The sequence below is a fragment of the Melanerpes formicivorus genome, unplaced genomic scaffold (genome assembly GCF_026170545.1).
Source record: "Melanerpes formicivorus ecotype bairdi unplaced genomic scaffold, bMelFor1.0.p_v2 SCAF_2, whole genome shotgun sequence".
Taxonomy (NCBI): domain Eukaryota; kingdom Metazoa; phylum Chordata; class Aves; order Piciformes; family Picidae; genus Melanerpes; species Melanerpes formicivorus.
Window position 1 is genome coordinate 34,442,174 of NW_027142354.1, and position 286,804 is coordinate 34,728,977.

A 286,804-nucleotide genomic window follows, 5' to 3' on the forward strand; every position below is an offset into this window, starting at 1 on the left:
TTCTGTGGACAGACCCCCAAAGTACCACACCATTTATGTTCATTGTTGCAAACAAACATGATTATTTATCACATTCAACCACTGAACAGGTCTTCCCCTGAACAGTTCTTCTTGGCTACATACGACATCAGGGGTTGTAATGAGAAAGGTGAAAGCAGTGCTGCAGAAGGCTTTGTCATATACATCAACAGGTTTTGAGAAGGTGGCAAAGTGCAGTGCACAAGGAGTGTGTTTTGTATAGGCTCACCAAAACTTTATTTTAAACCAAACTTTATTTTTCCCATGGGAACATACGGGGATGTTTGTTTCACCAGACCAAAGGAGCAACAGGCAGTAATGAATCTTGCCCTGACATTTTCTCAAGCCAGCATGATCAAGCTTTTTTATGTCTTGGGGGGAAAAAAAAACCCAAACAACAAACCGAAAATACTTCATCAGTGAAGTGTTTTCAGGCATGCTGAATTTGAAGGGGGGGAATGTACAGTCTAAGTGTGTGCATATCTGATGAAACTTCAGAGCTCTTGGTTCTATTTTATCTTTGAAGACAAAAATGCAACTCTTCTGAAGAATTGTGCAAAATGTACAGGAGATACAAAATTAGGTATGTCAGGAATCATCCCTAGAAAAAGTGTGTGTCATTTATAAATCTAGAGGTCAGTGGATTTAAGAGGCTTTTCAGGAGGAAATTATAAATGGAAAGCAAGGTAGTTTTGTAGTACTGCAAATAGTACAAATACGGTGCAAATAGAAGATTTCACCTGAACGTGAGGAGAAGCTTCTTTACACTGAGAGTGATGGTTCACTGGAACAGGCTGCCCAGAGAGGTTGTGGAGTCTCCTCACATTCAAAAATCTTGTCTGGATGCATTCCTGTGCAGACTACCCTAGGTGATTCTGCTTTGGCAGGGGAGTTGGACACGATCTCTGGAGGTCCCTTCCAACCTCTAATGTTTTGGGATTCTGTCTCTTCCCTGGATTCAGGAGGTAGCTGAGAATTGGTGTGGTCTGCTGTAGAATCCCAGAGTGGCTGGAGTGTTGCATTCCCTGCCTTCTTCTGACACTGCCTCCTCTGATCCTTGCTATCCTGCTTTGGTGGCTAAAGGTGGCTACTTGCTTCCCTTCAATTGTCTTTTTTTGTGGTCCAGAGAAACCTTGTCTGAGAGAGATCTGTAAGCCAGAATCATAGCACAGTATAAGTCAGAAGTGGTCTGTCACTTTTAACCAAAGGACCTGGAGCTTGGGTCTAGAGAATGCCATTAGGCATACAGTCCTTGCAGTTGCACATATGTTATCTTTAGGAAGGGCTGCAGGATTAATGAGAGTACTCAGTAAGAAGAACAGTTGCATAAAGTAGTTCCTTAGATCTCCTGAAAATTATACATGCACTGATGCAATTTTGGACAAATGTCTTTCCAGTGCTGATGCGAATGTAGCTAGACTGAAGTTAAACACTGGGGAGCCACCAGCTGTTGTTGCCCCTTTTTATTTAACATCATATGTATCTTGTGCTGAATAAGAAAGACATTTCAAAGACATTTTGCTCTCAGTCATGAGTAGTCTTTTATTACCTACAAGAAATTGTCATCTGACATGAGAAGCTGTGTGGTTGTCACAAGTTTGATCCAGCAGGTGAAATTAATTTTCCTTCAGTCAAAGATTGTTCATGAGAAAGAGCTGGAACCAAACAGCATGTGATCAGTAAAATGACATTTTTAAAGGTCTGTTCCATGACATGTGCAAATGACTGTAGAAAAGCAATTAGAACTGCATAAGTGTGTATTAATTTGGCTTGTGAAATTTAATAAATAGGCTGCTGCTGTTGTTTGTAATCTTAACACCGACAGAAGTGAGAGAGAGTAGGTTTTGATGAAGACTTGGCAGATTGCTCCAGCATGTGTGAAGAAGGAGTAAATCTCTTGCAGGATGAACTTTAATCTAGCGTGCACACAGTTTTGCAGCATTTTAGTGTGTTTGCATCATTAGTAGGATGAATATGAAACCTGACCATCAAAAGCCCCCAAACAATAGGGAGAGACTTAATATTTTACGACTGGCTTTTCTTCAGCTTTTCTTGAACAGCATCTAAATGAGACATCTGTGAGATCAGAATCTGACCCCAAGTTCTCTCCTTTGATTAATCTTATTTTATCTAGTGACGGTCTCACTTTGTTTCCTGGTTTTCATACTCAGATCCCTGAGAACAGTTCTTTCAGCAAAGAAGAAAGATGCCTTTACACCCACACTGCACCCACCTATTCCAGTTAGCACTAAAACATCTCACCCACTGAATGTTACAAGAAGATGAGGAAATACACCCAAGTTAACTGTCTGTCTTATTGAAGCTGAGCCAGAGAATTGCAGAGTGAAAAGCAGGGGGAGCTTGAGGAGCACCAGAAAATCCTCCTCATCTCATGCTGTAGAGCACTGAGTCCATACAGCACAGAACTGCAGTTTCTGTGCTCACCAGAAACTGAGACACTGCCGTTGTAGACAGTTTCTCCTGGGAAGTGAGCTCTAAACTCTTAACAAGTCTTTTCCAGATCGTTGTAAACCACATCTTTTTAAAGACTTCGTGCTTGGCATGTCCCAGACAGGAAGGCGACCTCTTCATACATTTCATGTGAATGGTCCAAAGCTTGGGGGTGCTAGAGCAGCTCAAAGAAAATGCTACTATTTTTCTAATATGGTTAGATACTTTATTTTCAAAAGTAATTGAATTGTTGGCTGAACTTTGAGCAGGCACCAAACTGGGAAAATTGCAGACTTTATGGCTAGAGCTGGCAAAGTTATAAACAATGTCAGATGTGGCAATGGGTAGTGCCAGGCCTTGTTAATGATTTTTCACTTTTTCTCCCCTACCTGTGGTGTATAGAAGTAACAAATGAGAGCTGTTTCAATGTTGCTGTGTTTCCCTGCCTAAATCCCAGCAGCAGGGGTTGCCAGTGTACCACTGTTGCCTGCCCAGCCAGTCATAGGCTAAGTGGCCTGGGTGATCTGAGCCAGCAGTGCATGTACCATGTGGAAACCTGCTCTGCTCAGTTGCTGGCTAGATGCCTTCCTTGGAGGTCCTAGGCCCTTTCTTGTGAAAATCGGGGACCTGCCTGGAGTGTGCCACATCTTCCAGCTGGTGCAGCTGGGCTTCTTCTCCACTGAACTGGATAGTCCAGAAAGGGACAGGACTTGGACAGAGTAGGGCTGGTGTCCTTTTGTAGAGTTGGCTAGGTAGCAAACTCTTAGAACCCAGGTCCTGCAAATATACATCTGTACCTCAGTTGTCTGTTTACATAGGATTTGCTTCCAGCCATGTAAATTAGAGAAGTTCTGGGTTCTGAGCTCTTGCAGTGGTTAGGAGTCCAAACCAGGAAATTTTATTGATATTTTAGGTCTGTGGCTTGCTAAATATCTAGCAGTTGTTTTACATAACTCCTTTCCACACCAGCAACCACCACCTTCCTAGTGGTGGGTGCTGTTTCATTCTGCCTGTTGTTCTGCACTGAGGCAGCAGTCACACTTTGGCTGCTATAAGCCACTCCTGGATCCAGAGTACCTCCTGAAGGCTCTTAGAGACTTCTTAAGTGGAGTGTGAGCTTCAGCAGTCCTCAGATGCTAGAAAAGGCATCATTTTGTTAGCCTGCTATAATCCAGTATAACCCAAGTCCTTAAGGACAGAAAGACAGAATGGGCTGCTTGGGGTAATTCGGTGCAATGCACGGGACCATTGTCGTGAATATCTCCACATGATCATCCTTTTATATTAAATAATACTGTGGGCTTTCAGAACCGTGATAACACAGCAGTATTAGCGTTCTGTGTGTCAGTACTTTGTGGCAAGTCAGCTCTAAGTTGGGCCCTTGCAGCGAAGAAGGCTGACAGTATGCATCCTGGGCTGTATTAGGAGGGGTATTGCTACCAGGTGGAGGGAAATAGTACTTCCTCTCTGCTCTACGCTGGTGAGGCCACATCTGGAGTGCTGTGTTCACATCTGGGTGTTCCAAAAAGATGGAGTTACTGGACAGTCCAGCAAAGGGCCACTAAGATAATTGATTAAGGGACTGCAGCAGCTCTGCTTTTAGGACAGGCTAAGGTAGCTGGGACCATTCAGCCTAGAGAAGAGAAGGCTCAGGTGAAATCTCATCAATGCATATAAATATATGAAGTGAGGGTGTAAAGAAGGCAGAGCCAGGTAATTTTCAGTGGTGCCCACTGGCAGGACCAAAGACAATGGTCACAAACTGAAACATGGTAGGTGCACAGGTTTCCCAGAAAGGTTGTGGAGATGCCTGTTGTTAGAGATAGATACTCCAAAGCTCTCTGGATGTGGTCCTGGGCAGCCTGCTTCAGTTGACTCTGCCTGAGCAAGGGGTTTGATCCAAGTGACCTCCAGAGGTCTCTTTCAGTCTCAACTATTCAGTGATTCTGTTAAATTCTGTAGCAATTTGTTTTAAACTGAGGTAGGAAAGTTACCAGGTGATCTGTTTACTGTTTGAATGTTGCTAACACAGCTGTTTCAGTAACTGGATGTATTTGTTTGTGCTTTCAGTGCATTTTCTTTTTAGCACAGATTTTGTGATTATAATCACAATATATATGTATATAATCACATGTATACATAAAGATTGCTAGTGTTTTGTTTTCCATTTCCAGTTATTAACTTGAATAAGTTCACATAAAGTCTTGATCTTAATATTTAGGGCATTTTGACAAACTCCAGTTAAAGTTTCAATAAAATTAAGGTGATAATGATGTATCAGTGATAGAAGTTGTTGCATGAGCCTCATCTATACCAGGATTGAAGTAACCACTAGTGAAGCAGCCAAGAATATTGGCATGCAATCTGCAATCTCAAAGTATATCTTGGAGTATGACCTGTCCCACTGAGAGGAATGGAGCAGGTCCTATCTTTCAGTGATGATACTCAAGGCAGACTGCAGACCCACGGACCTAATTTGCATGCAAGCTGTCTGTAAGGAATAGATCCTTGCCAACACTAACCGCCAAAGCATGCATTATAATCCTAACTTGTAGACGACGGAGATTGGGAATCAATATGGCTGACCAATGTGATCGAGTATTGTTCCTTTATTGTTCCAGTGTTGCAGGCCGATGGTGCAGGCCTGAGGTGCAGGCCTATGGAGCAGGCCTGTAGTGCAAGTATAGCACACTAAAGTGTAGAAGAAACAGGAGACAGGAAAGGCAGAAGTGCGTAGCAAGGCAACTGCTACAACTTATATAAACTCGGAGAGCCTCGTTGGCATAGCTCCATTGGTTCCCTCTGAGTGACCACACATTGCACTATTACAGATTATTGGTCCAACTACTAATGACACAACGAGGTTGTTGATGCAGGTGCATGTCCTGTTGTCCCAAGATAACTGTCCATGTTTATAGCTACCAGTGTCTTGTTTTAGTTACATGCTGCAGGCACAGCACTGTTTTGCTCCACTGCTAGCTGACTCTGCATTTATGCTGAGCATGGCCTACCATCATGTGAGGCTCTAGGCCTGCACTGCCAGATTGCTCACACTGCTCGTCGCTGGCATTGCCACACTAACTGAGAGTTACTTGGGTTAAGACAAAACTGTGCCAAGGATCATTCTAGAAATTCAGCAGTTGCTCTCTGGCGCCACTTACGGCATTGTCCAATTCAGCAGAGTAGATGCAGTCAAAAGTTGCCAGAGTGTACTTATTTTTGATCAAAGATTAGATTCCTGTACATCAGCCTGAGGCCATTAACAATTTCTAAACCAAATCTGACATTCACAAAATCAACATGTTATTGTTCATTTTGTTTCTTAAAGAGGTGGGACAATTGAAAATCTAGTAAGTCAAATCAGAGTGCAAATAGGGAAGAAAAATTTCTTCTTTAAGCATAAATTGGAGCAATAAGGATAATTACGAGTGACTGTCATTCAAGCCTTAACTTCTGCAGAGCCAATGAGCTCCCATCTCCTGGAAGCTGGCTATGTTCCCACCTACTTGGAAGGATAGCTCCTTGCTGATTTTTGGCTTCTTAACTTTTGCAGGTTTGGTCTTCACAAACTGTGTAAGATCAGCACCTCACTGGTTTCTCTAAAGCAAATATAAACAGCTGTTTCAAATAAACTTGCTTTCTCTTGGTGAGACCAGTGGGATGCCTTGTAATACAAGGAACTTTGTTTCCTGAGCTTGTATGAAACAGAGCAGAGTTCTGGTTTTCCCATCTCAACTCTTTCCACTGCCCTTGGAGATACCGTGGGTTCTTTTGAATCCATATGGTATTTTCAAGTGCTGGTGCTACTTGATAATGCCAAGTTACAAGGTGAATTATGTTTCCAAATTGCCATTACTATTATTAAAAATAGTACTTCCAAAAGTGCTGAAATGAGATTTAAATGTAGTCTAGGACTGAAAAAAATACAACAATATTTTAATATTCCTTGGTTTTTAAGATTGGCAGCACTTTCATGGAGGCAAAATACTTGCTGCTAAATGATTTTTTTTTCAGTTTACCAGAAAAAGATGTCACAAACCCCAGTATTGGAGTTAAAACCAGCCAACTTCAATAAAAACTCAGATATTTTTAAGCTAGATATAATTACCATAGAATAAGCTTTCAAAGAGAAGCATTTGATTCTTTATTGCTGTAGTGGTTTGAGCCTTAGCTGAGAGTTAAAAGCTCAAATGGGAAAAGGCTGAGAATCTCTTCCCCACTCCCCCCCACCTCCTCCCTCCAAACAGGGAGAGGAGGAAATAAAAAAAGGGGTAAGGAGCAAATCCACTAAGCAACAATCTGGAGTCAGCTTGGAAGTAGAGAGGCAAATAATTTTTTTTTTCTTCAAATCATATATATATATAACAATAACAGGGAAAAACAAGGTTCACAAGGGCAAGGAACAAGAATGGATGGGAGTGGGATAGAAAAAAAAATAATACAAAACCAGTCTTTCTCTGAGGAGGTGCAGAGGCAGCAGGGAAAAGGATCAGGTCCGGCCACGTGGCTGAGGAGCAGGAGGGCAGCTGCAGTACCTCTCATCCAGCAGAGGCAGGAGCCAAAAAGGAGATCCAACTGCTATGATGTCCTGCTTTTTATACCCTAGCTGGCAGGGAGGGGGAAGTGGAACAGACTCAGCTTTCCCAGGGGGGAAACGCCCTTCAGGGAGTGTAAAGTACCCGCAAGCCCTCCACCCTGCTTTCTTCTTTTGTTTTCAGAAAGAGGTGTTAACCCACCACAGTTGCTTATGCTTTCCTCATAAGACAGGTTGCATTTCCAGCAGGTGTGCTTCAGGTTAATATAATTACTGAGTTCAATACATGAATAGTTGGATAAAATAAAGTGGCCTCTGCTAGTTACTCTAGATGAGGTGAATAGGTTGTTTCTGGCCTTGAAATGAGTGAGTCTACGAGAGGTACGAAGAAGCTATTGCTGGATGTGTTAGATCCACTTCTGTTCTGGTTATAAGCATGATCTATCTGTACTGCTCATACCAGAAGCATTGTTCACTTCTTTGGCCATTCAAGAAGTCAGGATACAGCCTAGAAATAATTGCTCTCCAGAACAGTGTGATGTGCTGCCAATACACAGTCACGTCTGCCTGTCATGTAGCGGGGATGAGTTTTTCTCCAGCAGAAGCCAGAGAAAGTAAATAGAGGCACAAAGCCACCAATTCAACTACCAATACACAGACTTACCAGTCCAGCCTCAGGAGTTCAGCTTGTCACGTGCTGCATTGAATGGTTGAATTAGATTTGCAGCAAAGATTAAATTAGATTAGAATAGATTATTTAAGAAAGTTTACCTGATCAAGTAATCAGGTAGATTGTTGCATGCTCCTCCGTGATGTAGGAGCTAAAAAAAGTCTTGATCTGCTAGAGGCTGGTATGCTTCAATATGCATCTAATTGTTTCTTGGTGTATTTTGCTATCCTCTTTTTTTAACTTTTTTTTCTAAACTATTTGTCACTGATCTAGTATCAGGACACCACATGCTGTTTTGTTGTGACTTTTAAAAGCCTGGCTGGAGAGTCACTATTTGCCAGTGTCGAGGGTTGGAAGGGTAAGGCCAAGAAACCTCTTCCCTCCCCCCTGTAAAGTAAAGGGAAAGAAAAAAATTGAAGGGAAAGGGGAAAAAACACCCTCACAGCTGAATTAGCAAAGCAGTGGAGCTGTGTATTTACAAAGCAATGTAGGATATGCAGGGGAATATATACAGATTTACAATATTTACAATATATACAAAGATATACAATAAAGTAACACAGAAATGAGAGTTCCCCCCTCTGCAGAGGGGGTTCCCCACCTCCGCTCTCCCCTCTCTCCCCCCTTTCCCCAGAGTAGGTTAGAAGAGAGAGAGAAAGAGAAAGAAAGAAGTTAAAAGCAGTTTCGTGTTAATTGGAAAGCAGTTAATACAGGCCTATTATCTTATCGGTTTCAAGGCCGAAGCCTTGGCAGAAAGCCCAGCACAGAGAGAGCTGCTGCACTGTGGAGGAGCGGAAGCAAGACTGATAGAAAAGTGCTGGAATGCCCAGTTCACTCCCAGTTCAGAAGGTGCTTCCTCCCACTTCACCAATGAAACTAGTTTAGATAATTCTTTTCATTTACCAACTTCCGTCCACCATATTCCCTTTCTTAAGGGGACAGCCACAACCGGTGACAGTCCACCCCTTCTAAACAATTTCATTGGCTGTTCATACTGTCCATCCAATTCAAAATGATATTTACAGTTTGTGAGTAAAGTTCATAGTCCGTTCCGGCTATGCTCAGATGTAGATGTTTCAAAAGTCCAAAAAAAAAACCAGAAAATGAGAAAAAATGGAAAACAGTTCATTTCTTTGCCAGCGAAGCAAAGAAAAAGGAAACAGGGAATCTCAGGGTCTCTTAGTTGACTCAGGGATCTCAGCGTTCGTGCACCATAGATTCCTCATTGATCTTCCTTTGGACGCGATGCAGCTATACAACAGTTTGAAATTAACCTCTTTCAGCTAAAGTTAAATTGCTTTGTGGAATACACTGAATTTCACCATTCTCTTGCATTACCCAATAAGTGCGACCCGGACCTTCAGCTGAAACCACCCCTCGGACAGGTTTAGCCTCTCCTGAGGGTGAAAATACCCAAGCAGTTTTACCTAACAGATTCTTTTCTCTAACAACAGGAACTCTATCACCTTCTACTTTCCGTAGCAAATCTGAATGTGCAGGTCCAGCTCGGTTCACTGAACCTCTACTATTTACCAGCCAGGTTGCTTGTGCTAAATGTTTTTCCCAGTTTTTCAAAGATCCACCCCCCATGGCTTTAAGAGTGGTCTTCAACAAACTGTTGTAGCGTTTAATCTTCCCTGAAGCTGGTGCATAGTAGGGAATATGGAATATCCACTCAATACTGTGCTCTTTTGCCCAGTTCTTTACAAGGTTGTTCTTGAAATGAGTTCCGTTGTCTGACTCAATCCTCTCTGGAGTTCCGTGTCTCCACAGGACTTGTCTCTCCAGACTGAGAATGGTGTTGCGTGCAGTTGCATGTGGAACTGGGTAAGTTTCCAACCATCCAGTGTCTGCCTCTATCATAGCAAGCACGTATTGCTTACCAGAACGAGAACGTGGTAGGGTGATGTAGTCAATCTGCCAGGCTTCACCATATTTGTACTTGAACCATCTGTCACCATACCACAAGGGCTTAAGTCGTTTTGCCTGCTTAATAGCAGCACAAATGTCACAGTCATGGATGACTTGTGTGATAGCATCCATGGAAATGTCTATGGATCTGTCACGAGCCCATTGGTATGTTGCATCTCTGCCTTGATGTCCTGACGAATCGTGAGCCCACCGAGCTAAGAATATTTCACCCCGGTGTTTTCAGTCGAGATCAAGATTAGAGTCCTTGTCTACTTGAGAAACTCTTGCAGCTAGATCTGCCTGATGGTTGTGTTGCTGTTCCTCAGTAGCTTTGCTCTTAGGAATGTGAGCATTGATGTGTCTCACTTTCACTGGAATTCTCTCGTTTCGATCAGCAATGTCCCGCCACAGGTTGGCTGCCCAAATGGGTTTTCCTTTTCTCTGCCAACCACTCTTTTTCCAGTTCTTTAGCCAACCCCATAGAGCATTGGCTACCATCCATGAGTCGGTGTAGAGATAAAGCTTTGCCCATCTCTCACGTTCAGCTACGTCGAGAGCTAGCTGGACAGCTTTTACCTCTGCAAACTGACTGGATTCTCCTTCTCCATCCTTCGCCTCTGCAACTCGGCGTGTTGGACTCCACACTGCAGACTTCCACCTTCGCTTGTTTCCAACAAGACGACAGGAACTGTCTGTGAACAAAGCATATTTCTTTTCATCATCAGAAAGGTCATTGTAAGGAGGAGCTTCCTCAGCACGAGTTACTTTCTCCTCTGGAGGTTTAGCACAGTTGATGCCTTCAGGCCAACTTGAGATCACCTCCACTAGACCAGGTCTTTCAAGATTTCCCATTCGAGCTCTCTGTGTTATCAGAGCCATCCACTTAGACCATGTTGAGTCTGTGGCATGATGTGGTGTGGAGCCTTTGCCTTTGAACATCCAATTCAAAACTGGTAATCTGGGAGCTAAGAGAAGTTGTGATTCAGTTCCAATCACTTCAGAAGATGCTTTTACTCCTTCATAGGCAGCTAAAATTTCTTTCTCTGTTGGAGTACAATTAGCCTCTGAACCTCTGTAACCTCGACTCCAGAAACCAAGAGGTCGTCCACGTGTCTCACCTGGAGCTTTTTGCCACAAGCACCAGGTTGGACCATTGTCACTTGCAGCCGTGTACAAAATGTTCTTAATGTCTGGACCATCTCAGACAGGTCCCAGACCCATTGCTTGAATTACCTCTTGCTTTATCTGGTCAAAGGCTGCTTGTTGTTCAGGTCCCCAGTGGAAATTGTTTCTCTTTCGAGTCACATCGTACAGAGGTTTCACAATCTGACTGTATCCAGGAATGTGCAGTCTCCAAAATCCCACTATCCCCAAGAAACGTAGGGTCTCTTGCTTGTTTGTGGGACTTGCCATGGTAGAGACTCTATTTACCACATCCACTGGAATGTGTCGGCGTCCATCCTGCCACCACACTCCTAGAAACTGAATCTCTGTGGTAGGTCCTTTCACCTTGTCTCACTTGATGGCAAAACCTGCATTCAGAAGAATGTCAATGATTTTGTTACCTTTCTCGAAGACTTCCTCAGCAGTTTTCCCCCAGACGATGATATCGTCGATGAACTGGATGTGTTCTGGAGCACCGCCTTTCTCCAGAGCATCGTGGATCACTGCATGACAGATGCTTGAGCTGTGGATCCAGCCCATTGGCAATCTGTTGAAAGTGTACTGGATTCCTCTCCAGGTGAAAGCAAACTGAGGCCTGCATTCCTCTGCTATGGGAATAGAGAAAAATGCATTAGCAATGTCTATAGTAGCATACCATTTGGCCTCTTTGGATTCCAGCTCATACTGTAGCTCCATCATGTCTGGCACTGCTGCACTCATAGGTGGCGTTACTTCATTCAGGGCTTGGTAGTCTACTGTCAGACACCAGTCTCCATTCTGCTTTCGCACAGGCCACACTGGACTGTTGAAAGGTGAATGAGTTTTGCTGATGAGTTTCTGACTCTCCAACTGACGAATCAGTTTCTGAATGGGCAACAAAGAGTCACGGTTGGTTCTGTATTGTCTGTGATGCACAGTCTTAGAAGCAACCGGCAATTTAATGTCCTGTATCTTGTGTTGTCCCACAACTGCAGATTCATCAGAAAGCTCAGGTCTGGCAGATAGCTTCAATTTTTGTCCATCAATTTCTATAGAAGCTACTCCAAAAGCCCATTTGTAACCTCTAGGGTCTTTGAAACGCCCTTCTCTCAGAAAATCAATTCCCAAAATACAAGGTGCATCAGGTCCGGTCACAACTGTATGCTTCCTCCATTGTTTACCAGTTAAACTTATATTAACCTCTACCTTATTCAACTCTTGAGATCCACCAGTGACTCCCAGAATAGTTATAGACTCTGATCCCTGATAATTTGATGGCATTATGGTGCACTGAGCTCCTGTGTCAACCAAGGCCCTGTACTTCCGAAATTGTGAAGTGCCAGGCCACTGGATGTACACATCCCAATAGATTCTATTATCTCTGTTATCCCTCTCCTCCCCCTGGCGGGAGGCAGGGCACCCCTAGTTATGGGGAACATGCGCACATGTGCATTGCACATAGTTTGCAGGGTTATAACTTTGCATGTTACAACTGGAGCCACTGTTGGAGCTACTAGGGTTGTTCTGGGGAACTGTGGAAGTAACAGCTACCCTTCTGGTATTGCTACCTTGGGTTCTGCCACTTTGCAATTCCCTCAGTCTCCTGAAAAGATTAGAAGTTGGTTGGCCATCCCAGCGGTTCATGTTCTCACCAAACTGATCACGCAGAGTTATCCAAGTAGTTCTACGTGATTGCCTTGGTGGTCTGTTTTGGAATGACCTGTTTTGGAATGACCTTCTTGGAGGACGTATATTCCTCACAGATGAAACTTGTATCCACCTGGAGGGAGAATTGAAATGATCCCTTTGTGCCAATTGGGATATGGAATTTCTAAATTCATCCTTTAACTCTCTCATGCAATTCTCAATTTTTCCAGGCAGAGTTTCAATGGCTGAAACCAAAGAACCACGTGTCATGCTATCCTCCAGTTGTCTCATTTGATCACTGAATTGGCCAACCGTAGGAGAAGCTCCACCATAACTTCTTGACACAATTCTGCTTGCCAGAATGTTTGCATAATTGGAAGGAGCAAATTTGATGATCTTTTTAGCAAGACCAATACCCACAGGAATGTCATCAGGATTCAGAGTTTCATGTTCACCATAGAGTAGCTCTCTAACAGCAAATTCTCTCAAGCGCTTAATTCCCTCATCTATGGTAGTCCAGGGTTTAGGATTCCATGGAAGATCATCTCAGGGAGGGTATCTCAGGGCAACCGCCATTAAAAGGCGTATCCACAGATTAACCTTACCGAGAGCCCTTGCTAGATGTCTATCTATTCCATTATCCCTTGAGAGAGTTCCTAACTGAGCTGCTGACTTGTCTCCAACTGTTAGAGCTGGAGCACCTGTATCATAACATCTACTAAGCCAAGCTAGAACTGGCTCCTTATCTGCCCTGGTGAAATCTTTACGGACATTTCGCAATTCCTCACGGGGTGACGAACACTCTGAAATACATCTTGCTCTTCGTCTCCCTGAATTTTTTGTCCATATACTCCCGCTGTCATTCTCCTAAGGATTTCTTTAAGCTGAGAACCACCTTTGCCAGCTGCTTTCCTAACTTCATCTCCATCCTGCTTTGATCTCACTAGGTTAGCTAGATCTTTTAAACAAACCTTCTCTTCCTCCTGAGCAGGATCTTTTAGAGTAGAGGGCCCCTCACCAGGATCAGTCTCCAGCTCTTCTTCTCCATCTTTGCCCTTTCCACCTCTAGTCTTTAAAACAGCCACCTTAACTGGAGCTGTGTTTGAATTTACAGCCACCTTAATAGAAGCTGACAGGTCCTGAGATAAATCAGCTGCTGGGGCAGTGACTTCCGGTCCCACCGAGGGAGTGGGCGGAAGTGACGTTGCTCCGTTAATGGCCGACAGAGAAGAAGAAGGAGGAGAAGGAGTAGGCGCCATGTTGATACCAGCCGCTGCCCTTGGCAGCTTGCTAGAATCAGCAGAAAAGTCATTTAGAGCTGCTTTACCAATTAACTTTTTAGCCCTCTTTTTAACTGACAGAGATTCTGCACACTCTTCGTCACTAGATGACTCTGGGACTGATCCAGAGCCACGGCGTTTTCTTTTTGATCTAGTTTTAATAACAAAACAAGCTCTGGACACCTTTCTCTCTCGCCGCAAAGAAATCAGGAGATACACGTTAATTATCACTGAGAGCAGGATTATACACACCAAATAAATCACCTTTGGATCCCAGGCATCACCTAAAGTTACTCTCTCCTCAGGCGGAATCTTAAAACCCTTTATCTCAATTGGGAGAGTAGTGGAGGTAACATTCCTGTATCTCACTGGCCATAATAAATTAATACATCTTCCATACCATAGTCTAACTCTATACATAACCCACATATAAATTGTCCGCACCAAATATTTACCCAGGTAATCCAAAATCAAACCCAAACAATATCTGTAAACCAGAGCCCCAAAAATTGAAAAGAATAATCGCTCCACAAACCACAACACCTTCATGTTTGCTAATTCAGCTAGAAAACACTAAATCAATCAAGTAATAAATTAAACTAATTATCTGCCACACGTTGGGCACGCCAAGAAAAAAAAGTGTCGAGGGTTGGAAGGGTAAGGCCCAAAAGCCTCCTCTCTCCCTCCTGTAAATTAAAGGGAAAGAAAATTGAAGGGGAAAAAAAACCTCACAGCTGAATTAGCAAAGCAGTGGATCTGTATATTTACAAAGCAATGTAGGATATGCAGGGGAAGATATACAAATTTACAATATTTACAATATATACAAAGATATACAATAAAGTAACACAGAAATGAGAGTTCCCCCCTCTGCAGAGGGGGTTCCCCACCTCCGCTCTCCCCTCTCTCCCCCCTTTCCGCAGAGTAGGTTAGAAGAGAGAGAGAAAGCGAAAGAAAGAAGTTAAAAGCAGTTTTGTGTTAATTGGAAAGCAGTTAATATAGGCCTTATATCTTATCGGTTTCAAGGCCGAAGCCTTGGCAGAAAGCCCAGCACAGAGAGAGCTGCTGCACTGTGGAGGAGCGGAAGCACGACTGATAGAGAAGTGCTGGAATGCCCAGTTCACTCCCAGTTCAGAAGGTGCTTCCTCCCACTTCACCAATGAAACTAGTTTAGATAATTCTTTTCATTTACCAACTTCCGTCCACCATATTCCCTTTCTTAAGGGGACAGCTCCAACCGGTGACAGCCAGTTTCCTCTAACTTTAATTTCTGTCAATAGAATAAGCAGTGGTTAGAACTTTATGAAGTATTATGCAGAATGATAATCAGTTGTGTCTGGCAGTTGCAGTAAGAATCTGCGTAACATGCCACCTGGATAATAAAAGGCACCTACACCCTTGTGTTACCTTTATTCAAAAATATGAAAACAGCAATTAAGATTTCTGTCATTGTAACTAAGGATCTGCAGTCGAGCATCTGAAGTGCCAGGAGGAACTCGAGGGGAGACAGAGAAGAATTGTTCGTGGATTGAGCAGACAGCAGTAGCTGCTAGATCTGCAAGGGGTAAATGTTAGGAAGGAAATGTGTGTGGCATGGAGATAGAGCATCTGTGTGATGAACATATGATTAAGTGTGTTTACAGATTCATGTAGAACGTTTGAAGTACCTGGTATGGACTGCTCATTACGGGGTTAGCAGGTGACACGATGTAGCCAAAAGGACAGGTTTCTGGACTGTAGGCTAACACTAAATGCTATAGCTTGTTTTTTCCTATGCACATCTGTGGTTTTCATATTTTAATCAGCATAATATGTTTGACATGTGCTTGATCTCTGCTACACACCTCCTCCCTGCCTCCCTAAATTAATTTTAAATTCACTGAGATTGCTTTGAAAGATTTCTTTTGACTTCACAAAGGTTTGATATGGCTTTTTCTTAGCGTTCAAAAGAATATTATACTAGTCATTGGCTACCATTTTGTCTTTTAATCAGTACCATTTGAGAAGAGAGCCTGGGGACATGGATTTTTGCATATTACTTCTTCAAAGTTTGTTGTCATCCTAAATACATGCTTGTGTGTACAGTAGACATTCAGCAACAGAAAGAATGCTTCAGTATTTTAACTGGCACTTTAGAGACCTGTGTTGAGGTCTGCCAGAAACTCCCCAGGTAGTTTTGAGCAAGTTATCCCATCATTTTTTTCACCCTCAGTCCCTCGTTTATGAAATGGCAATTATAGTATCACCCTATTCACATCTCCCTGGTTTGTAAGAAGGCTAGTGTGTTCAGGACTATGACATTCTTGAACACTACAGTACTATGAGCTGCTTGCTTAAAACAGACCACAAGGAAATAAAACAAAGGAAGTGTGCATCGCCAGCCCTGCAGGGCCTTGTCATTAGCAGCAGTGCTTCATGGAACAGGTCGTACATGTGTTTTGGTGCATAAGGCAAGCTATGCTAGAAGAATTTCTGGCTGACATATTCTTAGCACAACCTTAAACAGCATGATTTTATAACTCTGCTATTGAAATGTAATGGTTTTATTTCACCTCTGGCAGTCATTTTTTAGGAATAGTTTGTAATTTCCTTACTTAGGTTATTAGCAATTTTGGTTGTTCTAATTCAGCATTTGCCTTCTGTGCTTGCAAATCTGCTATACAAGTAGTGGTAATGGAGAGACCATAACATTGTTTACCTCTGTTTTGCCAGGTTGCTCTGGCAGGTAGCAGGAAGTTGAAATGTATGTGTTGGTTGCTTCCAAGTGTTTTGATTCCTTTCTGCTTGCTTCCTTTCTGGAGCTGCTGAGTATACCCACCCGAAGGGATGTGTCAGGCTTACACTGACTGTTCAGATTGCCGTTTTGTTTAACGTGCTCCTGAGGTGCCTCACAAGGGTGTTGAGTGACACCATCCATCCTGCTGTCCACTTGGGAACCACAAACTGCCCCAGCTTTGCAGAGGCTCTTCTGTGTGACACTGATGCCCTATACTCTCTGCAGCCAAGCTGCAAAGCCATAGATAAGGTTCATTGTCTGATTCGTTTTTGCTAACTGCCAATTCTTGTAGCAAACATGGGGTGAATGGAAAGGATCAGGAAGGAGGAAGTGTGCAAACCAAAAATTTCACCTCTGTAGTAGTAGCTTTAGAGTCACATTTTCCCCTGTAAGCAGATTTCCTCCCATGTAAAAAGAGGTTGCCAAGTGCTGTCCCCAGAGGTCTGGCTTAGCTTTGAAAGGCTGAGCAGAACAGGGAGACCCTTCCTGCCAGGGTCTCCCCTCAGGTCACAGTGGTGGGATTGTGGCTCTCCTCCATCCTCTCCTTATCAGCTGCACTCTCCCTCACAGTGGATTTACAAGCCCAATCCAAAACCAGCCCAGCTCAGCAGCACACTGAGACTTGGCATGGACTGGAGGAAGAGAAGAGACATTGCCTCATTTGGTGGTATTCTGGCAACATTTTCTTGCACGTTGTATCTCTTCCGAGGTTGGAGATAGGAACTTACTGTTTGGGAATACTTGAATCTAGGCTCTGTTTCAGAAACGTGGCATTTGCCATTCTCTTGAGTTCCACATTTGTTCAAGTTAGAAGTGCTGTTGTCATTTACCAGAGCTAAAATAGAGATTTATGTCTTTTATTAAGAGAATTAGAGTAAAATCAATATGATTCTGGCAGAATTAGAGGACGACTGTAGCTGAAGTGCTGACCTACATAAAGAACAAACAGAATGTTTTCACTTGCTACCAGTGACATGAGAAGCAACCTTGCCTGCATTAAAGTAAATGCCAAGTCCTGTAACTTCGAAGTTTTACCTGTTGGCAAGCATACAGAACTCATACACTTTTAAAACTTAGCAAATGTCTACTTACAGCTTTATACAAAATCAAAAAGGGTCTTGTTGCAATAACAAGTGGGATATGAATTTAAATGGACTAAAATAAAATTTCTAAAACTGGTGCATGCCCAGGAACACTTCAGGACAAATTTTATTTTCTCTTAAGAAGGCATTCTGAATTTCTGTATTATCTATCAAAGCAGCATATACATTTCAACATACATGAAATTGTACATACGTGTTTCTACCTGATACTTTTCATATAAATCCCATCAGTCCTATGGAGTTTATCTAATTTTGGGGGGAAAAAAGTCTGATTTGAACATTTGCGTCAGGATAAATCATTGCCAGGTGAAAACTGCCAGCTCTAAAACATGGAGGACTTTAATAAACTAGTTTAAAGAATTTTCTATGATGGAAAAGACATTAGTTTTCCCTTCACCTCATCCTCTGAAAGGCTGGTGTCTTTCTCAGAATGAACTTTTTAATTATTTTGTCTTAAATTACCATATTTCAATGAAAATATTTTGGTTTTTCTACAACTGGAGAGAAATACATTGTGTTTCCTGTATGAGTGGTGTCTCCAATAGCACTTAATGTTTCACCTGTTCTTTAATCAGTCATGTAGAAACTGAGCAAGGAAAAATATAGAAGGGAAGAAAATGGGAATGTGTCAGCAACATCAAGCAGAGGCATTGTTATTGGCACCTCTTGTAATGGCTTCTGGAGTCATGGAAGCAAGCTGGGTCAATTTATTCCCTTTTCCACTATGCTTATTTCATTTCACTTAGGCAAGTTAATTTTCTTCATCTATGGCCTTTCAGTACCTGAAGGAGGCCTACGGCAATGCGGGAAAGGGACTCTTTATGAAGGCTTGTAGTAATAGGCCAAGGGACAATGGTTTTAAATTAGAGAAGAGTAGATTTAGATTGGATGTTAGGAGTAAGGTGTTTACCATGAGGGTTGTGGAACACTCAAACAGGTTGCCCAGGGAGGTAGTTGAGGCCCTGTCCCTGGAGATAATCAAGGTGAGGCTCAACAAGGCTCTGAGCAACCTGACTTAGTTGAGGATGCCCCTGTTTGCTGCAGGGGGTTGGACTAGATGACCTGTGGAGGTCCCTTCCAACCCAAACCATTCTATGATTCTATGTGAACATTCATTTTCTTAATCTATATGAACATTTGAATGGAGAAGAGAAGTTGCTGAAATGTAAAGACAATTTAAAAGGAACACAGGAGTAACTGTTGATTGTTTTTTTTTCTTGTAAGAGAAAAAAAACTATCCTTTTTTTTTTTCTGATTTAACTTTTTTTTCTTTTTAATAATTGGAAGGCAGTTTGCCATTTTGCTAGGAGTTGAAAGCAAAATATGTGGAAATGTCATGCTGATACATGCCCAAGTTTGAGCAACTGCTCCTGCAATTATTCCTGCCTCTGCCATTCCACAAGGCTTTAGCTTGTACTATGCTTGGCCTGACAAATCACATTTTGGCACAGCCTGGGCTGAATGTTTTGGTTTCTCTGAACATTATTGGCATATGCAAAGAGCTGACAGAGTAACATACAGAGGATCAGACTCAAAACAACTAATGGAGGGGATGTGCTTTCCACGGGGATGTGCCTCCCCATTGGCTTCTTCCCAATCAACAGAATGCTAAAATATATTAAGACCAGTAAGTACATGAGCCAGCAGTGTGCCCAGGCAGCCAAGAAGGCCAATGGCATCCTGGCCTGCATCAAGAACAGTGTGGCCAGCAGGAGCAGGGAGGTCACTCTCCCCCTGTACACTGCACTAGTTAGGCCACACCTCGAGTCCTGTGTCAGTTCTGGGCCCCTCAGTTTAGGAAAGATGTTGACTTGCTGGAGTGTGTCCAGAGGAGGGCAACAAAGCTGATGAGGGGTTTGGAGCACAAGCCCTATGAGGAGAGACTGAGGGAGCTGGGGGTTGCTTAGCCTGGAAAAGAGGAGGCTCACAGGAGACCTTATTGCTCTCTACAACTCCCTGAAGGGAGGTTGTAGACAGGCAGGGGCTGGTCTCTTCTTCCAGGCAACCAGCACCAGAACAAGAGGGCACAGTCTCAAGCTGCACCATGGGAGGTTTAGGCTAGGTGTTAGGAAGAAATTCTTCATAGAGAGAGTGATTGCCCATTGGAATGGGCTGCTCGGGGAGGTGGTAGAGTTGCCATCACTGGAGGTGTTCAGGAGGAAACTTGATGGGGTGCTATTCTATTCTATTCTATTCTATTCTATTCTATTCTATTCTATTCTATTCTATTCTATTCTATTCTATTCTATTCTATTCTATTCTATTCTATTCTATTCTATTCTATTCTCTCCTGAAATGGGCCAGGTGTTTTGACAAAACCAGTGAACTGCATTGTCTCTACAACAAATTAAAGATAATGTCATCTAATCATCATCATAACATCTCCAGTAGAACTCCTCTTACAGAGGGTGTGTTAAATTAGGGCACATAACAATGGTACAAGAGGTTTGCCAGGAGAGTTAACTGGAAAGATTCCTTTCCATTTTCAGACACGCCCCGCAATGGCAAAAGCAAAAGAAATTAAATTCTGTCTATGGGGGCAGTTGGCTAACATTGTTATGCCATGTCACTGTGTGGTTTCTCTGTTCTGGTAACCCCTGCCTGAGCATGGCCTATATAGAAATGCTTGTTGATCTCATGAGACATTCCCAGGAGATGGCGAGCATGACTAAAAGGCTGGAAGACAAGACATATGATACAGGGTGAAAACCAAAAGAACTGGAGAATCACTGAAAAGCTGTTGAGAATATTTATGCAGTAATTATGCAAGGAAAAGGACATGAAGGAAAAAGGCAGAACATGAGCACAGAACCTTTTTGCTCTGGTTCCTCCAGAACTGCTGTTCCTGTGCAGGGAGTCCTTTGAAATCTCACCCAGAGCTGAGAGGAGAGACAGTTGTCTCACGGGTCCCAGCCTCAAGACAAGGAGACCAGTAACGGCCACCCTGGCGTATAACTGTCATTCTTCATTACACACGTACCAAAGCAACAGTACCAGTGCAATAGTTTGCTTGGCTCAGAGTTGACATTGTCTTGCTATTTCTGAAATGAATAAAAGCTTTTTGTTTCATGAGCATATGTTCTTGGTTAAAAGGTTTCCTGAAGCAAACTTGTCCTTCATAAAACATGTGGATGTCTTTTGAGACAGACAGTCACATTTTTAATATCACAAGAGGTCATGTTCAATTACAAATACCTCAGGATCTTAACAACGTACGCACAGCAGCTTCAGAATCGATAATGTGCCATACCAATGAAGGTCATTAAAAGTGTTGGAGGCTTTTTGTGCATTGATGGCTGAAGAAGTACATTTAATGCCCCGTTCCTTGATTTTGACTATAAAACTATCTCCCCACACTTGTGCAATTGACAGAGGCACTGAGCAGTCACCTCTCCTCCTGTACTCTGCAAGGAAGAAGTGTTTTGCTATTCTGCTCCCCACTGAGTAGGCACTTGCCTTTAGAAACTTCTAAAATGTAACATGTATTGGTAACACAAGGCAGAAATTTCTCAAATGCTTCAGATCATGCCCTGACGTGTTTCCATTTTCTTCTTCCAGAATGTATGGTCTTTCTTCAACAATTGGTATTGTAGCTCAGAAGATTATTTGTTTCAGATCTCCACTTAAGGAGCCTTAAGTCTCCCACCCTAGGAGCAGATAAAACCAGAGTTCTCAAAATAATAGTACTGTTAACATACCATTTAATGTCTACAATATGCAGCTGTGGAAAGTGAGGGGCTGCAATGTTTATGCAACCAAACAAGTTTTGAAATGTCTTGGTATCAGAGACTGTTCCAGTACTCTGTAGACCATGTAGCTTAAGCATTTCAGGGAGAGAAATAAGGAGACCTGTTTGCAGGTTCAGGTCACTATTTCAACACATGAGAAGTAAATAAAGCTTAAAAGGTAGTCAATTATGCATTTTAAAAGAACATTTTCACATAAAATCGGGGTGGGGGAAATAGTATTACTGCTAAAGTTCCTTAAATCTACAAAGCATAAGCTAATATATCATTCCTTTTTTTTTTTAACTAAACCCAAACTTTTGCTAATTTTTTGTTTTGTTGAAAAAAAACCACTAATCATTTATTTGTATATTTCCTCCTGAGGTGGGCCGGTGTACAAAATGTTCTGTTCTCTTTGTTTCATTTGAATACCTTTTTTGTACTTTTATATACTCCATCTTACTATCTCCATCTCATTCTTCCCCTTTCCTTGAATTTCTTACTTTGAATCTAGCAGTGAAAGGTGATAGATATTTTATATAGATGTGTTTGTTTGCTCAGGCAACAGAGATAACATTCTCAGTTATGTTCATTAACATTTCCTGAGCCAGAATTTTGTATAAAAAAGCAACAGGGAAGTTAATTCTACATTACTAAAAATGTTTTAAAATCACAGCAGCCTATTCTATGGAGTGGTTTTGTATTGAATAACTGTGGGTTGTTGATTTTATATTACAAGCTTTGAGAGGCAACAAAGAAGTACATTAAGGTATTAGAGAGATGCATATTACCATTGATTTAGTAATTTTAAAATGTAGATCAGTTGACAAATGATCATTTTCTCTTTCTTGGTGCAAAACGTAGAACAAATTGTAGTAGATCTAAGCACTGGCAGTGTTAGCACAAAGTACATTCAAACTTTGTCTTCATTTCCTAAAGGCCAAGTTACACATACATCTAGCTATGCTGTCATTGAATTTCCTTTTCTCTCAGTATTACAATCAATTGAAACATCACCACATTCTTGCACTTCTCTTTGTGGAATAAAGAAAAGCAGGTTTGGCAGCAAAGAAATGTTGAAGCAGAAAGGTTCACAAGATACTAATGAAAATGGGTATGAGTATGAGTAAAGAATGAAAACCAGGACTGCTGTGCCAAGTAAAGAGATTAATCTAAATTGTTTTTATCTCAAATTTCAAATGTGTTTTAAATTTGTGGTTTCAGGGCAGAATTTCTTTGCTTTATAGTATCATAGTATCAGTCAGGGTTGGAAGGGCCACAAGGATCATCTAGTTCCAACCCCCCTGCCATGGGCAGGGACACCCCACACTAGATCAGGCTGGCCAGAGCCTCATCCAGCCTGGTCTTAAACACCTCCAGGGACAGGGCCTCAACCACCTCCCTGGACAACCCATTCCAGGGCTTCACTGCTCTCATGGTGAAGAACCTCCTCCTCACATCCAGCCTGAATCTCCCCACCTCCAGCTTCATTATGTAACACTGGCTAGTAGTAGGGAGTTTTACTTTGGATTTGTGAAGACTTTTTTTCCTTACCATAGTTCTGTCAGCATGAGCTGAATAGGGTTTCCTTTTGTATTTTTCCTGTGCTCTTTTTTTCATTTGAAAAGCATCAAACAAATTGTCATTTCTTAAGAAACTGGTATTTGATGGCCACTGTTACAAGCCAAATGTTAAACAATCTCTTCACACAGAAATTCAGTTTTTCTAATTGCAGTAATTTCTGTGATGTATATGGTAGGATCATAGAATGATCCAGGCCAGAAGGGACCTCCAAAGATCCAAAGGTTAATGTACTTTTTTGTTGCCTTTCAAAGCTTACAACATCTAGTCCGACCTCCCTGCAGTCAGCAGGGACATCCCCAACTAGACCAGGCTGCCCAGGGCCTCATCCAGTCTTGCCTTGAATATCTCCAGGGTAGGGGCTTCAAGTACCTCCCTGGGCACCCTGTTCCAGTGTTCCACCACCCTCATAGTGAAGAACTTCTTCCTGATAGCCAGTCTAAAGCTGCCCTTCTCCAGTTTGAAGCCATTGCTCCTTGTCCTGTCACTGCAGGCCCTTATAAAGAGTCTCTCTGCATTCTACCTATAGGCCCCCCTCGGGTACTGGAAGGCTTCTCTTTTCCTGGCTAAACAACCCCAGCTCCCTCAGGCTGTCCTCGTAGCAGAGGTGCCTCCAATCCCCTGATCATTCTCATGGCCCTCCTCTGGATCCTCTCCATCAGGTCCATGTTCTTCCCATACTGTGGGTTCCAGACCAGTACACAGTACTCCAGGTGAGGTCTGACCAGAGCAGAGCAAAGTGGCAGAATCACCTCTCTGGATCTGCTGGCAACACATCTTTTGATGCAGCCCCGGATGTGATTTGCCTTCTGGGCTGCAAGTGCACACTGTCTGAAGTAAGGTTTGAGAAGACTTTCTATTCCTAGCTCTGGCAGATGTTAAATGTGGGATGACTTTGCATCTTTTGTTTGCTTCTGAAATCACAGAATGCTTTTAAAAGCATTTTCTTTTGGATTCTTAGAATACTTTGAGAAAGCCTAAACTGAGTCCAGCAGGGATACCTGTGTGGAGGAGGCGTTGGTTTACTTCAGCTTTGTTGTCCTGTTGCCTGGATAAGTGTCTCACAAAATACATATCCCTGCAATGTGCTCGCTTCTGTGGAAACCCTGCAGACTCCAAAGGCTGCCCAGGCCTGGGGTGTAGGGACAGACATGATACAATGCAGTGACCATAGATCTCCTTGTTGACCAATGGACATCTAACCACTCAAGGTGCCTTGGAAAATCCCAGACAGTTAGGAAATCCAGCAACACTCAGCTGTCATCACACATTCCAGCAAAGGCTATATGTCTCATTTGTAGGCTCCAGACTGTCACCAGCAACTTCTCTCTCTCTTTATAGCACCAGAACAGTACTGCTGCAAGGAATAACATATTTCTGGTGCATTACAAAGTAAAACCCTTGCTTCCCTGAAAGCGTCCATGGCATTGCCATATGGATGCAAGAGATGCCACTGAAGATAGGTTCAAATTATGAGTGTCAAACTGTTTCTCCAGGACTGAGCTTCCTGTTCAAGTTTTTGCTATATTCCCTGGTTTGTTTTTTGCCACTCATTTTTTCCATTCTTCTGCTACTAGCTATTTTTCATTAATATCTAGTCAGCAGGAACCCAGCCTGCTTCAACTTCACAAGAATTCTGACAATTGAAATTCACCCCATCATGTTTCAAAGCAAATCTCAACAATTCTTCATCTATTTCTAGCTGTGAATTGCTCAGACAGCTGACCCAAAATATGGCTTGAGCTGGCAAGAACAAAAATTTGCTCAGTGCAGATCAATTGCTTCCAAATAGTTTGTTTCTTCCATGCAATGTTTATTAACACAAGTTTGAAGTCCAAATTAGTAAGAACTCTTTGTTATCACTTACTACCAACTAAAGACTGTGATTTTCTCTACTATTTTCAAAACAGATGGAAAATTATTTCCTTGAAATTTCATTTTTTAATGGAAATGTATCAATTCTGATGCAAAATTTCAAAATTACAATATTGGAATAACTTGAAAATGGGAGATAGGAGCCCAACTCTCGCAGTTTATTTTCAGCCTTTTCATTTCCCTTTTATTGTTTCATTGCATTATGTTTTATATCAGAAATAACATTCTAAAGCTTCTCTGTCTTCAGATACATTCTTCTCTTTCTCTCCTGTTTTATTCTAAATGTTGTTTAGTCATTTCAATTTTGAACTTTTGTTTTAAATTAGAATTAAATCAAGATTCGAAATGCAAGAATTTGTGTTGGGATTGAATTCCTTTCTTGCACCATCTCAGAATTTGATCACAGCTGATGGATTGCCAGCTACAGCTCATGACCAATTTCAGTTCTAGGGTGTCTTCTACCAGCCTTTCCTTAGCATGTGAAGCTCTATATTCAAGCTCTCCCAGGTACTGAAACTAGCAGCACAGGTCACTCAGTATCTTTCTTGACTAATCTCATTTCTTGGAGATCCAGCATGGGAACTCAGACCTTATTTCCTCTAGGATAAGAGTGAAAAAAGGATGCCTTAGCCACTTTAATATCCAAGGAAACTGTCCACAAAAGTATTCTGAGCTGTGGTGCCCTCACCGCAGGCTTCATCCCTATCTTTAAGTTCAAGACAGCAGATGCAGCAAGAGCTGTGATGGAGACTTCACTGTACTGTAAAGCCTCACTTACATGCCATATGGGTGCATCCAGCCTCACTGAAAAGTATGCACAGTTCTGCAATGGCTGTATAGACCCCCAGGGTTTGACTGTTTCCTACATATCTTGTTTTTTTTGTTAGCCTCTCAAGTGTTTTTTGATAGTTTGTCCTGGCTTTGCACAGAAGAGTTGTGCTGGGTTAGCGCCTTTTTCTGAAAACAAAAAAAACAAAGCAGGGTGGAGGGCTTTGGGTACTTTACCCTCCCTGCAGGGCATTTTCCCTGGGAAAGCTGAGTCTGTTCCACTCCCCCCCCCTGCCCAGCTAGGGTATAAAAAGCAGGACATCATAGCTGTTGGATCTCCTTTTGGCTCCTGCCTCTGCTGGATGAGAGCTACTGCAGCTGCCCTCCTGCTCCTCAGCCACGTGGCCGGACCTGATCCTTTTCCCTGCTGCCTCCGCGCCTCCTCAGAGAAAGACTGGTTTTGTATTATTCTTTTCTGTCCCCCTCCCATCCATTCTTGTTCCTTGCCCTTGTGAACTCTTTTTTTTCTGTTATTGTCATATATATAATTTAAAGAAAAATTATTTGCCTCTCTACTTCCAAGCTGACTCCAGATCGTTGTTTAGTGTATTTGCTCCTTGTGAGAGACTAATAAGTTTGTCTCTCTTGATGTGAGTCAACAAAGATAAACTGATAGCAGAGCCACTGGAAAGAAGGTGGAAAGAATCCTGTCTACCAATCCTGGATGCAAATCAGCTTGTGATTGCATCGTGATAACACTGGACTACAACAATGGACCCAAGGACCCAGCCATCACGCTTTTAGGGCAAGATAATCTCCACCCATCAAGTACCCTGGGCAGGGTGACACAATGGGTTTTACCACCTGTTTCCTCATGTGTAAGGAATGTGGGGGGCCTTGTCTGGATGGAGATGGGGGAGACGGAGATTCACCCCCCTCCATCCAAAATCTTGCCCAAAAACACAGCAATACACAGAACCTAAGGATTATTTCCTGCCCCTGGAATTCCTGAGGGACAATATTTCACAGTATCACAGTATCACTTAGGTTGGAAAGGACCTCGAGGATCATCGAGTCCAACCTGACACCACAGACCCCATGACTAGACCATGGCACCAAGTGCCACGTCCAATCTCCCCTTGAACGCCTCCAGGGTTGATGACTCAACCACCTCCCTGGGCAACCCGTTCCAATGCCGAATGACTCGCTCGGTGAAGAACTTCCTCCTCACCTCGAGTCTGAACCTCCCCTGGTGCAGCTTGAGACTGTGTCCCCTTGTTCTGGTGCTGGTTGCCTGGGAGAAGAGGCCAACTCCCTCCTGGCTACAACCACCCTTCAGGTAGTTGTAGAGGGCAATAAGGTCACCCCTGAGCCTCCTCTTCTCCAGGCTAAACAATCCCAGCTCCCTCAGCCTCTCCTCATAGGGCTTGTGTTCAAGGCCTCTCACCAGCCTTGTTGCCCTTCTCTGGACACGCTCAAGTGTTTCAATGTCCTTCTTAAACTGAGGAGCCCAGAACTGGACACGGTACTCAAGGTGCGGCCTAACCAAAGCAGAGTACAGGGGCACTATGACCTCCCTGCTCCTGCTGGCCACACTATTCCTAATGCAGGCCAGAATGCTATTGGCCCTCCTGGCCACCTGAGCACACTGCTGGCTCATATTCAGGTGGCTGTCGATCAGCACACCCAGGTCCCTCTCTGTCTGGGAGCTCTCCAGCCACTCCGACCCCAGCCTATAGCTCTGCATGGGATTGCCGTAGCCAAAGTGCAGCACTCGGCAGTTGGACTTGTTGAAAGCCATCCCATTGGACTCTGCCCATCTGTCCAGTCGGTCGAGGTCCCTCTGCAGAGCCTTTCTACCCTCTAACTGACTAACATCTGCCCCTAACTTTGTGTCATCTGCAAACTTGCTGATGACTGACTCTACCCCTTCATCCAGATCATCAACGAATATGTTGAAGAGGACAGGGCCCAGCACTGATCCCTGGGGGACACCACTGGTGACTGGCCTCCAGCTGGATGCGGCACCGTTCACGACCACTCTCTGGGCCCGGCCCTCCAGCCAGTTCCTAACCCAGCACAGAGTGTAGTGGTCCAAGCCACGGGCTGACAGCTTAGTCAGCAGTTTGCTGTGGGGGACGGTGTCAAAGGCCTTGCTGAAGTCTAGGTAGACCACATCCACAGGCCTCCCCACATCCACCAGGCGGGTCACCTGATCATAGAAAGAGATCAGGTTGGAGAGGCAGGATCTGCCCTTCCTGAATCCATGTTGGCTGGACCTGAGCCCTTGGCCATCCTTCAGGTGCGCAGTTATTGCTGCCAGGATAATCTGCTCCATCACTTTCCCTGGCACTGAGGTCAGGCTGACCGGCCTGTAGTTTCCAGGTTCCTCCATCCGACCCTTCTTGTGGATGGGGACCACGTTGGCCAGTTTCCAGTCATCTGGGACCTCACCAGTGAGTATGTATTTGAATACATACCTATGGACTAAAAACTGTATAAAAGACTGGAGCAACTACTGGTTTGTAGAGAGAGAAACAGGAGAGAGAAACAGAGGAGAAAAACGGGGAGAAAAATGGAGATGAAGGAAAACACAGGAGACGTACCATGCCGCTGAGAAGGAAAGCCGGGACAATGCTGCTCTGGAGAAAAGAAGCTGCCCAGACCACAGCTCTTCTCCAGCCAAAGCCTCAGCACCCTTTCTCTACAGACCCAGGCTGCCCAGAGGAGCCTCAGCACCGTTCCTGTATCAACCCAACATCTCCCCAGAGGACCACAGCTGTTCTCCAGCAAAAGCCTCAGCACCGTTTCCCTACAAACCCAACATCTCCTGCAGCACCTTTCCTCCACAGACTTTAACTGTCTTGGGGGGGATGAGGGGTGTGGTAATATGAATCCTCTTTCCTCTCTCTCTCTCTCTTTTCTCCCTCTCCCCTTCTTATGTCCACTTTATTTGTAATATAATTCCTTTCCTCTTCTCTCTCTCCCTCTCTATTTTCTCCCTCTCCCCTTCTTATGTCCACTTTATTTATGTAATAAATAGTCTAGCTGTTGATATTTTGGCCTCGTTTGTGCCTCTAATTTCACAACACAGGAATATTTAAAAGAACTGTGTCTCTGGACCGAGACATTTAATGTCTCCGGACCTTGACACTCCTTACCCTTTTTTTTTTTTCCCTCTCTCTGTTTGGAGGGAGGAGGGGGGAGTGGGGAAGAGATTCTCGGCCTTTTCCCCATTTGAGCTTTTAACTCCCAGTTAAGGCTCAAACCACTACAATTTTTGGCACCTTCAACGTGGGGCTTGGAAATTAATCTTGTATCGGGAAAGTAATACTTTTTCTGAAAAAGGAACTGGAAGTAGAAATGGCAATTTTAAAGAACCTGATGGTCCAAGCCTTTGCATGGGTGTTTGGCTGGATCTTTTGGACCCGCATCTACAAATTAATAGCTTACCATGTGGTGTGGTTAATGACAGAGATGCTGATCAACTGGATAAAAACTTTACCAATGAAGTTAGGCATGTATCTCTTGAATTCATTGAAGTTAGGTGGACAACTATGGAATAGGGCATTCGGTATCTGAGGGAGATGGCCGTGATGGAAATAATTTATGGGGATGGCCAGCTCCCTTCGGACCCAGATGAGGTGCCTATGAGACAGCCCTTCGTAAAGAAACTCACCCAGGGTGCTCCTCAGAAATATGCTCACACATTAGGAGGGATACCCTTGACTGGACAGGATGGAAGTCCTAAAACTGTCTGTGAGTTTGCCAGTGATTTAAGGGAATATGAGGCAGCATAAATCAGAAACCCCTGATCTCAGCCATAGAAACTATGGCTAAAGACATTGTCAAAGAGATCAAGACCTCCATGTCTGAACTGAAAAAGGGGAGCGATACCTCCTTTTCCCCTTCTCCTTCAGAATGGGTCCAGGTTTCAGCAATCAGGAACAGGCGACCTTCCCCTAGGAGATCACCCCAAGCCAATCGGGGAATGTCAAGGGGGTCTCTGTGGAGGTTCCTCTGTGACCATGGAGAGGACATGGACACCTGGCATGGCCAACCCACCTCTGCCCTCTGGAACAGGGTGCGGGAACTGCAAGGTGGGCACCACGGGGATAACTCATCCAGGAGAAGGGCTACCCCAGTTTCCTGGAGTGGTCCCTCTCGTTCAAGATACCCTTCCCCTAGTAACATAGGACCGTGTGACAAGTGTGGACATTGCCGCCAGCATTAGAGGTGCCCTACCTCCAGCTAGGTGGAGGCCAGGGACAACAGAGTATACTGGGATGTGTATGTGAAATGGCCTGGCACTTCAGAAGCCCTGAAGTACCGAGCTCTGGTGGACACAGGGGCCCAATGCACCCTGATGCCATCGAGGTACAAAGGGGCTGAGCCCATAAGCATTCAGGGAGTCACAGGAGGCTCACAAGACTTGACTGTACTGCAAGCTGAGATAAACCTGACCGGGAATGAATGGGGAAAGCACGACATAGTGACTGGTCCAGATGCACCTTGCATTCTTGGCATTGACTTTCTGCGGGAGTGTAATGGGTTGGGGCAGACCCCCTCCCCACCACGCGCAGGAATAACGACTCAGACAAACAGATTGCAAAAGTGATGGAAAGTTTAAATAGAACAGTGGGTGCGTGCAGAGAGCTAGAAACACAGTGACAAGAAGAACCCCAAAACAGACCCAGAGAGATCCCATCCCCACCTGAGGGTGCACCCAAACCCCCAGGGCTCCTCCTTCCCCCCCCCACTGCTAGGCTAGTCTCAGCTGGCCAGATCTGAGACTGCCCATCCCCCTGTGGCCTTGGGCCTAACCAGGCCCATGGCCAGGAGATCTCTCCCCCAGTTACCGGGTGGCGAGGAGGAAGGAAAGAGGAAGTGCCAGACCCCGCCATAAAACTTATAGTGGTGCAAGGGATCATGGTAGGAAATAACCTAATTTCCTGTGTCCACCCACTGGGCTGGACTTCTGGACACAGGAAACACCCCTGTAGCAGAGGACACCCAGCCCAAACTACGACAGGGAGGGATGCTTCAAGGACCCTAGGGGGCACAAGTGGGCGTTTGGGGTGGTAGCTGTGGAGACTGCAGGCAAAGAACAGCTGTCCACCATGCCCGAGCTGTCGGATGACCCTTCCGTAGTGGGCAGCCATAAGGTGCAGGATTTGAAGTTACCTATTGCCTCTCGCATAGTACATCGCAGGCAATACAGGACCAACAGAGACTCTCTGCACCCCATACACCAACTGATTCGATGACTGGAGAGCCAGAAGGTGATCAGCAAGGCTCACTCTCCCTTCAACAGCCCTATGTGGCCAGTGCCAAAGGCAAATGGGGAATGGAGACTGACCGTGGACTACCGTGGCCTGAATGAAGTGACTCCTCTGATCAGCGCTGCCGTGCCGGACATGCTGGAGCTCCAGTACGAGCTGGAATCGAAGGCGGCCAAGTGGTATGCCACAACTGACATTGCTAATGCCTTTTTCTCCATTCCCATTGTAGAAGAATGCAGGCCACAGTTTGCTTTCACCTGGAGGGGAGTACAGTATCAATGGAATCGGTTGCCTCAGGGCTGGGTCCATAGCTCAACCATCTGCCATGAGGTGATCCAGACTGCTTTAGAGACAGGTGGAGTCCCTGAGCATCTGCAGTTCATCGATGACATCATTGTATGGGGTGAGACAGCAGAGGAAGTTTACCAGAAGGGTAAGAGGATAATCGACATCCTACTGGAGGCTGTCTTTGCCATCAAGAGAAGCAAGGTGAAAGGGCCTGCCAGGGAGATCCAGTTCCTGGGTGTTCAATGGCAGGATGGCCGTCGCCACATCCCTCAGGAGGTGGTGAACAGAGTAGCCACTATGGTGCAGCCCATGAACAAGAAAGAGACACAGTCCTTTTTGGGGCTTGTGGGCTTCTGGAAAATGCACATTCCCGGGTACAGTCAAATTGTGAAGCCTCTCTTCCATGTAACAAGGAAGAAAAATGATTTTGTGTGGGGACCTGAGCAGCAGGCAGCGTTTGACCAGATCAAACGAGAGGTGGTACATGCTATGGCTCTGGGACCTGTTCAAACTGGGCCAGAAATCAAGAATGTGCTGTACACTGCGGCCAGTGAGAATGGTCCTACATGGAGCTTGTGGCAGAAGGCTCCTGGTGAAACCAGGGGCAGGCCCCTAGGTTTCTGGAGTAAGGGGTACAAAGGCTCCGAGGCCAACTACACTGTGACAGAGAAGGAAATCCTAGCTGCCTATGAGGGTGTGCAGGCTGCCTCTGAGGTAATTGGGACTGAGTCACCTCTATTTCTAGCTCCGAGGCTTCCAGTCCTGACCTGGATGTTCAAACGGAGAGGCTCAACCCCACATCATGCCACAGATGCTACCTGGAGTAAGTGGATGGCCCTGATAACTCAGCGAGCTCGGATGGGGAACTTCGAATGCCCTGGCATAGTGGAAGTGATCACCAACTGGCCAGAGGGTGCTGATTTTGGAATGCCACCAGAGCAGACAGTGACCCGTGCTGAGGAGGTTCCCCCATATAATGATCTCCCTGACAACGAGAAGGGCTATGCTCTATTTACAGATGGGTCCTGCCGGCTTGTAGGAAGCAAGCGGAGATGGAAGGCAGCTGTCTGGAGCTCAACAAGGCAAGTGGCAGAAGCAAGGGATGGAGAAGGTGAATCCAGTCAGTACACAGAGGTAAAAGCTGTCCAGCTGGCCCTGGATATAGCAGAACGAGAGAACTGGCCAGTGCTGTACCTCTACACTGACTCCTGGATGGTAGCCAACGCCTTGTGGGGGTGGCTGAAGGAATGGAGGAGGAACAGGTGGCAGAGAAAAGGGAAGCCTGTTTGGGCTGCTGACCTGTGGCAAGACATCGCTGCCCGCCTGGACAGGCTGCCAACCAAGGTACGGCACATCGATGCACACATCCCCAAGAGCAGAGCCACAGAGGAGCACAAGCACAACAACCAAGCAGACCTGGCTGCTAAGATCTTCAAAATAGACTTGGACTGGGAACACAAGGGCGAGCTGTTCTTAGCTCGCTGGGCCCATGACACTTCTGGCCACCAAGGGAGAGATGCCACGTACCAGTGGGCTCGGGACAGATCCATGGACATCTCTATGGAGGCCATCTCACAGGTCATCCATGAGTGTGACATCTGTGCTGCCATCAAGCAGGCCAAGCGCATGAAGCCTCTGTGGTATGGGGGGAGATGGTCGAAATATAAATATGGAGAGGCCTGGCAGATCAACTACATCACCCTTCCTGGGTCTCACAGTGGCAAGTAGTACGTACTGACCATGGTGGAGGCAAGTACAGGGTGGCTGGAAACCTACCCAGTACCTCACGCCACTGCTCGCAACACCATCCTGGGCCTAGAGAGACATATCCTGTGGAGACACAGCACCCCCGGGAGGATTGAATCAGACAATGGAACCCACTTCAGGAACCATCTCATAAGGGACTGGGCAAAGGAACATGGGATTGAGTGGATTTACCACATCCCATACCATGCACCAGCTGCAGGGAAGGTCAGGCACTACAATGGCTTGCTAAAGACCACCCTAAAAGCCATGGGGGGTGGAACCTTCAGGAACTGGGAAAAGCACCTAGCTCAAGCCACTTGGTTAGTGAACAGCAGAGGATCTGTGAACCAAGCTGGTCCTGCCCAGTCCCACCTGCTGCAAACAGTGGATGGAGATGGAGTTCCTGTGATTGCTGAGAAGAACCTGCTGGGGAAGTCAGTGTGGGTTTTCCCTGCTGCTGGTGGGGGCAAACCAACCCAAGGGGTGGTCTCGGCTGAGGGTCCTGGTCACACGTACTGGGTCATGTTAGAAACTGGGGACATTCAGTGTATCCCACAGCAGAACGTGACTCTGGCTGAGAGAGGATGAACTCAGAGGAGGCCACACTCGTCAATGTAATTGTGTGAATAGTTATAAGTTGTTCTAAGTTTCCCCATCCTAGCTTAATACCAGCCTAGCATCCAGGACTCAACGTACCCACTGCACACCAACCCAGAGAGCTCCTGCATCATCTCACCTGCACCTTTTCCTGATGTCCCTACAGCAACGGACTGTTCCTGATTTTTTTTCTTTCCCTTTTCAAAGACAGACGGATTCCTGATTCTTCTCCACATGCCTGCCCAGTTCAAGCACCACCTACATTGACCATCACCAGAGAGAGACTGCCCTGGGAGAGAGAGAGACGGGATAACAAGGGACTTGCACCAAGGATTCAAATACCACATGTCAAAATTGCATGAAGGGGCTGTGGCAGGAGGGAGGAACTGGAACAGAGGGGTGGATTGTGGTGGGTTAACACCTTTTTCTGAAAACAAAAAAACCAAAGCAGGGTGGAGGGCTTGCGGGTACTTTACCCTTCCTGCAGGGCATTTCCCCTGGGAAAGCTGAGTCTGTTCCACTCCCCCCTCCCTGCCCAGCTAGGGTATAAAAAGCAGGACATCATAGCTGTTGGATCTCCTTTTGGCTCCTGCCTCTGCTGGATGAGAGCTACTGCAGCTGCCCTCCTGCTCCTCAGCCACGTGGCCGGACCTGATCCTTTTCCCTGCTGCCTCTGCACCTCCTCAGAGAAAGACTGGTTTTGTATTATTCTTTTTTGTCCCCCTCCCATTCATTCTTGTTCCTTGCCCTTATGAACTCTTTTTTTTCTGTTATTGTCATATATATAATTTAAAGAAAAATTCTTTGCCTCTCTACTTCCAAGCTGACTCCAGATAGTTGTTTAGTGGATTTGCTCCTTACCCTTTCTTTTTCCCCCTCTCTCTGTTTGGAGGGAGGAGGGGGGAGGGGGGAAGAGATTCTCGGCCTTTTCCCCATTTGAGCTTTTAACTCCCAGTTAAGGCTCAAACCACTACAAGAGTTCACTTAAACATTGTGCTTTGTGACAGCAAAGGACTCTTAACAACACCTTGTAAAGCCCTGTGAAAGCAATGCTGTCAGATGTACCTCATTAGCTGTTGTAGCGGTGGTAGCCTTAGGAAAGATTTGATCCAACTTCCAAAAATTAAGAGATCAGTGGTTGCCATAGTCTGCAGACAGGAGTGGGTTAATATGCACTTTGGCATTGCTTAGCTCTTTGCTTTTTTCAAGCATTTGAAGTTAGAGGAAAGCAGGAAGTCCATGAAAGATTGGGATGCAGGCTTCTAAACATAGCTGCCTATTGGTATTTTACACATAGGAGCCTCATGGGCTTGTGCACAGCAAATAGATGTAGGGGGTTATATGCCTCTCTTCCTCTCTAGCATGCCTGTTGGTCCCATTGGGGTTTGCTTCATCTGTAGCAAATTTTAGCCACATGTTGTCCCTCATGCTTTCACAGCATGAGTCCTCCACCAGTGATAATGGCATCCTAGTGCCAGATCCGGTGTGCACAAATACTCACTCTGACTGTAGGAGATCAAACCTTGCTATGTTATGGCTTATCCGCTGAGGATCATCATCCAAACAACAAACAGGGGTCATGGCTGGCACAAGGAATTTGATGGCAATACTTATTTGTCTTTCCAGCCTACCTCAGTGTTTCTGGGTGCCTACCACTACTGCTTGTGGTTATTTCAGAAAAACAGTTTCACTAAGCATGGATTTAAGAGCTTTTAATTTACATGTTGCTGCAATGGTAGGATTTAAAATTAATTTGCACAAGCAAATCCTTGTACATGTCAGCATCATGTTTTAGCCAACAACTGGTGCAATGTCTTACCTGGATCTCAAGGCAAATTCCCAGCATGTTACTTAGATAAGTGGAGGAATTGGAAGTCCAGAGTCCACTGGGCTCCAATAGCAGCTGGTGCTGGTGTATCAGGGAAACCCTGCAATTGGTCCTCCTCACACCCACAGCTTCTTTTGACACATGAGATGGGAGAGGTCTGATTTTACTGGCCTGGCCAAAAGATACTGGTTTAAAAATTTCTCTTGTGATTAATGTTAATGAGTGTATTCTCCACATGTGTCCACTTGGTGTCTAATTTGCAGAAACTGAGTTGAGTTGTTGGTCTGAGTGACAACTGTCTTGGGAGAGGGTTACAGCTCTGAGCTTGGGAGCAGGGAATCCAACCCAATGCATTCTATGATTCTCTATCTCTTTACTGGCAACTGGAAATTATACAGGCTAACAAAGGCTACAAAGACGATTAGGGAACTGGAGCATCTTATGCTGAGAGACCTGGGACTCTTTAGCCTGGAGAAGAGAACACAGAGAGGCAATGTCAAGAGGAATGGGGCCAGACTTCAGTGGAGCACAACAACAGGACAAGGGGTAAAGGTCAGAAACTGGAAAACAAGAAGTCCCATCTGAACATAAGGAAAAGCTTCTTTACTATGAAGGTGACAAAGCAGTGTAACGGACTTCCCAGAGATGTTGTGGAGTCTCTTTCTCGGGAGTGATTCCAAACCCTCCTGCACACAATCCTGTGCAACCTGATCTAGGTGAACTGGCTTTAAGTAGGGGTGGTGGACTAGATGATCTCCAGATGTCCCTTCCAACCTCTACCATCTTATTGCTCTGTAAAGAGTGTGTGCTTATGGGACAGTGAGGATACTGGGGATTAATGACTATCAACTGTTTCAGTTTCAGTAGTTTGGGCAGTCTTGTGAACAGTTCAAAGTGTGGGTCTCTGCAGATGTGTCTTTTCAGAGAGATTCTTCATTTCTCAGTGTGTGTTCCACGAGACAATGGATTTATGGTTTATGCCAGAGGTGCACTTGAGTAAAGACAATTCCGCTGACCAGTTTACTGAGTAGGGAAGGGAAGTTTTTCTTAGTTGTGGTGTAGAGATTGCAGCTCTGGCTTGATTTGTTTTCTGTTCAGGAAATTATTCCAGGTTGTTTATCGCTGATTTGAGTTCCTCTTTTGATCAACATAATCTTGCCTTTAATTCATGTTTGTGTTTCTTCCATAGGGATAATTTGTTCTTTTGGCAAATAGTTTAATGACTGACCTTCTGAGGGACTAATTTGAAAAACTCTTCACTAGATGTTACACTGGAAACATTTGGAACTGCATCCTCTCTGCTCCGTAATTTAGGGTTGGCTGATGTTGGCTGACAATTTCACCCTGAGGAAAGAGTTTTAGTGCTAATCTGTTTGTGGCCCATTGGACAGATTTTAATGCAATGGCATATAATTTCTTTTCTATCTTTATTGTCTCTAACAGAACTGGAGATATGAGTTTAAACTTTATGGCTTATGTTTTCCTTCCAACCTTTTCCTCCCATGACAGAATGCCTAAGATTCACCATATATCAAGAATGTAATTATGGTGCTGTTGAGATTTCTCCTAAAGAGATAGATTTGCTTTGAGAGATGCCTTTTCTTCCATTTAAGCACTATTGGGAAATAGTAAAGTGAATATTATATTTTTGCAAGCAGCACATAGGCTAGACAGCTCTAGGTCTTTGCCGTCATGTGGAGAAAATCTGGGCTCCACAGAGCTAATGAAAGCCCCTTTTCATGTAACCTTAGGCACTACCAAGAGTATAAAATGTAAGTGTACTTGTGACTCAGAAGATCTCATCAAGATCTCACAGTATCTCAGCTTTGGGTCTGTAAGTATTGCACAAGAGTTGATTCACTCCACGGTAACCTTGACTCAACTGTGTTCCCAGAATGGCACCCAGCACCTAGTAGTTTGCCGCTTGAGTTTCAGAAGAGCGTAGAATCATAGTATAGTTTGGGTTGGAAGGAACCCTAAAGATCATCTAGTTCCAAACCCCCTGCCATGGACAGGGACCCCTCTTACTAGACCAGGTTGCTAAAGGCCCCATCCAACCTGGCTTTGAACGCTTCCAGGATTGGAGCCACCACAACTTCTCTAGACAACCTGTTCCAGAGCCTCACCACCCTTGTGGGAAAGAATTTCTTCCTAATGCATAATCTAAGTCTAGCTTCTTCCAGTTTGAAGTCATTACCCATCATCCTGTTAATAAATGCCTTTGTAAAACGTCCAGCTGTCCTGTAGGCCACCTTCAAATACTGGAAGGCTGCTATAAGGTCTCCCTATAGTCTTCTCTTTTCCAGTCTGAACAATCCCAAATCGATAAGTGTATTTTCATAGGGAAGGAGCTCCAGCCCTCTGATCATCTTTGTGGCCCTCCTCTGGACCCACTCTAAGAGTTCCACATCCTTGTTGTGTTGGAGACTCGCAAGCTGGACACAATATTATAGGCGGGGTCTCAGGAAAGTGGAGTAGAGTGGTAAAAGTGCTTCCTGCTGGCCACACTTCTTTTGATGCAGCCCAGGATTTGGTTGGCTTACTGAAATCAAGACAGACCACATCCACCACTCTACCATCATCTACCCACCTGGTTATGTCCTCATAAAAGGCTATCAAGTTGGTCAAACGTGACTTCCCTTTGGTAAACTTACCAAAGGGCATTAATTCTCTTGGGACAGTATTTAAACCAGCCAAGAAGTCAGGCAGATTGCCTTGTCCTCACCCAGACTGCAACAAGAGCCAAATGCTGCCCAAGTAGCAGCTGAAGAACCTGCTCTAGCAGACCAATAACTTCACCCGCGCCTTGCACCTGGACCAAGGCAGAAAGGGGAAAAGCTCCAAGGGAATTGAATCCCAGAAGAGGCTACAGCCCAGTGACTGGACACGATGAGAGGCCCCCTAGCCCTCTCCAAGCCAAGGGCTTCTGGAATTATAGCCACAGCATCTGGCAAGATACCAGACAGAGGAGCAAATTGTGAGTACCCAGCCAATCTGCCACAGAATCCCATTTGTGGGAAACCCACAGATCACAGCACCTGTATTTGCATTGCTGTATTGGAAAGGCTAGATCTGTGCTTAAATCTTTTAACTGTCTTTGTATGTGCGGTGTAAAACCCACAACCGAATAACTGAACTTGTGAACACGTTCTGTGAATAAGTTATGGTGGTGTTTGAAGATACCACCACCAGGAAATGTTAATTATAAAATATATCAATTAAACATTATTATTACAGTCTTGAACTTTTTATTGCTTTGTGCATTTTCACTGCTGGTTAGGATCTGCTTGTAAGTCATTATGTACCTTGAAAACCTCGACTAAACTCAGATGGGCATAGCCTAGCCAAATAGCTTTTATAATCAACAAACTTTGTTGCTTCACTGATCCATATGCTGAAGATCACAAGCCCAGCTGATGATTACTGAGGGCTTCCACTGACGTCCTTTCTCCACTGATAAAACTTTGTTTTCAGTTATTCCATCAGTTATTAATACATAAATTATCTTCCTTCTAACCCTTTGGTAATTTAATTATTTTTTAAAAGCTTCAAAGGATTCTAACACATTATGACTTTTCTCTAAACAACACAGTATTGGACCTTTCTCAACATACCACTTTTATCTGTGTGACTGCTTCTAGTTGTATTCTCTGCCACGTCCCTCAGTGGAAGTCAGGATTGCTGGACTGTTTCCTGGATTAAAAGTTACGCTCACATCTGTCAGCTTCCATTCCTGTGGCACCACAGCTCTGATATGTCTGGATGGATTATATATTCAAGCAGTAGTTTCATGACTTTTTTTCGTATCAAACAACATCTTCATTTTCTCATGAATAACATTTCCAAAAAAGGTTTAAGGCATTAGTATGGAGCTCATGTGTCTTTCTTTTTCCTTCCTGCTAGAAGGCTGAATTTAATACATTATGATCACTTGTATGGAGTAGTACCTACTACTTCAGTTACCTACTGAACCACATACACTGCTCAAGAGCTATGTCTTTACTGCTGGTCCTCTGTGATCACAGGTAGAACGTGACTTTAATCACTTAAATTAGTTTGTGCTGCCACTGAAGAGGATGGTCTTGCCTTTTCTCTCTGCTGCTGCTCCTTTCCTCTGGATCAGGAAACAAACTCAGTAAGGCTACATGACACTTAACAGTACCATTTGAAGTGCTATCTTTTGCTTTGGGAGCAGCATTTTGAGAAGGGAGTTGAGCTGTCGAAAGTTCCAGCTCAGCTTCCTTTCAGGTTTGGATGGGGCTGCTGCAACAGGAAAACTTTTAAAACACATGGTTTAGGCTCAGCTCTGCCCCAGGTTCCTTGTCCGACCTCAGCGTAAACATGTTCTTAGATGTGTCACTTGTTGAGCTTGAGCAAGAAGGTCTATAACAGGCTTCTAAAGTAGCTGGTATAAAAGTAGAGAAGATTTAACAGGAAGTTCACACCCGGTGGAAGAGCAGCCCCTTGCAGTCTTCTGCAGTTCTCAGAGAAAGGCTTTGGCCTCTGCAGCTGGTAGATTTATTGCAAAGGGAGATAGAAAACATCACATTTCTTACCAGCTTTGCCAAAAGCACTTGAAAACAACTTCAAAGAAGGACGCACCCCCTCCTTGCTCAGAGTGCAAAACATCCCTTTGTAGAGAGTTAAACCAGACCAACGAAATGGGGGAGAGACATCTTCTTTGATCATTTGTAGCTCAAACTCCTCACTAAGAGTTTCCAGGTTAATTAAATGTTACTTGTGCTGACAACAGCTGAGCTTGTTTTTAAGCCTCAGAATTTGTTTCTGTGCTTTAAAGTTTGTGCTCCCTCAAGTCACAGCATAAGACACAAGCCTTACAGCTAAGTAACATAGGAGTTTCCCATGTCACAGAATTTGGTTTCCTTGTTTTAAGAGAAAGAATCATGCATTCAGCTCTTACCAGCTTCCCTCCTTTTTTTCCAACTGCTTCACGGTTAGGCTGGCTTGATCAGTTTACTTTCAGAGGAAGAAATGAGGAGAGAAAAGAAAACAAGTCTTGCCTACTCATTTTACAGTTAGGACTAGGAGGAATGAGTGGATGATGTATGGAAGGCTCTGTTTGGTCTGTTACTTTCCCATGTCTATATGTCGAGTCTTGTAGAGCTTACAAAAATCCTGCTGTCATGGGAAAACCAGTATTTCTAGGAAGTGCTACTTCTAGTCTATCTAAAATAGTTACTGCACTAGAGGAACACTTGAGACAGAAGTGCAGCTCTTACTTTGGCAGCCGCCTCTTTACCTGTGCTTTATTCTGGGCAGTGGTTCCAAAGATTTCAAAAGGCTTCAACTACAGAAGTGAACTGAGCTTAAACACACTCTGTGGTGCTACGAGTGTCAAGCCCCTATACTGACAAGCCTGGCTGTGAATGCTACCCCTGGGAAAGTGTTTCCTTCTATAGCTAGGGACACTGCAGGTAATATCAGATGCTGCAATGTAAATACTAACCGGTGCCCAGCAGCATCTCCAGAACAGATCACATGCAGCCAGATTTGGGGCAGATTTGGATCAGAAAATCCATCAAAACATGAGGTGATACATTTTAATAGTTTGCTGTCGCATAGCAAGAACCTGATTAGTTTCCTTTCTAATAAATGATCTAAGATTTTTTCATACTGTCTTTAGAGGCTAGCTTGACTTGAAAGTCTCAAAAACAAAGCACTTTTTTAATGCAAAGCAGTCTTGTCTAAGGATTTAATTTTAGGGCATTGTTCTTCGTAGACAAAAATATTACCATTGCTAAGAAGCCTTGTGTATTGTCACTGTAAATAATGGATCTGGTTGCTGGAGAAATACTAAATACTCTGTTCTGATCTTCAGGACAGCAGAATTTTTTTTTACTTCAGCGTGAAACAATACTCAAACTTCAAGCCCTTCATGATTCAAGGTAAGACAATCATCTTTCCTGTAGCAGACAGAAAGAACTTTTTTCTGAACTGACATAGAATGTTTTCTTATTCCAGGATAAACATAAACATGGTATTCCTTCTCAGGTTGAGTACTTGATGATACTAAAAGAACAAAAAGTGACTGATAAATGTTTACTTTGTCACAGAAAAAGTGTTGCTTTATTCTCTGAACACAGCATCACATTCAGGGAACATTTCAGATTCCCAGAACAACCCAGCAAAGTTCCCAAATATCCAAAAGGATTCACCCCACAGGTCACCATGGGACTGGGATCATACTCTGAAAGATGGCAGATTCTGGTGTTTATTAGAAACTCCTGTGCAACTGTTTGTTGCAGGACCCTTCTTGTCTAACTTTTCTGAAGCTGATGCCTGCACGAGTAACACTGCTCCATGTGCAACAGGACTAAAAAGCCTGGTTTCATGTGGATTCACCTCCCTCCCTGAGCCATTCTGCAAACTTTCTAGACGCTTCCCATCTCCTCTTCCCTTTTCTCCTGTAGTGCAGGCACACAGCCCTGCTTTTTCTTACTGGGGCTGTGCTCAGCTTCTCTCTGCTGCCTTCTCCAGTTGAGCCCTCAGCACCCTAAGTTGCTGGTGCAGCTGGCAAGAGCTTCAGCCCTTTGCAGCAGGCTGTATGAGCATGAAGTTTTTAGTCAGGTAGGAGAAGCATCAATAGTGGTCCTTCATCTATCTCTTCAGGTGGCATGCTGAGCCAGGTATACATAGAGCCAGGATCTCCAGCTCTGCCTTTTCAACCAGAGATGCCTTCCCTTGTACCAGAGACTCAGAGCAGATGCTGCCACGGTACTTCCCTTCAGCATAAGCCAGAGCCTGTGTGAATCTGTCTGTGAGGGATATTGCACTTTGTACACAGGATTTTTTTCCTTAGAAATATTTCACAACTATGAAGAGAGAAAAACTGCTCATGCCATCAGTTCTGTCTGAAAACTCTCTCCCACTTCTTGGCAGTTGAATTTATAGTGATGCTTTGGCACCATCATGCATTCCCAGGATGAAAAGATCAGTTGTTTTAAATTAATATAATTTAAAATAAGTTAATTTTAAATAAGTTTTCCACATAAATTAAACTTTTACACTCTTTGGTAGTGCCAGATGGACAAAGCCATCTGTCAGAGCTTAGCTCTGATTAAAGGACCACTTAGTATTTTTTAAAAAAAAATAAAAACCAACAAAAAACCTAACACAACAAACAATAATGTAACATTCCAAGAAACTTTTTTTGCTTTGAACACTGGCTGCACTAAACAATTGCATGTGAAGCTGCTCTTGTTCTCAAAGATTCAGCATTTATGACTGCTTGTGTAATACTTGCTGAATTGGAAATTAGATGGTTGGATGATTAACCATTTTTACAGCTTGGGGATATTTCTCAGGGTCTCTGATCTGTGATGATGCTGCAAATGCTGCAGAAAAAAAATAATTGAAGAGCAAGAGACAGCATGGGCACCATACAGCCATGGGCAAGTCACAAGCAAGTCAAGAATTATTGCAGGAAAGGGTGAAGCCCTGAATAAGTGTCTTTCCCTTCAAGCTGAGAAGAAGATCCTGTATAAAAGTTAGCAATAACATTATTTGGCTGGTGAGCATTGCCCTTAACCGCCAGGCTCCCTCCTGGAGATCTCATTTGTATTTTCCCTCCTCACTGCCCCACCATCACCTGGAAGCCTTGTGCCAAGGGAGCCCAAGCCCAAGCCTTGCACCTCTCTTTCTTTGCACTAAGGGCTGAGGGAGAGACCCTTTGGCCATGACAGCCCACACTGCAGCCACCTCCTGCCTTAGGAACTCTTACCCCCAGCCTCCCTTTCCACACTATTTTGCCATCCCAACAGTGGTGCCTGGAAGCTTGCAGAGGCTGTCCACCCATCAGGGCAACAGCTGAGATGGTGCTAGTGCTGCAGTGATGAGGACTCCAAAAGCTCACCCTGCTTTTTCAGTGTTACCAATGCAAGGCAATAGTTTCCTGGCAGGAACTTATTAAAGAGGGACAAGCTTGCTAGATGCCAAGATTTGCCTAATCTCTGCATCTCCCCCACTGGAGGTGGGACTTACAGAAGCAGCTAGTCCTTTCCCTTCCTACATTTCTATTACTTAAATATATCAATGACAGTGCTTAACACTTTTTTCCCTGTTTCCACTAAAAGGATGAAACATGGCCAGACAGCTGACAAAACTGCCACCAAAAGACTGAGATTCCAGGATACTAAAAAAAAAAAAAAAAAGAGAGAAAGCAATCTAAATTTACCTGAAAAGAGCATTTAGATAAATTAAAATGTTATCAACTGATTGTACCTAATTAAATTTCCCATGCATATTTCCACCACTGGCAGAAGCTATCTCAGAGCTGGCTGAGGTTACCTGAGAATTTGGAGAAAGTGATGGAGATCACATAAAACTGACCAAGGGCAAATGCAGTGCCTAGGTTTATAAAGAGGGAACAGATGAGCAAGATAACTGGAGCCCAGCTGGCTTAAGTCCAGTGCCCATAAAAATACTGTAAGAACAAATCAGGCTAGTTGCAAATACATGAAAGATGCCAAGCCAGATGAGTGATGGTAAAATGCAGATTAATGAGGAAATAATGTGGAACCCACTTCAGGCTTCTGTGAGAGGATAAAAATGGAAATCATCATGCCAGGTAAGCAACAGATGTGCTTTGACTAAGTAAAGCTTGGCATTTTCTCACACATGGTACTACACTGTATCTTTACTAGTGCTTTGGATACTGAGAGCCTGGTCTACAATTACTGCATTTGCAAACAATCACTAGGGCGGAAGGACTTCCAATACACAGGAGACAGCCTAAGAATTCAAAATTAATCTATCCCAAGTGGAGAAACTACCTAAAAACCAGAAAGCAGTTTGATAAAGGCAAGAGAACATGCAAACTTGATATGGCTTTCTAGAGGAACAGACATTGACAAGGCAACACCTGGCTACACAGCTGTCCTGCCAAGATTAGGTGTTAGCAGTGTCACAGCACCTTGCTGCTGTGGGGAATGGTGAGCATCATACTGGGTCACACCATGCAGCGGTGAGATGTGTGAAAACATGAATTGATACTCCCTCTATTTAGCACCAATTTGGGCTCAGCAGAAATTAGCCATTTGGGATGCTACAGTTTGAGGAAATATTGACCAGCAGCCTGAAGGAAAACAGCAATAGCAACCAGTCATGGTGTAGGAAAGGATGGAGAGAATTTGGATTGTTCCTGTGAGGGAAAAGAAGGCTGAGAAGAGATGCAGTAAGTTTTTCACAATCAAAACCAGGAGCTGCAAAGGACATGGGAGACGTCAACAAGACTGCTGGGATAGGAAGACCAATGGGATTAAATTGCAGAGAAGAGATCCCAACTCAAATGCCTCCCCAAAAGGGCAACAGAGCCCTGCCAGGACCATGCTGGGGAACTGTGGATTACCATACCACAAGCTTTTCATGGACACATTGGAGAAATGTCTGCCAAGGGCAATTTAAGTGTGTGCATTCTGAATGAGAAGTGCCATGTCAGACCTCCTAAGTGTCACAAGATACAACAGTGTTACCTCTCCAAATATCTGCAAGCAAGAAGACGACCCTGGTAGCTGTGGTGGAGGTCACTAACATTTCTCTTTAACTGCTACCAAAAAGAAGTAGTATGATTTCTGTTTTAAAGATGATGAAACTGGGGCACATATCCCTGCTTGCATAAAAGTTTGGCATTTGATTGAGCAAAGTTGGGCAAGAAGGTCGGAGCACTCCTATCCAGAATGTGTAATCTTGTCACCAGAGATCTGGTGGGACAGTTACCCAGTTGGAATATGCTTGTTGATAAAATTATCAGGGTTAGAAGCAGGGCTCATTTTTGCATCTATGTTATGTTGCTCAGGGAAATTGGTAAAAAGAAACTGTTGCATTTAATTTATAGAACAGTTCATAACAAGTTTTATTTCTTTCAGGAGGTGTTTGCATAAGAGAAACCTGAAGATTTCATGGCACTTCATCTATCTGTGAAATTGATGCATTCCTCTTACTCTCCAAAGAAGGTCTTTCCTCCCCTATAAATGTCTTTCTAGGGTTACACACTGCAGAAAGTAACGTATTTGTCTGTTGTACGCAAAGGAAGAGGACAGTTACAATAACAGAAATAACAGACTTATTCTTCTGATCTGTAGATGGGAGGGGTGAAGAAGCTTTGACTTCCTTTGAAAAATCTCAGGGGTGCAGAAACCGAGAGATATTTCTGAAACATCCTTACAAAGCATTTTTAAATCCCTTGATGAGAAATACCCATGGTAGTGACTATATCAGTAACTAACTGTGCTGTATCAGCAAGACTGCAGCCAGCAAATCAAGGGATGCAACTATCCCACGTCACACCTGGGCACTGTATCCAGTTTTGGTACCCCAAGGTCAAGAGGGACATTGGAATACTGGTGGGGTAAGCACACCAAGATGGTTATGGAGTTGGAGACATTGGCACATGAAGTCTGAAGGGTTTGGGTCATTCAACCTAGGGATGCGAGGGCTGGGGTGATTTCATCTCGCTCTCAGTGCTGGAAATGGGGTTCGTGAGGATGGAGTGACAAACAATCAAGACATTACAGGACAGATTTTTTCTCCAGCCACAAGAAAAAAAGTCTCCATTGTGAGACTAGCTAATGGCTGGAATAGGTTGCCCAGTGGAGTGGTGCAATTTCCCTAAATGGAAAAAAGCAGGACTTGGCAGTGGTCTGTGTCATCTCACCTAAAACCCTGCTTCCAGCACATATTGGCCCAGCTGCTTTGGCTATAGCCAAGATGGGCTTTCCCTGAGGTGTTTTTTTTCTGTCAATACAGAGAGTTGCTGGAGACTTAAGGAGACAGCATCTCTGCAAGAGTCTTACTTCTGCTTCATCTTCTTTTCTTCCAAGATAGAGCACTCAGTAGCAACAGCTGGCAGCAAAAGGGTATCTTTAGCATCCTGTCATCTATGTTCATGCGAAGCATCTATGTGTGTCACAGACACCACAGCTACACCACCCATTTTATCACACACCTCCTTACTAAGAGAAGCACAGCTACACCAGTGCTAGGTCTGCAGTGTTATGTTCCTGGAAAGGACTAGTGATGGCATGATCCATTTCATACAAGGTGCCAGGACCTGGATGGTGGATGCTTGCCAGTGGAAAAGCAACTCAGCAATGGAAAGTGAAGAATATAAATTTCAAAATGTCTCCACTGGCCCAACTCCGCTCCAGCTGGGATCAGTAGGAAAAAAATACTAGTTGTGGGTTTTGTTTGGTTTGGGTTTGGTTTTTTTTTTTGGGGGGGTGGGGAGTGTTGATTTTGGTTGTTGTTGGTGGTTGGTTGTTGTTTTGTTTGTATTGGTTGGTATCCACCCCTTCCCTTCTCCACATAGACCTTTTAGTCCCTCACCTTCTGACTTTGTTTTAGAATGCTGTTTAGTTATAAAATAAGCTGGATCCAGCCTGAGATTTCTCTGTCAGATAAGACGAGTTCAGATAAAAGCAGCTCTAGTCATGGAAAAGCTCCTATGTCAAGAAAATGGAACATAACAGTATTTTTTTTTCCCCAAAGGAATAAAAAAACAAGCAGCAATTTGGCTCCTATTCCTTTTTTAGTGAACAAAATAATCTTGTAAAATCAACTGGCAGATCAGATAAACGAAACTTCTGCTCGGGGTTAGAAAGCAAGGACATTTGTCTCCAGATACAATTTGAGTGCATCTTCTTTTCTGGTTTTGTTCCACTGTACAAGCTGTGAGCATTGTCCTTCCACAGCCTCTCCTCAGGCTAAGATCTGGCTCCCTCACCACCTTCTTAAGCTGCTCCCTATCTTCTTAAGAATATGAGTTCGTTCCATGACCTATTGACTTCAGCAAGAGGAAGTTTTTCAAGCTTAGTGAGAAGTATCTGTGCAGAGGTGGGATGCTACACATGTGGTGCCCTAGGTGGCCACCTCTCTATGTGCCAAACCAAAGCACATGGACCAAAGTCTGGGGCCTGCCCTGCCCTTAAGTGTGAGAGTGGGAGATGCCACAGAGGATGTTCACATCTGTCCTGTCACCCCCAGCTCAGGTAGGGTGGCAGTTCCAGCTGCTGTTTCAAGCCTACCCTGCTGCTTACTGCCCATTGTAAGTGCAGATCAGGTTCGTGATCATCTGAAGAACCTGAAAGTGTTCAAGTCCATGGGACCTGATGGGATACACCCACGGGTACTGAGAGAACTGGCAGATGAGGTTGCTAAACCCCTCTCTATTATATTTCAAAAGTCATGGCAATCTGGTGAAGTCCCCACAGACTGGAAAAGGGGAAACATTGCCCCCATCTTCAAAAAGGGTAAGAAGGAGGAACCAGGGAACTACAGGCCAGTCACTCTCACCTCTGTGCCTGGAAAGATCATGGAGCAGATCCTCCTGGAGTCACTACTCGCTCAAAAGAATAGTGAAGAAGTGATTGGGAACAGTCGGCATGGCTTTGCCAAGGGCAAATCCTGCCTGACCAACCTGGTGGCCTTCTATGAGCAGGTGACAAAATTAATAGATGAGGGGCGAGCAACTGATGTCATTTACCTGGACCCGAGCAAAGCCTTCAACACTGTCCCACACCACATCCTGGTCTCCAAACTGGTGACACATGGGTTTGATGGGTGGACCACTAGATGGATAAGGAACTGGCTTGATGGCCGCACCCAAAGAGTGGCTGTCAATGGCTCCATGTCCCAGTGGAGGCCAGTGACAAGCGGAGTCCCTCAGGGACCAGTCCTGGAACCTGTCTTGTTCGACATCTTTGTCAGTGACATGGACAGTGGCATTGAGTGCACCCTCAGCAAGTTTGCTGATGACACCAAGCTGTGTGGTGCAGCAGACACGTTGGAGGGAAGGGAGGCCATCCAGAGGGACCTTGACAGGCTGGAGAGGTGGGCACAAGCCAACCTCATGAAGTTCAATAAGAGCAAGTGCAGGGTCCTGCATCTGGGTCAAGGCAATCCCAGGCACAAATACAGGCTGGGCAGTGACTGGCTGGAGAGTAGCCCTGAGGAAAGAGACTTGGGGGTGCTGGTGGACAAAAAGCTCAACATGAGCTCTCAATGTGCACTTGCAGCCCGCAAAGCCAATCAGATCCTGGGCTGCATCAGGAGAAGTGTGGCTAGCAGGTCGAGGGAGGTGATCTTCCCCCTCTACTCAGCCCTGGTGAGACCCCACCTGGAGTACTGTGTCCAGTTCTGGAGTCCCTATTACAAGAGGGATGTGGAGGTGCTGGAACATGTCCAGAGAAGGGCCACAAGGATGATCAGAGGGCTGGAGCACCTCTCCTATGAGGGCAGACTGAAGGAGTTGGGGCTGTTCAGTCTGGAGAAGAGAAGGCTCCGAGGTGACCTAATTGTGGCCTTCCAGTATCTGAAGGGGGCCTACAGGAAGGCTGGGGAAGGACTTCTCAGGATCTCAGGTAGTGACAGGACTAGGGGGAATGGAATGAAGCTGGAGGTGGGGAGATTCAGGCTAGATGTGAGGAGGAGGTTCTTCACCACGAGAGTGGTGAAACCCTGGAATGTATTGTCCAGGGAGGTGGTCGAGGCCCCGTCCCTGGGGGTGTTTAAGAGCAGGCTGGATGAGGCTCTGTCCAGCCTGATCTAGTGTGGAGTGTCCCTGCCCATGGCAGGGGGGTTGGAACTAGATGATCCTTGTGGTCCCTTCCAACCCTGAATGAAACTATGAAACTATGAAATCCCTTAGACCTCTGCCTAGGCCTTTACACAAATAGGAGAACATCCTTAACAATTAACTTGCAATACCAGTTGCACTAGAGTTTGTGAGAAACCTTTCCCTTTCCTCACATAACTCATGTTCCCACCTCACCCCTAACTGAAGAAGCCTTCTTGAAATACCAAACAAACAAGTGATTTCTCCATGACTTGCATAACACTGAGAGACTGCAAGAGAAGAGAATCATAGAATGTTTGGGGTTGAAAGGGACATTTAAACATCATCTGCTTAAGTCCCCTGCAGAGAGAAAAAAATCTTTAACTAGATCAGGTTGCTCAGAGCTCTCTCCAACTTGACTTTGACTTTTGATCTTCTCTTACAGGGGGAGGAACTCTGAGTCCCTGAGTCCCCCTCATGTCCATCCACTTGGGAGATATGAAAAGAGAGGCTCCCAGAGAAGACTGAGGCAAAGTAATTGTTAAGTAACTCAGCCTTCTCCTTGACAGTTGTGCTCACCAAGGTTGGGTATGCTTTCTTTGACCTTCCTTTTCTGGCTGACATACCTGTAGAAGCCCTTCTTATTACTCCTTGCATCCCTTGGCAAGTTCAGCTCCAGCCATGCCTTGGCCTTTCCACCCCCATCCCTACAGAACTAGACAGTATTCCTATGCTATTCCCTGAATACCTGTCCCTGCTTCCACTGCCTCTGCATTTCCTTCTTGCCCCTTACTTTGACCAGCAGGTCTTGAGTCAGCCATGGTGGTCTCTTTAATTTCCTGTCTGACTTCTTACACTTGGGGATTTTGAGCTCTCGCACTCTATGAAAAGCATCCTTAAATAGCTGCCAGCTCTGTTGCACTCTCTCATCTCTGAGGGCTGTTTACCAGTGAGTCCAACTGACTAACTCCTTGAAAAGCTGGAAGTTTGCTTTCCCAAAATTCAGGGTCCTGACTTTACTCTTTGTCTGACCCACATCTCGCAGGGCTGTGAGCTCCACCAGTGTGTGATCACTGCAGCATAGGCTGCCTCCATTCCTGGGATCACAAATAAGCCCACTTGCATTGGTGACCACTGGGTCCAGCATTGTGTTCCCTCTGGTGGGGCCAGATATTACCTCACTTAAGAAGTTATCTTCCATGCATTCCAGGAGTCTCCTGGATTGCCTACAGCTTGCCATGCTATTTTTCCAGCAGATGTTGGGCTGGTTGAAGCCTGGCAGCAGAAGGACAACATATAAACACAAAGCCTCCTGTAAGCTGAAGAAGGCACTGTCAATAGCCTCCTCTTGATCAGGTATTCTGTAGTAGACACCAACCAGGAGGTTCCAAGAGGGTCCATGTCCAGAGACATCTGGAGGTACACCACTGCTTTAGCTTGTTTGCTTGTTAGCTTTGTCAAGTAAAATATTTGTTTAGAAAAACTATTATGTTGCCATTTTTAAATGCAGTTTGTGACAGGGGTCGTTCAGGAGGTGATGATCTCCCAACCCTTTACTTTGTAAGGATTTTTTAATTATTATTTATTTAAACAAATTAATATAAAGGCACTGTTGGGAAAGGGGCCGTATCAAAATACGGCCACAATGTTCAGGACAACCCGGAAAACGAAATCTTGACTGGTATTTTGGCCGCATCAGCAAGCAGTGCGGTCCCCGGGGCTGGCCGCGCTCCTCCTCCCGGCGGGCACACCGGTGCCTCTGGCAGGCGGCTGCGCTCGGCGGGCCAGGCAGGAACAGAGGGAAGCCCGACACTGACCCCTAGTGTCGGCCGGCCCTCCCCCTCCCCAAAATAACTCCCGTGTCGGACACGGGCAACCGCTGCTGAGCAAAACGCGGCTCATCGGAGCACCTGGCAGAGAGCGTTGAGGACTGTGGGCCGCTAAAGCCAGCAGGGCAGGGCGGCCCGGCGCCCCCTGACACACGGCGGATGGCTGCAGGCCGGGGCTGTAGGCGCTCCTGGCAGCCATGGCAGAGGTACCTGACCTACGTTTAGCACGCAGCGAGGAGAGCGAAAAGAGGTTACCGCAACGGGAAGCGCCCGGTTTTCAGCGAACTACTGTGCAACGATGGAAAACATGTCCCTGCTTGTCAGCACTTTGCTTGCAGAGAAGGCCAATTCCTCAAGTTCATCCGCGAGTAGGAGCAAGGGCAGTTTTTCAAAAGACTTGCTGATCAGAAGAGAGTTCACCTGCATTTAGCAGACTTCACCTCTGAACCGAGACTCATGACCCCATCCTATGGAGTGCCAGCTCCAGCAAGCCCACTGAGGCCACCCTCTTCTCCAAAGGTTTCTGCTGCAGAGCTGGAATAGGAAGCCTCTCAACCCACTTTTCTCCCAACCTTCATGAACAGGTTAACCTTCTGGTTAAAGTTTTCCTTACTCTTGACAGAAATCTTATGCATTGAGTTTCAGGGGGTTGTTTGGCTTCTTAAGGTTCGGGGGGGTTAAAGTGAACACTTGACACCTGCCACAATGCATCTGTTACCCACTTTTCTGCAACTATTTTCCCCACACAACCTCAGTGCTTTGGAGTTGTCTTGCAAGTACGTGAGGCACACATCAGTAACACATCCCATTGCCCTGCCACCAAAGTAATTTCTCTGATAGTTAAACACTGACCATATACCCCCAGAGCTAAGTGCTTATATACAACGACCAAGTCAGTTTATTTCAGGACAGGTTCAAAGCACTATTTGGTTACATCTCAGTCTTGCAAACAAAAAACAATTTCCTACAGAAAGTGCAATTTCTTCCTGAAAGCAGTTGTGATACCAACCAAGTCAGCATTCCCATCAGACCAGCCCTCTGTAGCAGACATCTTACTGATGTCACTGTTTGTAACAGTGGCCCTTTGGACTGTAGGCATAAAGGAAAGCATTATTTTTATAATTAAAAAAATATGCCTGAATTCAACACTTATTCATCACATCTGAGCTTCAAGGCTCACTCTTCAAGTCTTTAACAATCTCCGGGGACAAACAAGTCATTGAGGTATTCAAGTATGAGCCAACACAACTCAGGGGGTGCCTTTCCCTACCTGCTCAACAGCCCAGCAGCTCAGTCAAGCCACTGCGGCCCAGGCACTCAGATAAATAACACTCCATGCTGCAAGAGTTCAGAAGAAAAATTATATAATAAACACCCTTTATTAAAAAAGGGACTTCACCTAAAAGCACTGCTCTTGTCAGTCTTGTGAAGCTGCAGTCACAGGCTCAGGTAAGTCATTTCTCACCATTCACTAGGGGGAAAAAAAAAAAAAATCTTGAGTAGTTTAGGTTTGGAGAATTACTATTTTAATGCTTAACAGTGTTTTATTCCTTTTATCATTTAGGTCTTTGTCATACCCAGAGGAGATACAGTGCCACTAAAGTCTACGTTTTCATTACTGACTTCACTCACAGCAGATTTGAAGCCCTAGGTAATTCTTTAATGGTATGTAAATTCAACTACTAGCATTAGGATATATTTTTGTTTGAAAACAGTAGTAACTGTGGTTTCTCAAGCTCGGAAAGAAGTATGAAGAACCGCTCCTAGGGAACACATATTTACATTAAAGTCAAGGGAGATCATAGGGCTGAGCTAATTATTTACTTGTCTTAAATCTACTGAGAGCCAAACACATTGCCTTAGCAACATAGGGGGTATGGGAGTCCATCTGTAACCTCTTCTGCATAAAGCCAAGACACTTTTTACCTGTAAGTTAAAGATAACATCATAGGATTCTCACCCTTCATCTTCAATAAACTGAACTACACTTGACAAAAATACTTCCAACATTTCTTGTCTTTGAAGTAGCATTAGCAGGCTGCCCACCACTGCACTCAGCCTAAAGCTCCACTGGGTAGTGTTTTGCAGTATGTCAACTCCCAGACAGGACAGCAGAACAGATGCTGACATGATACTGGAAAACCATTTTCTTTCCCATCTATGCTATGCTAATTTCTTAGCCCTTTCCAAAAAGGTCCAAGCCTCTGCCACAGCCCTCCCCTCTGCCTCCAAAACCAGAAAGCATAAGCAAACTTCACATAATCACTTTCTTAATTTAGACCAATCACTACCATGGCATTTTCATTTCTGGAGTATAAGCAATGCAAGAGATAGCTAAGGCCCTGGTATTAGGGAATGCAAATTCTCAAGAGGTACCAGATAAGACAGGACGAAGCCAATGCTGAGTTTTCAGCTAGTGTTGGGATAACCTCCAGATGACAGCAGGCATCTGGAACTTGTCTGCAGTAAGCATGGACAAATTGTTTTCAAAATTCAACAAAATTAAGTAAGAAAAAAAAAAAAAAGCCCTAGAAACAATTAGAATAGAGACAATAGATTTTTGCATTACTGAAAGAATAGTCAGTTGGTCCCTACAGACCAATTCCAAATCATGTTTTGCAACCATCTATTGAAAGGGCCATCTGGCTGCACTGTGGACCCCGAAACAACACATCTTACATCTCTGGAGTGAACTGAACTGAATCCTGAAATTCAGTTTTTCTTCACACTAAAGATGTTCTAATAAGCTAGCTTCAAAGTTTCTCACAGGAGTAGGAAGGTGAAGGGTCACTTCTACAAGGGCCTTTAATCATTCCTCCATGAATGTTAATAGTTTGGGCAATTTTTGAGAGTAATCAGATGCTGTTTAGCACACTGAACTCAGCCTGAGAAAATAACAACTGCAAATTATGATAACTGGTAACTGATGTAATTTGAAAGCAAAGCTTCCTTTCATGCAGAGAGCATTTTTTTTTTCTGAGTGAGTAAAGGGAAAAGGACAACCATGAAATAGACCTACACAAACCACCAAACCAACATCCTGCAGCACAGGGAGACTCTGTGCAGGAATCAGAATGCACACATTTCAGTGCTTGAAATGTCAATTCAAAATTCCTCTGTAGAGCCCTACAACAAAATCCAGAACCTCCGAGACACAGCAATGAGTCTGACTGGGAAACAGCAACAGCAAGAGCTAGACCTGAAAATGCCTGTGTGAACCCTGCACTTCTAAAAGCTTCAAGAGGAGACTGCACTGGAGTAAGTTCAGTTCAATGCCACTCAAGTCATGATTTAAAAAATAAAATAAATAAAGCCATGTAGTTGTTGTGAACTGAGGCAGGCTGAGAGTTGAAGCAGCTACTTGGAAGTGCTGCTTCACCATGCAGAGAGCTGTAAGGTGCACATGCTCCTGGACTCAGTCAAAAGCAAGCAGCAGTCCCCAGTGCCCACAGAGCTATTCACCACCCTGCAGCGGGATGCTGCTGATGCCTGCATTTCCTCCTGCTTCTGCCGATCAAAACCTGAAGACCTACTGCTCCATTTCAGCATCAAACACATAAAGCTTTAGTACTCAGAATTCAGTAGACAGTGCTTTAAAAGCACTTTTTAAAGACAGTATTTTAAACAAATTCATAAAAACTCTTGTGAATGAGAACAGAAAAAAAAGAAAGTGTTTTAATCAACAGTTTTACACATTGAACACTTCTCTACAGGACCAAAATTTAAAAACAAGAATCATGTCCCTGGCTGGACCTATTGCACCAGATGAATGGTCAGAGCTGTCATCCTATGCACAGGAGTAACCTCCACAAAAGTTAACATCATTGAATATTCAATATTGTCCAAACCACGTACTCTTTCTCCCATAATGCTATATTCAACTGTATATTTAAGTGAGAATAATATGTGTAGTAAAGCTAAAATAACAAAGCTAGTCTTGATGTAAGATCTTCTCAGGAGATTATTTGCCTTTCCTTCTGACATGTTTTAAACTGATACACCAGCAAACTGAAAGTCAAGTCTCTTCAACCCCACCAGAAGAGCAAAGCAAACTGACTTCTTCCAAGTCAAATATTTTCTGCTGACAAACAGGGTTTTTACAACAAATCCTTCCAGGCTAGAGCAGATTTCACAATGCTTTACATTTCTCTCTGAAAGGGCTTCTGAACTGTCAGTACTGGTTATTATTACTAGGCACAGAAATTCCCATTTTAATTAAAAACTTTATTTTCAAATACATTACAAAGTTTACAAGTGCAATGCTTTCACTGTAAGGGATTTTGCAACACTGTGCTGAACAAAATGGCTTCAAGCAAAACTTGAAGCTCTTCCAGTTATGTTTTGTTTTTATTAAAACTATCTTACAGAAGATGCAACTCAGGCATTTGTATTCAGAAGCCAATTACTATGTTTACCTTAGGGAGAAAATATGTAGTTAATTGTTCTAGTTAAGTGTGTGTTTCAATAATGACATTAAACATCTGGGGTAAGACTGAAAGAAACGTGACTCCTAATTATACTTGTATTCACCAAAGATGTATTATAATTTAAGTTAATCTTTATGATCAAACTGCTTTTAAAATATGGCACAGTCAGAAAAGTATTTATAAGGATTGGCTACCAATCCAGTTGTGCCTACACAGCCTTCTTGCTGGTCTGTCAAAAGTAATCTGAAAACTGTTTTCCCTGTCTGCTGCTGAGACTTTAAGAATAAGGCAGAATAATAAGGCAACTAAAAGAATGGACATGCAAAGGAGCTTGGCAACTGAAATGAATTCTGAACATCTGCAAAGTAGTTCATTTTGTAAATGCAGCATTCACCTGTTTATTTAAATGGTGGCCAACTGTGTGATAACGAAAATAGAAATGGTGTGAGCAGTGCATGTTTGCAAAAGGGTATTATAATAGGAATAAAGATGATGTCTGGTATGCTTTCAGGTGAAGACTTTGAAAGTTGTGGAAGTCATTGCACACAAAGATAATCTAAATTGAATTCTGAAATTCCCCTCTACTACTCAGAAAAGCTGAATGCACCAGGACCTTGCCTGATAGCAGGTGAAGCAACAGGGAATGAAATCTCCATTTAGATAATAGGACAGTACTGCCATCCTACTTTGCATTTCTTACTAGAACAAAAGAAGGACTTCAGGAATGATAACTCAAATATACTACACCATTATTTTGGCTGGAAAATAGTTTGGGACCTCTTAAGATGATAATGTTTACAGACTATGAAACAATTCTACACAAAGAATGGAAAGAAATTAAAACAAACCAAAACCAAACAAAAAAACAACACAGAGAAGCAGCTTTACCTTTCCCTCCCAGTTAAATCTGTGAGGAATAATTGCTGGAGCTTAGCACTGTATGGCTTCTGTGCCCTATGAATGCCTGACAGATAATTTTAAACAATTAATTTTTCAAGCTACTGACTGTCTTTAAGTAATTCCAAATAAAAATACTGCATCTATTTCACTTCAACAAACAAACTGAGCATAAAAATCATTAAAAGTGTATTTCTGATATCGATTTGTATCACCTGCTAAAAGATATTACTTTACAGAGAATTGTATAACAAAAAGAATATGAGTATACAAAAGCTTTTTAAATTCTTGTGCACAGCTGAGCTCATAGTGCAGGTTTAAGATTATTTTAAAATATCTGTAAATGACATAGTCAAAAATTACTGAATATAAAATGCATTCTTGAGTATTTCACAGAAGTGCTGGATTATCTAGCGTAAGAACTGAGGATACAGGATGTTAATGACAAGTAGCCACAAAGAACACAAAGCAATAAATTTAAATCAGACTATTTTCGGTTTGTGTAGCCCTTTATTAGCAACTAAAATAGAAGATACCTGTTGTACATCATGGGTAGTAACTGACTATACTGAGTTTTATTATATTCTAATACAGGTTCGTTTATAAATGCGCTGTTCTCCTTTTTTATTAAAAAGCCTCCACCCCTTTTCTTCAGTTTACAACTTGCGAAACTATTCTGAAAGCTGCATACATGTGCACAGGTCTGCAAAGAGTGCAAATTTAGGATATGGTAAATGCTTTACATCTTGTATCTGTAAGGACTGTTTGCCACCATGCCTCCATAGCCATTATCTTCCCCCCGCCCCCCCCCCCCCCCCAAAAAAAAAAAAAGGAGAAAAAAAAAAAGGAGGAAAAAAAAAGAAAAAAGAAAAAAAAGATCACAAAAGTTCTTGATACCAGCCTTCCTTCTGTTGTCCTAGACAAGAAAGCATTTTTAAATGAGTCAAAACTAAGGAAGGACTACACCTACTAAAAAAGAAGAGAGTTCTATTAGTTTGAGGTTTCAGTATACCCAAAGACCAAGGACTGTATCTTTGTAAGGGCTAGGCTGGGACCCCGTATACAGAGTGTGTGCAGGTGCCATCCCTGAGCATTCAGCAGTTCAGTGGACCATAAGTGCTCCAGCTGCGTAACTCACTGAGCTGTCTTGCCAGTTTCGACACTGGCTTGACTGAGCATAATTCAAAAATGAAAAGCTCATATTCATTCCATTCTTCTGGAGCTCACTGATAGCCTGAAGAGAGGAAAAAAAAAAAAGGAAAAGAGAAAAATAACTGGTTTTAAAAATTATCAGTGAAATTATGACATTTTCTACATCTCAATCTTCTCCCCTCTCCCCAGGGGTCCTTGACCATCTCCCATAATACAGTAATATTATATGCATCTCCAAGTAACTTGTGCACCTAATCCATTTCTGTAGTGTTTCATTCACTGACACTCCCCCCACTGCACTACGTACATCCATACAGTTTTATAGAGCAATGTTAAACAACCTTTCAAAATAGATCCTTTGGGAACAACACTTTCAGTTCCATAGGGAATGTACACAGAAACACAGATGTAGTGAATAAAAAGCAGAGAACAAGACACCCACACTATGGACACTTTTTAGATAATATTTCTTCCACTACGGAAAAAAATGTACCAAGACAATTTATTAAGGTGTGATTATTAGCAAAAGTGAATGAACAACATTTTGCTCAGATTCACTGCAAAACAAATCACCACCTGAAGCTGAGTCGGATATTTTTGCAGAGTTGTCAGAGTACTGAGTTTTGCTACATACATCCCCCGTATTGGTAGTGATCATACAAACCTTTATAGACTCTAAAGTTCCTTTAAATGTTCTTCATATAGACTACATTTCCAGTGAATTAAGTTTTCCCATTTTTAAAAGATGAATGTGCTTCCTCTTTCAGATTTGAATTACAGCAGCTGTGACCCAATTTAGACAACTAAGTGAAGCCAGGTTTATGTCTCCACTGCATCACCAAAGCAGAATAGGGTAACTAGTAAGTACCAGTTAATCTGAATTCTAATTGCCCTCAATTTACAAGTTCACACTGCACTAATACAGAAACAATCTTTCGTCATATCTGCAGAACCCAAAAATGCTGCCATCACAAGGCACTCAACAGCCAGCTAATAGCAATACAGGAAAAAAGGTATACATTTTTGCAAGTACTGATTCAAAAGAGTAAGCATGTACTTCTTCAGGGAGATGAATTTCTTTATTTAGGGGCAAGAGAAAATGAATGAAATTCAAAAGGAACATGACACCTCATTTCCTTTAGGAGAAGAAAGAGCTGAAAACTCTCAGCCTTTGTAAAAGCTTACATTTGTCTATATGCAACACATGGAAATTGAGAACACTTGGAAAAATAATTAATTCAAGACTGCATTTTAGATCTAAGGAATACTCCAGGAATGTTGTGTTCAAAACAATGTAAGCATTTTGCTAGAGGTTTCATTTTTCAACAAATCAAGAGTTACTTACATTTAATAATACACCAATAGGATGTCTTCCACATATTGTATTATGGTATTTCTTCAAGTAGTTGCTAAAAGATACAGGATCTAGCTGCTCTATAATGCTCATACCCTGAAAAAGAATCAATAGGAATAGTTACTTCGCATATTCACAAGTTGGTGTTCATACATCAGCTATTTATGACAGCAGGGAATACTTCAGGAAGAAAAAAATCTCTACTTTATACCAAGGGAAGCTCAGGATGTGACCTCTAGCTTGTAGTCCTCTTGTCATCCCTTGCCAAACCAGAAGTGCAGAAGCTCTTTCAGAGCTGTCAATGATCCACAGATCCATGAAGCTACATTTGCAAGTAACAGTGACACGTTAAAAATCTCTTCCTGCAGACTAGCTGATCCCCACATCCAAGGGTGCCTTGCATCTATAGTATTTTGTATAGCTATAACCAGAAAAACTTACTTAGTGTGCAAAAGAGCAAGAAATTTTGCCACTATCTCCTCCCTGATAACTGAACTCAGGGCTGAACACTTGCCTGGGACTTCCAGATATCAAAAACCCTAAGCAAATCATCAATACACACACATGCAATTCAAGCACATAGCCATTGCAGTGTATCCTAGACACATCACACATGGAAGGCAGTTGACCTGCACAAAGACTGGCCATCTGCACAGAGCACAGAAAGCAGATCCAGAACATTTCCAAAGCTCTAGAAAGCTGGAGCATGACAGAAACTTCAAGAGCCAGGAAATGGTACTTCCTCTTTGCATGAGGCAAATACGTATGTACGTCATCTCCATCCACAATGAGATCCATGATCCGGTGGAATCACACTATGAAAACCACCACATGTATGGAAAACAAAACCTTCACACTTGCATTCTTAAAAGCAAAAAGGATCCTACAACTCCAGATACAGCCTATTCTTACTCCATCCACAGAGCAGATCAATACCAGGAAAGCAATTTAAACCAAGTCTAATTGAACTATTGTCTGGGCTTCATCATGGCTTTGCCATTTTGCCTGTATTTGTCTCCATTCCCTTGCATTTTTCCTTTGTCTCAAAATTAATCCTTTTCACCAGGTGAAAGAGCTCCAGACTCTCACTAATTCATTAAGACATTTAGCTGTGATCCTTAAATGTAGCTGATGGAAAAGGAAGGTTTTCCTTAGAGACTGGAAAACAACATACTTTGCATGAGGACAATGGGAGATTGGTATCAGAAAGGGAGAGAATTTCTCCTGAGGTTTCTGCAAATGTTCCAGCCCTTTCACCTGCTCTTGGGAAAGCATAGATGATAAAAGGAGAAATCCCAGTACAGGAAGCAGTCAGTCTGTCTGAAGTCTCCACCTCAAAAGTGAAACTTCTTGAATACTCTGCAAGGGCGTTGGCTGATCTGGCAAATGTGCTAGTTATTCAGACTGGATCACAGCTCACAATTGAGGTGGTGGAGATTCCCAGGAGAGCTTGGGAGGATTAGAAAACAGCAACCACAACCACTACCTTTGTGTACATTTAATTAAAACCAGATGTAAGGTGAATGCATAAAGAGATCAATTTTATGGAAAAATAAAACCAAACTATGCTGACTGAATTGCTGGCAAGAGCTCAGTTCTCCCTGGGTCATGGAGAGCATGTTTGGACCCCCGGCCAGCTGTTAACTCACTCCAGATCTATGGAACCTAAATAAGTGCCAAAAAAATAAAGGTAGCTATTCTCTAACTAACATGATTACATAGATATAATTGAATTTGTAAAGCTTAAGCAGCATGTCTTTGACCATCCATTTACTTGTCAATACACAGCTAAGGAAAGCAGACTCAAACTTATCTATATACTCAAGTGAAACTAAACAAGCATAAGGCATTTATTCAGATACTGAACAGCTCATGAGAATATTTTATGCATTTGTAAACCCTTTCATTACTTTTTAGAAGTGAAAATGGACTCATTTTATAGTTGTAAGTCACTGGAACATACTGGGCAGAGGCATTTAAGTGTTTGTCTCAAATGAATGGACATGGATTTAACAGAATGCCTAGTAAGCTCATTTCAAGGCACAGTTCAGCACTGAAACATTCAGAGCTATGCAGTTCATCCCAGCAACTGCTAACAGAGCTCCATACATCACAGACTGGAGACAATCCAAAGAAAATGGATATTAACACATACCCTACAAGTATTCAGCTGTAGTGAACTTTTCAACCATTTGGATTTACAAAAAAAACCCCCAGACCTGTGGCAGAGGAGCGAAGACTAACCAGGCTCATTCCTCACTCTAGAATGTTGTTACAGACAAAGGAAACATTTTTGTCAGGTTGTGTTTTATTTTCCCAAAAAGAGAAGGTGTGAAGCTTATAACTGTCGGTATTCAAGACTCAGCTAGGCATGAGTTAGAACAGAGTTAAATATGTGACAAAATGCAAATGATTGATAAAAATGCAAACAATCAGACAGTTCTCCAGTTTATCACATGGTTATTATTGCACCACATAGAAATTGTGTGTCTCAGTTACTGTAAATGGCATCTACAATACCTTAACACAGCGCAGTTAACATGACTAGAAGCATTTACATTCTTAAATATCATCCCCTATAGGATCAAGTATCTACAAGCTTACATAAAAAAGCCCAAGCAAAACAAAACAAAGTAAGTTCTGGAGAAGAGGAGGCTGAGGGGAGACCTCATTGCTTTCTACAACTTCTGGAAAGGCCATTGGAGTGAGGTGAGGGGGTGGTCCTTCTCTCTAGTAACAAATGATAGGATAAAAGGAAATGGCCTCAAGTTGCACCAGGAGAGGTTTAGGTTGGGTATCAGAAGCAGCTTTCTCACTGAAAGGGTTCTCAGACTGGAACAGGCTCCCCAGGAAGGTGTTTGATTCCTCATCTCTGGAAGTGTTTTACAGCCACAGAGATGTGATGCTTAGTGATATGGTTTAGCACCGGCTTTGGTAGAGTCAAGAAAACAGTTGGACTCGATGATCTTAAAGGTCTTTTCCAACCCAAACAATTCTGTAACTCCATAAAACAAAACAAACACACACACCCCAAGCAACCAAACAAAACCCCCCAACCAAACAAAAAACAAAAAAAACCCACACATACACAAAACCCAACCAACCAAAACACCACTCCAACCCACAAAACAGAATAAAGCCCATGGGCTTATTTTGTACTATGCTCCAATATTTCTTGGCTGCTCAAGTTTGCCATCAATTACTTCAGCCACTTATTCATACCTAAAAAAATATAAACTTGTAGCACACTTATGGAAGTAGAAACAAACCTGGTCTTAGCACTAACCAGTCCAACTATCTTTGCATGTGTGAGTCACTCAAGACTAGAAGGTAAACAACCAACAGGAAAATTATTGGATAGGCACAGCTTGGAGCTGGGCGCCCAGGCATAGAGCAGTGGTCTTGCATTATGCCCAAGCTAAGAAGCTTTTCCAGGCTGAAACACTGTAGAAGGTGGTGGCACACCTTAGCAGCATGGTGGAAGCTATCAGAATTTAGCAGTCCATCAGAACCACTTGAGAGCCACCCAGGTTGTGCACTGCTCCTGTGTAGCTCTCTTCAGTGCCTGTGTAATCCTCCCCACTCAGCCTTCAGGGTAACAGAATCCTTCTGTTGGCTCGAATGAGGCATAAGGTTTCACAAACAGATATAAAATGACCAATCTGGCAGTGAAAACAAGCAAGCAGCCTGCATCTTCCTGTTACCATAAGCAAAGAATAATTACTCTTTGATGATGCCTTACAGAATATTCCCCCACTTTTATTTAAGAAGGTGGTAGGTATCAGGTTATGATATACAAACAGATCACTGCAAATCAGCTGCTCCATTATAACTCTTCATTCACAGATTCTTCCTTAAGTCACCCCTGTTAACCATGGAGCTGTTTACTCCTTTCACTGTCACTGCGGTACCCTAGGGGTAACAGCAGTCACATGAAGAGTTACCCCAGAGAAACCTATGTCTGCCCAACAATATTTACTACTCTGTATTTTTCTATGATGGAGTCTAAATGCTCTAACTTAAAATCACAGCAAATAAAATCTCTCACAGCAGTTACAAGGTTTGTAAATATTCAATGCCTGACCTTGTTCATGAGCTAGCAAAAAAATTATCATGCATCTGTATTTAAGGTCCAATCTAAATACAGAAGAGATGGTTGTCCTCCGGCAAGAGCGTTTCTAACAAAAAGTAATTTCATCTTAACCAGAATATCTCCCTGCTTACAAAGTGCTCAGCCAGCTGCTTTCCTTGTACTGGACTGGTAACAGCAGAGGTTAAAACCTCTGAGAAGAGACAAAACTGTAGTAAGACTAACTTAATGATATTTTCCTCTGTGGAGAGGCCTAGTGGTTACAACAATCCAAGTTTCTTTAGCATGCCAAAGGACAAAAAATTTCAATATTTATCTAAGGAAACAAGAATTAGCTGAGTGGGACATAGAGATAGGAATAAACCTCTTCCAAAAGCTGAAGAAATGTGACAGGAAGATATTTGTAGCATTGTGGATAGTGTCTCAAGTGTACCCACAATACTGCTAAGAAGACATTTCTCAAGTTTACTGAAAGCAAAACCTACTCTTTACAAAGTTTGACTATAGAGTCATGTGTTCACATATGGCATGATATAAACAGGCATGCAGCACATTTAGTTTTCCAGTTAAAAAGATTGAAAATTATATGCCTACTGTTTAATAACTATGAAAACACTTTTTCAATGTGACAAAACCCATAATGTCCTTTTGGCTAAATAGCTACTAAAGGAAAGAGTTGGTGCAGCAATGTATTCACTAAAACTAATTAAATGCCAAACTCCAGTCTTTCACCATAGAAACCAACAAGGGGAAACTAATGTTTGCTAATGCACCTTAATCTGCAAAAACACTCAAGCTCCAATTCTGAGACTCTGTAGAAAAACACTTGTCTTTCATAGAGAAACCTTTCAGCTGTCAATAGGAATTATTAAATGTGGGATAAATAGAATGAAGGTTAAAACAAAGGGGTTAATACGGATAGGCAAAGCAAAAAACTCCAGAGAGGTCTTCAGCAGATAGAGGATTTATTCCTTCAAGGCGATTAAGAAAAAAATAAAATGAACGTGCCCTGAGTAACAGTTCTCTCTTCTAAAACATTCTACAGAAGTTACATAAATGATCCAAACAGTTGTAAGCAGATTTTAAGGTTACATATTTTCAGAAGAACTACTTCAATTCTGTGCCTTGAATACAGTCTTGCACTTTTTAATTTAAAAAGAAATCCTCGGCTCCTGTGACTGCAAAGCAAATGCACCATCACTGGCATCATCTTTATGTATTTAATGCCACTTTCAGACATTTGCCAAAGCCAGAATGCAGTAGGGTCTACTGCTTTTCCTCAACACCTACTACAGTGTGAGGGACAGAGGAAAGACTACTCCAAAGAAAAAGGTAACTTTGTTTTTCTGACCAGCACAATACCCTACAGCCCCTCCTCCTCAAAATGGATGTTGCTAAAACCATTAGCATAATCCCAACACTTTTTCAATATGCAGGTATCACAGCTGTCAAGCCTGAATTATTACAACACTCAATTCATAATTCTTAATGCTTCTCAGAAACATACGAGGGTATGTGGACAGGAATTACATTACACTAGGGCACTTTAGGTAGGCAAACATGCATTTATTCTCCTAAACTATGCTTACTGGATTATACCTGTAGTATGTTGTGCAGTCAAAATGAAGGATACTGGCTAAAACCACATGATGAGTTCTTATTGTGGCAAACAAAAGAAAAGTATACATTCAATAAAATAGCTAATCTCTAATATTTTGCTACAGAAATTTCTAAAGTGTTCAAAGAAATGTAATAAACAGGAGAAATCTGTTAGTTAGTTCCACCAAATCTGAAAACTTACCATTTTATCTAGGTGCTCAATGGATCTATAAATTTCTCCTTGGGATTCATCATAGTAACTGTAACGGAACCTCTGACCTTGAAACAAAAATCATGTATAAAATAAAAAAGGGAAGAATCGTAGCTAAAACACTCCCTAGTGCTTACTAAATAATTGAAATAATAATATTTTCAAAGTAGTAATCTTTATTTACTTTATATTTTTTAGCTCCACTGAAGAAATTCTAGGGCAATCATAGCAGCAGCCCAGAAGTGAAGAAATACAAGGCAGGCAGCTATATTCCTGAAGGAAAACCTATGTACAAATGACACTGCAGTATCACAAACTAATTGTTTGTTATTGCCTTAGAATCCAATTCCATAAATTAAAATGTAAAGCAACGTTTCATTTTGATATTCCACTTGACAAAGTCAGCCCTGGAGTAAGGCTACTTCTGCTTGCACAATAACCATTAAGGAAGGTTCAAAGGCAAAGTTCATGATAAATGAACAGTTCCAGATGGTTCATTAGGCACAACAGAACCCAGATCATTCTTATATACCTCCACATATTCCTCAGTTCAAACATGAGTAAAATATTACATAAAATTACGTAAGTTGACCAAAGATGACAATGAAAAAAGAGAAGCAGGTCTGTTGTGTAACGTAAAAACATCTTTCTGGAGCAGTCCCTATTCCGGCTATTTTCACACTTAGAAGAAAAGTAAAGTGTTAAAGTAGGACAGAAGTCAAGGCTTCTGGAGTCTTTATAGCTCTGCCACCAAGATGAACTGGGATAGCTCTGACAAACTGGCATAGATACTCCACCTGCTATCTTACCCAGAAGTAAAACGTATAAAACTTATTTCCCTCAGAGGGATGGTGTAAGTCCAGTGAGTTTTTAGGTAATTAGTTCTGCAAGTTCCTTTGAAGTGCTTAAAAGAAGAGCAAGAAACTCAGACACTAATTTCATTGCAACAGTAAAGAGATGTATATAAACCCATACATCTTCACCATGTATTACCTGTACTACACTGAAAACATTACATTAATATTTTTCATCTATTATTCCAGATTAATAAGATTATTTTTTTCTTTAACCTTATAAAGGCATTTAAGTTTCAAAGATGCATTTACCAGAAGTTAGAATGTTCAGTGTTTAACAAAATACATTGTTTGAAAATTACTACAAATGACTCATCATACTGTTATAACGAAGAGATGGGAGACTTACCCCAATGGCAAAAGTCAGAAGAAACCACAAAGAGGTTACTAGGGTCAGCTAGGTATTTGCTGAAGAGTTTTCCAAATTCCTGCTCTTTTGACTCACTCAGTGCTCCGACCAACACAGGAATAATAGTAAACTCATCCTTATGGCTTATAAGCAAAAGAAAAGAGGTTGTAATTCAAGTAACATCTGAAGATTTTTTTTCAGGGCTTGTTAACTGAAATTGCAGAATTGTTTAAAAGAACATTCTTGAACCGAAGATACAGTTAATTTGGTATGATCATACTAGGAAGTTGTTTTAGAACCTGAAATTATTTCAATTTCACAAAACACAACCTCTCCCAAAATAGAATTTATCTTTGCTGCAAAGTGAAAGTGCTAAACAAAAGAGACAATTAAACCACCAAAAAAGTAAGACTCTTCAAAATCTCCCTGTATAGATGCTGCATATATGTTGGGTAATTTTGCAACGTACATGAAAATGCTGAAGATAACACCCAGATGTATACTGATACTCCAGAGAAAATGACAGACACTATGGAAAAAAAAGTTAGAATAAACTGAAAACAAAACAGAACCAGAGATGCCTTGCAAAAATGAAAAAAAAAAACCTATGTAATCATATCTAACATTAACTCTATTAAGTCACTATAAACATGTAAACTTGTTTATAAGAGTGTCTTCCAATTTCATCATTGAGGTGTTTGCTCCACTCTGTTTCTGTTACAGTAACTAATACACTCTGATGCTATCTTCCCCAAAATTTTTATTGGGGGGTGGGAGAAAGCATTATACACCATATAGGATACTATATACCATAAGGGGTATTATTATTTCCTACAGCACTTCAAATGTAGTTCAAACATTTAATGCACATAACGTTCATTCTGGTAGAAGTAGGAATTAACCCTAGTACCTTTCCATGGCTTTAGCAGTATAAGGCAAATGCATTTCAATACTGTGTTCATCTTCATCTGTCTGTAGTGACATACGCTCAAACATTCCAGTCTTCCACAATTCTCCATAAACTGTAATGAATTAAAGATTGATTTTAACTATCTTTGGTTTAGTACTGTAAAGCAAGCGCCAGTGCATGTTTATCAGAACATGCCCACTACATCAAATTACTTGCCTTCAAGAACTGTCATCATAAACTACTTGCTTTAAAATCATTTGAGGATTAAAATTATGTTCAGGTTAAGATATAAACATTTACTTTACAATGTCAGAGTCTTAAATTAGTGACTTTGATAGTATATTGGGAAAAAAAAAAAAAAAAAGAATCACAACTGAAGATCTAAGTAACACAAATAAAACACGTGAAAAATACGCACGCATTTGCACAGTCACTGAATTCCTATTTTCACAAACTACCCTATCATGTAATTAGTAAAAAATACTAATTGCTGATCAGCTGAGCCATTGTTGAATGTGCTGCTATTTACTACAATTTATTGTTAAATGAAGCATGAAATCTAAAGACTATGAAAACTAAAACTAATTAAATAATTCACACTTAAAAGTTATCTTTTCTGCTCTCAAGTGCACTTGGTGATCTGCAGAGTCATATCTACAGTTTGAAATCTCTCCAGTGGATAAAGGATTTCATGTTGGACTGTTCCTCTGCTTCATAAAAGAGTTCTACAACCCCCGAATAATTTATTACCTATGGAAATTTCTGCAGGCACTATGTAGAAAGTCCTGCCAGATTAACCACAGTTGTGATGAAATAGCAACTAGCCCTTGTGAAAAAATTAACTGTACACCTGAAAAAACAACAGGTACACCTGAAAAAACATGAAAGTCCAAATCTCTAATTTATCTTGATTACACCTTTAAGCTTATTCTAAAAGACTGGTATTTCATGGACTAACAGTTTTTAAGTTCTGCCAGTTAAAGAAGTAGTCACGTGCAATAATGGATCCAAATAAAAGCAGCTTTTTGTTCCTCTATTATTACTCTATCAGAAATAACCTCAAATTATTTGAAGAACTGTCTTATTTTGCAGACAGAATACTTCACAGACTAGTGGAGTAGGTGTGTAGTGAGCTAGAATGCAAATGCAATTTTTATTTTGAAAACCCTTTTAAAATTGACTTGTCAAGAAGCACACATTCTTTAGAGGAAAGATAAGCAAAGTCTGAGAACTCCTCAATTGCAAGAACAAGAGACACATTAAGATTATAAAATATAGCAATGCCTGCAACCACCAGGATCTATCAGAAGTTAGCTTTCATTGCAGTAATAAGGGATTTATACTTGTATGCCACTTAAAAGCAATGAAGAGACCAGTAAGAATCCTCAGCACTGCAGTACCACAGTTAATAGTCAAGCCTCAACAATCTTCAAGATGTAAGCTTTATCACGCACTTACTCTTTTGGTCAATTCGAAGATCATACAGAGGTGTTCTGTAAATGTCCACACTGGAAAGTGCACATCGGGAAAGGGGCACGTGATGGGAAGGCCCAAGAATGAAAATTTTTCGGCTACAATTAACACAAAAGCCCACAATTTAGACAACTGCAGTTGTACAGAGACTTGGTTTAGAGTCATGAGTTTATAACAATGTACAAAGGAATACTGTGTGATGGTTACCAACAGAGTTTTTCTCTGCTGTGTTAAGGCCACAGATCAATCCATGACCTAGCCTTGCTTGCTATCTCAGAACTGATCCTGAGATCCGTTCAACAATGCTTCCCACAGCCTTAAACAACTTAAGCAGGCTACATATAGTCGAGGGCACTCACTTGCTAGAAATCTGTCTGACTGGATTTGTTTGGATGTTGAATGCTATCTTATAGCCCCTTAGAACAGACTTTAGGATTCTCTCCTTTGATCAACACAATCTTCAGCTACACACCACCTTCAACAACTGCAGGTATGTGCCCTCAAATGAGGATTATAGATTTATCACCTACTCATTTTTTCACTTATTTACTTGATCAGCCTTACTTCAGATTTCATCAAATTCAAATTTAAGTCACTCTCAAATGCTGTTTTTATTCAGCTGTTGCATGAACAACAGGGACTTGGACCTTCACATTCATAGCTTTAGCTGCAAGCTTTCACACGTCATCATGATGTTATTTCATCAAGTCCTCAGTTCCTGGCTCTTGATTAGATGTTAAGGGTCTCCTGTCATGGGACTTAAACAAAACAAAACAAAACAAACTATAGGAAATTCAGCTTTTCAGATTCAGGATCATACAATCTTGTTTCTGGCACTGAACTAAAGGGTGGGAGACAAGATTTTTGGTTTTTTCCTTACATACAGAGTGTTATTCTAAAATACTAAAACTTTTTACAGAGCCCATAAACCCAAAATATCTGAATGTGCAATACAGATTCTAAATATCCCATGCAGCAAAACAGCAACTGATCTAGAAAGTTCAATCAGCTCCACGTCATTGAATATGGGGAATACAACTTGTTTGAGAAATTTTAGAGAATGTAGTTGTCTGTCAAACTAAGTTATTTTCACTTTGTTTACAATAGTTTAGAAACAATTAAAACCACTGTCTTTGAAGAGCATTAAAAAATGTTATTGCATAACTATGCAACTGACAGACATTGCCAGTTATCACATAAACATTGTAAATTACATACTTTTAGTAAATACTGGAAAGGCTTTAATTTTTTTTCATGAAAAAACCCAAACATCTCAGTGAATAGAACGTAAGAATTGTATTCCTTTAACCTAGAATAACTGCATTCATATTTTCAGAGACAGGTGCAGACTACAGCAGTGTGTTGGGTTTGTTTTCTTTAAAAAGCCAAACACTTTTGTGCTGTTAGAAACAAGTCTGTTTAAAATTATTACAACAAGTAACATTCATTGACTTCAAATATTATATACACACACTGGTCACTTTCTCCATAGCAGAGAGAATCCTGGTAGCATTCAGCCCATAATCCTGCACTGAAAAACCAATGCAGAATCATGATCAAATATTTTAATACACTTTAAACCCAAATGAAACCTCCCAACAAAAAAGGAAAGGTGCACTGAGACCAGTAAAAAACAATCAGCTTCGGCTTTTATAAAAGCAGTGGAATGTCAAGGAATGAACCAAATTAAATGTTACTACCTACAAAAAGGAACACCTTTAATCCCTCCCTTCTAAAAAGTTAGTCACCAGTAAGTCTTAATAATTTTTGACACTATTGCTTTACATTTTCAACAATACATTGTTTTTTTCTTTTGTAATACAAAAAAATTGAATGTTTATGATGTTAAAACAGAAGGGATACATAAAAGCCTAAACAGAGTACAAAATTATGAGTACTCTGAGGTGCAGGAAGATAAAAAGAACATTAAGTGTCTCAGAGAATTGCAGTGGCATTGTCTTACACCTTGTAACCAAAAGACTTCAATACTTACGTAATATTAGGATCCACTTGTTTATAAGCATGGGCTGCACAAGATCCACAATAGGTATATCCTGCATGGCTGCAAAATGCAGGTGTACAAAATATTAACTTGTTTAATATTATTGAACAGCTTAAATATGTAGATATTGCTAGTAGAAGTTAATGCATTAAATATTATTTGTCCCCAATGCTCTAGAAATAGAAAGAGCTGGAGAGCACTGCTGCAGTACTGAATGTACAAGAGTCTTGTTAAAAAACTATCACTGATGGTTTACTTGAACATTAATAAGTAAGCCTTCAGATCAAAGCACCTTTTGTTACTTTTAAGATACTAGTAAGCAGGTTACACAATTGTGTATTATCAGAAGCTCATGATGATGCTAGGAGTGCAGCCAGGGGACAAGAGAATAGCAAGCTGCTGAAAACTCTTCTAACCACACTTCCGTTACTGAATACCATGACCATAGAGGGCTCTAGCAAAGAGACTACAGCTTACAGCAGATAAACAGAAGTGTTCTGCATTGAAGAACAGTACCTCTGCCACAGAATGAATGAGCACAAGGAAAGGACTGGAATGCAGCATAGTAGCTTTTACTGCAGGGGATGCAATACATGCTTTACCATTTCCTATCACTCTGGCCTGGAGCCTTTCATGACTTGTGCACACGCCAAAAAACATTCATAATTGTTCTAACTACTTGTCTCAAATATCACATCCAAATCATAAGACCCCTTCCCATCAAGACTGTTAAAAACAGAAGAATCCATTTACATTGCTAAAAGTAGTAATTTCACCTAACATTCATTCCCCAAGATCCAAGGCAGAGTGGTGAAGAAGAGCTCACAATCACTCAGCTGCAAGTCCACAGCAGAAGACTGCCTCTGCTACAGAGAGCTTGAGTCACATCATCTCTGGAGCAACTGCGACCTTAGGTAAACGGGTCTCATTTATTTTAAGTCAAGTATGTGCAACACCACCACAGCTTTCCAGATAGTCTCTTTATACAATGCTACTGAGAATGGTATGTGCTGCAAGTCCTGGGACATATATCACACTTGAAGATACAAGTTGCCCATTTACAGCACTGGAGAATTTTATGTTTATGTCTGTGTGCTCACATGCATATATACTCATCCACAGAGGGATACCTGAAGCAAGTTATCTTCAAAACTACCCTGGGGTTTTACTTCAGTGTCACCTCACTCATTCGAAAGAGCTTAGAAAGATACTAACATACGTACTAAAGAGAGACATAGGAGACTGAGACCTAGTGAACTAGCAAAGTATGTTATTTGACAAAAGAACCTTCTGAAAGCTTCTCTTGGCTATGGTCTTTTTCCTCAGTCGTTCGCAAAAATACGAGCTACATCTCATTTACAGGTGGGAAAACAAAGGCATGGTTCACGAAACAATTTGGTGAGGCCATGGGAAGACCCCCAGCGCTTCTGGAAAAAAGAAGCCAGGTTACCTATAATGCTCAGATGAAAGGCCTCTTTCCTGATATTCCTGTGAGAATGACTTAAGGCAGATATGGGACAATTTCTTCCAACAGTAAATCAAGGTTACATTAACACAGGAAAACCATAATATTTAAGTTGCTTTTTCTAGCGATTCCTTCCAACTCATAGTAAATAGGAATGACCAACATTTTTTATTATAGCTCTCAACTACCTTCAAGAAATTGAACTCCACCTAAACAGTATAAATGATCCCCATTTATGCTTTGCATAGCTGAACAGTATTTCATTACTTCATTTTTTAACCTGTCTTACTGGATCACGAGTGAATGTTGTGTTTGCAGTCCATCACCAAGAGGAAACTAATATACCAAAACATGCGCAGATTTCTTCCATTCCATGCCATATCCAAAATATGGATTAAAAAAATAAAAACCAGGATATTCCTTTATCCAAAATACTAGCTTTCAGCACTTTTCAATATCACTCAAAATACAGAAGCATTTAACTGATCAAGTATTATATATACTAAAAACAATCTCCAAACTTACGGTGCAATAATGGCTCTAGCAGGTCTTTTTGTGGACTGTACTTGAGAAAGCCAGCCTTCTAGTTGTGCATTCAGCTGGGGTCCTATGAAAAGAAGGAAATACTGAAGCCATGAAAGAATACAAAATACTTCAAGAATTAAGAAATGGAGTCCAGAAATTTTAAAATAATCTTAAACATCAAAGCAAACCCATCAGGCCTGTCATGCTGGAGGCTACAGTAGTCAAGTCTCAAACTCCTAGTTCAGGAAGTCAATTTATTGCATATCCACACACACACTTCTCAGATTCTTGCTCTGTAGATTAACGCACATACCATTTGGTCATTAGAAAGGATGGCTGCTGATCTCAAAAGAGAGGCTGACAAATGGTAGATTTCCCACATTTGCAGAATCCAGAAGTAAAAAAGTTAGGACAATCTACACCAAGGGACTTTGATATGGAAGAACAGTATAAATAAAAAGACCTTGCATACTGACATGACACCAAATGGTTATGGTATTTAGTCCTTTATTGTTACCAAACATGCATAAGAGCAGAACACAAAGCAGACTGTAACCTGGAAGAATTGTAAATACAAAGGAAAAAACTAAAAATCAGAAGACACCATGCTTACACTAACATTGTAACAAGATGAGTTACAAATACATACACATCATAGCAATGTTAACTTTGATAATTGGTCAACTTAACTGTGGTGCTTTTTTTTTTTTCCTTTCAAACTGAATTCTGTAACTCGGCAAGTAAAAAAATTCTCTATTCCATTAGCTTACAGGTGATAAAAAAGCCTTCTAAAAATACAACATTAAAAAACCCCAACAAAAAACCCAAACGCAACGCCCATATTTTGGGGTTTTTTTCCCATTACAAAGAAGCACTTCTGATGTAAAGCTATTCCTGAAGAAGCAAGTCTGGCAAATACAGTGCAACATTTATTATATGGAAAGTTTTTGTGTCCTTTAAGTAAAATTCATTCAGTTGCTATTGTTACAAGTAATGTGTCATTAACAAAAATAGAGGCAATAGTCTCAGCTGATACTATGCTTTTGACAGAACTGTATGTCAGCAGAGTTTATCTGTGAAGTATGGTGCAGTAAGCTGCTTGTCTTCTACCATGCACGTTGTAGATTTTTGTATCTTCCCCATGCAGGTGTACGAACCACCAACTGCCAGGAAAAGTCAAACCCAAATTAAGTACCTAAAACTATTTCACAGCTATGTTCCAAACAGCCCAGATCTCAAGCTGATGGCTTTCAAAAAAACTGAAAAGATCAAAGCAAAGATGTCAGCTTTCACAGAATCTAGTCAGTCACTCACCAGTGATAGCTGAAAAGCTTTCTCTAGAAAACCTGAAAGGTCGGGGGGAGGTGTGTGTTGGGAGTGTTAAAGCAACCATTTCTTATATAAAACTTTTTTTTTTCAATTATTTTTTAATAGAAAAGGGGATGACTTCTATGGTTGTAAACGAATGCCACCTTCTCACATGAAGAAGGTGAACTAGTAAACACCATTTCCCTAAGCCTAGGATCACCTTGAATGCCTCAGTTGCCGTCTACAAATAAGAAGGCAAAAATGACACTGATTAGCCACTGTCACTTTTGTCATGCAGTGACTTTATCAAATGATGACATTTTCAAAGAAACAAGACAACCCATGCCAATTTTTTTCTGCTGCTTCTGTTGCTTGTGTAAATTAGAAGCAGTAGATACATGCAACAGAGATAAGGATAATGACATCTTAGAAAATGGAAGCTGCTGAGGGGAAGCTAGAGTAAAAATAAGTAGATCTCTATTTGCATCCTTTTTCTGAGCTAGTATCACAGTATCGCTAAGGTTGGAAGAGACCTAGTAGACAGCTATTAAAACAGTACTCTATTACAGTCTTACCACTTTTATTTTTATGAGTGAAGACACAAATAACTTAAAAGAAGTTTGCTTCCTCATTCTCCCCAAGTATTTTCCGAATGAGGTTAAGAGATGTAAACAAAACATGACTGAAATAAACAGAATAAACCAAACCATGTTGGAAGAGACCTTCAAGATCATCGCGTCCAACCCATATGACTGCCCATCCTGACCCATTCTCCTCAAACATGAGGACCCAGAGTCAGCACAATAGCAGAAAGGCCAGAACCTCTCAAGCAAAGTGACAGACACCCTAGGCATTCTTTTCTCCAGCAAAGCACAGTGCTTGGCCTTCCTCCATCCCTTCTTTAGCAAGGATTTTTGCTCAAGAAAGTGGTTAAGGCGATTTGTCTCTGGTTAAGACCAATGGGGTAACTCACCAAACAGTTTAAAGACAAAGTTCAGATTGTGGGTAATTTTCTAAAGTTCAGTATGATTGTTCAAAACTAGACAAAATGTCTGATATTACAATGTACTACTAAGATGCCCAGGTTTGCTTAGTCTGCTACTGTAGACACTCACTTTGACAAAACAACAAACATTTTTTTCCTAGAGGCAGTAAAATAACAGATCTGCACAGATGAGGTTTTCAGCAACCTGGTCTAGTGGATGGTGTCCCTGTCCATGGCACGGTGGTTGGAACTAGATGATCTTTAAGGTCCCTTCCAACTCAAGCCATTCTACGATTTTATGACCCAAGGGATGAAACTTCTGTCACTGAATACTTACAGACCCAGTAACACATCTGCTTTCAGATTTTCTCTTTACTCCAACTACAATGTGCCTTTTAAAATGATTAGTTACAACCTAATAAAAGTTTGCATTTCAACTGATGCTTATTTGTACTTTTTTATTAAAGCATGTAATCAAATCTCTCTCTCCAAAGGACTAATAACATATTCACCTGACCTTGTAGCTAAAGGAAAAGAAATGAACAAAAAAAAAAAAAATTAAACAATCAAACGCCACCCACGTGAGCTGGCAGGAGTGTAAGTTTACCTGCAGCTCCCCAGGCTTACAAATACTTTAAGGTGGATATTCTAAAACTGTAATTTTCTTGTTACCAAATTAGCATCGAGTTTTTACTGGAACATTCAGATAGGTTTTTCTTCAAACTTCACAAACCTGACAATGCTTTAGGCTAAAGTAAAAATATTTGGATATACAAAATATAAACAAACCCACGTTATTGCAGCAGAAATGCTCTACCATAAGGAATTTTGTTATAAGAGATGAGTAGCTTCTTCAGGAAGAGCTCTGTAATTTGGTTTGGTTCATAGGTAAATTAAGTTAAATTGGCAGGGGGGGAAGTATTTGCAAATAGTCATGGAGGTAACTGCAGTAAATATCCATCTCCTAAACTGGCAAGAATGGGTGAGGAATAGCACTGCCATCTATGTATCCTGCTGCAGTGGCAGGAGCTGCAGGTAGAAAGCCCAGCTTGAGAAAGCTTGCAGGATGAGCACAATAGAGTTTTTAAGGCTAACCAAGACAGGAGGATAAAAAGGCTTATGGATATAACAATCAATCCACTTTAATACTGTAAGATCATACTTTTTATTGATTAAAGGACGATTAGATGACAAAATATAAGCTTCACTGAAGTACATAACATTAAGATCTACCTTTCAATCCTATGAAATAAGGCATAAATACAGGTATGCAACTAAAGGATGCTGACATTATCTGTGGATATTTCACATCCTGTTTTGTTTTGGAAGTGGGCAGCAGTTATGCCAAATTTAAAGTAACTGAGTTAAGTCTCCACTAGTCAAATTTATGGACACAGCAACAGGAAACATTTATTCAAATATCTTGCCTAAAATGATAAATCATTTTTTACAATCCACATTATTCTTGCAAAGCACTATAGTAACTTAGAAGGAATTCTTCCACATTAAATCATGCCAGTGTTACCCAATGAATCAGACATCTGGTAGTCACACACTTAAGTTCATCACTTCATTTTCCAGCTGCTGTGGTTCAGGGTTTATGGACTAAGTAGGACCAGCACACCCTTTCAACAGCCAGGCTCACCTCCTTGCATGAGGCTGAAGTGCTTACACACCAGTTGTCAACACAACATAATGAAAACTTGCTTCTCTCCTGGCAGCCATTACTAGTGCAAAATCTACCTTTTCAGATTGGTAAGGAACATGCAGCGCTTGTTCTGAATATTCAGTCTCAATGGCTTGCCTTTTTTTAACTGGCTAAGCATAAGCCTCAACCAAAATTCATAGCATCATCAGGGAATACTGTTCTTATCTCCTCTGGTTGCACATGTACAGCACTTGCAGCAATGCAAATAATGCTGGAGCACAAAGACAGTAATGGTGCAGTCCCCAGCTCTCACATTTTTTCCCTGACTGCTTTTGCTTGTCTAAGCATGTCTCCTATCCTATATGAGCCAATATTTTTTTGGTGAGCCTTACTCCTTTTAAGTACCTTTACCACTGATGAAAAAGGCTACACCTCAAAAATACTTCTGAAAAATATTACAGCATATGTACTAAGAACTAAACAAGTCTTTATTCTCGTAGGGTGTTACAAAAATCAAGGTAACAGCAAAACCCTAGGGGATAGCACAGAGTTTAATAACTGGAACTAAGGGAACTCTCCTCTCCACAACTTCGAAGGCGAATCCAAAGCATTTAATACAGTTATCAGGCAAACACCAATTGCAACATAACAAAGGACTAACTAGTTTCTCTTCTTAGTTAAAACTGCAGAAAACAGAAGGATTGATTAAAAAACAAACAAACAAACAAACACCACCACAACCAGATCCCACTTGAAAACAAACACACATACACACACCCCAAACTGTTTCTGCAACAAATTCCAAATCCTTGAATAAAGAACAGATTTTATCTATGCAAAGACTAAGGTTTGTCAGGAATAGACAGTGATTTCCAATAACTCATGTTGGTGGGCACATTTTCTACTGCTAGCATATGCTCTCTTCCAATACTGAATATTGATGAAATGGTGAAATTAGCAAAAATTTACTTATGCAAACTACAGGACTGGGTAAAAAAGATATAAGTAAAGACTACACCAATGCTACATAAACTCCTACTATACAAATTGTATAATGAACATAAAACATCAGGTAACACTCGAATGGGGGAAATAAGCCACAACCGAAATGTTGGAATCTGCTTTGGTGGCAGCTCTCACTTGAATGTCCCAGTTTTCCAGTATTCTGCTAGGTTTTGGCTTTTTCCTTTACTGAAAATTATTAAGAAATAGATTTTCAAACTATAATGTCACTTTGTAAGAATATGCACCTATACGCTTTATAAAATACTTTAGCTGTTGAGTTATTCAGAGATCCAGACAAATGAACTTTTGTTTCATAGCTCCGAGAAAGTAATTTTGGCTCTAAGACATGCAAAATGTAACCTGCATTTGTAGAATTATCCACTAAATGATACTTGCTGGCCTATTTTAACAATACCAGGACTGCACCAATTATAAAGCTCTTTTTCAGTTGCAATTGTACAATGAAAATTGAATCTACATTCTTTACTTGTAGTATCTTGGCTTACTGTGTCTAAGTGATTCAGATAGAATTAGAAATTGTATTTTAAATTACTCCAGTATACAATATTAAATGATATTAACACTGTGTTCCATGATTAATGCAAACATGTTAAAATAGTGGCCAACTTGAAGACAAATGATCATTTCTAAACAGATCATTCATGACACATCTACCTTTTCATTTATTTTCTCATCTGTGTAAGTTCTTCAACGTATTAACCTTTCCAGCTGACCTAGACACCATCATACAGTCCCTCAACCCAAAGGGAGAGTCGAGTCTTGGGAGACAGACCATTTATTTGGCTCATGATGAAAAACAGCTTTGAAGACAATAAATGCAATGGCCTTTCAAGCCAACACAGCAATTACTCTGCCAACTCACATTTGTGTCAATAAGCCTAGGGAGATTAAAGCCCTCCTCGTTCAAAGGACTTGGCATATGCTACTAGAAAGAACACCTCTGACCACTATGACTTGGTCAAGGAAAACAGAAATAAGCTATACCAAAATACAGGGATAAACTCATCTTTCAGGCTAAGTTTCAGAACACATACTATTGCTATTCACACTCCCCCTCAATTAAATTTTACTCCTGTGATGTGGAATAGCTTACTAAAAACCTCTCTGTTTTGACTCTATCAGCATTCCATTGACTAGGGAGAAGTTGAGACAAGCCATATCAAACACTTTATTAAAGAATAGTACAGCATTCAATTAGCACTTCCAGGAGCCAGACAAGGCAGGACAGCTGCCAGTGAATAAGCCATGTTAAACACCCTAATGTGTGACATCTCACTTGTAATGGCTTGCTGTACATGAAAAAAAAATGCCCATAGCCTAATGTGTCATTTCATTTCAGCAACACATGGATTGATTCCTCAGAGAAGTGAACCATCACTTACAGAATCTGCTCACATGGAGGAGTAAATCAGGAGAGAACATCCATACACTGTCCCACAAATAGTTCATGCTCAGTATAGCATGGCATTTCCCTTATATTTCAGATGCTTCTTTTGTATCTAAGAATGTATCTGTCCTGCATTCAGTCATGGAAAACGATACCATTTTTGTTTCAAGTTGTCTTTAATCTTCCTCTTCTCCACTGATGGTCAAAATTAATTTGTCAAGAGATCTGAATACTCCCTGCAGGAGCAGGACTTTTCCCCCCAAATAAATCAGAATGCAGTACTTTTCACTACACAATGATGCTTTATTAAAAAAGAAATTTTTTTAAAATCCCAAAATACACCCCCCCACACACACACAAAAAACAATCTATGCAACAGCAGTGCAACAGGGTGATACTTGTATATACATGGCATGTTTTTATCTAATTTTTGCAGATACAATTTTTCTTAAGTACAGCAGTTGCCGCTCTCTTTGCGGTCAATAACCCCAACCACTGCTTCCAGGATGGTATGCATCTTCCTGGATGTTTGGTTGGTGTTTTACCCTCAAGTACCTTGGAATAAACTGCCACTTAAAAACCTCATCCCTCACACAGACTCTTCAAAATACTTTCATACATAGCAATGTTGAACATATCCTCCAAAAAAATCACATTTCTCATTACTCTTTCAGACATCAGTACCTTAACTGTGGAGCAGGATGACCATTTTCAGGACATCTGCTTGCCCTATGTAATCTAATTTAGCTCTGCAAAAAGAGAACAGTTTTCAGGAAAGGAAAAGCTTAAGTGTTATCCAGTTTATGTATATAACCCAGTAAGTCACCATCACCCAAGATGGTAAGCACGAAGAAAGTAGCTATGAGAATTTGACCACACAATCCCCTGAGAATCACAGGGACACAGTAAGTAACAATCAGTTCACACACTAATCCCTGCCTTGGCTCCATCTTTGAAGCTATGCAGGTTGAAACCATGTGGTATATTTTATTTTCTTCAAGTAATACAACTGAGGAAATGAGACAATGTTAGAAGTTTGAAATAGCAGCTGACATTCAAGTTTGGCTTAAAACACAACAAGATTTTGAGTCTGTAGTGAACAAATGCCATCTTGGTCACCATTTATCTCCTTTTGAGTTCTGATGGACCGTCCTATATGGCACACAAAAATTAACACCCAAGCAACGAATAATGGGTAGTCTCTGTCTTGCTGAACAGCAAGAATCCCTGCTCTCACATTCCCTATGTAAACAGGACAAGACAGCTCCATAAACAGAGACATAAATAACAATCCTTTCTTGTTTAAGAAAAATCCTACACAGGAAAGCGAAATGCAATTCCTAAACCTCCAGCCTATGCAACATTAACCACTTACCTCCACCACACACTGTAGCAGTTAACAACTGTCAGAAGTACAGTCATCATAGTTATTACATGATTCAAGCTGGGTTTTTTTCATGCAGTGTAAGCATCTGGGCAACCAGCCCCATGTCCTCAATAAGCAATACCCAGAGGGCTGCCCAAAAGCAATGGGAGCAATGTGGTTTTGGATGTCCTATTACAGATGAGTAGTACTGGACAAACTAGTCACACAGACTCACCACGGTGGAGTCTAATAAACCTATGCACTGAACTATTACAGGAAAAAAACAAAACTGTCAACCACAGCATTTATGACTCTTTAGTTATGATTAAAAGATAAAAGTTCATATTTGCAAGCATCCAGCAGTAAATTGGTATGAAGTGCAAAATTTGTGTGTCAGGTCAACTAGCCATTCCATGTTGCAAATCCATTTTCTGATGTATTCATGAATAAATAAAAATAAATAAATAAATTAAAACAGCACAAGTGAATTGGGAAGTGTGACCACAAAGCTCCAACATTTTGACGTCTGAACATTTAAATCTATACCTTTGACGTAACTTAGGTTATACTAGATACATAGAAAGCACACAACATTTCTAGACCACTGGAAAAAAACTGTAATTACAAGCTATTGACACTGGATGAAGATTTGAGACTGCTTTGTAATAGCTGTAACAATTGTTTGGAATATTAAACTCAGAAAGAAAACAATCATCCTTTACTGTTGTATCGAAATTGCTAACCCACCGTTTGAAGCCCAGCTACTTACCTCACAAACTAGCTCTTCCTATATTACATTTCTTTCCTTCCAATTTTTGCCTCATACTCTGTTCACTAATTTGTGGAGGACTGAAGAACCTGCACCTATTACAGCCAAAAGAAGTGTATGACTTCTCACATCTAGTCCTTAAATGTCAGGATATTGAATGTACCTCTTCATATTTTAAAAATATGTATCCCCCCTCCATCTCAACTATTCTTTAGAAGAACCTTTTGTTCATCTAAGCTTGTTCACCTTCAGTTTCATAATAATCCATACTCCTGAGAACAGCTTAAAGACCATCCCTTACAAATCTTGTTATTAACAGCTCCACAAATACATCCTATCCACAACAGCAGAGTTCTGTCCCAAAATCAAACAATACTTTTTTTCCCAAACATATGTCCTATCAAAGCATTATTACGAGCTTCGGTCCTTTTTTTTCAGTTTTTGGGAGGTGGGGGGCGAGGAGAAAGGAGTGGTACCCTCCCTTCAATGCACAATGTCTTTATTTCTGCAAATACTACATTCTAACCAGACGGAACCCATTTGTAACTTGACATTGCTACTAGAAAAAGCGCTCTAGGAGGAAAGACAGAAGCTCATCTGGAACTACAAGAAGTGAAATAACTTCCTTATTTCCACACACACCCCCCCCCCCCCCCCCCCCCCATTATATCGCCTGCCTTTTAATCCTGCAAAACACCCATTTCCGCTATATTCTTTCTGGAGGAAAAAAAAAAAAAAAACCAAAACAAAACCCAAAACCAACCAAAACCCAAAGAAAACCACACAACACAATAATTAACCCAAAACCAACAAGACCACTCAAAAATATCGAAATCTGTTCGCGTGCTCGCACATTGACTAAGTGCAATAGTCGTTATGAAGCACAATACACAGGCCGGCTCTACCACCACCATCGTGAGGCACTTAGTTACAGTAATGCGCGTCCCTAAAGCAGGGGTAGGTACACAAGGAGCGCCTAAGAGGCTTGTTCCAGCCATGGCCACGCTTAAACACCGGTTTTCCGGCGAAAGGCACCGCTTTACTGGCTCAGGCTCCCGAGCCGGGCAGGACCGGAGCGGCCAGCGGCGGCCGGCAGGTGTGCACATGCGATGGCCTCCGGATGCACAGCGGAACACCCTCTCCGGCTCTGGCCACCCAACTGACCTCCTAGGCCGCTCTCCACCTCCACCAGGGCCCAACAATCCCTCGGACCCTCACCCCCTCAACTGGGCCCAGGAGGGCCACAGTCCCTACCCCTTCTACTCGCCCGCATGTGCCGGCCGTGCCTGCGGGGGCGGGGCTGACAGCCCCTCCCCGCACCCGGTACCGGCCCCGACAGCGGAAAGTGCTGATTCAGCCCCCCATCCCCCGCGTTGCTGCGGGCCGCGGCGCCAATACCTGAGGCTGTGTACCAGCTGCCGGCGTGGCTAGCCTCCCGGCAAAGCACCCGGTTGGACATCTTCGTGCCGGAGCTGCCTATGGTGTTCGGGGGAGGCGGTAGGGGACGGGCCCGGCCGCGGCGGCGGCGCTGCTCCCCCTCCTCCCCCGGCACGGCCCGGGCCCCGCGGGCGGAGGCGGCGTTGCCGGCGGCGCCTCCGGGCGAGCGGGCGGGCGGCGAGCGGGCGGGCGGCGAGCGGGAGGGGGGCGCGCGGAGGCGGCGGGCGGGGCGGCGCGGGCCGTGGCCGCGGCGCCGACCTCTGCCGCAGGCGGTCGCCCGGCGTGAAGGGGAGGAACGGAAGGGGGGAGAGGGGACAAAGCCCGAGGCAGCCGCTGCCGCCAACTCTGCGCTGGCAGGTGTCGGGGGTGGACGCGAAGAGAAGGAGGCCGCGGCAGCAACTGGGTTTGGCCCAGCTCGGCTCCCGTGGACTAGAGGCCACACAGGCGCCGCTCCTCTATTGGGCACGAAAGCAAAAGCCTCCTCCCCATTGGCTCCTCTAGTCCACCGTTCCCGCCCACCACTTTGACAAGCGCGGAATGGAGCGGCACCGCCTCGTGGGGGCAGGGGAGAAAAGGCAGGGCTGGAAAGGAGGAGTCCTTCTCGGATTGGCCGCCTGTGTTGCCGTGGCGATCGCTTATGGCCCTGCTGATTGGCGGGGCTGTGTCTCCGTGGTGGAAGGGAAGATTACTAGCGCAGGTCAGATGAGGGGAGGCCGGTGCTGGGTAGGGGAGCGAGCGGGGGCCGAGTGGGAACTCCGCTCCACAACACCGCCCCGCCCTGGTCCCTCCCGCCGCCGTCACCACTTGCCGCCCCGCCTGCCGCGGGTGAGGGGAGGCGGTGGGTGTTACGAGCATATGAGAGCTGCCGCTGACGGGCGTTGTGTGCGAGGTGTCCCTTCCCTTTCGGCGAACTAGGGGCGCGTAAGCGCGGTTGGTCTCTGACTCCCAGGCTGGAAGTAGGAGATGAGGGGTGGGCTGTGTTTTCGGGAGTGAAGCGGCGGTTTCTGGTGTCTGGGGTTGCCCCCTTGTTAGAACACGTTTCAGCCTCCCGTACCGCCTTTTCCTGCCGCCATTGCGGGATGTGGGAGCCGTTCGAATTGGGAGGACTCGAGGGGCAGAACGTTGTTTGACAAGCACAGCGGTTTCGGGTTGAGAGAAGAGGGAGGTTGCTGGGCTGAAGTGCCTTCTTTCTGATCTAGCGCAGTTTCTTTCCTGCGCCTCTCTGACCGTACTGTTACGTCTTCGGTGCCGTGGAGCACATTGTAGTAGTACCCAGTTCTCCGTTTAATTCCCTAGTCCTTTACCCACCCACCCCCACGCCTCCTATTTTTTTCTTTTTTTATGAATGGACAGCTGCTACGGAGACTTAGAACATAGCTCAAAATAGTTAATAAGGCAGAACTGGAGAGTATGGCCAGTACAGTATGCAGGAAAGCTAAAAGGCAATTTTATCTACTGATGTATGAGATACAACGAGGAGAGAGGGAAGCCACAACAGCTGGAAGGCCCTCCCTTACAAATGTTGTTATTAACAGTTCTGAAAATACAAATGTGTATCGTATTCTATTCTATTAAGGCCTGCAGCCATTAAAGTATTAAGGCAAGCTGATGCTATCTGAGACGGTAAATGTGTGTGACAAGTCGGGGAACACATCCTCCTTCTCCCCCTTACACAATTTTATTCCTTGAAAAGTCCCCCAGACAGTTACAAATGCATGCGAAATAAAGAGGTTTAGTTTTGTTGTTTGGTTTTTTTTTTAAATTCGTTTTGGGGGGTTTTTTGGTGGTTAGTTTTTATTGTATATTTTTTTTTGTTAAGAGTAAACCAAGGGAAACAAGGGGACTAAGGCATCGTTTGCAGTATGTCTTGAAGATCAAAAAGGCTAATGTTGCAGAGACAGGTCTGGTGTAGTTTTTATAAGTGATGATCCTCCTTTACACCCATGGTACTAGCCTCCCAATGCAGTTGAGAGGCAACAAAGACTGCAGTCTTCAATTAATTATTCTTTTAATAGTGATGCAAGAGAACTATGAGTTAAAGAAGGATTGATTGATTAAGGGGCAGCTGAGTGGACAAGATATCCTTGACATTTATTGCTTGCGAAAAACAGGATGAAAGGATGTAAGATTACAGTCTCAAGCTGCACTGGGGGAGGTTTAGGCTGGATGTTAGGAAGAAATTCTTAGAAAGAATGATTGGCTATTGCAATGGGCTGCCCAGGGAGGTGGTGGAGTCACCATCACTGGAGGTGTTTAGCAAGAGACTGAGACTAGATGGGGTGCTTGGTGCCATGGTTTAGTTGATTAGATAGTGTTGGATGATAAGTTGGACTCGATCTCAAAGGTCTTTTCCAACCTGGTTAATTCAATTTTATCTCATTAGAATCATAGAATCAATAAGGTTGGAAAAGACCTCAAAGATCATGAAGTCCAACCTGTCACCCAAGACCTCATGACTACTGGACCATGGCACCAAGTGCCACGTCCAATCCCCTCTTGAACACCTCCACAGATGGTGACTCCACTACCTCCCTGGGCAGCCCATTTCAATGCCTAACAACTCTCTCTGAAGAACTTCCTCCTCACCTCGAGTCTAAACTTCCCTTGGCACAGCTTCAGACTGTGTCCTCTTGTTCTGGTGCTGGTTGCTACAACCTCCCTTCAGGTAGTTGTAGACAGCAATGAGGTACCCCCTGAGCCTTCTCTTCTCCAGGCTAAACAATCCCAGCTCTCTCAGCCTCTCCTCATAGGGCTTGTGCTCAAGGCCTATCACCAGCCTTGTTGCCCTTCTCTGGACATGTTCAGGAGTCTCAATGTCCTTCTTAAATTTCTTAACTACTTGCGAAAACACTTAGAAGATACAAGGCTATGGTTATAAAGAAGGCTGCTGGGATAAGGGAGGAACTTCTTGCAGAACCAGCACGTGTGGAAGGAAGGGTGAAAAGTTCATCACTGAGGAAGATTTGCCCCCTCAAAAAAAAGAGGAGGGTAATTGTTATTGGTGATACCCTCCTGAGCGGAACAGAGGGCCCCATATGTTGGCCAAACCCTTCTCACAGGGACGTTTGTTGCCTCCCAGGAGTTCAAGTTAGAGATGTTACCAGAAGGCTGCCTAGCCTCGTGCAGCCCTCTGACTACTATCCCTTACTAGTTATACAATTAGGGAATGGTGATGTTGCAACCAGAACTCCCAGGGCTATCAAAAATGACTTCAGGGCCCTGGGAGACCTGGTTGAGGAGTCAGGTGCACAAATAATTTTTTCATCGATACCCTTAGATGCAGGAGGGAGTACCAGAAGGAACAGATTGGCAGCTATAGTCAACAAGTGGCTTAGAGGCTGGTGTAGTCAAAAGAATTTCAGGGTTAATAGCAAGAGGAGGGGCAAGGGCAACCTCCACTCCTTGGTGGACACAGAGGGGAATGTTGTAACAAAAGATGAGGAAAAGGCAGAGATACTTAACACCTTCTTTGCCTCAATTTTTACTAGCAGGACAGAATGTCTTCCAGACAGCTGGCCTGTAGAGCTGGCAGATGGAGCCAGGGAGCAGCATAGTATGCCTGTTTTCCAGGAGGAGGTAGTTAGAGATCTCCTCAGCCACTTGGATCCCCACAAGTCCATGGGACCAAATGGGATCGATTTTACGGTGCTGAGAGAGCTGGCAGATGAGCTGGGCAAGCCACTGTCCATCATTTTTCAGCAGTCCTGGCTCACTGGAGACATCCCAGTAGACTGGAAGCTGGCCAACGCTGTGCCCATCCACAAGAAGGGCCAGTTGGATGAGCCAGGGAATTATAGGCCTGTCAGCCTGACCTCAGTGCCAGGCAAGATCATGGAACAGGTCATCCTGAGTGAAATCACACAGCACTTAGAGGATGGCCAAGGGATCAGGCCCAGCCAGCATGGATTTAGGAAGGGCAGGTCCTGCCTGACCAACCTGATCCCCTTGTATGATCAGGTGACCTGCCTGGTGGATGTGGGGAGGCCTGTGGGTGTAGTCTACCTGGACCTCAGCAAGGCCTTTGACACCGTCCCCCATAGCAAACTCCTGGCCAAGCTGTCAGCCCATGGCTTGGACAGGAGCACACTGTGCTGGGTTAGGAACTGGCTGGATGGCTGAGCCCAGAGCGTGGTGATGAATGGTGCCACATCTAGCTGGTGGCCAGTCACTAGTGGTGTGCCCCAAGGATCAGTGCTGGGCCCCATGCTCTTTAACATCTTTATTGATGATCTGGATGAGGGCATTGAGTCCATCATCAGTAAATTTGCTGATGAGACCAAGCTGGGGGCAGGAGTTGATCTGCTGGAGGGTAGAGAGGCTTTGCAGAGGGACCTCGACAGGCTGGACAGATGGGCAGAGTCCAACGGCATGAGATTTAACACATCCAAGTGCTGGGTTCTGCACATTGGCCAAAACAACCCCATGCAGAGCTACAGGCTGGGGTCAGAGTGGCTGGAGAGCGGCCAGGCAGAGAGGGACCTAGGGGTACTGGTTGATGGTAGGCTGAACATGAGCCTGCAGTGTGCCCAGGCAGCCAAGAGGGCTAATGGCATCCTGGCCTGCATCAAGAACAGTGTGGCCAGCAGGAGCAGGGAGGTCATTCTGCCCCTGTACACTGCACTGGTTAGGCCACACCTCGAGTACTGTGTCCAGTTCTGGGCCCCTCAGTTTAGGAAGGATGTTGACTTGCTGGAACGAGTCCAGAGAAGGGGAACTAAGTTGGTGAGGGGTTTGGAGCACAAGCCCTATGAGGAGAGGCTGAGGGAGCTGGGGTTGCTCAGCCTGGAGAGGAGGAGACTCAGGGGTGACCTTATTGCTCTCTATAACTACCTTAAGGGAGGTTGTAGACAGGCAGATGTTGGTCTCTTCTCCCAGGCAGCCAGCACCAGAACAAGAGGACACAGTCTCAAGCTGCGCCAGGGGAGGTTTAGGCTGGAGGTTAGGAAGAAGTTCTACACAGAGAGAGTGATTGCCCATTGGAATGGGCTGCCTGGGGAGGTGGTGGAGTCACCATCACTGGAGGTGTTCAGGAGGAGACTTGATAGGGTGCTTGGCTGCATGGATTAGTTGATTAGGTGGGTTGGATTAGTTGATAGGTTGGATGCCATGGTCTTGAAGGTCTCTTCCAACCTGGTTTATTCTATTCTGTTCTATCCTGTAGACCACTAAAAAGACCACCAGAGAACACTGTGCAAGTGCAAAAGGACTTCAAGCTCATTATAATAGGAAGCAAAACTAGGCGAGGCCAGGAAATGAATATGTAGAGGTAGACTGTGAAACTCAATGCATATGTAACATTGCAGGGAATCAATAGGGTAATTGGTGTTACTGAAGGCACACATGCTTTGAAGGAATGATCCCCACCATCTCAGTGATGAATAAAATCCATACCTACTTTACAACTTTTGAGTTGTGAAGTTTTTCCGCATATCAATAGTTTGTCATGAGGAAAGGGGGCCTGACTATCTCAGCAAATCCCTTAACATTTTATGTAGCCTTCACTGCTTTATGTATCCTCGTAGTATTCTGTTACTTTACAAATGGTGTGTTGAAAAAGGCTAATGTGAATTATAACTCCTGCCTCGAAGTGATGAAGTATCCTGTCTGATTGCTTTGACACAAAACTGCATTGGCAGTTGTGGTACCCATTTACAACTCTTAAATCTTTTACGTAATTTATGTCAACTTCAGTTCTGGGAAGAGTTCATAAACTGACTAGTCATCTCTCAATGAAGTTAAATAATTCTCTACTGGATTTAGTTTTGCTCCATGGGGAAAAAGAAATGTTGTAATTATGTATTTACAAAAAAGGTCGTGCCAGCATGTACTTCAAGTTTTTGATGTACTATTGTCCTACAATGGACAATGAACAGTTAGAGGAAGCTGCTAGGAGAAACATCTTATTAGAGCTGGAGGCTAGAATATTCCTAAATTATTCGGTGCTCTTTCCTACCATTTAGGAGAAGGGCATTTACCTCCTTTAAGCACTTCCATTCCAATGAACAACAACAAAAAAAAACCTAACTTCCAAGTGGTAGTCTAGATCGCTTAATGAGTAAAACCGGGTTTTAAAGTATTTTATTCTGTGTTGACTGCATGGTTTTATGTAGTGCTTTTTCCTTCGCAACTTGCCTTCTAAAATTTCTTATTTTTTTTGTTTGGGTTTTGGTTGTGTGTTTTTGTTTTTTTGGTTGGGTGTTTTTTGTGTAGCTAAGTACCTCTTGGGCTGGATTCCTTTACTCCTTGTTCTTCCTTTTTAAGTTTCCTTTTCCCTTGCTTGCCTCATTAACCTTTCTTTCCTTGTGCGTACTTTTTCTCATTTAGACTAGGTGTAGATTAGAAAAAAAGGTTTTGCTATGTTACCTGAACATATTATCTGTATAGGTAACTACAGCTCAATGTTAGCAGGTCATAAAAAGCACAGGCTTTTTTTGCTGTTCCTTAGATTGTGGGACCTGCCACAAACACTGTGGCAGCCTGGTTTTGGGTCATTCTTTGTCCTTTGTTATCAACTAGCACTCTCAGTCCAGAGCCCAGTGAAGCTGTAGGATATCCTTCTCAGTTTCTGCCTCTTCCTGCAAAAGTTTGTCATCCGTAGTACTACGTGAGGAATTTTTGCTATTTCCATTGGCACGGGCAACTGTAGGATTTTTAATTTGTGCCCTGTTGCAGGTGGGCATAACACCACTGAGCAGCATTTAGTGATTTGTGGGTTCCATGTTTTAAACTTCTATTACCTACTGATCATGGACAGTTTCTTTGTTTAAGGGCTGGTGATGTGCTCCCTCAGTACCACATAACATAAATGAAAAAGGCAGAAAAGCAGTCATCTCTTCAGTTAAACAGAAGGTGGTGGTGCTGGGCTTCCTGGTACTCAGGACATGGTTCTAGCCACGGGGAGACAAACTGGGCATAGTTTTCAGTTGAATGCTGTGAAGCATGGTTTAGGTTGGGAAATCCGTCTGATTTGCCTGTTGACTCTTCTGAGCACTGTTTGTACTGGGAGAAGTAAGAGGAGCACTTACTTATTCAGAGCTATTATTTGAGTAGTTTTCCTTTTGATGGGCAGGGAAGAGTTGACACGATCCATGGGCAGTTCCCCAAGTCAGCATACCTTTGAAGCACAGACCACTGCTACATGTATGTGTCTGTTGGCAGTCTGTTCCTTACCTGGAAGAAAAGCATGAAGGCAGATTGTGGCAAGAGTGACTTGTCCTTAAGGGTGCCATTAGCAGGCCAGGTTTTCCTTGAATAACATCACATGCCCAGCTTGGGTGGTATGTATTCATCCGGCCCAGCTTTCAGAGGCTGTGGCGTTCTTGGGTTTTGCTCTTGTCCTCTTGCATGGTTTTTGTCTTTTTTCCTGTCAATAATTTTTATCTTGTCCACTTCCATCTCAGGAAGCTGTTCACTGTTTCTATTTTTTTCTTTACAAACTGTCATCCTGCATCTGAGGAACCTGCTGTTCTAGCAGTCTTCCTTCTGCTGTTAAAAGCAACCCTGCTACCCAAACTTCAGAGTCCTTATAGGGGAAGTACCTTCACTTCCTGTACAGTGTAATAGCATCTAAGATACGATCAGTGGGTAATTCTCAATCGTGTAAGTACCACATAAATACCCATCTTGTAAATACACTGGAGAAAAAAAGAAGGCTGAATTCTCTGTAGGAGATACTTTCTCAGCCATCCAGAAGTTTTTTATCAGTTCAGGCTCCTCTCATAAAAATGGTTTGTTATGCACAATTGCAAAGCCAACTGAGGAGAAAAGCACATTGGGAAGAGGAATATGACATTTTCATACTCAGTGTTGCACTAGCACTGCTGTAAACTACCCCATAATTACTCATGAAGCATTTACATCTTAAGTCTTCACTTAAAGATAAATTTCAGTAGGGGACGTGAGAAGTGGTACTGATACTTTTTCATCAATGGTAAAATGCTGTTTTCTGTAACAACTGGTATTCTGTACTTCTGTGATCCAGGCTATGTAGTCAGTTTTAAAATGAATTGACTAGGAAATAGAACAGGGAACACAAGCCAGGGCTTGGCTAAGAATAATTTGTGACATAATTAGTATGATGATAAGAATAAATCAAACCCAGTACTTTATTAAGCATGGTAGGCATAGGGATTCTTCTTGTGTTCCCAACCTACTGGTTTCATCTGTTTGTGTGTTTTCACAATTTTTCTTTTTTTTTTTCATTTATAGCAGCTGTTTTAGTTCCAGAATATCTGATGGGGAATATGAAGTTCTTTAGATCAGACTGCATGTACAATAGTGACAGTGCTTCAGAAAATAAAGTGAATCGCTCAAAGCCCTGTACTGAATTTGAAATCCCTGATAAATTTGGCTATTTAAAAAAAAAAAAAAAGGAGGGGGGAAAGGATTTGGCAAATCAAACTATTTTTGTAGATGCTAACAGGCTTCACAATATGAAGATGTAGAACCTTTGATCAGAATTGTTTTTAGTGGGAAATTCTTTCTTCTACAATTGTCCCGTTCAAGGTAAAAGAAATTGTCTCAGCTGTAGCATTTAAAAAGGCAGACTTCAAAATACCACATATGAGTTATATATAATTCTTTCAGTTACTGAATAGTAGCCTCTGGATATTGGATCTGAGATAGTCATCTTGGAAGAGGTGTCATGGTGTTAACCAGGTATTTATTTTTCTGCTTATTTTTACTGCTCTTTGGAGCATATACTGATTTGTTTATCTAAGGGAGAAAACTTTCAGCTACTTTGGGTGACCTGTCATGCATCTAAAGTTGCTGTTTCCTTTTCGAGCTTCTGTTCTACCTCTGTTAATAACTTGTAGCCCCTTACATCTCAAAGTGGTTCCAAATAATGTTTATCAATATGTTAATAGATGCTTTATATATCAAGTTGCTTATTTTTATAAATGTAAAATAACTTGTTTCTTAATTTGTGCTTCAAGATGAAATACATTTTATCATGAAGTCCTCAGAAGTGGTGTTTTGGGGGGGGAAACTGTGCTTCTTTCAGGGTTAAATCAGGATAGCAAGGATCTGTCAAGTATTACAGCATTTCCATTGTTTAGTAGCGGAAAGAGTTTAAAAGAAATGAATGAACTGAAAATTTGGACCATACCCTTATTTTTCTAACTTTGACAACTGGATGATTCAGGTATGAGCTAATTATTGAGATAGTAACTTGCTATCTTCTTCCCATTACAGAGTATTTACTATGCCACAGATACCAAATGGTGAAAACAATGTAACAAGTAAAGGAATATGGCTGCACATTTCTCCTCAACTTTTTCTGTCTTTGCAAGAATTGTTAAAATTTATTTCTTGGAGCCAGTGAGTTCATTGCTGCTAGTAATATTTCAACTTACTATCTTGGAGGAAACTGCCCAGAAAAGCCACCGTAATATATCTTCAAACATAACCTTGTGAACATGGCTTTTCATTCTTTTGAATTAGTCTAGATGGGAAAACAATGACAGGTGACACCATGTAGCAAACTGCAGCAACAACAGCTGAATAGGTGGCATGCTGCTGGCAGAAACAGCTCACCCTGAGACTGGTAACAATACCTTTCAGATTCTAGGCTGATCCAAGAGCTGTGCAGAAAGCCAGAGTGTTTAAAAGTTTTATGCAGCTGCTTGATGAGTGTTAATATGAGAAATCTGTGTTCTGCATTCAAGCACAGATGTAAAACAGTTGCTCTGTCTAGGGAAGATTAATAATTTAACTGTATTGTCTTTCACAAATTTGCAACATTGAAAGGGGGAGAGCAGCACAGATTTCCCCCTCCCCCAAGAGTTCTTAAAATATTGCAATGTCACCTATGGATGAAACCTTGGTGAAGGGTTAAATCTTGGAGAGCCGAGCTCCAAGTACTGCTGGACTGATAAGAAGGAGACAGTGTCGGCCTTGATGGCTTGTGAACTATGGGAGCTCAGTGCAGCAGTGCTATTGGAGGAGGGCAGATATTTGATTGTGAGTGGTTGTTATGACCTGAGAGTGTAACTTCAGGCATATAGAAGATTGATGTAACAGAGTCCCTGGGTCCTGTCTAAACTGCTTTTGTGTTGTATTAGTTTTACAAAGAAGAATTTTGCATAACAAAGTGGACACCTGGCCTGCATCAGGCTACGTCCCGTCTCTTAATCGCAGCACCTTGGAATGCCACTTTAGCAATAACAATTCCAAGTCTTTATGGTGACTCCTTGTATCACAGTATCAAGGTTGGAAGAGACCTCAGAGATCATCAAGTCCAACCTGTCACCCAAGACCTCGTGACTAGACCATGGCACCAAGTGCCACAGCCAGTCCCCTCTTGAACACCTCCAGGGGTGGTGACTCCACCACCTCCCTGGGCAGCCCATTTCAATGCCTAACAACTCTCCCGGTGAATAACGTTCTCCTCAACTTGAGCCTAAACTTCCCCTGGTGCAGCTGGAGACTGTGTCCTCTCGTTCTGGTGCTGGTTGCCTGAGAGAAGAGACCAACTCCCTCCTGGCCACAATCCCCCTTCAGGCAGTTGTTGACAGCAATGAGGTCCCCTACTGAGCCTCCTCTTCTCCAGGCTAAACAATCCCAGCTCTCTCAGCCTCTCCTCATAGGGCTTGTGCTCAAGGCCTCTCCCCCCCCTCGTTGCCCTTCTCTGGACATGTTCATGAGTCTCAATGTCCCTATTAAATTGAGGGGCCCAGAACAGGACATAGTACTCAAAGTGTGGCCTAACCAGTGCTGAGTACAGGGGCACAATGACTTCTCTGCTCCTGCTGACCACACTATTCTTGATACATGCCAGGATGCCATTGGCCTTCTTGGCCACCTGGGCACACTGCTGGCTCGTGTTTAGGCAGATGGTAGGCTGAACATGAGCCTGCAGTGTGCCCAGGCAGCCAGGAGGGCCAATGGCATCCTGGCCTGCATCAGGAACAGTATAGCCAGCAGGAGCAGGGAGGTCATTCTGCCCCTGTATGCTGCACTGGTTAGGCCACACCTCGAGTACTGTGTCCAGTTCTGGGCACCTCAGTTTAGGAAGGATGTTGACTTGCTGGAACGAGTCCAGAGAAGGGCAAAAAAGTTGGTGAGGGGTTTGGAGCACAAGCCCTATGAGGAGAGGCTGAGGGAGCTAGGATTGCTTAGCCTGGAGGAGACTCAGGGAAGACCTTATTGCTCTCTACAACTACCTGAAGGGGGGTTGTAGACAGGCAGAGGTTGGTCTCTTCTCCCAGGCAAACCAGTACCAGAACAAGAGGACACAGTCTCAGGCTGTGCCAGGGGAGGTTTAGGCTGGAGGTTAGGAGGAAGTTTTACACAGAGAGAGTGATTGCCCACTGGAATGAGCTGCCGGAGGAGGTGGTGGAGTCACCATCACTGGAGGTGTTCAGGAGGAGACTTGATAGGGTGCTTGGTTGCATGGTTTAGTTGATTAGATGTTGTTGGATGATGGGTTGGACATGATGATCTTGAAGGTCTCCCCCAACCTGGTCTCGTCTAGTCTAGTCTAGTCTTTCTGTTTGGCAGCTCTCCAGCCACTCTGACCCCAGCCTGTAGCTCTGCATGGGGTTGCTGGGGCCACAGTGCAGCACCCAGCACTTGGACTTGTTGAATGCCACTCTCTTGGACACTGTCCATCTGTCCAGTTGGTTGAGGTCCCTCTGCAGAGCCCTCCTGCCCTCTAACTGATCAACATCTGCTCCCAACTTGGTGTCATCTGCAAATTTGCGGATGACTGACTCAATCCCCTCATCCAGATCATCAGTGAAGATATTAAAGAGGATGGGGCCCAGCACTGATCCCTGGGGGACACCACTAGTGACTGGCTGCCAGCTGGATGTGGCACCACTCACCACCACTCTCTGGGCTCAGCCCTCCAGCCAGTTCCTAACCCAGCACAGAGTGCTGCTGTCCAAGCCATAGGCCGACAGCTTAGCCAGCAGTTTGCTGTGGGGGACGGTGTCAAAGGCCTTGCTGAAGTCCAGGTAGACCACATCCATGGCCCTCCCCACATCCACCAGGCAGGTCACCTGATCATAGAAGGAGATCAGGTTGGAGAGGCAGGACCTGCCCTTCCTAAATCCATGTTGGCTGGACCCGAGCCCTTGGCCATCCTTCAGGTGCACAGTTATTGCTGCCAGGATAATCTGGTCCATCACTTTCCCTGGCACTGAGGTCAGGCTGACTGGCCTGGAGTTTCCAGGTTCCTCCATCTGACCCTTCTTGTGGATGGGCATCACATTGGCTAGCTTCCAGTCATCTGGGGCCCTCTCTCATGAGCCAGGACTGGTGGAAAACGTGGGGTAGCTTGGCCAGCTCATCTGCCAGCTTTCTCAGCATCCCAAGATGGATCCCATCTGGTCCCATGGACTTGTGGGGATCCAAGTGGCTCAGCAGGTCCCGAACTAATTCCTCATTGATTTCTGGGGCAATACACTGCTCCCTGACCTTAACACCCAGCTCAGGAGGCCACTTGTCCTGAACTCCTCCTGCCTTGCTGTTAAAGGTTGAGGCAAAGAAGGTAGTCAGGACCTCAGCCTTTTACTCATTTACTGATTACTCATTCTAAAAAGTTAAAACCCACTTGAAATCCTTTCAGTGTCTTTTTAAAAAGTGTTTGATGGCAACTGTGTTCATCACAGTGCAATAGAATTAGAAATCTCCACAGTTTCTGTACCATTTAAAAAGTAGCTTTTCAGGCTTGGGTTTAAGTTTGCAGATATCTTTTGTGGTTGTTGGGGTATTTTGAGTCTTTTTGTTTCCCAGTATTACTGCTCTTGGGCTGCACTAACTTGATGTTTTTCCTTTAGCATATTAAGAAATATATAAAATATTGAGAGCCTTCCTACAAGGAGTAAGAACCACATTGTCATCCTAGGCCCTGCAAGTTAGCAGACAATTGAAAAGACTTCTCCCTAAAGGATTTATCTTCTTGCCACTGCTGCATCTACATACATAAGCTATTAAAGAAGAAAAGCAATGTTAAAGTGAGTCAAAACCAAAAAAAATCAGATTTTTTTCAAAGAAATAAAATCAGAATGCTTGGTATTTTACCAGGTAGATTAGGATTATCTTGGGCATCAGGAAATGGCTCTTCACTGAACCATCTCAGGAGGCTTCCCAGGGAAGTGGTCATAGCACAAAGTCCATCAGAATTCAAGGAGTATCTGGATGATGCTTATTCACATAGTTTCCTTTTAGATAGTCCTGCAAGGAGCAGAAAGTTCTAGCCCACTTCCACCCTGAGATATTCTGTCTTTGTCAGAGAAATACCACTTTGAGTAGGAGCAGCAGTATAGACAACTGAATTTTATAACCTTTGTGAATGCCTTCAACTTTTATGTTGTTTCAGTTAAATGCATCAACACTTGCGAGACCAATGCAGCCCACCTCACTGATGCACACAGGTGAAGCACTGGACCCTCTTAACTAAACCCATTTCCTGGTGATTTTAAGGAAGTTCTGTTCTTTATGTAGTCAATACTTGCTCAAAATAAATTCTGCTTGTTGCTTTCTGTTTAGGCATGTTTTGCACATGGAGGGCACTATATGAAAATCAAATTTATACACATTCATCACCCCTGTGATTCCTGTAATAAATTCTTCCTCTTTCGTTTCATGCATTTGGGTTATGTAGCCCCACGGAATTATGCAGACTTTGATCCAGCAGTGTAGTTCCAGTCTTTTATTTTGAATGACTCTTAACTAGTTTAAAACAAGTGAACAACTTAAATGTAAAATGTTCTTTATTAAATAACTCAAAAAGGTAAAGCAAATTACGCCATTAAGAAAGACATCATGGATCCGAAGGGTTTTTACAGCAGAAAACAAGTTGCGGCAAATGAGCATTTCAGTCTAGCAGCCAAATTGTCCTCATTTTTATGGCGCTAATTTCGGTCCTCAAATTGTGACTTGTTTTTTAAAAGATATGCTGCTAGAAATTCAATGGGATTTGGAGGTCTGTAAAGAAGAAAGTAAACCAAAAGCAATTATTTTTTGTTACATGAAATTAGGTAGCTGAAGAACTAATCACCTTCCCTTAAACACAAAATAAATCCTCCCAAACATCTGTAAGCATTGACTTAGGAATGATCAACCACCTGAAGTTACTGCCTAATGAGAGCTTTTAGTAAGGAGTCTTACTCACCCTTGGTTCAGTGTTAATAAATTGCTGGAATAGTTACGTACCCAGAACTAGAGTATAGTCTGCAAGTGTAAATTCCGTACGTACAGCACTGGAAGTTACATGCCTTTGCCCATTTTGTTAATTTCTGATATATATAGCATAAGTTAATCTGTCACTGCTTTCTCCATTTTCTTCTCACAGTTCTTGTGCACTTCTGTGCATTAGGGCTGTTTTCACTGTTTCTGGCAACTGACAAGAGCACAGCAAAATGTCAACAAAAACTTCAAATTTGGGAAGTGCTGTAGCTTGCAAGTAGTGAATAATAGTAAGTTTTGATCACCGGCCTTAGCTTGTGGTGGGTTTTCTTATTGTTTGGGGTGGGGGGTTTTGTTGTTGTTGTGTAAGTGCTCTTTCAGGTACAGTACCATGAATCCTGCTCATCTGACCAGTAAATTACAAACTTAGAATAATAGAGAACTGTTTCAGGTGGAGGAGACCTTTAAGATCCTTGAGTCCAACCTTCAACATAAGACAACTCTGGCCATTAAACTATGTCCCAAAGTACTCTGTTCATATGTTTCTTGAACACCCCCAGGGACAATGACGACTCCACCTTCCCAGGCAACCTGTTCCAATCCCTGACCACTATTTCAGTACAGAATTGCTTCCTAATATCCATTCTAAAACTCCTCTGTGGCAATTCTAGGCTATTTCCTCTCATTCTATTGCTTGATACTAGGGAGAAGAAATTGATTCCCACCTCAATCCAACCTCCTTTCATGTAGTTGGAGGTTTCCCCTAAGCCTCCTCCAGACCAAACAATCCCAGTTCCCTCAGCCACTCCTAAGACATTCTCTAGACCCTTCACCAGCTTGGTTGCCCTTCTCAGGACATGCTACCTCATGGTCTTTCCTGGGGTGAGGCCCGAAACTCACACAGTGCTTGAAGTGTGGCCTCACCAGTGACAAGTACAGGGGCACAATCACTTCCCTACTTCCACTGCCCACACTTCCTGATACAGGCTGGGATGCTGTTAGTCTTCTGGCCATCTGAGCACACTGTTGGCTCATGTCCAACCAGATGTCAACCAGCACTCCCAGGTCTTTTTCTGCCAGGCAACCTTCCAGCCACTCTCCCCTAGGCCTGTAGCATTGCAGGGGGGTGTGCAGCATCTGGAACCTAGCCTTGTTAAACCTCATACAACTGACCTCAGCCCATCAATCCAGCCTGTCCAGATCTCTGCAGAACCTTCCTACTCTCAAGCACATCAACACACCCATCCAATTTATTGTCATCCAGAGGCTATTAACAAAGGTCTGGCAGTGAGCAAGTATGTATATAAAGAGTGGAGAAAAAAAAAAAAAAAAAAAACCCACAAAAGGACACCAAAAAAAACCCCATTAAAAAACCCAAACACAAACCACACAGGTGACTTCTCTAGACCATCCTTTTAGCTTCCAAGATAGCACCTTTAATGATCTTAATAATCCTGGATGGATTCCTCTATAACTTCAAACAGTTGCCCCTTAAGCCCAAATAAAATGTTAATGTTCTCAGCCTCAGACAAAAAAAAGATATATATCGCTTAATTAAATGACCTGCAAAAGATCACCTTTCGTTCATTACGAATATGCTACTAGCTTTGACGCATTTGATTACTGTATCAAATTAAGGTAATTAAGACTAACACATAGTCCATCTCAATTAATCTTTTTTATGCTATTTGTGATTTAACAGATTCCTAATACACATCCTCTCTCAGAAGTCTCTTCTCTATTCAATAACTCACTACACAGATAGCACCTGAATACCCTGTCAATCCTCTTTTTCACATTCTAACAGGTGACAGGGAATTACAATTACTCACAATGCTAAAAGAACATTATAAATTTAAGGAGTGACATTATGCTTGGGTTTACCTGTTTAAGTCCTGCCACTCAATTTATTTTTGATTAATCAAAGCAATGAAACATACATTTAACAGTTTAAAGAATAAAGTGTAATCTTCAACTCAAAATCTCTCATTTTGTCACTAGCATTAGGGTATTTATCACCATCCTAGGAGCATCATTTTCTATTTACTTGTATTTAATCTTTCATTTTTTGTCAGTTTTAATTTTTCATAGCAGTCCTCCATAGTTTCACATCAAGTTTATGAAGCTCCTGTGCAAAGATGTACGATTAACGTAAAATAGAATCCAAACAAATAGAAAACAACACACAAAGCCTTCCAACCTATTCTGCAAAACTGAGTATCATCAATAATTTTTTTCAGCCACTTCTTCAATTTACTATAAATGACCCTTTTCAGGATCTACTACTGAGCTCATTTCAATGTAGAAGTTCACCTTTCACTTCTGCTCTGTCTTAAGCCTTCCAATCAGTTCGGCATCTATATACAGGCATTTCCTTTAATCCCACAGGAACTGAATCTCTTTAAAATCTTTTAGTGACTGTGCCAGAAACTTCCAGAAATTTAAACCAACTGCATCATCTGGATTCCTTTTACATGTGCTTGCTGACTCTTTTAGTGAGCTTCAAAAGACCTACAAGACCTAACCCAAGTTGTGCTGACTCCTCATAAACAACACTACTGTCATTTATCCGTACATTCTCTATAGAATTCATAGTCATCAGATGATTGAGCAACATACTAGGTTGTTCCCTGAAAATATCTTAACATTCCTTAGAAAGAGATTGATTCTGAAGAGTCCCCACAAAGAACAGCTCCTTCCGTAGTCTCATTTTTCAAAAAAAGCACAACACAAAAATACTAAGTGTGGGGTATCCACCTCAGGATGTGTTTTACATTCAGTCTACAGCAGAAGTCACACTTGTCAACAGATGATCTGCACACTGTTCAGGTGAACACACAGGGTGTACCTTCCAAGGTGCTCTTCTGCCTTATTTGTTGCCTGTACAATGCAGTTAACCACAAAAGGAATTGTGAATTTGAAGACACTGTTGATGGTTGTTCTGGCTGTAGGTATTGTGAGGTAACTATGGTCATCCATACCAGTTTTTGATACGTCGGTAAAATTGAGAAATGCTTCCATGCATTTTGGGTAAGATGAGCAACTCCTTGCTATTATTTAAGAATATGCTTCTGCATTGACTGGTAAGAGACAAGCGATTGTGCTTGACAGCATAATCTTAAAGCATAAACTATCAGTTTGCTTCTTACTGTGTTGACAGTGCAAGGTCAGCCTCATCCTCAATGTTTAGTCTCACAAAGATGCCCAGTTTATCTGTCTTTTAAATGGCAAGCAGAACTCTTTATAATTCTACACTAATAAAACCTTGTTCAAAAAACAAACAACTTCTTGCCTTGCTTCTGTAAGATGAATTATGTGGTAACATTAATTAAAAAAGCACCTTTGCAGTAGTATGCCTTATCGGGAGATCACAAATTCAATAAATAACTCTGCGTGGTCAATCACAGTAATTTGTAACTTCATAAACCTATGGTGATGACTTCCTTACAATAAGCAAAATCTGAAGAGTTGATGTAATGCCTACGTTTGAGACCTACTTTTTTTCCCCTAAGAACAGAAGGATCATTGAAGCATCTTACCTCTCTTTTGCAAGAACAGCAAGTCCCTGTAGCAAGATAGGTACCACTGTTTGATCCAAGTAGGCACGTGTGGGTAATGACTGAAGATCCACCTTCTGCTTTGATGTTTTCTCTGCATTTATTTTCTCATTTTCTACTATCCTCTGAAGCAGAAAAAAAAGAAGAAAAAGTCAACAGTGGTAATAGCCCAAACTACTCTGACACGTGTGCAAAGTACACCTCTCTCCAGAATTCGCTGGCAATAACTTTACATTTTCAAGAAAATTTAAGTGTGTATTTTTCCTTGCACAAAAAACCTAATCCAGAGAGGCCTTTTGTTAAAGTCATGTTTCAGGGAAACACTATTAGGAAGTCATAAGTTTTCTAAAATAAAAGACATCCAGTCTCTTATAATTTTTGCTTTTGCATTCAGGTTTAAATTCTACACCACTGAGATAGAACTTACTACCAACAAATGTGGCCTTTATTTAATGGTTCCGATGCACGGGACTTCTAACACTAAAAGCACAAGCAATTCAGGTGAAGTCCATTAAAGTCCCTTTTGTCCAAGTCAAGCACTTTGAGATAGCGCTCTATTAAAGTACAGGTGGACAACTGAAAAACAAAAACAACTACAAAGTGTTTCCAGGTGCCTTTTGGTCAAAAAATGCTGAATCATTTTACACCATTAACTGCAGTTAAAAAAATTATACTCTACCACTGCTGGTTAACCAAATGTATTTAATGCAACATACAAAACTCTACTGAAGTGGGACCAACGTATCCAATTTGTTATGGTTCTTTAGTGGAAGTTGAGGTATAAAAACAAGCATGTATGAGGGAGATGAGTCACAAAGAACATTTAAGAGAAGTTTCTGCAAAAGCTTAGCATAGAGTAGGACTTTACAATGGAGTAAGAATGTAGACATTTATTTCATAAGGAACAGTAAATTAATACCTTAAAGTTATTATTTTAACCCACATTGTTACCAACAGCAGAATGAATGGATTATGTTGATGCTTTCTTAGTGCAATTAATGACAGCCTGCATTATTCTGATCTAGCGTGTCTGCTGACAACAATATGAAAAGAATGCCTCCCTTTGATGCCATCAACTCCTCCTATTTCCCTCCCTGAAATAAAAGTCTGGCTGGCTTTTCATACCATAATAGATTATACATGTATAAAATGCATAGAAACTGAATAGATGGCGATCATAGAATACTTCCAAACCACCCCAACTCTTTAAAAAGTTTATTTACTTCAGTATCATTTACTATAATGGCTGTAACACAACAGAAAATACATTAACAACCAATTATGCAACAGGCTAGTAGTATCTTTTGGTTCCATTTCCATCTAACTTTCCTGGGAACATTACATTTGGTGAAGTTAGGCTAAAGGTTTAACATTTTTTCCCCCTCAATTAGGAATGCAACTTCCTGTGTATCTCACAGCAACAAGTCTTTGTTACCTCTACATTTTCTGTGAGGCCATATTCAGAATGTGGATTTTCCGGAACCTATAAAATAAAACACGACAAGCAAAGTGAAAACGCTGCTTTCATGCACATAGCATTAAACACATACAATGCTACTTGCAATACCTGTGGCTGCCCCTCCATAACTTGTTCCGCCTCCATGATTTGAGAAGGGGAATCTGCTGGATGTACAGTAACCTTGGAAAGCAATGGCTCAGCAAGCTGAAAGGAAGAGCAGTGTTAGTTAATTGCCAATGCATCACTTAGTTACTAAGGTACAGTTCTTAGAGAGCCAACGGAATCGCTCTATGCTCCCCCCGACAAACTTAAACACGTTTATTCTGCACATAGAACTATCTCAAGGTTCGTGTTACGTCGAAAAAAAACCCACAAACCACAACAAAACCGCTGCTGGGATTCGAAAATACGCAGCATTCATCGTTTAAAAACCAGAGTTACCCGCGAGGGCCGGGTCCCCTGCCCCTCCAGTGGCGCCCGCGGGAAGGCGGAGACACCCCTTTCTTCCTTCCCTCTTTCACTGCCTCGCACGCCCACCTGCCCACTGTACCACGCCACGCTACAGCGACGGTACCCCAAGATGCCCTGCCGACAGGGCCGAACTCGGACCTCGCCACACGGCAGGCCATGCCCCTCCATCCCCATGAGGAAGAGGCGACACAGCCTCTGTCCCCCGTCCTGATTTCACCCACCAGTAGGCCCGGGGCTCAGCAAGGTGTGAGATAGGCGCTGTAGCGAACACCGAAAGCCACTCTACACGAACCAAAGCCGCTAGTAACGTCGTAAATTGTTTTGACGTAAGTGAAACGGTCGCGCTGCCGCGAAATACGCCTGCGCAGGGTGCGGCCGAGATGGAACCCCGCCCATGACCGGCGGGGCGGGGAGAACAGGTGGGAAGTGGGCGCGGACTGTGCGTGACGTAACTTAGGGCGGGGCCTTCTCTAGGCTTAGCCCTTTCCCCATTGGTGAGTGGGCACGTTGAGGTGGCGCCTGGGCGGTGCGGTTCTGAGGCGGTGGCTCACAGCGGAAGAGCCACTGAGGGGCGGGGCTGGGGGCGGTACCTGCCTCCGGGGGCTTGGGCGGTCGGTGAGGCGCCCAGTTTTACTCCGGGCAGCTCTGACTGAGGCTTTTTAAAGGTAGTTTTTGCCACCGAGGCAGAGACTCGCTTTTGACCTCTGTTAACCATTTTGTAGTCTAGACCTTGGTTATAGGCTAGTTGTAGGTAACGGGCAGTTGAATCCATTTGCAGTTGCCATGTCAGGGCTAAAGCTAGCGGAATGTCAGTTTCCAAACAAGCCTTGAAACACACTGGCGTTTGAAAGTTTTGTGGTAGAGAAATCTGACGGTATGCAGTTTGATGTTTGAGGAGCTCACTGTGATGCTTGAACAAAATAACTTCGCTGAAGCAAATTTTGAACTGAAAAGAGGGGTTTGATAGTGAAGTAACATTTTGGAGTTGTATAGAGTACAGTTTGCAAAACAGTAACAAGTTGGCTATTAGTTTTACCCAGCCCCTTTTGTTAAGAAAAATGCATCTGCTCAGCTTTCTCTAGGTATTAGCTTTAATCATTCTGTCTTTACTTGAAGCTATCAGGAAATGGAAAATCTGCTGCTCCTCTAGTTGTACTGTTACGGATTGCACTGCTGTTTGAACTTCTGTCCCTGATTTATTTTTCATTAATATTTAAATTCTGTGTCACGTAGCATGGTTTATGATAGTATATTTTTAAGACCTTCAATACCTTTTTAATTTTGACTTGAGAGTGTAGTTACATTCTTGTTGTCTACATTGAGAGTGCAGCTACATTCCTGTTGTCTACATTTTTTTCCTGAGAAAATAAACTATTATTCATTTACAACAGTAAGTCTGTTCCTTTTTTCTTTTTTGCCACGGTGAGAACAGCAGGTAGGAATGACTCTACCTGGCACTCTTAAAACATCTGTGATATAGAGAAATAACAGAAAATGTCCTGTTCACATGAGATTATGCTCTGGTATAATAATCTAGTAACAATGAAGTGTGTTTACATCAGTTAATTTGAAATCATCATTTTCACATTATCCTTTTTACAAAATGTAGGAGGAAACTACTTGTATGTTGATGGGTTGGATTGGTTTGGTTTTGGCACTGATAAGTTTATTGTCTCGGTCCAATAATTATTCTGGGTCATGAATAATTTATAAATTGATGTCATTTTATATGTTAATAAAAGTCTGTTATGCAATAAGAAATCCTGTACTCAGTTCTGTCACTAAAAGAAAAATACTCTCCTTAGTCAAGAAAAACATTGCACATTACCAGCGTAAATTTCTGCACCAGAACTGTATGTGGCATGCATAAGCAAAGAAGGAAACATAAAAACCAAAACCAAAACCCAACCACAGTAGTTTTATAGTATTTTAGGGAAAGACAAAAAAGCATTGGGGATAGTAGTGATTTCAGTTTAGCATATCTTTTTAAGTGGTACACCCCACCACTCCTGATTTCTTGTTAAAAACTGGGGAAGCTAGCTGGTGCACTGAATTAATAGACGGGATCTTTCTATACTTTTGAGACAGTCCAGGATACTGTTTGCAGTTCTGGGGTCTAGGAGAAAAATGCTCTAACACCAGTGTCAGTATTTCATTGGCAGAACAGTGAGCGTGTGACAAAACAAATAGAAGCCAAACAAAACAAAGCCAAAACAAACACACACATGAAAAAACACAACCAGAAATCAAAAGGGAAGAAGTGAAGCACAGTTTGCTATAGCATTGAATACAGCAATAGCAAAACCAGGAACATGGGAATGCTAATATGCAGGTGCCTCCTCTCATTTCCCAGACCAAATGTACTACAGTATTTTAAGATTTCAAATAACCAAAGGAGTAAGGAGCTGGAAGAACTGTCTCATCAGTAAAGACTCCAATAGATATTATAGATGGGCAAATACTTGGTAACAGTGGCCGAGACAACTGAGTACTTGTATTTGTAATGGGGGTGAAAAGAGAGTTGGTTTTGTTCCCCCACCCCCCCACCCCCCAATGATCTATCTATAATGTATACTCAATTACATCAGTTTCCTCCATATGAGGAGACAGTCTGTCATTTCAATTACAGATTGTGGGGCAGACAAAGCACTGAAGGATATTCTCTCGGGGGCAACTACCGCGGCGGGATAGACACAATGAGTCTGTTACGCATTTCGCAGTGATAGAGGCCTGTGACTCTGGAACCCTTACCTGCCTCTAGAAATGACCGTACACTGGGAGCGACACTAGGTACCCACACTTCATGCTGCAGGGTTCACAGCTCCAGTCAGAATAATTAATTTTATTAAATTATTCATCGTCTTTCCACTCGGTATGTTTCAGTGCGCTGAAGTCTGACAGTCTGGGTCAGGGCTGGAGCAGATGCTTCACAGGCACAGCGCTGTTCATCTCTTTCCATACTCCCTCTGATCAGGGTTCCCGCCGGCGAGCGAGCCAGGCAGCAGTGCTCCAGCGCACCGTCCGCTTCTTCGGTCCCAGGAACGCGTGTCCCAGCGTGCGCCCGAAGCGGTGTCACCGCAGAGCACGCTGGGAGCTGTAGGCACCCTGCGGCATTATCCCCGCCTCCTATTGTCGTTGTCGCTGCGGCGCGCCGACTGTAGCGGTGCTGGGGGCGGTGGCGCAGCCTCGCATTCGGCGAGGACCGCTGAACACTCCTCCCCCCGGGGACGAACGAAAGGGGCGTCGCCGCCGCCATGGCCGGTCGTTGTCAGTCCTTGGCAGCGGGTTATGGCGACGGCAGTGAATGAATTCTCCGGGTGGCAGAGGGAAGAAGAAGGGCTCAGCCGGCTCCAGCTCTGCGCCCCCGGCCGCCGGGGCCTCACCCTCTTTGCCGCCCGGGCCGGGCCCCCCCGTGCCGCCGGCGGGGGCGGCGGCAGCAGCAGCGGCGTCCCCCCACAAGAGGAACCTGTACTACTTCTCGTACCCGCTTTTTGCCGCCTTCGCCCTGCTCCGCTTCGTTGCCTTCCAGCTGGGCCTGCTCTTCGCCTGGCTCTGCGAGCGCCTCTCCCGTGGCGCCCTTATGGCCGCCAAGGGCAGCAGGGCCGGGGCCGGCGACGCTCCTGAACCCGGTGGGGCGCCCGAGACGGTGCGGGCCTGTCACAAACGGGCCTTCGAGTGCATCTCCATGGCGCTGCGCATCGACGAGGACGAGAGAGGTAGGGGAGCGCCAGCGGCTGCCGCGGGCTGCGAGGGAAGGCAGGCCGGGCCTGTGGGTCGTGCACCGAGGCACCGGGGCTGCCGCCTTGAATTAAACCCAACCAAAACCCGCTGATGGAGAAATGACGGGTTGCGAAGGGTCTGTGGAGGAGGGTGACCTGTCTGCGCTTCCTCCCTCCGCTGTCTCTCGCTGGGTTCATACCTCTGTGGCTATAGCCGCGGGGCGCAGGCTGGATCAAAAAGCTGCAGCCCAGACTAATTTTGTAGGCAAAGCAAGTCTTCAATATAAAACGCAGCAAAACTTAAAGTTTTGATGCGTCTGGGTGAGGCGATGAAAGACGGGGGTGTGTGACTCTTGCTAGCTGTCGGCTTAACCAGACCAGCCGGACAACAAAAGCACCAGGGACAATAACAAGGGTGCATCCTTTAATGTACTGTTAGACAAACGATGGAGGCGTTGAAGTGAATCTTAAGGAAGTCTGGCCCACAAACAGCCCATTTCGAATCGTCAGACTTTTTAGGAAAAGTATGTATGCGTGTTTTGATAGGTTTTAAAAAATATTTTTCTTCAACTCTTGCTTGCTTATAATAAATACTATCACTATGTATCACTATAAGAACTTAAGAAGGACATTTAAGGTTCTGTTAAGTAAAATACAGTAATCTTTGGTGTTTTTTTTCCTTATTGGCCTAGAGGATAAACAAACAAACAAAAGGCAGTTGCTAGTGTATTTGATTTAACTATTTGTTCCAAATGCAGCAGCAATACTCTGTCACCATGCAAAAGGTAGTCCTTAGGAGCATGCTGTGCTGGGTTTTTAAATCCTCTGGAAACAACCAGAATTCCTTATTATACCCTTTCAGTTGAACTTTAGTGAAACTGATATCCTAGAGGAGGAGGTCGTAAAAAATACCGAATAGGCCTTTAATAGAAGTTACACGGTGAGAGCACCGTAAAAGAGAGTGATGTGTCTTGCTTTGCATTGACAGTTCGGGAGGGGCAGTGGTAAGCTCTGGGAGACAAAAACCCACCATGTGCAGCAAGGTTGTTTCAGAACTGTTCTAGGGTGTCCGAGCATCAAGGATCGTAGGAGCAAAGCATGAAAGACTGTGAGGTAGCTTAATATTTCAATGTTGTTGATGATTGCTCTGTGAAGAGTAGCTAAGTCTTCAATTACCAGGAGCCTGTTCCACTGTTGTGGTTTATAACTGTTGATGGTTTGAAGGATAAAACCTCAAATATTTATTTTAATTACAGACTTGCTTTGTAGATGCTTCTGGAGTTGTCATATATGAGTTTAGCTGCACAGCTCAGTAAGAAAAAAGTTTTTGCAGCTAACACAAGCAGTTGAAAATACAGTATTTATTTCTCTGAGATAGAACTGACTTCAATACATTTGGGTTTTTTTTTTTTTATCTGTTTTTGCTGGAATGTATGCATACCTTCAAATGTATTTGATATGTAAACACTTTTTATAACTTTAAAAAACCCCAATTTATTAGGCATAATGTGTAAAATGGTTAGAATTTTTGCATTGTTTAATACCCTGTTTTAATTATGTGGCACTTTAGCTGTTCTGGAAGCTATGCACACTTCAGTAATTATGATGGTGCTTCTGGTAATTTTTGTGTCTCTGAATTACTGGAGATACTAATATTCTTGTTTGATATTTCCAAAATCAAGCTTAACATCTTTTCCAGGGACTGAAAATGTGCATGTGGCGGATTGACTAGCTAGCAGCTAAGCACCCACAGAGCTGCGTGTTTACTGTGCTCAGTGAGACAGGGGAGCAAATAGGACAAGCAAAAGTGAGAAAACTTGTGCTTTACGAGGTAATTGAAGGAAAGAGGTGGCGGGAAGGCAAGTGATGTGATGCAAAGGCAACTGCTTGCCAATGTTCAGCGAGTTTCTGAGCTGCCTTGGAAGACAGCCCCCACCCTGTTCTTCCTCTATGCAGATTGTTGCTGAGCATTGTATTACATGGTACAGAACATCAAGTTGGCTAGTTTGGCTCAGTCATCATGCCAGTTTTTCTTCCCAACTCCTTGTGCATCACCAGCCTACTTGCTGGGGATTCAGAGTTGGGGAGAAAGAAAATCTTGAGGCTGAGTAAACTGTTCATCAATAGCCAAAACATTGCTGTGTCATCAAAATTGGTTCAGTCACAAATGCAAAACACAGCACCATATAGGCTCCTATGAAGAAAATTGCCTCTGTCCCAGTCAGACCCAGTACAGCAAATCATTGACTTCTAAGGGATATGACTATTTATTATACTTATTAGTGTCTTAACCATAGAGAACTAATAAATTGTTCTGTGCCGATTCAGAGCACTACCCTTGCAAGCAGCTTGGTTTGATATATTGCTTTTAAACTTCCCCAGTTAAAAGATGGGAGTGAGATTTTAATGATGACCTTGGCATGTTCATAACTGCTCTTCAGAGTAGCAAAGCAATTCAGACAATAGTAGAGGTGGCTTGAATCATCTCAAATTTGATTTTTTTAACAGCCACAATCAGCATTAGATTTACACTGCAGTCAGAACTTCCTGTACGTGATGGGGAGAAGCTTAAAATAGAAAAGGCCACAGAGAAGCTCAAAGTTGTTCAATGATTTCATGTATCTAGCTTTGTATAGTCAGGATATGTGAGACTGGCAGAGAGAGTGCAACAATCAAATGATTCCCAAGGTATGTGATGTACAGAGCTGTAGTAAGTTACTGTTCCCGTGGTTTATGTTGATAAGAAGAGCAAAGTGTGGAATTACCTGGTAGCGTTATTAAAAGATTACTAAAGAGTATTGAAAGATTTTGTATTTGGAGAAAAGCAAGGGAAAACCCTTAAGAGGATTCTAAAAATGAAACAAAATCTTTTTGCAGGCCCTAAAATTGGCTAGGAAATTGGCACTGAAGTTATCAAAAGATTTGAGTGCAAAAGCAACATAATCACTGGTAACTGGTACTTAGAGATAGTTTTGTCAAACATTATCTCTTCTGAATTTGTTTTGTTCTAGGATTTTTGTTTCTTTTTTTTCTACCGCTAGCACCTTGGTAATGCTAATCAGGTGTAAGTTATGCTACCTACTGCACTGTATTCCTGTGGAGAAAGGCATGCTTAGTGTGACATACATTGCAAAAGTGTGCTTCCATATACAGGCAAATATCTTTTTAGTGAAGAGTATTTATAGAAGGGGAAAAGTATGGCATCCATAAGAATATCTCTTCAATGGGTTATTTGCTGTCGTGGCATGAGATAGTAGAGGTTAGGTGTGGGCATGTTCATGGTTGTATTTGCTGTGAAATCCATTTAGGATGTCATTGATAGAGAGGAGTACTCTTAATTCTACATGTATTGTAACTTCATAAGAAAGCTCACATTACATCTGCCATAGGATGAACAAAGAAATAACCTCATGACAGTTCGGCTGCTCTGTACAAAAGTTAACCAGAGGAAAATTGTCTGTTTTCTTACTTACATAGTACCCTAGACTTGTTGCCATCTTCTTCTTGAGTTTCTGTGCTTCTAGTGTTACTTTTGGTATTGGATGTCACTGGAAGGTTGAGGCATATCTCAGTTTGATGTTCAGAAAGAAAAGCCATCAATTTTACCACTTCTATTGTAAATGAATATGTGTAGATTAGCTTTTTTTTGTGTGTGTGGGTTGGTTTGAGGTTTCCTAGGGGACTGATCTCTTTAAGACAAATGGAGAGGTGCTCATAGAAAAAAGTGATTTGAGGCTGGTGTAGTACATGTTTTTAATAGAAAAACTTGTTTGAAACTAAGTAGATATTAAGTTGACAGTGTCCCTTTAAGTGTTTCTTTAAATCACAGGGTTTGTTCAAATATCCCTTCCTTTTACTTTTGTGAAACATAATATGGAACCATTCCTAAGCGTTTAATGAAGAACAAAGAATAATGGGTTCACTTCCTTTTTAAGCAGGACAAAAGGAACAAGCTGTTGAATGGTATAAGAAAGGAATTGAAGAACTGGAAAAAGGAATAGCTGTCTTAGTAATTGGTCAAGGTAAGCCAGTTTTGTGAAAAAGATTTTGGGTTTTGTCCTCTTCAAAGTGACAAATCAGTATTGCTAAATACGATGTATGCTAGAAATCATATGCTGTATGAATTAATTTGTAAGAGCGTTTCTTATTCTTCTTTTAGCTATAGGTGAACATTGGTTCATTTCTGTGTTCTACTTCAATTTTCTGCTCTATAACACATGCAAATCTTGCTCCAAATATTTCCAGACTATCCAAAATCCAAAGCAGTTAAAGAAAATTGTAAAGTAAAACACTGTATTTCTCATGTAACAAGAATGCCAAAATAATTACTTCTGATTTGATTTGCCAAAGTTGACAGTTTGTTTTCTCACTGAAGAGAATATGAAATTCTGCACAACTGAAAAATTTGGACCAATTTGGAATGGTCTAGCATGTTCTTCCAGAGTAGCATATGCTAAAACAGCTGAACATTTTCAGCACAGAAAGTATATGGAAACATTTTAAGCTGTAGTGTAGGCATGTACCACACAGAAATAAATAGTTATAATGAAGTACTTGTTCAGAATCTTTGTCTTCAGAATAATGTAACAATACTATTTCACCCCTCCAAGCCCCAGACTTGTATCTGCTTTAGCAAACTGCTGTTTTGTTCCTCGGTTATGTTTAGAAATGTCTGTGAACAGCATGTGGTGACATATTACTGAGGCAGTAGTATCAGTGGCCTTTGATAAAACCTCAACTATACAGTTCTAAAGAGAAAAAAAAAACAAAACCCAACCCCCAAAAAAACCAACTTGACTCAGACAGGCATTGTATTTTTAGCAAATGATGTTAATATCTCCGATTGTGTGTTTTGAAATGTAAAGGCACTGCTGAAGTGAATGATTTCAAAGTGTACTTGCCTCTTGGTCACTTTTCAAGCTTTTTGAAAATATTTGTTTGATTTGTGCTTAGAAAAATGCAGTGACAACATACATTAGGTCTGCATGAGATAGAATAGAATAAACTAGGTTGGAAGAGACCTTTGAGATCATTGTGTCCAACCCATTATCCAACACCATTTAATCAACTAAACCATGGCACCAAGCACCCCATCAAGTCTCCTCCTAAATACCCCTAGTGATGGTGACTCCACCATCTCCCCAGGCAGCCCATTCCAACGGGCAATCATTCCGTGAAGAATTTCTTCCTAACATTCAGCCTAAACTTCCCCTGGCACAGCTTGAGATGTTAGAGAATATGCAAAGCAATGCTCGGATTCTTGCCACTCTACAAGCAGTATTGTAAAACCAGTAGTGTCAACTAGCTTCAAGTTATTGATCAAATAGAAAGCTTTAGGACTTTTTAATTATCTTTGCAACAGTGCTCCTTATTGGAGCGGCAGATAAAGGGTGGGAGGAAGAGTTGGGGAGGCTGGGTGTCAGTATTTTAGCACTTCAAAAAGTTAATTTGACGAATTGTGTTTTAACGTTGGTTTTTCTTTGTAAGGTGATCAGTGTGAACGGGCTCGACGTCTGCAGTCTAAAATGATGACAAATTTGGCAATGGCCAAGGATCGCTTGCAGCTTTTAGGTACCAGTTACAATTCATGACTGACTTTGTCATTGTTATGGAAGTTTGTCATGTACAACTTCATGTAACATGTTCTTCTCAAATACCGCTTCAGTTTTTTTGAAGTGAAAGGGTCACTATCTGGGTAGGGTGCCTCATAAGTTTGATTTTAAGATGAGAGTAAGTAATAGTTTTTCAGTGCTGTTGATGGATTTTATAGTTGGAATCTCATGTACTGCTTCCCTATGCCTTAAGAAACAGGTGTAAAAGTAAATGAGAGCTCTTACACCATTGCATGCTTGAATAAAGCTGAGGAAGTCTTAACTAGGTCATGCTGGAGTTTATTTAGCTCTTCTGTGTTATAACTGTAGTAAAACATGATATATTGCTAATCATGAATACCAAATGTGCCTTCTATAGCTAGTTCATATTCTGTTAATTCTGTTCTTGCTTACATAATGATTTTCCAGATTATTGGAATGTACTAATTCTGTAGCATCATGTGGGCTGCAAAATCCGAATTCTCGCAATTTTTATCTATTAGTGTTCTATTTTAAGGCTAATGAGCAAGGTAACCTATTTTCAGAACCACAGTGTTGTATAGTTTTTAGCCTTATCAAAATTAAGTGTTGAATATAAGTACTTAATGGACAGAGGCAGGACTGGAAGTGGCATCTTACGTTGCATGATAATAAACAGACAAAGATGTCCCCTCTCCATCACGCAGCACGCCCACAGCTTTGTGCAGTGACATATTTGAAACTGCTTTCAGTTCAAGCAGTAAAATGGAAATAACTTTTTTAAAAAATATTTTTAATTGCTCTTTAAGGGTTTTTAATTGCTCTTCAAGGGAGAGCTAACAAATATATTAACCTTGCATGTCTGCAGCTTTAATCTTGTACTGTTTTGAGTTCTCCTAACTCCCTCTCCTAGGAGCATATAGAGAATACAGGAAAACTCAGGTCCTCTTCTCTTTCACTTTGTGATTCTGTGTTCCTGACTGATGATTGGCGGGGAAGTTGTGACAACCACATGGAAGCAAATATCTTGTTTCCCTTTAGTTCCTGGTGTCTTAATTCTTTTGAAAAAAGGTGTAGAGAGCATGAGGTGAAACAGGCTGCTGGCTTCTATACCTCACCGTGGGTGTTTGTTGGTAGAATCTTAGTCTATGCAGAGAAAATATTTTCTACTCATTAGGGTTAAAGGCTGACTTCTAGAGGTAGTATAAACTAGGGAACAAAAGAGTGAAAGCGATTATGTGCTAACAGTTTTTGATAAGGTATGGCTTGTTGCTGACATCCTAATTGCAAGTGATTGCAAGCTGTTATTTGAACCTTGAGGTGGTAATGCCTGTATTTTGTGGGTAGCACTTCTGTTACTGTAGTAGCACTTGGTGAGTTGTTTACTAGTTGTACTCTGATTAAAAAGATAGAAAGTGCAAAAAGCCTAAAGCTGAAGTCAAGGTGCTACATTCTTCTTTTCTACCAGAATGTATGGTCACATGCTATTTTGTGTTCTTCCAGGAGAGTGCAGATTGAAAGGTGAAAAGGTATAGAATAGTGTTCATTGTATAAGTTGATGCAAATACTTAGTTTTACTTTGAAATTACCAAAGTTCAGTACTTTGTTCTACTCTAAGTTCTTGTTAGTTTGCACTAAAGATCTGCCTCTAAATGTACTTGATAGCAAAATTTGTGTAGGAAAGAACAAATGAAATCATTTGCCCTTTAGGAAGGAAAAATACATTGTTTGGAGAGGATGGCTTGAAATCCCTACAAGCTTGATAATTATGAATCTATTTTAATACTGTGTATTACACTAACCAACTTTCAAGTATGGACAGCATCTGTTTTTATTTTATTGCATGTGCAATTCTAAATATAGTTCTCAGCATGTTACTTTGCAGTTAACAGATATTTAGAAGTTTTTAGGTGGTGTAGAGATGCTTTTGCAGTTGAACTAAACCTGGAGCTCTTGAAGCTCTTAAGGTTCGATAGAGTAATTTTTCTTATGACTCTAATGTTAAGATCAAACAGTAAGTGTTTGCCTCTACCTTGTGGAATTTCTCCACAATGGTCAGTGCTTTGATTTCTTTGGAAAAGTGTTGGATCATAAATGTACATTTAAATTGCATGACACCACAGATGGAGGTGTTGACACCACTGATTGGTGCATGATGTCTGATCGCACCCGTGTGTGCGATCACTAATGCACACACTACTAATGCTTCAACCAGAAGGATGTAGTGACTTACTTTGGATGTTAGCTTTACTATTTTGAGCACTGTTTTAATCTTGAGTCTAAATTACTGTATCATATTCTGTTTAAAGCTATACTATGACACACCCTGAAAGCTGAAGGTACTCCAGGTATGTTTCAAGGCACTTCAAGGTGACTTGATGGCTTTGCAGTCCAGTGACAATAGTGAATTGTGCTAGCTATCGGGGGTCTTAGGATTTCTACCATTTGAATTGGTGATGACTACTGGTTTTGGTATGGTTTAGACTGTGTTAGCTGTGCAGTTAGTTAGATGAGTGGATAAATCTTGCTCTGATGGTCTTCACAGTCCTGATCTGTCCTGGATGACTGATCAAGCATGTTAGAATCATTACGCTAATACATAAAATTCAGCAGTTTGCTGTTCCTGAATGCGGATAACCGCAGTGTCCAGTGCAACACAATTCTGATGCTGTACACGTGTTAGACCAATCTATGTTCTCCTATTTCATAGATTTTCTATAGGTGGACAGATTTCTGTCATCACTACTGCCTTTCTATGTACTACATGTAACTTCAGTATTTTGTTTGAAGGATGCACATGGCACAATTAAAATAACTTACCTCAGTATCCCCTCTGGTAATGATAATAATTCTGCCCATGCATGGGTTTCAATAGATGCTTCTCAGGAATATGCTTTCTTGGAGGTTATGGTGGGTTTGCTTCAGGCTTTTGTTATAGGGCAATGTCTTTTTTTGTTGTTTGTTTGTTTTGTTCCTTAGAAATCAGTTAACTTGAACTCAAGATCTAGTGTTGACAAAATAAGGGACAGCTGCAGTGGTGTTTAGTAGGTTTATATCAGCACTGTATCATTAAGGGGAAATAATGAGATTCTTTAGACATCGTTAGGAGTTTTCACTCTGTCTGGAGGCATAGGGAGAAAATATTTAACTGGAAGGGCATCCTGTGTAATTTTTTAAAATAATATATAATAAGCCAATGGTTCATTGTCATACTGTCAGGAAAAGTCACATATCTGTTCTATGTAATTTTATGTGCGATATTAAAATTTCATGGTAACAGATAATGAGGATAATGTGAATTTGAAACTGGACAACAGTTGGATTACATTTTTGTTGCATTTTTATACTTAATATGTGGAATTTGCTAAGCCATGGATAATTGTGCTAAAACCCCAGCCCCAAACTGTAGTGTTGAAGCAAGCGGCGTTTCCTGAACTGCTGCCCAAGCCAATTTTATGGTCACTCTCTAGAAAGTTGTGGAGGTTTGGTGTTGCTGGTTTTGTTACTTTCTTTGTTTGTTGTTGTTTTTTAAGTTTAGAAATACTCTCTTAACTGATTATCTGTTACCAAGTCTATTAGTACTAATTTTGTTTCCTAAGCTTCTCCCATGTACTTTCCATTCAAATTGCATGCACTGAGCAGGGAGTAGACTATTCTGCTGTCTCTTTTCAGTAGTGCTGCATGCACTAGAATAGTTCACTGTGGTCAGTCATACTAAAAGGACTTTTCATAGGCTTCTTTAGAGGGAAATTTCTTAGGGTAACTTCTTGCAATTTACAAAGCTTGTGGTTATTTGTAGGCTGTTCTTGTGTGACTAACATTTTTTTGTTTTCCTGTACTGGACTATTCAGTGCTTTCAGTTCAAAGCAAAGTAAACCCTGTGGGTGCACACTGAATCTTGAACTATAGTTTTTCATGTCTTCCTGTGGCCATAAAGTTTTCACTCTAAACCATATCTGTTCAGTCTGGATATTATTAAACAATCACTTAAACTATTTGGTCTAAAGATGATTTTGAGAGAAGCTAAGCGCTGAGTGATCAGACCAGGCACAGGAAGAAAGGAATTAACCAGTAAGACTGGAAAAGTATCTGTAGTAGACAAAGAAGTGGAAGTAAGCATTTGTGATTGTTGGTTATATGATATGCAAGCTCTGAATGGCAATTCTTCCTCCAGTCAGGGCTTTTATGATCTTGTGTGTGCATGTTTTCAATATCTTTTGCATTACGTGCTTTCATGTTGCCAGAAGACATTGCTCCTCCACTTGTCCATTTCTTCTTCTGCAGCTTCTCAATATTGTTTTCGCCTGCAGGAGAGGAGGAAAAATAAAACAAAGCAAGAGGCAGAGGGGAGAGTGTGAAAATATGTATACCTTCCATGCTTACAAACTGTGTTTTGTTTGTACAAAAAGGTGTGTGTATGTCTGTGTGAAATAAACGTGAGAGACGCTTTAAGTCCCCAAAAGTATGACCTAGAGGTTTCTTATTGCAGTGGGAAAAGTAGGAGTGGTGGGTGAGCTGCAGAGAACAAATAGTCTTCAGACTTAATTCTTGTTTTGTGGTGTTTGCAGCCTTACACCTCTTTGAATTACACTTTGGTTAGTTTGTCATGACTTCTTAATTTCCTTCTCTTTAATCTTTAACCTTATGAACCTTTCTGAAGCTAATCATCTTGAAGAACACAGCTTGCATGACAATTTTATTGAATTAATGTCAAGGCAATTATACTTCTAAATAGAGACATCATTGTATGTGGGGTGTTTTGCTTGAATGGTTGAGATTTCTATGAAATGTTGACTGGCTGTTACATTTAATACGCAGGAAAGTGATGACTTCTTGTAGTTGGTCAAAATAAAACCTTGGGGAGGACTTTCAGAAATGGGTAATTAACTCAGCTGTAAGTAGCCAGTATGAAAAAACTGTTTTCAGTCATGCTGACAGAATTCTTTTACAAATTTTCTAAACGTATAGAATAGGTAGAAATACTCCTTTTATCTTTAACCCTGTATTGAGTATAACAAAGCCAAACTTGACATTTGTTTGTTCAACATACATAAATTTTCTTGGTTCATTTTTATTTTTTGTTTATTTTGTCCTTTTTCCTCCCTCCCCCTCTGTTTACTATGTAGAGAAGCTGCAGGCAGTTTTGCAAATTTCCAAGCCGCAAACGGAGGTCTATAATGACAGTACTAACCTGGCATGCCGCAATGGACATCTGCAGTCAGGTGGGTTTGGTTTTACCAGCGCCGATTGAGGGGATGTCTCTCAGTTTCTGGTGTGTTACAGAAAAAAAATAATGCAATACTATGTTCTGCCTCCACCAACTTAAAAAGAAGTTTTCATATTTCTGTTTCTAAAGGCTTGATAGTAAATACATTCTTTCCTTTCTGTGACTTTGGCAGTGCTCCTCTCTTACAATGATGATCCTAGAATTAAAAAATATTTACTAAGAACATTTTAGAAAATGTTTGCATGGTTATGTTCTTAAAGAAATTAAATTAAACCTGTTTTAGAAAGTGTCAAAGTCATTGTAGGATATGTAGGTTATATAGTGTGCCTGCATAAGTAGAACTTCTTTTTTGATGCCAGGAGAGTGAATATGCATTTGCATTGAACTGCTTGAAATTTCAGGGGCTTTTACTCTGAGAAAGTGATACCTAATTTAAACAAGAGGGGAATAAAAGCCCAGCTCTTGCCTTTTTTCAAGGGAAGTTGTTTTTGTCTTTTCCCAGAAGACTGCACCAGGTATAATAAAATACCAGAAGTAAACTTGTTTATCCACACAAGGAGTAAAGCTGCTGTGGTGTTTATGAATTGTCTTTAGGGGATGGTTTAAGTCAGCAGTAAGCAATTGTCACAACTGTGATCTCAAATGATAATTCATAAGCTAGACTGTAATATTATTAGAGAAAATGGAGATCTAACAAGCAATGGAATTCATAACACTTGTCTGAATCAGGAGCAGTATTCAGGCTTTAAAAAGTGTAAACCACGTGCTTTGGGTTTTCACCTCCTTTTTTACTTCTGAAATCATCTCCAAAACTCCAAGCGTTTTGTTGGCTCAAATAGCGCCACTGAGGGGCGGGGGCGCACACAGTCTGGGGATGGTGCCCTTGGCCCAAGGTCTGCCGCTTGGGGAGTGAGGGGAAAAGGTGAGAACGTCGGGGAGGGAGCAGGGGGCTGGAGGAAGCTGCTTGGCTCTGCTTCCCCTTCCCCACCCCGCCCCGACGCTGCTCCGCACTGCCTACTCGGCACAGCCCCGCGGCTCCCTGTTCTCGCCCATGCCTGCATGCCCAGCGGGCTCTGCGTCAGGCGGAGTCGTGGCACGGCCCCACTTCCCTGCTATTCCGCTCGGCCCCACACCTCGGGAATCAACGGCGACAAGCGGGAAGAGGCATATGGCAGCAACGAGGTGCCACGGCCCTACGTCCACGCCACTCCACTTGGCCCTGCACCCTTCAGTTTCCCCCCCTCACTGCCTGGCTCCCAGAGACAAGCCACTTGGCACGGCCTTTCTTCGCACTGCCTGTGGCCTGGAGAAGACCACATGGCATGGCCCTGCTCTCCCAGCACCGGGAAACTTATAACTGCTCCTGTGGCAATACCACCATTCTCAAGCCAGGGAAATAGTGATATCCCTTCTCTTTCATACATGTCCCCTCCTATTTTCCCTCTGCTGTGATTCAATCTAATAAACCCAGTTCATTAGCTGTTTGGCATTGTTTTACCTTCATTTACCCCAAGGGAATTTGAACCTTAGCATGGCTATCCCCCACCCCCTGCTGAGCAGGATTGGTAAGGGGTATACTGAGTCGTAACATCATCTTACTGATTGGTATTAGTATTTCTGATACATGAGAAGTTAAAACAGTGGAAATACGTCGTCTTAGACACTTTTAGATTACTGTGGCTGTGGTATTTTTGTTTACTGCATTTGTCAGAAAGATAGTTAAAATGGGCTCTTAAGTATAAATTCCTATGCAGACTGAGCTTAAGAACTCTTTGCCATGAATGATACAGTACAACTCTTGTCTTTTTACCTGGTTGACTAGAATAAACAAATGCATATATAGACACAGACATTTCTGACATCTGATTTGATGTGAACAGCTTTTTTCTTTAACCTCTTTCCTTTACATGTTTTTTTGTATGATTTTCTTAATGTATCTCAGAATTGGATACTGGGGGAAAAGAATAACCTGAACTTTCAAAACTTAACTTAGTTACTTCAGTCTGTTAGTAACAAAGCATAAAATTGTCCACTGGTATCTACTGCAAAAGAAGAAACATTTTGACAGTTCTGTGGCAGGTGTTTTTATTTACTGAAATCCCCATAGCAAAAGGTCATCACTGTTGGTAAACGTGTGGAAACTGTTGTGGTGGTAAGGCCAAATGGGCCCCACACAAACCCAGACAGGTTCTGGTATGTCTAGATATGGTCCCACTCTCCCTCCTCCCTCCTGCAGGAGTCCAGGGAAACACCATGAAAAAAGACAAAAGAACAGGCACCAAAAATTCTGGTAAACAAAGTCTTCCGTTAAGGTAAGAGCATATGCACTGGCCATGCTTCTCCCTAGACTAGGCCTATGTCTGTGCCTTTTACGGCCATGGCCTTGCAGAATCCCATTTCATAGGCTGTTTGCTGGCTTCAGTTGCCCTATTGGCCCAAATTGAACCTCAGGCAAGTGATAAATATAGGCCAGATTGTATTTGAGTCTCCTTGCCTTGAGTTACCTTTCCTTGTCCAAGATCTGTGAGAGAAGCCAGGAGGTCAACTTACTGCAAACCCAAGAAGCCAAGCCTCGCTTGCCTCACAACTGGAATCCGTGCTGTGCCTCAGTTTACCCAGAAAGATGCAAGCGCCCTTTGCAATACGTGTCATAAATCTTCAACAGCTGCCTGCTGTCCTGCTGAAGCCAGACCAGCCATCCAGACAGCACCTGTCTCTAGTGTAGTGCCTCAAAGCCTTACTGGCTAGCATACAGCAGCAGCATTACCTCCCTGCCCCGGCTCCTCCTTGGATGGAACTCAGTAGTTTATGGCCTCCTTAGTTTAACAGTTCTTGTGGAGTCTCCCCTAGTGCTCAAGCGCCATACTGCACCGGGGATTCTCTTTCCCAATTATTTTTCCAGTTTGCTTAACATTGTTTAGTGTTGCCTAAATACTGTACATTCCCACTGTAAACATATATTTCAGCTGTACCCAGAACCTAATTAAGTTTTTGGCACTTTTTCATATTCATATGAATGAATATATTAATGTTTTTATTTAAAAAGCTGAAATACATTAATATAGTATTTATAATATATTAATGTTTTAATATAATATTTGGAGTCCTATTCCTGGTGACTTACATAAGATAGAGGACTGAATTGCTCTGTAAAACTGTCAGAAAGAATCAAAACTTCATATAGCTGTGGTCTTCTAGGGATTCTTTATTCTGAGAAAATATCTTCCAGCCTTCTAAAAACAATCTCAGGTGAACAAACTTCTGTTTAGTAGACTCTGTGAGATCTGAGAAGAGGAAGAAAGACTAAAGAGTGGGTCATAAAAAAAGGGGTAGATATCAGTGTCTACTGATCCCTTTGAACAAGACTTCAAAAGGCCTGTTCCATTTGCATTGCCCAAAGTACACTTGAGATTCAGAAATTGTGGACATTAGAGGTTAACCTAAAGTACTGAACTTTTCCTGCAGATGTGGGGGTCACTCTTACACTCTGCCTGTTTTTTGGGTGTGTGTATGTGGAGTCTTGTTTTTAAGATGTTGGTGCTGCACTTCCTTTGTTTAAAAGTGCTTTCTTTATACATACTGTAGTACAAACACAAGGACAGCTTTGATAATTTAAAAACACAAAGCATATTAGAGAGTCTTAAAAAATTGTACAAAGTCAGCTTGCAGTCTGCTTGAGAGGAGAGAACTACTGTTGCTGAGAAATAGAGGTGCTGCAAAGATACTGAGCCACAGGGCTCTGGCATAAGCTTTATTTTTCTATCTACATAAAGTATTACCAGCACTGATGTAGAGAAGCACGAGAAACTGGGTGAATTTCACGTATTATGCTTTTATTACAGTGCTGGACACAGAGGGATCTTTCCCAAAGGCCTGTGTACCAACAGAGGTTTCAGTATGTGTTTATAAGAGAAAAGTTAGCTATCTAAAATGACAGTGGTATGTTGACATTTCACAGAAAGTCCTGGTGCTTCCTATCTATACATAGGTTATCTATCTAAGAATGACAGAATTATTTCACAGAAGATCCCAGTTCCTGTTTGATCTTCTTTTCTTCAAGGTCCATCTGCCTCTTCCTGCATAATAGAGATTTCTTCATCAGTGTTGCCATTTAATTAAATTGGGTATTTCTTTATCAACTCTGTTGTCTTGTTAAACTTGGTAATTATTTTTAAAGGATTTTCCACTCAGCAGCTCCAAGGATTTTATACTTATCAGCACCATTGCTGACTCAAACTGGGCTTTTAGAAAATCTAGGATTTTATGAAATGTGAAATATGGTTATACATAGTTTTAACATCAAGAAGATGCCTTTTTGCCTGTTCTTTGATCCACAAGTCCTTTTATTTACCTTTAAAGGGCAAATGCTTTAAAGATATCTTTGTTTTTTAATTCTCTGTGATATCACAGGATGTTAGGCGTTAGAAGGGACCTCTGGAGGTCTTTGAGTTCATCACCCCTGCCAGAGCAGGACCATAGAATCTAGCTGAGGTCACACACAAATGCATCCAGACAGGTCTTGAATGCCTCCAGGGAAGGAGACTCCACAACCTCTCTGAGGAGCCTGTTCCAGTGCTCTGTGACCCTTACAGTAAAGAAGTTCTTCCTCATGTTGGGGTGGAATTTCCTGTGCTGTAGTTCACATCCATTGCTCCTTGTCCTACCACAGGGTGCAAGTGAGAAGAGGCTGTCTCTTCCTTCCTGACACACAGCCCTCGTATATTTATATGCATTTATTAGATCCCTTAGTCATCTCTCCAAACTAAAAAGCCCCAGGTCTCTCAGTCTTTCCTCAAGCACATGCTCCAGTGCCTTAATCATCCTTGTAGCCCTCTGTTGGACTCTCTCAAGTAGATCAGTGTCCCTCTTGAACTGGTGAGCCCAGAACTGGATACAATATTCCAGGTGGGGCCTCACTGGGGCAGAGTAGAGGGGTAGGAGAACCTCCCTCGATCTGCTGGGCGCACTCTTCTTAGTGCACCCCAGGAATACCGTTCGCCTGTGTGGCCACAAGGGCACACTGCTGTCTCCTGGACAACTTCTTGTCCACCAGGGCTCCTAGGTCTTCCTCCACAGGGCTGCTCTCCAGCAGATACTGTACTCCCATAGCTGTACTTAATATTTCTTATATTTCTGGAACGTTAGTGATTGAAGATTCTTCCTTCTGAAACACTGTGACAGCCTTTCAAACTAATTTTCTCGACTGTAGCACAAATGACTACTTAGTGCTATGATCTTCATTCATGGTGTCCTAACTAACCTTAACACCTAGAGATTTTTCTTGAAAATTTATCTGATAGATTTATAATGAAGTTTGTGTGGTGGGTTGAGAGAGAAGGCCTAGCTTTCTCTCCCCCACACAGGGAAAAAAACAAAACAACACAGCTAACTCAGCTGGAGAAGCGGAAGGAATGCTGTATTTTACAAGCAATGTGGAAAATGCACGATATGTACACAATAGATACAGTATTTACAATATATATACAGAAATATACAGCAAAGTGAAAAAACCAAGAATACAGGAACGGAATTCCCTCCTCCAGACAGAGGAGGGTTCCCCCCCTGTACCCCCTTCTCTCCCCCTACCTCCCTTTTTTCCCAAAGAGGGTTAGAAAGAGAGAAAAAGGCAGTTATTAAGAAAGCAGAATTCTAGTAGGCCCTATTAGTAGGATTAGTTGCTTATCTGTTATCCAAGGTCACTCTGGCTAGGAGCCCCGAAGCAGCCAAGCTGGAAGGGAGAGGGAAAGGAACGAACTGAGAAAAAATTCCAGCTGCTCTAAAACTTAAAACTGCATTCTACCAATCTACCAATGAAATTAATTTAGAATATCGATGTTTTCATTGTCTTCACCAAAACATTCAGCCAGAGTGTCCTAGCACTGTCCCTTTCTTAAAGGCACAGCCTCAGATGGTCACATTTTGTAAGACCTCATTACAGCAGTATCACCTGCCCTTTAATTGCAAAAGGCCACACAGTAACAGACTCCGGTCTTTATTTTGAAATATATGTGAAATGATTCAGCTGGGTCTGTTTTGGTTTTGTCTTTTTTTCCCTCAGACACAACATTTTCTTTTTCATAATGGATTGTTATTTTTTTGTTTGTTTTAAAACTAGCTTGAGAAGCAGATAATGCCAGTTTTGTTAAAGGCAGCAGTTACGAGTTTTGGATTATTTTGTGGACATTCAATACTGGTAGTATCATAGTAATTTCCAGTGTCCTGTTTCACATGTAACATGTCAATCTCAGCATGATATACATCTGAGAAATCATTACATTTCACTTTCTTAGCGTAATGTTAGCACTGTGCAAGTAGCCAGTATTTTGTATCATTTTTCACTTGGCTTTTACTGGCATGTTTTTAATAGTGGGCATATATGGGTGATGTATTTCAATTTGCAAGAATGCTGCTTTTAATACTGAAGTTTAAGGACTTTCCCAAGTAGATTAACAACTAGCAGTAAGATAATTTGGCAACAGAGGTCTTTGACAGGCTCTATCAGTTCAGAGGGAAATCAACAGTGTCCTTCGTCTGTGTAGCTGCGGTACCATTCAAAACATGGAGCAGGTAATTGTTACTTAAGTTTTCGTTAGGTAATTTTTGTTACTTGAATAGACTTTTTTTGTTTTTACAAGAACTGCATACATAAAGTTATATAAAAATTCCATCTTGGGGTCCACAAACCACATAGGATAACTTCTCTTTAGTTGTTTTATGTCACTTACCTATTGGCATATGGAAGGAATATTCCCACATGTTTCACAACTACAGATTAGAAACTGTTCTGCAATATTGGAGCTGCTGCCACCAGTTATAATTTAACCTGGTTTTTAGATGCTTAATAAGTTCTAAAACAGCATAAATTTAAAAACAGCAATAAGTTTTAAAACAGCAAGTTTTAAAACCTGTTTGAAATGTGACTTAATCTGTTTTAGATTCAAAATGGAAAATAAAATTGGTTTGTTTTTCGAAATATAAAGCACACTATTACACCAAATAAATAAACTAGAGATGTATGTTCTTAAAGTTGTTCAAACATATACTTACTTCACTTTACCTTTAAAAACAATTGAATATAATAAAGGTATTTTAATATTTTTTTCTGTAATGTAGTCTGAAAATGGACACCTGTATCTATGACTGCCTATCACAGTTCAACCAGTAGAATACCTCAGACAAAATTTTGTGCCTTGCTACTTTGTAATTTGCTTGCTGTATACTTTTTGGGATGACAGATGACAATTGCAGGGATGTTTTCAGTACCAAATAGTTACTAATTCTGTATGATTTATCTTGGAGCTTTGAAGTAAATTATTCTGTTAAATATTATGGAGTAAAATAAAAATTGCCAAGCCTCTCTTACTATCTATAAGTATATAGGATATAGGTAGAGAGTTGAATTGTTTAGTGTTTCAAATATACTTGAACAAAATACCATGGTTTGTCTTTGTGATTGGAACATATTTGAGGCTTATTGTTTTATATGGAGTGGTGAAATGTTTAGCAAAAGGCTGCTGGAGATACTGCTAATGTTTTAAGGCCACTTGCAGCATGTTTCCCATCTTTCAAGCAGGTGACAAATACAAATGGATAAGAAATGTTTGGGAGTTTTGCATTTGTTATAGGAAAATGTTTTACATAATGAAACAATAGGGACTATCAGTCTGACAGTATATACATGTACATGGGCTCTCAACCTTTAGAAACAGGTAAGCTTTGGATAAAATGTAATTCGGAAAACTTCGACATTTTCCTTTGCTTCTTCAATAAGACTTTGTATGTAAAATTATATTTCCCTCTGGAGTTGACACTGAACAAATGTGTTCTTTCCTTGCTATGCTTCAGGACTGACCACAGAACTCAGTGGTCTTGATTCCTGGAAGTGTACAGCTAGAGTAAATCATAGTTTGTGTTTAAACTTTCTTTCCACCACCTTCCACCTGCATTTCCAGCTTCCTGAAATACTCCTTACTTGTGCAATGTGTGTGTATACTCAAAATTGCAATGTGTGTGTGTGTATTGTTCCTAATAGATGGGCGTAGTTCTGGGAAAGTGTGATAATTGAGCAATTTGTTAAGGTGGAGGAGGTGGAATAAAACTAGTTTAGCTTTTTGAAGCCTTCACATACTGACTTTAAGCCAGCTGTGATAACAAGGTGGAAAGAAAAGAAAGAACCACAAACCCAACCGGAGTCCACCTTTTGATGAAATTGGACCAGTCAGTGTTGAGTAGCTAGGCTTTCTAATAGCATCATCTACTGCTTTTTTGAACTTGAAAATTGCTAAGTATGCTTAATTTTGGAGCATCTTCTACTTCAAAAATCCTGTGTAGGAATGACTAAGTAAATGTAACCAACTGGATCTGTGTGTGATTTAGTTACTAGCCAGTTTTGATTTGATTTGTTTATTTTTTACAAGAAACATCTTTCAGGCAAATGTAGTTAATCATATTCTTCCAGATTCCTTATTTTTGCATATTGGTATGTCTGCACTGTTAGTGATGACCTTTCCAGAGTTTCTGTAACTCTTAGAGTACAGTAGATTTGTGACTGAGGGAAGGCTTCTGAGGCTTGTTAGCCCAGTAGTTCAACACATACATACCTGCAGGTTGTGTAAAGATTATTTGCTCCTGGTAGTAAGCAAGGCTTCTAAGTTTAAAGAAGGTGAGAACATGGTAGTAATTAATTGATTCTTACTTGATTTTTTTTTAACACAACATTCAGTATTATGAAGCTTTGAATTAAAGTGTTTTTCACTGAACTGTAATATTAATAACTAAAAATTAATTAACTTCCTTAAAAAAGCAGAGTTCCTTGGCCTGTTGCTTAAGGCTAACAAATCAAACTGAGTTGCAGATTTCTAAAATCTTAGTGAAGAAACTTATAGCTGAAATGATCTTGAGCTTCCTTACATCTGACTCCATATTTCTGTAGCTAATCAAAAAGCACCTTAATCCTTTTAAAATAGTATAAGACAGTGTTTACAATTTCCATCACAGACATAAGTATTACACTAGGCAGCTTCCTGCCATCAAAAATCCCTTATCTGATGCTGTGCTCTAATCATTAACCAGCCTGACCAAACCACATGCTCACTGTAGTGTGCTCTTGCTTGTAGTCTCTGTTGTGATGTTTTATATTTGCTATTTCTGTGACAAAGAACCTTATTTTGTTGTGTATCCCATACAGAGAATGTAAACATCCAGTGCTGTTTCACTTACTCTGGACCAAAATGGCCTTTTGTAGTTTAATCACCAATATATTAACTTTTATCTGTCACCGAATTTGAGACCTTCCTGCTTCCTGTAAGTGGGAACAGAATGTGTGGTGGTGTTTGAATTCAGTGGTATAATATAATAAAGTTTTAAGATTTAAACATAGGAGGGTAAGCTGCTTCAGAGCTTCTATTCAGAGTTTACTACACCTTGAGGTACCTGAAGTGAAGCAAAGTTGTAAGAAAAATCTGGTAGTTGCTGGCAGCTGTAGCTATTCTAATTATCTTAGTGAAGCTTCTCTGTGGAAGGTGCTAGACAGTGTTAGCTGTTATCCAAAGTACCTAGCCTTCTAGTATCACTTAAGGAATGAATGCTCTGAATCTGAGGACTTGACATTTGTGGATTATTGTAATTACTAGTTTTTGGAGTTCTTGGGAAGGAAAATCTTCTGGCTGGTATTCCGTTGTCAGCTGTTTTAATGAATAGATGATGTTCTTCCCTTGTTACAGAACTTAGCATTCTCCATTTTTTTCAAGATGACTAACTAGTATTGCTTGTGAGAGCTCCCAAAACTTTGAAACTTTAACTGTAGGAGAAAGTTGCAGTCAGTATCCCCTAAAACACACTAAACCTTTTTAAAAACTTCTGTTATTCTGTTATAGTACTATATGGTGTGTCAACAATATTTTCAAGTTGAAACTGATGGTAAAAGTATGACTGTTGAAAATGTTCTCCTTACATTGGTTTTCTTTCTAGAAAGTGGAGCTGTTCCAAAAAAGAAGGATCCTTTAACACACACTAGTAATTCTCTTCCTCGTTCCAAAACTGTTGCAAAAACTGGATCCATAGGCCTTTCTGGTCACCATAGAACACCTAGCTGCAGTGGGATATCAACTTCAGTGTCAAGACCACAAACACCTAATCCTACAGCTTCAACTCATAAGGTATGGTAAGGATAAATATACCAGTATACTTGGAAAATCCTTGTAAATTCCAGAACAGACTTTGGATTTACTGCTGGTAATTGCAGTATTGTAGAAACAGCAGGTGTTTGGGAAAAAGCCTGAAGTCCCTGAATTTTTGGTTAAGCCTCTTGACCTAGGCTGCAGAGTGGATTTTTGAAAGTTGGTTGGCTTCATGGACGAATAGACTTCAATTACAGTAATAAATGAGAATACTTGTTTTGAAAATTGCATGGGAAACTGAGATTGCACAGGTTGTATTGCAGCCACATTGAAAAGCAAATTGTGGTTAGATTGTGACTGAAATAACAAAGTCCTATTCTAATATAAGACAAAAATGCTACATTTCTCTTGATTCAGATCTTTTTCCCTTCCATCCTTATCTCCCCCCTTGCTACTCCCCCAGTAAAGAATAAAGAACAGAATGGTGAGAACATAAAAGCAGCTCAGCATTATTGCTGCTATATGTTAAGCAGTCTGCTAGCAAAGTATGACAGCACTAAAAATTTTTGTTTATAGGCATTGAGAATCTGAAATGATTGTTCTGTTTCAGTGATGTCTAGGGTATGCTGGGTGAAAATACTTAAATAGAATGAATTATCTTTAAAAAAATAATAAATAAAGAACCCCCAAACTAAATCAAACAAACAAAAAAAATTCCTCTCCACTCGAGCCTGAGATGTTCCACCTGTGGCTGAATATGGTGGTATGATTTGTAGCAGAATACAGCGTCAGTATATCCGGTATGTGTCAGCATACTAAATTTTACTGGAGTACATAAAATGTAGAAGTAATTTTGTTAACAATGAGCATGAAGTTGGCTTTTCATTTGGTCTTTGTTTTGTTTTGTTTGCTTCTTTTTCCTTCCTCCCTCCCTCTCCAGGCTGCTCCTAAAAATAACAGAACAAACAAGCCTTCTACCCCTACCACTGCTCCTCGAAAAAAGAAAGAAGTGAAGAGATTTAGAAATGTAGACAGCAATCTTGCTAATCTTATCCTGAATGAAATTGTTGATAGGTAAGTCTGAAGAGAAGTAAGCTTTTCCATGTGGAAAAAAAACAAACCAACAATTTTTTTGTTCAGTTTAGTCTTGGTCCACTTGGAATGAAAATAATTACTTTTTGTTTGTTGTGGGCTTTTGGGGCCTTGTTTTGGGGTTGTTGTTTTTACTTTGTCAGAAGGATGAGAGTTCAAATCAGAAATTCTTATTTTTTTTAAATGCTTTGCAGTATAAATTGTGGATTTCCTCAATAGGGTTCTGTATAAATAGTCAAATACATTAAATTAGTCAGCTGCAGCTGAAAAAGAGTGTCTCATTGTTAGCCTAATTAGTATTCCATTTCTTTGCTAGTGGGCCAGCTGTCAAATTTGATGATATCGCAGGGCAGGAGCTTGCTAAACAAGCTTTGCAAGAAATTGTTATCCTTCCTTCTCTTAGACCTGAGGTAAGCAACTGGCTTTTGTTATCATTCTGTCACACACACACACAAAAAGTATTGCACTTCACACATGAGGTGATGATTCTTGAATCCTGCTGTTATGAATTGAATCCTGGTTATGATTGCTATCTATGGTTCTGTGGTGATAGCAATATTGGAAAAGGAGAATGGAGGAGTTGTGTTACTGCCATGAAATTCCTTGTCTTGTTAGTCAGTGTTGTAGAAAGTAACTGAGGTAGTAGCTTAAAAAATCCAATCAAAGAAACCCCAAACCCCTAAAAAGTCAAACCAAAGAATGAACAAACAAACACATCCTGAAAATCTGTGAGGCTCACTGTACTGGATAACTGTAGCTGTGTGTCCAACCCTATATGCACATATAAAGGACAAAGCCGGAAGAGTGAAACAGATGAGATTTGCATAGGGAAATAAAGTCATGGCACTGTCTGATTTGAAAAATATTAAGCTGGTATTGTGGTGGTGTTCTCTGTATGGATGTTGGTCAGGCACTCTGAGTAGTCTCTTCATAGCATGAGAGATTGCAAAGTGTAGTAGTGAAGATGCAAGTACATGGAGGTGTATAATGTTTGAAAGCTGATTTCCCCTTTACTTTCATGAGTGAAAATTGGTCATTCAGGCTTACATTTATCATAGGTAGCATCTCAACTACTGTTGACTGCTTAGATTCAGGTCTGGTCTATATGCTGACAGGAATTTTCTGAGTCACTTTAAAAAAAATCATCAGCCTGGCTGATGTAGTTGCTGAGCCACTCTCCATGCTATTTAAGAAGTTCTGGCAGTCAGGTCAGTCCCTGGTGTCTGGAAGAAAGGAGACATTACACCCATTTTTAGAAATGGTAGGAAGGAGGTCTGGAAACTACCAACCTTTCGGCCTTACTCTGTGCCTGGGAAAATCATGGAGCAGATCTCCCTAGAAGCTCTGATAAGGCACATGGAGGACAGGGGGTGATTGAAGACAGCCATCATGGCTTTACTAGGGGCAAGTCCTCCCTGACCAAACTAGTAGCATTCTACAATGGAGTGACCTTATCAGTGGACAAGGCATGGGTAATGGATGTCCTGTCTGGACTTCTGCAATCCCTTTGACATGGTCCCCCACAACATCCTTCTCTGTGAGTTGGAGAGGTATGAATTTGATGGGTGGATAAGGAATTGGCTGGATGGTTGCATCCATAGGGTGGTGCTCAATGTCCAGATGGAGATGGGTGACAAGAGGTGTCCCTCAGGGGTCTGTACTGGGACCATTGCTATTTATTTAATATCTTCATCAGTGACACAGGCAGTGGGATTGAGTCCATCCTCAGCAAGTTTGTATATGACACCAAGCTGAAGTTGTGTGCTCAGTATGTCAGAGGGATGGAATGTTATCCAGAGGGGACCTGGACAAACTGGAAGGGTGGACCCAGTTGAATCTCATGAAATCCAACAAGGCCAGGACAATCATCATCGGGGATGATGTGACAGGGAGCAGCCCTGCGGAAAAGGACTTGGGGGTACTGGTGGCCTAAATCTGGACATGAGCCAGCAGTGCATACTTCTAGCCCAGAAGCTCAATTGCATGGAAAGAAGTGTGGCCAGCAGATCAAGAGAGATGATTCTGCCACTCTGCTCTGGTGTCCAGCTCTGGGACCCTCAACACAGGAAGAGCATGGACTTGATGGAGAGGGCCTAGAAGAAGGCCATGAAAAAGATCAGAGGGCTGGAGCATCTCTCCTGTGAAGACAAGTTGAAAGAGTTGGAGTTGCTCAGCCTAGAGAAGGGAAGGCTCTGGGGAGACCATATAGTGGCTTTCAAGTACCTGAAAGGGACCTATAAGAAAGCTGGGAAGTCACTGTTTACAAGGGCATGTAACATTAGGACAAGGGACAGTGTTTTTAAACTAGAGAAGATTGAACATTAGGAAGAAGCTCTTTACTGTGAGGGTGGTTGGACACTGGAATTGGTTGCCTAGGGAGGTGGTAGAGGCCCCATCTCTAGAGACAGTCATGGTCAGGCTTGATGGTGCTCTGAGCAACCTGATCTAGTTGGGGATGTCTCTGCTTACAGCAGTGGGGGTTTGGATTAGATGACCTTTAAACATCCCTTCCAACCTAATGCATCCTATGACTCTAAATTGGTCTTTTCCTAAAGCTGATTTGCTCAAAGCTACCGGCCTCTCACAGAAATTCCATGCAATAACTTACTGCAGTGCTGATTATTCAAGCAAAATCACTGTTTGCTTGTGGATCTCTTGTCATGTGGACAGATAACTACAATTGCTTGATGGTCTTCATCTTTCCTTTAATACAGTATCTGGTTTTGAGATGTTGTGGGGAAGAAACCTAAACCTGGCATAGTATCCTAGGAATAGTCAGCCTGAGGAGAACAAAGCTTTGGAATCAAATCAAATACGTTCCTGTATTCTTATACGGAAGGAAAAAGTCATTGTACTGTCTTAGCTATTACAGTGCTTTAGTATGTCAAGTCTGTTGTTCAGTAATACTAGCACAGTGAGCTGAGTGGGAAGGACTTTGAGATGTGAGACTTGGGATAATTATGACTATTTTTTGAAAACTGTATTTTCAATGAAGTCTTCTTTGTATTACTGTAGCTAGCAAGTGATGTGACCTTGGTGTAGATTGAGATGTAGCGAGGACAGAGAATCCTGTGGATTTTTACATGTTTCTTGGAAGAAAAGAGATTTTTGTGTTGTTACTTGTAAATGATCATGACAGATGTAACAACTATAGGGGAGTGCTTAGTCAATTAAATACTACTTTGGCTTTAGCCTTAATGAAATGTTGTAATCAAAATAATATTTAAACAAGCCAACTAGTAGTATTTTTATAGGAGAATGTAACAGGTTGAAGTGAACCTGAACAGGTTCACCTGTTTCCCCCAACACAGAAGTGAGGGAAAAGCAGCACACAACAACCACCTCTGTGTTGAGACAAAGAGAGTGGGAAAAGAGTTTAATATAATGAGACAACATAAGTGCACAATTACCTTAGCCTTTTTGCAGAAAAAGCACAGCAGCAAACAGAAGCAAGCAAGCTAAATGCCCAAGCCAAGGAGCTACCTCCCTATCTCTCCCTGTCCCACTGCCATGTCAGCAGAAAAGAGCCAACATCCAAAACCCTGGAACCAAAAAGCAGCACCCTGTTACTATCTGAACTTCAAGCCCCATAATACTTTACTCCAGCCATCACTTTCATTTTGAGGCTGGCGTGAGGCAGATGGTTTGGAAGAACAGCAGCAAATACTCAACAATATAGTTGCCCAGGTTAAAATGTTTCAGTACATGTGTAACACAGGTAGTATGTATTAGTGAATAGGATCACACTCAATAACTAGTTTTAGTGGTCAAGCACAAGCAGAATGTTGTGAATGGTGAAATAAGAGAGAAAATGCATATTTTGTGGTCATCGTTGAAACTGCGCTGAAAATAGGGGCGTTTGTTACTATGGATATTGGGGAACGGATTGCTTGCCCCAAATGGTGTGTCTATGTAAGAGACTCCCTACTGTTCCTTTTGGCTGGTTGGTGGGATTATCTGAAACTGAAATGAAGGAGTATGGCTACAAAATTAACTCCAAAATTCTTGATAAAAGTGGTAAAGGAAAAGCACTGAAGAAAAAAGGCTACTTGAGGAGCCAGGGTATGTTTAGGCTGGATGTTAGGAAGAAGTTCTTCCCAGAAAGAGTGATTGGCCATTGGAATGGGCTGCCCAGGGAGGTTGTGGAGTCACCATCACTGGAGGTGTTTAGGAAGTGGCTGGATGGGGTGCTTGGTGCCATGGTTTAGTTGATTAGATAGTATTGGATGACAGGTTGGACTCAATGATCTCAAAAGCTCTTTCCCAACCTTGTTTGTTCTGTTCTGTTCTATTTAAGGGCAACAAGGCTGGTGAGAGGCCTTGAGCACAAGCCCTATGAGGAGAGGCTGAGGGAGCTGGGATTGTTTAGCCTGGAGAAGAGGAGGCTCAGGGGTGACCTCATTGCCCTCTACAACTACCTGAAGGGTGGTTGTAGCCAGGAAGGAGTTGGTCTCTTCTCCCAGGCAACCAGCACCAGAACAAGGGGACACAGTCTCAAGCTGCGCCAGGGGAAGTTTAGGCTCGAGGTGAGGAGAAAGTTCTTCACCGAGAGAGTCATTTGTCATTGGAATGGGCTGCCCAGGGAGGTGGTGGAGTCACCATCCCTGGAGGTGTTCAAGAGGAGCTTGGACGTGGCACTTGGTGCCATGGTCTAGTCACAGTATCACAGTATAACTTAGGTTGGAAAGGACCTTGAGGATCATCGAGTCCAACCTATCAACACAGACCCCATGACTAGACCCTCTACAACTACCTGAGAGGTGGTTGTGGCCGAGAAGGAGTTGGTCTCTTCTCCCAGGCAACCAGCACCAGAACAAGGGGACACAGTCTCAAGTCATGAGGTCTGTGGTGACAGGTTGGACTCGATGATCCTTGAGGTCTCTTCCAAACTTGGCTATACTGTGATACTGTGATATTCTTTGTAGATGTGCTTGCTGTGATGCTACATGTGGTGGCTGCAATTTTATAGTATAGGAAAGATGAATCCAATGCAAAGTGAGAGGGAGACGATTATCGGTAGCGTGAAGATAAAGTAGGTGAATCTTAAGTAATATTTTAAGCAGTTTCACTTAAAGCTTGTCTTCTCAAGGTTTATTTAGTAAAAGAAAGATGGTGTTCTTCCTTACGGAGTTAGTAAGAATATTGCTTTAATTCTTTTACTACCTGAATTCCCCTCTTTTTAAATGCAGTTGGTGCTTTAAATATGTTAGGATGGTCTGTCTTGTGGAATGTGTCACTGCCTTTTGTGATCCTTTCATAGTGCCTCTGTGCACAGAATGATCATGAGGTAATTTAACCGTTGTGTGGGAAACAACAGGGGCAGTGCATATGGTCAATTTAGTAATAGAATGTAGTTCTACACAAATCTGTAGGCTTGTAGCACTGCTGCTGTTGGCTACCCCTGCTAGTCCCTGAACCATTCCTGAATCTTAAACTGTTTTCTTACAAAGGTAAATCAGTGTTTTCTTGAAATGTTTGAAGGTAACTTACAATGACGTGCTTTTCAGTTATTCACAGGACTTAGAACTCCTGCACGTGGTTTATTGCTGTTTGGCCCACCAGGAAATGGGAAGACAATGTTGGTGAGAAAATTAGTTCATGCATGAGTTAGTGAATCTAAACTCTAACCGTGAGGGGTCATTTTCCATTTGGGTGTTGTAGTAATAACTCTTCCTGAATACATGTTAAGGTGTTAATTTATTACAAAACTGCAAAAGTGTTCTTAACCATGTATTTTACAGGGGAGGGTATTGCTAAAGTGTTCTCTGCTTCATTATTTTCAGTATCACAAATAATATTTTAAAACTTAACCCAGCATGTGCAAATTTCATTTTCAGAGAGAGTGAAAGTAACAAGGTTAATTGTGCACAGCAGTGATTAATCACAAATGGTCTGCTCTCTATTAAAACACAATAGAGGTGCATTTTGGAAATGGGGAAGGAGCAGAGTAGCAAGAAAGGGGGTTGTCTCACTTCCATGCTGCTGTGCAAAGAGCATAAGTGCTGTGAAACAGTCTGGCTTCTGCTTCTTTTCTTCAACCCCATGTTCTGGGTTTGGGGAACTGGCTGCGTGAAATGGCTGTGTATCAGCCATGGAGCCTCGTGTGTACTGATACAGCTGAGCCAGGCACATGGTCTTGGATCACATGGAGTGAATGCAGCTGCACATTCCCTTTGCTGAGTGCAGGAGTGTGAATGCTGAGCTGCTCATTTGGCCTCATCTGTTATGTTTTACATACTGGAACATAATTGATAATCACTAAGATTAAACTCTGTAACCAGGGAATCATAACTTCTTAAATATGGTGATGAGGGTTCTCTGCATGAGGGTTCTGGCTGAACTAATTCATATTCCTAATTTTTCTTCCAAAACAGATTATTTATTTATTTTCTTAATAGATAGGGTACAAAGGAAAGAAAATAAAGGAAAAGGAAAGAAAACCCACTAAATGTTAAGTGTGTGTTGATCCAAATGCCACCCTAAATTACCACCCTAAATTAGTTAAAGCGGGTTTTCAAATGTCTACATGGGACATTTTGAAAGGAACTGGGGACCTGTATTAAGTAAGCAAGTTTTAGTTGGCTATGGATATGATGTGATTAGAGAAGTCTAAAGTCTGGAAATTTCTCTTATGGTTCAATGACTTACCTGTTTGCATTTGTAAGAGCCTGTAATGAAGTTTTTTGTAGCATCTAAAAGATGTTCCCTCTGAAGAAGCAGGGATTTTCAGAATTGCCTATCAAGATATGAATACTGGCTACAATAACACGGAAGTGTTTTCAGTGTGGTGTTTTTAAAGTACTTTTTTTTCCTTTCTTTTTTTTGCTCCCTCTATTAGGCCAAGGCAGTTGCTGCAGAATCAAATGCTACTTTCTTTAATATAAGCGCAGCAAGCCTGACTTCAAAATATGTAAGTAATAACTGTAAATGACATTGATCTGAAAACACACATGCTGTAATTGGGTCTTAGTAAGTTTGAAAACTGTTGATGAGTCTTTGGTGACTTAGCCTATGCTGGACAGAAAGCTTTTTAAGAAGTGACTTGTGAAGACAAAAATTTGGTTTTGTACTTGAGATAACTCAACGCCAAAGGCTTTTGCAGTTCAGGATGAGCCTGTCTGTCATATAGGTTGTAAGCATCATCTTCTGTAAAAAATAAATTTAGTGAGTCACATCTCCTTTTCGCTGTGGTAATTTAGGTACCAAAACCTCTGGACAACTCAATTGTGATCATAAATTAAGCTGTAATGTTTTCTTTAAGACGTGAGCAATACCGTCCTGTGTAATATTTAACTATTGATTATCTGAGTGTGTTTGAATGGACTGAGTGTGGCTGCTTATCAGAGAGATTTTCTGTAGGTCATTGTTAGCTGTATTGTAATAAATGCTTTCTAAACCTCTTCCAAATAAAAGTTCTATTATTGTTTTAGGTGGGTGAAGGGGAGAAACTCGTTCGTGCTCTGTTTGCAGTAGCCAGAGAACTTCAGCCTTCTATAATTTTTATTGGTAAGGCCTTAAATATGATTGATTTTCTGTGTGTTTTCTTAAATATTTTGTCTTAGTAAATTTTAATCATCAGGTAAATTTCAGATAACTCTGTAGTGCAGAGCAGGTGTCTCAGATACAACCTGCTGGCTAATGAGTAGTTCTGTATGTTTTTTAATCAGTAGTTCCATATGTTTTTAATTCGTGTTAGTAGTGGGAAGAAATGCCCTCAAAACCACAAATGCTGTGCCTTTACAGAATAAGTCCATTTATGCATTAAACTTGAAACATGACAATGGGTTTCACTTGTCCTAAGTTGCCCTTCATAATGAGGTGGTAGAGTCACCATCCCTGGAGGTGTTCAAGAGGGTATTGGATGTGGCACTTGGTGCCATGGTCTAGTCATGAAATCTGTGGTGACAGGTTGGACTTGATGATCGTTGAGGTCTCTTCCAACCTTGGTGATACTGTGATAATTATCAGGATAGTTTTTTCTCTTATCTGTGGTTAGTGTTACATATTCAAAGGACAACAAGTTACACAGACTTCTAAACTTAAGTGAGATTTCTTGGATTCCTAAGGAATAAACTTCATATCTCTAGCTGGAGTGCTGTATTAGGAAAGTAACTTAGGCAAATATGAAGACTTCAGTCTTGTATGCTTAATGAAGATGTATTTCCTTGTTTTTTAGATGAAGTTGATAGCCTTCTGTGTGAAAGACGAGAAGGTGAACATGATGCTAGTAGGCGTCTGAAAACAGAATTTTTAATAGAATTTGATGGTGTAAGTATTTAGTCTTGGTTATTGTTTGGTTGAGCTGAATTGGGCAATGTAGTGGGTACTAGTGCAAGCTACAGATGAACAAAGAATTTGGCTACTGGGGCTTAACTCTGTGTCTGTGTGCCCCCCTCTAATAATAAACTAGCTTTCTAATTTTTTTTTCACCTGTATTTTTCCTGTCTCTCACCACCGGTTTTTGTATTGAACAATCATAGTTTATATACCACTAGCATGGAGGACTGAGGTACAGAAGAAAAAAAGAAGTATATAGAAAGACAACAATATCAGGACAAAATTTTTCCAAAATGGGATGAATCAGGACAAATAATGTGTACACACACAGAGTTTTCCCTTAAAATGAAAGGGAACAATTAAGCATAATTAGCAAGTTAGCCAATTTTTGGCTCAAGGTGTAACTGTGTCATGCAGTATTCATCTCTGATACCCAAACGTTTTCTCTGAAATCTGGAAGCAAATAGACTCCATATTCTTGGATATAAAATTAAGTCTTGCTGTGGGGTGACTTGGGGGTGAGACTGTTGTATCTGTGTCCCCTCAAATGGCTTCTCATATTTCACTTACTGGCTTCATTCTCATCTAATTTAGTGGTTCAGACAGTGCCTTAGTCTAAAGTTTTGATTCTGTCTTTCTGTGTAGGTTTCAAAATAATGTTTGGAGTTAAAACTCACAATTGCAGGAAGTCTCTAACTTTTTAAACATAATTGTCTCAGGATGACTGAGATTGTGAGTGCTATTTTTTACTCTCAGTTTTCTCCATCATGTTGATGTGCAATTCCACAACAACATATGTGCTCTTGCAAGACTCTTTTCAAGTAACATAACTTGGGCATAGGGTGCTGTGTTTACATTCTTTTTTTTCCTTTTTTCTAGTGTCTTTACATTTATCTAAAGAATGTTTTGAAGCAAACTGAATGGGGAAAAAAAGTATATGCAGTAAGATCCCATCAGTGTGGGACGTAGCAAGACTGTGATTTTGTGTATTACTACTTAATATAATCTGAAAGCAGTCTTGCTTTCCTTTGGTTTCTAGGTGCAGTCTTCTGGAGAGGACAGGATACTTGTGATGGGAGCAACAAACAGACCACAGGAGCTTGATGATGCTGTTCTCAGGTATCAAAACGTCTCTTTCTTTCTTTCTTTGAATACAGTAATATAATGTTTGTTATGAAAAGCTGGTTATGTTACTTAGTGCCTTGGCTGTTTTAAGTTTTGGAATAAGTAACAAAAGCTGTTTGACAAGGTTACAATATTTAATGTCTCAGAGGTGCGTGTCTCTCCTCTTTTGAGATGCATTTGCAGAAGCAGTATGACCTTGGAGTTGTCTAAAACAGCAGTATCTGTTGAGACTGACATTTTATAATCTTGCATCTTATGCATCTTACTCATAAGATAAAGAAAGAAGTTAGACTGGTATTTCTTCTATATGAGCATTGTACTTCTGATATCCCAGGCAATTACAGATATGGCTGTAGACTTGCCTTTAGGACTCTTTCTCTTCAAGGTCTCATACTTAATTCTCTTCCACTTCTTCACTGTGGAAAAATAGGCATGTCAGCACTGCCTGGACAAATCAAAACACATTTTTAATGACTCCAAAGACTTTTTAAATTAAAAGAGACACTTGGTGCCATGGTTTAGTGGAATAGATGTTGTTGGGTGATGGGTTGGACTTGATGATCTTGAGGGTCTTTTCCAGCCTGGGCTGGGCTGGGCGGGTTCTGTTCTGTTCTGTTCTATTCTATTTTATTCTGTTCTGTTCTGTTCTATTCTATTTTATTCTGTTCTGTTCTATTCTATTTTATTCTATTCTGTTCTGTTCTATTCTATTTTATTCTATTCTGTTCTGTTCTATTCTATTTTATTCTATTCTGTTCTGTTCTATTCTATTTTGTTCTGTTCTATTTTGTTCTGTTCTGTTCTATTCTATCCATGGCTTTTTTACCTTTGGAGCTTCCTCTTCCAGTGGTGTCACACATTGTTTGTTTAGTTGTTGGATTTTGTTGTTCTATTCTGTTGTTTTTTTTTTTTAAATCAGTAGTTCTACTTCCTGTAAGTGAAATTTTGGCCTTTACTAAACCAAATGTTACATGTGTCTGTTAGAAAGTTCTAAAAGTGTGTGTGTGTATATTTATGCTTTTATTTCCTAGACGATTCACCAAACGGGTATATGTGTCTTTACCAAATGAAGAAGTAAGTAAATTTCCTTCATTCTAAGATTAATTTTATCTAAAAAGCGTATAAAATAGCACAGGATATTCTTAACTTGGGGTGGATGACTATAATTCTATGAACTAGCTTCTGGCCCATCTTGGCCATACATGCTGTGCTTTAATTCTGGTGACTATCTTAATTTTTTTTTTCCTTTTTTTTAACATGTACTAATAGCAAATCTGGAGGTAGCTACTCAGTATTTCTTGACAAGTGAGGTGTTACATGCTGGCAGGCACAGGCAAGTCTGAAGTAGGGCTTGCAGAACAGGAGTCTGTTTGGCTGGAGAAGAGTATTTATTGCAAAAGATGAAAGTACTTTCTTAGAGTGATGTTTTTCAGCTCAACAGCAGATTATGGCTGTTGATAAGGATTCTAATGTATTATTCTTGAAGCAATATGGCCTTTGATGTTATAGCCCTATACTAGCTACTATGAAGAAAATGAACTCTGTTACTGCCAAGTCCAGCACATTAGTGAATCCCTGTCTCTTTCCTTTGAGGAGTCCGTAGTGTACAGTCTAATCACTACAGGCGAGTTTAAACTAGTAAAGCACAAAAGCTAACCTGAGAAACATGTTTTGCCACAACAGAATTTTAAGTGTACTGTGAAGATTAGTCCTACATTTGATCAGTGTACCTTCTTTTCAGACAAGACTGGTTTTGCTAAAAACTCTTCTAAGCAAGCAAGGAAGTCCATTGACACAAAAAGAGTTGGCACAACTAGCTAGGTAAGTGTTTTGTAGCAACACTAAAGAAATACACCCATCTACTGCATTCATTGAGATTATGTTCATTCCAAATGTAACTAATGTAAATCATTACATAGTGACAGCACTAGCTGAGAATTAATTGCCTGTATGTTAGGAAGCTGGTTTATGTTGTTGGAATTGACACAGTGCTGCTGTTTGTCACTCTCAGAAATCAAATGTAATGAGTGTGAAGGAAGTTAGGTTGAAAGGTAAAGCATCTATCACAGGAAGGAGTGAAAACAGAGTGTGAGATATCAAAAATGTTCAAGTGGATGTACTTTAGTCTCTCTGGTAGTACACAGAAGGTGAGTACAGTCTTTGCTGTAGCACTTTTCAGACTCTTAGTGTTGCTAACATCACGGAAACTTGATGTGTACTCTTAACTAAATTTTCTCTGTACTTTAAGGATGCTAACTCAGGACATGTTTAGGCTGCAGTATTAGCTAACCAGAGGAAGAAGACAGTGTTTTCAGTTCTAATGGCAAATTTATGAACCAAATTACAAATGCAACTTTAATACATGGGTGGGTTGGTTGGTTGGGTTTTTTAAGACGGTTTAGGCATTCTTCTGCCTGATTCTCTTTTTGTTTTTAAAAAGATAAGTATTTAACTTCCTTCATGGCTTTGTTTGGCTTTTGCTTCTCCTTTTTCTATAAACTGTAACAGAAATAATTCTCTCCAGAAGACTGACATATGAAACTTCTGTTACAGACAGTCACTGCTCCTGATTTTGGGGAGACAAAAAAAGTGTGTGTTCCAGCCAGGTGCAACACTGGAACAGGTTGCCCAAAATGGTGGTTGGGGCCCTATCTGTGAAGCTATTCAAAGTGAGGCTCAAGAGGCCCTGAGCAGCCTCATTTAGTTGATGATGCCCCTGCTTGACCTTTGGAGGTCCCTTCTGACCCAGACCATTCTATGATTCTATTACTTCTTTTCACATATGTTGGCATTATGTATTGCTGGTTTCCTGGTTCAGTGAAAGCCTTCAAAGTGTTTCATTGCTGAACCTGGAAATTAAATCTAATTCCAGAATAGCTCCCATAGAGATTGGGTCTGTGGTGTAGCTTTTTTTTTTTTTTTTAATTGTTTAATTTGTTCCCCTCCTCCCTCTGTGATTCTGAGGATGTGGATGACGGATGACAACAATAGTTGGTAGGGTGTTTGTTTAAGAGAAATAGTAAATGTGCTTGCGATTAGGTTTCATCTACAAGTGCTCGTTGGTTGCTGTCTTTTTGCTTTCCCTAGCATATTATTTGGGACTTGAATATCTGTACATAAATTTAGTCTGGGAAAGTCTTAAATATAGATGACTTACGTTGAGTGTGCTTATGACTTAACGAACTTGCAAAACAACATCAAAATTGCACATCTGATTAAGTAACATTTTAATAATGTTATTAATCAGATAAAGAAGGATTTTGGGTTTATTTTTTATTTCCTTCTTTTCCCCCACATTTTCTGTTGTCAAAGAATGACAGATGGATATTCTGGAAGCGATTTAACTGCGTTAGCCAAGGATGCAGCTTTGGGCCCTATTCGAGGTAAGCTGCATAGCTTTTTATGTAAGTTTTGGAAAAAATCAGATGTTATTTTTCCTATATCTTTTGTAATGCTAAGCATTTGTAATTAAGCTTTTTAGATTGGATTTTGGTCTGTTGCTCATAATTGCATCTTCATAAGGTTTACTTTATGTAAAACCTTTCAGTAGCTCACCATGTGAAATAGAGAATTTTTATGTCTTAAGAGGAAGCCAGTGTAAAGTCTTGTTTCACTTGTGGGATTTTCAGCTAGCACATCTTTCCTGGGCTGGCATTAGTTCTGCTGTATCTCAATTACTACTTCAGTTGCCTTCTCTGACTGCATCACACGTCTCATAATAGGGGTAGATCATTTAGAAGTCTAAAGGAAGGAAATAGTGAAACAGAAGCAATTTTCTGGGTTTTGGTTTGTTGTTTTTTTTTTTTAGATAGAGTTTGTGTGTCATGGCTCTTTTTATTTTATTTTTTTTGTCCTTCATGTTCATTTGTGACTCAAGCAGAGCTTTACCTATGTTTGTTCTACCTCTGACATTTCTAACTTTGAAAAAATACGATTTTAATGCAAAACCTCAGCCCTGACAATACTCCACTTTGTTCTCGTTTACTAGCCAATTGCTGTGTTCCCAGTAGCCACAGCTGAAGGGGACAGTTTTGTTCAGTGGAGATCACTAGTGGCATTTTGCAAATAAAAGATTTGTGAAAATTTTATGCTGGTTTTATGTTTGCTGATGTATTGCCCTATCTGACAGAAACATACCAAAGGCAGCCAGAGCAGAAGTGTTCTGTAGTAATCAGCCTGTTATGTGTAACTAAAAGTTGTTGCAACTCTTCTGGGATGATTTGTGGGGAGGAGAGGTCTGTGCATGTTTTGTAGGTGTGTTTGGTTTTGCTTGTGTGTGGTTTTTTTCTTTTGTTGTTGGGTGTGGTTGGTGGTGTTTTTTTGAGGGTGGGTTTGGGGTTTTTTTTTTGAGAAAAAAGTCCTACAGCATGTGGTTTTACCAGTGCAGCATCGTTTTGGAAGGAGCTGCTGGAGAGTAATGGTTTTTTACCCACTTACTTCCAGCTGCTGAGATTTAGGTTACATATTCCAAAACCCTGCATAATAACTGGGAAAAAGAATTGCATTAAATAGCTCTCACAAGAGACATCGTGTCTCCTAAGACTTTGAATATATTTATTTAGAGTGGTTGAATTAATAATGTATGCCGTCCTTACTTTGCTGACATGGCACTTCATATACAAGAGGATTCAAGGAGAGAAGACAATGAAATGTTGTGCAGCCTGTTTCTTCCATTTGCACCTGGTTTCCATTTAATTTATTTTCAAAACTTTTTTTTAATGTCAGCCTTGCCAGTCCTGCCTACATTCTTTCTCTTGCTCCTTCAGAGCAAAACGTTTATGTGTTGATACTGCAACAGTATTGCATTTGGTATTCACAGGAGTGATTAGATCCCATCAGTACTTGTACACCAGGCAAGAAGGACTCCTATGTGCCTAGCCTGGTTTTATTTCTGTATTCCTGGCTGATGGTCCCTTTCTGTTTTCTGAAAATGGTGCATGTTTGAGGGGGAGGGGAGTTGTAGGTACCAGGAACGATATGGGGGAAGGCAGCTCTGTTGCGCTTGTGTGCCTATCCCCATACTTTAGGAAGAAGAAAGTAGTTCTTCTACTACTTTGTACTGTATCTGCAGTGATTGAGTGTGGGAACAGCCTAGCTGAGGAGCTGCTACATGAGGAAGGAGGCAAAACCACCATCTACCTTTATGTAGGAAGATTTTGTTGATACAGAGAGGTCTAATTTTTAGTTGTGGAGTTATTTTTCATAATGTAAGTGCTTTTAACATGCTTTAGTTGTCAGAAGTGATGAAAGTTTTCTTAAACTCACTGATGTTCCTTTATTTTTACAGAATTAAAACCAGAACAGGTGAAGAACATGTCTGCCAGTGAGGTATGCTGTTCTAGCCATTGTATTTTTCCTTTTGAATGGAATGCATGCTCACCAGAAACTTAGAAGGTCCCTTTATTTACACATAGCATCATAAAAACTACCTAGCATAATTCAGAGGGGTATTACCTCTTTTGATTAGCTACTTAACTGAAGAAGTGTCTCTGCTGGTCATTGTTCTGGCTGACTGTCCTATCTTTTCCTTTGCACTGCTTGAACAGTTACCGATGAGACGATGTCAGAGTCCTGGCTTTTATTTTGTCACAGTGTTACTCCTCCTGGACATGGCCATAAAAATGTCAAGTGATGAGTTGTATTCCCTCTTCCCCTGCCCCAGTTCATATCTTTACATAAACCAAGTTGTTTTACAGAGAACCTCTGAGGGATTTGAAAACAGGTTTGTGTATATGCATGATGCTTAGAATAATTCATGTGAACCATCATAAAGCAGTAAATAAATTCCTCACCACAAATTGCATCTGTAAATGTCAAAAGATAAGGTTGTTCCTGCATATAAAAGTTCCTGTTCAAATGTGTGTGTGCATGTCACAATTACATAGGGTAAAATGAAACAAAACTTAATTCCCCTGTTGCTTTCTGTGTTTAGGCTTAGAACATAGCTATGGCTAGGGTAAGCTGAAAGGATTTGTTGCAGGAAGAGGAGAACATCTGTGATAATTTGTTGTGAATCCAAGTTTATCTCCAATATCCTACAAAAAACTAGTCCCAAAGAAACATGGGAAGTCTTCTCCAGTTGTAATGTTAATACTCCTTTAATAAGAAGAATGTTTGGCCTCACTGTGGTTGTCTCTCATCATGCCTGGGCATTTCTGTATAAGGGAAATGTCTGTTTATAGTCCTGCAAAGAAGTGAAAAGCATGTGTTGAAACAGAGAGGTTATGTAATCAGTATTACTGAAGTAAGGGTGGGTACTTTCAGTGCCGCGCTCTCCTGGTACACAGAGGTATGCCATAAAGGTGTTAAGAACTCCCACCTCTTACTCCTTATACTGGGTTTTGCACCCTCATGTGCACCAGCTTGCACCACCTAGTGAAACAGGAAGCAATAACACAGTCTCATGGGCTATTAAATCACACGGCAGACTTTATCATTACCAAATACCAGTTTATTAAAAATGGTAAATACTGGTAGTCTTAAATGCCAAGACTTCTGCATCAGGTCATAGAGTCACAGAACAGCCCAGGTTAGAAGGAGTCTTCAGAGATGATCTGGTGTAGGCTTCCACAGGAAAGGGAGCCTTGATGAGATAATCTAGCACCACCCTCCCCATCTTGAAACCTTCACTGATGGGGACTCTGTCCTTGGGAAGGGTGTTCCAGTGAAGGATTCTTCTCTGTGTAAGAAAATGAGAACATCTACATCAAGGTGAAGCATTTCTAGAATATGCTTTGTTAATAACAAAGTGAATACTGAAGTACTTCTTGAATAAACTGAAGTATATAAACCACTTGTGATCCTGATGTCTTCCCATTTTTGTTTAGATGAGAAATATCAAACTATCAGATTTCACCGAGTCTCTGAAGAAGATAAAGCGCAGTTTGAGCCCTCAGACCTTGGAAGCATACATTCGCTGGAACAAGGACTTTGGAGACACCACAGTGTGAAACACTACCTGAAGTCAAACAAAGTGCTGCTGAAGGAGCAATTGCTACAGACTACTGGAAAGCAGCCAGAGTTTACAGGACTTTACAGATCTTTAAGTATCTGCATTGAAACTTGATGAAAAAATTATACAATGTGAAATGTGTTCATCAAAGCCTCCTTGCCATTTAGTGAGGATTTATATGCTGTAAGTAAGAGCACAGTAGAACTTAAGATTGCTAGTAATCTGATTGTGGTTTGAACAACACTATATGTATTTGGTTGCAGCTAGAAGGCTCTGATGATACTGGTCACTGGAAAACCTTTTCCTTACGTTGGTGTGTGTGGTTTCCTGGTTTTAATTTTGCTATGACATTGGTGTCTGGCTTTCTTCTTTATAACTACTAACTTACAATTGGAGCTTTGTAAACTTTGGTTCAGTTTTTGACTTTTTTTTTTATCCTTAATGTGCCAAATAAAAGAATTTCCCTATGCAGAAAGAAAGAACAACATTGGGGAATTATGATACATATTAAAATGTAAAAAGCAGCTGGTCTGTTATTATTTGTCTTTTCGTTTAGTTGTAACATGACTTTATCGCTCACAGAACAGTTTTAAAGAAGACCTTTGATAGCAGAACAGCAAAAAACCCCAGCCCTAGAGAAAAAACAATTCCAAATGTCTTTTTAAAAAAGTAAATTACTGAATAAAAAACTAGAGGACGACATTCATTTACTGGCAGTATTTTCTCTTTCACGCATTTTGTAACGCTTCCGTTGGTAGAATGTTAGCTTATGCTTATGGTGTACAACTTGAAGCCCAGCTGATGTTTGAGAGAGTAAGTGATGGTGATACCAACTGTCAAGTTTCAGAAATGATGTGTTTCTACTTTGTATTTTGGTCTGTTTATGATAATTGAAAGCAAAATTTCCATTGTGAGAATTTTTTAAATCTACACATGTAAGCATTAAAATAAGAGGCCTCATGTTTAATACATGGCACACATTAATGTTTTTATAGCTTTCATATGTTTTGGTTTATATATTAAAGTGTGAAACACTCAACTGATCTGCTTTTTTAAAAAGAAACTGCATCTTTGTACAAAGACCTGTTTTTATTCTGTAGATGACAAGGTATTTAAAAAGCCACTGAAGTGATAGCCTTTAAATGCTATAATAAAGGACAACATCTTTGCCTTTATTTCTAAAGGCCTGTCATCTTGTTTACAAGTTCTACATGGATTAAACACAGACGTTTGCAACGCAGAGCACTAGTTCCTTGTTTGAGCAGGTTTGTGGGGCTTTTGGGGGTTTGTTGTTTTGTGTTTTGGTTTGTTTTAAAGGCAACTCTCCCAACTTAGTGATATTACAAAAAATTGTCTTGTTTACAGTTACTTAAACTTAATTATGAGTTTTGTTTTCATTTGGTCTTAACATTTTGTTCTTAATTTTTCATGTAATTTATTGGTCAGGAGTAAAATATTTCTGTGACTACTCACTCAAATGTTGACTATAAATAATATATTTTAATTATATATATATGTATATATGGAAAAAAACAAACAACCCTAGCTGATAGGTGCTGCGTAGGTATAATAATATCCAGAGAGGACTCTGCTCACTGTGTAGTATTGAGTACTGAATAACGGAAACTGTGTAAAACTTTTGAGACACACAGATGCAATATGCTTGAGATTCTGACTGTTGGATTTTTTTGGTGTGTTTTGGTTGTTTGTGGGTTTTTTTAAACCCACAGAGGCTTTTAATTGATCTAGGATTAAAAGCAATTAAATAAGGGAAGATTGTGTTACACTAGTATGCCTTTTGAAGTAGTCTAACCAAGCCACTTGTAGCCTTCTAAAGATAGGACTGTCTCTAATGTCTGATATAAATGAAATGTGATTTCTGTTCCCTTTGTTCACTTTCCTTAAAAAGTGAAAAATGGTAAAAGATTTGAGTTTTTTAAATCATGTAGTGCTTGCTTTGCCTTAGTTTTGCCTTCAGTAGACCACTTCCATTGCTGGAGATTCCTGGCTGACTTGACTGGTATTTGTCATAGACTTCATAATGCTGAGCATGAATATTGATACTTCACTAGCATTTTACAAACACTTCTGATTTTGAGTGTTCCTAAATATTTGGTATCAAGCTCCACTTAATTTTGAGGAATATACTGGTGTTTATTTCAAATACGTATCTATTGGCATGTGATGGCACCTGAAATGTAGAGGTGGAAGTTCCCATCTGCTAAAATACCACCAGTGCGCAGCACAAAGGGTCAGAAGTCTGAGCTGCTACTTTGGTGGGGGGCAAAAAGGGACTTGTTTGTACAACCAGTTCAGGTCAAGAAGAGTCTGTGTGGCTAGTACCATTGCTCTTCGGTTATCTATTCTGCTCTCATTGTTTTCTGCATTATGGATGAACTACTGCTCTATAAATGCTGGAACACAAGGAAGAACTCACTTTTTGTTTTGAAACATCAGTTTTCCTGATAGCTGCTGAATTTTTATACCATGACCCAAGTGCCAAATGGTTCAAAAATCACCTTTAAGTATGTTTACTATGCTGTTTTCTAAATAGTATATTTTAAGAATAATTCTGTTCTCATTATGGCATTATCTCTCATCTTCTGGTTTCTTGTTTTACATACACTGAGTCCAGTCTTAGTGATTCTCATCTATTTGTTGGATTAACTGTGTATAAATGCAGATCTGCACACTCTCCCTGCTTCCCAGAAAGACCAACCACCCCCCTCACACATCCCCTCCCCAAAAAAACCCAAACCAGAAAACCTGTAGTTCCCAAATACATGGTGTTTTATATAGAAATTAGGAACTCTATTAACCATAAAGTCAGATTATGTTCTAATACCATAACTTGAGTTAGGGTAGAATAAGCACCGCAGCAGCTTGGATGCTTCTAACTTTTGCAAATATTGGCATTACATTACCTCTCTAAATATCATTTTTCTTTTACTTACTTCCTCCCCCTTTCCCCTAAATCTGCCCACTGCTAATGAATGAGAGCCTTGATGGACTTTTGTTAAGACAATTAGGAAGCAGCCTGTCTACCCTCTGCAAGTGTGTTTTACTGACTCAAAAGAGTGTAGCAGTTACTGGAGGGAGATGGAAGAACAAAACCTGCCCTCTTTTTAAGAACCTTCTTCATATATCTGTGCCTCATGTTTTTATTAAGGAGGAAGCACACCTCTTTCTATGTGTTGGAAGAACAATGTCTTCCCAAGCAGGAGGTTGCTGCTTTTCGTGGCATTACAAGATGGAAAAATTCAAGCACTGATGTTCTTTCTCCTTGAAATGAGCATTTTTTCATGTGATGTTCCTTATCACAGAATGTTAGGGGTTGGAAGGGATCATCTAGTCCAACCCCACTGCCAGAACAGGGTCACCTAAAGTATCCTTTTACTAATGTTGACTTTTCTGTAAAATACACTAAACCTGTAGAGGTTCTGATTTTGCAGCTAAGAAAAAAACCTGATTATTAAAGGTAAGCCTTAAACTAGGGTATTCATTTATGCATAAGCCTCTCTGACCTATTAGTTTCTTCAAATTCAGTGCATTAGAAATAGGCTTTCTGCCCTGAGATGTCTTACTGACTACTTCAGAAATTCAGTTTCTGATAAGGTTTTGTTGAGTATGGCCCTGCAACTTACTCTGTGTAGATAATAAATGTGATAAATGAAGAAGAGTGGGATCTCTGAACTGAAAAGGAGTTTGCTGGCACTGCACTAATGTAGAGGCCATTGCTGATTTCACTGTTAAGATACTCTCAGATGTTTTTTAAATGACAGGTTTTATACTCCAACAATTAACCATACCTTCTGGGGTAGAATAAATAGGGTTGTTTTTTTTTGCCTGTTTTAAAGGAGAGGGGTTTAGCACTCATTGGCACTGCTGACAAGTCCATGTTCTGAAGTACTTTTTACTGGGAATACTGAGGCCAGCTGCGCTGGCAAATTTAACTGAGATGTCTGTTCTACAACCTGTATGGAAAGCAGTGTTCTACTTTGGGCTTCCTTAGCCACCTAAGGTGAAACTTGATGCTCCAGTTTCCTGCAGTGCTTTGCTACCCAAGACATGGATAATGCATAGTTGTGCCTAAAACGTGTTTATCTAGCTGCTTTAGTGATTCTTCTGCACGTGGCAGCTTTGGGAGGTGGCAAGTGCTATTTTAGGTTACAGATCTTCATTCACTGTCTGTGGCAGTCTTGATATTTCTACTGCTGAGGATTTCTACCAGGTATCAAAAATGGGAGTGAAAAGTAGCAGGTAGGTAGTGAATGCAGCTAGTTATTTCAGTCATTGTGCTAACTTGAGGCAGTTGCTGATTTCATTGTTGAGCTGCTGTTTAATGTTGAAGGATGTTGTTTACTCACTTACATGCTTAGGATGATCTGATGGTTACCATAAGGGATAACCAATGGATCACAGAAAACTTCTGGTTGGCAGAGACTTGAAAGATAGTCCAACCTTTGACCCAGTTTGGGGTGAATCCCAAACCATGTCCTGATCAGTTACTTGTAGAGTGTTTTATTTAAATATTCTTTTAAGTATTGCAACTAACACAGACGAGGAAGTTAAACTGTTGCTTCCTGCAAATGCAAAATCCTCATCTGAAGGATAGAGAAATGTGTTTTTCCTACTTCTCATGTAAATCATTAACTCTCTTAAGAGTGGAAACTGTTTACTTTGTCAATACCTACCTCCTGAGTTTGGCAATAACTGGCAAGGTACACACTCCTCCAGTGGATTAAATATATTGGCTAAACACTGGGGGTTCTTCAGAGTTAAATAATTTGATTTGCAAATTTCTGACGTGATGTCTGAAAACTGGTGATCAACCTTGTGTTGCTCTAAGATGTTCCTTGCTTCTTAAAATCCTGTTTCCAAAGCTACAGAGGAGTAGATTTGAGGGAAAAGGTCAATGCTCTTTGCTCTTGGTTAATACAGGTGTATTCTTCTAAGATGCTAGGGGTGTAGCCTGTCAATTCTGCAGGCTTGTTTTTGCCACTGGAAGTGGAGAAGTACTTTATCTAATACTCTCACATCTGTCAGAGGGACTGGAAATACAGAAACTCGTTTTGCCACAGGATTCAAATTTTTATTCATGTGAAGGGCTAGTCAGTGTTTTTCAGAAATCTGGATTATAGTGATAAAAACCAAAGGTGGAGGCAAAACACTCTACCCCACCCCCCCTTAAATATATTGGACAACTCCTGTCTGGGATGGGGACAATTTTTGTATTTTGTTGTTTTGAAGCACTTTTGTTTGTTTGTGCTCTTATGAATGTTTTCTGAAATGTCAAACACCATTTTATTAATAACCAATGTAAAAAAGCATGAACAGTTACGTAGCTTTAGCTCCACAATAAAATGTTGCATTTGTTGTGTTCTTACTGTTTTCTTGTCTGATTGTCAGATAAAACGTCCAAAACGAAGAGCCTTTTCACTAAACCTGAAGGTTTCATTGCTGCTGTTCCAAAAAATATTACAAACTGTATAGTGAGAGATGGAGCAATGAATATCTATGTACCTCAGTTTCTAAAGGACATAACTCAAGTTCTCAAAACTTAGTAAGGAGAAGTGCTACTTTCTAAATAAATGTGACGAAACTTAAAGTGTGTGCCTATCCTTCTGTCATAGTCTTGCTAAATCACAGTGCAAAGCAGGAGATTTCACATGCCTAATTCTGCTAGTCATCATCAAGTTCTGAAAATAGCTACTTGGAGCCCAAGTGGCAACTTTTCTTTTGCTTGAGGGAGAGTACTGCTACTATTTTTGAGATAACAATCTAAATTTTTCATTTATTCCCATCTTACTGTTTGTAATTCTTAGCCAGTGTCTGGAGGCTGCATCTACTAATAACTAACTGAGGCTTTCTGTTCTTACAGTTACAAACTGATTATAAGATTAAAAAAAAAATGTAATTTTAATATTCTATACCTGACAGGGGATCTCTCATAAAGCAGCCCTGACCACTGTACCTGATTTGTTATTTCATCTGTCATGTTAAAGCAAGCAAACCAAATAAAAATCAATAGAACAGTTGGGGAAAAAAATGAAATGCTGCTATTTGGAGGTAGATTCTGAACCACTGGAATTACTCCAATGAACAATTTTGTGTATGTATTACAGATACTCAAATAGACTTCTTTCTGTACAAGAGATGGTCAAACAAAGCTAGTGAAGCAGCAGCCTAAAAACTATCCCACCGCTTGTTAAGTTGGAATCCACAGAGTTTATGGACTTGGCAGCTGTGACCACTTGAGTCTGTGCCTTTAAGAAAGGGACACTGGGGCTGAATGTTTTATAAACAAAGGACAGGTCTAAACTAAATTCATTGGTGGATTGGTAGAGTGCAGCCTTAAGTTTTGAGTCCAGCTGAGACTTTTCTCAGTGTGCACTTTTCCCTCCTCCCTTTTTGCAGCTTGTGGTGTCTAGGCTCTCTGCCAGACTGACCTTGGACTGATAAGCGTGAGGCCTGCAAACCTACTAACATTTTGCTCTAATTTATAACTGCTTTTAATTAACAACTGCTCCTTTCCTCTCTTTCTAACCCTCTCTGGGGAGAAAGGGGATAGAAGGGGGCACAGGGCAGGGAACCCTCCTCCAGCAGGGGGAGGGGAATTTCATTCCTGTGTTACTTTGCTGTATATTTCTGTGTATATATTGTAAATACTGTAAATTGTGTATATATACCCTGCAGCCCCTAAAACTGCTTGTAAATACAGTGTTCCTTTGCTCATCCAGCTGTGGTTAGCTGTGATAATTTTTTTTTCCTTCACTTTGCAGGGGGGAGGAGGCTGGGCCTTTATCCCAAACCCATGACAGCAGCATACCTTGGTCTGAAGTACGTTAAACTAAGCATTTTTTTCCATTACAGCCAAGATGGTGTGAGACAAGTTGCTGTGCCTAGTGTCAGAAGCAGGCATGTTTCAAGGGAAATCTGGTTTATTTCTGTATTTTATTTTCTTCCATTTGCCTGAAAGCTAAGAAAAATGAGCTTAAAGTTTTGTAGTTTTGTTGCCTTTTCACTCAATCCATCTTTTCCCCATTTCCAAAGACTTCAAATGTGTGAAATCTAGCCTGTTTCCTACAAGAGTGCATAGGGCTCTGGAATGGACACTCTTCTCCACTGTTTGTTTGGTTTTGGGTTTTTTTTTGTAAGTAAACTGGCTCCAAGTAGCTATTTTCAGGACTTCACAATGACCAGAGTTAGTTAGATGAAACCTCCTGTCATGCAACCTTCTGGTATCTTTGGTTTTTAATTCTGTGCGTAAAGAACATACAGAAAGTATGTAGTGGTGAAGGCAGAAAGATTTCTTTCCATCCCTCAACACGTACAAGTGATTTATCAGTGCTGTGGTGTAGTTAAAAAAAAAAAAAACAACAAAGGAATTTCAGAAGCATACAAACAACCTAATGAGCAAAGTATGTTGTTTTTACCAAATGCTTTTGAAGTTTTCACCTCTTTAATAGTCTAAGTTCTATTATTTTCAGAGCTCACTTTAAAAGGCCTCAAACTTGCCTCATCTTTAAGCCATCCCTTAAGACTTAGTTTTGTCAGTTGCAGAAGGCTACTATCAGCTATGCAATTAGTTGTATTTCTCTTCTGTGAATAGTAGAAGTGCAGTTTGTTATAACTATTGTCCCCTTCTGGGAAGAAATATGCTAAGACATGAAATAATTATAAGGCCTGATCATGTGTCAAGAGCAAAGTAACTAAACAACTTTTTATTGCTGGAGCATAGGCTGCAGATAAAACGTTACCCCTCTGGTTCACCTGCCTTCCGATTCCCTGGTTAAATTTAAATGGAGACAGCAGCTGCAGCCTGTAGAGAGCTTACATAACCCAGCATTGCAGATGGAATTCACTCACCTGTCATGCAAATGTTACACACCACACACGGTTATTTTCTTTACATCAAGCCCAAACCTACTTCTGTACACTGGAAAACATTTCTTTGTTATGGCCAAGAGCTTAAAAATTAGAAAATCATTTGAGTCATTTAATGAGACATTAAATGTGTCTTTTAGAATACAATTAGCTGTTTAGTCACTCCCAGTCAGTCAGTTAAACCTTTTGAGGTGTTTCACTGAACAGATTAGATGCAAATAACATTTTTAACCACTTTAAGTATGGGCACTTGGCTCCTGAGATGACCAGTGAACTACTAAACACAAGAGCATTAGAAGAGGTTGTTTCAAGTATGTTCCTAGGCCAAATAACCTGTCCTAATAAAACCAAACCTTTTAACTTCTATTCCTGCCTGCTGTCTTTTGACTAAGTCATTTTTGTACGTTTAATAGTGTGCAGGTTTTTCACAACACAATTTTCCTTAACAGGTCTTAACTTGCAAGAAAACATAATTTCTGTGGATTTGTTCTGACAGAAATTACTGGGCAGAGTTTAACAACTAGTCTGCTTGTCAGGGCACACGTTGTTGTCGCGGACCTAGTGTTCCTGGGCCGGTGATAGTGGCAGGATGAAGTTAGACTGACTGTGCATCTCTTTACAGGATTACAATGCTTCCAATGTTTTAACGCATTCAGAGGGACGGGCGCAGCCCTCAGAACCTCCAGCACACAAAGTAGTGACTACGTTTGCAACAAGAGCTCCGTACCGTCTGTCAAGTTTTGCATATGGCTGGAAAACATCCTCACCGAAATACGCGTCCTCGCTGCCGTCCCAGCCGAAGACTGCAGCACAGGCGACTGGCTGTAGTGAAGTTGCCATCATTTTAGGTGTATTTGTGTATGGAAGAAGTGGTGCGACAAAATCGTCCTTGCGTGGAGTTATCACGACCACCGTAAGGCGAGTCCTTTCTTTAAATTCCCACAGATAACGGACAAATTACAGCCAGGGTGTCACACAACATCGAACGCCACAGGGCAAGCCTGTCAGGCAGCGGTAGCTGGAGCAGGCAGGGCGCCTACCGCCACCTCTCGTCTGTGGGTTTCGGTGCTCTGTCTCCATAGATGGAAGAACGAATCTCTTCACTGCCTGAGGACTGCCCTACCCTGGCAGCCCAGGGCAAGCACTGTTTCCGTTAAACGTCACATCCGCTGCCGCGCGGTGGCCCTCCGGTGCCGTTCGTTGCCGTAGCGACGGAAGCCTCCTCCGCCTCTTCCGGCTTCTCATGGCGCCGTCTCTTCCGGTGCGGGGAGTAATATGGTGAGTGGCCCCCGCTGGGGGGAGGGGGCGGGAAGGAAGTCGTGCGTGGGAGCGGAGAGAGGAGGCTGCTGGGGCCGTGGCTCCTGGATGGGTAGCAGCAGCGGCACCGTAGCCGAGATGAGTAGATCGGAGCGAAAGCGCCCCGTGTCCGGTACTGGCTCGGCCTGGAGCGTGCCACCGGCCCAGCTCTGCTCTGCTCCGCTCCTGGCGCCAGCCCTGCCGGGCTGGTGGTGACGTGGCTGTGCGCCGGAGTCCGTCTACCACGTTCAGTTGTAGCTAGTGCAAACCATTACCGTTATCCAAGCGCCGCCGTTAGTCCCCCGTTGGCGGGGCGGGGAGCTGGCGGGAGTGCCCCTTCCCCAAGGCGGTGGCGCACTAGGGGCACCTGCTGCGGGGCGGCCGTGACTGGGGCGGCTGTTAACGGTTCCGGGGCCTGGGAGAAACGCGTGCTGTGGTATCCAGTGTAGTAATACCTCTTTAAGACCCCAGTGTTATTCTTTCGTACGCGGTTTCCCCGGTCACCAGTGGCTCTCCAGGGCCGCGGTGGTAGCGTAGGCCCCGGCCGCTGGGCAGCTAGTACGGTGGGCAGGCACCGAGCTGGCAAACGCGGGATGGGTGCTGGGAGTCGCACAAGGCTTCCCTGCTGGAGGTGCGTCTGCAGGGAGTGAGGAGTGCTCAGGCGTGTGTCTGGGATGTGGTTTGAGCCACAGCCTCCAAGTTTTCATTCACCCTTAAATCGGTCAGGGATCTGAAATCCTCATCAGGACAAACCGGCTATATCGCCCCTGCCCCCGTGTGTCGGTGAAAGCAGTTACTCCTGTTAGGTATGGCTTGCTTCCTAAAGAAGAGAAGTCATTCTTGTGGTAACTACCACTGTGTATGCATGTTCAGCAAGGTGTCTAATCGTTTGCTTCTTAGGCTGAGCGCAGATGGATTGACAGTGGTGACAGGTACTGTTACCTGTTGATGTTGTTGTGAGTAGACACTTGGCACTTCCTGTAGAAATACTTCTTGTGCAGTTATTCTAGCACTGCATGAGGACTTTCGATGTCTGAGGGATGGGGCATCTGCCCTTCTGCTCAGCACGGAAGTGGCTCTTGCCGTTGTGTTGGTGAGAAGTTTATGAGTTAGGGAAGCTTTAGTGCCAAAGTATAGTATGTGCTAAATTAGAGCTTGCTTCTGGGGGTGAGCTGTGGCTAGCTTGGATCTGCATGAGGGCCTCTGTGTCTCAGAATACACAGCTTTAATGTATGGCACATAATAAGCAGGGAGGTGTGGCACAGTGCAGTTTAGCAGTGGACATACTGTTAACAGCATGGGAAGGCAATGGGTTCAACAGTGATGGAGCAGCCTTCATTAACAGGCTGTTAGAGGAGCTTCCCAAAGCGTTCTGTCATCTTGTATGTCTCTACTGGGGAAAAAAAAAAAAAGTAAAATTATCATGTAATGATTTGCTGGTAAAAAAAAAATAGTAAGTGACAACTTTTTGTCCCAGATGAGCTAAACTTGAGATCTTAGTACTGGTTTTTTTTTTTTTAACTTATGGTACCAAGGCATATGTGTATTTGTGCAGATAATATGAAACATAGCTGTGTTGACAAATGAGTCTGTAAATTAATTGAGTCTGTTTTGGTGACTAGTTCATTAATATGTTAGTATGTTTTTTTATCTTCTGCTGGCAGTTATGGATGTGATAGCTTACAAGCAAAACTTGTTTCATCCAGCTCAAAATTAATATATGTGAGAGACCATTTGTTACAGGCTCACAAATTTCTATTGCAGATCAGAAGGACTTTTCAAGGGGAAGGGTTTGTGGAGAAGTAAAGGGAGGACAACTAGCTAGAAGCCTGTGCCATCTGAGGAGGAGGAGCAGGTGGAATGGGTGATGAATAATAGAATAGAGTTAACCAGGTTGGAAAAGACCTTTGAGATCATCGAGTGCAACCTATCATTTAACACTACCTAATCAACTAAAGCATGGCACCAAGCACCCCATCCAGTCTCTTCTTAAACACCTCCAGTGATGGTGACTCCACCACCTCCCTGGGCAGCCCATTCCAATGGCAAATCACTCTTTCTATGAAGAACTTCTTCCTAAGATCCAGCCTAAACCTTCCCTGGTGCACCTTGAAACTGTGTCGTCTTGTTCTGGTGCTGGTTGCCTGGGAGAAGAGACCAACCCCCACCTGGCTACAACCACCCACCAAGTAGTTGTAGGCAGCAATAAGGTCTCACTTGAGCCTTCTCTTCTCCAGGCTAAGCAATCCCAGCTCCCTCAGCCTCTCCTCACAGGGCTTGTGCTCCAAACCCCTCACCTCATAGTCTCTTCCCTGTCATGAATTTAGAAAAGCCATGTAGCACACCCTCACTTCTTATCTCTGCTGTGCTCTCCTCTCCACCCTAGGAAAGAACTTACCTGCATGCCAATGGAAGTTAGGAGAGGGAACACCTGCAGTGCCTTCATCTACTGTGTGCATTTAGGTTAAGACATAACTGCAATTGTTTGTTTCATCATGTTGTTTGCCTTGTGTCTGTACCAACGTTGATTTTATTTCTCTGAGGGACTTGCATATATATATATATATATATATATATATAAACAATATTTTCCTGTTTAATAAACCATTTGGCTTTGGGTGGGAAGTCTATTTTGATACTGAAAAATGTTTGTGTTTTGAGAACATCTGTAGTTTTGTTTAAATGTAACTAAGGAAACATTTTTAAAATGGTATTTAGGTATGCTTTCCAGGAAACCTACATTCTGGATTATCTCTAAATGAAGGTTGATTCTAAATCATTACTCATTTTCTAATAGAATAACCATGATGAGTGGTTACCAAAAACATTGTATTTATGGGCTATCTCTAGTTAAAAATTTTGTTCTGAGTCTTTGATAGAGTTGTGAAAATAGTTCTTAAATTAAGCTTTCCTTTTTGCTTATTTAAACTATGTTTAAGGGAAAATCTGAATTAAACTATCATTTGTGTTTTTTTTTAAGGGGACAATACACCTGTTCCGCAAATCACAGAGATCATTGATTGGAAAATTAACACATGAGTTTAGGCTAGTTGCGGCAGATAGGAGGGTAAGTATTTCTTTTAAAAAATTAATAACAATTCTAAAAGACATTAGTTATAGTAAGTTAATAAAATATTTTAACTTGAGTGTGTCTGGAGAATTTTTCTTTGAATTCTTCTAGCTCTGCTTAAAAGAAAAATCCAGCTGCGAGGCTGGATTCCTTCCTGTGCACTGTCCCTAGGAATTTGTGTTTTTCAGAGCTGTACTTACACTTAATGAGTTCAGTAGAACTTCAAACTGAATATGCATAGATGTTTATGGGACCTAAGTTCCAGAACAAAGTAAAGAAACTACTAATACAAAGTTGTGTAAGTTTACCTCCAAAAGTCAGATGGTGTGTGCTGTAATGAAATGCAAATGTTATTCAGGGGTGACTTTTAGACCAAAAAGGTATTTTAAGTGTGGTGTGTAAGCACTGTTCATAAATTGGCTTTGACAAAATCTGTGAAGTTAAAAATAGAGTATGGACTTTTTGTTCTGAAATGAGTTGTAAGCTTCTGGGAGGGAGGAGAAGCCATTTCTGCTTGCATGATGGAATACTGTAATACTGTTTGTTAAAACCAGAAGTACAGTTTTGTCTTGCTAAATTTGGAAGGTGTAAAACATCTGTTCTCATCAACAGTCCTGGAAGATCTTGCTGTTTGGTGCTATAAATCTAATATGTATTGGCTTCCTGCTAATGTGGTGCAGCTCAACAAACAGCATAGGTAGGTGGCTCTCTCGTACTGAAACTACAACCATCCATATGTTTCTTAGCTTGTGAAGTTTCAATTACTCAACATGCAAAGTTCAGCACATAGTGGATGGAGTTAAGTAGCTGTGTAGCCAGGTTTGGAAAGTGCTTCGTTTTGGCTTGCTACAGGCAGTTTAGAGACATTTCTCACAGGCAAGTGTGGATGAGTAAAAGTGCTTCACAATTTGTAAGTTTTTCCAGTCCTGTTGCAGTACCTTCTTTAAGATTGAACAAAAGCAGACTTCTAAGCTAGTTGTCAAACCTATTCCTTATATAAATAGTACCAGTGACACGTAGAGAACCCTACCTGCAGTTGAATGAAAATGTCTGTAGTGTGGCAATAGGCTTCTCCAATTCCAGGAATGCCCCTTTTCAATATTTTTTATACCTTATACTTTCCTATAGGGGCTCCCAAGATATTTCCCATCATCTGTACTTACAGTGGGATGCCTTACATTTGTGATGGGACACAGGTTTTCTTGCAGCTTTAAGATGGATTGGAGAAGCAGGGCAAGTAGCAAATTCTGTTGAACCTACTTGTCAGTGCAATAATGGATCTACTTTGGCAGATGATGTGTTAATGGAAGATTTCTTGCCATTTTTTGTATTTAAATTCTTAGTCACAGGCTTAATACCTTTTCTATCTGGGCATTACTACATGCTTTTTTAGAAGTAGGATTGCTGTAATCCACCTGCTTATTCTTAGAATCTTAGAATTAACCAGGTTGGAAGAGACCTTTGAGATCATTGAGTCAAACCTATCATCCAACACTATCTAATCAACTAAGCACCCCATCCAGTCTCTTCCTAAACACCCCCGTGATGGTGACTCTACCACCTCCCTGGGCAGCCTGTTCCAATGGCCAATCACTCTTTCTATGAAGAACTTCTTCCTAACATCCAGCCTAAACATCCCCTGGTCCAGCTTGAGACTATGCCCTCTTGTTCTGGTGCTGGTTGCCTGGGAGAAGTGACCACCCCCACTTGGCTACAACCTCCCTTCAGGTAGTTGTAGACAGTAATAAAGTCTGCCCTGAGCCTCCTCTTATCCATGCTGAGCAACCCCAGTTCCCTCAGCATCTCCTCATAGGGCTTATGACATTAAACACATTGGTGTGTTTGGGACATTCGTATTATATACACATGCAATAGGCAGCCTTGCTCTATCAGCAGAGGTAGTGCATCTAGATAGGCGATGGTAAAGAGCTGCACAAGAGGGATTTTGACAAGTACAAGTGATTTCTACATTGAAAATTTACACTAATCTTTAAAATTTTCTTGGTTTTGCACAGCTTTAACTGCTTACACGTATTTGACAATCTTTGACCTTTTCAGGTGAGTTTTTTCCCATTTAATCTTGCTGTTCTTTTTTTGCCTGGTTTTGTGTATTTCTGTACATGTAAAACTTATTTACAAAACCTTTGGAGTTGTCAGTATAGAAACACTAACTGAATTAAAAGCTTAAGTTAGTATGAAATTGTGTATCACGCTAAATAGATGATGGGAAACACCATGGCTGTATTGAGAATGACTAGTAATGAAATGGTTTGGTCATGGATTTCTCTGTGCAGATTGTAACAGCATAAAGCAGAATCCAGCACTATACACTCTATATTTGTGTGATGCTACATTCATTGGTTCCGAAGTATCTCTCAGTTTTAGCCTCAGGAAATAAGGAGAGTGTAATCCTGTTTCTAATTAAAAATATTTCAAGAGCTTGATTCTATTCAGTCTTCCAGTAAGGCCATCAGATATTTTTAGTGTTTGTCCTATTCCTTAAACAAAATTGTTTTGATTGCATCTCATGTCTGTGCTATCAGACTGATGGCAGTGTTTGAGAAAATGCACATGTATTAAAATTAACCTACATTATCTTCCTTACTATCTCACTGGCTTATAAAAAATATGAATCAGCTCTCTGCAGTCTGTTTTGCCAGCTATATGTTATAGTTCATCTGACTGATGGCAAAACATACATGACAGCAGCAAGCATGCAGAAAGGAAAAGAAATGGTAGATATGCACACAAACGTACTTGGATCTGTGGCTGCATTAGAATTGTAATATAACTTTAATGAATCTCATACTTCTCTTAGAATTTTGTATCTACTGACTTTTGTCATCTTGACTCACAACACTTTTTTCACCTTGAGGGAAGTTTTGATGTTATATTTTGTGTTTGTATAGAATTGATTTTGGTAGTTTTAGGAGCAGATGGTTTGATATTCTCATAGGCTTTTGCTTTGTACTTCTCATTCCTTTGTGTGATGTTAATATGTGTGATACCAAACAGTATTAAGAGGGTTTTCTCAAACCACTTTTTCCTGTTAGTCAGATTATGTAATACCTGGTCTCTGAAAGGTCCCTTTCAGAAAAATCAGTGAACTGTGCGCAGGTTAAACACTAGTTGAGCTGTTTTGTGTCAAGGCCCCAGTGGAAAAACACATTGCATTTCAAGTTCATGGTAAACCTGATCCAGGCTGAGTGAGGTTCTATATAGAAGAAGGTTGGTGGTAGCCTTTACAAGCACAGCATTTCATAAGTACAGCATTAGGCTGTCTCCTTGTGCAAGGAATTGGAATGACTACCATTTCAATAAAATTATCTGCTGCCTTTTTTATAGGAACAGCTGAGACACCATGCAGTCTCAGTTTTAGTCCCAAGCACATCCTTTTCTGGATTCACTGGAACCACCGTTGTGATAGAGGTGTTGAGTTCATAGTAAGCCATGGCTCAGTTCTCATGGCTGAAGTGTGTATGTGTGGATTATTAATTTTCTAAATGCTGAAGTTATTCACTGTGTAATTCTCCCCCTTTTTCAGTTTGATAACATGTCTAATAAGCTACTGGGTAATGATGAAGAAACCCAGCCCAGTCTATTCATTTGGGTAAGTACTATTAGAAAGATCTAGTGACTGCTACTATCATTGCCTGCATCCCTTAACAGCCATGACTAGTAATCTGTGTGTAAAAGAACCGATGCTTTAAAGAACAGTTACAGAATAGGGAAGGAGAGAAAAGGTGGGGAGACAGGAAAAATATTAATTAATGCTTAATTTCAAACTGTTAGTGATAAGTAGAATGTTGGTTTAAAAGAAACTGAAAGTAATGCCTACCATTAAATTTCCAGTTTCTTTAATCTATTGGCTCTTGAAAGAACTGGAAATAGTGGGTCTGTCCTGCTGGCTCCTGTACAGGCCAGAATGCATTTGATGTGGTGTTCAGTGTTTCTAATTCTCAAATTTCAGGTTTGAAAGGTTTGAAGTTCTAGCTGTATTTGCATCAACAGTTCTGGCACAGCTTGGTGCTCTTTTTATACTGAAAGAAAGGTAGGGATGTGTACGTTGGTTTTTTTTTTTTTGGTGCTGGTGGTTTGTTTGTGGTTGTTTAGGTGTGGGGTTTTTTGGTTGGTTGGTTGGTTTGTTTTGGTTTTGCTTCAGTTACTTCATGAAATAAAGCAGCTTCATAGTACATGTGGAGGTTTGAGACTCAAACGGTCACAGTACATTAAAAATCTGAATGCTTAAACTGTCAATTTCATCAGTCCCTGAAAACTTTCTCAGGTGTTACTTTGGCATACTATCCCTGCTTGGAAGCATTTGTATTTCAGGAGATTAGCCTAATAGATTAAGATTAGGACAGTGTACCTTGCATTTTTTATTTGAGGGCTCTCTTTTCTCAGTAAAGGGCTTTGTTACAACTTGGCAATTTTATGGTATAGCACGATCTGTTGTGCTGACAGTACAATAATAAAATTCTAATAGTGATGCACTGTCAGAGTCTCCAAGTTTTCAAACACCAATTTTAGGAAATTCCCAAAGCATACTATAGGTTTTTCTCTTACAGCTGAAGCTCATTTCTTGCTTTATTGGTCGCTAAAATATTCACCATGGATTCCAACATCTACTCTGTTTGGCCTCACTTAGTGAGAGGCTGTAGGTCAGGGAGCTCAGACTGTTTCTTGAGGTTGCCAACACCAGTGGTGGCAGCAGCAGTATACTTTGGCACATCTCTTTACAAGTATCTTTCCTGTGCAGGCAGCATTCATGGTAGCTGGCGCTTTTGTGGCACAGTTTGGAAAGAGTTGGAAACTCTTAATCACCGCTGCTTCGTTTCAGTATTAAATGCTTTCGCTCCTTACAGAAACTGCTGTGCTTACATAAGCAATTTTTAATTTTTACTTTTTTTTTGCAGTATCATGTGTGTCAGTTTTTGTTTAGGAAGGCAGCTAACTCTTCAGAACTAAGTTAATACTTCATCTGTTAAGCTTTTATTGTGTGACTATAACTCAAAGTTTCAATTATTGTTGTAGTGCAGAGCGGTTTCTGGAGCAGCCTGAGATACACACGTAAGAGATTACTTTGATGTGTAAAATGATTCATGTTTTTCAGTGTCCTTTTGTGTTTCTGATTCTTAATCTAGCATGTATTAATTGTGCAAGTGTGTTCAGCATCAGCTTGGTTGTGGTCCTTTGGCCTTTGTTTTAAAACTATATGAAAGCTGTATTGCAAACAGTTTTTTAAAGGTACAATTGAAATGCAATGCACACGCTCTCTTACACAATTATTTGACTATACATTGCTGGTTTGCTAGTTTAGCTACTCTCATTTCTTATGGAGGCCTCTTAAGAGGCTCAGTATGTGCAGGGGCAAGGATGTTATGATGACTAGGGAACAGAAGGTGTTGAAAACTAAAGAAAATGGGGAAAGGGAAAGAGGGTCTTGTGGGGCAAAAGACTGGGATGTGAGATGTACAGTAAAGTTATTCTAGGAAAGGGTAGGGGCATAATTCATATGGAGCTAAGCTTTTTTAGCTCAGACTAATGTGATAACACTAATGTATTGAATTTTGTGATCTTCTATAACCCTTGAAATCATAGAGTTGGTTGGGTCAGAGGGGACCTGCAAAAGTCATCCAGCCCAACCCCCCTGCAGAGAGCAGGGACATCCTCTATTAGATCAGGTTGCTCAGAGCCTTTTTGAGCCTGACCAGGGATGGGGCCTCAACTACCTCCCTGGCAACCTGTTACAGCATTCCGCCACCCTCATGGTAAAGAATTTGTTCCTAACATCCAATCTAAATGTACCCTTCTCTAATGTAAAGCCATTGTTCCCTGTCCTACCACTATGGGTCTTTGTAAACAGTCCCTCTCCAGCCTTTTTGTAGGCTCCCTTCAGGTACTGGAAGGCTGCTATGATAATATAGTGACAGTTATTAAGCATTACATTAGTTTACCTTACTCATTTTCAGTCTCGGTGAAAGATACCAAAGTATTTTGGTGTTGTTGCTAGTAATTACAGTTTGCTGTCCTGTTTTGTGATGATGTGAAATTTTGTTTTTCCACTCCCTAGGGGGCGGCTGCTGGTTGGTACCTTTGTGGCTCTCTTTTTCAACTTATTTACAATGCTTTCCATTCGGAATAAGCCTTTTGCTTATGTCTCTGAAGGTACATGACAAATTGAGCTATAACAAGTATTGGGAAAATACTTTAATATTTCTATTTTTTGTCAAGGTATAACTGGCCTGGTAACTTTATTAACTAGTGGCCATATGTTACTATTGTCTCCATTGATAGGACTTTATGCAGTTGTGGTGGGCTGAAGTTTCCTTTTCGCATTAACTAAGCACCACTAACTCAGTTGCAGCTAGTTCTAAAGGCATAGCCTAAAACTGCCACAGCAGTTTAGAATTGCCACCTGAATTTCAACTTAGTTTGCTTAAAGGCCTCTCCAGGTAATGTGTAGTGACTGATATGACAAATTTTAATGCTGAAGTACTCTTTATTTTCAATCTTTTGGATTCAGCCAGTGAAGGTCATCCAACAGATACTGGAACTTTGAAGAAATTTTATGGATATATCAATAGATAAAAAAATAAATCCATGTAGCTTTTAATAGCTTTTTATGTAGGATGACTTCATTGTGAAGCAGGTTCACAATCATTCCTGCTAACTGTAAATTGTTTATAGTTTTATTATAGTTTGTAAACAGCAAAATTATATTTTAGTTAATATAATCTGCAGTTACACTTGTAATCGATCAGTTCAGATTATCATGAGATGGATATTTACTAACTGGAAAAGATGGATTGTGTTTGTTTCAAGTGACAGTGAATCTGTTGAGACATGCTTATTCATGTATTGGGTTCTTCCCTTAACATAAAACTTCAAGTATACTTTTAAAAGGATACCTTTATTCATATAGTTTTATTGCCCTCTTTCTTTTGCAGCTGCCAGCACAAGTTGGCTTCAAGAGCATGTTGCAGATCTTAGTAGAAGGTAAAGCTTTATATTTTTTTTCAAAATTGCTAGTTTCTGAAAGGCAATATTGGGGTTTTGTGTATAATGATTTGGATGGGTATTGAGGCATAAATACTGTTGTGTATTAGGGCTTTTAAAATGGTTTTACCTCCTGTAGGTCAGGAGCAAAAGACACATCAATGTAATGGAAATACATCGTTCTGTGTTACTTTCCCTTTGAACGTGTTCAGTACATTCTATGTAATTCTGCTTGGATGAGGTGAGGGAAACTAGCTTTGTCCTGTATAGACTTGAACTGCCTTTCTCAACAGTCCTTACCTGAGTGATGTTTGTTTATGCATGGGGTGGGCAAATAACTATGATGGTTGCAATTTAAATGGGATATATGACACAGTTTACTCAGTAAAACATAGTTGTAGAAACTCTTTATCTGTCCAGCAGGAAACTGGGAAGTCTGTGTCTTCCAGAGGGGATTGGATGTGGCACTTGGTGCCATGGCTTTTAGCAGTCATGAGGTCTTGGGTGACAGGTTGGACTCGATGATCTTTGAGGTCTTTTCCAACCTTATTGATTCTACGATTCCAGGGGCTGAAGCAGTATTGCTCATTCATCCTGTCTGTTAACTGCCTTGCTTGTATTTGGTATCTGAATGCAAGACAATGTTCTTTGCAAATAAATTTGTTAAATGTTGGAAATGTTTATTTTGAACTTCGCATGTTCTTCTAAGTACTTAAGCTGTCAGTATCAAAATAAGAATGTTAAACCACATTGTATGCATGTTAAGTATGCTGCACAGCTTCTGTTGTGATTTTTGTATGCGACTGAGTAAAGCAGAGGACTCTGGCTTGTTAAACAGCAGAATTTTCCTTATATGGGTATAAGTTGTTACATAACCACATCCAAATTCTGCAAAACAGCTTTGGAAGACTGTTGGGTTGCCTAAGTATTTGGAGTTTCAGTGTGAAAAAACAACAAACCAAACACTACCATGCACCCCCCTGCAAAAAAAAACCCAACAACAACCAAGCAAACAAAAACCAACCAACCCCAACCATGGAATAGCAATCACAGACACTGGCAGAATTTTTCTATATCAAGTTGGTAAGTGTTAAGGGAAAAGACATGAATGGATAACTTGCAAGGCTCCCAGATCAAGAGTCTAGAATTACTGCTGTGTTTTGAAATAAGCTGTAGACAATTATGCCAACAATTTTGTAAGAACTTACTGCGTTCAGTTAGTATTTATAGAGCTATTGCAGTTGTGTTCTGCGAAGCAGTGCTGATTACAAAATATCTGCACCTGTATATAATTGTTCATTGAACTGTTACAGAAGCAGAGTAGCACATGATGTTTAAACATAAGTTGGTTCTAGACAGAGCAACAAAACATTCCATGTTGTCTCTTCCTTTAAATTTTCCAGTACGTGACACGCACTTGTGTTCACTGGGAAGTACAGAGATCCATGCTTCCATTGATAGGAGATAACTAAATAACTTTTCACAGTGTTCCTTCATGGGCCTTTTGGTCTGATGTCCCTCTTTTAAGAATTAATTTGCTTTGGCTTTAGAACACTTCTGCATGCCAAGGTGGAAGATAGTTTGAATATTAGTGATATGCAAATACCTCAAGACATACATATATGTAATAGCACTATCTGAACCTGTGAAGTACTTGTGTTGTGTGCAGCTGACACAGCTAGCTGTCTTCCTAAAGAAAGTAGCACAAGGTAAGCATTTAACATGTAGAAAAACTGTATACAGATGAGTGTGGTGTAATGTTCTGTACATGGTGAGATAGACGTAAAGCAAATTTAAGATGCAAGAGGTAAATATTCATTTCAGATATGAGAGAGAATGTGATGTGGATTTAAACTTGATTAGTTTTTGCTGACATCAGATTATTATAAAATTTTTAGAATTGGAAGACCTTTACAGTCTTTGGAGCCATTGTTTGCTATGACCACAAGGAGCATTTCAAGTCAAATGCAGAAACAGTGGGTGCAGCTCTTTTGGTTGTAATGATGAACAGCTTAGCTGACAACTGCTCTTTCTGTTTTGTTACAGTATTTGTGGAATCATCCCAGGACTGAGTAGCATCTTTCTGCCACGGATGAACCCTTTTGTCTTGATTGATATTGCTGGAGCTCTAGCTCTTTGCATTACATATATGCTGATTGAAATCAAGTAGGTATAGGTGTTTTAAGAAAGTAACTCTTTTGTGTCTGCCCTATAGAAAACTTCATTTTTTACAGCTTTTGCCAAGATTATTCCTTTCATGTATTTTGTATGATTGGGATTTGTTATAGATGTCTCCACCAGAAAGTTTCTTTTAACAGTTGTATTAGCAATAAAAGCAAGCAACCCTTAACGTTAGTGCACCCTGAGTTTATACTTCTAACGCAAATCATTATTATATCCCTCACAGGATTGCAACTCCATGAATATATTTATCATTTTTCAAAGAGACATAGTTGAGATGAGATTAATATGTGCAATATTCTGTAAGCATATGTAATTTTTAAAAATGAAAAAGAAATACAGTCCCTAAGCCCTTCCAAAAATTAAATACTACTTTTTCTTTAAAATTGCTCTTTTTCTCCAGCAATTATTTTGCTGTAGACACAGCCTCTGCCATAGCAATTGCTTTGATGACATTTGGTACCATGTATCCTATGAGTGTCTACAGTGGGAAAGTACTACTCCAGGTAAGACAGTGTCACAAAACAAGATACTTTGTTTCCATTTTGTTAGATATTCTGATGTACGAAGAAAAAAAAAAAAGGGATTTAAGCATTTGGATAGGAAGTGTTCCCAGGGGAATTTGTGATGAGCTAAAATAATTTTCAGGGCATCATGAAATCATAAGAATTTATTGTTTAATGCCAGTGACCTCTTGTGTAGACAGACCAGAGTTAAAGATTCTCCTACTTAAACAGGACCAGTTAATCTTTATTATAACTTTCTTACTCTTTTTCCCCCCCCCTCTTCTTCTACAAGACAACCCCACCTCATGTGATTGGCCAGTTAGATAAACTTCTTAGAGAGGTAAGTCAGTGTGCACATGCAACATGAAATAAACACTCGAGACTATGAAGATTTGCACTCTGCTACATAATTTTTTTTAAACTACTGTGTTGTAGCTGTGTGTGGGATATATGAATGTTGCTATCTCAGATGAACAGTGTCATTCAGGTATCTGGAACAAATCTGTTAAAAGTAGTGGAGGCTCTTTTTTTTTTATTAACCAACTTTGAGCTACCACTGAAGTGCTTTTACAAATGTGAATGGGCTGAGGAAAAGGAGTTGCAGGCAGCTGATGACTTACAGCATGTTCAGGTGAGATAATCTTGTGATTTGGTAGCAAGAGTTACTTGAAATGAGTTACTCAAGTCCATGTTGTTGATGGATTTGTATGTTTAAGGGTAGTAAAAGTACAGCAGATAAGCACTAGTGGCATCATGAGCAGTCATCCGTTCTGCATGTGAAAACTTATTTCACAACTGAAAAGGCTGTATTATTCAGCTATATGTGAATGTACATTCCTAAAACTATTTGAAATAAGTCTCATTTATTTTTGTATTTCTGGATGTTTGTGTAAAACTAGGTTTCAACTTTGGATGGTGTCTTGGAAGTTCGAAATGAGCATTTCTGGACATTAGGTTTTGGCACTTTGGTAAGTTCAGTCTTTGTCTTTTTGGCCTTTAAAAGAGTTGTCAGTCACTGTGTTACTTAAAGATATTCTTTCTGAAATCTTAAATATAAACAAATTTGTGTCAGTACTTAATCCTTATGATTTACTGCAAAACTTCTCTTCCTTTGTAGTGTTTTTTTTTTTTTAAAGCTTTCTTATTGCTTAATGTTATTTGTGTATGTTGCAGCTCTGGATTGAAGTGTGCACCTGCAACTGTAGAATTTCTTTTGTATTTTGGAAGTGAAGAAAACCCCAAACAATAGTCAAGATGTTTTTCAAATGGTGTATTAGTGTAAATGTCTCAAGGGTGTGAGAAAGAAAACTGGAAACCTTTAGGTACCAAAGGTGTACAGTAGAGCCATATGTTTTCAGCATTTCTGGCAGAGGGGGTGAAAAAACCAAACTACACATCTGTACTGATACTCTGTAAGCTGAAAAAAGATGAAAGGGCATGTTGTGACACAGAATGGTCACACAGAACTCAGTTATTCCTGAGTTGATGCAGGTACATTGTGACAGATGGAAAATTAGAAGACTCTTAGAATGTTTCTTCTGAATTCTTCCAGTATGCTACCAAACAAAATAAACAAACGAAAAAACTTCACAAAAACAACCAAAAAACCCAACCACAAGTAAAAGGGGGTGGGGAGGAGCAGCTCTGACTTCCTGACATCAAAACAGCTTTTAGTTTGCTCTTCTGCCACCCAAAATACTAGCTCACAGCATTGCTGGATTGATCACAGGTATTTACGAAAAGCTTTTTATGCATATTTACCTATTGCCATCTTCCAGATATTAGTAGAAACTTTCTGAGACCTGGCTATCTTCCCAGCTGCACCATCTGATGCAGAAATGGCTTATACAGCACAAGCTTTAAAAACCATGTTCTTTACTAATATGAACTGAAAAATGGGAGAGGTTCTGTTTTGTGTCCCTTTCTGCAGCAGTAGTTTAAGGTAAATGAGATAGTGTTACTGAGTCAGCCCATACTACATGCACTTCTAGGAGGAAACTCTTGAGTTCTACAAGGGACATTGCCTCTGCTCTTGCTAGTGCTCCTGATTTGAGCATGTCTACCACACCTGTTGTCCTCTTGCCTGCTTCAGCAGCACAGCAGTGACACTTTTCCCAAGATTAAGCATGTGGAATTTGTCTGCACTTTGTTCTTTTGGGCTGTGGATTTTTCCCAGTGGTTGTCTTTCCTTTTCTGCTGTCACATGCTGTACTTCATAGTATAAAGACTTGGTTGTCCTGAATGATGATCTTAATGTCTTCATAAGAGGTCAGTGCATTAGCAAAGATCAAAATGTATCCTAATTATGGAAATATTTTAATAAGTTTCTCAGTTTAGTCAGTAGTTGCTGCAAAAGGTCTTTGCATAATTCTCTGCAGGATAACTTGCCTCTTCTTGAATGCATATGTAGAATCTCTGTTGAAATAACCATTAAGAGCCCATGTGTTTTCATTACATTCCAGGCTGGATCAGTCCACGTTCGAATTCGGAGAGATGCAAATGAACAAATGGTACTTGCCCATGTCACTAATAGGCTATACACATTGGTCTCTACCTTGACTGTTCAGATTTTCAAAGATGACTGGATCAGACCTACCTTATCATCTGTGCCTATTGCAAACAATATTCTGAACCTCTCGGAACATCATATTATTTCAATGCCGCCTTTGAAAGCTGCTGATAATTCGAACCCTGCTACATCCACTCCGGCTAAGCCCAGCAGCCCACCACCAGAATTTGCTTTTGATACACCAGGGAAAAACGTGAGTCCGGTCATCCTTTTAAACACTCAAACTAGGCCCTATGGATTGGGCTTCAATCATGGATCCACACCCTACAGCAGTGTACTTAATCAAGGATTTGCAATACCAGGAATGGGAGCAACTCAAGGATTCAGAACTGGTTTTACAAATGTCCCAAGCAGATACAGCACAAACACTCGTAGTCAACCCCGACCATAATAAACACTGTTATTTATTGTACTTAAGGGTATTGACTTAATTCTTTTATTACCCAATTTTGATAAGCATTTGGAATGTCAGATCATTCTAAATGGCTGGGAACAAGCGTGTTGTTCGTATTAATGAAATTGTTGAATTGCAGGTTGGTTTTTTTTTCCTTTCATCAGCAGTAGCCTGTACAAGGCCACAAATATTTTCCAGACTTAAGATACTTTGCAGGTAGTTTTTATAGTGTCTGTTTCTATCCAGCTTTTTATTCACTTTTCTTTCTTTTCCCAAGAATGTACTGAGATACAGCACAAATCCGGAAGACTGAACTTGTCACCAGGTAGCACTTTTTTCTAATGTGACTTGCTTGCTGATGAGCTGAGAGGATAGGAAATTGCAGAAATGCAAGTCCCAGTTTGGAGATGTTTTTTTGTGATACTAAGCCATCTTCTGGTAAAATCACAGTTAGTTTTTTGAAATGCATCGGTTATCATGTTGTGGCCACTGTGAAGACAATCTGGCATTTCAGATGCTGAATTTTGTGAGACCATCTTTTTACATTTTTATTGATGCTTTTATAGAAATTCAGATGGTTCAGCAACCATTTTCTAGTTTTCAAGATTCCATACTCATCCCTGGTATTTCTTCTTGGTTTAGCTGCAAAATTATTTAGCAATATACTGGGAAATAAAATGTTTCAAACTGAAAATTTTACAAGCACCTCTTTTTTATGATTAACCCTATTTAAGATACAGGGCAGATAGCTGTATTGTTTCTGAAGACAGTATTTCATTTTTGACTACATTAAGTATTCTCTGATTTGATTATGACATTGTATTTTTCCTCTTTGTATGTTTTTTTCCTGCATATTCAAGGGGAAAAGTCTCTATTTATATTCCTGGTTTATATCCAGAGTACAGGTCAGTGATCACTGACAGTTCTTAGTCATTGCAAGAGTGCTTAACCTTTGGGGCACGCTTGGAATAAGACTGCCTAACTTGTTTCTGCTTTTGCATTATTGTTCTGTTGTACATCTAGGTGACCATATTTCTTCAGGGCCTTTCTCAGAGAGCTCTTAACTACTGCTGTTTCTTCTCTGCTCTGATTGCAGGGAAAGGCCTTGTGGAGATGATTCTGGTTTTTACACTTTCTCAATGCAGTATGTCTCTTAGTTTCCTAGCCAACACCTCCTCTGCACTTTCATGTTTTGGCTGTTAAGCAATGGGTTGCCCATTCCAATTGTTTGACTTGCAACTCAGGGTGCTCTCTATTGGCTTCCACCTTGTTTATCTGTACGCTAAGGAAGCCCCTTAATTTGTCCAGGGTAGTTATATGGAGCTGTAGTATCTCAGGGACTCCAAAGATATTATGTTACCTGAAGATAATAGGTTGGATAGAGAAATACTTCTCTTGCAGAACTGAGTTGAGAAAACAGCCTTTATTTGAATTTAAAGTGTCAGTGACCTCTTGACACTGGCTGAGGATTTAGTTTTCTGCATAAGGATGTTGCTTTCCCTTCCTTTCCCCCCCCCCCCCGCCTCCATTACCTGTGTTTCTTCTCAAGTGCATGGAGGAGGGGTCACTCTCGAAAACACAGCAGGGGGACATTCTTCATGATGGTAATCTTGCCAGGAAGCTTTAGGCTGAGGGTAGCATTCAGACCGCCACTGGTATGCGGTCCACATAAGCTATAATTAAGAGAATCTAGTTCTGTACTTTATTTGCAGTGAGAGTAACGGTTGTCTTGCTGTGTTAGAAAATGCCCTCCAAAGTTTGCATTTGAAGGTTACAGTGAACTTGTAATGATTGCCTGTGTTTCTCCAAGGTCAGTATTAGCTCAATAATCACTTTCATTTCAGTACTCTGTCTTTACATGCAGTCTATTACATGTGCCATTGCTGCATGGAAGTTCACTGAAGTACAGAACACTTTAACAGATTTGCTGTACCTCTTGGGTGCTCAACTCAACTGCACTCCACAGCATCTGCAACACCTTTGAGCCAGCAGAAAGTTTACAATGTAGTATTCTCCTGTGGCCTGTTTGAGAATTGTTCCTCACACCAGTTTCATAATCAAACACTTACCCTTTTTCTGACATTTTAAATACATTGTATTATATTGCTTGCATGCTTTCTTGTTTTAAGTACAAAATTAAAGATCCATTTTATTAAAGAAATGAAGCTGATCTTTGATTTAAAATAAGAAGGGAGAATCAGAATCTCAGAATTCTGAGTGCAATATAATCACTTTAACAAAATTATTTTTTTAGAGTGATTGTTTACAGTATATATCATGTGGAGATGATAAAGGTTCTTTTGGAGATAAGAACAGCTTTTTAGTTGCTTTATTGTTATGAATATATTAAGGATATTTGTTAAATCAGCACAGAGTAAAATGTCTCCTTTTATATGAGGAAAATAAAATCAATGTCATCCTTAAATGACAAAGTAATTTGTGTACAAGATTTTATAGTTATCTTTTATATACACTGATTAAGCGATGCTCTCGGGTGAGCAGATGTGTGAAACTTCAGAACTGTTTTGCTGGGTATGTAGACTGGGTCATTGTACTAATTCTGCAGAAAGCATCTTGACTACATTTTGTCTCTTCTAATTGTGTTTTGCCATTAGGTGGGCACAGTTGAAATGTGGTGAATAAGAACTGTCTTCATTCCTAGTGATAGGAATGCTGCCACTGGTTAGAGGGGAAAAAAAAAAAAAGAGGACTGGTGCTCACTATAATTTTTGTCTACCAGAGAATTTGGCATTGTTGCTCCTCTAGCTTGTTCCAACAGGATCACTTCCCTGTAGGCAACTGTATCAAGCTTTAGAGAATTTGCCAGGCATGCACTATTACTTCATCTTAAGAGTCTTGTGAAAAACTTCATTGTCCTGATACAAAAGGAACCTACTATAACACAAATATCTAATGTAATATGGGGGATTTTTTTTACACCTTTACTTATTGAGGAAATGGCTCTTGAGTTTATTCTTTTCTGCCTTCACCTGGGTGGTAACCATATACACCCTTGAGAGAATTCTGACAAGACCGTGACAGCCTCTCATGGGTGGTAGACTGGTTTTTATTATTGCTTTCTTCACTTGACTGGGATGTGACAAATACTATTCAAGGAGAAAATCTGTGCAGCAGTTGTGCAGATTTGTGTAATTATTATATTGGTTCAAATCCCCAAGTTGATTCTGTCCCTTGCTGCCACCATCCAACAGGAAAGAGAAGCTATCTGGGGATAGGTTCTTCAGCATAATGCCTGTGTCTGAATTCTGAATTATATATGCTGTGCATACTCTGGTCCTGTGGATCTTGATTCTTAATGATATTTAATGATGAAACTGAGATGAAAGAGAGACCAGTTTTGGTCTTTTCACTTCTCCTTTTTGTTTTCTGAGTATCTTACCAAATAGACAGACTTGTCTGACTGCTGCTTCTCTGCTTCAGTAGCAGTGAAAATCCACCTTACACCATGTCTTTAATGACTTCAGGTTCTTATACTTTTGAGATCTTACCTTCTTGGATTCATGTGGTTACTAGGCTGCTGTGTCTTCTCTTTAAGAGAGGTCTCTCTTTTCATGTACCAAACAAAAATCCGAGGGGGGGGGGGGGGGTGCAAAGAAAGGCAAGATGCCTGTGTTTTCCTCATGTTTTACGAACCACTGGATCATATTACACCAGCTTTGAATTAAGTAAACATAACTCAAAAGAACTGCATGCTCAGGCAGTGAGAAGTTAGTGACAAAACTGACATACTAGAGATTTGGTGGACTACATGACTAAAGCATGGGTTTAATGAACTGTAATAAAGATTATTTTTTTTATGAGGCTTTTCCCAGCAAACAGCAACCCTTTGATCCCACATTTCATAAAGGAGCCTCTTCTAAGCTAACTCTAAAATTCCTGAAGCAGAGTAGCAGCGCACACTGCAAATGCATACTGGTTTTGAAAACAGTACAAAGTATGAAGTACTACAAGAGTTCACCCATAAAAATGAAGCTAGGCAAGTGAGATGTAGTATTTCTGCTTATAGCCATTTTATTACCTTTTCTTGCCACTCTAGGAGGGTGTGGTAGGTAGGTGCCTTACACTGCTCAGAGTATTCGAGTTTCAGAAGATACAATGTAGTTGTTTAGAATGTTTTCTCATGGTCTGACATGGAGAATGATAGCAAAGACTTCAAATAGCTTTGATGTATTTACATAGCTGTACAGTAATATCTGGAAATAAACACATCTGTCCAATTCTTAGAACTTTCATTGTATTCTCTTTCAGAAGCCACATGCAGAATAGAGGCATTTCACACAAAGGTTAAAGTGATGGGAAAACGTAAAATGCTTTTGTTTCATTTTGAGCAACAAAACTAGATTGAATTTCACTTTCAGGTTGTCCTGTAATAGCAAAATTTTACTAATTTGTATTGCTGGAAACACCTATTTCTAACATGACTTTAAAAATGTGTGTGTAAACACCATGTCAAGTTCAGAAATACTTGCTTTAGGAGAATGGTGAAATACAGGCCAAATCTGACATGCCTACAACTCCATAGCTTATTTCTTTTTACAATCTTTGCTCAGGGTAGAACTTTATAATCCCAAGTTCAGAGAAGTAAAATACAAACATGTTTTCTTGTCGATTCATCCTCTACCAGCTTGAAAATTTTATACTATGTTTTTCTTTAAATGCTCTCATTGTTTTCTCATCAGTGGAAACCATAATTACATGGGTGGGTTTTGGATACTGTTCTTCTGGCTTCTAGTGATTTCATTCCAGCCTAGGTTTTTGGCAGAGTGTTGTATTAAATTTACTGAATAGGTCTAGTAAAGAATGTGAAAGCACAGGGTTCTTAAACTGGTGTCTTTTTCTCACACAGGTTATGGCTTGCCCTTACTTTTTGGTGAATTGTCTTCTTGGCTTCTGACTCTTATACTTACATTACTCTTGATAATTTGCCTTTAGAATTATTATATTTATATAAAACTAGTTCTGAAGTGATCACTTTCCTAGTATGATTACTTTTGATGCCATCTGTGTTTCAAACAGCAGGATTTGTTGTTTTTTTTTTCTTTTTGGGTTAAACTGAATGATTCTCACATGAATGAATGGTGTATGCTGGGGCACTGTTCCCACACGCTGCCTACTATTTGGTTTACATCTCCTGTGTTGCAGTCAAAGTATGATCACTCCCCACCACCCTTGGATCAAAAAGTATCCAACAAACAACAGGGGGAAAAATGAATTTGGGTTATTTTTCTGTGTCCTGGTGGCCTGCTGTCTGCATGTAAGAGTCACTGCAGTCTTCCTTGCAGGGGAAAGAGGAGAGGGAGCAAAGAGGATTAAAAATCCTTCTATGTGTCAGTAGTTCTAGCAACTCATTTCAGGATGAGAGGTGGTTTAGTTCAACCCAAAGGAGCAGTTTGGTTTAGTGTATCTTTTGCCTCTTCAGAGAATGTGGTACACATTTCCGTTGCTGGACACTGTAGAAGCTGATGGCACCTTGTAAAAACTGTACCTTAAAAGACAGGAGATATTCCCACTTGGGTCTTAATATGTGGCACAAACCAGTGATAACAGTCTGGAAAAATTCTGGTGGTTTTGACTGAGAAATAAAACAGGGAAAGATCGCATTCTTTCCAGGTTGAAACTAATACTTATTTAATGCTATATTACTTAGCTACATGGAACATTGGGCAAGGAACAGCTGAATCAATCAGTCTGGCAAGAGCTATCATCTTATTTTGCTTTGCTTTAGTGCTCTCCAATACAATTAAATAGCACATGTGAAGGTGGGCAAACTGTATTTAGAATAGAGTTTGATTTGATGCCATTTTGTGTATCACAGGTTGAGATATTCCAGTACAAACACCTGCAGGATTTTGATGAGATTGTCGATAGTGGTTTTGTCAAGGTTTTCTTCTGTGTCATCCATGGTATGCCATACTGCTGGAAAAGGGGATGGAATCAGATGTAGGACTGGAACCCCTGTAAGGATGGAAGTGAAATTTGGATAAGTTCTGTTAAGCCAACTGATAAGTTACCATTCAGCAATAAAGTCAAGTAACTATTCAGTAAGCTTCCTATAATGGAGTGTGTGTTGCTGCAGCTTCCTTTTTCCTTCTCTTTTTAGGAAGCCTATGACTGCAGTCCATCCATTTCATTGTATCCTAAAACTGGCAAAACGGCACCTTCCCTTCCTTTGAGTACTTTTTAAAGACACCTGTACTGAGATACTTGCCTTTTTTTGTCAATCTTTTGATCTTTTGCTTTGAAGTTGTTGATACTGAGTTTAGGAGCTGCAGAAGGGAAGGAAAACCAGCCTGAAGCTCCCCAAACTGAAAATTGTTACCATGTTCCTGTGACGCTGTTAAGACTGAGGGCTTTTTGAAGCATTTTTTTTAGTCCCCTCCATAAATGGTAAACAAGGGTTATGTGTTTTTATACTGCACAATAAAACCACTGTTAGACAAAAGAACTTCCACTTGAAATTTGCATATATAGATATATATATGTATGTATCAGGCCACCTATACATACTGCAACTTTAAGGTAAAAGAGAAGTTAAATCATTCTTCTGGTTCCTGATTGCTTTTTGTGGAAACTGTTTCTCTCCAGCCTCTTTCCTGTTTTACTTGTTTTCCCCTCTTCTTTTTCATACTACTAAGGGGTTTGCTTTCTTCATTAGATGTTAGTTACTTTATTAGGAAAGGGTTTTGAAGCTTCACCCCCATAGGATTTTTTTATATCCCTGTGCTTTTTGATTGTATCCCAAAGGAAAAGAATGAACATAGAAGCTAAGGCATAGGTGTCAGCCAGGAGAAATGCTTAGGTAGGGAATCTCAGGTTGAGGTATGTGCCCTAATTCCAGAACGGATTTCAGGCATACTGTGTCCTTCACTATGTCTTCTGGCTACTCTGTGGACCTTTCACAGCTGTGAAATCTTGATTCTCTTTCTGGAATGAAGATGTCTAATTTGAGTATGTGGGGTTTTGCAGGAATTGGTACCTTCAAATTTAAACAGGTAATAATAGCTTTACTGTAACTTTGACAATGAATCTTGAGAGATTTTTGAAGTCTTTGAAGATACGACACTCGAGAGTGTCACTGCTCCTGCAAATGGTAACCAGCCGGCTAGTGTAGCATGTAGTGATGTCCCATTGGATCGAAGTTGCTAGTTGTAGGACACTACTGCTGACAGAAATTTCCATTACCTCGGCCACTGGAGCTGTGCTCATGTGAAATAGCAGTGGTGGATGTGTTTTATCACTACTCTTTTTCCAGTTATGTTTTTCAAAGCTGTGACTTCTGGCCTATGTAAGATTGGATTTGGAAACGTGAAGTTGGGGCAAATAAGGTTGAAAAGCAGGACTGTATGCACTTGTTCATTCACTAAATGATGCACTCATTACTGAACTTACAATTCAAAGTATTAGAGCTACTGGTACCTCTTAGTAAAAATGGAATGTGGTCATCTTCAACTAAGCCTTGATGTAAAGTAGTTGGGAAATACTGCCTTTCCACAAGGTGATTCTTCAACAGGTTCATGTTGTGTAGCTCTTGCTCTGTATTTCACAATGAAAGCAATTATTACAACTTTTGGACAATATGAGGCATGTTAGCACATTTGAATTATTTTTTTCCTCTTACATGGAATCTTTTTCCATTACGAAGAAAAAGTAGTTGGTGACTGCCTTTTGCTTTTGTTTAGTGCTTGGCAGACCTCAAGATTGGTGCCATTACTGTCATCTTACAGAAAGAAAAACTCAAAAGTGAAGCAGTTTCATGGCTTCCAAGTGGCTGAGAATCTTCCTCAGTTTTGTGAATTAAATATTAAAACCTTTGTATAGGTTTAAGATGCACCAAATTTAACATCTGCATTATAAAATATTAGAACTGTAAAAGAATACAGCAATATGATTTACAGGACTTGATACATTCAGAAATTACACATTTCTTTTCAAATTCATCAACAGCCCATACCCCGCTCCTTACCAATTGCTTGAAGCCTCTGAAACCATCGAATAGTGTTTGGAAAATAATTGGGAAAGACTGGGTTTGGTGCACCAATTAAATCCAGTAGTACAAACAGGTCCTACACAAGAAAGAATCTTTAATACAGAGTTCTTTATGTTACTACACTAGCAGCCCCAGCAATGAAACCACTTGGTTCCTGTATAAGTCAAGACTAGTTTTTTGATAGTTCTGTCCAGAGATCTGGCTTTTCTACCATAATGCCTGAGACCAGAATGCAATTCAAATCTGATGCCTTTTGCTGTATTTTTGAGGAGGAGAAGGACTGGCAGTTTGGCTGTTCTTCAAGCTTAAGCAGAGTGTGTTGGTGTGTTTGCAATACATGTGCCGTATCTCTTTAACAGAAAAAACTATGGTATGTGGGGAGAAAGAGGAGAAAATTGCTTCCCCAGAGAACAACAAAGTTGGTCAAGGGAGAGGCATTTTATGAGTCACAAGATAAAGTGACAGAAGAAAAGTGTCTCAGCAGTGAGTAGGGAAACTAGAAAGCAGTACAGAGCAGACAACCACAATGTTAGTAGGAAGCAAAAGTAAACACGGTGCTTGGTGTAGTTTAGTGCTGAGCTAGGGGAGAATTGCTCATAGTTGGGTACGATGTCTGTGCTTTCTCCTAACCATTGTGAGCACTCTCTCTTGAGGGTGGGTATCCTACTTCATATTCTAATCTGTGTGTATTGATTTTTGTCTGTGATGATGACTCATACTTGCATGGAGAAGATCTAAGCAAATTTACCTGAAAAACTCTTGCCAACTGTTTTATCACATTTCCAGAAGCCTGTTTCTTCTTTTGATGGGGTTCATGTTTTCTTGGGAATCTGGCCAGTTACTAATCAAATACTAAAAAACTGCAATTTACTATTACTTGTTAGGGAGTCATTGAAAGCCACTTACTATGCCCTGCAGCTGATTTGTGGTTGTTGATCCAGGTGGATGTGGTGTAGATACCATTTTTTGAGCTAAATGTTGAGACCCGTAGAGGGAATCCGAAGGGGACCACCGGACAAAGGCTTCTTCACCATCAAAAAAAATGAGCCGAAGTGAAAGGTCTGGTCTTGGTGTTGAGCTGGTCTGTTGGAGGAAGTTAAAGTCATGTGACTGATTCTGGCCAAACCATTAATAAAGGACAAGTACTGTAGTCCTATAAGCAACATCAGTAGGGGTGTATTCTCAAGGTATCCTATGCAAACCTTCCTATGGCTCTTAACCACACTTTGTGCTATAATAGTGATTATTGATCAGTCATTATTATTTATCTAGCACAGTGACATGTTCTCCAGTCTGTTATCATTTTGGTTCTGGTTAAAAGTCTCATTTCTGACTTCAGTGGCCATCAGCTGAGTGTATCGAGATAGGTCTGCAAAACAGCTAGCACAAACATCTCAGATAATGAGGAAACCTATCAGAAACAACACCTGTGAATGCTCATATTACTTCATAATGCCACAAAGTCAGATTTCTGCTACAGCTGTGCATCGGTAGAGGTGAATTATGTAAATGGAGGTGCATTTGTAAACTTGATGGTTCTTTGAGTGACAAAGAGGAGCCATTCATGAGAAGAATGACCATTTCTTTTCCTTCAGGGGGACCTGCAACCACCAAAGCAATTTTACCTAAAAATTAAAGCACAGAGAGTGGAGTAGATACACCCTTCCCTTTCAACAGCCAAAAATATCACAACAGTAGAAATTGGGAATACATAAGGTTAATGTATTTAAAGTCACAAAGGAGGCATCTGTTTGAAATTTCTTCCCCATGTAGGAGAGGTTGTTTTTTTTCTCTCTGTTCATTAACTGAAGCTTTATTTGCACTGGCAGTGTCCCCCCATAATTTATAACATGGCTAAATCCAGTTAAGTTCTGCTATATGAGCAGTTTGGGGAACTGTAGTCTTGGCAGTTACTATAAATATTGTAACTCTTCTATAAATTAATATTACTTCAAGTGAAATTGCATGATCTGGTTAAAAAAGGTGGAGCCACTGGCAACAGTTATGTCCTGTATGGATTACAACTCCCAACTAGCTGGAGCAGATCCAATATAAACAGTAGTGGAAAGCTTCTATAAAAGTGTTGCTCATATTGGCAGGATTGTATTGATTATGCTCTCAGTCATATGTAGATTTCTCTAATGGTAATGCTTTGCTGTCCTTTGCACAGGACAGAGGTCTTTCGATAACAATCACTTTCATTACATTCTGAGGGAAACCATTGACGCTGTTTGAATTTTAGAAAGAAACATTTATTATTATTATTACTCTTTAACACATTTCCAGGTGTAAGTAACAGATAGATGGTTTTGCCCTTTAATTTTAAACTTCCTCTATATAACTGGAGAAACATCAAGATAAAAATCACAGCTTCAGGTCAAAGCATAAATAGATTTGGCTGAAAATATAACAAAGTCTGTTAATCTACTATGAGCAAAGTAAAAAGGTCATTGCTAATGTATTAAGCAGATGGGTCCCAAAGTGTATGTTATGAACAGACTACACAAACGGTACCCTGTGCAAAGTAATTAGATGACCTTTTTGTCAATTGCCATCATCTTGTTTCATAAAACAATTTAATCAAAACCTGACTGTGGTAGTTTTAGACTATGCCTTTAAAATTTATTACAGATTTTGAGCAGTAAAGTAGAAAAAATATACATAAATCACTATTGGGTGTGAAAAGCAAAACTAAAGATAATTCTGAATGATTCCATTGGAGAAATATCTGCTATAAGACTGGCTGTACCAAAACATTCTGGGGGCTGCTGCTTCTCATCTCTTCTCTGCTTGCTTTGTGCTCTGAGGGGAGACTAATCTGCTTCTGCCCAACCTTGGCTGCACTGTTTTGGCAAAATCTAACCACAACTTTCTCTCTGCTCCTTTCTCCCTTTTGGACAGGGGATGGGGGGATGGGCAAAGGGACAGCTCTCCTGGTCTTTGACCAGGGGAGTTTTCGTGTTGTTTGTTAATTGTAAATACTGTATATTTTGTACATATTCACTGCATTTCATTGTAGATTCTAGTTTTGCTAGTAAATACAGCTTCCATTTGCTTCCAGCTGAGCTGGTCTGGCAAAGTTAATGCTGGGGAGAAATTTCAACCCACCACACTGATGTATTACTTTTGAAAAAATTTTGGTCTTTAAGTGAGTGTGCAAGATAGTTATTTATGAAACAATCAGGCACATTTATTCTAAATGAAGCTTCTGAATAGAATAAACCAGGTTGGAAGAGACCTTCAAGATCATGTCCAACCCATCATCCAACACCACCTAATCAACTAAACCATGCGACCAACCACCGTATCAAATCTCCTCCTAATCACCTCCAATGATGGTGACTCCACCACCTCCCAGGGCAGCACATTCCAATGGGCAATCACTCTCTCTGTGAAGAATTTCCTCCTAACATCCAGTCTGAATGAAAGCATATGTATAAGAGGAATGATTTGCTTTGTGATGAAAACATTTACATATTCTTACCCTTCTCATTCTTAAATATTCTAAAGTCAGGGGGCATCAAATGGTCTTCTGGAAGCATCTGCTGTCAAGTAATACTTGAGCTGAATGTATTCCCAACACTTTGTTACGCGTTTGAGAGACTTTTTCTATGAAAGGTCTCTTAATGTACAAGAAGCATTCTTCTGTAAATATTGAGCCAGTAGGTGGCACTCATGAATCTGTAATCCTACAAGCTTGTCATTTTACAAAGCTTTTGGAGCTTCTAGGATCAACAGATTTTTGTGTCTAGCAATGCACTTTGAACCAGGTTTTCATAGCAACGGTAACACAAAGTGATAATACTCTATTACTTGACTGTTTTCCTGTACTCAGTCATCACTTGTTTCATAATTAAACTATTAAAATTGATTAAGGAAAACAAGGAAGAAAGTTTGACATCATTATGGAACATGAATGTAACTCTTCTGTACAGCAATTAAGTCAAACTGTGTCCCAGAAGAGAATACAACCATGACTTAAGATTGCTGATTTAGAAAGTAACAAATCTTTGTCAATGACCCTGGATGTTACTGGATATGATAGGAGCTTCTGAATAGGGTTTTGTGCCTTTAAGGTAGAAAGTAGGATACTTCAATCTGTGAAATGAGCATCATTCACATATAAACTATTATTTTTACACAGTGTATATTTATTAAGTAATTTTTAGATAGCTACCATTTGCATAAGAAGTTTTAATGCGGTAAAGCAGTAAATGCAGATCTCTGTTCTGTTTTTCTTGGAGTTTTACTGCAAGCATAGCAATCAGAGGATCAGGCATGCAGGGTATGGGAGAGAACATGGAAGTGCCCTAAGGCCTATTGCTGTTGCAAAAATAAAGGAAAACAAAACAAGCAAAGTACCTTGATTAACTGAAACTTGTTATCCAGGGCACGTGCCAGCTCCAACATCATGGCACAGGGCACCGCAGAATCAGTCGCTCCTACAAACGCTCTCTCCTGCCATTGACCAAAGAATTTTGAGTCATAGTGGCAAGCAAGTACTAGATGGCGTTTTGCAGTGGGGTCTAGAGTGCTGATAATGTTTGAAAATGTCTGATACCCATATGGTGTGTATCTTTGAAACGTGTCTTCTTCAATCTCCCAACCAGCCTGTAACCTTTGAAGACGGTGCTTGATATGCTGCAATTAAAAAAACAATTAATATTGCTTGCTTCAGAAAGTTGTCACAAATGGTCATTACCTAATTAATAGTGCCACTAAGTTGTTTCTATTTTTAAAAGATAACATTTATAACAAAAAAACTGTGATGGCTCACTTGCTTTTCCTTTTCCCTTTTTTCTTTGGAGTCTGGAGGTGCTTTGAATGACTGCCCAACAATATGACACGTTACCATCTTGATTCTAAAGTTTCTAGGCTAGTGTTCTTTCAGATGTAACCAGGACAAGTATAATGTTTACCTCTTCAAATCTAAACTCAATGGTGTCATTAAATTAGATGGCAGAACTGGCTGCAGTGAACTCAATGTGGCTATTTTGACAATTGGCACAAACAGATGCCACAGCAGCATTAAAAAATGCTGGGGCTTTTGTTTGATGGGGGTGTGGGTGGTTCATTTTTGGTTGTGTTTTGTTTGTTAGTGGGGGGGTTGTTTTGGTTTGGTTTCAGGTTTTTTTTAGGTTCTCTGAGAAATCTGCCTTGCAAGTGACAAGTAATTTATAAAGCTGTAAGAGTCTGATTCCTGTAAATTAAAAAATGAACAATTAAACAATTTTTATTAACTTTTTTTTGTGAAATCCTTTAAGTGCAGCTCACATAAAGACAAAAATTAAGACAGTAAATCTATGGAAGTGACAATTCATTTTAGCTATCTTCCTACTTAAAAAGCATGCATCTAACAGCCCCAGTTACACTTAGTACACAGTTTTGGAGGGCCATCTCTGTTGAGTAACTGATTTTTACAAGTCCCTAGAGTGCTTCTTCGAGGCAGATTCCTCTCAAATAAACATTAGGAAAAGCCTCTGAGGAGAAAAAAGAAGAAAACATATTTTGAAGACTTGTCCTGATCTTAGTGAAGTCAGTGGGAATATTGCCATAAATTGTAGTGCTAGAACAAAGTTCTGTTTTGTTTGTGGTCACCGTCTGAAAGCTTTTATGGTGTTGTATGGTCTACCCACTCTGTAGGCAGAGTGAAGGACATCTGTTATGGATTAAGAGGAATATATGTAAGCCCAGATGGAGTTCCCACTGTGCACTAGCTGTGAGTGGCACTAGCCTTCTCCCTTAAAGGAGTCTGACGTCTCTTCTGTGAATTAAAGAATTGTCATGCATTGGAAACTGTTGTGCTTTGACAAAGGAGCACTCTTCTTGTATTAGAAATGCTGTGTCCAGCAGGAGTAGGGAGGTGATTGTCTCCTTGTATTCAGCTCTGGTGAGGCCACACCTCGAGTATTGTGTTAAGTTTTGGGCACTTCAATACAAGAGAGATGTGGAGGTAGTGGAGCAAGTGCAGAGGAGATCAACGAAGCTGGTGAAGGATCTGGAGAATAAATCTTACAAAGAATGACTAAAGGAGCTGGGGCCATTTAGTTTGAAAAAGAGGAGGCTGAGGGGAGATCTCATTGCTGTCTACAACTACCTGAAATGATATTGTGGAGAGGATGGTGTTGGTCTCTTCTCACAGGTAATTAGCGATAGAACAAGAGGGAATGGCCTCAAGCTGCGACTGCATAGGTTCAGACAGGACATTAGGAAAGAGCAGTCAGGCATTGGAATGTGCTGCCCAGGGAGGTGGTTGAGTCACCCACCCTGGATGAGTCGAAGGGTCATTTGGATATGGTGCTTGGGGATAAGGTTTAGGGGTGAACTTTGTAGAGCATCAGTTATCAGTTGGACTTGGTGATCTTGAGGGTATTTTCTAATCTGAATGTTTTTGTGATTTCCCCACACACACACACAGAGGCCTACTTTAGCACATGCTGTTACCTTGTAACAGGATGCTCCTATTTTGAACCTGATTTATGGTTTTCTAGCCTAGGCTCAGCTGTTTGGTTTTTGGTTTCTTATTTTTCCCCTTTCCATTTGGCTGTTTTCCATTGTACAACTATAGAAACTACAAAATTAAATCTATAGACACAAGAGCATACACACAGAGAAAGCATAAAAAAGCCTGCATTTTCCCAGTCTACCAATTGCAGAGTGGCAAATAAACTTATTGCCATTTATAGGGCTATCTCAGAGCCACTGAGTTACTAGCTAAAGGGAAGATGAATACTAGTGGAGTATTGTGAATGTCATCTCACAACCTCAGCTCTATTGCTGTTTTAGTCTCCTTATTGGCTAATGTAATTCAAAGTGCATGGCACACAGCCCTGAAGATATCCAGGCTGTGAATGCAGAGCAGAGGTGTTGACAGGGCAGCAACCCAGTCATGAGGTAACAACTTGTGGCTCAGATACCAGGTGCTCAAGGTTTTAGTGGCTTGGGGCCAGGTGCAAACTGCGTGTGCTAGCCCAGCATTAACACACTGCTGTGCATGTGCCACTGGAGCTGCTGTGATACTTGGCCTAGCGCTGCACTTAGTGGAGTTGATTATCTCATCTGCCTGCCTGTTTGAGCCCCTCTGATCCCTCTGTGTTGATACTCCTATCTGAAGCATTATTAAAAGGGAATGTAGCAGCACAAGACCTCTCCAGAAGGTGTAATTTTTTTTCATCTCCAACTATGGGAGGGTTGCCAGGGTTTTCAACCAGTGACCCAAAACCTGCTCATATGAAGTAAAGGACAATCGTTATGTTGTAGTTTGAGTAACAAATCTGATGCAAGTTTTTTTTAACTTAAAACATAAATTTAAAAGCAGATTGTGGTTTGTGGTTTTTTTTTCATTAGCCCTGGGAAATAATGTCAGCTAAAGTGCAAGCTGTGTCATGTAGGTTCTAGGCAGTCTAGATCTGAACAATTACAGAGTTCATCTTATTAAATGGATGTGTCTATCCCTTTAGTGGGCGCTAAAAAAGAAATAACAGATATTCTTAGAGGTTTTCAAGAAACATTGTCTTACCTGGCGTACAAAATGGTTTCCTGGTGATCCCGGGTATCTTTCTATCAGGATAGGACGTAAATCATTCTCCCACATTATAGAAACATCTGTGTTTGCTGCCACTTTTTTAATATCATCAGAATGTAAAATTCTTGGTTGGTGAGAATACTGTAAAAGCAGAAAAATTGCTGTAACTATTACAGACCTTTATAACTGTAGTTTTCTTCAGAATTACAGTGACTAGGTTATACTGTGTTGCTTTAATTTACTGACAATGAAAAGTCATTTTAAAAAAAAAGGTTTTCTTTCAAAAATATTTGACATTTTCCAGTACTGTAGCTTCTGTATCTTTGGTTTCTTTGTAAAACGTGCTAGTGTTAAAAACATTGGAGAAATCTTTACCCACCAGATAGCTGTAAAACCTCAACCTGTGATTGGTTTCTCTCTTTCCTGGTATCTTAATTCCACAAACATACAGTCATGCCTACAATCATGCTACCTTCAAACAAAGTTTCCATTGAGACAAACACCAGAAGCTTTGTTGATAGTAGTAATAATATTTAGTTTTATGCTGTGTCTGCATTATGAGGTGCACTACTGTGGAGAAGTGCATAAAGTAGCTCAGTCCTAGAGAGAAGCTGTGTCACTGTGGCGGTACTGGCATAACTACGCAGCACTGTGCAGCTCATTTAGAGGTAGGTGGGGTATACACCAGCTTTGAGACCACATGGGTTAACCTCAGAATTGGCAGCTTGTCTCCTGCGACAACAGCTAGTAGCGCTACCTACCACCCAAGTGGCTTATTTTCTGTAGCTAAGCATGGACCTTTAGAGCTATTTCAGGTGACCCAGAATACTTGAGATGTACATCCTCGTGGGGCCAACAAATGCATGTCTTTGACATGTAGGAACTTTGTGTTGTTCTAGAGCAGTAGCTGCATGCAAGGTGGGAGCCCCAAGGACTTTTCAAATGTCCCTTTGGACACCTGATTTGAATCTATCCATGAGCCACTCCTGTTTTTATAGATTCCTATTTTACGCACTACCATAGGACACTCCTACTATATCCATTCCTTACTTCTGTCACAGAGACTTCCCTCTACTTCTCTCTTTCTCCTACTGAAAAATCCCAGTCTGGTTATTTTTCTTTGATCAGAACTGCCTTATATGATTGATCAGACCTGCTGTCCTTCAGTGTACCATGTCTACCTCAACCTTTCTGAGACAAGGAAAGGAAGCAAGTACTCCATAAATTAGTGTAGGATGATGGTATTTGCTATTTTATTCTAGTTCTTTCTTCAAACTGTTTCACAACTGGCTTGCTTTTGGGCTGCTGCTGCATCAGACTGACATTTTAACTCCATCACTGTACATGTAATAAATAAATATTCCCCCCTCACTCACGTGTGTCATTTCACATTTGTCTGAAGTGGGGGCTGAAACTCATTACCAGGCCATAAACTGTATTGACCCCCAGATCTTCTGCAGTCCTGTGTGATTAACCTGTTATCCTATGAACCCTGATGAATAATGTTAAGAAATAGAGTTTGCCTCACAATTGTTCTTCCCTTCTACTTAATTTCTGTGTGGGCTGAGCAAAGCAGACACAAGCCCAAGTATTTTCTAGACTTCACTTGTAAACATTTAATTCTACCTTTCTCTTTTTTTTTTTCCCAAGCCATTGATGAATGTGTGGAACTTTCCTCTAATTCCACTTCAGTTTACTAGTGAAATTAAGTAGAGAGGCAACACAAAGACACTGAGTCCTACAATTCCAAATTTAATACAGTATTTAAAGCTGAATTTTTAAGACTTTAAGGAAACCAAAATTTAGGGTGTGCAGTTAACATTTTTAATGCTAACAATTTTAGACAGGGGTTAAAGAAAAAAACCAAAACATTTCACCTGGTAAAAAGAACTTCTGCAAGTTTGGAAATTATATTGCAGAAGATGCATAAACTGCCTTTTGAAGGACTGTAAGTTTAATATGGTGGAATTTATACCAGCATAGAAACAGCACAAAGAGAAAATGTAGTCAGGGAGCTGTTCTGTTTAGGAGGAACACACTGAAGGAGGTGAGAGAAAACCTGAATATGTGCATTTTATTAGAGTGTAGGAGAACAATTTATTTTAGGAAGTTCAGAAAGTATGCCTGCAGCTGGACATGAGAAGGACTCAATTAGAATGCAGACTTGTCTTGCTTGTAACCACGGATCATGCCGGGAAACTGGGGTCATTGAATTACTTTGCAAAGAAACATCATCATCATCAATAATAACATTAATTGTACAGTACAAACATATCAAAACTCTTCAGAAAAGAGGAATAAACTCCCATTTCTAATAATGGAGACGTCTTCAAATTTGGGAAGTGAAAGGAATTACAAAAGTGATCACGAAATAAAGGGAAGCAGAATGAGATCTGTAGCTGGCTCATATCTTACAGTGTGGGTCAACCCTTATTTTCTCCATTGCCACAGCAGAGGCATAGCAATGAGAGAGCTAGCACTAAACCTCTTGTATTAAGCCGCATAAAACTGCAAGACTTCAACTTCTACAAATAGCCCACACTTACCTGCTGATTTTGGTATATTTCACCTTGGTTCTAACAGAACTTAGCTTCTAAAAACTCTGAGGTTTAGGATCTGAGTCCTTCTCAATGAGAGGAAGGGAAGGTCTGTATGGTGTAAGACTTTTGACTTCTGGCTTACACATCCCTTTACAGAGAAAGAACAAAAGTTGGCAAGGGAAAATAATTAAATGAGAAAGAGGAAGTGGTTCTTGGTTGGCATGTCTGTGTGGGCAGAAGAGATCACATGCTGTGGTTCCACAGTTAGATGGTACTACTTGCATCACTGGAAAGCAGATTGACTAGTTGGAATGGAATGAGCTAGCGAGTGTATTGGTGTGGCTCAAGGGGGCTGAAAAAAGGAACACTAGTGTTACACACTTGTATGTTAACTAGCATGACTACAGATTTAGCTTCACATATTCATATATGTACATATAGATATGCATACTATAGATGTATTGTTACAGATATGTAGTCTATACGTGACCTATATATAGTAAGTACAATTAATAAAGCAGAATGACAATTTTTCTCTTTTATTAAAAAAAAAATTACAACACTTATTTGAAGGAAGAGTGAATAAATCAAGGAGGAGTGGAATTGCTAAGGGGAAGTAAGTGGAAAGTTATGGTGGAAGCTTCAGTTTCCATTTGTCCTGAACTCTGATCTGTTAGTGAAGAGAATGTTGCCCTGGATTAGTGGAGTTCAGTCAGTTCTGGCTGAACTTTGATTTCAGCTCTTCTACCAACACTTGGGGATGGGCCCTAGTAGTGTATTTTCCCCTGGAAATTCCTGAACCCTTTAATTTGATGTCATTTGCCACTGTATGCTCTCTCATGATCCATGTGGTTTAGTTCCTGTCAAAGAAACTATGTGTTTCACAATCAACCACTTGATGCTATCACAGAGAGGTATCAGGGGTTCACTCCTTATTATTATTTCTTTAAATGCCATCTCAAAGCTGCCTTTTTCACTAGTTCATGGAACACCTGGAACTAAAACCAACATGGTATGGGTCTGCAATATATTAGAATATTATACCCTTTCAAAACAATTTTGCAGGTAGTTGTCAATGCCATCCCTACTTGTTTTTCCCAGCTAAATGTGGACCACTGTTTTCTCGGACTAAGGCACTCTCCTCTAAATAACTGTAACCAGCTTGAAAACTGGAGTGAATAGAATGTCATATGAAATGCAATTTCGGATTTTGATCCCTCTTTTGGTTTGCCTTCCCCTTTAATTCACTAACGGCCCTTGACAAAGCTTACTGCGCCAGCTGCCCGTTCGCAGGCGGTGTGGAAGGCACCGCTAACGTGACAAACGTGAGAAGACTTGTTCTCTGCAGCCATTAGGTCGGGGTGAGGGGGAAGCCATATTCTCCATCCCCACCGGCGCTGCCCGCAGGCGGTCCCAGCCCCGGGGCTCTTGCGCTGAGCGTGGGCAGTTGACCCGCGGGTGACGCCGGTGTTCGCGCCCAAGGCGGCATCACTCGAGGCTGTGCCAGAGATCACTCGAGGCTGTGCCAGGTTTCTCGGCGGGCGAGCGCGCGCATATAGCATCAGCCCAGCCGCTGATCCCTGCCTTCCCCCGGCAAACAAGTGGAGAGGCAAGAGGAGCCTGACAGGCGCAAACGTGACCCACCTTCTCCAGGGTCCAGTCTGCTCCGGTTTCCCTCCCGTGCACCAGGTGAAAGCGAGCGGCAGCGAGGAGGCACAGTGCCCCAAGCAGGCGGCCAGCGGCCCTCGGTCCCTCGCCCCCTGCCATCCCCTTCCTCTCTTCTTATGACTCTCCCCGCGGGCTCCCTTCCCTCCGCCTTCCCGAGTCCCAGGGGTGGAACGGGGAGAGCCAGGGACGGGGTTGGCGCCAGAGGAGGAGGCGGCGACGAAGAGAGGGAGGCAGAAGCGGACGCTGGCCGTTGCAGCCGCAGCAATACCAGCCTCTCCCCACGGCTCTTCTACCCTCCGAAACGAGCCTCAGCCCTGGCACCACGTCAGCAGTGCCAGGAGGGTTTCCTATGACCGAGTCCGAGCCCGCCGACGCCTCCTCCCTCCTCTCCTCCTCGCCATGAGGACGGTGGCTTTGCCAGCGGGGGCTCCCAGGGGCTCGTGATCTTCCCGGTGAGAAAAGCCGTAGCCGGCGATTTCCCCTGAAGAACCGTTTTGTGTTTCTGGGGAGAGCTCTGAGATGAACTGAGGCTCCGTGGCTCCATGTGATCTCGGTCCGTTTGAAAACGGGCAGCTCCAAGCACTTCAATGGGGGCTCCGTAGAGCGGCCTTAGGCTCCCGCTGAGAAAGGTCCTTCATTGTTCATTACTGGTGACCAGTCTGAAATGAGTGTTCGTGCAGGATGTGGAAAAGGCAAAGATACATAGATTTGCAAAGTGGTTTAATTTTTTTATGTCCTTCTTATGATCTTATTTTAGGCCTAAAGAGACAATGTTTACTAAAATTACAGAGCTGTTTTCAGGCATTTTAAATTCTGTAATTACACTATTAACTACCAATGAAGCAAATTTTGTGGTGAGGTTGCCTCTTTTTATAGCAGGCCAATTCAAATTATTAAACAAAAAATACAAGCTTCTGAGCACACAAGCCTTTCTTTAAGTAATTTGACGTCACCGCCCTTCCTCTGCAATGTCAGAGAAAACTTTTTACTGTATCTGCATCAGATATTCCTCTTAAAATTTCCAATGTTTACATAATTTTTAAAGTTCAGACTTAATGCTAAAACAAATTGGAAGAAAACAATATGAAGAAACAGAAGATTGTAGGTTCAGGGCCTGCCTGTTATTCTGTGAAATACATAGGGAGCTGGAGTAACAGTCTTGCTGTTCTTCAGCCTCATACTAGAGAGCTGCATCCAAGAAACTACAACTTTGCAATTATTCAAAGTGTCTGGGAGGGTAGTATTAGAGAAATGGAGCAATTTGTTGATATGCAGACTCTTACCTCAGATTCCACAGAATTTCTTGAAAAGTTGGTGGATCTGTTACCCAGTGTACAGATGGGATCTCTGGTGATTAAGCTTTACTGCAGATTCTGAATCCTTCTAGCTTGTACTCCGAATGTGGTGTATCCAAATTTTTCATATACGGGGAAGCAAAGAGTTAATGTCTTTCCCTTCCCCCGTGCTCCCCACCCCCCCCATTAAAGTCCATGCATTGTTTTGTTAGGAAATTGTTCAAAATGCAATGACAAGTCACCGGTGAATAGGGAGAAATGGGCAAGCAGTTGATTAGCATGAAAAATCGTCATGGTTCATAGGTTCCTAGGCAAAAACCCTGGCAAGGCAGCAGAGATCAATTAATATTCTATGATTCTATGGGCAATTAGTTTAAATCCACAGACCAAGTGATCTTAACTGGACTACACACCAGAATGAAAACCTGTTGCCCTTCTATCAGATTTCCTGTGGTAGACTATATAGTCAAATCTAGAAGCTGGACTAAATTTCTGGCTGACATGCCAGGGTTCTCATAAAATTTAGAAAAACAAACACAAAAATAACCAAACAAAAAACCTCAGTCCAAAATACAATAGCTGCAGCAGAAATTTGCTGAGAATATAAGCTTGATTCAGGACTAGCTAACCTTGTTTTGCCCTAAGGGATTGTGGTCCCACTGTTCTTTGATAGATTACAAATTTGGCAAGCGTAAAGCCAGTTTAAGACAGTGCTGATCTCGCCTACAAGGAAAACACAGATAAAAATGTACATGCCAGAGTACATGTTGTAAAGAGATTGAACAGGATTTTTTTGAAGGTGTTACTTTCAAAATTTGGAGAGGAGACTTCCTCCTCTCCCCCTCATAACCACCCCAGAAAGTTCCTTGTCTAATGATATAAAGAAGACTGAAAAGAGATAAAAAGAATTTATTGAACAGAAATCAGAACAGTTCACAGATTGAAAGATAATTATGTAACTATTTTTAGAAATAATACAGAACATTAAAAAAAAAATCAAAGGTGATGAACATTTCTTTCCCCAGGGATTTATAATGGAAAAATGTTGTTTAGTCTTACTCCTTATTACTAAGTTGAAAAGATGTCAACAAATTTCTCATTGGTCAGCTGTTCTATTTTATACAGTTTCAGTAATTGGGTTACTACCCTGAAAAATAAAATAGATGTAGCCAGATGTCATATATGTGGGAAAAAAAAAAAAAAAAGGGTAGATTATTCGAGCAAAAGCGTACATTATCTGTGAAGATAAAATCTGTACATTCCTTTCCTGTAACCGCCTGATGTGACAGTGCCATCTACTGAAACCCCGAAGGATAGCCGTTAGAAGCAGCGCTGTCAAAAGCTTTTTTCTTGTGCTGACCCCGTATATAAGCGTTTCAACCAAAACTGGCGCTCTGAAGCTGAGGCTGTGTGCCTTGTCATTGCCTTGGTTATTAACTCTGAAGAAATGCACTATCAAATGCAGCGGATTTAATGCACGGCTGTTTTCTCAAGAAGGGAGACTCCTGCACCTTGCTCCATTTCAAATGCCGTTTTGATGCTCACCACTTTCAAATGGCAGGCCCATGGCAGGGAGAGGAAAGTAAGTGTGATTTGTTTTGTTTTGTATCCACCTAATATGAGGCAATTTTGTGCCTGAGCTGTGGCAGCTAGAATACACAGTCCCAGATTTTTCAGTGTTTGGCAGCCTGTGCTCCTGCTTCAGAAATCCATCAGCAGCTCTTACAGCCCAGAGTGAAAGGGTTGATGTGGGTCTGATGTTTGCAAATAAACAAATGGTCCTGCAGGTTTGTGGTGCTCATGCATTCTATGGGCTTGAACTGCTTGCTTGTCCACTGCTGATCTCTGTGGGGTTTGAAACAGAACCTTTACCAGGCTGTGGAAGTATTGTGCCTGTGATTCAGGTTTAAGAGATTCTGTTCCTGTGGGCTTATGTAGTCACAGTCAAAGTTTTACTAAATCAGAAGTACAGGTTATCCAAAACCACTTATTTAAGTAAATAATTCTATGTTTATGTCAGAGGTGGTACTGAAGGATAATATGATATGAATGAAGCTGTCTACCAAAAAGGTGCAAGGATTTGTGAGCTCACTATTTAAACAAGTAGGGAAGTAAGTGAATTCCAAAAAGTCAATTGCACATAATTAATATAATTAATCTCTTATTTAGTTTTAATTGGATTTATACCAAAATAAATTTTGATTCCATGTTTTGTAAGCCTATACTAAACTTTTCAGTGTTCTCTTGGAGGTGGATGTTAGGACAAAGTTCAGCTAAGGGCTCAAACCAAGACGATGAGGTAATTCAGAGACACATCCACATTACAGGATTTTATCCAAACCAAACCTGACCTCCTAACTCTTTTTCAGTTCTGTGCAGGGGGGGAGAAAGGAGACCATAAACCGGGAAGAAAAAAAAAATACAAAGGAAAAGGCATTTTTACATTTTGTTTATAGAGATACTAATTTTCCTTTTTGCAAACATTTCTTGCAGATCTTGCACATCCTGAATGGGGGCATTTGCTATGCATGATCAGTGTCAAAAGCAGTGAAAACTAATCATGGCAGCACATGCTTATGGAATTTCTCAGACAAATGCACCAGTCAAGTCTCCCAGGACACTACCTTCTTTGTAACCCAGCTAGATGATGAAAAAATATGCCAAACATCAGACTAGTGAATGGGAGTGAATACATTATGTTTCCATTTTCAGACATGAACCATCCAAATGCTATCAGCATTAATTTCAAACTTGAAAATTTTGAGGTCTTGTTCCAAATTTCCTATCATGTAGCTGTAAGAGAGCAATTTGTACTGTGCAGCTGGCTTGTGCAGGGAAAGCTTGGATCTGTGAAAACAAGCTGTCTGACGAAATGATGTGGGCTCAGAAACAAGATGAAGATCTTTGATTAAATCCACAGGAAATCACTACTTATGGTAGTCACAAAAATAACAAACCAGAATTCTCTCCCTGTCAGTGCAGAGAAGCTAATGCTGTCATAATGCTGTGCTGTGCAGTCATGTAAAGTCAGTTATGCACATGCGCAAAGATATGGGCGACTGTACATAAATGCTGCAATGCAAAACTGCTTTTGTGTGTGTTTTACTCAGAGATCTTTACAAATAGAAGAGTTTTGGGTGCTTCAGGAGCATTTATTTGGTAGAATATACTGCTGCGCAAATACTTACAGCAGTTTGCTTTGTTTTGGCTGTTCTATGTTCTGTAATAAACTGATTTTAACTAATCCATCTTCTGTTCTAATTTATGAAAAAGCAGCTATTATGGCTTAGGGCTGTAAATCAAATGGCACTAACCCTACTGGATGGTATAAAGCTGAGCTTCTTTACAAAGAATAATCGCTGCCTAGTGGCTGTGGTAATATCTAATATCCATCTGGTACTGTCCCTAAACAGCTATTTTTAGGGCTGTCACTCAGAATGTAAGAAGCCTGTTGCAGTTTCAATACTCTAGAATATGACTTCTTGCTGTACTAAACATCAAAAATCATGTTTATGGAAGCAAGCTTCTATGTTTACAGTGGTGGTGTGTGGGAGTCTCACTTCAGAGGAAAAAGGAAATGAAGATTGCTCAGTTATCTGGTGCAGAGCTTTGGCAAGAACATCCTCTATTCATGGAATAGTTTTCATTTAAAAGTCCCAGGGTGTTTTTTAGCATTCAAAAGCAATTAAAAGCAGAATCAACCATTAACTGCAACAGTTTTAGTTTAAAGTAGTTCCAGATTTTGACTAGAAATTGCAGGCTAATTATTTATCAAATAAACTGGCTTCACTAAGAAGAGGGGCTTGGTTACACTATATCAGATGCACCCTGTAAAGGTTTGAGGCGAAATAGCATGAAGCTAAGTGGAAAGTCTTTGCACAGCTTCAGTGGGTTTCAGGCCAGGACGTGGGAATATAAAATGAAGGAATTGAGAAAAGTCGGTTACACACAGCACTATAAATGACAAAGCACTAATCTGCTTCTCCATCTGTGTCTCACTGAGCTGAGAACTGGAAGCCTTTGAATTTCTGTTGACAGTTTGCCTTTTCCAAGTGTTTTCAGTCTGGAATACAATTTAAACTTCAGTAACTTCATATGGTAGTGGAAATTATTTTAAGACTCACACAGAAATTAAATCCATATTCAAGAGAGAAGATTACAGGTTGCCTTTCAAGCTTTTGGGTTGGAGGCAGGTTACAGATGGTTTTGTCTTGTGACCAGTTTTATTTAGTGTTTTTGTTAAAGATCCTGCGTGCAGAGATTCACTGATGCAAGAGTGGCATCAGTAATGCTGAGGAAGAATGAGATTTGGGTGAATCAAAGTATTAGAACTGGGGGCCTGAAGTTTGGTAGTAGACAAAACCAGCCATGCCCAAAAGGGCCCGGAGAACTTCTGCAGTAAGCGACAAGCTCATCAGTGTGAGCTACCAAGAGAGGCACAGGGACCAGCTGGCACGCTGTTTGCAAAAAGCCCTTTTGAACTACTATGTCAGAGCAGCCACGAAAAAGACCAACGTGATTCTGTGACACACTAGGTCAAGTATTTCCTGTGCAGTGATGAAGGGCCTTGTGCGAAGCCCTGGGGAGATCTCTGCGGGGCTGCGCTGCGCCACCCACGCCCCGGAAAGGTGAACTGAAAGTAGCTCTGATGGGGAGAAGGGATGCAGCGGCCACCGCGAGGGCCGGGAGCAGCGAGGCACAGGGCGCTCCCCGAGGTACAGCGGGGAGGGCGGAGGAGCTGTCGAAACCAGAGGTCGGCGCTGGCACGGCAGCGAGCGGGCTCGAGTTGGCGCGGACCCAAGTTTTGGCCCAGCTGGAGGCGGTGAGGGCTGGACAGGCGGGGCAAGGGTGGCGGTAGGGCGCCAGCTGCAAAATGGAGCAGAAGCAGCTGCCGAAGGCGCCGCCCCACGGCGCCGCACCCCGCCGTCCCGTTAGCGGTTCAGGGCAGCAACCGCCACAGGCAAGAAAACTAACGGAAACTCTTGCGGGGAGGTCTGCGCATGCGATGCCTCCCTCCTCGAGCCCGGCTCTCATGGGGCACCATGGGACTTGTAGTTCGCCCGCGCGAGACAGCCAGGCCGGAATGAAGCTGCGGGACTACAACTCCCGGCAGACCCCGTGTCTCAGGCCGTCCCGGGCAGCTCTAGTGTGTGCGGGGAGCCGCGGGGCGGGTGAGATGTGCGCGAGGGAGCTACAGCCCGGGGACAGCCGGAGTCTGGCGGGGACGCAGGTGAGGGCGGCAGGACGGGGAGGTTGTGCGTCGCCGACGGGGCTGGGAGCCGGCGAGCATGACTGGGGGGCAGTGGCCAAGTCCGCCGTGCCGGGGAAGGGCGGAGGCGGACGCGGACTCGGACTCGGAGAGTTCCTGCCGCGGCGGGAGCGGCGACGTCGTGGCCGCCGCCCCCATCAAGGGCTTTGTTACGGGGGCTGTTGGGGAGCCCTCGCTGTCCCCCCAACAGGGAAGCGCCGTCGCGGCGGCAATTCCGCCCCGATGCGTGGTGCCCCGTGGTGGGGGTGATGGGCTGAGGCCACATCATCTCCGGAGAGTGGCGCCGCGGGGAGCTGCGCCGGCAGGGGCGGGTCACCCAGCGGGGTTTTAAACCTGGGAGGGACAGGACGGTACAGGACGGGACGGGCGGCTGCCAGCACCGGCCCGGACGGGGCTGCGTGACCCGCGGCAGGCAAGACACATCCCGCCGCCGCGCCGGCGGCTCCTCCGGTCTTGCCTACTCCAGCCCGGCCCGTGGTGGCGGGGAGGTCACCCGTTTGCAGCCTCATCTCTGGCACCTGCGGGCGGCCCCGAGGTCCAGCGACGGGAACCTGGCTACCGCAGGGCAGCGGCTTCTCGGTGGGAAGCGGGAGAACGACCAGATCCCGTGGGGTAAGAAGATAAAGAGGAGCCACTTGGAGTCCATGTCTTGTCTAGCAGGGGGAAAGGGAGGCGAATTAAGTGCCAGATGTTGGAGAAGCTGCCTGAAAGCTGCTTGATTTGGGAGCAGCCCCAAAAAGGAAGGGGAGGGTCAGCGGCTCTGCAGCGAGAGCAGGATGGAAAGCAGGCTGCGAGCTTTGCAGCAGGGGAAGGGGGCAGATGGGCTCCCTTCGCAGCTCTTTTGATTCTCCGTTTTTTAAGGTATAGGGGTTTCTATATATATTTATACAAGCATATGGATTCGTAGGATGGAGTATACATTTCAGTAGGCGCTTACCTTATTCGATACTCAGAGTCAGTTTATCCTGACTACAGAGTGAGCAGTTTCTGTGGCTATCTTTTCGTGGAAAGATCCAGTCTTTCCTACCAAGTAGCAGGTATTGTGAAGGCACGATGTATTTGCATTCACAATACATATTATTAACATTCTGATTAGGCTGTAGGTGAGCTCATGCAGGGTGTTTTCATTGTATAAATTAAACTTGCTTAGTAGATTCAGTAATTCTTTAACATCATATGGCTTTTCCTTTTTCTATTATGTTGGTTAGGCATTACTGTTTTCTAATTCAGATCCACTCCTAAAGCTTGCTGTTTGCTGTTTCTGCTATATGTGAGAAATGAGGGAAAGAAAAGCAGTATGTAGAAAACAAAACCAAGTCATTTTCAAGCAAAGGCACTGTGAAGCTGCTATCTTGAGAAAGGTACTTAAATGTTACTGTTGCTGCCTTTATTCCTGTTTGTGACCTTTGTCTGTATCATGTTTAGTGTGTTCTTTAAGGCAGAAATTGTCTTTTCAGGTGTCCTTGAACAGCTCTTGAGTATTTGAAGATGCTTGTGCTGAAAATCCAGGAAGTATCAATTTGTTGTTTTTTTTTTTTTCTTCTGGAGCCTCTGTTAGGAATTTTTATCACAAAACCAAGAGGTTATTTTCCTTCCAGTATTGCAGTCTGCGTACCTCTCCTTCCTTATCTACTCTTTCAAATACAGATTTTGAACTATTACTCTGGTAAATGCCATGAGTGCATAATCTATTAAATGGACTATTCTAGTAAGGACAGATTATACTGTGTGTGATAAATTCTGATACTTCTTTTCTAAATTTTCATTTCATTTTAATCTTGGTAATACTATTTTTGATTTTTTTTTAATGTAATGGAAGGAAGGAAAAAAAAAGTGAGCTTATTGATATTAATGTCCTGCATAGATCTATGGCCTTGTACTCCTTTTGCATTCACAGATTACTTTTTCTGTGTTAGAAGTTGCATGGGGAATGTAAAAATGATTCCTTTTGAGCATTTTGGTTGATTGTGAAGTGTTGGAAATATTGAATTGAGTAACACAGCATCTTGTAACAAGTATTTTGAGTCTGTGCTTGTGAAATGAATTATTTTAAAATAAAGCCAACTTGCCTTTTTAATCAGACGTGAGCATTACATTTTTTTTTTTCCCAAAGGAACTAATATTGAAGTGTGTGCTGTGCTTGTCTTCTTACAGTCAGAGTTCGTGCGAGATGTTATTCAGTTGTCTTGAATAAAAGCACTAAAATTATATCCTGAATACATGCTACATGAATTTTGATGTCATGTTTTTTTGATGTTTTGGTGCATATAATAATGCATTTAATAAATTTCCTTCCTTACCCACCAGCTTCTCAGTATACACCTACAGAGCAGAGCTGTAGCCTTCTCCTCCTTTTTTATTTTCCTGTCTTGACTGTTAAGTGCTTTGCTTTTCTAAATCGCCATTAATTGAATGATGTGGTAATGTGTTGGGCAGTCTTAGATCTGATTTGTCTTGTGTATTGAAGTGGGACAACAGTTAAGTTCAAATTACCAGTACAAAATGCTACTAACATACCATGTTTGAGTAAAAGGTGTTGGTGATCCTGCTGTATCAAAGTAGAGTGCTTATGACATTGCTGTGCAATTTTATGCATTTGGTGTGAAGTAAGGACTTTGTATCTTTTCCGTTACAGGCAGAGTTCAACGTTTCAAAATGCTGGAGATTATCTGGGTGAAGCTTGAGATTACATTTAATGTGATTGTGTCTTCAGATGTTCTGCTCCTGCATTTCATGAGCTAAAATATTTTATAAAAATGAAATTGAATACCTTCAGTGATCTCCAAGTTAACATTGTCCTGCAAATTCAGAGAAGAATTTCTGAAGGAGGAATATAGATTCATCACATACATGGACTTCTGTTGTTGTTCAAGGATACTTTTTTTTTTTCTCATTCTAAAAGGCTATCTACATGAGGATAAGCCTGCATTTAAGATATGGCCTGTTGAAATAGGTGAATGAGGATACTTTTGATTTGCTGACATTCATTTCCATCTGTGTTTCCAGCTTTTTTTTTAGTACGTAAAGATGAAGGACGTGTATAAAACGGCAGAGCTAATATGTTTCTGTGAGGCCTTTATGTAAGCCTCTGTTGTCCGGACGTGGTGCTGGAGGACAGGCAATCTGCTTTTGATCAGCTGATTGTAACTGCAGAAAGAGATCCTTTTAAAGTGTATTACAGCTGAAATTATTTTACTCTTTGGCATGCACAGAATGAAAGGGAAAATTAAGTTTTACTGATCAGGGACATTTTACTGATCTAAGAAAGGGAAAGTTACATTGTCCTTGTTTTCATTTCAAACCAAGAACTGGCAATATATTTTTCTTAGAATTTGACTGCTAAGGAGATCTCCACAGAGTAAAGCAAGTCAGATGTCCGCAAACGACTCTTCTCCCCCATCCTTACAGAAATTTTCCCCACCAGCGTGTCATGCTTCTGCACCACAAACCCCGTCGTTGTCTTCAAGTCCCCAGTCGGGGCTCTCCAGTCGACTCTCCAATGGCAGTTTCAGCACCCAGAGCCTCACCAACTCCCGGGGCTCTATGCACGGGGTCTCCTTCCTTCTGCAGATTGGTCTCACTCGAGAGACTGTCACCATTGAAACTCAGGACCTGTCCCTCTCTGCTGTCAAAGACCTCGTGTGCTCTATAGTTTACCAGAAGGTATGGTATAAAACTGCCACATGCTAGTGATGCCAACAGTTGTTTTGTAACAGACTTCTGGTAATAACAGTGTGTGACTGGAATACGCCAAGAAGCTTGGTACCAGTTTTGAAGATACCTGTACAGTTAAGTGCAAAGCAACTTTGCTAACTCCTGAGTAATTTAAAAGGAGTGAGTTCTTCTGTTACTTTCTTGCTGGTGAAATCTAGTAAAAGATGTAGTAATAAATTTTCTGCAAGAGTTAGTTTTCACAGGATGGAGAATATGTTTTTTAGTTTCAGTGATTGTCACTGATATCTTAGATTTTTACTAGTTTATGCTTACTACTCCTAAGGAGTTTTCTTGCAACCGTATAGCCAGCCATAATGAAAGGACCAATTGTCATTGTAGAAATGTACTGCAGGTCTGCAGACTTTGTGATAGTAGCTTTGCTTTTTAGTTCTAGTTGTTAAAACCCCCACCAAACAGCTACTACTGTCCTAGTACGGTTTTTCCACATAAGGAATGCATATATTATTATGCATATAATAATACTACATGTATTATTATTATGCAACTGTTAGCATAAACTCTAATATTAGAGAGGGTCAGGCAAGAAATAAAAAAAAAAAATCTTAGCCTACTGTTCAATGTGTCATGATTAAGTTGTTGCAAGTTCTGAGTCTCTAGGATGGAAATGACATTGGTCTTGCTGTTCTTGCATACAAGCTGTACCTTTATTTAGGTTAGGTCCTACTGAGTAACCTGAAAAGTAGTTAATGTTGCTTCATAAAATAATGAAGAAATAAATACTCTGTACCTCAAAGCAAGGGTGAGTGTGTGTGGGGGGAGCTGAAGATGTAGATTGTTTTGTAGGGGGTGATTTTCTTTGTGACTTTGATTGTTGTGATTGGTATTTCTGGTTGATTAAGTTTAGATTATTGTTTTCCACTTAGTAACCTGAAAGGAAATGCAAGCATTATATAAACTTGTTTGCATATGCATGTGTATCTTCCCCCCCCATCTCGTGATTTAACTGCTTCTTCTATGTTTTTACAAACTAGTTGGCAAGCAAGCTGATTTCATAATAGCTGCCTGGGCTATCAGATGTGGTTCGGCATGTCAGTTCCTTCCTGAAGAGACAAGTTATATGGGTCAAGGTTTTTTTGTTGTTGTTGTTTTGTACCATGTGTATTAGGTGTACTTTTTTGCAGCCATTTCAGGGGCCACTTTTTCTTTCTGTATCAGTGCCTTCTCTTTGCATCTGCATATTTCCTGTCTTCTGTCTTAAAGATGAAAGCAAATGCATGCTTATTTTTCTTTTTCCTTTCTATTCTTCAGGGAGGCTCGGCTAAAAGTTTAGCTCAGGTTGTTGCTGTTACTGAAGAGACTTTTATATGATGAGCAACTGCAAAACTGATGAGTATTTCATGATAATTTTCCCCCTTTCTGGTTTTGACTCAGTTTATGCTCTTCTGCCGCTGATGCTACCACTAAATGGTTGCTCCATGAGAGTATGTTTGCAGGCAGCAAAGTAGTCAGGGAACAGCCTTATGTATAGGGAGTTCATCTTTTGTAAGCAGATTTGTGACCAGCACACAAGTGCAGTGTCTTCCCTCCAGCCTGTTACCAGCAGCAATATGTCCTGCTGTGACTTCTTTTCTCTTAGATCTCGTGACTGTTGCAAGCATATTAAATATTCTAGGATTAATAGATAATTTTGTATTTATGTAAAAATTGTGAGCTGTATTCTTTTGAGTAACGTCATGCATGTCAGGCTTTGAAAGCTTTGAAGCACTGGGTACACATTTGATATTCAAGATTGTTGAAGCTTCCCTTTCCTATGGTGTTCTACAACCTACTTAAAGTCTTTTCTTGATTGGCTCCTGGACATCAACGTTAGAGTACAAACTTTAGTTTTTTTTCTTGTGATAGTTCTGTAGTTAGCAGTATGTCTTTACTGTTTCCCTTTAGTGAAAAAAGGTGAGAGATATTTCCCTCCCTCCCCCTACCTTGGAATAATTTGTATCTACTTATTTGAGAGGTATCTTTACTAGAATTAAATGGAAGCTTCCTTACTTACTTGTAATAGTGCTTTTAAGTCACATTTCAGCCTTGTATTTCTCTATGTATCTGAAACAAAAAAGAGATTCAGGTATCCTTCCTCTTTTGCTTGGGAGCTTGAACTTCTGTCTTAACTCTATTTCAGTATAAAAAATGTTGATGAAGACTTAACAGCGCATCTCTGAGGAGACTGGGGTTTAACCTTTGTAAAACTAATTACAGCATCCTTAGAAGTTTTCAGAAATGTAACTTATACCTTACCTTTATTTCTTTTAAGGGGAATTAATCAACTGGGGAGAAAACAATCCTGCAAATGCCTGTGTTGGGGAGAAGCTTAGTTGAGAAATAAGCACTCTGTTGACCTGATGTGTGTTCATAGTGCTTTCTGTAGTGCAGTCTTGCTGTATTATGGAATCATAGAATGGTTTGGGTTGGAAGGGACCTCCAGAGGTCATCTAGTCCAACCCTCTGGCAGTGAGAAGGGACATCCTCCACTAGATCAGGTTGCTCAGGGCCTTGTCGAACCTGACCTTGAATATCTCTAGGATGAGGCCTCTACCTCTCTAGGCAACCTGTTCCAATGTTCCACCACCTTCATGGTAAAGAGTTTGTTCCTAACATCCAATCTAAATCTACTAATCTCTAATTTAAAACCATTGCCCCACATCTATCACTACAGTCCTCTATAAACAGCCCCTCTCCAGCCTTCTTGTAGGCCCCCTTCAGGTACTGGAGAGCTATTAGGTTTCCCCAGAGCCTTCTCTTCTCCAGATGCACACTGTTGGCTCATGTCCAGCTTCTCATCCATCAGAACCCCCAAGTCTTTTTCTGCAGGGCTGTGTTCAACATCATCGTATGCCAGCCTGTATTGCTATCTAGCATTGCCCTTACCTAGGTGCAGGACCTTACACTTCGCCTTGTTGAACCTCATGAGATTCTCCTTAGCCCGCATCTCCAGCCTCCAGGACCTTCTGGATGGCATCCTTCAGACTTACCAATCACATCACTCATGTTGCTATCAGCTGCACATTTGCTGAGAGTGCACTCAGTCTTGCTGTCTCTATCATTGATGAAGATAGTGAACAGCACTGATGATTGGCTGTGCTTCCTGCTTCAGATACTGCTGTTTGATGTAGCTCGTTCAGGATTTGCCGAAGGGTACTTGAAATTAGCATCAAGAGAACTGAAACTAAGGAGGACATGTCTGCAAGGAGAGTGAGATCAGTAATGCAAATATTTGATGTATCTTAAAACAGAAATGTTCAAAACATCAGGAAAGGAACAAAACTTTTTTTGAAGTTTAAACTTAAATTCAGGGAGCAGTATGTTAGTGGTGTTGTATATTGGAATGCTTAAGTGAAGTCCTTGTTAAAAACCCAAACATTAGACTTTTTAGTCTAATGCTTCAAAAGATTCTTGGATATACTCTCCATCTACTCTCTTCATTCCTTATTTTGGTTGTATGTTAATGTACCAGGCATACAGTTCTCTGGGGGAGTCTGAAAAGGAGTGAAAGCATGAACATACATGACTGCTGGAATAGAAGGAGTGTGTTTAGAAGCAGGGAAATGTGTTGCATAAGTTGCAGATGGACAGTGCATGTTCTTGCACAATGATCAGATACTACAGAGACAAGTTCTTGAGCCTGTTTTGTATTTAAGTACCACTTCTTCATTCCTTATATGAGAGAACATGAAGTAGAACATAGGGCTTAGTAGCTTGAAGCTAGAAACTTGCATGTGGTGGTGCTTTACTCCCATAAACTGAGAATTATGTAGAACTGCATGCTTTAAAGGCTTTATCTTATATCTTTTGTTCTAGTTAAACTAATAGTTATAAATGAAAAATATTCAGTTATTTTGTGCTTTACTTGTATCAGTACCTACGAGATTTGTCACAGCCTTTTTCATAAGCTTATGGATCTTTACTTTCATGATTCTGAAACTTCCCTTATATACCTTTTTCATCTACAGATCTGTCTTTTAAACTCTTAATCTTCAGTCATACTCAGCACCTTCCTTGTTTACATTTCCTCCAATGCTACGTTTTGCTCTGAAGTAGGCCAATTACCATCCTACCTTAGGGTGTGTGCCTGAAATCCTTGTGATCCCTTCTAACTGTTGCCTTCTCCTTGATTTGAGTACCAATACACTGTTCACCTGTACAGTCTGTTTCTTTTATCTTCCAAACTAGTTTTTCTTTTTTCACTTCACTGAACCCACCCAAACAGTCACCCCTTTGATAAACCAAAGGGATATTTCCTATGTCTTGCTGATTAACTAACCACTCTCTCTTTTTTTCTTCCATATTTTCATAACATGGTGCTCTCATATATATTAAATTTAAATGAAAAAAAGAGAAGCCCAACTCAAACTTATTTTCTCACTCTCTTCCTCTTCTCTCTCTATCTTTATATATTTCTAGTGTTTCATTCATGTATGCTGCACTTACTTACTGTCTTTATCTTACTGAACTTGATCCAGGTCACTGTTTTTTGGTCTGTCTTGTGCTTTAATTTAGATCACCTCCAAAAGTAATTTTTCCTTCTGTCGCCTGCCTGTTTGAGGTTTATTCTTAAACTTTCTCCACCAGCATTTATAATTCTGTTGTTGTTGAACTCTTCCACTTGTGGTACTTTAAGAATACTTCAAAGAAATAACTCTTTTAAATTGTCTTGCTTATGTATAGGCTTTAAACCCCTATCTTGCACCTGTTGCTTTCATCTTAATTCCTGTGTCTCTTGTGTGCTTAATTTCTTTGGTTTTGTTAGAAATAATATTTTTGTTGTCTTAATTTTTCTTCATTCTAACATTATTGCTCTCTTTCAACCATGCCTGTAACTGTCTTTCAACAGAAAAGTAATGCTTGCATATATTCTCATTGCTAGTTGATTACTAGCTTGCATTATTCTGTTCTTATTATTTTGGGGCTATTTTTCCATGTTCGGTTGTTTGGACATCATTCCCTTTATAGCCAGTCCTAAACATGCCACTGTTTACCTTTTAATGTTGCCTCTCCCAACAGTACTTCTGCTTTCTTACTGGTGTTAATTCCTTGATTGTTTCCCATCACATTGTGCACTTTTGACTTTCTTGAATTCAGGATTTTGTCTGTCAGTAGCCACTTAGACAAGTAGTTAATGTATTCATACTAATATTTATTTCTCCAAGATTATAAACTGTGTAAGATGTTGAGAGCACAATCCCTGGAAGTATAGCTGTGTTTAAAAGGAGTTAAATTTTGCATATTATGCCTACTTGTGAGCCATGGAATCATAGGATCAATAAGGCTGGAAAAGACCTCAGAGATCATCAAGTCCAACCTATCACCCAACACCTCAGGGCAGCTAAACCATGGCTCCAAGAGCCACATCCAATCCCTTTTTGAACACCTCCTGGGCTGGTGACTCCACCACCTCCCTGGGCAGCACATTCCAATGGCCAATTACTGTTTCTGGGAAGAGCTTTCTCCTCACCTCCAGCCTAAACGTCCCCTGGCAGAGCTTGAGACTGTGTCCTCTTGTTCTGATCTTTTCTACTGTTTCTGTAGTTTTATACTTTAGTTGTTTTTATAAATATTGTAGTCTTGGTACATTGTATTCCCTGATTAATAATTTGAATAATCTTTATTGAATGTGATCCAATCAGTCTATATGCACTTTTTGGATAGTCTAATAGAACTAGATGGGGATTTCATTTTCAAGAACTGGAGTGTGATTGAAGATGAAGTAGACTATGACATGGAGGGAAGAAAGATGATCTGTTCAAACATTTTTTTTGTTGATAATCAGGCAAAAAAAAAAAGCCTAACATGAGGACCACACAAATGTATCTGTAGAATTTTCTAACCAAGTGACAATCTGTATGCCTTATATTATTTGTGTACCTAAGAACTCAAATTTTAATTGGACTGAGTTAAAGTGGTTTGGGCATGTAACTCTTCAGTGAGGGCTGCTGAAGGGAAAATAAGTGTTTATTTTAAAATACTTGAAATTATGTTGTGAAAAGACCAAAATAAGTGGAATGAATATAAGCTCTCTTCCAAAGGTTTGGAGACTGCCATACTAATGGCTGTCTAACCAAATTGTGGCAGAGGAGTTGATTCGAAGCTTAATAAAATTTTTCAAGTGTTGAACAGATGTTTTGCTGATTTATATTTTTTTTATGGCAAAGCAAAAGCATAATATTACAAGAATCATATTATAATCCATCCATACTACAAATGGGTCTGTGTAACGCTTGTAGTAACAATGTAATGTGGTGTAGTGAATATATGGTGCAACCATCCTTCTGGGTTTTTCTCCAGGTTGAGCAAATTGTGTTTTGTATTAATCAGCTGTGTTCTTTCCCCCTTCCCCTCCTCCCTTGGTCAGCCTTCTTGATTTGTCATCTTTTTTCATATGGTCTAAATATGGAGCAAATTAATAGAGAATTGAGGCATGAGAAGCAAACACACCTGAGAAAAGATGAGTGCTGAGGGCACAGAGCTGGTATGTACAGGGCACATACGCATTTCCAGCATGGTAATAAGTTTGTGTGCTGGAAAACCTAGCCAAGCAGTAGTCCAAGTATGTCTGTGCTGAGGCATCTGGTGAGGGAAAGATCTCATGCAACATCTTTGAAGCTAATTGTCTGTGTGATAATGTGATTTGGCACATGATTCTAAAGAGTGGGAGTGAATAGCTGGGTAGGGATGCAGAATAATTGGAGTGTTCTCAGTGAATGAATAGACTTTCCAAGGTAATGGATGTTTTGCACTGTTAGACTTTGGAATTAACTTTCAGTGGTTTGAAGCATTTGTTTTGAGTTATGACGGGTCATGAGATACTGGACCTTGAAACAATATTCGCCTACGCTTTTCCCTAGTGTAAATTCTTGGCGACTAGTCCAGGACTTTGTAAAGTAAGTCCTGGAACATGAAGTAGAGGCATTTTCCCTTTACTGCCAAGATAGAAAGAAGCCTCATTTGTGTTACACTCCAGCAATACTGGCCACTGTATATTGATACAGTGTAATGAGCTATTAAATAAAAGTAGACATGCTGTAATACTCACAAGCATCTTAGGTAATGCCAATTGTTTTTCCTCGTGCAACTGCAGTGATGCACTAGTAGTGCTATTTGTAGTTGTTTGTTCTAGTACTGCCCAAGTACAAAGGATTGCGTATGTTCTCAATGGAAGTTGCTGGTATTGGTATGCCAGGGATTAATTCTGGCACAGACTATCGCATGTGTAGACTTCCCTTAAGTGATTTCCTGTAGTTAGATGCTCTTTTGGATCTGTTAACACTGAAAACAGTCTCTCTCTTGCTTTTAGAAAACCTAGTAATATTGACATTAGCAGTTTAGGTGTTCTGAGTCACTGTACAGACACTTTGGGCTCCTATGCAGGAAAGTAATATCTGTATAATCCCATAAGATAAAACAGGCTTAAAAAAATCTGCTTTGAGTTTTGTTTTCAAGTTTACATGATGAGCACTTAACATTTCAAATGAACTGGGTAGTGCTCTTCTTGAACAGCTTCATGTAACTGAGCATAAGTAAGGCTATAAAAGTTGTACTTTGCTGCATGGAAGAGAGAAAAAGTTGATAGTGTACAACTTGAGCATAGTTTAAGCTTTGTATAAAGATTCTGTTAAAGGATACACTTGAAATAAAAACCTTGTTAATCGATGAGGTTATTCTTGGCCAGCAGTCTGCACTTAGCCTTCTGGCTAAGGTGCTAGCAAAGAATGCAGTATTCCCTAATGTACTGGGGAGCGGAAGAGAGAGCAGGGCGCCGCACGTCTGTAAGGAGCCAAGCTGCTTGCACAGCTCCCCCATCGAAGCCTGGCCGAGTGCCTTAGACATGGACTCTGACAGGCCACCTGCAGCTCGTCAGGGCCGGCTATGCAGAGGGCAGCGAGCCAGCGATTCCATTGCTTGGGCGCTCAGTACTATAGCGGGGGCAGTGGAGAGTAATCTGAGTTGACGAGTGTGGAAAGGAGTGGTCAGAGAGGCATCTTGGTGTTATGGTCTGCTCTTTTATAATAGGAGAATCTTGGGGAGGGGGTGTGTATGCAAGGAAAGGGCAGGAAAGTTTTTTTAGGGATGACTGAACCCAACAGCCTTCTGGCAGAGATGAGACTACTGCAGCTCCATGCCCCAGGTCTGACCAGTAGTGAGACTGACCACGTATTCCTAGTAGGCAGACACTTGGACAGGGATCTACAACACATCCATACAGATTGTCACAGGCGGGCACACAGAGCACTGGCATGAACAGAACACAAATAGCAACAGTTGTTGCACATTGTACCGTTCTCTAGTGATTTTGGGCTTGGCACACTCTGTCCAGAAAGCTTTTGATTTCATTAGTCTTTCTAGTTGTTGGCACTACAGACGTGGCTTCCCTCACCTGTGGGCTGCCATCAGTTACTGGCACTCAGATTCCTCATACACACACATATGCTCAGTATGAGAACCAGTCATCCAGGAAAATAGAAATTAATTGAATTAAAAGGTAGGACAGATGGTGCTGATCAGGCACAGGGCATGACCAGTCAATTATTCTGATGAGCCCATGTTTACTGGTGACCAGCTTTTTAAATCTTCTTATCCCTTCATTTTATCTCCATGTTCATTCCTTGCTGAATCACCTCTTTCCTTGCCTTTCTTTCCTTCTGTAAAAATTCTGTAATAAGTCTTGTACCATCCTGGTTCCTTGTCATCTTATAATGTGTCCCATACCTTTCAGCAGTGACCTTTCTCAGTCCAAAAAATGTGCTCTAGAGGTCACTTACCTTGATGAATTTCGTGTCTGGAAATTGGGACTGAGGCTCTTCTATGACAGCGCTGGGAGGAGCCTGGACACGGCATCTTTTTCTTGGAGTCCTTAATTTGGGTTTCTGTGCTCCTCTGGCTTGGTGAGAGGAGCGTTGGGTGGACTGATGACCCCTGTGATGGGCCTGGGAGGAGCCAGCTAGGGTGTTGTGGGCTGCTAGATTTGTGCTGTTCTTCTGCTGTTCCAAGGTTCCTCAGCTATGTCTAACAACTGCCATTCAGTAGTACCAATGAACAGTTTATCTTTAATTCTAAAAGTTAAAGACAATAGAACATTGTTTCAGAAATGGAGATTGGACATGCACAATGCATAGAAAAATGTCTTGGGTGAAGTCTGACACATAGAAAATGTATTTTGGGTTTAAGACTTCTTCCAATAATTACTAGCATGGATTATTATTAGTCTTGTTAGGCCTGGGCTTTTCATTCTTCATCTTGATCTAGAAGCTACTGAGGAAGCTGAAGCTTATAAATAGAATAACTATTTTTTGTGAGGTTAAATATTATAGTTACAGAAGCAGAGAGCCTTTCACAGCTATTTCATGCATGTGTATGCATACTTGTTTTGCAGACAGGGTGGTCATAGAATCGTAGAATCAATAAGGTTGGAAAAGACCTCAAAGATCATCAAGTCCAACCTGTCACCACAGACCTCATGACTACTAAACCATGGCACCAAGTGCCACATCCAGTCCCCTCTTGAACACCTCCAGGGACAGCGACTCCACCACCTCCCTGGGCAGCACATTCCAACGGCTAACAACTCTCTCTGTGAAGAACTTTCTCCTCACCTCCAGCCTAAACTTCTCCTGGCGCAGTTTGAGACTGTGTCCTCTTGTTCTGGTTGCCTGGGAGAAGAGACCAACCCCCTCCTGGCTACAACCACCCTTCAGGTAGTTGTAGACAGCAGTTGTAAAATATACCTCTACAATGTCATAAGTATTGATGATACATAGCTTAAAAGGTCAATTTAATTAATGAAGAACCAAACAAGGATGTTGAAGACTACAGTTCCCAGTCTAGAACAGATGAATTTACCTTTCAAAAATACTTTTATTTCTTATAAATTAATTTAGCCTTTGCCTGCAATTTATTTGAAAACCCAATCTTAATTATAGGCCTTATGCTTTTGTTTACAAACTTAGGAAATGCCATCAACATGTATTCTAAAGAATGTAATGTCTCATATTCTCAATAATTCTACTTGTTGTCCCAAAGATTTAAGTATGCATCTGTAACTTTTGTTTATTGTAATAGATGATGCATTTTAGTCACCAAAATTAATGTGGTGTGTTTAAAAAGTTTAATAAATCCAAGATTTGCGCATGATAATGAGTTAATGGTGCACATGTGAGATACATATGGTCAGAGCATTTAAAGTAAGTGCTTCTTGGTATACCATTGTGACCTCTGGTTACTGGGGTGGGGGATTATGTGTAGGGATGTTCTACAGAATAAACCAGGTTGGAAAAGACTGAGATCCTTGAGACCAACCTATCACCCAGCACCATCTAATCAATGGTGCCATCTAATCTATGGCACCAAGCAGCCCATCCAGTCTCTTCTTAAACACCTCCAGTGATGGTGACTCCACCACCTCCCCAGGCAGCTCATTCCAATGACCAGTCACTCTTTCTGTGAAGAATTTCTTCCTAACCTCCCGCCTAAACCTCCCCTGGTGCAGCTTGAGACTGTGTCCTCTTGTTCTGGTGCTGGTTGCCTGGGAGAAGAGACCAGCCCCCACCTCACTACAACCTCCCTTCAGGTAGCTGTAGACAGCAATAAGGTCTCCCCTGAGCCTCCTCCAGGCTAAGCAATCCCAGGTCCCTCAGCCTCTCCTCATGGGGCTTGTACTCCAAACCCCTCCCCAGCTTTGTTGCTCTTCTCTGGATACATTCCAGTAACTCAACATCTTTCCTAAATTGAGGGGCCCAGAACTGGACACAGTACTGAAAGTGTGGCCTAACCAGCAGCAGCATGGTAGGTTTATGGTCTGAAATAACAAAACATGAGAAACAAAGATATTTTTATCACGAGACTTACACCTGTGAACTATCTTAGAGGCTCCTTAAAAACCTGTAGTTTGTAGGTGGTTGTGTTACACTTGGTACAAAGAGGCAGCAGTTTGCACTGGTTCTCTGAATCATCAGTTGCCCCTCCTGGCAGCTGAAATTAGTATCAGCATTAATAAAAAGTGTCATGTTTATATGCAGGCAGATACATGCCATATTCCTGTTGATTTTTTCTCCCTTTTGTTGGATTTTTTTCAGCAGCATGATGCAACTGATATAAATAAAAGTTATCTAGAGGATATGGTTGATGGTAGGATTGATATGGTAGCTTCCTCTTGTTGATACTAGCATTAAAGTGTGATACCTGGCTGAATGGTGTATATATTGTCAAGGAATAAAACTTCACAGCACTTCTTAAAAAAAAAAAAGTAAATATAACTTGTATTCTGGTTAATTGAGGCACAGTGGAATTTTGAGTTAGACCTTAGAGCAAGTTTATACACTGCTTCATGTATGAGGAACTGTCAGTTCCCTTGAAAGAATTACTTGTGTGCTCTATCTATGCATGTTCTAGATATAAAAGTCAAGTCCCATGTGTACTTCTAGAGATGCTGAGATGCATAATTGAGCAGGGAAGCTGATTCTCAAGGTTTTTTATTTGCTTTCTTGATACAAATAATCTTTGGGAGATTGGAATAATGTAATTTTCAGAATATTTGCTGTTTACTGAGATGAATCAGTGGATGAATATACTGAAATATGGAATAACAGGAGTTCTTATAGATAATTGCAGATGACCTATGGATTTTTAGCAATAGCATTTTACTGTATAAAGGTTTTAAAGGCATTTGTTTTGGAGCAATATCTGTACTGTTGTAGTTTACTATACAGAGTACAACAAAGTATCAAACTAATGTAGGGAACCTAAGAGTGAGTTGAGAGAGAGAGGAACAACCTCCTGCTTTGGCATCAGCCCAGTAAACCAGTTTCTTGGTGCTGCAGATAAAATATCTACTGCTGTCTGTATAGTTTTGTCATGTCCACCTTTTTGCTTTTGCATAGGCTCAGTGGCACAAATTCTGCCTCTCTTTGTGACTGTCCAATTAGACAGTACATGTTCCAGAACATAGAGATTCTTTAGTGTTATGTGTAATGTAGATGTAACATAACAGAGAAGGCCAGCTTAATATTTCTGATAAAGTTGCAGCTGGAAAGAAGAAATTCTTTCTCTCTGAAAGGGGAGTGTGAAAACAATGGGTGTGACTAATACCTCATTGTGTCTTTGATTTGGTAGAAACATGTCTTGGACTGTTTTAAAGACAATTGATGTGCTACAAGCTTCATGCAGTTTAGACTGTTACGTATTTACTGCACAAGATCTATATTACCAGACTGTAGTCTGTTATCTAGTTAATTGAAAGTTTGTTGTGTATTTTTTTTCCTACTTTTCCCCACATGTGTTTCCTGTTTTATTCTATTGGACACTTCTGTGTCTGTTTCCACCTCAATGGTGAAATGTGGTTTAAACAAAAAGGCCAAAGGAGCTGGCTGATTAGTACTTACTTCTCTCCAGAGTCTATTTATGGGCTTTTTCTCTGTTAATTGTCTGTTTACTTTTAAGTTTTTCATTTTAGGTTGTTTTAGTCACACATGACAATATTTTGAAGAGTGGGGAAAATACAGAATAAGAAAGCTATTTTTAGTGAAGTGTTATGGAATAATGTTGTGTTACTTAGTATATCTATTTCCTGTATGGATTTGCAATGCTATCTTCTGTCTTTGTGGGGAATTGAGTTTTCCTTTTCTTGCATCTTTGGATCCAAACTGTTGTAGAATGATGACCTGGAGCTTCTCCTGGCTTGTCCCTCAAGAAAAGTATGGCAGATGTTGCTGTCTGGAGCTATTACCTTTCAGACTCAATAAGGGTTACAGGTGGTGGTATCCAAGTTAAAGTCTATGGCTTTCAGGTGCCACACTTGGCTATGTGGGCCTGAGAGATTAAAACCTCAAAGGAAAAACCCAAAACCCTAACAGTTTTTGGGTATGACAAAAGAGGGCCACTGTTGTTGGTTGGGGGAAGGAGAGTACTTGATATTGATTCATTGTGTTTTGGTAGAGGTGGTTGGGTTTTTTGTGTTTTGTTTTGTTTTCCCTTGTTTTTTACTTTTTTATGCTACATTTCAGTTTCTCTAAAATAATCAAATCAATTTTGTTTCCTTGCAATGCATTAAACAATGTTTAATGTGTTCTGTAGCTTTTTTGTAGCTAGCATATGGTTCTGTAGCTGTCATTGAAAATGTTTATGGATAGGATTATCAAAGAGCTTGCGTTAATTTAGAGCTTGCTTTCTGTTGCAGTTCCCAGAGTGTGGTTTCTTTGGCATGTATGACAAAATTCTCCTCTTCCGTCATGACCTGAACTCAGATAATATTTTGCAACGAATTACATCAGCAGAAGAGATACATGAGGGCGATCTTGTTGAGGTTGTACTATCTGGTAGGTATTGTTGCAACAATGGAACGGTGCTTTATTAAGAAGATTAAAAGGAGTAGGACTTTAGGGAACTTTATTGTCATGGGTGCCTTGAGATCTTTGACTGAAGTCCCCTCCTGGGCCACTGTTTTGGGTCAGAGGTTTCCAGGAAAATCCAAGTGGTGTATGTAAATCTCCTTCAGTAGACATTTAAAGCCAAGATATGAGAATCTGAAGTGTTAGTACATATTTGGTCAAAGAATGGTAGCCATTAGGGTATGGTAGTGCTGGTGTAAAATACTTTTTTTTCTTAATTCTAAAGAAAAAGGTCAGAAATTAAATATCACTGTAGGAATCTGTATCTGTATTTGCCCCCCCCAAAAAAAAAGCATTGCTAGTGAAGTTTCCAGTGTTCCATGGAAACTCTATTCACAGTTTTGTTTTGATACAGAGTTCACTGTAATAAGCTTTTACTGAAAAAGTCCTTTAGAAGATAAAAATCAAACCTGTAGAACTCCTTTGTTTGAAAATTTGGTGGGTTACCAACAGCTTCAAAATTAAGTTGCTCTTTCAAATGTTTACTGTTAAGTGGATTTCAGGAAAGCTTTTTGTATTAGCCTGCTCATCTTAGTGAGGTTTTCAACATTGTGACTCTTACTGTTAATTAGTTATGGGCAGCAGCCTACAGAATCCAGTGGATTTTTTATCTCAGTAGAGAAAGCTTACTGAAAATGATGTAATCTTCTAAGTAGCTATTTAAACGGTATACAGTAAAATGCTGATGTCTAAACAGCTCATTAGTGTTCTTTGACATTTTAAAAACAACATATGTTTTCCATAAATCCTTGTTGATTCTGTGGCAAGAACTGTAACTTACTGCAATTTTTTAAAAAGCTTTGGCTACAGTTGAAGATTTCCAGATTCGTCCTCATGCACTTTATGTGCATTCCTACAAGGCTCCTACTTTTTGTGACTACTGTGGAGAGATGCTTTGGGGTTTGGTACGACAAGGATTAAAGTGTGAAGGTAAGTCTGATTTTTAGTGTATGTATATCTATGTAAGATGAGGAAGAAGAAATCTTATTTGATGTGTTAAGACATGATAAATGCAGTATTTCATAGAGCTGGAAGGGGTCTGTGGTCTTTTATCTATCAAGAAACCTGAGTTCTGATCCTAGCATTAATGCAAACTGTGTGACCTGGGGCAAATGACTCAGAGTGTTCTTGTTTCCCACTTTGTAAAACAAAATAGCTGGCTTACAAGTGTGTGTTCTTTGCACAAGGAGCACATGCTTCAGAGAGACTTCCAAAGGAGAATCCCTTTCTTTATGGCTTTTGTCCAGCAGTGGGTACTAATGCTGCCTGCTCACTGGTTTCTCCTTGGCTCTTATGTTTCAAAGTGAGGGAGCCTCACTCTGGGAGTGATGAAAGCCTCCTGGTGGGGGAGAAGTGAGGAGGACAATGAGCTGTTTTGGAGTCTTAAACCTTGTTTCTTGAGCTGGATTTACTGGATACCAGTATTATCACAAGTAATGCAGAAAAAAGAAAAGGAAAAAAAAAGATGTTCTTGTAGGTCACATGAAGAACACTAAAATAAAGACAGTTTAACAGAGCCATCTCTGCCTTTACCATTTTCCTGGAATACCTTTTTAACTGTTTAACTATTTTTGTTACTTTGGATGTTGGGAGGTTTTTTTGTCTAAAAAAACCCTTCTTTTTTAGGTTGTGGGTTAAACTACCATAAGCGGTGTGCCTTCAAGATTCCAAATAACTGCAGCGGAATAAGAAAGAGGCGTCTGTCTAACGTGTCTTTACCGGGAGCAGGGCTTTCAGTTCCAAGACCAGCCCAAGCTGAATATACATCCTCTGCCTCTGAAGAGGTATATAACATAAAAGGGAAAACAATTTCTGGTTTTAAATCCTTTAACCTCTGGGGCTCTAGATAGTGTTGCAAGTGGCTCAGAATGAGTACAAGGGAGTTCATCTTGGCTGTCACAATTTGTTTTAGTTCGTTCTTAAATCTGGTGAATCTTAGGCTGTGACACTTACTGATAACTATTGCTACTGTGAGAAATTAAATGGGAAGTAAATTATAGTTTTGTGTATTATTTTGGTATTAGCCTGTCACTCACAGTTATGTACTCAGAGGACTTTAGTTTCATATTAGAACAGTTACTTGATCTAAAGCAGTGCAGCTCACAAGCTTTTATGCTTGGAGAGGACTGTTCTGCAGTGAAGTTTTTCACAGAGTTAATCTAAAAAAATCTAAGCCCTGTCAAGGAGGGTGTAGAAGATTAAAAGTTTACAGTAAAAACTGTCATCTATAAAAGTTCTTTGTTGTTATGGTTATGGCTTCTGAAAGGGTATCAATTATACTGCAAGTATATTGGGATCATAGAACAGGACAGGCAGTGATTAAGATCTATTTGTTTCATTGCTGCTTTCAAGGTTGTGTAAATGCATTGCGTTTGACAGTCTCTCCCTCCTAATTCTATTACTTCACAGTATAACTGTTCTTACTACAGTTTAAAATATGTCATATAGATTGTTCTTAAACTAGACAGATTATTTTTTTTTGCTAGAGGCTGTGAAGGTTAGTCTCCAGCCATGAAGAATACTTATTCTGATGTTTATAAATATTGGTAAGGTTTATTTATTGAACATAAAAACATAATAATTTCTTCTACAACAAATTAAACTTTGATTTCTGCAGGTGTGATTACTATCTCTGACACCTGTTCTTTGCTCTCCAGTTTTAAACACTTGGCTTAAATGATCTGTAACATATTATGTTTGCAGTTCATCTTTCAGCAATCTTAAAATATATTAGGTCATATATACAAAGCCAGGTTCATTAACATTTTTCTGTAGATGTAGGTAACTAAGTTTATCTTGTTGCTGAATATTCAGTATAATACTCAAAGCCTTTCCTTAATTGCTGAGTCTTTAGTTTTAATGTCAAAGATTTTTTTTTTCCTGGTGTGTGTAATTTATAGAAGTATTTTTTAGTTCTCTAGATATTGTATTACTGACTTAGCATTCTATTCAGGCATACTTTTTTCTTTTAAACTGATAGCTTGAGGTAGTGATTGGATTTTGATTTGTCTACCTCCAGTGTCTTTCATTTTTTCCTCTACATATAGGAGCCTGCATTGCTGTCTGTGAACCATGCCAGGTTGCTTAAAAAAATAAGTATTGAGTGAACTTAGTTTTTTAGCTTCTGTGAAAATAAAGATTTGTGCATACTTTCCTGCCCTCTGCAAGGCTTTTCTGTCTGGCGTTTTCATGGTTTGTGGACAAATTTCTTTATTATTGTATCACTTTCTGAGATATCACCGCCTTCCCAGACACACTGATCTCTGTCTTTTTTCTTTCTTTCTTTATTTTTTTTTTTTAGTTGTTGGCTTTGTTTTGTTTCCTTAAAGTAGACTTGTAGAATAGTTGGGGTTTAAAGATCTCTTGCCGTGAGCAGGGACTTCTTCAACTAGATCAGTTTGCTTGGATCCTGGTCAACCCTGAACTTGACTGTTTCCAGGAATGGATTGTTTCGAGAGGCATTAGAAGCCCTGCACTAGCATTTCACAACCCTCATTGTAAAAGATTTCTCCCTTATTTAGTCTAAACCTACCTTCTTTTTAGTCTATTACTGCTTTTCCTGTTGCAACAGGCTATGCTAAAAAATATGTCAGAATCTTGCTTATAAGACCTTTTTCAGTATTGAGAGACTGCAATAAGGTATCCCTGGAGATTGCTCAACAATGTTGACTCCCTCAGCCTCTCTTCGTAGCAGAAGCCTTCCAGCCCTGAGGACTCCAGAGCTTGGTACTCCGTACTCTGGTTGGGTGGAATCTTACTAGAGTGGAGTAGAGTGTGGGAATCTGGCTATGCTTCCTTTGATGCAGCCCAGGACATGCACTTCTGCATTGTGAATGCACATTGCTGGTTCCTGTTGAGCCTTTCATCCACCAGTTTGGCCAAGTTCTTCTCTGCAGGGCTGCTCTCAATCCCTTCATCCTTGAGTTTGTATTGTAACTGGCAGTTGCCCCTATCCAAGTTCAAGACCTCACACTTGGCTGCTTTGAACCTCAGGAGATTTAAATTAGGCCATTCTCAAACTTGTTGTGCTCTCTCTGGATGTCGTCCTGTCTGCCAGGTGTGTCAGCTGCACCTTTCAGCATGGTGTTATTTGCAAATTAGCTGAGGATGCACTAAATCCCGCTATGTCATTGGTAAAGACATTAAACAGAGCCAATCCCAGTACCAACCCCTGAGAGACACAACTTGTCTGGACATTGAGCTGTTTACTGTGCTCTCTGAATATGCCTTCCAGTATCTGAAGGGGGCCTACAGGAAGGCTGGGGAGGGACTTCTCAGGATCTCAGGTAGTGATAGGACTAGGGGGAATGGAATGAAGCTGGAGGTGGGGAGATTCAGGCTGGATGTGAGGAGGAGGTTCTTCACCATGAGAGTGGTGAAGCCCTGGAATGGGTTGTCCAGGGAGGTGGTTGAGGCCCTGTCCCTGGGGGTGTTTAAGCCCAGGCTGGACGAGGCTCTGTCCAGCCTGATCTAGTGTGGGGTGTCCCTGCTCATGGCAGGGGGGTTGGAACTAGATGATCCTTGTGGTCCCTTCCAACCCTGACTGATACTATGATACTATGACTAACCACTTTTTCATCCACCGAATAGTCCACCTATCAAATCCATACCTGTTTAGTAGAGAGGATGTTGCAGGGGCCAGAGTCAAAGGCTTTACAGAAGTTCAGAGAGATGACATCTACAGCACTTCCTTTATACGCTCATGTAGTGACTCTGGTGCGGAAGAACACTAGGTTGTCAAACTTGGTAAAGCCAAGCTGGCTGTCTTGAATCACCTCCTTGTGCTTTGAGGAGGATCTGTTCCATAATCTTCCCAGGCACAGAGATGAGGCTGACAGGTTGGTGGTTTCTGGTTAGGCCACACCTTGTGTACTGTGTCCAGTTATGGGCCCCTCAGTTTAAGAAGGACATTGAGACACTTGAACGTGTCTAGAGAAGGGTAATGAGGCTGGTGAGAGGCCTCGAGCACAAGCCCTACGAGGAGAGCCTGAGGGATCTGGGATTGTTCAGCCTGGAGAAGAGGAGGCTCAGGGGAGACGTTATTGCTCTCTACAACTCCCTGAAGGGTGGTTGTAGCCAGGAGGGGGTTGGTCTCTTCTCCCAAGCAACCTGCACCAGAACGAGAGGACACAGTCTCAAGCTGTGCCAGGGGAAGTTTAGGCTGGAGGTGAGGAGAAAGTTCTTCAATTAGAGAGTTGTTAGCCATTGGAATGTGCTGCCCAGGGAGGTGGTGGAGTCACTGTCCCTGGAGGTGTTCAAGAGGAGATTGGACGTGGCACTTGGTGCCATGGTCTAGTGGTCATGAGGTCTGTGGTGACAGGTTGGACTTGACGATCTTTGAGGTCTTTTCCAACCTTGTTGATTCTGTGATTCTGAGGTCCTTCTTTCTACCCTTTTTAAAAATGAGTGCAGTGTTTCTCTTTTTGCAGTCCCCAGGGACTTCACCTGGCTGCCAAGACTTTGAAAAGTTCTTATGCATGACTTTGTACCATTCTGGTGTAAAACATGGATATCTTCTTTATTCCAGCGCTGCTGCCCAGAACCTAGTAAGAGGATTCCCTCGTGGAGTGGCCGTCCCATCTGGATGGAAAAGATGGTGCTTTGCAGGGTGAAGGTGCCACACACCTTTGCTGTTCACTCCTACACTCGTCCCACCATATGCCAGTATTGTAAACGGCTACTCAAGGGCCTCTTTCGCCAAGGGATGCAATGTAAAGGTAAGTGTTCAACTTTCTGCTGCAGTGATAAATTTAAGTATTTAAAACTGATTTCAACATAATTTCTGATCGCCAGAAGGTTTTATGCTGCAAAATCAGCGGTATAATTTTTGAAAGAAATGTGTATTTTTGAAAGGATTTCAGTAGCCCTCATTTTAGTCCACTGCATGTTGTAGAGCTTTCTGAAAAATCAGATTTAATCATGTGTAGATTGAGAACAACTTCATTCCAGAAGGATAATTGTAAATGAATAAAAAAAGGCAAATATCTCCCTTGGGAACACTATTGAACAAAACTCATCGCTGAAATATTTTTCCTTTTATGGTTCTAGTACAGAATACTGGTTGTGATCTTTTGGAAAAAATTTATACAGGTGCCTGTGGTGAAACAGCTTAGGCTTCATCAGCTGCATGTTTTTTATTTAGCTTATGCTAAGATGCAAGACTTCAGTTCTCAGACTCTTGTGCAGTTTCAGGGGCATAACTGTGACACCATGATAGTGCAGATCTGTCAGCTTCACAGGAAGGAAAACTGTAGTAATGAATCATAAATATTAATATGGATATTAATGGAAATATTCACCTCCCATTTCTCCCATTCCTCTCATGTGAGTTGGTCAAATGTGAGTACCAAAGGCCAATATTTTTGAAAGAGATTAATTAATACATTTTTTGGTTACTGTTAGTAGAGGAGAGCAAATATTGTAAGCTTATAGCTGTGTTAACTTTCTTTTGAATAAAAATACTGCTGCCTCATCTAATTAAAGTAGTAGTTGTTTGGTGTGGGTTTTTTGGTGTTTTTTTTTTTTATTTTTTTTTTTTTATTTTTAAAAATTAGTATTTAATTTATTATTTTGGATTATTTGCAGTCTGTTTGAGGTCTGCATCCTGAGCTGAATTTGATGCTGAATTTTTTTTTTTGTTAGTGTGTCTCTTGGATACCTGCAATACATAAATAATGAAGCCTGAGGAAAAAGTGATTTGTAATTTTAACATGTCAATACTGCTGACCTCATGGGGTTGTTGTGACTGCATATGTAACTGAGCAAAGCAGGTTACCATACCAGTTTCAGGAAAGTGAATGACACCAGGTCAAAATAGTGTTTATGGCTGGAGAACAAGTATAGAGAAACGTTGTAGATGTGTACAGGACAGATGTAAGTATGTTAATAGACCTCCATGTATGCAGTATGATCATATACCTATTTTTAATATAGCAGGACTTGATCCCAAACAGTCAAAATATTTTCATACTGATGTCTTCTGTGGATTGCTAAGGTTTCCCCACTAACTTTCATGTGCACATTCCCAAAACTTGAGTTCTTTTAGCAGTCCCATGTTCCTAAGTACCTGTAGGAGCCCTGGATTTATTGAAGTCAGTCAGGCTTCTACTTGGACTCTGAGAATGATTTTTGGGATGCTAAGGCTATATTCATGGTCATAAATAGAATAGAATAGACCGGGTTGGAAGAGACCTTCAAGATCATTGCATCCAACCCATCAACCAATCCAGCCCACCTAAACAACTAACCCATGGCACCAAGCACCCCATCAAGTCTCCTCCTGAACACCTCCAATGATGGTGACTCCACCACCTCCTTGGGCAGCCCATTCCAATGGGCAATCACTCTCTCTGTATAGAACTTCTTCCTAACATCCAACCTAAACCTCCCCTGACGCAGCCTGAGACTGTGTCCTCTTGTTCTGGTACTGGCTGCCTGGGAGAAGAGACCAACCTCCACCTGTCTACAACCGCCCTTCAGGTAGTTGTAGAGAGCAATAAGGTCACCCCTGAGTCTCCTCCTCTCCAGGCTAAGCAACCCCAGCTCCCTCAGTCACTCCTCATAGGAGCATTCCTGGACACTGATGACAGCTGGGACAAAGTGACCCATGCTCATGAACAAGTTTTCTTAGCATCCCACACTGAGTGGCTGTATACAGACTGCCTATTGGGAATGATTTGACGGGGACTCTGATTTATGAGCTCGACCTGGAAACTGGGAGTGTGCTAATGCTGTGGGCCAAAAGCATGCTAGGGGATGTTTCTGTTTGCTAGACTAGGGAGTTGCATTGCAGTACTCAAGAATGTTTCTGGATATGGTTTAGTTTATTAGGATTGACTCTTACCTAGCCTTTCTAGTTGCCTAGTAATATTTGAAATCTCTCTGATTCTCCCAGCCCCTGTCAAACTCATGCTAGCCATATTTTGTAATAGGAACTAAATACATTACTATAGAAGAAACAGTGCATTTGTCTCCTGGGATTGTTTTCTCGTGGGCATTGAGAGGCTGAACAGGGTTGTATTTCGCTCCGTGGTTTGGCTTCTCTGCTACTGAGAATGAGGAGAGAATAATTTTTCTGGGCTTGGAAGGAAAGCTTTATTTGGATGGCAGAAACAGGCTGAATTACTAGTTTGAAAACAGTTGTGAGGGTAGTAGGGAGTTTTGAAATCAATAATGTCAATACAGAGCTGAAAATTGCAGTGATGCTACTAATAAAGGAAATTTCTGTTACTATTACTAATGTATGCTGGCATTTGTTCATTAGGCTGCATCTGATACCTTGAATGCAGAAATGGCACATGTCCAGATCAGATTCCGTGCCAGGCCAGATCTGAACATTATGTCATTTTGTCTCCCCTGAGTCAGCAGGTAGAAATGGAGCTTCAGTGTTCAGCCAAATCTGTGTTCTTAATGACAGAGGAACTGGACTTTGTGATTTACTGCTGAGTTTATTTGCCCTGTGATACAGGTGTGTGATCCTAGAGGTGCTGATGGCTGCAAATCTTAGGCAGCAGGTGGGGAAAATGATAGAGATGAGACATTTAAATCATCTAGCAATGGAAAAAATATGTGGAACAAATGAGAGGATGGGAAAAATGACATCATAATGGAAAAAGTTACTACAGAGAAAGCCAGAGAAATAGAAAGGTGTTTTATACTGGAAGAGGAAATGCTGACATAAATAGTGGTGGAGCAAATAAACATGTGACATCAGAACAAGATTGTTAATTTCCTTCTGGAGGTGACCTCATTGGTGCTATCTTCAGTTACATGCAAATGTATGAATCTGAACTGAAGCTTGTGATGGAAGTACTGAGTAATAGAATGTTAGTGTCCAAGTGGGAGAAAGATTCTGGTATCATTGGCTTATTTATCTTCTGGTTTAGATTGCAGATTCAATTGTCACAAACGCTGTGCGTCTAAAGTACCTAGAGACTGTCTCGGAGAGGTGACTTTCAATGGAGGTAAGATGAGAAACATGCTTTTAAATACTGACAGATCTATGGAGGCTTAACAAGATACATTGGCCTTTGGTTCCCTCATCTTTTAATATTTTGCATCTTTTTATTTGATCTGTCCATTTTTTTTTTTCACCTGAGATCACTGACAAATAAAAAGACTCATGGTAAAATTTGTACTCTGGTGACTTCAATTTTACTTACTGGCAAGTATGGTATGCTTTGCTTGATACTGCTCAAAGGAGATTCAAAAAATGAAGAAACCTTCTCAATGTACAAAAATCAAATGTATGTTATGATTTGCTCACTGTTCACCATGAAAAATATATTTTGAATGTCAATATTTGCAGACCAGGACCAATTCTTGTGACTTTCTCATATCAATGATTTTTAGCGTCCAGAAGTAGCCCAGCATTTTGAGGTAAAAGAGAAAGGAAAAAAACAAGCCAAAGCAAAACTCACCACTATTTTTTTTTAAAACCTCAGTTAAGTAGGGACTATTTCCTGGATAACAGCTTACAGAACTAAAAGGGAGAGGTGGGGAACAGTACATGGATGAAAGTTTAGAGTCTTTATAAAGTTTTAGATCAGTGTTAAGCTGATGAAATATGGGATGGACAAGCAGTGAGGTGAATTGGAAGCTGTTTGAATGAATGGGCCCAGACGGTGGTGATCAGTGGCATGGAGTCTAGTTGGAGGCTGGTAACAAGTGGTGTATGCCATGGGCCAATACTGGGTCCAAGCCTGTTCAGCATCTTCATTAATGATCTGGATGGTGAGGCAGAGTATATCCTCAGCAAGTTTGCTGATATCTAGGAGGACTGGCTGATAGGCCATAGTATTGTGTTGCCATCCATAGGGACTTGGACAGGCTGGAGAAATGAGCTCCTGAGGGTCATTGGACCAGACAACCTCCAGAGGTTCTCCAATTTCTACCGTTCTGTGATTGTACAGGCCAAAATCTTGATACTCTGCACCCATATATTCACTGGTGGCATGCAGCAGGTCACACTAAACTGTACAACCTGATTCGGAGGCCTAGGCAGCAGCCCTGTTAGCCAGTGGATCTGTTGCTATGGTACAACATATCCCACCCATTCAAGCCTGCCTGCCTTTTCCAGCTTCAGAGCTCTTGCCTGGGTCTTGAGGCTGGTGGCCATGAACAATAGCGTGCTTTCACCACCCTTGTGATGCCAGGGTCCTGGGGCGTATAGTTTGGGAACTGAGTTCTTATAATCCTTCTGCAAACATAAGGAGTAGTTTATTTTTTGTTCATTCTTCCACCCTTAAATTGAGGTTTCCCAAAAAAAAAACAAAAAGCCTGCTGCTGAAGGCCAGCAGGGAGTCAGATGCAAAGAAGATTTGTCCTGTTTTGCTCTTTTCCTGCAACAGGGTGGCCCACTTTCACTCACTTACTTTTGCTATTATGGACTACAAGGATAGTGAGAGCAGATTTCTGGATATCTGTTGATGGAGAATTTAATTTGCACAGAATAACTCTCTGGGTCATCTCTAGCCATTCAAAGGTTACTTTGTACTGATTATTTGTGGAACACAAGTACTTAATGAGATTTAGGTTTAGACCTTAAGCTTTTCACTCTGTTTCTTTCAGTATGATTTTTGTTTTAGTTTGATCTTTCTTGCCTTGGCATTTAGCAAAACTAAATTGATTGTGTTCAGTAGCATCATCTGCATCATTCAGCAAAAAAAGAGGATTTTTTTATACTCTGTTTGTACTTTTATTTTTACTTGCAGATATGTGAACTGATGAAGAAATTTTGTAGAGTTTTTGAGGTTTTATTTGGTTTTGTTTGCCTTTTTTTTTCCCCCCTTTTTTTTTTTCCTCCCCTCTGGTGTGTGTGTATGTGTGTTTGAAATACTATCTGAAACCTGTGTTGTTTCCAGAACCTGCTAGCCCAGGCCAGGACTTGGACATGCCAATGGAAGTTGATAGCAGTGAAATGAATAGTGATGGTAGTCGAAGTCTAGATGATGCTGAAGAGCCCTCTCCTCCAGAGGACAAAATCTTCTTTATGGATCCATCTGATCTTGATACAGACAAAGATGAGGAAGCTGTCAAGACTATCAGGTAAGCCATAAGGTAGTTTTCTTTGCTCAGTATTGCAAGTAAAACATTTCTGATTACTTAGTGTTGTTTTTTAAATTTTGCTCCTTTTTTAATTTAACTTCAAAATGCTTTGTAAACTTAACCATGTCTGAAGAAATTCTGAAGTGTGAATTGAAATAACACAGTCTCTTCCAATTGGAAGAAGTGCTGTGCTATGTCTGTTACTAAAGAAATAAAACTATTTTATTGAAACATGGTGAAATTTATGACTTAATGTAGCTAATCCATGACTGAGGTCTTCATTACTAGCCTGAAATAGTTTCTGTTATATGTGTTGATTTAAAAGGAATTACTTGAGATTTTAATAATCTCATTATAGTCTGTATGCATTTTAGGCAGAGGTTTGTTCCTGTTTGTCTTGAATGTGATTTTTCTTGAGTCTTCTGTTTTCAAACTGCTATGTAGTTCCTTCAGTAAGGTTTGATCTTTTTGCTTTCTGTATTACTATAAATAGCATAACCTGATTTTAAGTCATGGTGGAGTTGTAGAAGGTCAAACTAAAGGTCATTCAAGCTCAGGGCATAATAGCAGGTGTGTGAGGAGGAACATTTCTTTCAGTGATTTATAACTCAAGGACTTAATGAATTGAAAGTAGCTTCTCTTTTGTATTCCACCTCTGGGTAGGCTTTTTCCATTTCTTTCAAATCTGTTTTGAGGCAAATAAAGTTATTCATCCTGTGGCAGACAGTTCTACAGTGTTTGATATTTCTAGACGTTTGTAGGATCCTTTTCTCAATCTTCATTTTTCCAGGCTGAAGAGCCCCAGGTCCCTCACATACAGAGGGCAGAGATGCATCAGTCCTCTAATCATCTTTGTGGTCCTCTGTTGGACTTTTTCCAGTAGTTTCCTGTAATTCTGGGCTGGTGAGCCCAGAATTGGACAAAATACACTCAATACATTACAGTTGCTCTCACATAAGGAGCAACTCTGTCAGCATGCTTTGCTGGTCTGTCTTAAAGTATGTGGTCATCCATGACAGAATTTCAGTCATGTGTGCCATCCCACCATGTCTTGTAATTGGCTCTGCATCCACACACACACCTCTAGTTCTTCATGTTTATTCTTCATGCTGCGGGTGTTGGTGTACAGGCATTTTAAAGAGGTAGTTGAGTAAGAAGATTTCCCTGGAGAGGTGCAAGAGGATCTGCCCTAGTTGTACATGTGCTGGAGGTAGTTGGCCTTCTGGCTCTCCTCTTGGAAGGCATCTAAGGAACATTTGCTACTGCTTTGCTTGGCCTAACTTATTCCCTGGTTAGCCAGGAGTTGATACTCCTTATTTGTCTATTTGTGGCTGCCTCCCTTCCTTTAATGTTGAAATAAATAGAATAGAATTAACCAGGTTGGAAGAGACCTTTAAGATCATTGAGTCCAACCTATCATCCAACACCATCTAATCAACTAAACCAAACTAAATGGAGGAAAAGATAACTCGGACACCAATGTTTTTCACTTGCACCCCCAAGGCTTTATAGTTTTCCTTGATTCTGCTCAGGTTCTGGCTCACAATGCTGCTCATGCAGTCATGGAACAGTAACACTGGGTAGTAATTGGTGCTTTTAATGAATTGTGGCACCCTCAGCAGTGTATTGGTTCTTAGCTCCTGGGAGGCAGCAGACATCTTATGACTTCCTGTCAGGTTGGCAGATAGGTACCTCAGTGCCCTGTAAAAGAGAGTCACCCACTTGTGCATCCTTTTTATGGTATTCCCTTCACTGTTGATGAAGTTTTTCCTTGTAGACCTTGCTTATGGATGTCTGAAGGTGTTAAAGCTTCATATCTGGTTTTAGTGGTGATGCAGATGGTGGAGGATGAAGCATAGTCCTGTCTTTTTGAGTCCAAGGTGCCTCTTTCTTCGTGGTGCCTGTGGCAGGAGCATGATTTTGAAACCACTTAGAGTCTCCATCTTGGCTGCTTTAATACCTTATGACTGCTTCTTGCAGCCTAGCTACTTGGTGTAACACATCATAAACCTTTTGCAAGTAGTTATGTTTTCATTAGGGGAAGGCTCTGGGCACTCCCTGCAACCTAACCCCTGTACTGAAGAATCCTTTCTGTCCAGGTCTGGCTCTGGCTGGGTGGATGTGTCAGACTTTTTAGGGGCTTTCACTGTAGGAGCTCTGGCTTTAGCACTAAGGATAGTGCCCACCTTGTGATGGAGAGCCCTAGAACACTTCCCTGGGCTGAGCACTCAAACGAATGACTGCCCTGCCCAGCAACTGCAGCACACTGCCCTGTGTGCTCTCTAGGGTGTGCCAGGCAGCTCCTGCTGGGTCTCTGCTCTCCCTCAGGTGCCCCTGGCTTGAGGACCCCCTGTCTGCCTCCAGAGATCAGCCACAGAACTGAACCTGGCTGCTGCTGTCACATGAACCTGCTTCATGTTTTTTTGTGTTTGTTAATGTCTCTTAGTGTCACATCTAGGAGCTCTGGTATAAAGCAGGAAATTTGATGGTTCATTCCAGTGCTGTTGAAACCTGTACTGTACTAGCTGATTACTCTGTCAGAATATTAGATTGTCAAATTCTTGTCTGCAGGACAGTTTACATCCCTGATCATTGGTAACATTTTCTAGTGAAGCTATGCTTTGAATTAACACACCTCTGTTTATATTTTCATAAATTGAAAGTATGCTTTAGATAGAGACCTCAATTACTGTAGTAACAATATTAGGAAGTCTCATAATCAGCTGACACAGAATAGTGAAAATAGTAGCAATGCAGATTTTTTTTGCTTTTTTTTCTTTTTAATGCTGGATTAAGACCATCAGCCTCAGTTAATTGTTTGAGGGAGGTTGATTTCTATAGATGTCCTCATTCCAGTGTGTTTCTTCTGTGTTCTGTAATTTAAGTACTGTAATACATGCACTAAGAGAGGAACTAAGGAAGCTGTTAGATTATGTAGGAATAAAATTAGGGAGGCTAAGGCCCAGCTGGAACTGAAGCTGGCCACCTCAGTCAAAGATAATAAAAAGCATTTTTATAAATATATTAACAATAAGAAGAAGGGCAGGAAGAACCTGAACTCCCTAGTGGACCTGGAGGGGAACACAGTTACTGAGGATGAGGATAAAGCTGAGGTCCTGAACACCTTCTTTACCTCAATGTTTAACAGCAAGGCAGGAGTTCAGGACGAGTGGTCTCCGGAGCTGGGCGTTGGGGTCAGGGAGCAGAGTAATACCCTGGAAATCCATGAGGAGTTAGTTCGGGACCTGCTGAGCCACTTGGATATCCACAAGTCCATGGGACCAGATGGGATCCATCCTAGGGTGCTGAGAGAGCTGGCGGATGTGCTAGCTAGGCCACTCTCCATCATTTTCCTCCAGTCCTGGCTCACTGGTGAGGTCCCAGATGACTGGAAACTGGCCAACGTGGTCCCCATCCACAAGAAGGGTCGGATGGAGGAACCTGGAAACTACAGGCCAGTCAGCCTGACCTCAGTGCCAGGGAAAGTGATGGAGCAGATTATCCTGGCAGCAATAACTGCGCACCTGAAGGATGGCCAAGGGCTCAGGTCCAGCCAACATGGATTCAGGAAGGGCAGATCCTGCCTCTCCAACCTGATCTCCTTCTATGATCAGGTGACCCGCCTGGTGGATGTGGGGAGGCCTGTGGATGTGGTCTACCTAGACTTCAGCAAGGCCTTTGACACCGTCCCCCACAGCAAACTGCTGACTAAGCTGTCAGCCTGTGGATTGGACCACTACACTCTGTGCTGGGTTAGGAACTGGCTGGAGGGCCGGGCCCAGAGAGTGGTTGTGAACGGTGCCGCATCCAGCTGGAGGCCAATCACCAGTGGTGTCCCCCAGGGATCAGTGCTGGGCCCTGTCCTCTTCAACATATTCGTTGATGATCTGGATGAAGGGGTAGAGTCAGTCATCAGCAAGTTTGCAGATGACACAAAGTTAGGGGCAGATGTTAGTCAATTAGAGGGTAGAAAGGCTCTGCAGAGGGACCTCGACCGACTGGACAGATGGGCAGAGTCCAATGGGATGGCTTTCAACAAGTCCAAGTGCCGAGTGCTGCACTTTGGCTACGGCAATCCCATGCAGAGCTATAGGCTGGGGTCGGAGTGGCTGGAGAGCTCCCAGACAGAGAGGGACCTGGGTGTGCTGATCGACAGCCACCTGAATATGAGCCAGCAGTGTGCTCAGGTGGCCAGGAGGGCCAATAGCATTCTGGCCTGCATTAGGAATAGTGTGGCCAGCAGGAGCAGGGAGGTCATAGTGCCCCTGTACTCTGCTCTGGTTAGGCCGCACCTTGAGTACTGTGTCCAGTTCTGGGCTCCTCACTTTAAGAAGGACATTGAGACACTTGAGCGTGTCCAGAGAAGGGCAACAAGGCTGGTGAGAGGCCTTGAACACAAGCCCTATGAGGAGAGGCTGAGGGAGCTGGGATTGTTTAGCCTGGAGAAGAGGAGGCTCAGGGGTGACCTTATTGCCCTCTACAACTACCTGAAGGGTGGTTGTAGCCAGGAGGGAGTTGGCCTCTTCTCCCAGGCAACCAGCACCAGAACAAGGGGACACAGTCTCAAGCTGCGCCAGGGGAGGTTCAGACTCGAGGTGAGGAGGAAGTTCTTCACCGAGCGAGTCATTCGGCATTGGAATGGGTTGCCCAGGGAGGTGGTTGAGTCATGGACCCTGGAGGCGTTCAAGGGGAGATTGGACGTGGCACTTGGTGCCATGGTCTAGTCATGGGGTCTGCGGTGTCAGGTTGGACTCGATGATCCTCGAGGTCCTTTCCAACCTAAGTGATACTGTGAAGAGAGCTAGTAGGAGCTCAGATACCTTATCAATTTCATCACTGAAATTTTGATGGGAGATGAAGGTTCTTGAAAATTACAGGCTAAATATGTAGTACCAGTATAAATGCAGTGCTATTGTATTTTAACTTGTTAAATATTAACCATCTTGGTTTATGTTTTTTTGTTTGTTTTAGTCCTTCAACAAGCAGTAATATTCCTCTCATGAGAGTTGTACAGTCAATCAAGCACACAAAGAGGAAGAGCAGTACAATGGTGAAGGAAGGATGGATGGTTCACTACACTAGTAGAGACAATCTGGTCAGTGATTTCAGTTTCTTTCTAAGTTAAGTTAAATTATTTCTCTAAAGCAGTGCATTTCCTCTCTCTTATTTAGATATTCTGATTTACAGTAGCATTTGAAAGGACTTGGCCATGGTGTTCATTATAAAGAAATTTGGTTAAAAGGACAAACTGCAGTTTATTCAGAATTTTTCATGTGGCATATCAGTACTTTTCTTTCTTCCTTCTAAGCAGGAGAAGCATCTATAAGTTGTCTCAATTGAATTGCATATGAAGATTTCATCTTTCTTGATAAAATAATTTGGGATAATTGCTTATGTCTTCTTTCTTTATCATTAGAACTAAATATTTGTGTCAGTGTTTTTATTCTACTATATGAAAAGATTGAAATGATTATAAAATGATGAGTACTGAATTGATAAATGCTACTATTCTAATGATCCAGTGTTTCTCAATATTTGTGTAAATATTGGAGTCCTTAATTCCTTTAGCACTTCATTCTGTCTAAGCATTATTGAATGCCACCTGCCTCTTGATGTCAATGGAATCAAAAGTTGTGGCTTGACTATATGTCCTCAGGTATGCAATCATCCTCCAAAATAACTACCTTGTTTGTTTATTGCACTAGCGGTAATGATTGTCTTTGAATCTTCTTAGGCAATCTCCTTCTCTTTTTTTATGGAAGATAAGGAAGAATGACTGAGTTCTTTAGACTTGTCTGATGGGAGGTAGTGAATCCTTCTGGTAGTTGAATGAAAAGGATGAATTGAAGAAGTTCCCAGATCTGATGAAGTAGTTTGTGATATTGAGACTCTTCATGAAAAGCAGCATAAATACTTATGTATTCTTTGTTTCTACACAGAAGTCTGATAGAAGGGAACTTCAGGAGTCAAGCTGCTGAAATCAAGCTGAGGGGTGATGCTAGCTCAGAATACTGTAGTATGTTTAATTTAGGGGATTTCAGCTAAAGACCACTATGTGTGGTCTGTCAGAAACTGCCTTACAAAAGGCTTACTTAAGTACAGTTTTCTAATAACTAGATGTATTTATCAGAAACCAAAATAAGTATCTAGCATATTTCAGATGAGATTCCAGCTAGGGCCACTAACAGACACAGGTATCATCAGTTGGCTGTGGAAGAACTAAGGCCAGGTAGCAGACAAAACTGAATAGCTCTAGCAAAATGCACGAGGGCAGACCTGGTATTTGGCTTGGATTTAATCTTTCAGTACAGCAAGTACTTTTTTTCCATGGACTTACTTGAACCTCTTCATGGAACAATGTTCTCATTTTATACCTTAGCTCAGTTTGATTTTCTTACCTGTCAGCCTGCCTGCTACTCAGGTGCCATGCAAATGAGTGGAGTATTCTGCCCCAAAGCAAGATACCTTCAGCCAAGCAAGCACTCATACAGCTTCCTAAAGGAAGGAGACTTCTGCATTAGGCATTACAACGCTGGTTCTTTCCCTTGACTGCTCTGCTATCGGCAATGTCAGCCTGTTTCTGGTTCCTGAAATAACTTGGCCTTTCTGCCAGTTTCAGAGATCCATTTTTAACAGCAATATCTGTTTGGTCCTTGCTGACCTGGGATAACAAGATACTTCACTCTTTATAATGAGGAGTTCTGTATCATCATCTGTATTCTTTTCCTCACTCTGAGCCAGTCCTTTCTCAGAACAGGATATGGACAGATTTTGAATCATTGAGTGAATTTCTAACCCGTTCCTTAATAATTTTCCCCTCCAAACTCTTCCTGATTAATGATTTAATAAAGAGCATATATAACCACCGACAGGTTCATCTTTATGCTTTCCCCCAGTTCTCATTCAGTGCTCACTAAAAATTCAATTTATTTATGACTTAGCTTTCCTACAGGTAGTCTTTGCTTCACCATGATGGGTGTGATTTAAGCTCTGCTGTGTACGTTTCAAACTTTGTCATCTTAGGCCAGAATTAAGGGTCTTGGATTTTTGCCAGAGAAAAATAAAAATGGTTGTCTAACTATATGAGTATGAGGCAAGCAAAGTAAGTTAGATTCAGAAGCTTCTAAAAGCTTCTTTATTTTGGGGAATGTTCTTTTACTTAAAATTACAAGGCGGTTTATACAGATTGTTTGTACTACTACTTGGTGGAGAAGATAATTCTCATTCGTGGAGACTTCCAGAAAATGGCTATTTATTCTGTCTTGATTTTTTTAGTTTTTGGCTATGATATTTGGTCCATTTGAATCTCATGATCTGTCTTTCTTGCCACCGTGTGCTTTTGACCTCCTAAAATTCTGTATTGACAATAAAATTAAGGACTTAACGCCTGCTCAGTCCTTGAACCCTTGTGGTGTTGGTGTTAGGATACAGAGGGAGGGAGCTCGACTCCCACAATTGTTCCTAAATTTAAATCAGGTTTTGAGAGCATGTTTTTCCTGTACAAGATAACTACTGTTGCCCCTACTATTACTGTAAGGTAAGTAATATATTTTTTTCTGGTTTGTGTAAATAATTTTTGAGCCTTGTCATGAGTTTAAAAAAGCAGTTTATTCCCACAGTGTATTTTTTTATGTATCTAGCCCAAGATGCAACTGTAAATTAATATTAATTGATTATTTAATGTAGTTTCCATTTAAATAATTGGGTAACTAGAGCCATACCAGGTACTTATTCCTTATGTTCTTGTACTCTGCATTTTTTAGAGAAAAAGACATTACTGGAGACTGGACAGCAAATGCCTCACACTATTTCAAAATGAATCTGGAACAAAATATTACAAGGTAATTAATGATGATTAATAATTATGGTGCACTTAATTTACTCAGTGTTATTACAATTTCCCATTTCCCCATCTTCTAAAATCAAAACTGTGTCCAAGTTAATTAGTTGGCCAAACTTTATAAATGAGAAAGGCCAAGACTAACTCTGTGAAGTCGTTTGCAGCACCTGTCCTAATCCCCTTGAGTATGTCTCCTTAACATTTTACATATACTGTTCTCCTCAATTGCCTAGCATAATAAGCTCTCTTCCCAGTTACCAAAGAATTTGTTTGGCTGCCAGTGTAATGAAAGTTAAGATTTTTGCATTTGATAAGTAGTGACTGAAAGATTGTGTGCTTGTGTATTTCATTTTGAGGTTCCGGAAACTAAATTCTTCCCAACTGTACAACTGAAATCAGGCAAGATTTAGACAAAAATTTACTCTGCAGCATGGCATTATATAAATGAAGCCTAGCAATAAATTTAGTATGTTGTTAATATAGTAATGTGTTCAGTGGTGCAATATTCAGAAAACATGTTTGACTGTATAAACAGGATTTTTTTCCTTTTTTGTCTTACAACTTTAGGTGGGGGTCCAAATCTTGCAGCTTCTTCCTTTATAACATCTCTAAGATCAAGCCTTTTGTCTGTACACCCAGCTAAACTTGCCCAGATCCTTTTCATCCCTATCTTGACCAGTGCAGTCTCTTCTCAGACCTCTCTGATACTTGTATTGCCCTGTGCATTCAAAACACAGCTGGTAAAATACGTTCCTTGCTTGTTGCTCTGTTGCATCACTGCTTTCAGTCCTTTGACTTGCCCCTTTGCACTGCTTTCTTTTACTGCTTAAATCTCAGGTTATTTGTCTTTGCTGTTAGACCATTCACTTTTTTTGCCTTTACATTTATTTGCTCTTCATCAGCTGCTGTCTCTTATCCCTATAATTCCCACCTGGTGTTCATGTGCTTGTTTACTGCTCTTGCAAGCAATGTGCACCTGTTTACCTTCCCATGTATGCGGAATTCCTCCAGCTAGTGCAAACTTGAAGCCATTTCCTTCCTTCAGATCTGTACTCTAGTACTGCTTGTTACCATGATCTTAAACTGACAAGGCAGAGGAGTCAGTAGAAATTGTTAATATCTGTATAAAAGAGAATCTTTACCTAAACCAATTCAGATATGTGAAGCAGTGCTTGTTGACTAGCTTATATAATCACTTCTCTTCTTAATGTTGTCTTGTTTCACCTTTTTCCCCTGTCATGTTCTTCTCTAGCTGAGTTGTACAGGCTACAGTGGAAAAAGGTCATTCTGTAGTTGTGCATTATTTGTATGCGGTGGGAGCATGTCTCATGCAGTTTTCTGAGTAGAAAGTAGTAGTTTATACAGAAAGACCTGTATGTAGAAAGTCTGGAAGCCTCTCTAGGCTTGTACAGAGGAATTCAGGAGACTGAGTTGGCAATAGTCATGCACAGTTTGATATTAGTCATGAAGCTTGGTGTTTTGGCATTTTGACATCTTTTGCTTTGATTTCTTTGCAAATGCATTAAGTTTTTGAATATCAATATGTTAAAGTGTTGTGTGTGTGTGTTATTTTTTAAAAAATCTTTAATATTTTTCTTCAGGAGATTCCACTTTCAGAAATTCTCCAGGTGACTCAGCCTCGAGATTTTTCAAATGTGGTGCAGGGCAGCAACCCGTACTGTTTTGAGATCATCACTGACACCATGGTGTACTTTGTTGGCGAAAACAATGGCAGCAGTCATCACAGTCCTGTTCTTGCTGCCACCGGAGTTGGACTTGACGTAGCTCAGGGCTGGGAGAAAGCCATTCGTCAGGCTTTGATGCCAGTCACTCCTCAAGCTAGCGTTTGCACTGCTGCAGGACAAGGAAAAGATCACAGTAAGCAGGCAGACAAGGCACTATTACTCATACTCTGAAGCTGCTAATGGTAGAGCCTTCTTTCAGAAAAGGGTTTGTTTTAAGTGGAGGATTGTCTGTCTATTCTCTGCTGAATTGGATACATAATTTTTCACAAGTCTCTGAAAAAATGATGCTCAGGTTTGTGGAGGGTGGGCAAATCCTTTGATCTATGGTAGCAGGAAGTAGTTAAGAATCAGGTTTACAGTGTGAATGTATGTTGCAGAGCCTTATTGTAGGAGCTTGATTGAGTTAAGAACTCACACACAGTTGCTGGATATGAAAAGACCCCCATAGTTGAGATACTCCTAATATACTTTAAATATATTCATATTATATACTCCAAAATAACTAAATTTGGTTGCTTTTTGATGTTATCCCCTATATATTTTTTTAAAAAAGTCTGTGATATGTCAGTAGCTTAAAAAAAAGGGAGTCAGTGATGCATTGTAAATGCTTCCAGTGACAGAAGGATCTTCTGCTGAGCCTTGGGTAGTAATAGAAAGTACCCTGTGCTACTTTTTATGCACCTGCCTTCCCTTTCTCTGGCATAGGATCATATTTATTACAGATGCTCCACCAATCTATGTGTTGTGTTCCTTCTTTTGAGACATCTCTCTATTTCTTCCAATGATGGCAATTCACATTCTGTACTGAGACTTCGGATTTCATCCCTTAGTTTTCTTTCTTCTTGCATCTATTCCTTAAACTTTTCCTAGTGATTCCCGCCGCCCTGCCCAGGAGATTCTGAGTTTAGTTTCTCTGTCTCTGATACCTGGCTACTCTGCATCAGCAGCAGTTAAGAATATGTAGATGCTAGTCTTAAGTAAAGGCACTTTCTGAAAATGCAACCATGGTCTGGAATGGTGAAATATGAAAGGCCAGTACTGGTATTTGTATTCCATTGCACTGAAGAAGCTTATTTCACGGTGCCTCATAACTGGTCTTGTACATATAGAACTTGCTGCTTTCAATGCAGAATTCTTAGTTCCAAATGTGTATTTACACTAAAACTCTTTGTTTTCTGGAACCTGAGGCTTGCTGTTGGTGAGTGACTTGTGAAGACAGCTGCTTTCCCCAAAATAACTATTTTCTTTACATATATAAATAATAACATTTTTATATTAAAACTTGGAAGTGGTTGGGAACAGAACTGCAGGGGTAGATACAGAGTATTTTAGCACATTTGGGATTGTAGAAGTATAAGAGACTACCTGGAGTTGTGGAGCCCACAAAATGTCGATTCATCCCTCATCTTCTTACATATTGTGAGCTATGAAATGTATCCCAAGAGCCTTTAAGAAATTTAGTTAAAAAACCAAATTCCTTGTTTCAACCTTGCTGCAGCTTGTTTTGACCGTAGTAACTTTTTGCCTGCCTTCTTTCTTGGTTTCCCTTGTGTCCTGTTCTAGTTCAGACTTGAACATAATCTGTAGACACAGGCAAGGCTGTATTTCCAGTTCGTATTTTATATGTAGTATTCAGTGTCCTTGAGAAACAGTATTTATTGCTATCTTAAGTCTGAAAATTCTTTCTTTGAGATAAAGCACAGGTGGCAAAAACCATTTATGGATATTTTGTCCTTTGAAATTTTGTTGTTTATAGCTTAAGGCTCTTAGGGTCTTAAAGGTTCTACTCAAAGTAAATCTATAGTATGTTTTCTGTCTGCCTTGTAGGTGAGTTGTTGTGGGGTTCTGGTTTTTTGGAGGGATTTTTTTTGTTTGTTTGAAAGTTAACAAATGATTAGTGTCTGTTTGTCTGAGATGCCTCATCTCTGTCTTGGAAGTCAAAGGAAAAGGTTTTTTTTATGCCTCTTTGGTGTATCTCTTCTTGTCTGTGCATCATACTCTTACTCCTGTAATGAAAGCTGCTGCTGCAGGCTGTATCTTCATCTGGTGCATTTACTTGCAAATTGAACTTCCTAGATGTGCTCTTTTATTTTAAACGTTGATATGCTACTGTAGATCATTCATGAAACAAAGAATTAAATATTTTTTATATATATATATCTATATATCTATTTTAGAGGTTTTATCGTTTGTTTTAATTATCAGGTCTTATATTACTTGCTTTACTTGAAATATTACCCTTTTTTTAGGCATTAATTTTGCATATTGTGATGCAACAGAAAATTAGTAAACACATTAATTTGATTGCAAAGGATCTACATTATGATCTTCCCTGTGCTTTTCTATATTGCTACCAGAAATTCCTAGTAGATTAACGAACTCTGGTACAATTGCCACTTTACTTTTAGTTCTCCAGCTCTGTACTGTGTACACATTCTTACTATTCTGCTATTTTTGTGATCAGTGACATGACAAAGATAGATAAATAATCCCAGCAAAACTCCCAGGGCTGTTTATCTAATCAATCTGTGAAATCTGAGTTCCAGGGTATGTTTCTGCAAAACATCAATAAAATCATTTCACCATGACTGGATTAGAATTCAGCAAGGGGTTTTGTTTTTTCTTTTTACTAGAAAAAGACTGCCGTTTCTATTCACTTACTTAGTTAAATCTTCTTTATTGCAGAAGAGTTATCCCTGAGCATCTCTGTTTCAAACTCTCAGGTCCAGGAGAATGTGGTGAGTCATGTGCATTGTACAATAATAGTATTTACTTGCTTGGGTATTACAATGTAATGGGTAGCAGCAGTGTCTGGATGAGACAGCAACGCCCAGGGTATTGTGGCCAAAGAAGTGAGTGTTACATACAGGAAGGAATCTGCTTACCTGGCACAGCTGTTAGTTTTTATGAATGTGTGCCCCTGCTTGCAGTGCAGCTAAGTGGATCCTCTCTGGGAAAAGTTTGCTGTATTTTTCCACTCCATTCAGGGTAATGATGGTAGCCTTTACAGAGCTTGATTAATGCCAAATGTAAATACAGTTTAACCAGTACTAACTAATATGCTCATGAATGTTTTGATTAGTCCTGATATTTGTGATTTCTTCTTTTCATACTATAGGATATCAGCTCTGTGTACCAAATATTTGCTGATGAAGTGCTGGGTTCTGGTCAGTTTGGTATCGTATATGGAGGTAAATTACATAAGATTTCATTATACATTTATTAATGTAGGACATTTGGCTGCTTGATAGGATTAGCCATTTCATAATTACTTAGCTGTATCTAGGATGTCTAGGTGAAGTTTATCTTGTAAAAGTGTTATTTGGATTATTTTAGTCTTTTTATTTGCAGTTTCCTGCACAGTATTCCTTAGAAATTTTTTTATATGGAGTTTTGCATTGGCATAAAAATGGGTTCAGAATATGCATTGCATTTTGACCACAGATGAAAACAAAACAGCTGCAAGCTTCAATGATTTGAATATATTTTTAAATTGCAAATTCTATCACTGTTGTCTGTTATCATTATACCAGTTTTTGATGATATCTGAGAGATGTAGCCAAAAGCAGATTAGGAAAATACAGTTTGTGGTTTGACAGTATTTATGCAAACGTTCTATTGGCATATTTTATGCACACAATTTTACTACAAATTTCAGCAGGATAAAGTGGAGGGAGAAGCTCATGTCAGGAGGTCTCAGTTTTAGATTTCAAATGTAGTTTTGTCACTTTAGTTTGAAACCTCACTTGCAACATACAGCTTGTAGTATATAATTGGAACTGAAACTGGCAAAGGAAGTAAAAGAGAACAAGAAAGGCTTCTTCAAATATATCAGTAGGAAAAGGAAGAGTAGGGAAGGTGTGGGGCCACTACTGAATGATCAGGCAGCCCTAGTAGCTGAGGATGCAGGGAAGGCAGAGTTCCTGAACGCCTTCTTTGCTTCAGCCTTTACACCTAAGGCTGAACTGCCCCATACACTCCAGACCCTGGATGAAAGAGAGGAAGCCTGGAGGAAGGCATGCTCCCCACTGGTCATTGAAGACTGTGTTAAGGATCAGTTACACAAATTGAATGTTCACAAGTCCATGGGTCCTGATGAGATGTACCCAACAGTGCTGAGAGAGCTGGCTATTGCTCTGCTACTCTCCATCATTTTTGCCAAGTCGTGGCAGACAGGAGAGGTGCCTGAGGACTGGAGGAGAGCCAATGTCACTCCAGTCTTCAAAAGGAAAGAAAGAGATTCCTGGGAACTACAGACCAGTCAGCCTCACCTCCATCCCTGGAAAAGTGATGGAGTGACACCTTCTGGAGAGCATCTCAAGGTACTTGGGAGAGAAGGTTATCAGGAGTAGTCAACATGGATTCACCAAGGGGAAATCCTTCTTGACTAACCTGATAGCATTCTATGATGCCATAACTGAATGGGTAGATTCAGGGAGAGCAGTGGATGACCTTGACCTTAGCAAGGCCTTTGACACCATCTCCCATGACATCCTAGTGAGCAAACTCAGGAAGTGTTGGATGGAAGAGCAGACAGGTGGATTAGGAACTAGATAGAGTTCAAAGAGTGGTGATCAATGGTGCTAAGTCCAGCTGGAGAGCTGTGACTAGTGGAGTCCACCAGAGATGAGTATTGCGACCAGTGCTGTTCAACATCTTCATCAATGACACTGATGAGGGAACAGAGTGTCTGCTCAGCAAGTTTGCTGGTGACACCAAACTGTGAGGCTTGGCTGATACATCTGAAGGCTGTGTGGCCATCCAATGACACTTGAACAGACTGGAGAGCTGGGCAGAGAGAAACCAAATGAGGATCAACCAGGACAAGTGCAGAGTCCTGCACCTGGGGAGGAATAATAAACTGCACCAGTACAGCTTGGGAGGTGATCTGCTGGAGAGCAGCTCTGTGGAGAGGGACCTGGGAGTCCTGGTGGATAACAAGTTACCCATGGGACAGCAATGTGCCCTGGTGGCCAAGAAGGCTAATGGGATACTGGGGTGTATTAAGAGTGTGTCCAGCAAATCGAGGGAGGTTCTTCTCCCCCTCTACTCTGCCCTGGTGAGACCTCATCTTGAGTACTGTGTTCAGTTTTGGGCTCCCCAGTTTAAGAGGGACAGGGATCGGCTGGAGAGGGTCCAGCAGAGGGAAACAAGGATGATTAGGGGACTGGAGCACATGTCTTATGAGGACAGGCTGAGGGACCTGGGGCTTTTTAGCCTGGAGAAGAGAAGACTGAGAGAGGATTTAATAAATGTTTATAAGTATCTGAGGGCTAGGTGTCAGGAGGGAGGGGACAGGCTCTTCTCACTTGCTCCCTGTGATAGGACAAGGAGCAATGGATGTAAGCTGCAGCACAGAAGGTTCCACCTCAGCACCAGGGGGAAACTTCTTTACTGTAAGGGTCCCAGATCACTGGAACAGGCTCCCCAGAGAGGTTGTGGAGTCTCCTCTTCTGGAGACTTTCAAGGCTCATCTGGATGCATTCCTCTGTGACCTGAGCTAGATTGTGTGGTCTTCCTCTGGCAGGGGGGTTGGACTTGATGATCTTTTTGGGTCCCTTCCAACCCCTGACATCTTGTGATCCTATTTTCCTGTGATAATCATAAAGAGAAATACTAGAAATGCATTATATGGCCTGTTTCTAATTTATCCTTTTTTTTTAGTTCTTTATTTTAAAATGTTTGGGGGTTTTTGTTCCCATGTGTTACATTTCAAATGTTGAGGAAAACCACAGACCGTAAATCTGGAGAGAGAGAAAAAAAGGGATAATTAATGATTTAAAAGTCATGCCCTTTCTGTAATGTTGTCTTTCTAGCCAGGAAGTATTGTGTCTATGACTTCCTTCTGTGCCAATTATGTAGTTAAATACTAATCTCTATTATTTCTGAACTGCTTGATGGAAATGCAATTTGTTGGTCTGTTTTGATGTCTCTCTTGAGAGACCTCTCCCCCTCCCACCCCCTGCCCTTTGGAAAGCATACTGTGAATCAAAGTGGGCCTCCTCTTTCATGAACTAAAATACAGACAATGTTTTCATGTTTTGATTTTATTTCTGATTGGTTATGTTTTACTCAGGAAAGGGAATTTTCAGGCTGCTTTTCTGTTAATGTTTCTTCATGTTCAGTTTTAAGCTCCAGTGCAGTGAAGTGTTTTATTAGTTTGGTGGTTTTGCTTTATGTTCTCTTTTAACTTAGCCACAGTATCACAGTATCACTTAGGTTGGAAAGGACCTCGAGGATCATCGAGTCCAACCTATCAACACAGACCCCATGACTAGACCATGGCACCAAGTGCCACGTCCAATCTCCCCTTGAACGCCTCCAGGGTCGATGACTCAACCACCTCCCTGGGCAACCGGTTCCAATGCCGAATGACTCGCTCGGTGAAGAATTTCCTCCTCACCTCGAGTCTGAACCTCCCCTGGCGCAGCTTGAGACTGTGTCCCCTTGTTCTGGTGCTGGTTGCCTGGGAGAAGAGGCCAACCCCCTCCTGGCTACAACCACCTTTCAGGTAGTTGTAGAGGGCAATGAGGTCACCCCTGAGCCTCCTCTTCTCCAGGCTAAACAATCCCAGCTCCCTCAGCCTCTCCTCATAGGGCTTGTGTTCAAGGCCTCTCACCAGCCTTTGGTATCTGATCAGTGTTTACTTCATTATTGATCACATTTCTGCTACATTTCAGTATAATTTGGTGTCCAGTGTAACCAGAATAATTTTCCCTGAATCTAAGATTTCATTTAAACTATAGCTGGATGCTGTGCTTGCTGATACTTTTTCTAAAAATAACTGATTGGTAGAGACAAAATAACAAAACTCCTCAGATCTTTTTTGAGATTTCAGGATTTATTCTGTTGCCTGTGACAGTCCATTATACACTGCATGCTTTCCTTAGGATTACTGAAGTCTTTCTAAAGTTTATTTTTTGCTATCTAGATAGTTGTTCTATTTTGTAATCTTGTAAAGCCCTGTGTGGATCTTGAGTGTTCTCTCCATTAACTACCCTGCTTTATCTAGTGGAGATAAGCCTGGTTTTGACCCTTTATTGATGATGATGTTTAAGGCAGGTGCATTAATTGCTTGGTACACCAGCCTTTGGAGAAGTCCCTATGCCCTTGCCTAAGCCTTGGCCACCAGTACTGACTGCGGAGCAGCAGGTGAGCCCTGGCTGAGTGGTTAGTGAGGCATAGTTTGCCTCTGTAGCAGTGTCAGTAGAGTCCTCTTGTGCCACTTGCACTGTAGCTGTGTGTGTTGTCTCTTTTCCTAGAATGGCTTCCAAAAACCTTCACTGATAATGACATTTTTCTTTGGTGGAGCCTAATTGTTCTGTACTAGTTTAGTATTAAATGTCTTAGAGTATCAAGGTCTTGCAGTGTGTTTTCTCATTAACCTCTCTAATGTGAATGTGGTATCCCAAGCTTACAGCCCTGGACTTAAGGCATGCAGACTTCGATCACTTCAGGGATCTGCTGGGGAAAGTATTGTGGGACAAAGCCTTACAGGGGACAGGGAACCAGGACAGCTGGTCAATGTTCAAGGATCACCTTCTCTGTGCCCAGGAGCAAAGAATACCCACAAAGAGGAAAGCAGGAAAGAATGCTAGGAGGTGCCTTCCAACCCTAACAATTCTGTGATTCTAGGTCAGTTTAGCAGTTGTGGAGAAGCACTGTAAGCATTTGCAGTTACTCACTTTGCCCTTGAAACATTTTGTGTACTGCAGAATGCTTCTTAGGTAGCTAGTGGAGGTTGCAGCAAGGAAGAGTATTTGGTGCTATCAGCACAGGTTTTTTTCTTACCATAGCATTTAGAGCTTTTAAATCACAACAGACTACCCCTGTGTATTCTTCATAGTTCATAATTGCTCTCACGTTCTTGTAGAGTATTAGCTATGTAATTTCCCACGTGTGTGGAGCCTATGAAAGTATGAAACCACTGAAAAGACTTGTAGATCTCTCTTCTTATTAGTCTTGAATGCTTTTGTTGTTGCTTTTATAGAGAAGAGAGGGAATATTTCACACGTAAACTTGCACTTGCAAAGACTTCGCCTAATGCATCCAGTGCCACTGTGCATACCTGACAGCAGAGTAGCAACTAGTTTAAATGGATCTACAGCACTGCTGATCACTTCATTACTCAGATACAAGCTGCAATTTAAGATACAAACACAGTAATACTTGTACAGAATGTACTTGTTTTGTAGCTGTGAATTGCCTCTACCTCTTGGTGACTGACATGGACTTTTTATTGCATTTTTTTAGGAAAGCACAGGAAGACTGGAAGAGATGTGGCTATCAAAGTCATTGACAAGATGAGGTTTCCAACTAAACAGGAAAGTCAGCTTCGTAATGAAGTAGCCATTCTCCAGGTACAAAAGTGCTTTTTAGATCACATTGGAGTTTTGTCTCAAGCCATTAATGAGGTTTTGTGGTGTAAGTGTTCTGAACTGAATTATAAATCTGCATCTGTCATCTGAGTCTTTTTGCAAGAGAATCTTAGAAGGGCAGGAATTCCTGAATAGCTGGTAGAGTTTGTAACTTGGGGATAGTATCTACTCCCTATAGTGGACCCACATATACTTTGGCTTTGTGTTTTGCCCCTCCTGTAGGTGGAAACTATCGGTTTTAGCTGTCTCCTGCTACTGTCTTCTCAATCTGAGTGTTATTCTTGCGTGTTTTGTACTCAAACTACTGAGTATGCCAACTTCAGTTGCTATGGATGATTTGTGTTGAAACAAGTTAGTTTTGTAGTTTTTCTCTCTAACCCTCCGCTTAACTGCCTTTTGGTTTGTAGTGTTTCCATGTAACTCAGCATATGTAATGCTGGTTTATTTTAGTGATGTACCTATACTACTTCTTTTTAGAATTTGCACCACCCTGGGATTGTGAACCTGGAATGTATGTTTGAAACCCCAGAACGAGTCTTTGTTGTGATGGAAAAGCTGCATGGGGATATGCTAGAGATGATTCTTTCCAGTGAGAAAAGTCGACTTCCAGAACGAATAACTAAGTTCATGGTCACTCAGGTTAGCAATCAGTCTCTCTGCCTTGAGATGAAAGGATAGATTTGTCTTTTGTATTTATGTGAAAATGGAGTTTGAAGAAGTGATTTTCTGTGTTATTTGAAAGAGACAGTGTGGAGGGCTACACATATAATGAAAATTGAATCACAGAATCACCAAGGTTGGAAGAGACCTCAAAGGTCATCAAGTCCAACCTGTCACCACAGACCTCATGACTAAACCATGGCACCAAGTGCCACATCCAATCCCCTCTTGAACACCTCCAGGGATGGTGACTCCACCACTTCCCGGGGCAGCACATTCCAATGACGAACGACTCGCTTGGTGAAGAACTTTCTCCTCACCTCGAGTCTAAACTTCCCCTGGCGCAGCTTGAGACTGTGTCCTCTTGTTCTGGTGCTGGTTACCAACCTCTTCCTGGCTACAACCACCCTTCAGGGAGTTGTAGAGGGCAATAAGGTCTCCCCTGAGCCTTCCCTTCTCCAGGCTAAACAATCCCAGCTCCCTCAGCTGCTCTTCATAGGGCTTGTGCTCAAGGCCTCTCACCAACCTTGTTGCCCTTCTCTGGACACGTTCAAGAGTCTCGATGTCCTTCTTAAACTGAGGGGCCCAGAACTGGACACAGTACTCAAGGTGTGGACTAACCATGCAGAGTACAGGGGCACAATGACTTCCCTGCTCCTGCTGGCCACACTATTCTTGATGCATGCCATCTATGGAAAGAATTTTAAATGTTAATTATGTTAATTTTTTTTTGCTGCTGTTTCCTTAGACAGAACATTGTGGTCATCCAAAGATGTATGTCAAAATAGAAAATAGTAAGCATTCAGAAAGACAGAGTGGCAGAAAATGGGAGTTAAAAAAAAATAAACAAAGGAAAGAAAAAATGGAAGTATTCCTTGTAAAGTATATGTGGGGTTATTATTCTTGAAGGCTATGTTGATACAAATCATTGTATTGGTTAGCATCTATGACTTTTGACATTTCTGATCCTCTTGAATAGTCCTGAAAAATGTTATTTTGTTTTTTTTGTAGATACTTGTTGCTTTGAGGAATTTGCACTTCAAGAATATTGTGCACTGTGATTTAAAACCAGAAAATGTACTACTAGCATCAGCAGAGCCATTCCCTCAAGTGAGTGAACATAAAAAATACTTATGAGCACTTTTCATTTTTTTTTTTCCTTCTTCTTCCAGCTCCTAGCCTAGCTTTATGCTCAGTGATCTGTTTCAGTATCTCTCCTCTCAGCCATGGCCCATCTCAGCAATGCTGTGCACCCGTATTCTTTCCTTTTATGAGCCTGAGAAGTGTAACTACAGCTAGCACTTAGCAAAGGGTTGTGTAGACTACATCTATTCTTAAGCTTGTGAACAGTGCTTGGAGATTTGTAATTTGGATTAGTGATAATATTCCAGCAGAGCAGGCACAGGACAAGAAACTTGAAGACCAGTCCCCGTTTTTGTTTCAGTGCTGTTAGACCCTGGAAAACAATTTCTGTGTTGTACATCTTCTCCTCTTCAGTCTTACTTGTGTTGCTTAGAAGATACTGTGAAAAGGGATTGCTGCATTTGTCACTGATATTGCTCAGGGATCTCCATCATTGGTGTCATGTAAGAGAAATGTTGTTCAGCAGTACTAGTATCAAGGTACCGTCAACACTTACCCCGTCAGCTACTACCTTAGATACCTTGGATAGCATGGATTTTGTGGAGGATATATAGAAATTCAAAGCTCCTGGGCAACATCAGTGACATTAATGCAAAGTGGTGTGGACTTTTGGGAGGGATTTAAAAAGATCCAGATCAGGTGCCTGGTGTGTTCAAATTAAGGAACCATCCCAGAACCACTAAGATTTGAACATCACTGCAGGCACTGGCTGTTCCTGCTTTTTTTATGTGGAGGGTTATTTGACTGTTCTATCCAGAGCTGGCTGGCTGAGAGTTCTAACTAAAACTTGGTTTGATTTCTGTGTAGCTGAATCTTCAGATTCAAGGATATGATTAAGAGGAATGTGATCTGGCTGGGATTTATGCACTTTTAAAATACCAGTTCTGTGCCTTCAGAGGGTGCAGATTTGCTTTTGAAAGTAACCTAAGTTTGCAATCAAATCTTTTGTCCATATTTGCACACTTGTGGCTGTGTACTATAGAGACTGCCTCAGACACCTGAGTCTGTGCAAGGCCAGTCGAGGTCTCAGCCTAAAGCGTGGTTGTTCTGCAGACCAAAAAACCAGCAACCTAAACCATTGACTGGATTACCTGATGCTTTGTTCCCGTTTTAGTGCATGCAATGTTTGAATGATGGCGGAAAGGGTATCGAGTACCAATCTGGTCTTGGGTGGTAGCATGCTTTGGAGATCAAGCAGAGATTTCTTGGTTTAAAATACATTTCTTTTGTAGGTGAAGCTGTGTGATTTTGGCTTTGCACGTATCATTGGTGAAAAATCTTTCAGGCGCTCTGTGGTGGGCACACCTGCTTATCTTGCCCCTGAAGTGCTCAGGAGTAAAGGTTACAACCGCTCTCTAGACATGTGGTCAGTAGGGGTTATTGTCTACGTGAGCCTTAGTGGTACGTTTCCTTTTAACGAAGACGAGGACATAAATGATCAGATTCAAAATGCAGCCTTTATGTACCCACCAAATCCTTGGAAGGAAATTTCTAGTGAAGGTAAAAAAAAAAATACATATTTTCCCTATTAGAATGTCTTTGTATGTGGATAACGTATTCAAATGCTTAAAGCTCAAGGTTCGTTCAGATACGAGTGTGAGAATTACTGATAGTTTAAGTTTAGTAGGCTATGACAAAATGGATAAATAAAAGCTGGCATATCTTTGGGAAAGATAAATTGCCAAATACAGTGTTGTAAATAATTCTCAGGGGTGGAGGAACCAATAGATCTGGCAAGAAAAATTAACTGCATGCACATTTAGTGGGATAACCTGAAACCTTGAAAGATTCCCAAGAAAAAGTTAAATCAAGTGTATTTGCTGAATGCTGATCTCAAAACGTGCGTGATGTAAACTATAATTACAAGAACAATTCAGAGGTGAATTTGAAACTTTAGTTTTGTACACTAGCAAGTGAAACAAAACCTGGATCTAAATGTCAGGTATGAGCAACCTAGAAGTTTACAAGGTTGGTCTCTAGGGCTCTCCAATGCCAGCTTTGCTATTAGTATCATTCATATGATTGACACACAGGTAGACGTATACAAAATATACACTAGTGGAAGACCCTGCATAATCTTGGAACACAGGATTATGATGGAGTAATTTTGATGCTTCTGAAAGTCACTGAAATCAGGAGGGAAAAAGATTAATGAACAACTTAGTAAAGCTTTTAGTGTTTCCATTAAAGGTTGGCTGGGAGCTTACCCTGTAGCTATTTTGGAGCCTCATTTAACATCAGCAAAGTTAAATATAAAATTCAAGAGCTTGATTAAGAGTTCAGTAGGATATATATCACAGTATCACCAAGGTTGGAAGAGACCTCAAAGATCATCAAGTCCAACCTGTCACCACAGACCTCATGGCACCAAGTGCCATGTCCAGTCTCCTCTTGAACACCTCAAGGGACGGTGACTCCACCACCTCCCTGGGCAGCCCATTCCAATGACTAATGACTCGCTCGGTGAAGAACTTTCTCCTCACCTTGAGCCTAAACTTCCCCTGGTGCAGCTTGAGACTGTGTCCCCTTGTCCTGGTGCTGGTTGCCCAGGAGAAGAGACCAACCCCTTCCTGGCTACAACCACCTTTCAGGTAGTTGTAGACAGCAATGAGGTCACCCCTGAGCCTCCTCTTCTCCAGGCTAAACAATCCCAGCTCCCTCAGCCTCTCCTCATAGGGCTTGTGCTCAAGGCCTCTCACCAACCTTGTTGCCCTTCTCTGGATATGTTCAAGTGTCTTGATGTTTTTCTTAAACTGAGGGGCCCAGAACTGGACACAGTACTCAAGGTGTGGACTAACCAATGCAGAGTACAGGGGCACAATGACTTCCGTGCTCCTGCTGGCCACACTATTCCTAATGCAGGCCAGGATGCCATTGGCCTTCTTGGCCACCTGGGCACGCTGCTGGCTCATGTTTAGGCAGCTGTCAATCAGCACCCCCAGGTCCCTCTCTGCCTGGCCGCTCTCCAGCCACTCTGACCCCAGCCTGTAGCTCTGCATGGGGTTGTTGTGGTCAAAGTGCAGCACCCGGCACTTAGACATAGACACGTGCATTTATTAAGAAATCACTTTCACTGTAGCATGTGATAGAGATTATTAGAATGTAATACAATTTTTGTTCTTTGTCAGCCATTGATTTGATAAACAATTTGCTTCAAGTGAAGATGAGAAAACGTTTCAGTGTTGACAAATCCCTTAGTCACCCATGGTTACAGGTAAACCCATCTGCCTATTTCACTGCTTTATAATGGATGAATATATATATTTTAAAATTTAATTAATTCAGAGGCTTGTTAAAATTATTAGAACTTAAAACTATTAAAGTCTGTTAACAAGGATTCATGGAAGGCTCAGGTATGTCTGTTTTTAGCTCTGTGTTTCATGTGCTCTGGGATTCTGCTTATCTGTTGATGGCTGCTTCTCTCAAGGAAAATTTTGTCTTACTGTCTCTCAATTCTTACTTTGTGTCTGACATCAACACAGAATAATTCTGGCACCTCTCCTGAATGCAGGCAGTGATGAGTGCCACTGAAGTCAGTAGAGAGAAACACTGCTCAGTGCAGAAGCAGACACAGAAGGTGGAATGTGCTGTAACTTGTAGATGTTTTAGAACAGAATTGTTTGGAATGGAATTTATCTGCTGCTTTGATGCAAGTGCCTTTCACGTATCTCTGCACAGGAAGAATTTGAAAGACATTAGGGGAAAATTCACCTGAGTATGAACAATATTGGAATGAGTATAATTTCTTACATATATGTACTTTTATAAAAAAGCTACCTTAGTTGTCTTGTTATGGAAAAGTTGTTATGGCTTAGGATACTACAAGTTCAGATACAAGCCTAATTAATTTCTAGCCATTCTTTGTGGACACTCTGTTAGGGTATATGGGGAGGCTGGTGAGTGTGGTTGTGATTTTTGTCTTGTTTTGTTTGTTTGTTTTGTTCTTTTGTTTGTATTGGTCTGTTTTGTGTTTTGTTTGTTTGGTCCCTCCCTCCCCAGATATTGTTGATTATATCTTATGGCTGTTTATATTGAAGTAGAGACAAAGTGCAGAGTTTCTGGGGAACGTAGGGCTGCTGTTTCATTAACTGTTTCCTTAAATCTCTTTTATTCCTTAGGATTACCAGACTTGGCTTGACCTCAGAGAATTTGAAACACGCATTGGAGAACGTTACATTACCCATGAGAGTGATGATGCACGCTGGAAAGAACATGCTTATGAACACAACCTTGAGTACCCCCAGCATTTTATTATGGCTCCTAATCCAGATGACATGGAAGAAGACCCTTGATTTATTCATTATGCTAAGTTACAGCAAAAAATACTCCAGAGAAAAACTGAGGATAAGTTTTGGAACAACTGTTGCTCTTTCTGAAGTGCTATATACATAGTTTGGTGTATGAAGTCCCAGAGGATCCTACATTGACATGAGAATAGACTGTCATCTGACAAGATTTTCTCCATCACTGACCTAAACTATGAGTAGTTACTGGACAGTAAGATGAAGCATTTCACCAAGCTGTGTGGCTACAAAGCCATTGAGGTGTCACGTGTACAGATTGGTTTGTGTGTTTTTCAAGGATTTTTGTTGTTGTTTTGTTTTCATAGACTACACAATAAGAATTTTGTAATGGTTTTCTAATCCCTATTTACTAGACCATAGAGGAATGTTTTCTGTTACTTAGATACATCTCCCATTTCCCAAACTGTGTATGGGGAAAAGAGACTGTAAAAAGAAATCAGTGCAGTGTACCTTGGCTAATAGTAAATTGTGTTGGTTTAAGTTGAACACAGCTTCATCCATGAAGGAATAATTTGCTGCTGTTAAGACAGCTAAATATGCGTGGTTTTGCCCTAACTGGACTTTATCTGAATACTCCAAAAAAAGAAGACCCCACAAATTCCTCTGAAAGTAATGGCTGACAATCTAAAGAAATGACAATCACAGTTATGCTAGTTCTTTGTTTTGTCTGTTAAAACTGAGCAATAAGCCACAACAGTGTGTTGCTGTGCAAGGCTGGCACACTTCATTGATACACACCAAAAGCATTTTGTCTTCAAGCTATACAAGTAATGCACAGAGAGCATACAGGACTTTTGATGTAGCTTATCCTTTCACACAGAAGGATGTGGAAGAACAGGGAAACATATGTGCAGCTTTTCTTATGTTGTTTTATTAGATTTTAATTCTTTTCTACTATGTTTGTAATTTGTTTTAAGGTTCCCTGGACTTTCATCAGAAGTAGTTTGTAGCCTGCTAGCTTGTATCTTAACTTGGCTCAGAACCTAGGAGCAACAGTGGATATCAAATCACCTGTTGCTTCTACCAGGGCAGCTGGACTGTAGGAGAAAGGGCTTTACCTTCTGACCTTAACCTGCAGCCCCTCCCATCCTCTTCACTGTGCTCAGCATTATTATTTCAGCTGAATGAAGAGTCTAAAACTAATTGGAATTAATTTTTTTATGCAGATGTCTCAGTTGAGGGATTCCCACCAGTGTTCTGTGAAATGAGTCCTTCAGACAACAGTGTAACAGTTAATGTCATCGAGATGTTTGAGGCTATGAATGCTAAATGCAAATGAAGGAGTGGGGGGCTTTTTTTTTTTTTTTTTGTGACCTGTTTAAAAAAATGGAAAAGGTGAAATCTTTCCTCATGTGTGGGGTAACAGTATTGTGGTGCCAGGTGCTGAATGGCTCCACTTATGCCTGATGTACCAGGCAGCTTCATGGGAGCTTGCTTTGAAACAGTTTTAAAAATAATGATACGGACTTGAACTGCAAACTCAGCAAGAAGCTTTGGGGTATCTCATTTCTCTCCTACAAAGGTTTTTTTTTCTTTTTTCTTTTTTTCCCCCTGTATGTAGATAACTTTTCCTGGTGTTGTGCTTCAGGTGAGCAGAGGTTTCTCCAAGTTGTTAGGTATCTATGAAATGTTACATGGTTATGTCAGGACAGGCAACTGCTTGGAATGACAGCGACATGGCAGTCAAGTCAGTGGCAGTTGCAGAAGTATGTACCCACAGGCAGGTTTGGCTCTTTACCCCATCTTTCCTTTTCCTATTGCCCTTAGTCTAACTGCCACTGCATTTTGTAGGTGTCTAAATTGCCAAAGGCTGTCTTCCCAGTTAGAAACACCAGACTTCGTTTAACATGTTGGTCCAGCCTGCATGGCCGTTTCCTACAGCCAGCATCAGGCAGAGCATTTCAGCCCTTCCAACCACCAAATGTCCTCTCCCCCAGCACAGGTTTTTCTCGGGTTTGTGCAGGAAACTTGGGTGAACGCACTCTCCACACTGTCAATGGAAAGGAATTGAGAAGGGGTAGAATTTGCCCCTTAACCTTGCCACCTATCAAGGAAGGGTTTCAGGACTGATTCCTCAGAGGAGCACTGGTTTTTATCTTTAGAACCAGGACAGTAACTTCTGAAGCTGGTGTTTACCCAGGCTTGGCAAGGGAGGCAGTGTTTTTTTTTTTCAATTTCCACTGCTCAGGTGATGAAATTTCAGTGAAGCCATTCCTGTCTTCCATCCTAACTCTAATAATGTAGATAGACTGGTTTTAAATTTCTAATTTTATACTTGAGGTTTTTCTGGGTGTTTGTTTCTGTCCTTTTTTTTTTTTTTTCCTTTTAGTTCATGTTTTTTTAGGGAGGAAATAAAGCCAGCCCAATGACTTGAAAAAGCATGACAGGATAGGGAAGGAGGGGACAACAATGAAGATGGCCTGGCTGATATAATTCCCCATGAAATCTGCTCACCTTCACTGTAGTTTATGAGCTATTTATTCTTCAAGTTGTGTTACAAAGTAAATAATGTTGTTAGCAGCTGAAGGAGATTGACCCTATACACAGATTTATGGGGCCAGACAATAGAAGCCACATGCAGCTAACAGTGGAGGAATAAAAAAAATCAGACCTTCATTCAAAGTTAATTTTCTTTGGAGTACTAAAAATAGCTGAATTTTCATTCTCTTTTCTGCTTTTACTGCAGACTTTGACAGCAGATTAGTGTTTGTATCTTTACCCTTGATGAATTAAGTTGCGTTCATTCAAGAAATAGTGCTATGATGATGCTAGAAAAAGCTCATGTAAAATTTATAGCCTGAAAAGGACACTGTCAAGTACTTTTATATTTTTATACATCCCCTTATTTGTAAATATCCTCTGATAAGCTTGAAAATAAAATTTATTTCCCTATCAGACTTGTTCTTTATTCACATCAATTCTCTCTCACAGTATCACCAAGGTTGGAAGAGACCTCAAAGATCATCAAGTCCAACCTGTCACCACAGACCTCATGACTATGCCATGGCACCAAGTGCCACGTCCAATCCCCTCTTGAACACCTCCAGGGATGGTGACTCCACCACCTCCCTGGGCAGCCCATTCCAATGGCTAAGGACTCTCTCTGTGAAGAACTTTCTCCTCACCTCGAGCCTAAACCTCCCCTGGTGCAGCTTGAGACTGTGTCCTCTTGTTCTGGTGCTGGTTGCCCAGGAGAAGAGACCAACCCCCTCCTGACTACAAACCCCTTTCAGGGAGTTGTAGAGGGCGATGAGGTCTCCCCTGAGCCTTCCCTTCTCCAGGCTAAACAATCCCAGCTCCCTCAGCCGCTCTTCATAGGGCTTGTGCTCAAGGCCTCTCCCCAGCCTTGTTGCCCTTCTCTGGACACGTTCAAGAGTCTTGATGTTTTTCTTAAACTGAGGGGCCCAGAACTGGACACAGGACTCAAGGTGTAGCCTAATCATTGCAGAGTACAGGGGCACAATGACTTCCCTGCTCCTGCTGGCCACACTATTCTTGATACAGGCCAGGATGCCATTGACCTTCCTGGCCCCCTGGGCACACTGCTGGCTCATGTTTAGGCAGCTGTTAATCAGCACCCTCCTCTCCCTTTCTTTTGGCAGCTCTCCAGCCACTCTGACCCCAGCCTGTAGCACTGCATGGGGTTGTTGTAGTCAAAGTGCAGCACCTGGCACTTGGATTTGTTGAATGACATTATGTTGGACTCCGCCCATCTGTCCAGTTGATCCTAGAAGTAAGTGGTTCTTTATATTTCCTTGTTTGTGATTTCTTACAAGATATGCCCTGCTGCGGGAATTCTGTTAGCAGGTGCTATGGAAGTAACACTTCTTGAATGGTTCTTGTCAGCATTCTCTTTATAAAAAATATCTTAAAATGTTGTCTTGAGTTTTAAATGTACTCAGCTTTGGTACTTGCTTAAAGTCTCAGCACATCTGTTTGTTACTGGTAAGTTTAAACTTGATTCCACTAGTAAATATCAGACTTCTGAAACATCATTTATTTTCTGATCCCTGTAGGTTGGTTTCTGTATGGGCAGCATTTGGTTTGTACAATACTACTTTGAATAAGCTAGTTGACAGATTTAGAATGCTGCGTGAAATTTACTCCACAGTACCACTCCCCACCAAATTATGACTTAGTTCTTACCTTACTCCATATGCTGATTACATTACTGAAGTACCTTTAATAGGCAAAACCTTTTTTTGTTAAATAAATTTATTAAGTTGCTATTGAAAACTACTACTATCAGACATTTTGCTATAGTGCTTGAAATTACTTCAGTAAGAGTTCACCAAATCCAGCAACAGGTGACACAGGAGACTTCAATTCTGGCTTGTGTTTCTTGTCCGGATGTGGAAATCTCTGGTGAGGCAGTAGGGCAAAAAAGTTAAAGCAGTCGCCCATCTTCTTGGGATTCATCAACATATCGTAGCTGTGAAGCAACTGCTCACGAGTTTCTGTGTCACGTGAATTCTGCAAAAGTACCTGAAAGAGTAGGTTATAGCCCTCCCTCCTTCCCTATAAATTCCTTTATACCTGCAATCTCTTGTTGCATCCTTTTCACTTCTACTAATCTAACAGTGCCATGATGTTCAGTACTGGTGAGATCTCTGGTGGAGCTGATGTACGTAGCAAAGTTTTGCATTTAATACACCTAAATACAACAAACTTACTTTGAGGCTTCTCCGAGACATAGGGTACTCTGGATCCATTTCTTTGACCTTGCAGCTACATCTTGTTTTGAACAACTTTAAACTCAGATTTTTATGAAAGCTCTCTCGCTGCTAAGAGCACTGCTTGTGGATTAGGGGAGTTTATGCACCTGTAAGCACTGCAACGTACCTGCAATCGGAGGTCAATGCCCATGTTTTTTAGAAACTCCCGCTGTGTTATGGGGCCTAATGTGGCTGTTTTTCCCTGGGTCATCTTTCGAAGGTAGCTGAAGTCAACATCTGCTGTCAGGTCTGCTGTACCTGGAGCTTTCAGCACGTCATGAGGTTTATGATTCTGGAAACCCTGAAGAATTAAAAGGGAAGATGATGCTGGGCTCTATTCCTGACTGCCATAACTCAAGGCTAGTGAAGCCTACTGTTGTGTGTGAGAGAGTTGAGAACAGCAGATTACACTTTGAAAAATTGAGATAAATGTAGCAAGGGCTGAGATTATCCCTTCTGCCTGATGGGAACATATATGATTAAGTAAGAACTCAATTACTCGTTTCATGGTTGCAGCATAATGCAGGTTTTGACAAGATGTCCACTCAAGACCTTTCTTTCATAAGAACCTTGCTTATTCAAGTAACAAACAATAAACCCAAATACTGTTATCTTTTATTTCAGGGTGAATGACTTACCCGGAAAGTGTCTGTTTTGGTTCCATCATGACCATAATCGGCAACCAGTGCAGCCCCACCGTCCTTTTCTATACGACAGGCAAGCCTCTGAATGATGACACCAGCCTCAGGACACACTTCCACATGATCTCTCCTTTCTTCAGGCTAGTGCAGAGTTCAAAGATAGAAAGACCTGTATTAGCAAACAAGTACAGGGCAGGAGTTCTTCACCCTTGATAGCTTTGGCAATGTCACCACTTCACTGGGGCACAGAGATCCAGGGGTGTCTGTTAGAGCTTGAACTAGTTTTTGCTGTCATTTTCAATTTGTTTTTCAAGTACTGGATTTCACTCACCTCTTCTATAACTTTCTATAGTCAATGAATTATTTTTTTTTCTAACAAAAACACCTGCATCAAGTGAAACTGTATTGCTGTGGTACTCAAAGAATTAAAACAGCTCTTCAGCTGTCTGCACCCTTCAAAAAGGCTCTTCTGTGTGGAACTGTAGTGTGTGTTAATCTCAACTAATTAATTTTGTAACTTTAAGAATTCAGTGAACTTGGCAAAAAATGTGATTTTGGACACTTCCATTACAGGTCAGCATAGCACAGAAGTGTCCAGCTGCACTGATTAAATACACACCAGGTTGATAGCCTGTCTTAGGTAGGACCCACTGTTGAAATGGTGATGTAATACATAGAGAACACTCTCTTGCCTCAGCTTGCTCTGTGAAGTGCTCTGATTTTGTGACATTTGATGTATTTGTTTACTTTTGTAACGTATGTTCCCCTGTACACAAAGTTAAATGCTTGTGGAAGCTTTGCAAAATGGAAAGGGTAAGCTTTGTTCACTCACTTATAGACTGAGACCTCTCCTCTTGCTGTCAAGATTAACAGGGCAGCAGTAAATATTCTTGAAAGAGTCAGGAAAGACCAAAGTACAAACTCTGGTAAGCATAACCTTGCCTGAATAAAATTTTCTGTTGCAGGAGTACTGGATGGTGAAAGGACAAACCGCAGCTGGTCAGGAACTTCTGGATCGATGTCAACCAACACTTCACGCCAACCTTTCTCTGTTCTCTGTTCAATAAACCCAAAGTACAAATTTTTCATTCTAACAGGTACACTAGAGTCTTGATTATTAAACTAATGTGTCAAGCATATTTACACATATTTGAAAAACATAATATGCTATTAACAATTATTAATTCCTATTTAATTCTAGTAACTTCCTTGGAAAAACCTTAGACTCGCCTGCAGAGTCATCAAATACAGGTTTAATGAAAAAGAATGAGTAATGCTGCTAATAAAAATGCTGCTTCTACTAACATGCAACATTTAACTTCGCAAAATCAAATATTTTATGCAACCAGTGATTTTCATAAACTAGTTATCAAATGGAAGTTTCTTCTGACTCTTAACTAGCCTCTATTTTGCTATTCTCATTACCATTCAAATGAAAGCCCTCCAGTCTTTGGTAGTAGTCCATCAGATACTTAGTTTTTCTTCCATTCAAGACCCATTACTAATTTTACAGTTGTCACCTAAATTAAGCCTTATTTGTACAAATGCAGTTTTAACACGAGAGACAATGCATGTGTCTAGTTTGGCACTCTAATTATATTCTTCCTCGAAGAGAAACTCTTTAAGCAGCTGGTGGCTGTTACAATCTTTTTACAGTACCTGAAATTTATGTATTGGAAGGGCATCAAAAAACTCATGTGCTAGGTAAAAGCTGTAACCTGTGGGAAGGCAAAACCAAATTAAATTATTATTACTTCCAAAGTAGCTTCCAAATGCTAAAACCATTTTAATTATGATTTTTTATTAAGCTAGTTTATACAGCCATGAAATAATTGTGATTACCTCTAGCCTGGATACACCAAAGACAGCATTTCTACAGCAAGCTGGCTCTAGCTTCCAGCCCTTGGATTTTAGAGTGGTCTCCCATGAAAAGGAGTCGTCAAAATATATGGAATTGGGTAGTTACCACAAAATGTAGTCAGAATAGGTAGCAGTTAAGAAAATGAGTTGAGATCCCACTTCAGATTCATAAAAGAACAACAACTCTAACTTTTCTATTTATTATGAAGGCTAGCAGGGATGTGCTCTGTTGTCAAAAACTGCACATGGAGGAAGGATGATATCCCTGTAACACAATGTTCAAGCCCCTTACCTGGTGGCACATCCTGAATGTCTCTGTACCAGAAAATAGGAATTCCAGTTTTGGTAACACCCTGCATGTAAGCAGACTTGTCCTCAGGGTTTGACTGCACCTTCCCTCCTGTTAGCATCAGTGCTTGGGACTCGCTGAGTTTGGGACTTACTTCTACCAGATGAATAGAGACATCACATTTACTAAGTAAAGAAGCAAGCTGGTTGAAGACCTGTAAAGGCAGATGGATTCTATTAGGTGCAGTTATGTTTTGTACACATTAAAGGTTTAAGAATTAATCTTTAATCTCATTATTTATATTCAAGATAAAAGATTTAACTGGCTTTCATACAGCACAAATAGTCCTAGTGAAAGAGACTGCATTTTGCTCTTCCAGAAGGAAGAAGGAATTTCTTCATCAATTTTAGTAAAAGCTGTTTACATCAATAGCCTGAGAGCAAGTAGCTCCTCTAAGACCTGTAAAGGATTTAGCATTAGGAGAAAAAACATTCAGTTTTCCCAGGCACGATAAACAAAAATCACTTGATACTGTTTATTTCACTGTTGCTGGAAGTATTCTATTTACATATCTTAATGAAATTTTTTAAGAGGGTTCTGAGGTTCCAAGCATGATAGAAAAGAGAAGGTAATCTCAGAAGAAAAATGGCCCTAAAATCCCTAGTGTCACAACTTCTCTTCTGTATTACTGTCCTCTCCTCTTCCTCCTGTTGATTTTGCTGAGGGCCCCCTCCACAGCAGCACCATCCTATAGGGATTTCAGTTTGGATAATGCTTTCCTACAGAGAAATAATTAATCATGGACTATTCCTGCTCTCCTCTTCTACCAAGTAGCATTTGAAAGATCCCATGTGCACAGTGTGTGCACACTGACCCGTGTTCTGCTTGCAGCTGAGAGACCTGGTCTCAGAAACATGCATATATTTTATTTAGAGTCAAAGCTGCAAATCGTGTGACTGGAATGACTTGGTTACCAGGAAGAAAATTAAACCCTACAGCAAAACATCATTCCTTTAGATTTCAGAGTAGCCATGGAATAAAGAAAGAAATAGTATTAATATTAGTTTTAACCTACCCGTAATATATCATCAGTGAGAGTGCCCCTTCCTGGGCCTAGTTCCACCAGCTGGAATACTTTAGGTTTGCCCATGGCTATCCATTCACTAATATACCATATTCCTATTAACTGAAAGTGAGAAATGACACAAAGAAGGGGTTACAGTGTAACATGACAACTAAAAAGTGGTATTTGCCTTTTATCCAGTAACAACGAAGCTACCCTGCAATATGCTCTGCCTATTTTAAATGTATGAAAAATCATTATGTAACTGCCCTTTTCTGTTTAAGTGTTAAAATTGCTCGTTTGCTGTCAGCACAGCAGAAGCAACTCTCCATCAGACTCTCTTCTGGCTGAAGCAAGAACTTTCACTTATGGCTGAAATGCCATAGGTCACTGCCTAGCTACCTCTGAACAACTGATTGATTAGGTAGTGTTGGATGATAGGCTGGTCTCGATGATGTCAAAGGTCTCTTCCAACCTGGTTTATTCTATTCTAACTGTTCTTCACGGCAGTGCATTTACCAAAGTGTAGGATAGCGTTTAGTCAGTCCTCACTGCAGGAAACGATACACAAATCATTGTGAATCAGAACAAAATCCGACAATTAGTTTCGGGGAGAGTTTTCACAGTACGAAGCTACTGCAACTTTTTATTTGTAAGCAAGTTCTACATGAAAATGCTACTACGCACGGGTGGTGGATTAGAAAAACAAAATACCTCCTCTTCCTCCAACTTAAGAGCGAAAAGAAGCTACCTAACACAAAGGAACTATGCATTACCTCTCCAAATATCTGACTTATTTCAGGCGAGGTGACGAAATCCCCGCTTTCGCCGATGCAGCCGCCGCGCGTGTAGTAACCCTGTTGGGGGGAGAGGAGCCGGAGGCCCAGTGAGCGGTACGAGGGGGTCGCTCTCCGGCCGGCTCCGACGCTACGGGCCCTGGGTGCTCAGGCATCGCACCCGCGGCCCACAAGCGGTAACGGTGAGGTCGTCCAGCCCCTCCCCCACCTGGCCGGGGTTCGTGAGCGCCTCCCGCATGTACTCGGCCACCGTCACCGGCCCCGTGGCCCGCAGCTTGAGTAGCAAGTGCCGCAGCATCGCGGTGGGCCCGCTAGACCCCTCGGTGTCCACCTGGCCCCCCGCGCCCGAGGAGGTCTGCGCTGCCGCCGGAGCTGTGAGGAGAGGTGGAGCAGGGATCTTAGCGGGACGGCTCGCGCCCCGCCGCTCCGAAAGAAGCAGCAGGGGTGGGGGTTGGGGGGGGGAGGTTAAGGCAGCCATTACCGTGGTGACGGGGAAGCCGGCGGCGGCCGGCGAGACCCAGCGCGGCAGCGAAGAGCGAGCGGCGCGAGGGCAGCGAGACCATGGCAGCAGCCCCTCCGCCTCCTCTTCCCCGGGTCCTGGCCGCTCGGTGGCCGCGTTGAGCCCCGATCCCTACGTGCGGACGGGCTACCGGCTACAGACTGCTGGGGGCAGACGAAAGGCTCTGAGCCTTAGTTGAGACGCCCCCTATCCCCGCTTCCCGGCCTCGCCCACGTCAAATTCCCGCTCGTCCTCCACTGCCCTTTCAGGACCTGCGTTCCCGACGGCCCTCGGGGCCGGAAGTGCGGCGCAGGAGCTTCCGACGGGCAGCGATGGCGGCGTTGTGGGGCTTCGGCGTGCGGGACCCGAGGGAGACAAACCGTGACAGCGAGGAGGAGGATGATGAAGAAGAAGATGATGAAGATGGAGAAGATGATGAGTTCACACTTGACGAGGTGCTTCGCCTCGGCGGCACCAAGGTAAGGGGGGAGCGGAGGGAGCGGGAACACGTGGCGGCCGGGCGCCCCCGGGATGGGTCCTTTCTCGGACGGGCCCTTGTGTAGCCCGGGGCGCGGTGGGGTGGCAAGGGGAGCCTTTGGGAACGTGCAGGCATGCTCCGTATCCGTCGGTAACGACTATGCGCTGCCGCCCGCAGCAAGACTACCTGATGTTGTGTGCCGTGGACGAGGCAGAGGAGATGGTGGACGGCGGCAAGAAGGACGCTATCGACGACCTGAAGGAAGGGGAGCTGGAGGCTTTCGTCAGCTCCCTGGGAATCGATAAGTATGCGAAAAATTGTCTGGTGGTGGAGGGCGAGGAAGAGGACAACGGCGGTGGTGGAAGTGAGGAGAAAAAGAAGCCCACAAAAAAAGAGAAAAGCAAGAAGGAAGTTAACTCTTCTTTGTTAGAAGGGAAAAAAGAAAAAAAAGTCAGAGAAAAGGCAAGCTGCGTGAAAGAAAGCAAGACGAAGCAAGCTGATGGTGATCAGGACCAGCACCTTTTGACACAGAGCAATATGCTGGAAGAAGATTTTGAATTTCATGCAAGGCAAGTGATACTGATAAAGCCAGGGGGCAAATGGTATGAACAGGAATACACCAATGAATTCTCTTCAGAACCACAAAATCAGATGCTCTTGTCCAAGTATAAGACCTTGGCTCAAAAGCTGTACCAACATGAGATAGAGCTGTATAAGAATAAGACAGATTATCAGAAGGGAGCCTCTTCGACATGGATGAAAACTGTTGTGTCGTCAGGTACTTTGGCTGATAGGATGGCAGCAATGACCCTTCTTATTCAGGACAGTGCTGTTCACAGTCTCCAATATGTTGAGAATTTGATAAACCTCATAAAGAAAAAGGGCAGCCGGCATCAGAGCCTCATGGCTTTGGACACCTTCAGGGAGCTTCTCATTTCGGATCTCTTGCCAGACAATCGAAAATTATGGTCTTTCTCACAGAGACCATGTAGCAACATAGAGAAGATGTCAAGTGGCAACAGGGATTCGAGAGACAGAAGGTTGATACTGTGGTACTTTGAGCATCAGCTGAAACTACAGGTGGCAGAGTTTGTGCAAGCATTAGAAGCACTGGGTCATGATTCTTTGACAGCGCCGAAATCACGAGCTTTGGCAGTTGCCCATGAACTTCTTTGTAACAAGCCTGAGCAGGAGAAAGTTCTCCTTGTTCAGCTGGTAAATAAACTGGGGGACCCTCAGAACAAAATAGCCACCAAAGCCTCATATCTTTTAGAGACATTACTTCACAAGCATCCAAATATGAAGGGAGTAGTGTGCAATGAAGTGGAGAGGCTTCTGTACCGGTCAAACATTAATGTGAAAACCCAGTATTATGCCATTTGCTTTCTGAATCAGATAGTCCTCAGTCATGAAGAGAGTGCATTGGCTAACAAGCTGATAACTTTGTACTTCTGCTTTTTTCGGAACTGCATTAAGAAAAAAGATGTTGAATCCAAGATGCTCAGTGCTCTTCTTTGTGGGGTAAACAGAGCTTACCCTTATGCTCAGACTGGTGATGAGAAAGTAAAAGAACAAATGGACACGTTGTTTAAAGTTCTACATCTTGTCAACTTCAGTACCAGTGTCCAGGCCCTGATGTTGCTGTTTCAAGTGATGGACTCACAGCAGTCTGTATCGGACAGGTACTATGCAGCACTCTACAAGTAAGTGACAAGTCTGTGTTTTTTATATGAATTTCATTTTATGACATCACTATTAATTTAAAGTTGTAGATACACTTACCTTGCTTTTAGGGTCTTGTGAGTTTTATGTCTGGCTAAAAATTTCCAGTGTTTTCTTTGAGATAATGCATGTGACCTCTTTGGCTTAACGTGAGGATAAAGCAGATGGTAGCAGTAGGTCCTGAGAATACAACACGTGCATTTCATCCTTTGCAAGTTATTGTGGTGGCACGTTTTTTAATTCCAGATAGTATTTCAAACTGATAGATAGCTACATCTCCAAAATAATTTTTACAGGTACTGTGTTTTAGTCACATAATGGCCAAAAATATTTTTTCTATTTTTATTTCGGGCACGAGGAAATACTATGAACAAATCCTCTAAGTGATTTAAGTTGTATAGATGGAAAGCCTCATGCTATAAAAGAATCACTTTTTTTTGGTTTTCTTTTGTTCCCCCAGCTGATTGTTTAGACTCTTTACAGGCTTCTGTTTTACTTGACCAAATGGAAGTTGCTAATTTTCAAAAATGGACCTCAAGCTTCCTGAGAAGGTGCAGTGTATTTAGGGACCTTCCTGTGCCTGACAGGCTGGAAGAAACTCGAGTACAAAACTTGCCAGTGCCTATGCCTGATCTCATCATGAAGCATGCTAACTGCTAACCATTTGCTTTCTATTTTTCTGAACATCAGAATAAATCAGATTAGTTTTTTATATTAAATGTGTCAGATTTTGAAACCTGTTCAATTGAACTCAATTTCTTTATATTTTGGTGGGTTTTTTGTTTATTGGTATAGATTTTTTATATTTTTTTTAAAATCTCCAGTGTCTTACATGTAATTAGAAATACTACACACATGTTGACAGTTCAGGGTTGATCATAATGCTTTTGAATACTGGGGAACAAGCTGTCTCTGGTATTTTAGCTGGCACTCTTGAAAACTCTTCAAACTCCTGGCCAAGCTGGCAGCTCGTGGCTTAGACAGCAGCGTTCTGTGCTGGGTCAGGAACTGGCTGGAGGGCTGAGCTCAGAGAGTGGAGGTGAATGGTGCCACATCCAGGTGGCAGCCAGTCACTAGTGGTGTCCCCCAGGGATCAGTGCTGGGCTCCATGCTCTTTAATATCTTTATTGATGATCTGGATGAGGGTATTGAGTCCATCATCAGTAAGTTTGCAGATGACACCAAGCTGGGGACAGGTGTTGATCTGCTAGAGGATAGGAGCGCCCTGCAGAGGGACCTTGACAGGCTGGGCAGATGGGCAGAGTCCAAGGGCATCAGATTTAACACATTTAAGTGCTGGGTTCTACACACTGGCCACAGCAACCCCATGCAGTGCTACAGGCTGGGGTCAGAGGGGCTGGAGAGCGGTCAGGCAGAGATGGACCTGGGGGTACTGGTTGATAGCAGGCTGAACATGAGCCAGCAGTGTGCCCAGGTGGCAAAGAAGGCCAATGACATCCTGGCCTGTATCAGGAACAGTGTGGCCAGCAGGGGCAGGGAAGTCATTCTGCCCATGTACTCAGCACTGGTTAGGCCACACCTTGAGTATTGTGTCCAGTTTTGGGCCCCTTAGTTTAGGAAAGATGTTGACTTGCTGGAGTATGTTCAGAGAAGGGCAACAAAGTTGGGGAGGGGCCTTGAGCACAAGCCCTGTGAGGAGAGGCTGAGGGAGCCGGGGTTGCTTAGATTGGAGAAGAGGAGGCTCAGGGCAGACATTATTGCTCTCTACAACTACCTGAAGGGTGGTTGCAGCCACGAGGGGGTTGGTCTGTTCTCCCAGGCAACCAGCACCAGAACAAGAGGACACAGTCTCAAGCTGTGCCAGGGGAAATTTAGGTTGGATGTTAGGAAGAAGTTCTTCATAGAAAGAATGATTGGCCATTGGAATGGGCTGCCCAGGGAGGTGGTGGAGTCACTGTTGCTGGAGGTGTTTAGGAGGAGACTGGATGGGGTGCTTGGTGCCACGGTTTAGTTGATTAGATAGTGTTGGATGATAGGTTGGACTCGACGATCTCAAAGGTCTCTTCCAACCTGATTAATTCTATTCTATTCTAAAATGTAGGTGATTGTTAATAGCAATTATTCTAACTGTACTATGACAATCAGTAATATTTTCTCATGTGTTTTCCACAGGAAGCTTCTTGATCCTGCTTTAGCAACCTGCTCAAAGCCATCCATGTTTCTTAATCTTGTCTATAAATCACTGAAGGCAGATGTAGTGTTACGGCGTGTGAAGGCCTTTGTGAAGAGGTTACTTCAAGTCACTTGTGGACAAATGCCACCCTTCATTTGTGGAACCCTGTACCTTCTGTCTGAGCTTCTGAAAGTAAAACCAGAGTTGAGAGTCCAGCTGCAGGATCATGTGGTATAAGATGATATCTCTGTCCTATTGTTCTTTAATAAGAGCTAGTTTCATAAACGCCTTTCCCTATCCTGTGTATTAGTGTCCTGGGAGTTTGCTGAAATGTTATGTCATGGGAAAAAAGCACGTCCACAAATGTAACTACATAGAAAATCTGCATAGATTAAGGTGTTTTAAGCATTCTTGCAGCTCTCGTGCACTTTGCTCATGGAGAGAGGATTATTTCACTAAATGCTATGTAAGCAAGCAGATGAACATTCTTCACTCAAAAGCTCTGTTAAAACATGGCCTGCTTGTGTCTTTCTGCAGTCTCTGAAGAATAGGCAGGAATGGATTTCTTTTGTTTGTTTTTTTCCCTTTCTTCAGGTGGGGAGGGGACCCTTACACTTATGTAATGTAAGCTGTAAATTTCAGTTTTAAATCCTGTATCAAGGTTTAAACATTGCCCATCATTTTAAATTTTGTAAGTAGCTTCGGAAGAACTGCATGAATCAGAATAAAACTGGAAGTTAGCCGTTTGCTAACTTTTTGTTTAGGAGTCAGATGATGAAGAGTGCTTTAAGGATCAAGAAGTTGAAGAGGAGGAGGAAGAAATTGTGGATGCAAACAAAGAAGCAGAAGGTGAAGAGAGGAACACAGCGGAAAATTCTGCTAAAACCAAAGATTCGAATTCAACGGCCTCGTGGGTGCATCATCTGAACATGGCAGGTAAATTGGCAAGAAAACATAATTCATTTAACTTCTAATATTCTGTAACAGGGACATTGATGAAGACTTCTTGTAAAATTGCTACTGAATGAATGTAGCCTGTCCAGCTAGGAATGATGGGCAGCATGAAAGTTGCTGGATGAAATTTAAGTAGTTTTCATCTCCAACTCTCAGGCAGAAAGAGCGGAGCTTCCTATGATCCTATGCACCGAAGTCCTCTATACTGTGGTGCGGAAAATACAAGCCTTTGGGAACTGAAGAAGGTAAAGCATTCTTACGTTGCTGATTACTGTGTCAGTGTGGCCTTTGTATGGAGAGAAAAGTAACTTGGTTATTCTTGGAGCAGCTACCTGGGTAATGTAACAGAAAGGTTAAATGACACATTGTTCAGCTTTAAGCTTGTACGTGTTACATAACAATGCTGATAGTCCAGAGTAGGGAATAGGAATTTTTAGGTGGAGATTTGGACAATAATAATCTCTCTCAATTTTGGATCTTTAGCTTTGTATCACCAACACTTTTTAGTGTTAAATTGAATACAGTTATAAGAAGAATGTATTTAATTGACATAATCAGATGAGAACTTGAAGTTCTTCAGCTGTTCAAGGGCAGAGCACACCAGTCGTGCACTATTACATATGTCTGTGTATTATTTGGCAAGTTACAGAGTGATTTTATGACATAATGGTGTTGTCAGGAGTCTGATGCATCAACATGAGTAATGACTGCATTTATTTTTAAAATAGAAATAAATTCTTTATGTTTTTCAGCTTTCTGAACATTTTCATCCGTCTGTGGCCCTATTTGCAAAAACAATTTTAGAAGTAAGTGCTTTTACTAGTCTGTAGCTTTGAAGTTTGATTTTTAGGTCAGCTGTCTTTTGATTTTTCAGAGCTATGTGATAAAGCCTCCTTGCCTTTTGAACTCTACTGTTAGGAAAAAAAAATATTTAACACTGTTGTGACATTGTACCAAAAATACTCAGTTGTACACAAATATATATTTGAAACTTTATATTCGAATACAAGCTATCCAAATAGTGCTGAATGTTAACTACTATTAGCACAGTACATTGCAAGGCAGTTAAAAAAAACAAAAGGGAGGTGTTTTTTATTGAAGAAAATACTGAAATTCCAGCAATAAGTCTGTACAGGAGTGTAGTAACTGGTCAGGCTTATTCTTGGACAGTTGGAGTCCTTGTTTAGTTGTTGTCTTTCTAAAATGAAGACCATAATGGTTTGACTTTTTTCTTTTTTCAGGGGAATCACATTCAGTACTCTGGTGACCCTTTGCAGGATTTCACATTAATGAGATTCTTGGATCGCTTTGTGTACAGAAATCCCAAGCTCCATAAAGGCAAAGGTATGAACTTCTCTGAACATGACCTTGATTATTGATGATGACCAAACTCTGTCTCTTAGACTGCCAAGTAACACTTTATGCTTGTCAAATATTCAAGGTAGTGCAGCACAGGACAGTCTTCAGGGCTACAAGAACGATGTCTGCAAATTCGAGCCAGCTGGCAATCACATACTTTCTTATCTGCAGTGCAGAAATTGCTAACTAGAATAAACAAAGTGACAGGAAAATGTGAAGACTACAGAGTGGTTAAAGTTGGAAGGGAATTGTGGAGGTCATCTGTTCAAGCAGGGCCACCTAGAGCAGGCTGCCCAGACTGTCCAGATGGCTTTCTGATGTCTCCAAGGATGGAGGCTCCACTGCCCTTCTGGGCAACCCATGCCAGCACACAATCACCCTCGCAGTGAAGAAGTATTGGAGGCTCCTGTGTTTCAGTGTGTGCCCATTACCTCTTGCACCGTTACGGACACCACTAGAAAGTGCATGGCTCTGTATTTACCTTCTCCCTTGAGGTATTTGTTAGGCATTGATGGGATCTCCCTTGAGCCTTCTCTTCTCCATCCTTAACAGTCCCAGATCTCCCACCCTTTCCTTATAGAAGAGGTACTCCAATCTCCTCAAACCATCTTTGTGGCCCTTTGCTACATTCTGTCCGATACCTCGATATCTCTCTTAGCGGAGACACAGCACTTCAGGCATGGCCTCACCCCTGCTGATTAGAGTACTGGTCATGTCCCAGTACCTGCTGGCAGCACTTCCTCTCTTACAGCCCAGGATACAATCAGGCTTCTTTCCCACAGGGGCTCCTTGCTGGGTCATAGTCAACTTGGTGTCTATCAGGATGCCCAGGGCCTTTTCTGCCAAGGTGCTTTCCCACTGAGCAGTTCCCAGCGCATACAGTTGCATGGGGTTGGTTGGTCCTGCCCAAGTGCAAGACTTTCCACTTCTTCTTGCTGAACTGTATGAAGTTCCTGTCAGCCCATTTTTACAGCCTCTTGAGGTCCTTACAGATGGTAGCAAAACTCTATGGTGTATCAGCCACTCCTCAGAGTTTTATATCATTAGTGTTAAAGTAATTTATTTTGGATTTATGTTCTGCTACAGAAAACACTAGCAGTGTTGTAATGCAGCCAAAGAAGAAGCAGTTTATGAAAGACACACAGAATCCAGCAGGTAAGTTACCTCTTTTTCAGTTAATATTATGATGGCTAAAACATTCTCGGCTGTTTGCTGTACATGTGTCATCTGTGCTGTGCATACTATTATCTGTTAGCAGTAGAAGAAAGTCCTGTCCATCAGCTGTGCAGTAGTGGTGGCTCATTGTAATCTTCTTGTAAGGGTGCATGGAATCTCCACAAACGAAACTTTGGATCCATTGAATCATTTTTAGAATGTGACAGAGAAAGTCAGTTACCTCAACTATTGGACTCTTGAGTAGGAAAACATTTTGTCTTCTACTGCAGCACTTAGCTGTATGTACCAATTTTTTTAAAGACCCTTCTATTCTCTCTGTTTTCCCCCCTCTAATTGCAAATACTTTCTGGTGTAGTAATTCCTTTTTTTAAGGCAGGTATCATACCTACTCTTTGCCCATCCCATTAAGAAACATGTAACAGCAAAGGACAGAGCTACTGAAAACTGCATGTCTTGTTTTCCGTGCCATGACCTGTATATGTTTCCTCTGCTTTCTCTTGTGTTATCTTTTTTCCTGCATTCCCCTAAAAGGAACCCCCCCGCCCGCCCCCCCCCCCCCCGCTCCTAGATAAAGAGATTTGCAGTCTTGTCTAAAAAAATTTAGAACATTGTTACAAATTTGCTTGTAGCTGGCAATGTGAACCTATAGGGTGAAAAAAAGGCTAAAAAAACCCCTCAGAATTTGTTCCAGCTGGTGGTATTTCTAGTTAGAAGAGCAATCTGTTGGGCTACTAGATTCAGAGGGACATGAATTTATAAAATACTAACTACATTCTGTGCTCACAAATATGCCATCCTTATGTCTGGGTTCCTAGTTTATCAGTGATGTTTTTTAAACTTCTTTAAAAGTATATAAGATTATATACAATCCCTAAAACATATATTGATCTAGGGGTAGTTAATATAGTAGCATTGCATAATGGATGGTTTTGTTTAAGTTATCATCTAAGAAATTTTATTCTGCTTATTATGATTGAAAAATAAAACATCAGAAAATGGATTTGCATAATGATATAAATCACATTAAGCTCTTCCAGTAAATGATTTCTATTACTTCATACAATGCCACAGGTGTAGCTATTGTTAGATTACTGTAAGGTGTCTTTGGCAGTGTTATTTTGCTCCAAAAAGAGGCTACCTTATTGATTTATTTATATTTTATTTTATCTTACTGTTTCCAGTGATTAAGGGCAGGATTTGGTGGTAAGAACAAGCAGTTAAAAATCAGGTAAACCATCAGAAAAAGTGTTGCCTGAGGGCAGAAGAGGTACCATCTTCTGTGGTGGAATCACTGATGTTCCCAGGGATGTGCTATCCTTGTTTGTGTTGCAGAGGTTTTAGTTACTGATCATGGGGTTATGGCTATAAAAGCTTAAAGTAGGAATGTACTCAAAGGTACGGTTTATTGCATTTTTCTGACTTGAAGGAGCAGACCAAGCATTTAGAACTGGAACAGAGGAAACTGTATTCCATAAACAAAGAATCTGGTATTAAAAATACAGATAAATTAATGCACTTGTTGCATTTAGCTGGTCACTGCTGAGGCTTAGGGAACTGAAACTGCAAATCTTCTGGTACCTTCTACTATTAATTTGAAGAGTCCTTCTGTAGGTATGCTCATGTGGTGTCAGAAACTTGGTCCTTTGTCTTTTTAGAAAACTTTGTAGTCTGTTGCTGCTGAGATAATCAGTAGGTCTTTCTCTTTTGATTTACTTCTGAGGTGGAGAGAAAGGGGAATATGTGAATCTAAAACTCTCCACAGGGAGTCTCATCAATACCCTAGTCAATCTGCTGTTACATAGTGTCCTATTTTACCTCAGTTCTTTGTCAAGGAAAGCAGGGTGAGGCTCAGTCCCTTCTTCAACATGCTGAACTGGTGTCTGGTCCTGCCTTGCAGCTGCTGATGGGCATTTCTCCTACCACCGGGCAGAAGTGATTTCAGCTTTTAGTGCATGACAGGGAGCTTCTCTTATTTCCTTTCTTTAAAATTTTGTTTTTAAATGTGCATTGCTGCTCTAGGTGGTTGTAAAACCTCCCTTGATGATACAGAGATTAGAACCTGGTTAGGGCTGTGCCTCTTGATTTTCCATGGGACATGCTCACATCTAAGTAGTATTATATACGCTGAGAGCTGTTGCTTTGAAGAAGTTTAGAGGTGAGCTCACATTTATTTAGCAGATGACACTGGGTATCTCTGTACCTCTGCCTGTGCATGTTGTCTTACCTTTTAAAAGAATAACAGTAATTCCAACTTGAGGTAAAATCAGTTCTTTCTTGGTTTTGCAGTCAACAGTAAGGAATTCCGTACCAAAGATGAAAGCAAAATCCCAGTGGATGAAGTGTTTTTTCACAGGTAATGACATACTTGTGAACATTCATTTTAAGTGGTGGGTTTTTAAGGCAATCCCATGAAATCCCATTACATTCATAAGTACTCTCTGGTATTCCAAGTGCTTGGAAAACTTGATAAATTTGAGTGACTTGTGTTGATAGTGCTTTCCTTGGAAAATAATTTCAATGTTTGTCTAAAGTGCTTAAGAAAGGGTATCACTTAGGAACAAAGGTAGTCAGTGCTTGTAGTCTACAACCAAGTAAGCTGACATTGTAATAAAGAGTCTAAGCGATGGCTAATGATGAATATCCTATTGCTTGCAGTTCTTATGCATGAGAAGTATATTTTAAAAAATGCTTATGTTATTAGCATCAAAGCTTATTAGAATGGAAGGATGCAAAAAAAGTCAGAGGAATTAGTTTGCTGTGTATTCAAAAAATATTTATAGCTCTTTCTATTAGTTGGCTTTCTTTTCAAGTAATGATATAAAATGCAGCTGTGATACTAAAACTGAAGTGGTACACATTTGGCAAAGATTTGTTCTTACTACATCAAAATACTGGTGTGTTAGTTTTAGGCTATGCATTTCATTGTAGATTGTAGTTTTGCTTGTTGGGTGCTAATTAATTTTGTGATGTAGTGAGTTGGGAATTCTCCCCAACATTAAATTTGCCAGACCAGCTCAGCTGGAAGCAAATGAAAGCTGTATTTGCAAGCAAAACTACAGAATATACAGTATTTACAATATTTACGATTAATAAACAGCACAAGGACCCCTCTGGCCAAGGAACAGGGGAGCTGCTATAGCTTTTCCCTCCCTGCTCCGCCTTGCCCCCCTCTACATGAAAGGGCCAAGAGAAAGGAGCAGAGAAGTTAGAACTTAGCCAAAACAATGCAGACAAGGTCAAGCAGAAGGAAGTTAGTATCTCTCCCAGAGCAAAGAAGTGAGAGGAGAGAGGGAAATTCATAGTATCATAGTATTAGTCAGGGTTGGAAGGGACCACAAGGATCATCTAGTTCCAACCCCCCCTGCCATGGGCAGGGACAGCCCACACTAGATCAGGCTGGCCAGAGCCTTGTCCAGCCTGGTCTTAAACACCTCCACCTCCCTGGACAACCCATTCCAGGGCTTCACCACTCTCATGATGAAGAACTTCTTCCTCACGTCCAGTCTGATTGTTTCCATTACTATCTTAAGTCCGTTTTCTTTCCAATGGGGTTGTTTAGAACTATCATTATTTTCTTTTTTTATGCCCATTAGTGATTTATTTATGTTTTACTACTTTCTGTTCAAGCCACAACTGGCTACCTATGTCTCCTTAGGAGATCAGTTTTGTTTATTTTGTTTAATTAGCTTGTTTGTTTGTTTAGGATATGTATTGCTGCAGGGGCTTAATAATTTTAGTTGATATTACAGTATTATAATGTTGATTAATAAATTGGGATGGTAATTTTGATATTAAAGAAAAACATCTTTAATCATGCATCTGAAAAGTTAACAGTATTGTTACTTTGAAGATGACTGAAATTGACATTGCACATTTAAAATCTGTGATACAAAGTGCTGTACTTTTTTGCACTTGTATATGCTCAAATTTGTCTTCTGTGGTTCTTCATAATAAGAGTGAAGGAGATAAATTGATTTTAAAGGGCTAACAGAAGGTAAGACTACACACAAAAGAGGAGGGCTGTGGAGGAAAATGTGACAGAACTTCCTGGGTCAATCTTGTTTGTTAGTTGGGGTTTTTTTTCCATTTTTCTGTTTTTCTCAGTTAGATTCAAGTTGAAATTGATCCTTTCTTCCTTAGCAGTATAAGGCAGAATTTTGCATTTTCTTTGTGCCCTTTTATAAATTCTTCATGCTTAAAATAATTTTTGGCACCCTTAGCTTTGGCTGTGAGATTTCTTCGTTTCAAATTTACAGTCATGGCTTAATCTTTAAGAAAAACCCAAACAGGATATGAATTTCTGATTTGGGATGTGTTTGAATCCATTACTTAGAATTTTCAACTGGCAAAATACACATGAACCAATTTGCAGGTTGATTATTGTATTTTTTTAAAAAGGCTTGTTATAAAGATGATCACCTGTAATTTTTGTGATTGAGAGTAATCTGTTATTTCAGATTTTATTCAAAGTTTGATAAGAGGAGAGAGAAACAGAGGCGTCAGGATGATGAAGAAAGTGTGGAAGATGTAGATGATGATGAATTTGAAAGAGTACTTGGTAAGGTTGTGTTTTTCCTTGCAGTAACTATCCCAATATTTTCTGCTTCTGCAAATTATTAATTTATCCTTTTTATAGCTTATACTGTATAAAAGAGATACATGAAAATGGAAGTGAAAAAAAAAGGGTATCCAATTCCCCTTCTATGCTACTGCACCAGCAGTTCATACTGTCCATCACATAAGCCAACTGGCTGGCCACCTTGTAGAAGAGGTCTTGCTCTCCCTACTACAGCAGCAATCAGTGTGTTCAAATGGCTGCAAATTGTCTGATTTTGAACATAAGCTCATGTGTGCCAGCTTGTGCCACCTTCTTTTCTTAGTGTAGTCTGAGAGTTAAGTAACTTTTTCTAAGAGCATGTGACATTTACTGCTATTCTTTCTTCACTGCTTGGCCTTTCTCAATCTTCCTTGCAGTTTCTTTCATTGATGCTAACATTTTTCATGAGGTTATTTAGAATAGAATGGAATAGAATAGAATAGACCAGACCAGGTTGGAAGAGACCTTCAAGATCATCATGTCCAACCCATCATCCAGCACCACCTAATCAACTAAACCATGCAACCAAACACCCTATCAAGTCTCCTCCTAAACACCTCCAATGATGGTGACTCCACCATCTCCCTGGGCAGCACGTTCCAATGGGAATGTTCAGTTAGGTCCATTAGGGTAGTGCTAATCTTAGCTCTTCCTGTAGCGTATACTTTATTCGCTTTAGAATTGTTTCAGAACCTAAATTTGTTAGTGTAGCATAAAATGTCCATTATTTTATTATTTCATTATTTCATATTTTATTTATACAGTAATATGTGTATTTGGGGGGAAAAAATATCCAGTTAGCTCTCCAAAATTGTTTTATACAATATTTATAGAGAATTTTGTACTCCCATAGGAGGATTCTTAGTGACAGAATTAGTCTTAGTTATGACAAGAATCTGTTTCTAATTTTGTTTTTAATTTTATTGTTAGTGTCTCTAAGTCAACTGTTCTCTGATAATTTGCCACATAAACTTACAACTTTAAATTAAGGAACTCCTAAAGTTACTTTTTATTCTGAAACAGTACAGTTGTAATTCTTCAGATTTAGTTTTTGCCTGCAATTTTATATAGCAGTTTGTTTACTAAGTGAACCTGATGGTAGGAGCTTTCACTAGTCTGCTTGCTTTTCTGTCAAAAATAATAGTGACTACTTTTAACCTGAAAATGAGCATACAGATTATCTGACAGGACACTTGCTTGGAGGAGCTTGATTGAGTTTTTGACTTGGAGAAAGTGTTTGAGACTTGTAGTGATATCCCTCCTGCCAAGTTTGACTCGCTGTGCAATTGTGTGTCCACTCCTCTGTTTCCCACATCATATAGTTCTTGCCAGAAATTCATCCTCAATAAAAGAAAACTTTTCTTGTTTTTCAAAGGAAAAATATTAAGAAAAAGCCCAGGTAGTTTTAGGTAATTGTTTTGTGGAATATTTTTCTGTAGGAGTATGAACCCTTTGGCATCAGGGTCCCATGTTACTGATATAGATCATATAAATTGTTAAGGGAAAGAATAATAATAAATAATAATAAAAATAGATCCTTACCTCTATGGTTTTATTATCTTTTCAACTGAAAATTATACCTGAAATTAATATATTTTGCAAGGGCTTCATATTTCTTTGTTTGACTTTGTTCTGTCGCAATAAACAATTTTCTCTCTTCCCTCAGATACATTTGAAGCTGCTGATAATGCTATTGATGTTGACCAGGATGACCTTGATTTTGCTGGGTAAGACTTTAAAATTAATTCTTTCATCTACTGTTTTAATCTCTGTATTGAGTTTTACTCTCTGAAATTGGATAGACCTTTTCAGAAAGTCTCAGAATATCACTTGCAAAGGAAAAAAAAAGGCAACGGCAATTGACTGGTGGGTAATGCTACTTCTCTGTTGTAATGGAGCATCATGATTCTGTGGTGCTTACAATCTGCTCACTTGGCATGTGAGACCTGTAGTATTTAATTTTACATATGCAGTGCAGTGACCTAGTAAACGGTCAAATCTTACTTGCTTTTCATTGTCTCAAGTTTCTGTTTGAGAATTACCAAGAAGAAGAGTAGCTGAATAAGGCATAATGGTACTGCTGCGGTAAATACTGATTGTAACTAGACCTAATGAAGTAAGTAAACTTAGTGGAATCCAGAATCACAGAGCCCAGTTCTCAGCAAGTCAGGAGTTTCACTGAGAATAGAATAGAATAGAATAGAACAGAACCGGACCTTTGAGATCATCGAGTCCAACCTGTCATCCAGCACTATCTAATCAACTAAACCATGGCACCAAGCACCCCATCCAGTCTTTTCCTAAACACCTCCAGTGATGGCAACTCCACCACCTCTAGCCCATTCCAATGGCAAATCACTCTCTCTGTGAAGAATTTCTTCCTGACATCCATCCTAAACCTCTCCTGGTGCAGCTTGAGATTGTGTCCTCTTGTTCTAATAGAATCATTTATGTTGGAAAATAACTTTGAGATCATTGAGGCAAACTATGAATGATTAAGTAGCCTCTTTCTTACTTAAAGCATCTGCAATACAGCTTTTAAATCACAGAAACCAATCTTTTTTTATTTTTGAGGTGAAAGGAGAATTACAGCTTAAACTTATAATTTAAGATGAACATTTTTGTGATCCCGGCTGGTCTGAGTCAAAAATAGCCAAAAGGAGACATAAAAGCAAGTAATCAGCTAATACATTAAGAACCATGTTTCCTTTCTGAAGAAAAATAAATTAGTGATTTCTTAATTTACTGGAGCTGCTAAGGAAGCCAGCAGTTTGTATGTTTTACAGGAAAGACTTTCTGAGAAGGCACACACAGGAGATAAAATACCAAAACTGACATTTCTGTTAATTTCAGAGTAGGATTCTGTCTAGAACTTACTAAAATGGTTGACTTTTATAACACAGTTCCATGTAGTGACATTGAAAACATACCCGAGTACATAATTCATGTTTCTTAGATTTCATTTATGGTAGCGTGCAATGATGCTGAACTTTTCTAATGCAGTGATTGCTTGTAGATAGATGTTACCTGGATGCAAACATTGTGCCCAACGAAGTGCTAAGCTTGTTACATATTTTTTTTTTAGTAACATAAAAAAGAAAACCAAAGGTGGTAAGAAAGGCGAGGAATCCAGTGCTGACTGGGAGAATTCTGACGATGAAGATGAATTCAGTAATCTGGATGATGATGAGGTCTCCTTAGGAAGCATGGAGGGAGACTTTGGAGAGGATATGGATGAAGAAGGAGGTGTATTTATGGATGTGTCTGATGATGAAAACAGCTTAGGTAAAGTACCATTTATTATCACAAAACAAGAAAAAAAAGCTTTTTAAAAGGTTACTGAATATGTGATCACATATATAAATTCAGATTTAGTTACCTAGGTGGGAGTTTTGCTTTTAAGTAAAGAAGTGATGAGTCCTTCTCTAGACAATAAATTGTTAAGAGACTGTGCCAGGGAATGTTTCTCTTAGGTAAGAGTGGGAATTAGGCATCTGTATATAAAAACTTGTTAACAAGACCGTAGTTATTTTATTCCATAAACACTGCCAGCTTTAGAGACAAATAACTGGCTGCAGTAAGAAGAAATATTAACAAATCTCAAAGAGAAAACTAAAAATCTGGTACTTGGTAATTTAAAAAATTTCTTTAGACTTAGTCAATGTCAATTTTTAAAAATTTTATCTCTTTTTAGATGAGATATAACTTACTTAAATTGCTGTCTCATAAGTAACAGCTTAATCTTCTAATACAGCTATGCACCCCAATTTTTATTTCACTGTAATAGTAACTGATCCTTACCTCTATGGTTTTATTACGTTTTCAACTGAAAAGCATGGTTTACACAGTATACACTTTGTAAGGCTGGAAAAGTGCAGATTAGTGGAGTATTTCAACTAATAACTTAAGGCTGCAAAAAGGTGATTGAGGGTAGAGGAGGCCAACTGTTCATACAGCCATTAACACATTAATGTGTCATGAAATTACTACTCCAGAAATGATCAAACCTTACCAAGCAGACATTCAAGGTTTACATAACACCTGCTTTTTGCTGTTATATTTTATGTATCTGAGTATCAGATTTCATTCCTCTTTGGTGCTGGGAAAAAAAAAGGCATAGACTGGCGTGCCACTGGTCAATTTTTAATTGTCTAGGCTGAAGAAATTCCAGATTTGGTTGTGTGCACCCTGTTATGAACTTGTTTAAAGTAAACATTCAGAACATGATGACAAATATGCCTAATAAGAAGTTTTAGACTCTTGTGCTTTAATGATGTACACATGGTGTGAGAATGAGGGATTGATTTTTTTTTTTTCCCCCCGTCAGACCTGAACAATGACAAGCAATTGAAGGCTACCAATAAAAAGGGCAAGACCAAGAAAGATATGAATTTTGTTGGATCACTTGAAGGTAAGGAGACACTGCCATGATTTCCATTTGACAAGACTTAATACAAATATAGAGAATATAAAACACTTTGTAAGCAGGGTGTTTAGATTATCTACACTTTTGAACCTGGGTTCAGATTTAAATAAACCATTGATGAAAAGGAGGTTGTCCTGCAACTGATGTCATCTAATTCAGAATGACAGTCTGCTAGCAAAGGACTGGGAATTGAAGGAAGAACTTTTGCAGGAAGGATGGAGTTGTACTGCTCGTTTGTGCTAACACCTGAGGCACAGATTTGTGCTATTTAGGTCTTGGTTGGAAACTTTTCCCTCGTTTTCTTTAGGGGAGGTGGAGAATAAAGGTTTTGTAACACAGATATTTTAGATGGTATCAGTAAATAGAAAAATCCCTGTGGTAACACATCTTAGTGTCTTTGTGAACTTCAAGTTCTGTCTCATAAAGAATAATATTTCTTGTTTGAAGGATCCAACCGAGGAAAGAAGAGAAAACTCCAAGATGCCAGTATACTGGCATCTGCAGAAGAGGTGAGTTTGGTTAGTGCTTAGCAAAACTGATCAAGCCTTTTACCTGTTTGTAATAAAATGCTAAAATTTCTCTCTTTAAAGTTTGGCTATCTGCTGGATGAAAATGCTGGGTCTAAGTTTGACAATATCGGAATGAATGCAATGGCCAACAGAGATAATGCAAGTAAGTACATGCTGCAACTACAAATAGTTGTAATGCTGGTTTACTTCTTTACTTTCAGTCTGTACTTGAAAAGATGCACTTTCTTTAACTGAAATACACACATGGTCAGAAATCACACAGAAGGAACAGTAGCTTGTCACCAAGATGCAAATTCTTTCTGTTATGAGAGGTCTGCAGTGCTAATATTAACTGTGACTACTGGAAGGAATAAGGCTTCAGGAAAAAGTTGTCATGTGGCCCTTTCACACTCTAAATAAGGATGGGCTGTATGCTTTTTGTCTAACACTCGTGTGCATTTTGCTCTGATAAAGTATGTCATGGATTCTTCTGAAGGCAAGGCTTAACTCATGCCTGTCTTTCCTTACTGGAATATCTCCTTGCAAAAGAAGCTGGGAAACTATGCAGGAATAATTCTAATTAATTGTGTATACACTGATTGAGTAATCAGTAGAACTATTACAAGTCCTGCTTGGTGTCACCTGGAAAACGTTAACAGCAGCACTTGAACATGCCTAGTGTTACTAAAATACAAACCCCAAAACTTTCTAGTGTAAACAAAAGGCAGCTTGCACTTTAATAATGTTTATAAATACAGAAGCCAAGTTTTAACTTTTACAGATGAATCATATATTTCTCATCATGGTGAGAGGTATCCATTGGCTCCTCATTTCCTGCCTTTCTTCTTACAGATGTCAAACAGATCCAGTGGGAAATCGAGCGTGACAAGTGGCTTCACAATAGGGATGTGAAAAGCATCATCAGAAGGAAGAAACAGTTCAGATACAGAGGGCTGAAAAACAAGTTCAAAGGCAAGAAATCAAAAAGATGAACTGGGCATTTTAATGTGGACATTTTAACAACACTTATTCAAAAAGAATTTTTTTATTAATCACACATCTTTCTTACTTCAGTTCTTGCTGCTTAACCATGTCATTTGGTCATTCTCCCTTATGCCATGAATTCCAGACCACTCATTGGATTTGTAATACACTGAAAAATAGGAATATCCATGTCAGCTCTTAAGTTAGCCACAAAGTGGCTCACCTTCAAACATGCCTAATTTTGTTGGATGCACAGTACTCCAGTTCTGAGGACTCTATCCAAAGCCTGACACTCCAGACCCACCAATGCGTAAGAATAAACACTTCTGCAGTGTCTCCTGGGATAAGATTTAAGCAGTAATAAAAAAATCAGTTTTATATGTAAGATGCAACAGAAGCTTCAGCCATCCTTCTGAAACCAAAAACTACACACCCACCTTCCAGAATTGATGGAAACCTCTTCTGCATTGTGTATCTGAAATCTGACAAGAGAAATTACATTTTACTCAGCATCTTTTAAGGCAAATAATTAAATGCACTATTTTTCTAACTAGATCAGTTTTACCTAAATTTGTCTGAGCTCCTAAGTTCCAGCCACCATTAAATTATGTGATCAGAATTTACTTTCAAATTGTATCACAGACTGTATTCAGGCCACTGATGTGCAGCTCATTACCCCAGTATTTACTGAGCCTCGTCACAATTGTGATAAATACAAGCTACAAATTCACAGGAAGCTGAGTGCCTCTGAAACTGGCATGCAAATGAAAACTTGGAAAACTGCTTTTTTCGCTTACACAGCTTGAGGCATTCTGTGGGCTACTCTGACAATCCAGTAGAAAATGCTGTAGTAATAGTTTAATACTACTTTAATGATTTACAGCAGTGCGTAAAAGAGGATCTTACCAATGCTACTACTAACACAAAGACAGCAGGAAACGCCTTGTTCTGAGCACACAGGGCTATAAGATGAGCTCACTGCAACTTACAGAACTACAGCATCTACAGCTTCACAAAGTCTGCCAAGGCTATAAAAGAACTAGGACCCAAAACTGGTAAGGGGGAAAGTGAGAAACAGCGAATGCCTCAGCACTAACCTAGGCTGGTAGATTTAGTCACATAGATCTCTCATTTTAGTTATGTATTTTTTAATAAAAATGCAAAGATAACCAAACTGTAACAGCTTGTTAATATCTGCATTTGGGATAACAAATGCAAATTGAGGGTAGCATAGGTGAAGCTCAGCTTCTGTCCTCCCAGCAGCAGCAGTTGCCCTCTGTCTCAGGCTGACCATGGGTAGCAGGACTGCCAGCCTCTTTCTGCAGGGGCAGGCGTTTGTCAGTCAGGTGCTGCAGCCCTGACAGCAAATGAAACCACTGCTTTGCTGAGCAAATCCTGTGTTAACTGAGCAAATCTTGTGTTAGCTTGGCTTATTTTTGTGTTCCCTAGGCTTTAAGAGACTTGAGGGATTGAAGCCAAATGATCTGGACAATGACACTAGCTGCCTCATGCCAGCTGGGCCTGTTATCATCCTGGGAAATTTAAAATCGGAGCCACTAGGAGCTAGGCATGAGCCTGGGCATCCCTTCAAGGGCTGAACAGCAGATGCCTGAAACAGGGTTCATCCATGTCTGCCTCTCGTGTTCAGGTTTGAGGCGATGGCAGTTGCTGTCCAACGCACAAGATTCAGCTTTGATGCTGGCGCTGTGCTACACTGTACTTGAAGTGTTTCCCCATCGTTTTGGTTTTGTAGAACTCAACTAGCAGCTTGTCCTTGGGGCCCGCCTACACGTGACTAGGGTGTGCCTGCACTAAGCGAAGCCAAACAACTGACCCCCGCGTCGGGGTTTTTCTTCACTTCAGAACCCCCGTGTGCTCCGGCCACCTCAGGCCGACCCGGCGTGGGGAACTGCCCGCGTCACGGCGGCAGTGGCAGACCCCGACCCCGCTTCCAGCGGGATGTTACACACGAACCCACCACCACCCCCCACGGCCGCCCTACCGCACCTTGGCTGCGGTCCATGGCGCGGAAGAGCAGAAGGGCGCCAAGCAGCCCGGCCGCCTCCATCAGCAGCAGCCCCTTCACGACGCGCCGCGCCATGGCCACTGCTGGAGCAGGGCGCCCTTCCCTTACGGAAACCTGCTCCAGCCGCCGCACATGCGCGGCGCCCTGCCATACAGGCAGCTGCGCATGCGCCAGCCCTACACTCGCGACCGCCCCGCCTCAGGACGTGGGCAACCCAGCGCCGCCTCTGACATGAGCTCGGGACTGCTGCTTAGCACGGTGACGGCAGGTGGCAGTCCTGGGAGCCAGCAGCGAGCACCCTGTGTTTCCTGCCGTGGGAAAACTGCTGGGTACATAAGGCTTATGGCTGTTAAAAAGGGTCCTAGTTCTATCGTGACGATGTTGAAAAAAAATTCCACGCCGTGTAAGATTTCGGTGTCTATCTTTCCAGCATGAAAAAAGGCATTAGTGCACACTAGCTCCAAAAGGGGGTGTTTAGAACCTGAGGTGGCAGCGTCTCCGCCTTGATTGATACTATGCACTATCATATAGCATCAGTATCAAAGTAACTAGTTTGCTAGCTTTTGTTTCTTTGAGATAACACCTCTGGAGGAAGAGACCCATCTTTGTAGGCCTCAGATACAGAGGTAATGAATTGTGAATTAAGCCGTTTTCTTGAGAAAGCTCCTGAACAATTAAGACTCTCACTAATGAGTCCACACCTCCAAGCATGTGTGAACTTTGGGGTCAGCTGGTGAACAGACTGATGAAGACCATCAGAGGGGGAGGAAGTCAAGGTGATTGTTCTTGAACACCCTCCCCAAAAATTCACCAGAGGATGGAAATGCGCATGCGAGAGAGACATTTATATATACTAGCATGAGCTCTGAAAGGCTGATGAATATGTTAATCAATTCCCAGAATTTGAGTGAATATGCACAGAATGCTGATACATGTTCTTTGTAAGTTCAGGTGTTCACATGGGTAGAGTCATCCCTTGTGCGGCTGGCTTTAAATAAAAGGAGCATCTACTCCTCAACACCAAAATCACTGTCGGGGAGTTAACTTGGTGGTTTTGGTAACACTGAGTAGTATTCTTGCTATTCTATGGCTTTGATTTGATTGTTTCCCATTATTCACCGTCTGTTTCTATTAACTCCATAGTAGGAGTCTGATTTTATTGCCAAAACAAAGTCTCCTGGGATTTTTCTTGGGAACTTCTTCATTGTGAGATAATTTCCCACTCCCCCTACCCCACTAATGTTATGCAAGATTAGATACAATGTTTTGCTGCTCATTCTTACGGAGTGATACTTTTTCCAATCTTGTTTTCCCTGGTGGATGAGCTTGCAACTGTTGCTTGCTCTCAGTGGGATTTCTTATTCAACTGATTCCTGCTGTGTAGATTATAAATGGACAGGATCAACTCAGCTTCCATATCTGGAAAGAGAGGAGAGAAAGAAACATGTCACATTTGGGGGAGGGCAGAAGCAACGGCAAAGATTTCTACACCACTTCAAAATACCTTAAATAGACATACTGAAAAATTAAGAGAGTCATACACCACCCTCCTGCTGGTGTATGTTAGAGGGATGTACTCCTTGTATCAGGAATGTGTAGGCATTAGAGAAGTACCTTACAGGAAAAGCTGAAATTGCATCCATTAAACAGGTTAGAATTCCATCTTGGGTCAGTCAGAAATTTTCCTTCTGTGTTGGAATAAAGCACCTTACTTTCTGCACAAAGTCCTAATCCTTCTTTTTACATCTTGGCCATAGCACTTCAGCCACCAAACGTAAGAACAAAAAGACACACAGCATCAATTCTGTACCAGAAGGTTACAGTGGTTCACTAGGCACCAAGTATTTTCTGCAGTTTCCTGGCATCTACCTCAAAAATTATTCAACCTGTGATTAAACACATAAATCCTCATTTTTATTTGGCTCCCTCTCAAAGACTGTCTATGTTTAGCCCATATTTGGGGCTGAACTGTGGCAGTTGCTCCATCACCTGATGACCCTTCCCCAGCAGAGAAGAATCAGAAAAAGGACAGAACACTCACAGGTTGAAATGAAAACAGATGTAATGAAATAGTCAAACTGATACCAGTGCCAACACAAAGTACATAAAGTTATACTCAGCCCAGTAAAGATACATCACACTAAAGAGGAAGACAGTCCAAAGAGCAGAGGAAGGAAAAAGAGGAGGATCAGGAGAACCCCAATCAGGAACCTTTTATTTCCTCAAACTACCCCCTTTATACTGAGCTTGACCTTTATGGTATGGGATACATCTGTGAGCCAGCTCAGGTCAGCTGTCCTGGTTAGCTCCAGACTACTAATGGCCTGCAGCGCATGGCTAGTCTAGGGTTCTGTCCCAGCAAAACCAGGACAAAGAGTTAAGTTATATAATATGCAGTCAAAAGTAGTAAGTGTTAACTAAAAAGCCCCCTGCCAATTTGATATAGTGTTCAGATCCTCACACAGAGGACATATAGTCCTGAGTGGTGGACTTCTCCTGCCTCCTCTCCCTGACAACTTGTATTTAACTTTGAGATATGATGGTCTTTTTTTTTAAACCTTAAAGCACTGATACTGGGCAATGAGAGATAGTTAAACAGTGTTGATTCCATCGCTGGTCCAAAAGCAGAGTCACTTCTCATCCCAGCTGACTACAGAGTAGCACATTTTGTCATCTCTGTAATTTCAGTGAGGGTTATAGGTATTAGAGACAGTAAGAATAGAATGGAGTTGGGGTGGAATTACTCAGACTACTAGGTGAACCAAGCTCTAAATACATCCAAGCATTTAATTTACTGAGGAAAAGAATTCTTATAGATGGCTCAAAATTCTAACTCAGCAAAGGCTGCTCTAGGGGGTCAGCATGATGATACTGGAAACAATTAACAGTCCCTCTGTTCTGCAGAGGTGGGAAGCCTGTTGAAGGTTATCCAAAGCACTCAGCCTCACTGAGAATCATGCTGCTTTGCTCTGTGATATTTGTTATCCTTTAGTCTCGGATGGGAGAACTATATACATTTTTTTTCCCTCAAAAAATTTATATTATAGAAATACAGGCTTGATCATGACTGGTGCACCAGCAATAAAATTTTTCATGAGTAATACAAGAGCAGACTTCTGTGTCTGTGTTGAATGAACAAACTCAAAACCCCCAAATAATCCCAATCAATGTTTGTAATAGGGGAACACAGAAGAACAGGCAGCTGCAAACCAGGCAACAGTAATATTTCATTGATACTGCAATACAAAGGATTAATCTTGGTGGATCAGGAGTCAGAAAAAATAAAGCTTCATGAATACTGGCAAGAATTTATTAATTTCTAACTATTCAGGGATGTGACAAATCAGCAGTGAGGCCTACCCCCACTACATGTTATGGAGCTCATTCTGCATTAAAAACCTAGCAGCCAAATCAAACATGTCCAACTGAACAGAGGGAGCATAATAGACCAGTGTATCTCCTTGGGAAGTACATCTAGAGTGTCACGAATAGCATACAGGCAGACCAAGACCTTGTTTAGCACAAGACTTGATAGAGTTAGGTAGTGATTGGACTCAATGATCTTATAGGATTTTTCCAACCAAAATAGCTCTATCATTCTACAATTGTGGTCAATGAGTAAGCATGACATAAATATAAGGGAGGAAAAATCATATGAATGAAAGTGCAAAAACCATGAGCACTACAGCAACCATGTTCCGCAGCATAAGAATCATAGAATCATAGAATCAACAAGGTTGGAAAAAACCTCAAAGATCATCAAGTCCAACCTGTCACCACAGACCTCATGACCACTAGACCATGTCACCAAGTGCTATGTCCAATCCCCTCTTGAACACCTCCAGGGACGGCGACTTCACCACCTCCCTGGGCAGCCCATTCCAATGGCTAACGACTCAGTGAAGAACTTTCTCCTCACCGTGAGCCTAAACTTCCCCTGGTGCAGCTTGAGACTGTGTCCTCTTGTTCTGGTGCTGGTTGCCTGGGAGAAGAGACCAACCCCCTCCTGGCTACAACCTCCCTTCAGGTAGTTGTAGACAGCAAGAAGGTCTCCCCTGAGCCTCCTCTTCTCCAGGCTAAACAATCCCAGCTCCCTCAGCCTCTCCTCCTAGGGCTTGTACTTGAGGCCTCTCACCAGCCTCATTTGCCCTTCTCTGGACATGTTCAAGAGTCTCAATGTCCTTCTTAAACTGGGGGGGGCAGAATTGGACACAGAATAAACCAGGCAGGAGTAGCCTGTACATATGAAAGTGAAGACCAACAGCTGTAGTGTGAAATCAAGTTTGGCTTTAATTCTGAACATGTGCTTACACGATTATCCCAAGTCTGCCCCTCAATCCTTTCAATGCCTAGTCCTTTTTTTGGAAGAACAGTTTGTTTTTTTATACCTAAAAGTTCTAGACTAAGTCTGCACCAAGCATGAAGGTGGATTGAGCCATGGGACAATGTGCCATCACCACTCTAATAAGGAAAAACAATTGACTAAACCAAAGTTTAAACATCAGTTTGAACTTTGGGTTCCATTCACTGCCTTTCTGCTGGCATCTAGATGCTAAAAAATTGACTGGCATCACATGTTCCTAAAAATTTGTCTGTAAAAACAAAAGGCTATCTCAAAATTGCCCATAAAATTAGGATTTCACCCTTAATTTAGAGAAATTTCCTGAATTCAGGAATTGATTCTAAATAAGGGAATATGCAGGTCTTAATTTATCATAGATCAAAGGTAATTCTATTGCCTGAAAGCAAAACATTCCTAACTAACAAGGGACCAACTCAGGAACAAGGTATACTCTGTTAACTACAATTTTTCATCACTTTTTCTGCACTGGTGGCAAATTTGCTTTTCCTGTGGGTTTGAGGTGCCTTTGAGTGCCCTTGAATTTTTAAATGTTTCCTCCTGCTCCCCCAGACCCATGCAAGCTCATACCTGTACCTTGGTGTAACTCCTTTGTTCAGCTGTATTTCAGGTGATAAGTGTAAGAATGGAAATGTGCAGCCTCTGGCTTGCTGCCCATTCCTCCCTGGTGCCATGGCAACGCAGACTACCAGTTCTGCACTCAGACTATGTCTGCTCTGGTCGCCAAATGTTTATCAGTAACGCTGAGCTTTGCAGTTGTTTTATATTTCCAACAATGGACACCTCCTAAAATGCAGCGTCTTTGATGGATTTCTATTCCAGAAAAATGTTTCTTCCAACTGGAGTCAAAATTACACAGTTTAAGGCTGTGATCCCTGATCCTTCAACTTGTTTTTTAGATGGCTGGGGCTTTGAATCCATCTGCAAAAAAAGAACCCCAGTTGGTTAACCAGGATATTCCTGCAGGGTCAGGGCTTGTGCTATCTTGTCCCTTGACACAGACTTCTTCCACACACCCTCTCTCCTCAAAAGCACTGTGGTCTGCTCCTCAGCTTCTCCATGCAGATTCCAGTGCCAGACACTTCAGTCATGTCGAGGGGTTGGAAGGGTAAGGCCAAGAAGCCTCCTCCCTTCCCCCTTGTAAAGTAAAGGGAAAGAAAATTGAAGGGAAAGGAAAAAAAACCTCACAGCTGAATTAGCAAAGCAGTGGAGCTGTATATTTACAAAGCAATGTAGGATATGCAGGGGAATATATACAAATTTACAATATTTACAATATATACAAAGATATACAATAAAGTAACACAGAAATGAGAGTTCCCCCCCCTGCTGAGGGGGTTCCCCACCTCCGCTCTCCCCCTCTCTCCCCCTTTTCCCCAGAGTGGGTTAGAAAGAGAGAGAAAGAGAAAAAAAGGTTAGAAGCAGTTTGTGTTAATTGGAAAGGAGTTAATACAGGCCTTGGTAGCTTGTCGGTTTCAAGGCCAAAGCCTTGGCCGAAAGCCCGGGACAGAGAGCTGCTGCCCTGCGGAGGAGCGGAAGCAAGACTGAAGATAAAGTGCTGGAATGCCCAGGATACCCTCCTGCACTCCCAGTTCAGAAGGTGCTTCCTCCCACTTTACCAATGAAATTAGTTTAGATTGTTCTTTTCATTTACAAACTTCTGTCCACCATATTCCCTTTCTTAAGGGGACAGCCTCAGCCGGTGACAAGTCATCATGGCCTGTGACACCTAAGGTACCAAGAGAGAAAACTACTGTTATGCTTTGAGAAATCACCAGCCCCTTGATCCTCCTTGCTAAAACCCCAGCTCCCTTCAAAATCTCATCCAGTTCCAAGGGAGTCCTGCACAGCACCAGCAAACCCATAAGTTAAATGCTTCACAAAGGTGTGAGATAATACTTTGCTCTTGGACACCAGCCCAGGCCAAACCACCTCACCTTCTCAGACCACGCATAAGCATTTGGCTTTGTTCCTCCAAGCCTGCTTGTGGCACCTGCGAAAAAACAAAGCAAAAGTCACGTGCTGAGATACTGCCTGAAACCACAGCCTGTTTGTGGACCTGATTCCCATTTCCTGCTTTTCTATCTCATCTGGTTGCCTGTCTAGCATCTTTCATTTTGGGCTGCCATGTTGAGCCTCATGTACCCCCTTATAAAACACAAACAATGAGGGGTACTGCAACTTCACCAAGAATACAACAACCTGAAAAAGCCCATTAGTCATGTCTCACCTTGCCTGAGTCACCTCTAGTATTCATATGCTACTTTACTCATCACTTCACACCTGCAAAGTAGGGAAAAAACAAACCATAATTTAGTCATACAGCCACCAGTCATGTTCTCCCTCCAAAGCCGTAAGAAATTCATTTAGAGTGCTCTGCTTGCTTCCTCCATTGCTGTTTAGTGCTGATCTTGTCCTCCCAAATCTGAAAAAAAGAAAAAGAAAAAGAAAAAGAAAAAGAAAAAGAAAAAGAAAAAGAAAAAGAAAAAGAAAAAGAAAAAGAAAAAGAAAAAGAAAAAGAAAAAGAAAAAGAAAAATGAAAAGGAAAAGGAAAAGGAAAAGGAAAAGGAAAAGGAAAAGGAAAAGGAAAAGGAAAAGGAAAAGGAAAAGAAGTCTCCCAGGTGCTGATCAAGAGCTTAAAAATTCCAGAAGTCTGTTTTCCCTGGAGGAACATCATCTAGAATGATTAAAAAACCATTTAAAACCCCATTGAAAACCCAGGGTCATTATGAAGGGTTCTCCAACTGTCTCCCTTAACAGAACTAGATGAGTCCTAAAGAACAGAGAACACCAAAGAAGCCCCATGGAAATACATGAAATGTATTGGAAACTTTTGCAACAGCCTGATTAACACCTAGGCAGCTAGAACAAAAATGAAGTGCAAAACACCAACTAACCACACTACATGAGATGTGTTGATCACAATAGATGAAGTCTATCATCCTCTCTGAAACATGCCAGAGGAGACACGAGGTGACAGCAGACGTCTCTGGATCCCAGGTACCAAATAGAACTGCACTAGAAGACAGAAACCAGACTAATCTGGGTGCAAAGATGCCTTTGGTTTCCAAAGGTTCTAATAAGACACAAGGCATCATCACAGGGATTAGATGTACTCCCTGATGCAGAGAGCTAATATGTGTGTGATTTTGCTCTGAACTATAGTTTCCATTCCATAAGTTTATTTTTTCCAGCACTTCAGACTAAATTTGTGCTTTACTCCCATCAGTACTGATCTCAGCTCGCAGGCTTGCATCCAAAATGTCAGAAAACATTATGGTTTATTGTGAGGACTTTTACTTCAATCCAAACCATATTATTTTCAGCTGACATTTGCTTTCAAATTTGGATTTGCTTGGAACCAACACCAGAATCAGAAATTCAGGCAGAATATATTTGAGAAAACTGTTCCTTGCATTAGGAGAGTAGCTCAAAAACAAAGGAAAAAGTGTACAGGGCTTGTGGGGGAATGATTGTAAACATCCTCAAAGCGTGAAGTTGATCCTGTAGAAAAATAAACTGAAAATCTAATTTGTTATACGCAGAATATGCCTAAAATTGTTTTAGATTATACATATATTAAGAAAAAGAGGCTCAGGGGAGACCTTATTGCTCTCTACAACTACCTGAAGGGTGGTTGTAGCCAGGAGGGGGTTGGGCTCTTCTCTCAACAACCAGCACCAGAACAAGAGTACACAGTCTCAAGTTGCACCAGGGGAAGTTTAGGCTTGAGGTGAGGAGTGTGTTTTTCACTGAGAGAGTCGTTAGCCATTGGAATGGGCTGCCCAGTGAGGTGTTCAAGAGGTGATTGGACATAGCACTTGGTGCCATGGTTTAGTCATAAGGTCTGTGGTGACAGGTTAGACCTGATGATCTTTGAGATCTCTTCCAACCTCAGTGATTCTGTGATTCTGTGATAGATGTTCAAATGTTTTACTACTATTTGCTACAATCTACAGAATTTTGCCACTAAGAAGGAAGCCCCAAAATGTAGAAGAATGACATCATTAAATAATTAAATGTCTTTTTGGAATATTTCCATGTGAAAACAGGTTTGAGGAATTCTGAAATTAAGTAGGTGTACTCATTTTTCTGTGGAAGAATCGGCCCATGAGATGGCACCACTCTAACAAGGCGATGTGAAAGCCGTTGTTTTGTGACTGGTGAGGGATGGATGGCACCAACACTGTTCACTGCTGCTGGAATAAGCCTGTGACCTTGTGTCTGAGGCTTGTAATGTTCGCCTTTGTGCGGTGCTTTGTCTTGAAATTGCTGTGATTGCTGCAGAAGACAAATTATGTTGTGAATTTATTTCCTGTCCTCTTTGCTGGCTCTGGTTTGGGAGACAGTAAGACAGTAGCCTGTTGCACTGCTTTTTAATATGCTTTATGTTTCTGAAAGGAAAAGAAGTTTTAGTGTTCAAGGTGAGGAAGTGAGAATAAAATATATAGTTTTTTTATGTATTAGTGGGACAAGACAACTCTGCCACTGTTACAAACTGCATACTGAAAAGCATGTAAGTAATGTAATGTACAAAAGCAACAGAGTTATGCATGAGGCTCTTTAGGGTGTAGAATGTGATGTGACAACATCTTTATGTGCAAAATTAGAAGGATATTTCTTGGCATTATTCAGTATCGGTATTGTTTCTTGTTTTGTTGCTGCAAAACAGTATTGACTAAGACATACTGGAAGTCTAAATCTTTTAGTTAGATGTTTGCAGAAAGGAGAAAAAGTGCAAAAGGAGACGTGAATAAAAACAAACAGCCAACTAGTTGATTTGAGTCAGTTTTATTGTGTCAATTGTGACATGGTTGCTTACAAGGAAGAGATGGGTTTTGCTAATCTAGGAAGTCCTCTCCTAGTATCTATTTCTTCTTATAGAACTAGGCATCAGAAGCTTAGGTTGATGAGTGAAAATATGAGTTTGGGGAAGAATTTCATTGCACTGGAATGGTAGTGGAGTCTGGGCTCTAACCAGAGTCCTAGTTCAAGGTTTCATTCAGCACACAGAATTTCCATTAGTTGATGAGTTCTGGTCTGGAAAGAAAATGGTGTATTTAGGGGCTTGAGAAGTATGCCTTAGTGTTTAGGGTGAATATATAGCAGCTGTGAGTCATGACACTGAACTGAGAAAAAGAAGGTAAACGCAAAAGGGAAAAGCTGGCACAAAATGTGAAATGTGTGTCTTTATTTTAAGGAGACCATAATTCCATTGGATTGGGTCC

At 41.2% G+C, this 286,804-nt stretch overlaps 8 protein-coding genes and 3 long non-coding RNA genes across 24 annotated transcripts; 4 read left to right on the plus strand and 7 right to left on the minus strand.

Annotated features, from left to right (window-relative positions):
• Positions 1–56,763: 56,763 nt before the first annotated feature.
• On the minus strand, positions 56,764–82,285 carry MEMO1 (mediator of cell motility 1). Its single transcript, XM_068155905.1, has 9 exons — positions 81,818–82,285; positions 71,931–72,012; positions 69,932–70,000; positions 67,924–68,036; positions 66,466–66,577; positions 65,556–65,698; positions 64,344–64,420; positions 58,444–58,548; positions 56,764–57,180 (listed from the first exon to the last, which is right to left on the minus strand). Exons 1-9 carry the CDS (start codon positions 81,876–81,878, stop codon positions 57,049–57,051), a joined length of 894 nt encoding a protein of 297 aa, XP_068012006.1. The 5' UTR covers positions 81,879–82,285; the 3' UTR covers positions 56,764–57,048.
• A 13,274-nt stretch (positions 82,286–95,559) lies between these two features.
• Positions 95,560–101,863, minus strand: DPY30 (dpy-30 histone methyltransferase complex regulatory subunit). The gene is made up of 5 exons (XM_068155917.1): positions 101,701–101,863; positions 101,117–101,212; positions 100,985–101,032; positions 99,532–99,674; positions 95,560–95,791 (listed from the first exon to the last, which is right to left on the minus strand). The coding sequence occupies exons 2-5, from the start codon at positions 101,150–101,152 to the stop codon at positions 95,719–95,721; spliced, it is 300 nt and encodes a 99-aa protein (XP_068012018.1). The 5' UTR covers positions 101,153–101,212; positions 101,701–101,863; the 3' UTR covers positions 95,560–95,718.
• Positions 101,864–104,653: 2,790 nt separating this feature from the next.
• Positions 104,654–145,328, plus strand: SPAST (spastin). 5 transcript variants are annotated; one of them, XM_068155930.1, is made up of 17 exons: positions 104,655–105,195; positions 109,134–109,220; positions 110,686–110,769; positions 115,895–115,990; positions 125,965–126,152; positions 127,054–127,187; positions 127,522–127,615; positions 132,713–132,787; positions 134,044–134,115; positions 134,636–134,711; positions 135,382–135,473; positions 136,522–136,601; positions 137,639–137,681; positions 138,349–138,428; positions 139,920–139,990; positions 141,895–141,935; positions 143,435–145,328. In XM_068155930.1, exons 1-17 carry the CDS (start codon positions 104,784–104,786, stop codon positions 143,555–143,557), a joined length of 1,848 nt encoding a protein of 615 aa, XP_068012031.1. In that variant the 5' UTR covers positions 104,655–104,783; the 3' UTR covers positions 143,558–145,328. The 5 variants fall into 5 exon arrangements, with proteins under 5 accessions (XP_068012049.1, XP_068012058.1, XP_068012068.1 ...); XM_068155940.1 differs by having other exon boundaries at positions 109,137–109,220; XM_068155948.1 differs by lacking the exon at positions 115,895–115,990 and having other exon boundaries at positions 104,654–105,195.
• LOC137449958 (uncharacterized) lies at positions 143,037–152,683 on the minus strand. Its single transcript, XR_010989519.1, has 2 exons — positions 152,174–152,683; positions 143,037–143,286 (listed from the first exon to the last, which is right to left on the minus strand). It is a non-coding gene; the product is annotated as an uncharacterized lncRNA (long non-coding RNA).
• SLC30A6 (solute carrier family 30 member 6) lies at positions 152,625–168,479 on the plus strand. Of its 3 annotated transcripts, none has more exons than XM_068155981.1 (14): positions 152,625–152,724; positions 155,723–155,809; positions 156,425–156,509; positions 157,828–157,870; positions 159,357–159,422; positions 159,783–159,863; positions 160,847–160,882; positions 161,886–161,980; positions 162,763–162,811; positions 164,858–164,977; positions 165,396–165,498; positions 165,791–165,838; positions 166,398–166,466; positions 167,961–168,479. In XM_068155981.1, the coding sequence occupies exons 1-14, from the start codon at positions 152,722–152,724 to the stop codon at positions 168,456–168,458; spliced, it is 1,383 nt and encodes a 460-aa protein (XP_068012082.1). In that variant the 5' UTR covers positions 152,625–152,721; the 3' UTR covers positions 168,459–168,479. The 3 variants fall into 3 exon arrangements, with proteins under 3 accessions (XP_068012082.1, XP_068012090.1, XP_068012099.1); XM_068155989.1 differs by lacking the exon at positions 152,625–152,724 and adding an exon at positions 152,736–153,548; XM_068155998.1 differs by lacking the exon at positions 152,625–152,724 and adding an exon at positions 155,187–155,205.
• A 3,708-nt stretch (positions 168,480–172,187) lies between these two features.
• Positions 172,188–188,650, minus strand: QPCT (glutaminyl-peptide cyclotransferase). Its single transcript, XM_068156011.1, has 7 exons — positions 188,179–188,650; positions 183,989–184,135; positions 180,832–181,110; positions 177,376–177,552; positions 176,446–176,545; positions 175,899–176,015; positions 172,188–174,437 (listed from the first exon to the last, which is right to left on the minus strand). The coding sequence occupies exons 1-7, from the start codon at positions 188,299–188,301 to the stop codon at positions 174,292–174,294; spliced, it is 1,089 nt and encodes a 362-aa protein (XP_068012112.1). The 5' UTR covers positions 188,302–188,650; the 3' UTR covers positions 172,188–174,291.
• Positions 188,651–194,637: 5,987 nt separating this feature from the next.
• Positions 194,638–249,879, plus strand: PRKD3 (protein kinase D3). 4 transcript variants are annotated; one of them, XM_068156055.1, is made up of 20 exons: positions 194,643–194,727; positions 195,975–196,127; positions 197,402–198,429; positions 211,661–211,799; positions 212,670–212,801; positions 213,498–213,655; positions 217,399–217,588; positions 220,757–220,834; positions 222,734–222,917; positions 227,889–228,012; positions 230,681–230,758; positions 232,359–232,635; positions 235,188–235,240; positions 235,621–235,693; positions 240,756–240,862; positions 241,358–241,519; positions 242,552–242,650; positions 243,916–244,183; positions 245,812–245,897; positions 246,802–249,879. In XM_068156055.1, the coding sequence occupies exons 3-20, from the start codon at positions 198,139–198,141 to the stop codon at positions 246,973–246,975; spliced, it is 2,673 nt and encodes an 890-aa protein (XP_068012156.1). In that variant the 5' UTR covers positions 194,643–194,727; positions 195,975–196,127; positions 197,402–198,138; the 3' UTR covers positions 246,976–249,879. The 4 variants fall into 4 exon arrangements, with proteins under 4 accessions (XP_068012146.1, XP_068012156.1, XP_068012176.1 ...); XM_068156075.1 differs by having other exon boundaries at positions 195,997–196,127; XM_068156063.1 differs by lacking the exon at positions 194,643–194,727 and adding an exon at positions 195,416–195,627 and having other exon boundaries at positions 195,997–196,127.
• Positions 249,880–249,904: 25 nt separating this feature from the next.
• Positions 249,905–257,113, minus strand: NDUFAF7 (NADH:ubiquinone oxidoreductase complex assembly factor 7). Of its 5 annotated transcripts, none has more exons than XM_068156109.1 (10): positions 256,834–257,113; positions 256,561–256,724; positions 256,332–256,412; positions 255,568–255,678; positions 254,496–254,706; positions 254,003–254,061; positions 253,286–253,399; positions 252,341–252,484; positions 251,830–252,003; positions 249,905–251,349 (listed from the first exon to the last, which is right to left on the minus strand). In XM_068156109.1, exons 1-10 carry the CDS (start codon positions 256,913–256,915, stop codon positions 251,260–251,262), a joined length of 1,230 nt encoding a protein of 409 aa, XP_068012210.1. In that variant the 5' UTR covers positions 256,916–257,113; the 3' UTR covers positions 249,905–251,259. The 5 variants fall into 5 exon arrangements, with proteins under 5 accessions (XP_068012210.1, XP_068012190.1, XP_068012200.1 ...); XM_068156089.1 differs by having other exon boundaries at positions 249,905–251,472; positions 256,834–257,111; XM_068156117.1 differs by having other exon boundaries at positions 251,285–251,419.
• A 27-nt stretch (positions 257,114–257,140) lies between these two features.
• CEBPZ (CCAAT enhancer binding protein zeta) lies at positions 257,141–275,263 on the plus strand. The gene is made up of 16 exons (XM_068156032.1): positions 257,141–257,330; positions 257,507–259,032; positions 261,185–261,416; positions 261,950–262,121; positions 262,296–262,384; positions 262,892–262,945; positions 263,381–263,483; positions 264,585–264,653; positions 266,961–267,027; positions 269,132–269,232; positions 270,938–270,998; positions 272,357–272,556; positions 273,599–273,682; positions 274,145–274,206; positions 274,288–274,369; positions 275,059–275,263. The coding sequence occupies exons 1-16, from the start codon at positions 257,184–257,186 to the stop codon at positions 275,196–275,198; spliced, it is 3,189 nt and encodes a 1,062-aa protein (XP_068012133.1). The 5' UTR covers positions 257,141–257,183; the 3' UTR covers positions 275,199–275,263.
• LOC137449997 (uncharacterized) lies at positions 274,912–277,367 on the minus strand. The gene is made up of 4 exons (XR_010989527.1): positions 277,198–277,367; positions 275,628–275,672; positions 275,276–275,359; positions 274,912–275,159 (listed from the first exon to the last, which is right to left on the minus strand). It is a non-coding gene; the product is annotated as an uncharacterized lncRNA (long non-coding RNA).
• Positions 277,368–278,075: 708 nt separating this feature from the next.
• LOC137445725 (uncharacterized) lies at positions 278,076–283,570 on the minus strand. Its single transcript, XR_010988467.1, has 3 exons — positions 283,514–283,570; positions 282,147–282,497; positions 278,076–278,635 (listed from the first exon to the last, which is right to left on the minus strand). It is a non-coding gene; the product is annotated as an uncharacterized lncRNA (long non-coding RNA).
• Positions 283,571–286,804: the final 3,234 nt, after the last annotated feature.

Excerpts from the sequence above, each read along its gene's own strand:
- MEMO1 (XM_068155905.1), bottom strand. The coding sequence starts at position 81,878 with ATGTCCAACCGGGTGCTTTGCCGGGAGGCTAGCCACGCCGGCAGCTGG. Across the intron at positions 70,001-71,930 it reads GCTAGAGCCATTATTGCACC|CCATGCAGGATATACCTATT; the intron begins GTAAGTTTGGAG and ends TGCATTTTGCAG. Across the intron at positions 57,181-58,443 it reads CTATTGGTGTATTATTAAAT|GCTATCAGTGAGCTCCAGAA; the intron begins GTAAGTAACTCT and ends TCCTCTCTTCAG.
- DPY30 (XM_068155917.1), bottom strand. The coding sequence starts at position 101,152 with ATGGAGGCGGAACAAGTTATGGAGGGGCAGCCACAG. Across the intron at positions 101,033-101,116 it reads TTATGGAGGGGCAGCCACAG|GTTCCGGAAAATCCACATTC; the intron begins GTATTGCAAGTA and ends TTTATTTTATAG. Across the intron at positions 95,792-99,531 it reads GCTGTTCTTGCAAAAGAGAG|ACCTCCAAATCCCATTGAAT; the intron begins GTAAGATGCTTC and ends TCTTCTTTACAG.
- SPAST (XM_068155930.1), top strand. The coding sequence starts at position 104,784 with ATGAATTCTCCGGGTGGCAGAGGGAAGAAGAAGGGCTCAGCCGGCTCC. Across the intron at positions 127,188-127,521 it reads CTGAATGAAATTGTTGATAG|TGGGCCAGCTGTCAAATTTG; the intron begins GTAAGTCTGAAG and ends TTTCTTTGCTAG. Across the intron at positions 138,429-139,919 it reads GAGTTGGCACAACTAGCTAG|AATGACAGATGGATATTCTG; the intron begins GTAAGTGTTTTG and ends CTGTTGTCAAAG.
- SLC30A6 (XM_068155981.1), top strand. Across the intron at positions 157,871-159,356 it reads ACAATCTTTGACCTTTTCAG|TTTGATAACATGTCTAATAA; the intron begins GTGAGTTTTTTC and ends CCCCTTTTTCAG. Across the intron at positions 166,467-167,960 it reads CATTAGGTTTTGGCACTTTG|GCTGGATCAGTCCACGTTCG; the intron begins GTAAGTTCAGTC and ends ATTACATTCCAG.
- QPCT (XM_068156011.1), bottom strand. The coding sequence starts at position 188,301 with ATGGCAGGGGGCGAGGGACCGAGGGCCGCTGGCCGCCTGCTTGGGGCA. Across the intron at positions 177,553-180,831 it reads ACAAGTTTCAGTTAATCAAG|ACCAGCTCAACACCAAGACC; the intron begins GTACTTTGCTTG and ends TTCCTCCAACAG. Across the intron at positions 174,438-175,898 it reads CATTCCATTTTTACTAAGAG|GGGTTCCAGTCCTACATCTG; the intron begins GTACCAGTAGCT and ends CCATCCTTACAG.
- PRKD3 (XM_068156045.1), top strand. The coding sequence starts at position 198,139 with ATGTCCGCAAACGACTCTTCTCCCCCATCCTTACAGAAATTTTCCCCA. Across the intron at positions 213,656-217,398 it reads CATCCTCTGCCTCTGAAGAG|CGCTGCTGCCCAGAACCTAG; the intron begins GTATATAACATA and ends TCTTTATTCCAG. Across the intron at positions 244,184-245,811 it reads GAAGGAAATTTCTAGTGAAG|CCATTGATTTGATAAACAAT; the intron begins GTAAAAAAAAAA and ends GTTCTTTGTCAG.
- NDUFAF7 (XM_068156089.1), bottom strand. The coding sequence starts at position 256,915 with ATGGTCTCGCTGCCCTCGCGCCGCTCGCTCTTCGCTGCCGCGCTGGGT. Across the intron at positions 254,062-254,495 it reads CATTCAGGATGTGCCACCAG|GTTACAGCTTTTACCTAGCA; the intron begins GTAAGGGGCTTG and ends GCCTTCCCACAG. Across the intron at positions 252,004-252,340 it reads CCAAAACAGACACTTTCCGG|GGTTTCCAGAATCATAAACC; the intron begins GTAAGTCATTCA and ends TTAATTCTTCAG.
- CEBPZ (XM_068156032.1), top strand. The coding sequence starts at position 257,184 with ATGGCGGCGTTGTGGGGCTTCGGCGTGCGGGACCCGAGGGAGACAAAC. Across the intron at positions 270,999-272,356 it reads GATGACCTTGATTTTGCTGG|TAACATAAAAAAGAAAACCA; the intron begins GTAAGACTTTAA and ends TTTTTTTTTTAG. Across the intron at positions 273,683-274,144 it reads TTTTGTTGGATCACTTGAAG|GATCCAACCGAGGAAAGAAG; the intron begins GTAAGGAGACAC and ends TCTTGTTTGAAG.